The sequence below is a fragment of the Sus scrofa genome, chromosome 7 (genome assembly GCF_054392235.1).
Source record: "Sus scrofa isolate SSC_HxYL_T2T_F1_AM1 chromosome 7, Sscrofa_HxYL_maternal_Yorkshire_Landrace_v2.0, whole genome shotgun sequence".
Taxonomy (NCBI): domain Eukaryota; kingdom Metazoa; phylum Chordata; class Mammalia; order Artiodactyla; family Suidae; genus Sus; species Sus scrofa.
The window spans coordinates 58,176,957-58,463,127 of record NC_139389.1 but is presented as its reverse complement, the minus strand read 5'-3'; the positions used below and the strand labels follow the sequence as shown (position 1 = coordinate 58,463,127).

The following is a 286,171-nucleotide window of genomic DNA, read 5'->3' as shown; positions in this document are numbered from 1 at the left end:
ACCCAACTAATATCAATGAGGACGTAGGTTCGATCCCTGGCCTCCCTCAGTGGGTTAAGGATCTAGCATTCACATGAGCTGTGGTGTGGGCTGAAGATGCTGCTCGGATCCCAAGTTGCTGTAGCTGTGGCGTAGGCTGGCAGCTGTAGCTCCAATTTGACCCCCAGTCTGGGAAACTCCATATGCTGTGGGTGCGGCCCAGAAAAAGAAAGAAAGAAGGAAAGAAGGAAGGAAGGAAGGAAGAAGGAAAGGAAGGAAGAAAGAAAGAAAGAAAGAAAGAAAGAAAGAAAGAAGGAAAGAAAGAAAGAAAGAAAGAAAGAAAGAAAGAAAGAAAGAAAGAAAGAAAGAAAGAAAGAAAGAAAGAAAGAAAGAAAGAAAGAAAGAAAGAAAGAAAGAAAAACAGATTTCCCGTCGTGGCTCAGTGGTTAATGAATCTGACTAGGAACCATGAGGTTGCAGGTTCGGTCCCTGGCCTTGCTCAGTTGCAGCTCAGATCCCGAGTTGCTGTGGCTGTGGTGTGGGCCCGTGGCTACAGCTCCGATTCGACCCCTAGCCTGGGAAACTCCATATGCCACGGGAGTGGCCCAAGAAATGGCAAAAAGACAAAAAAGAAAGAAGGGAAGGAAGGAAGAAAGGAAGAAAGAAAAGAAACTCTAATTCAGAATCTGCTCTAAAATCTTCCACAACTCCACAACGAAGCAATGACTTAAATCCTGGCGGAATCAGAGGTGTGGATCCCATGTGAAATGTCTGATTACACGCAACCTCTTACATCCCTCACATCTGTCCCCGAGGAGAAGTCTGTTAGTCAGGACTCTGCAGCCTCTCCAAACCCAATTCAAATGAGCTTAGCAAGGCTGGAATCGAGCAAGTCAAGAGTCAAGTCATGGGAAAGGCAGGGTGGAGCTGACTTCAGAAATCCGCGGAACCCTGAACTCTGTTTTTCCTCTCGTGGCTCCTTTGTTGGTTTTATTCCCTCCCGATTCACTTCTCACATTGACCACAGCCCTCGGATATGAAGAGAACTCAGGCTTCTCTCTTCCAGATCCCATTTGAAAAATCCCATAAGAGGACTTTGTTTTCCCCAGCTTGGATCATGTGTCCATCTTTTTGGCCAGGAGGTCAAGGTCTGTTACCATATGACAAAGAAAAGGGCTGAGCAGACAAAAGCAATAGATGTCCACTACAATTCCCCTCAGTCACAGCCCGTGTTTATACAGTCACTGGTCCCTGAAAACTTGGTCTCAGAACTGTACTTTCTGGCAAATAGTGCCCACAAAAGAATAAGATCTGGAGCCAGTCTCAGAAAGATCCAGGATTCCTTCATTTCTGCTCCATCCTCACGTGTCCTTTCTCAAGCAGGCATGAATCTGTACAACTGAGTCATTTTTTTTTTTTAACAAAACACTTTGTCTGCAATGCTGAATTTTTTTCTAAACCAATTGTTTCAGGTGGTTATAGGATGACGGAAAGGCATCGCCGCAGATGGCAAGTCAACTTTCCTTCCCTGATTCCAGACCAATGCAGAGCGTCTCCCGCCACGAAAAGCATTCAGGATAATTTGTTGCCTTTACACTAACTTCCACAAACACAAGTTTCCTTAGCTTTGGAAACCACAAATTTCCAAAAATGATGACAAAGGGGAAAAGTGGAAGATGCTGGAGCCATGAAGCATAAATCCCAACTTCTCTCCTCTGCCTTCCAAGCGGGTGGGAAAGAGACAGAGCTGGGTGGGTTGGAGAGAAGCTTGGGAATTCTCATGAATATCCTCCAACTTGGAGTAAAGTTGACTTCAGCGGGTGATTGCACAGCCTGGGGAAAATGTGCAAAGCTCTTGCCAGGAGGAGCCCTGCCTTACCACCTGGGCAGCTGGGGAACTGGAAAGAGGTCTGAGAGCTGCCAAAACAGTCTCCAGGCACAGAACTGATTTGGGAGAATGACGTGAAGGTCAAAGATGGGTCTCCCACCGCCAGGAAACAGATGAACACCCTCCTGCTTGCAGAGACAGCCCTGGAATGGTCCAGGAAATATTGCAGATCAAAGTCAAGTTCAGGCCTTTGGGCAAGGCTGCCCACAAACTCCCCAACATCTCCCTCCCCATGCTGTGCCCTCAGGCCACAAGAAGGCGGAGGACACAGTGAGCTATTCTCAGATTGCAGCTATGATGGGAAGGCCAACAGGCTCAGACAAGCTGGGAAAGGGAAGAAGTTCTAGAAAAAATAAAACAGGTCCTAAGAACAAGCACCAAAGTCCAATATTTTCACAGGTGAAGTCTTACATCCTTCCAAAGAACATGTCATGTCATTCCAGAGCTGGGAATAGCTGAAAATACATTCCAGAGCTGGGAATACCTGAAAAACGTCAAAAAGAAAACTTAGGGAGTTCCATCATGGCTCAGTGGTAACAAAGCTGACTAGTATCCGTGAGGACGTGAGTTTGATCCCTGTCCTCCTCAGGGGATTAAGGATCCATTGCTGCCATGAGCTCTGGTGCAGGTTGCAGACTTGGCTCGGACCTGGCATTGCTGCGGCTATGCTGTAGGCCAGCGGCTGTGGTGTAGGCCAGCGGCTGTGGTGTAGGCCAGCACCTATGGCTCCAATTCGACTCCTGGTCTGGGAATTTCCATTTGCCACTCATGTGGCCCTAAAAAGCAAAAAAAAGAAAGAAAACTTAGAGGAGTCACAAATTCAAATGACCCCACAGACCAGACAGGTAACTAAAACATGTGACACTGACCGACTGAAAATAAGGAGTACACGCTTATGAGTGCTGGGTCCTGGGGGGATTGGAGAGCATGTCCAATTTCAAGGTGGTCCCCACTCCAATCCCCAGATAATCTTTCTCATACAGAGACTCAGCTTCACTGAATCCATCTGGTTTTTCAAGGAGAGCTGTATTTTTATGTTTAAGCCCCTAATTTTGAAATATTGATAAGCCAAATAAAATTCATCAGCCGCCTGGATATGAATCATGATCCATCAGTTTCTGATCCCTCTCCATTGACAAATTGTCCTTGAAAATACTGACCCGACATTCCCATCGTGGCTCAGTAGTTAACGAATCTGATTAGGAAACTTGAGGTTTCGGGTTCGATCCCTGGCCTTGCTCAGTGGGTCGAGGATCCGGCTTTGCCGTGAGCTGCGCTGTAGGTCAAAGATGCAGCTCAGATCCACCGTTGCTGCAACTGTGGTGTAGGCCAGTGGCTACAGCTCTGAATAGACCCCTAGCCTGGGAACCTGCAGCATTTCCACATGCTGCAGGTGCGGCCCTTAGAAAAGACCCCCCCCCCCAAAATTGACCTAAAATATTTTTTAAAAATCAGCAAATATATTTTAGCAGTACGTTAGAAGAATTATTTTCTTTTACTTTATTTTCTCTTTTTATGGCCACACCTGCAGCATATGGAAATTCCTGGATTGGAGCCACAGTTGCAGCCTGAATCACAGCTGTGGCAATGCTGGATCCTTTAACCCACTGCACTAGGGCAGAGATCGAATCCACACTTCCACAGTGACCTGAGCCACTTACAGTCGGATTATTAACCCACTGCGCCACAGAGGGAACTGCCTAGAAGCATAATTTTAAATGACCAACTGGATGCATCCTTGGAATAAATATTTAGTTCAGTATTAGGAAACCTATATTTTTTTCATTTTTTAAAGTTTTATTGATGAATAGTTAATTTACCATGTTGTGATAATGTCGGCTGTACAACAGTGATTCAGTTATACATATACACAATCCATTCTTTTTCAGATCCTTTTCCCATAGGAAATCTATTAATATAATGCATTATATTAACAGATCAAAGGAGAGAAAGCATAAGCATATCCCAATAGGCATTTTACAAACCCCAGTATGTAGTCTTGATTTTTTAAAACAAAAATAACCATTAGTAGAATAGAAATGTTTGTACTTCCTAGACTGCTCAGGACTTTGGATTGCGAGAGATAAAAACGAACTCAAATTATCTTAAGGAAAAGCATAAAAGAAATTTTTTTTTTTTGTCTTTTTAGGGATGCACCTGCAGCATATGGAAGTTCCCAGGCTAGAGGAGGAATAGGAGCTACAGCTGCTGGCCTACACCATAGCCACAGAAACCCCAGATCTGAGGCACATCTGCAACCTACTCATGGCAATGCTGGATCATAACCCAATGAGCAAGCCCAAGGAATTGGACCATCGTCCTCGTGGATACTAGTCAGGTCTTTAACCTGCTGAACCACGATGGGAACTCCAGAATTTTTTTGGTTGACTCACACATGTGAAAAGTTCAGGTGTATTTTTGTTGTTTAAGGCCTGGGTGGAAACCAGAGCTTCAACAGGTCAGATGTGACTACTTTGCCATGACTCACTTCTACTCTTTTCATGTTGGCCTCATTCCCTCCAACTACAGGTGGCTTTCTCCTCGTAGCTAGAAAAGATGGCTGTAAGAAGCTCTCATTTAATTCATATTCAAAACTGGTGAGTAGCAAGAAAAAGAAAGAATGTTTCAGTAGGAAAGTGCCAAGAGTTTCAGTAGGAAAGTGCCAAGGTGGATTCTAACTGACTTAGCTTGAGACACATATGTAATTTGTAAATCATCTATCTAATACGGAATTTGTATCTAGACTATATAAAGAACACATAAACTCAATAATAAAAAGACAAATAATCCAATTAAAACTGGGCGAAGGCTGAATAGATATTTCTACAAGTAGCAATTAAGCACGTGAGAAGGTAGTCAACATTATTAATCATTATGGAAATGAGAATCAAAACTACCCTGAGATGTCATTTCACACTCACTCTAGACAAAAAGTCAGACAGGAGTTCCCGTCCTGGCGCAGCAGAAGCAAATCCGACTAGGAACCATGAGGTCGTGGGTTCGATCCCTGGCCTCTCGCTCAGTGGGTTAAGGATCTGGCCTTTCCGTGAGCTGTGGTGTAGGTTGCAGAGCTCCCCCTCCGCCTGCGCCCCGTTCCTGTGGCTGTAGTACAGGCTGGCAGCTGTAACTCTGATCAGACCCCTAGCCTGGGAACCTCCATATGCTGTGGGTGTGGCCCTGAAAAGCAAAAAAAGAAAAGTGAGACAATAAAAAGTGGTGGCGAAAAATGCGAGAAATCGGAACCGTCATACACAGTAGGTGGGGGTGTGAAATGGTGTAGGCAAGTTGGGAAACAGTTTTGCAGTTCCTCAGAAAGTTAAACCCAGAGATTCCACCTAGCTATGCACTCAGGAGAAATGAAAATACATGTCCACATAAAAACATGTACCCCAATCTTCATAGTAGCCTCATTCATAATAACCAAAAAGTGGAGCTCCCTTTGTGGCTCAGCAATAATGAACTCAACTAATACCCGTGAGGACACGGGTTTGATCCCTGGCCTTGGCCTTGCTTGGGAACCTCCATATGCCGCAGATGTGGCCTAAAAAGACAAAAAAAAAAAAAAAAAAAAAAAAAAGGAACTACCCATAGGTATATTATAAAGCTGGGATAATATATACTCTTTTCACTAAATACTAGAACAGAATAAAAGGCTTATAAATAGACTTAATTAAACAGAGAATTTAATCTATAACAAAATTGGTATTCCAAATTAATGGGGAAATTAGAAATTATTCAATAAGTGATGTAGAGATAACTAAGACTCTGGAGAAAATTAAGCTGAATCCCTACTTTATATCAAAATAAATCATTGACAAATGAAAGCTTAAAACAAAAATAAACCATGAAAAAAATTGGGATTGTCTTATATTCTCGAAATGATAAACACCCACCAAGTCCAGCACCATTAAAAAGAAAAATAGTCCCTATCATTATGTAAAAATGTGTCACTTGGAGTTCCTGCTGTGGCCAGGGGGTTAAGAACCTTAACAGTGGAATTTCCGTTGTGGCCCAGTGGAAACAAATCTGACTAGCATCCATGAGGACCCAGATCCAATCCCTGGCCTCACTCGGTGGGTTAAGGATCTGGTGTTGCCATGAGCTGTGTTGTAGGTCGCAGATGTGGCTCGGATCTGGCGTTGCTGTGGCTGTGGCATAGGCCAGCAGCTGCAGCTCCAATTCAACCCTTAGCCTGGGAACATATGATGCAGGTGTGACCCTAAAAAGAGAGGGAAAAAAGCCCTAACTTCTGGGAGTTTCCTTGTGGCGAAGAGATAAGGACCTGTTGTTTTCACTGCATCAGCTCCGGTCACTGCTGTGGGGAGGGTTCAGTCCCTGGCCTGGGAACTTCCGCGTGCCTCAGGAGTAGTGAAAAAAAAAAAAAAAAAAAAAAAAGAGGTAACTTTCATATAACAACAAAAAAGTTACAAATAAAACCAAAATATATGACAAACTGGGTAAAATATTTGGAACATATACAAAACAGAGATAATTTTTTCCACTTATGAAGTATGAATGCAAATCAATTTTTTAAAAAGCTCATCAATCTGATTGAAAACAGGCAAAGGGTGTGAAGAGACACTTCACAGAAAAATAGATGCAAATGGCTAAATCAGCATATAAAAGTGTTCAATCTCATTTACACTTTTTTTAAAAGAAATTTTAAAAAATGAAATGTCATTTTTCCTCCTTCAGATTGGCAAAAACACAAATGCTAGCGAGAGTGGGAGAACGTTGGCACTCTTATCATGAATGCATAAATTGATGCAACATTTTGGAAAGACGCTTTTGCAATAGCTGCCACATTTCACTTATTTGTGAAATACATGCATGTCCCACAGCTAGGAATTTTTCCTAGAGTTACAAAGACCAAAGAATGCTCATTGCAGTGCTGTTGGTTATGACAGTAAACAAGCCAAAAGCAAGAAAAATAAATGGAAATAAAGAACCCAGCTACAAGAAACAGATTAAGTAATTCACACTCCATCTTCCTTTTTTTTTTTTTTTTTTTTTTCTTTTTTTTAGGGCCACACCCACAGCATATGGAAATTCCCAGGCTAGGGGTCAGAGCTGCAGCTGCCAGTCTACACCACAGCAACACGGGATCCAAGCCGAATCTGCAAACTACGCAACAGCTCAGGCAATGCCAGATCCTTAAACCCACTGAGTGAGGCCAGGGCTGGAACCCACGGCTTCATGGATGCTAGTCAGGTTTGTTAACCACTGAGCCACAACAGAACTCCCAACACACGATCCATCTTCCTGAGCCAGACCAGCATCATCTCTGGCTGGAATTTTTCAGGAGCCTCTAATTGGTTCTTCATGTATCCTCTCTTGTTTTCCCACCTTCCCCCATCCAAGTCCATTCCCCATTCTGCAACCAGAGACATCTTTTCAAAATTCAAATGTTAAAAATTCTGATTGTTTTACACCCATATATATCCTGCTCAGTACCCCTGCAAAGGCTTCCCAATGCTCCAAGATAAAACTCAAAACTTCTTACCACGGCCTGCAAGGTGCTGCCATGATCTGATCTCCAACCCCACCAGCCTTATCTTGAGCCAGGCTCCAGCTGCAATCTCACTCCCTCAAACTCATAAAGTTACCTCCACCCCTGGACCTTTGCATGCACTCTTTCATCTGCTCAGAGGTTTTTATTTTTTATTCTTTGTGAGTTTGTTGGTACGTATGGGGGGGGGGGGGGAAATGTCTAAAGTCATACTTTTTACTTTATACTTTCCTGTAATTAAAAAAAAAAAAAAACAGGCGTTCCCGCCATGGCACAACGGAAACAATCCGCTGAGAACCATGAGGTTTCGGGTTCCATCCCTGGCCTCGCTCAGTGGGTTAAGGATCCAGCATTGCCATGAGTGGGTTGCAGATGCGGCTCAGATCTGGCATTGCTATGGCTGTGGTGTAGGCTGGTGGCTACAGCTCCATTAGACCCCTAGCCTGGGAACATCCAAATGCCGCAGGTATGGCCCTAAAAAGACAAAAAAAAACAAAAACAAAAACAAGATGTTACAAACAATCTTAAAGCAACAACATTATTCCTATCATTTGCCTGCTCTTTCCCCAAATCTATTGCATTCTGACATGGTCTTAAATTGGTTGGTTGTTTGGTTGGTTTTGGTTTTTTAGGGTGGCACCCATGGCACATGGAGTTTCCCAGGCTTTCGGTTGGATTGGAGCTACAGCTGCTGGCCTACACCTCAGCTACAGCAATGCAGGATCCAAGCTGCATCCACAGCTCATGGCAACATCAGATCCTTAACCCACTGATCAAGGCCAGGGATCAAACCCAAAACCTCATGGTTCTTAGTCGGAAATCACTTACCCACTCTCCTTAGATCTCCATCAACCACCCCCTGCAGCATCAAGAACAAAACCCCGTCATCCCCAAGGCTGAAGAAGGGAATCTCTAGGAGTTCCCATTATGGCTCTTCCGTTAATGAGTCTGACAAGCATCCATGAGGACTCAGGTTTGATCCCTGGCCTTGCTCAGTGGGTTAAGAATCTGGTGTTACCTCGTGCTGTGGTGTAGGTTGAAGACGAGGCTGGGATCTTGCGTTGCTGTGGCTGTGGCGTAGGTCGGCAACTACAGCTCCGATTTGACCCCTAGCCTGGGAACTTCCATATGCCGCAGATGCAGCCCTAAGAGGACAAAAAGGCGGGGGGGGGGCCCTCTCTAGAATGGGGGTAGGGATGGAAAGAGGGTTGCTAGAATCCAGCTCTGCCACCTCTTAATTGTGACCTTCAGCTAAGGTATCATCCTTTCTAAATCTCATAGGTCCTAAATTATATAGAGTTATTGTGAGGATTTTTAGATGAGAAAATGCATGGACAACACTTAGAATATATTATATGCTCAATACTTACTACTACTATCCTGGAAATATGTTCGAAAGTTCTTCTCCTTATCTCTACCCTCATTATAAACAAAGGGAAGCTGAAATAATAAGGTATAAAGAAAGAAGACATTGTTTTATACCATTCTGTATTTTTTCACTTTTTACCATAAGTATGTATTACTTTTATCACTGATGGAACTAGCACAATCTTTTCTTTCTTTTTTTTTTTTTTTTTTTTTTTTTAAGACTTTCTGTAATGACACGGTCTTTCTCCTGGACTTTCCATGCTGGAGAACTTGACTCTGATGCATCTGGAGTGTGACAGGCTTGGGACTGCCTCCCACCTGGGAGGGGCCCCAGCCCAGGAAAGGACAGCAGTGGGAGGCTCAGGCCAGCTGCTCCAAACTTGAGGAAGAAATGAGATAACTCTGTTCCCCTTTAATGAGACTTTCCTCCTTGTTCTGCCTTGCCTCTTCTCACCATTGGATGTCAAGGGCCAAGATTAGGGTGTGGGCCTTGGGGAAACAGACCAAGGGGGATGCCCAGCCTTTGTTTAATTCTGGCTTAGACCAGAGAAGCCAGGAGAGTTCTGGGGCTCATAGGTGGGCCTAGGTAGCTCACTGAGGCCAAGGTCACGGGGTCCTCAGAGGGATGTGGGTCCAAAATCCTCACTGGTACCCAGTACTCTGTGATTATCTATGGGCAAGAAGAATCTGCGAGAGAATGGATATGTATATATGTATGGCTGGGTCACTGTGTTGTACAGCAGAAATGATCATAGCCTTGTGAACTGACTATACTTCAATTAAAAAAAAAAAAAAGAAGTCCTCACTGAAAATAAGGGAAATATGCCCGGCCTTTTCCCTTTTGCACAAACATCCCTAAAAGACTTGTAGGCCCAATAGATGTCATAGCTAATAGCCAGGGTCAGCTAGAGACTGTCCAGTCCAAGTGACTATGCCAGACTCCTCCTGTTGGCCCTTCTGATCTCCCCTCCACCCTCCCCCTCTCTCGTCTGTGCCCCAGAGGCTGCCTTGCATGCACTGCCTGCACATGTTCCCTGGCCCTCAAGCTTCCTGTTGGGTTTGGCCAATGGGAGACCCCAGGAAGAGGGGAGAAGGAGCGTGAGGTCATGGAATTCATCCTCCAGGATTCTCCCTCGGAACTTGCCTGAAATTGACTATGTCTCTTGACCAAAAGTCATTGCTCCATTCCTGGCGTCTTCTGCACAAGACTATCTCCCTCCAGATTCCTGTGACTGGCCCCTCCCCTTGTCCATTTGAGGGGAACAAGCCCCAGATGACTGCGCTGCTCCTCTAACCTCCACCCCTTTATAACCACTCCCTTTATCAAATCCTCCTCAAATTATCCAAATCTGAGTGTACCATTCATTCTCTCTTGAGACCCTGCTTGATAAAGCATTTATCTATAAAAAATACGTGGACAGATGTTTACCTCTGGACTCCATGTAAAGGCAAAAGCATGTGTTGAAAATGGTGAAGCTGGAGTTCCCGTCGTGGTGCAGTGGTTAACGAATCCGTCTAGGAACCATGAGGTTGCAGGTTCGATCCCTGCCCTTGCTCAGTGGGTCAAGGTTCCAGCGTTGCCGTGAGCTGTGGTGTAGGTCGCAGATGCGGCTCGGATCCTGCGTTGCTGTGGCTCTGGTGTAGGCTGGCAGCTACAGCTCCGATTCGACCCCTAGCCCGGGAACCTCCATATGCCGCAGGAGTGGCCCAAGAAATGGCAAAAAGACAAAAAAAAAAAAAAAAAAAAAAAAAAAAAAAGAAAAGAAAATGGTGAAGCTCACTCTATAAAATGAAGAACTATAGAAAATGGAGTTCCCGTCATGGCTCAGTGGAAACGACCCCGACTAGTATCCATGAGGACTCAGGTTCGATCCCTGGCCTTGCTCAGTGGGTGAAAGATCCATGAGCTGTGGATGGAGGTCTCACGATGTAGGTCTCAGAGGAGGTGTGGCTGTGACTCTGGTGTAGGCTGGCAGCTACAGCTCCATATTTGACCCCTAGCCTGGGAACCTCCATATGCCATGGATGTGGCCCTAAAAAAGGACAAAAAAGAAAAACAAAAGAAAATGTATCACATGACCATATCCAACCACCTGCACAAGCTTTTCCCTCCAGGGGTCTGGTGAGAACCTGTAACCAGTGTGGGAAGAGGAATGCTTTTAGTCTAGTCCATATGATTGCCTGTGTGTCCTACACCATCCCTGTCCCACCAGATCTGGGACATCCCCTTTTTGCTTCAGGGACCTTGTCATGGACTTTTAGCCTTGGCTTTTGCACTGTTCAGTGTGCTTCTTTAAGTCAACTGATTTCTACAGGTTCTGCATGCTTACCATCCATGCTGAATGTTTCCAATGCTAGTTTTACCAAAAATAAGCGAGCGGCTTGATGCTTCTGCTCTGACTTTCCAACTTGAGCCCCCATCAATGAGGTCTGATGGCTTCTATCAGGACAGGGTCACCTTTCACCAGGTAAGCGCACTGATAAATGACCTCCTCATTAGCACTGCCTGGGTAACAGCAAATGTCTCCAACAAAGGTTGCTCAACAGGGTCACACCACTGCTCCTTTGCTTCCTAACTGCTCCTCCATCTAACGTGATGCGGGAAGAAAGAGATTGGTCTAAATTCTCTCTAGAAGCTGGGTGTTTCTGTTGGCCTTTTCTTTTAGAAACACACAGAGTTCTGCTACCTTGCAGGTGAGCGTAGGTTTGTAAGACAGTATTAGCAGAAGGAGATTCAAGGAGTTCTCTGGTGGCCTAGATGTTAAGGACCTGGCATTGTCACTTCTGTGGCTCTGGTTCATGCTGTGGCATAGATGCAGTCCCTGTTCTGGGAACTTCTGCATGCCACGGGCAGGGCCAAAAATTAAAAAAAAAAAAAAAAAAAAAAAAGCAGGGGGGGCGCGGATCACTAAAGAGGACTAGAGTTCTCTCCTTCAGGAGTTAGGGTATGCAATGTCATCTGTCCCAGGTGCTCTGACCACCATCCTGAGACAGTAGGATAAGCAAAGCTAATGTCTTTTTCTTTCTTTCTTTCTTTCTTTTTTTTTTTTGTCTTTTTGCCTTTTCTAGGGCTGCTTCCATGGCATATGGAGATTCCTAGGCTAGGGGTGTAATCAGAGCCGTAGCCACCAGCCTACACCACAGCTCACGGCAATGCCGATCTTTAACCCACTGAGCAAGGCCAGGGACCGAACCCGCAACCTCATGGTTCCTAGTCGGATTCGTTAACCACTGCGCCACGACGGGAACTCCTAGCAAAGCTAATTTCTTCCCTGCAATCTCACGGTCACTTTCCCCTGCAGACCAAATCCGTAATAAGGGAGCTGCGGAGAATCAATTCCACAGACTTTTCATGGCCCCCAACATCTGTTAATTCCTACTTGCCAAATTGGGTCTTGTCTTTCAGAAAAAAGCTATGACTTTCTCAACACCAGGAGTTTTTCCTCCCCAAGCTGCCTATGAAACATATTCAAGCAACAGTACAAATTAGTCACAGTGACTCTATTCGGCATGAGTGTTGTCCCCAGTGAGTCTCCTCCACAGGATGCTGGATCTGATGTTGCGAAGGGGAAAGAGAGGCCCATCTTCCCAGTGCAGAAAGCATTGCATCACGGCGGCGCTGGAAAGTACGGGCTCTGCACGACAGGCACAGGCGAATTTGCCTCCTTTCACAGGAAATGGGTGAAGCCTGGCTTGAAATTATTACTCAGACGTTTTGTGCTGTGAAGGAAATGTCTTCTGATAGCACAAAGCTATTGGTTTCCTGTTGTGAACGGAGAATTTCTGGCTTGCCCAAGAATGGACAGGAAGGGAAAGGGTGGTTGGCCCTTGGAAGTCCTTGTTTCATGAAAAAGCCAGCTCCAGGGCTCCGAGGACACTCGAAGTGGCCAGAAGAGGGTTTGGAGTTTAGAGAGAGGTCACATTCGTAAGAGAGGCAGTATGAAGAGGCAGAGTGTGAAGAGATTAGCTGTGTCAGTTCAGCTCCACAGACGTGTGTTGAACAGACATGTGTGCTGCTCACTGCGCTGTGTTGGGTATACCAGATGGCTTAGCCAGCCCTCTACTTCCACCTGACCGTCTTAGTGGTGGAAAGTGATACAAAGATATCTTTTAAATGATTTTTATTTTCTCCATTACAGTGAGTTTACAGTGTTCTGTCCATTTCTACTGTACATCAAAGTGACCCCATCACACATTCTTTTACTCACATTATCTTCTGTCATGTTCCATCACAAGCAACTAAATATAGCAAAGAGATTTTCTGAATAATATGATAAGGGCTAACACAGAGCTATCCTAAAGGACTACAGTGATATATTGCTCTACTTCACATCTTTTTCTTTACACCTCATTCATTCAGCTTCCCTTTGTTTATAATGAGGACAGAGATTAGGGGAACTTTCTAAGATATGTCCAAGATAACGGGAATAACTATTGAGAACAGAATATATTTGAGGTGTTGCCCATGCATATTCTTAACTAAAAACCATCACGATAACTCTGTGCTATAGCTCCTGGGAGGTTTAGAAAGGATGATACCTTAACTAAAGGTCACGATGAATAAGTGGCACAGCTGGATTCTAGCATCCATCTTTCCATCCCTAGCTCCCATTCTAGAGATTCCCTTCAATTTTTGGGGGGATGACAGGGTTTGCCATATGTCCCAAATCTGGTCCTGAGTCATTCTCTTGGCCAGGTGCATCACCCTGCTTCTGTCAGCCCCAGCCCCAGACAACTATCTTCACCGTTGGTCCAGTCCCAGTACGTCTAGAATTATACATGTCCACGCAATGCTGTTTCTACCACGCTGGCCTCCCAGAGGGCGATGTGGGAAACCCCAACATTCCCTTAGAGACTTATCCCAGAGGACCCCACAACACCACCTGATAGGGCTGTAAATGTGAGGCTAATTTTAATGAAAAGTTTGGGTAACTAATGGGAATTAAAATGCAGAGAAAGAAATGTCTGAAGGCTCACAAACTAGGAATGTTGCATCATCTAAAAGAAAAAATTTCTCGGAGTTCCCATTGATGCTGTCTCTGTGAGGATGCAGATTCCATCCCTGGCTTCACCCAGTGGGTTAAGGATCTGGCATTGCCGCAAGCTGTGGCATAGGTCTCAGATGCAGCTCTGATTCAACTAGCCTAAGAACTTCCACATGCTGCAGGTGTGGCCATAAAAAGAAAAACAAATTTTTTTCCCAAGAAGTTAAAAACATTAAGGGGTGATACCAGTTCCTAGGCTTGCTCCACTTGTCTGAAATCACTCATCACCTTTCTCCCCCATGCCTCGAACCCTCAGTGGATATCCCAAAGCATTGTTGGCTTTGCCCTATAATCTACCCTCCTCCCCCCTCCCACTAGTGAAGACCCAGAGAAGGGTACAGAGTAGACCTGGGGCTTTATGCCCTGCCTGCTGCTGGTATTCTTCCTTATAGCACAAATCCTTGCCTCTTTGTGCTTGCATATCTGTGCATTGCATTAGATGCTGGATGGCAAACAATCTCTGACTGATTAAAAAATGACAACTCAAGTGTTTTTCCTTAATTTTTGGTAGAATTGCCTGCATGTGTTCATTCAAATACTGGTGTCTTCCAAGGGCCAAATAGTGTTCTAGGCACTAGGGATTCAGGACAAAAGCTAAGAGGATATTCCTATCTTCTAGAAGATGGTTCTCAGCCTAACAGGGGTACTATTTTGTAGATTGGCTCACTATATCCCTAATTCCAACTCTCTCCTCCCTTCGTCTTCCTCTCTTATAGGGATTGGGGAGGTAAATGCTTGTTCATCTGCCATCCCCTCTAGCTGGATATGGTTGTGTAACACGGTTCAGGTCAGTGAAGTATAAACAAGTCTGCTGAAGGGTGTTCTGGAAAAGTTTTTTCCATTACATGAAAAAAGGGACAGATACAGACAGAACATGTTCGCTTCCTGTCTGGCATGCAGGCAAGATGCAGCGGCTATATTGTAAAGAAGAGGGGGCAAGCCAGACTCTACGGATGGTGGAGTCATCAAGCAAGTCCCTGTGATCCTGAAGGGGATCCTGATTGTTGCATGTACTCCCCAACTATGAACTGCCTGTTTTTGCGCATATGATTATGAAAAAATTACCTCCACTAATCTAAACCACCGATTGTAGTCATGACTCGATGGCTTGAATACATTCCTGACAGATGCCGACATGAGTCATAACAGCTATTCTAGAAGGGCTGCATGAAGAGGCAAGAAGAGCAAGTTATGGGAGCAAAGAAGAGGAAGGCTCTCAGAAAGAGGTAGCATTTGAGCAGATCTTGATGGAGCAATGGGGAATGTTTTCAGATGCACAAAGGCAAGAAGGAAACTCCATGCAGGCGAAACAGCATGTGCAAAGGCACAGACCTAGAAGAATGCAGCAAGGGAACTCCTAGAGATTGGACTGCAGATTGAGAGAGAGAGAGAGAGATAGGAGTTCCTGTCGGGGCTCAGTGGTTAACAAACCTGACTTGCATGCATGAGGACGAGGGATCTATCCCTGGCCTCGCTCAGTGGGTTAAGGATCTGGCGTTGCCATGAGCTGTGGTGTAGGTCACAGATGTGGCTCCGATACCATGTTGCTGTGCCTGTGGTGTATGGCAGGCCAGAGGCTACAACTCCGATTCGACCCCTAGCCTGGGAACCTCCTTATGCTGCGGGTGCAACCCTAAAAAGACAAAAAGACCGAAAAAAAAAAAAAAAGAGAGAGAGAGAGAGAGCCAGAAAGAAAACTACAAGGGCAAAATCAAAAACTCAGTTTAAATTTTATCTTTGGAGGAATAGGAAGCTTTAAAGCAGGAAGATGCACAGAGTTTATAGTTTGGAAAGATAATTCTGCCGGGAGAGTACATGATGGAGAAAGAATAGAGGAAAGTATAAAGGATGCTGGGAAAATTGGAATCTTACACGCAAGAAACGCTGAGACCTGAACTAAAGCCATGTTTACAAGGCTCAAAGGAAGGAAAGGATTTGTAAAACACTGGAGTCTGATCTAAAATTGCAAAGAAGTACACACACGCACACACACAAATGTATATAAAAATTGGTGAAACTGAGTAAGGCGTGTGGTCTAGTTAACAGTACTGTAGCAAGGAGTTCCCACTGTGGCTCAGCGGAAACAAATCTGACTAGTATCCATGAGGACGCAGGTTCTCTCTCTGGCCTCACTCATTGGGTTAAGGATCTGGCGCTGCTGTCAGCTGTGGTGTGGGAAGCAGACTCGGCTCAGATCCAGTGTTGCTGCGGCCATGGTGTAGGCTGGCAACTACAGCTCCAATTTGACCCCTAGCCTGAGAACCTACATATGCCTCCAGGAGGGCCCTAGAAAGCAAAACAAAAGTACCGTGGCAATACTGACATCCTGGCTTTGATATCGTACTATCGTTGTGTAAGATGTCATCACTGGGGGAAGCTGCCATGAAGGATACACAGTACTTTATGTACTATTTTAGCAACTCCCTGTGCACTTATAATTATTTCAAAATGAAAAGTTTACTAGGTTTAAAAAAATGTTTTTAATTTCTCTAAGAATCTAGGCTTTTAAACGAAAACAAATTACGCAGAGGGGAGCCAAAGTCAAGCTAGTCTTTGCAAAGCTAAATGCCAAGCAGACAAAAGAGTGGTGCCTACAAATTTCTTTTTTTTTTTTTTTCTTTTTGCCTTTTCTAGGGCCGCTTCTGCGGCATATGGAGAGTCCCAGGCTAGGGGTCTGATCGGAGCCGTAGCTACCGGCCTGCCGGGCTAGGCCAGAGCCACAGCAACTTGGAATCCGAGCCACACCTACAACCTACACCACAGCTCATGGCAACGCCGGATCGTTAACCCACTGAGCTGCAAGGGCAGGGATTGAACCCGAAACCTCATGGTTCCTAGTCGGATTCGATAACCACTGTGCCACGACAGGAACTCCGCTTACAAATTTCTGAGGATGAATCAAAGTTAAGCTGTAGTTTGAAAGTACTAAAATCATTTAAACAGTTCATTGTCTTTTGAGATTACTTTTGATTTACTTTTAAAACATTTTGCAAAAGTAAAAATAGAATTCTTTAATAATGATGTATGTTGTAAAAATAATTATTACATGTGTAATGTTGGATTTTTTTTACTTTTGCTCTTCAAACTCCGGGGTGAAGACATACTTCCCTGGGCTGGTGTTTTTCGCTTTTTATTTATTTATTTATTTATTTATTTGCTTTGTAGGGCCATACCTGTGGCATATGGAAGTTCCCAGGATAGGGTCAAATCAGAACTTCAGCTGCTGGCCTACACCACAGCTCCTGGCAACACCAGATCCCTGACCCACCGAGCGAGGCCAGGGATCGAACCTGCATCCTCATGAATGCTAGTCGGATTCATTTCTGCTTTGCCACAATGGGAACTGTTGGCATTTCTTTTTTTTTTTTTTTTTTTTTTTCAAGAATGAATCTTCTCTTTGGTCTTCAGCCTCCAGGAGCAGATCTGAGATCACCCTGGCTGAGAAGCCTGTGCCCTAAACCACCAAAAGTGGCCTTCCATGGCCCCATCTCAGGTCTCTACAGGACCCTCTCTGAGCTCCAGAGGACCCAGATGACCTTCTGCTTTGTCTGATAACTTTGCCTGCATTAACTAGTAGCCACACTGACCCTCTGGAATCACCATGGGCCCTCCTGCTACCCTGACCCTACATCCCCTTAGATGCGCTGATGCTCTGGTTTCTGACCTTCCATCACCCCAACCCTCCAAATGGAATGGACTACCCCTCAATAAGCTAGGAGAGGCGACTCATCCCATTCTGTGATTCAGCCTGGAAGGAATAATTTCAGGACAGCCTTCCCCAAACTGCGTTTTACAAAACACAACTATCCCATGAGATATTAATAGGTAGGCTAAAAAAAAAATGTCCACCATTAAACTGGATAAGGCAAAGTTAAATAGAGTTATGATTATTGTAAATCATCTCAGGGTTTTTCACAGGCTAATATTTATTGGAAATATGCCCCAAACTAATTTGAGGTCCTTTATTTGTGGAAATCCTAATTTCATTACTCAAAATTTTAGACATTTATAGGATGAGAGTTTGGAGGAGTGCCATTCCAGGGTGAGGTGTCCCCAAGGAATCACAGAGCCTGTCCTCTCCATCCCTTCCTTTCCCTGCCGTATTCCCAAGCCTTGGTAGCAAAGGAAAAATGGCTGCGTTCCAGGTTTCAGAGTCAAGTTCCCTAGACTTATGATTGCCCAGGGGGAAGGGGCAGGGCGTGGGAGGGACTGGGAGTTTGGTAGATGCATCCATGTAGAATGGATAAGCTATGAGGTCCTGCTGCACAGGGAACTATATCATCTCTTGGGATGGACCATGATGGAAAATAATATAAGGAATATGTGTGTGTGCGTGCGTGCATGTGTATGTGTGTGTGTGTGTGTGTGTGTGTGTGTGTGTGTGTGATGGGATCACTTTGCTGTACAGCAGAAACTGGCACAACATTGTAAATAAACTATAATCAAAAAAAAGAAAGAGAGAGAGAGAGTCACGTTCCTTCTGAGAAGGAAGCCACCCAGTCCTTTGAAGGACTGGCAGTGAGACAACTCGCAGGGGAGACAGTCCGGCGGGGAGACCTCGGAGATGGGAAAGCAGGTGAACTCCCTTTTGTTTTACTGATAGAAAACCCTCTGCTTAGCGATGCCTCCCATCGCCCAGGTGGTTGATGTTTCAAAGCAAAGAGCAAAGTAGGTGGGAAGTAATGAGGACCGGAAATGAGGCAGGAGAGGAACACAGGGATAGACACTGGGATCTCATTCTAGATGCTCTGCTAGTTCTGTCTCTTCTCTCTTCAGCTCTCCCTCCCTTGCGCTTTCCATCTCGTCCTAGCTCACACGTGCACACGGGCGCTCTATCTCTCTGCCAGTTACCCTAAGGCTCTTTGATTCTATTTCCCCAGTTGAAGCTGTCTTCTTAAGCCCAGCAAAACTTCACTTATCTCACATTTAGGGTTAGCTTGGACCACTTTAGCAAAAAACAAAAAAGAGAAAAGTGGTCCTAGAGATTGAAATTGGGCAATTAGGGGTTCATTGTATGTTTACGTATTTTTAAAAGCTTCCATGATAAAGTAAAGAAATAAAACCAAAAGGGCCTTTGCCTCATTCTGGGCAGAGGCTTACCTCGGGCTCTGAGTTCTTACAAAAAGTTACAAAACAACCCAAAATGTCTAAAACAAAAACAAAAACAAAAGCTAAAGAAACAAAAAGCCCAAATATACATGAGCTGGGGGGGGGTGTCGGGGGGTGTCAGGTAATTGTAGAATTTTAAAGTTCAGAGTCCTATACATTGATGAGCAACTCAGAGCAACTAGCCCTGCAGCTGCCTCCAGACACAGGCTGCAACATAATTTGAGGATGAAAAATGAGAAACTGCTTTAGTTCACAGTGTTCCTAATGTCTTAGTGCTCTCATCAGAAAGTATCAGAAGTGTACATAAATGCTACAAATTTACCCCCCAAAATCATTTGAATTTTTAATTGTTCAATTTTCTTTTCTTTTATTTATTTATTTGTCTTTTTGCCATTTCTTGGGCCATTTCCTCGGCATATGGAGGTTCCCAGGCTAGGGGTCTAACCAGAGCTGTAGCCGTCGGCCTACGCCAGAGCCACAGCAACGCGGGATCCGAGCCGCGTCTGCAACCTACACCACAGCTCACAGCAACGCCGGATCCTTAACCCACTGAGCAAGACCAGGGGTTGAACCCACAACCTCATGGTTCCTAGTCGGATTCGTTAACCACTGAGCCACAACAGGAACTCCTCAAGTTTCTTTTAAACCTGTTCAGTTTTTGCGAATTTGGAACAATGCATTTTTTTAATTTTTTGTTTCAGTCTACCTCCATCTACCAGAGGAACCAATAATTTTTTTGCCTAATTTTTAACTTTAAAGTGTATTGTTCACAATTCACAAATTCAGGAAGTGTAAATGAAATGTACATAATTGCATCTACAAATGAGCACCTTGATAGGTTTAATTTGCAATTATTAAAGTTATTAAAGTTTAGAATTGCACTGAGGCATCCGGAACACTTGCTATACATCTAACACATGACGGGATATTAATACGTCATTGGCTTTGAGGAACTATGGACAGATCTTTAACGGCTTGGGATTTTTCCAGGTCATGGCCTGAGAAGCTGCAAATAGTTTTGGGATTCCCTCAAACCTGTGTCTGGGGTCCACCTGTCCCCTCTCCACCACCCCATTCAAGGATTAGAACCCGGTTGCATTTTTGGATGGGGAGGGAGGTGGAGCCACTGGCAGGACACTTGGCATTTCACCTTTTTGCCCATTTTTCTCTCCTCTGAGCACAAAGGGCTTTTACACTCCATTTCTGCTTGACAGTAATTTCCCACTCTTCCCTCCCTGCCCCAGGAACGGTTGTGTATCTGTCCTCTTTTCCCTATGGGCAAATAAGTCCTAAGGTTTTGCCCTAATGGTGAAGGGCTACTGTTAGGTGGTAACTGTAGAGTGGAAAAGAACTAAAATGTGGCAAAAGCCAGATGGCCTTAGAACAAAAATAACCTCATGAAACACAAAACTTCAAGACAAAAATAGCTGGAGAAACTGTTAAATTCTAACAACATAACTTGTACCTTCCCTGTTTCTTACTCCATCACAAACCTGTGCTAAAAGCAGAAACTGCCCCTTTCCCTATATAACCAGCTGCTCCTTAAACCAGGGGAGCTTGAGTTGTCTCTGCTCCGTGCTCCTGTCCACTCTGTTGGTGGATGAACCTGCTTGAGATCTCATTGCTCCAGTCTCTGCCTCCTTCTTCCGGTTCTAACAGCTACCGGGAAGGAAACAGACAGACAATACTCCACGAGAGGGAAATTGGCTATTTGAGCTAACATATTTTCCTTTTTTCCCCTTTCAGACAAAATATCCTATGAACCTGAAAGGACAGCCTTTCCCACGCTCCTCTTCCAGCGGTTCTGAACTTCTGCCGTCCTTCCTGGTCAAGAAGGGTGACTGATACGGATGCCGATTCTTGGGCCGCTATGATTCGATAGGACAAGGGCAGCATCTATGATGGTCCCCATGGCTACACGTGGAGAAACTGCAACTTACTCCCACCGTCTATGCAGTCTTCTTCCCTCTCCAAAGGCTCCTCTGCCAGATGTGGAGCCTGAGGAAATGAGGGGAGTGAGGATATATGCAGCGTTAGGGCGTTATGGTGAAGAGTGCTATCTTTGGCATTAGAGTGGGTTGTGGAGCCTGATTGACTGATTGATTGATTGGTTTTAATTTTATTTTTCGCCACAGTGTGCAATGGCTTGATATGGTTCCCAGACCAGGGACTGAACCTCAGCAGTGGAATGATTGAGTCCTAACCACCAGGCCACCAGGGAATCCCCAATTCTGATCCTTTTATTTTTTTTTTATTTTTTTTTATTTTTTTATTTTTTGGTCTTTTTGCCTTTTCTAGGGCCGCTCCCTTGGCATATGGAGGTTCCCAGGCTAGGGGTCTAATTGGAGCTGTAGCCACCGGCCTACGCCAGAGCCAGAGCAACTCCGGATCTGAGCCACGTCTGCAACCTACACCACAGCTCACAGCAATGCCGGATCCTTAACCCACTGAGCAAGGCCAGGGATCGAACCCACAACTTCATGGTTCCTAGTCGGAACATTAAACACTGCGGCACGACAGGAACTCCATTCTGATCTTACTTTATGATCAATGTCCTCAACTGTAAAAATGGGTGACCAAGGGTACACTCCTCATTGGATTATAATAAGCATTGACTAAAACAGTCCAAGGAGCACTCAGGAAGCCATCGATAAAAATAAGCTCTTCGAATTTCCAAACATATGTAGCCTCCCAATAATCTCTATTGTTTCCCAGTTGTGCATAAGCCATCAGCTTTATAAACCCTTGGGGAAATGTACCAGAACCTAACATTATTTCACCATTAAGAGAGTGTCTGGATTCCACCTGTTCATCTCCCTTTATTAAAAAAACTCAGCACTACACTGGCCATTTCTAATTTCTGAAGTGACCCCTTCCTTTTCCCATTGCCCTTGGTTTCTGGATGATTACTAACCCTGCTTCTGCTTTCACAGCTGCACTTCCTCTCAGGCCACTGGAATTTAATGTGTCTGAGCCCAAAGACTTGAATCCAATTAAAGTAGTTAGACATGCTTTTCCCCATCAGATACCTTTATTCACTCATTCAACAAGTATTCCTGAGGAAGAGCACCATGCCAGTGCAGTGTTAGGTAGATGATGACAAGACCAAACTTGTAGTCTGATGGCTTAAGTATCATTCCCTTTGCACGCCATTTGCTTCATCCTTTTTAGATTAAAGATGATTCCCCCTGCTATGGAAAATGGAATTAAATTAGGAATTGAGCAGTTTTGCTTCCTCTCTGTCCCCTGATCATTTGACATTATTTCCTCCAAGCAAAGGGCTTTTCCTTGTCTTGTTCTTCCTCTTGCGCTCTAAGCAGAGCCTTAAAAGCCCCTTCTGATGAGTTCAGCATTTCCCCAACCCTCTGCTCTTCCTCAGCTCTATTTCTGCATGTCACCCTACTTCCATGTTTTATCTTTTGTATTTATTTATTTATTGGCTGCACCCGTGGCATGCAGAAGTTTCCAGGCCAGGGATCAAACTCATGCCACTGTAGTAACCAAACCCACCCAATGACAATGCCAGATCCTTAACCAACTGGGCCACAACAGAACTCCTGGCTTCCATGTTTTATTTATGATCTAAATCTGTGTCTTAGGAGACCATCTGTGCCACTATACTAGTTTCCCTTTCCTCTCTCACTATGAAGGGTATTAGTCAGGATAAGCCTGTTTTTGCTGCAGTAACAAACACCACCCAAATCTTAAAGCAACAACAAGCAATGGTTTCATTCATGTTCATTTGGCAAATGAGAACTCAGCAAAACAGGCTGAGAAAGACTCGTTGTCTGGCACAAGGTAGCCTTCTCATCAATGAGGCAGGGAAGGAGAGCATTTGAGAGTCTCAAGCCAGCAGGTAAATGCAGCAGCAGGTGAAGTGCACGTCACTTGCACTCACAGACCAATGGCCAGAATTTGCCACATGGCTCCATCCACCTGCATGGCAGGTGGGGAAGTGAGTACCAGGAAGAAGAAGAAGTTATGGGTGAGCACAAGAAGTTCATACCCTAGGCTGAGTCATGATCACACGATCAGAATTTCATTTCTCAGACTCTCTCATTCCTTAAGCAGTGGGACCACTTGAGACTCTCTGACCCTGGGATCAAATCTCTTTCTTGCTGGCTCTCCGTTTTGAAAAGCTGTGTTCTCTATCCAGTTACTCCCAGCCTTTCCCTTCTTAACTCCTTATCCTCACTGGTGAGATTCCCTGGTGAGAAACTCTAGCTGTTCTGATTTTATTCTCAAATACCCTTTTGGGCAACTTGAGGGAAATGGGATTCCAGCAAGATGGCCCTGGTGAGGATAATTAGAAGACAAAGGGGGGCGGGTGGCTAGAAAGAGAAGCAAAGCAAACAGCAAAGATGTGGAGGCTTCTGCTAAAAGGATGAGGAGACAGAAAGCGGACTAAGGAAAGTGCCACACCAGAGCCTTGCCTGGATGCTCAAAGAGCGGTCCCTACACCCGCTACCCCTGCATCACCTAGAACTCAGCCCCACTGTACACCTCCTGAGATGGAATCTGCATTTTAATCAGGTTCCCCAGGAGCTTCACATGCACGGTACAGTTTGAGGACACAGTACATCAGAGAACAACCTGCTGGGAGGGAAGACCTGGAAAAGATAGTTAGAACTCAGTGAGAACTGGCAGATGGAATTCAGCAACCCCATACCTCAAAAGCAAAGAGGTATTAAACAATCACAGGGTACGGTGATTGGCAGTAGTGGTGGCATAATATACATATTTTCAGCAGCAAAACATAATAAATTTATAAGCATCTTGTTAAAACCCAGGAGGAAAGAGATTCTGAAAAGTTTTTACCAACTAAAGAAAAATCGATGGGAATTACGGAATGCTGATCATCGCTGATATATACGTGCCAAATGTTACTGCTGGTCCCTAATCTAGCACTTTTTTTTTTTTTTTTTTTTTTTTTTTTTGTCTTTTTGCTATTTCTTGGGCCGCTCTCACGGCATATGGAGGTTCCCAGGCTAGGGGTCTGATCGGAGCTGTAGCCACCGGCCTACGCCAGAGCCACAGCAACGCGGGATCCGAGCCGCGTCTGCAACCTACACCACAGCTCACGGCAACGCCGGATTGTTAACCCACTGATCAAGGGCAGGGACCGAACCCGCAACCTCATGGTTCCTAGTCGGATTCGTTAACCACTGAGCCACGAAGGGAACTCCCTAGCACTGCATTTTGGAAAGCATGCAAATATTGCCATGGCTTCCAGATGTCCGCTTGCATCTTCAGCCCTATGTGCTCTTTTTCTGTAAGTACAAATTCCCATCAGAGGTGTCAGGATCAAACCATCTCTCTTGCCCCCATGGAGTGAAGATGAACGGATTACAGTATTCGGTTTTGTTACTGTCACATTCCCAACTTCCTTACTGCCAACCCCCCAAGTCTCTTTTCTCCAGGCTGCACAGGTGGCCCTCGCCTCAGTTAACATCGCCCTTCATTTTAAGAGGTCACCATCCCAAATTTACAAATTATTCTGCACCCTTTCATTGGGTTGCCTACTTTCTAATGGATCCAGAGAGACATCTGAGCTGTGGGCAACTTGGGAACAAATCCCAAACGAACAGATGTGAGGCAAACCAATTTCTCTCAAAGGAGGGACTGCTCCCTCCACTTCCGATCAGCCAGGCTTGTTGCACTCCTTGGTTTGAAGAAGTACTTTCCATTGTCACAAATATAGATTAAAAAATACAGACATCACTATAGGCATTTGTTTATTCATATATAGATATAGAACATGGCTCTCACTATGTGGACTGCGAGTGGTGGTCATTGTCTCACCATGTGGAAAAATCCAGTCCTCAGTGAAAAGGACACCAATATGCCCAAAGATGCAAAGCAATGGCGAGAAAATTCCTGAAGCATTCAAGGCTCCAAGACTGTATCATTCCTGAGGCCCATTACCTATCTGCTTTGGGACTCAACACTTTCTTAGAGACCTTGAGCCAACCCCCTTTTGTACAAACTAGTTGAAGCTAGGTTTCTGTTGCCTGGAACCAAGAGACCAGGCATTCTCTAAGGCCTCACCTCTCCAGGCTTAGGAACTCCTCTTTGGATAGGCTTCTAGCCCAGCTAGAACTTGCTATATCGTTGGAACATTTTAAACACAGTGGAAGTGGAAGCATGAGGACTTATTTTCATATTCTGACACTAGCACTGGAATCAAGCCATCTGTAGATTAAGGGAAGAAAAGTTTTGTCCCCTCTCCAATCTTTTTTTTTTTCCTTTGGCTGCACCCATGGTATGTGAAAGTTCCCAGGTCAGGGGTCAAACGCACACCACAGCAGCAACTCAGACCACTGCAGTGACAACACCAGGACCCTTAGCCCAGTGCACCACAGGAGAACTACTTTTCTAATCTTACATATCAAGACAAGCTAGCTGGGGGAAGCAAGATTATGTGTGCAATTTGCATGTCTGTCACCATCTCTAGAACTAGTCAAATGCATGCCCTGATGAAATCAGGCAAGAGGGCATCTCTGGGTCATATTCTAAAACATTTCCATGAGAAGTCTTGTGATGTGGGAGAATGAAGGCACTCCATTGCTTCTGGGGCTGGGTGAGTCTGGAAAGCAGAGAGAATGCTTCTGGAGAATCTACATGTGCCAGGCTTTGTGCATTACCCAACTGGAAATCCTGTGGTTTACATATGTCGTGGCCTTGGGGCGGGGGGGGGGGGGATCTTTTTTTTTTTTTTTTTTTGATTCTTAGGGCTGTACCCAAGCATATGGAAGTTCCCAGGCTAGGGGTCGAATTGGAACTACAGCTGCCGGCCACAGCCACAGCCACAGCAACGCCAGATCCAAGTCGCATCTGTGAACTACACCACAGCTTGTGGCAACGCTGGATCCTTAACCCACTAAGCAATGCCAGGGATCAAACCTGCATCCTCATGGATACTAGTTGGATTCATTTCTGTTGCAGCACAAAAGGAACTCCCATTTTCTTCCTTATCCTTCAGGAAGAAACTGAAGTTCACTGACAGGCTCAAGGTCAAGGTCACCTATGTGTAAATGTAGGCTTTGAACCCAGATCTGTTTGATTTCAGAGCCCTTTCTCTTCCCCTACAGCCGAGCTTCTCAAACTGTACCATGTGCATAAATCACCTGGGGGCCTTTTGGAAACACAGGTTTTCGTTAAGCAGGTCTAAATCTTAGGGTAGAAATTCCCTGCAGGGCTCGTGGTTGACGATCTGGCACAGTCCATGCTGTGGCTCAGGTCACTGCTGTGGCTTGGGTTCGATCCCTGGCCCAGAAGCATCCACATGCTGTGGGCAGAGCCAATAAATAAAAAAATAATTAAAGCTTAGGGTAGAAACTCAGTCCACATGTCTAACAAGCTCTCAGGTGAGGTTGGTGCTCCCTCACCTTTGGGTACCACTTTGGGTACCAAACCTTGAGAGCACGTCATGGCCCTGAGAGATTCAGTTCTTTAAGAATTAGGAGCAATCCTGCGGAGAGTTTTGGACTTCCACAGACCTCGCAATTAGCAGAGGTTTGAGCTAATTTTACATTGCTCTTGTGGGGTAGGGAGGCCTCCAGCTAACATCTGGGCTACATAAGTATGTAGTTGTACAGAACACAACTTTTTTTTTTTTCCCTCTAAGATGCAAAGGAGTTTGTTAATTCTTTTTTGGTCTGCAAGCCAGCATCCCTGGAGACAGAAGACATCTCTTGTTGGACCCTGTTTCCTCCAGAGCTGGTTCTGCACGTCTCAGCTCCCCCTGTCACCGTGGAGATCTGTGGGCACCACGATCAGTCAGCCATCATCGAGCTGAAGCAGAAAATGCCTCGTCTCCTCACAGCCCTCCTCCACTGCATGATTTCCAAAATGTTAAAATTACAGCAATTATGCAAATTGCTCTAAGAGATGGAACTGTGAGAAATGGATTAGTACAATGGAGCACATGTCATAAACCCAGGGAAAAGTCCAACTTTTCAGGAGAAACAAAACATAAAAAATAACATTTTTTGTTTTGCACATATTCCAGGAAAGGGGATGGGGGTGGGCAAATAAACTTGGCCTAAGGATACTCCTAGCTTAGAATCTAGGAAACCTAAAAGGACTGTTGGCAGTCCTTTGCTGGGATGGGTGTGGTTCCCTCTCCTGACAGCTCCAATATACTGCTCAAGGACAAAAGTGGCTTTGAGCTGCATCTCCAAAGTAAGATGTTGTATGGCTTTTGTTCATGACACTAAATTTGAGCTCATCTTTAAGCTGCAGCTTTAACCCCATCTCCCAACTTGCTTTACAGCCACCACTTAAGATTCAACCCATCCAAACCCAAGCACGTGTTTGGCAGCATCTGTGTAGACTAAACGCGCACACGCCCTGTGACCCAGCAAGTCCACGGCTCGTCATGTGTTCATGTGTTCCAAAGACACAAAGCTGCTCCTAAAAGCCCTGTTCCTGACAGCTCTGAACGGAGAACAATGCAGATGTCTACATGGCAACGGGAGACGAACTAAGGGAACTGTGCTAAATTTATAGAGTGGAATATTGGAGCTGGATGAACTATAACCATAGGCAACATTATAAGTGGAAGTTGCAACTATCTCGTGATAGACAAATGTCATCAAAGGTTTAGGAAGTCAGAATGGTGGTCTCCTTAGCAGAGGGGAGTGGGAAAGGCAGGGGACACAGAGGGCAGGGTGCTGAGGTGCTGCCTCAGCTCAGTGGACACAGACAGAAGGGCGCTGGGGTGCTGGCTCCGCTTAGTTTCCCAATCTGGATGCTGGTCCCGCAAGTGTCTACTATCTGCAGATTCATCAAGGTGGATCCTCAGGTTGTGTGCACTTTTCATGGACAGATGTGACACTGGACTTTAGAAGTTTACTTTAAAAAAAAGGAAAAGCTGCATTCCCCTCTAAATCAAAACCTCCTCTATTTGAATGATTTCAAAGCAGCCCCTGGAAGGTGTCCGAAGCCCCCACTCCCCCTGCCTGCGCCACCATCCGGCTCTGTGGACTCTGCGGACGCTTCCACGTGACTGGCGTTTGTCTCCTCCCTTCCTGCTGCACAGCCACATCCCCGGCCAGGGCCCCAGCCCCAGCCCCGGACCTGCTATGAATGAAATCGCCGCCTCGCTAAGTTCCCAGCTTCCTGTCTCTCCTTCCAGCAACTTCCAGAGCGATTGTTCTATATCCCTGTTTTCATCATGACCCTTCCTTTTCAAAACCGCAGTGCCAGATCCACCGCCGTCATGGAGTCCAGGATAAAAGTCCACCCTGTCTGCAGGGCTCCAGTCCCCCCTCTTTAGAAAATCAGGTCCCTTCCAACTCCGTGCTCCCCAATGAACCAGTTCTCCAGCCGAATGGTCTCCTCTCTGTCACCATGCCTCCTGTGTTTGCTGCCTATGTTCCAAGAAGGCAAGAAAGCCCAAGTCCCCTCAATCTTGTTCATTCTTCCAAGAAGGGCCAACTCAGATTTTTTTTTAACCTTCCTGGTAAGAACTTGACCTTAGCCTCATCCCAAGCCCTCTTCCCTCGATGCTAACCATCCATCCCTACTTGCCCAAACTATCCAGGGAGTGCTCCTTGACAGGGGCTGGAGAGGAAAAAGTTTCTGAGCTTTTTTTTCACCCAGATACGCAATCTGGTCCTGAAACTTCAAAATACACAAAAAGTAAACTCAGCAGGGAGAAAACTGCCCCCCCACCCCCGACTACTACAGATGACGCAGCATGAGTATTTCCTCCAGCTACACAATGGAGAAGCTGAGTAATAGGTGGAATTCACTGAATGACAGGGACTAAGAGCACAGGGTTTTAGGGTCAGCTGAAACCCAATGGGCATACTGTGCCTTCCTTTGGGGTAAAGCTTCTCAGAGAAAACCCTGCTTTTTTCAGAGAACCGAGGCTGGAGTCACTCTTCAGGCAGTTCCTGGCCCTCCAGGCTGGGCTGGTCACTTCTCAGCCCTGCCTCTGGGGTCAAGCACCAGGAGGGTTCGAAATAGAATGAGGCAATGCTGGCTAGGCAGATGCCAAGGGAGCCCGGGAAAAACGCTGTCCTGGCTGCAGTCACAGCACGAAACTTGAAAGGAAGCAAATCAACAGCATCAAGCAGTAATTGCATGCAAACAACAGGAGTCAAAGCGGAATTTCTGATCCTGCACAGATGCTCCTCCTCGGAATGTAATTACCGTAGTCATCAACAAGCCAGAAAGAGGCCAGTGAGAGAGCCCTTAGGAATGCAAACGCTGGAGTCAAGACAATTTTGGCGCTGCTATTCATTTGCTGTGTGACCTTGGATAAGTTGCCTAAAGTCTCTGAGACTCTGATTCCTTGTCTGAAAGGTAGTGATGACGATGTGCACATCTCACAGAGGTGTTGTGTAAAATGAGGAGGAATGGCAAGGGCTCAGGAAATAGCTATTACGTCCTATGGGTTTGTGGGAACCTCTGTCAGCTCTAATGTAGTAACCCACTAGGTACAAAACCTCTCTCATATTTTTTGCTTCCTTTGTCCTGTACCCTTGCAAACAATGAGGCCCTTGTGAAAAATGGGAGGTGAAAGTGAAGATGTTAACATAATCATGCCCTTTAGCAGAGTTGGCCCAAAGGGGCAGACTCTTAGATGGAATCCATCTATTCCAAAACATAGTTTCCGTCACACTGTCTCATTATCTGAAACCCTTTACCAATCGATTGGGCATTCTCTTTTTATTTTTTATTTTATTTTTTGTCTTTATAGGGCTGCACCCACGGCATATGGAGGTTCCCAGGCTAGGGGTCTAATCGGAGCTGTAGCAGCCAGCCCACGCCACAGCCACAGCAAAGCCAGATCCAAGCCACATCTGTGACCTACACCATAGCTCATGGCAACACCGGATCCTTAACCCACTGAGTGAGGTCAGGGATCGAACCTGCAACCTCATGGTTCCTAGTCGGATCTGTTTCTGCTGCACCACAACGGGACCTCCTGGGCATCCTCTTTTTAAACAGAAGCCCTGCTGTGAAGTGGAACTCTCTGTAGTCGTCATTCACATACTAGTGATCAATTAACAATCTGCTACAGGAAAAGATTCAGGGTCTTGACTGGGAAATGGAGGATGCAGTTAATTCGGGAGCACGGACCATTCAGAGAGGTGAGCCTGGGCCAGATGTGGCTTGCTCTGAATAGCTTTGGGTAGCAGCATCCTTAAGAGCATGGATTCTGGAACCTCACTGCTCAGGTTCAAATCCCATTTGCATCACCAACCCACTGTGATCTTGAGAAAGCTCCTTGGCCTCTCTGGGCCTGAATTCCCTCATCTGTAAAATGGGAATGATGGTCATAGGGTTATGAGGATGATTAAGTGAGTTATCATATATAAGTGCTTAGAACTGAGCCTACAACATAGTATCATATACACAATGGTTATTATTAAGAAATTAGAGAATCTGGAGTTCCCACATGACACAGTGTGTTAAGAATCCAACTGCAACTGCAAAGGCTGGGTCGCTGAGGAGGTGCGGGTTTATCGCCAGCCTAGTGCAGTGATCTGGCGTTGCCATAGCTGCAGCATAGGTCACAGCCGTGGCTCAGGTTCAATCACTGGCCCAGGAACTTCCATATGCCAAGGGTGCAGTGAAAGAAAGAAAAAGAGAAAGAGAGAAGGAAAGAAAGAGGGAGGAAGGAAGGAAGAGAAGAAGGAAGGACGGAAGGAAAGAAGGAAGGAAAAAAGGCAAAAAGAAAGGAGAGAATCTGGGGCAAAGGATATGAATTACAAGGAAGATGATGCCAAAGACAGATTTCTGCCATTTCCAAACTTGGGGCCTAGCCAAAGTCACGGTTCCCCACAACCTGGCCATTTATTTCCATTTCTATAGTTCTTTGCTGCCAGTATGGGGAAGGGCTCCTCTAGCACAGCTCTGTCACATTTGGGAGGACAGGAGTGGGGGGCTGCCTAAGGATCCAGAATAGTAGTTTTAGTATATTTTCCACAGAAAATGGCACTTTCCATTTTCAAAGAGCACTTGAGACTCCAAACTTTCACCAATGATTTTGTGGGTCAAGGCTTTATTTGGCTTAACTTAAAGCAACCCTATGAAAACAGAAAACTACAGGAGGGAAAAGACGCAAGCCTGTGACAAAAGAAAAAAGGTACTGGCCTTAAGAGAAGGTGAAACACAACACCTAAGATCAAAGCTCTTACGAGTTCTCTTGTGGTGCAGCAGGTTAAGGATCTGGCAATGTCACTGCAGCGGCTTGGGTCACTGCCATGGCGTGGGTTAGATCCCTGGCCTGGGAACTTCCACATGCCATGCATATGGCCAAAAAAAAAAAAAAAAAGAAAGGAAAAAAATAAAGATCTTATTATCACAATTATCCTCCTAAAGAAATCTCATAAAATAACCTTATCAGAACTTGACCTCAGCCTTCAGATTCAAAAGACTAAAATTAGTTTATTTTGCTTTTCTTTGCATTTTGGCCATGACTTCACTTTCCTTCTCCTCTCTGAGCTTCAAGTTCCTTATCTGTAAAATAGGATACTTACCTCCCAGAGCTTTAGAAGGTTTAAATGAAGTAATGTATGCAATGAGTTTGGAGATAGCTCACATTCAGCTGGTAAGAGTTACGTTGTTACCATTAATAGTCATTTCCAATGACAAATAAATTGCTCTTCATTAAAAAGTTCCTCCTTTTAAAAGCTCTTCATTTCTCAACTTCTCTTTGCCTTAAGCCAGGACCCAGCTTCTTTATCAGTGATTTGGTTTGTATGGAGGTTTCATCCCAGAGTCCCAGGGCAGAAATGGACCCTGGGCAACCTCAATGCCTTCCAGCAAGTCCCATGGAAACTGCCCCAGATTGCTAGACATAATTAGACACCTAAAAAAGGAAAGTACACACTCATGCTCACCCACACCCTTCTCCTATTAAAGGGGCATAAAACAGCACCACCAGAAGCAAGCTAATCCAATGACCTCATTTAAAGATGAGAAAACCAAAGCCTAGAAAAGACGACTCACCCAAGATCATGCAGTCTTTTTTCTTCCTTTTTCTTTTTAGGGCTGTACCCTCAGCATATGGAAGTTTCCAGACTAGGGGTCTAATCCAAGCTGTAGTCACCAGCCAATACCACAACCACAGCAACACAGGATCCGAGCGGCATCTGCAACCTACACCACAGCTCACAACAACACCAGATCCTTAACCCACTGAGCAACCTTAACCCACTGAGCAAGGCCAGGGATTGAACCCACATCCTCATAGATACTAGTCGGATTCATTTCCGATGTGCCACAACGGGAACTCCCTGGTGTAGTCTTACAAAGGCAAAGGGCTGCTCCCTCGGCATATGGAGGTTCCCAGGCTAGGGGTCTAATCGGAGCTGTAGCCACCAGCCTACGCCAGAGCCACAGCAACGTGGTATCTGAGCCATGTCTATGACCTACACCACAGCTCACAGCAACGCTGGATCTTTAACCCACTGAGCAAAGCCAGGGATCGAACCCTCAACCTCATGGTTCCTAGTCGGTTTCGTTAACCACTGAGCCACGACAGAACTCCTGGTTGTGTTTCTTATTCCCACCTAGACTCTGAGCTACTTGAAGCAGCAGTTGAGGTCCATCACCTCTACGCCAGTGCCCTGTACTCACTAAGTATGTGTGACTAAGTGTAGAGCCAGGTCCTGAACAATAACAGATAAAATTAAGCAGTCCACTTATTTCTAGAAATCTAAGTAAGTGGCCAGAATGATGAAGGAAAAAAAGTCATTCATAAAGGTGTCCATGCCAGTACTACATGTAATACTATTGACAAAAAAATAACCAAAATGTCTAACTATGAGGGAATGATCAATTATGTGGTAGTACACCCATGCAATAGCATTGATATTGTATTTAAATAACATTTTATTTTACTTAATTTTAACAAAATGGAAAAATGTAAATTAAAAAAAGCAAGTTACAGGGAGTTTCCACTGTGGCTCAGCAAGTTATGAACCTGACTGGTACCCATGTCAACATGGGTTCGATCCCTGGCCTCGCTCAGCAGATTGGGGATCTGATGTAGGTCGCAGATGCAGCTCAGATCTGGTCTTGCCGTGGCTGTCGTGTAGGCCAGCAGCTGCAGCGCTGATTTGATCCCCAGCCTGGGAACCTCCTATGCTGTGGGTGCAGCCCTAGAAAGAAAAAAACAAACAAAAAAAGGAAATTACGGGAGTTCCCGCTGTGGCACAGTGGGTTAAGAATTCAACTGGGGGAGTTCCCGTCGTGGCTCAGTGGTTAACAAATCTGACTAGGAACCACGAGGTTTCGGGTTCGATCCCTGGCCTTGCTCAGTGGGTTAAAGATCTGGCGTTGCCCTGAGCTGTGGTGTAGGTCACAGATGCGGCTTTGATCCTGCTTTGCTGTGGCTCTGGTGTAGGCTGGCAGCTATAGCTCCAATTCGACCCCTAGCTTGGGAACCTCCATATGCCGTGGGAGTGGCCCAAGAAATGGCAAAAAGACAAAAAAAAAAAGAATTCAACTGGGGAGTTCCTGTTGTGGCACTGTGGAAACAAATCTGACAGTATCCATGAGGACATGGGTTCGATCAGTGGGTCAGGGATCCGGCTTTGCTGTCAATTGCAGTCTGCGTAGCAGATGCGGCTCGGATCGTGAGTTGCTGTGGCTGTGGCATAGGCCTGCAGCTACAGCTCTGATTCGACCCCTAGCCTGTGAACTTCCATATGTCGCAAGTGCAGCCCTAAAAAGCAAAAGAAAAGAGAATCCAACTGCAGCAGCTCAGGGCACTATAGAGGTGCAGGTTCAATCCCCGGCCCAGCACAGTGGGTTAAAGGATCCGCAGTGCTACAGCTGCTGCTCAGATTCACCTCCTGGCCCAGGAACTTCCACACGCTGAGGGTACAGCCGTAAAAATTAAAGGAAAAAAAAAGCAATTTTTTAATAATTAACTATGTTAGAGAATATGTATAGAAAAAAAATATTGGAAGTATACACAGCAGAAATAGAGGTTTTCCCTAAGCAGTGGGTTGTAGGAGATTTCTTTTCCTTAGGCTTTTTGGTATCCTCTAAATTGTCTATAGTAGGTAAGCATTTTATGACAGAAAAAAGTCACTGTAGGGAGTTCCCTGGTGGTCTAGTGGTTAGGATTTGACGCTTAGAACACTGTGGCTTGGCCTGGGAACTGAGATCCCATATCAAGTCACTGTATGACACAAATAACCTCAGAAAAGTCACTAAAAGTAACAAGTGAGAAGCCACATTTTGGAAGAGTATCTGGATCAGAGTCACTGCACCAGGAAATATTAAGGCAGCAGAGACATTTACCGCTTCCTGAATGCTATGTACTCCTCTGTGTTTCCAGCCCCCTTGCCATTAGGGCACATGACTACTTCTGACCAGTCACTATGTGTCACTTGTGGGCTGAATCACTGAAGAACAGGCAGCCTAGCTCTTTCTCTGCTGCAGGGTCAGAGATCATTATTTCCCAATGGTGTAGACTACACCATCCTAGGTACTTGAGAGACTGTGTGGACCAGAGCATTCCCTCTTCTCCACATCCCATTTGGACACATAGCATGAGAAATAAATTTTGTGGTTAAGTCATGAAGATTTTCAGAGTTAAATCTGTGGCCTAGTCCAGGGCTCCTCAAACTCTGCCACTTACTGGGGTGCTTTTAAGAATCTTAATACCCAAGGTGTCTCAGACAATTAAATCAGAATCACTATAGGTGGTACCCAGGCATCATTCTTTTTTTTTCTTTTTTTAACCCTTAAGTGAATCCAGTGTGTAGCCAAGGTTGAGAATCAGGAGCCAACTCCATTATTTCTCAAAGTGTGGACCCAGCCACAGCATCAGCATCACCTTGGAACTTGTTATAAGTGCAGATTTTCAGGCCCCATCCCAGACCTACTGACTCAGAAACTCTGGGGTTGGGCTCCAACAACTAGTGTTTAACAATCCCTCTGGGGTTCCTCTTGCACGCCCACGTTTGAGAATCAATAGCCTGGATCTCTTAGTCTCGAGTAATATAGTCCTATTTCCTCAAGTTGGTTAATTGACAATAAATTTATTAATAAAATGAAGTCCTTGTGTTGTTATAACCAGATACGCCATGGTTCTTCAGAAGCACTTTTTGTTTTGGCTGCTCCCATGGTATTTGGAAGTCCTGGGCGAGGGATTGAACCCATGCCACAGCAGTGAAAATACCAGATCCTTAAGGTGCTAGGCCACCAGGGAACTCCCTGGAAGCACTTCTTGGCTTGGATGCACCTTTGAAAGTATTTTCACATACACTTTTCAAAAATGATTGCACCTAACTCAAACATATTATGAAAGAAAACCCCTGGGATTCAAAATATTGCATGGCTGGACTCCCCCGTGTGGCTCACAACAAAATATTGCATGGGTGGTCAGAGTCAGTGGTTCTCAGACTTTGAGTTTTTTGAGCACACAATATATATATTTTTTAATGTTGGGAGCACCAAAATAAGGTTAATGACTACCCTTGCAGTGGAAGAATATTTTTTTCATTACAGCTACCACCAGCGACCACCATTATTTTCATAAGATTACATTTTGACAATAAAGACAAAGGAAGAAGATAATCTCAGAGTAAAGAAAAGGCCATGCAAGTCCCATTAGGAACCTTACATTTCACTGTCCTCTTTTGCAGTTTTGCTCAGACCGTGAAATCTTTGTCACAGGTAGGCTCTGCTCCCCAACCAGCATTGTGGAACCACGGATGTAGGTGAAAATTAAGGACAACTCTATTCCCTGGGACATTATGTAACATCCACAACCTTCCAAAGGGTACCAGAAGTTGAAATGTCTAAGCACTGCTGTAACCTTGAACACCAAATGGTTACAATTCTCAAATTCTTCTGCTTCTTCCCAGGCCCCGGTCCTATGCAGGCCTCAAGGCTTAGCTATTTCATCTATAACGTAATGCACATATTTCCTCAAATATTCAACAGTGAAAACAATGACCGGGCCAGGGCATGTTGCTGAGAATGCCCATTAGTGAGGCCGTTTATGATAAAGACAGAAGCCCCGCCCAGTCTGACTCCCCATCCCACCCCACCCCAGGACGCCACCGCCGCTGCCACCACCACCACCACCACCACTCTAAAGGGACAGAGTACATCACTCCTTGGGAACACGTCACCACGTATAATCATAATCACTTCTTTGTCACTTTTAGTTGCGCTTTGGCGGATTGCCCGGAAACCAACCCTGACATAACTCTTCTTTGGTAGGGGTGGGGGCGAGGCCTCAAACTGATGAGTTTATGAGTTTAAAGGGAAGGCACAGAGATGCCAGTTGAGCCAGGCAAGGGTTGCTGAGTCCAGATTTCTTTCATTCTTTTGTTTTGTTTTGTTTGTCTTTTTAGGGCCGCACTGCAGCATATGGAGGTTTCCAGGCTAGGGGTCGAATGGGAGCTGTAGCCACCGGCCTACACCACGGCCACAGCAACACGGGATCCAGCACGTTTGCACCCTACACCACATCTCAACGTAACACCAATCCTTAACCCACTAACCCAGGGATCCAACCTGGATCCTCATGGATGCTAGTCAGATTCATTTCCGCTGAGCCAGGACATGAATTCCACTGAGTCCAGATTTCTGTTCCCATACGTTCTGCCCCCCAAAACACCACTTCAGATTTATTCCTCTGCACTTGCAGGATTTGAGGGGTTCAGGGATTCCTACCAAAAATCTAAGTTCCATTCTACAAGGAGTCGTTATTTTTTGAGCACAGAGTGGGTCTTACTTTCGTGTCATCGATGCCTGGCCCCAGAGTAGGTTTCCTGGAGCTGCTGGCTGAAATGGCTCAGGCAGATCCAGGCTGACAGTGGAGAGACTCTTGGTAGATTAGAAGGACCCACTTGACAGGAAGAGAGGCGGTTCCATGTCAGGTAGGCAGGCAGTGACCTGGGAAAGAGCTTCCAAGAAATTAAAGGCAGGGGTATTCTGAGAACGTCAGTGAGTCTTCCTCAAGGGTCAGGAAGCAGGCATCCTAGGATAGGAAGGATTTGGGGAGCGTCTGGGGAGATGGCAGGACTGCACAAAAGACTGAAAGCACAGACTTCACCGCTCACAATCGTCCTCTCCTACTTTGTGCCTCTGGCTGGGGGACAGGACCCTAGATTGGGTCTCTTAGCCCCATGGCAACTTGTTGCACATGCTTAAATCGGGACCACTAAAACCATCCCTCTTTTCACTTATTCTCGGCATTTTCTTCCAAGTTGAAAACCACAGTCTGAAAGAAGCCGGGTCACTTGGTGACCATCACACCAGGGCCCCACACTGCAGCTGCTCAGCCTGTGACAAAAGCAAGGTTTCGGCCCCACCCATTCACCCACCTCGAGTGTCCAGCCACGCCCAGTGTGCTTAGAATCCATGTCACGTCACCCGAAAGGGGACACGAGAGCTCAGTTTTTGGGGAAACTGTCACGGCAGGTCCCTGTGGTCATGGCTACCCTAGCTACTTATCCCTTCACTGAAACTGGAATTTTTCGGCTGGAAGGGACGAGTTAAATCATTAAGCAGATATAATGCCTTTGTTTTAAACAATTCCTTTCATGTCAATAAGACAACCATCATTGTCTATTTTTAGGTAGTGTCAACAACCAAATGCCAAAAAAAGCAAATTTAATGAAACTATTCAAATGGTAGATATAAAATGAAAACTCAACCCCAAGGCTCAAATGCCAGTTTGCTGCTGACATTGAGGCCCCCTGAGGCTTTCAGTGGCCCCCATTCCAGCGGGGCTTTGGCACAGTGCCCCACTTTGTCTTCCCTAAAGCTTCAGCATTCCCCCTCTGTTCACAAGAGCCTGGGCAGGAAAGATGCAGGCAGAGGATACTGCTAAGCATCCTTGGCCCCAGAGCTCTGCTTAAGTACACTATTATAACCCAAACCTGATTACAGAAAGCTGTGGGTTAACTTCTGTATTAAAACAATTATGAGATTGAAAGCCAGGGCTTGCTCCTTCAGTCAATTCTCACTGCCGGCTTCAAGGACTCCCCAGGGAATGTGTTTTTAAATCTGCTGCTGGGGGGGAGTGCTCCCTTCCCCAGACGGTGCCTCATTTCCATGTCCCCACTGGGTCCAGCACTACTCTGAGGAGAACGCCAAGAATCATCACCAGGTCAGTATCCACTCTTGCGGCTCCCAAACTGGAGCCCTAACTTAGCTGAGGCTCTGAAGACCTAGGCCAATGAGGGAGGAGAATTGGGTCCATAATGGGCCTCTTCAGTCTCCCCTTGGAATCCACTCAAATCCCTGGAGGGTCTTCAAAGGACCAGACATGTCTGCGCTGCCCTGTCTAGCAGCCAAGAGTCCCAATCTTAGGAACCTGGAAACATCTGTGCTCAAGGGGTTAGCAACTATTCAGAAGGATGGGAAAGTTGTTTCATGCAGAGGCCAACAAAAGCAAAAGCAGAGCTAGGAATAAGAGCACATGGGATGACCTGAGCTCAGTTACGCTAGAACAATGGCTTGAGTTGGGGATGGTAGGAGATGACGGCCACCGGCTGTGGGACCAGTGGCCAGCAGCATGCTGTCCGTACTCAGTGTGAACTACTGACGCCTTGAAGTTGCAGTTTAAGGTCTAAATTTGCTGCACCAAATGCACTGCGTGACGGGCAGGGCCAATTTGGCTGCATGGTCAAGGCTGTAGGCAATCTCCAGGGACATTTGTTTTGTAGCCTTATCCAGGAGCCCAAAGAGGACCTGGGTCAGGGTCCTGACACTGTAGCTGGTGGCGGGGGTGGGGGTGGGGGGTGGGAGAACAGATGCGGAAGCTACCAGAAAGGAGGAGAATTTGGATGGATTTGGTAACTGACTAAAGAGAACCTAGACAAAGGGAAAGGCTAATGAGAGATTTCACTTCTGGGCTCTTTCTCTCTAGAAGCTTGATATGACTCATGAACACTACATCTGTTCACACAGAAATGTTTACTGGAGCCTACTATGTGTTAGACAACGAGGTGAGTCACTGGAGACAAAAAGATGACGCTACCATCCAATGAGGATACAGCATGGGAACAGGGACAGGTAAAGAGAATGACAAGAATTTGCTAAGTACTGATATGGCTAAAATAAGGGGTGCAACAAGGAGGTTAGGCGAGGTTGCCACCCAGGCTAGAGTTGGAGGTGGGGGCATGGGGAGAGAAACAGGGTACGGGATGCATTGTCCAAGAAGACAGCTTAGGCAAGAGCTCAGAGGTAAAAAGGGAGCACGGCCATGGAAGATCTGCACGTACAACCCCAGGTGGGATATAGTTTTGGGGGGGCTGCAACGGACCAGATGAGCTGGAAGTGCCTCCACTAGGAGTTTGGCTTTTCTCCTAAAGTCAGCAGGGGAAACCATAGAGTATTGCAAGTGGGCAAATAGCAACGATATCTGCATTTTAGAAATCCAAGTGGGAGTTCCATGGTGGCCAAGTGGTTAAGGATCCAGCATTGTCACTGCTGTGGCACGGGTTCGATCCCTGGCTGGAGAATTCCCACATGCCATGGTGTGGCCAAAAATATATATATACATATCCAAGTAGGGGTTACTTGATAAACCAGAGGTGGACCTTCGAGCATCCTCCAGGATACAAGGATCATCAGCAGGTAGAGAAACATCTGTCCGTGAAATCAGCTCTGTCTGTGACTTTATGAGAGCACTGTAGGCAGCCAGAACCTTCTGCAAAAGGTCCTGGAAGGGCTCAGACCAAAGTCTCAGGAGGAAACCCACAAAAATTGTCATTGGTGCAGTTGAAAGAAGAATGCAGTTGGGGAGCATTTCAACCTCAAAGGGCAGAGGGACTCTATCCTAGAAATTCACTGTAATCAAATGGCTAAGAATCCGGGGCTCCATCAGACAGACCTTGATTTTTACCCTTATCCCACTACTTCTGAGCTTCGGGACCCTGGGCAAGTGGTTTTAGTTCAGCATCCTCATTTATACGATAAGAACAACTCTTCATATCTCAAAGCCTTGCTTTAAGGACTGAGAGATACAATGTAAGGTTCCTAACATATACAGGAGCGCAAAAAAAGCCAGCTATTGCTTTTCTTTCATTAAAGAAACATTTATTGAGTACTATGGCCACCTGCCAGGAATGATGGAGATGAAAGAGTCCCAGTTCTTGCCTTGAAAGGAGCCCAGTCTATCAGCCAGCCTCCACTCCCAGCCACGTGCCCCTTCATGTGCCCCAGCTCAGTTCTTGGTGAGCTGCAAAGGTGGCAGGCAGCCGGACCCAGGACTCATCAGCAGGTGAGCTGGTCCACCGGCCCCTCCTAGGGCTCCTGATCCAAGGCCAGCCTAGCAGCTTGAATGAAGAGGGAAAATGCTGTTCTGCTTCCAGTACAGCACAGCCAGTCCAGGAATAGCCCTATACCCTGCATCAACACTAGTCAAAATTAATGAGCAGAAAAGAAAATGATCCCTAAGCTTTGGAATAAAGCCCATTCTCAAAGGCACCTGCAATCGCTAACTGAAAACTACCTTCCAGCTGCACGACAATAAATTCAATGAAATTCCCACTTAAATTACATGCAGTCACCTGGCACTTAGTGCACGAAAGACCAGTTCTGATGCCAACATCCTTGTCTAGTCACCAGGGCAATCTATTCAATTTGATTAAGAATCGGTCTTAAGAAACGTCTACTGGGGATGGCTGAAAAATCCAGGGTAAAGCTCCCAGTAATTTTTTTTTTTTTTGGCTTTTTAGGGCTACACCCCAGGCATTATCTAAGTTTCCAGGCTAGGAGTCCAATCAGAGCTGCAGTTGCCAGCCTATACTATAGGCACAGCAACGTGGGATCCGAGCCGCATCTGTGACCTAGACCATAGCTCACAGCAATGCTGGATCCTTAACCCACTGAGTGAGGCCAGGGATTGAACCCACGTCCTCATGGATACTAGTTGATAATACTTTCATCTGTGCCACAACGGGAACTCCCTCCCAATATCTTGATATCCCCCTAGGCAACAATTAATGTCCTGTTGTTCACTGTAGGTGTTTGTGAGCCGTTCTCTTTTCAGCCAGAAAGGAAAAAAAAAAAAAAACTGGGCCAAAACAATGTAGAAGGAACAATAATTTAGGTTAGGCAATTAGGAAGTGCTTCAAAAAATCCAAATGACCTCCCAACGGATACTGCAGAATTCACTTCTTGAAGTATTAAGAGGGTAGAAACATCTCAAGTCTCTCAGACCTGAGATTTGACAATCCATGGAAGTTTACACCCTTTGGAATCTCGTGGACAGAGGTCAGAAAGGATCAAAAAGACGCTCATTTTGAATATGTATTTAAGCTTGTCCTGGAGCATTTAAAAGTGAACACCCTCAAATATCCAGGAAGGAATCCACCCCCATGATACTAAAGCCATTTACTGGATCTAAAGGGAAAGATGTTCTGATGAATCAACACCCACGTACGTACTACTCTTCAGCCACCCAATGAGTCCTCTGAAAGCCATACTCTCTCAGGCCTGTTTTTTTTTGGTGGTGGTGGTGGCAGTGGTTTTGTTTGGTTTTGCTTTTTAGGGCCACACCCTCGGCATATGGAGGTTCCCAGGCTAGGGGTCGAATCAGAGCTGCAGCTGCCAGCCTACACCACAGCCACAGCAATGCCAGATCCCATCTGTGTCTGGGACCTACACCACAGCTCATGTTAACACCAGACCCTCAACCCATCAAGTGAGGCCAGGAATCCATCTCACATCCCCAGGGTACCAGTTAGATTCGTTTTCACTGCACCACAACGGGGACTTCTCAGGCTTACTTTTGGGGGTTATATAGATATAACACAAAAGGTTGGTGTACCTGGAAAATGTCTCTATTGGAATATAAACAGCGTCGCAAATTGTTTTTATTGAGGATGACAAAGGATAGGGTTTCTGGGTCTGTTTCTAACAGTGTTCGGCCTTTAGTCAGTTGCTCTTAAATAAGGTAATACAAAGTATGTGCCTATTACCCTCATTGGATGGAGTGCATGTTGTCACCCACTGACACTGGTGTTTGGGGTGCAGCACCAGTCGTACAGAGCCCTGTCGTTACCAAGTGTCAGATGAGAGGCTCTTCTGGTTCTCTGCCCTTCTGGCCACTGTCTACCTCCTTTAAAAAATACTCATGCTCCAAGTCCACAACCTCCTCTGGCTTCGGCTTCTCAGCAGCAAGCTCCACCCTTCCGTGGCCACACTATTTTTGTGCTACTTTCCTATTTACCCGTTTTTTTTTTTTTTTTGCTTTTTAGGGCCGTACCCGCAACATATGGAGGTTCCCAGGCTAGGAGTCGAATCAGAGCTGCAGCTGCTGGCTTACATCACAGCCACAGCAATGCAGGGTCCGAGCGACATATGCAACCTACACCACAGCTCGAGGCAACGCCAGATTTTTTTTTTTTTTTTGCCATTTCTTAGGCCGATCCTGCAGCATGTGGAGGTTCCCAGGCTAGGGGTCTAATCGGAGCCATAGCCGCCGGCCTATGCCAGAGCTACAGCAACATGGGATCCGAGCCGAGTCTGGAATCTACACCACAGCTCACTGCAACGCTGGATTCTTAACCCACTGAGCGAAGCCAGGGATCGAATCTGCACCCTCATGGTTCCTAGTTGGATTCGTTTCCACTGCACCAAAACGGGACTCCTATCCTACTTTTTTAAATTAAATAATACATAATCTCTGGCCAAAGTGACTGAAGAAAAGAAAAAGAGAGGGAGGGGGATGTACCTTAATACTGTCACAGATGCCTAGTCAATGTCTGCTAAATCAGAAATGTTTTACCATCACTTGCTAAACCTGACACTATTCTAGACCCAATTAATGACAGAATATCTTTATCAGCCACTTGGCCCTATGTGACAGTGGTCTCACACACCCCCTCTATTATTAGTGTGGCTTTATCAGGTGTCTGTGGCTTCCTAAGAGGAAGCAAGAAGTCCTAGCAAGGTCAAGAATTGCCTGTTTCTAGAAACCTTAGTGGGCAAGAAGGTTTGAGTTGAGCTCCAGAAAGAGAGGGATGAAGGAACTGGAACACCTGAGCCACGTAGAAGGATGCGTCTTTCAAACTATCTCCTATTTCATATCCATTCAGCTCCACCTCAGTTACGTGAGTCGTCTACGTGGAAAAACTCCTATTCTGTCCTGAATGATCAGTCATTGTAGCTGAGCTACACTGGATTTGAAGCCATCTCTAGGGGACTCTCCTTGGTCGGTAGCCACAGCTACTTAACATTCACTCCATAGATTCCATTTAAATTTAGAGAGTGTATCATGGGAATTGCTCTAGAGTGTATGGTTCTATCACAACAGGTGAAAATATCAGATGATCTATTTTGTCGGTTCTATGGACACTTTTCCAGAGCCGTATTAACATGTGCCTAAACACCTTAAAAATTAAATCCCAAGAGATGAGAAAACTAGAATCGTATTATGTTTTTAGAAACACCTTTATCATAGAACTTACCAGAGAAGGAATGTTTAAGTAAAACCTGGCCTCCAAGGAAACTTCTAGAAAAATTCTGTACTAAATTCTACCTGAAGGAAGGTGCTGGAACGACTGACCTATCCATTTTGGAACAGGAAGCTGGTGGTCATCAAAAAAAGTTCCCGAAATGGGAGTTCCCGTCGTGGCGCAGTGGTTAATGAATCCAACTAGGAACCATGAGGTTGTGGGTTCGATCTCTGCCCTTGCTCAGTGGGTTAACGATCCGGCGTTGCCATGAGCTGTGGTGTAGGTTGCAGACACAGCTCGGATCCCGCGTTGCTGTGGCTCTGGCGTAGGCCGGTGGCTACAGCTCCGATTCAACCCCTAGCCTGGGAACCTCCATATGCCGCGGGAGCGGCCCAAGAAATAGCAACAACAACAACAAAAAAGACAAAAGACAAAAAAAAAAAAAAAAGTTGAAATGGAGGCGTTCCCATCGTGGCTCAGTGGTTAACGAACCCGTCTGGAAACCATAACGTTGCAGGTTTGATCCCTGGCCTTGTTCAGTGGGTTAAGGATCCGGCATTGCCATGAGCTGTGGTATAGGTTACAGATGTGGCTCAGATCTGGTGTTGCTGTGGCTGTGGCGTAGGCTGGCAGCTACAGCTTCAATTAGACCCCTAGCCTGGGAACCTCCATATGCCTCGGGAGCAGCCCCAGAAAAGGCAAAAAGACAAAAAAAAAAAGAAAAAGAAAAAGAAAGAAATAAAGTTGAAATGGAAAGCGCATCGATGAACACTCAATCGACCTAGGTTTCCTACCACATCTCTCTTAATTTCTAGAGATCAGACATCAGTCTGGGTCTCCTATAACCAAGGCAACTAATTTGTAATTTTTCATTTGGTCAATATCCTGAGTGTCACCTTAGGCAAGGTGGAAAAAAGTCAGAGATGACGAACACTTGGGTGACGCATTGCAATTCCGGCAGTTTACCAGGGCAACATGCTCCTTAACCTTGAATGCACAGCATGTATATTACCCTTCCCGAACCAGAAGATTTCTTAACGTTCCCTCTGTGTCCTACTTCAGCATAAACCTGGACACATGCATGTTATTAGTGAATACCCAGAATAAAGTTTGAAGTCAGTAAATGAATTCACTTTTTTTCCTGGTTTTGTTTTTGTTTTGCCGCACCCACAGCATACAGAAGATCCTGAGCCAGGGATCAAACCCCCACCACAGCAGTAACCAGGGCCGCAGCAGTGACAACACTGGATCTTTACACCACTGAGCCACCAGAGAACTCCTCCTTTTTAGATTATGCTAACAAATCTAAATGAGCGTTTATATGTGTCCTGGAAATTTGATGCTGTGCTTTTAAGAACCTAAGACATGCAATGTTCCTAAGAACCTGGATAGGTTTGCTGCGTAGAACAACAGAAGACTTAGAAGAAGACAGGGCTGTGCTCTTTATTTGGGCCATCCGTGAGGATGTCCCTGTATATCTGCTGCTGTATCAGATTATCGAAGGCTAAAAGCGTGATCATTAGGGGAAAGTGACTTTCACATCAAGTGTTTCAGAGAATACTTTCCATGACCTTATAAGTGGATAAAACCAGTCTATCTGGCTCATCACAAGGTCTTGCACTTCATAGGGATTCATCATTTTTAACTTTTCCAACAGGAAAACAGAAGTACAAATGTTTAGATGACACGCATCGTGAGTAATACCTGCCTACTTCATCTGACTGCTCTCAGGGCCCATTACATAACATACAAGAATGCACTTTATAAACTGAAAAGCTCGAGATAAACATAATAAATGCCTCAATTCCCACGGCAAAGAGTAAAGCAGTGATCTGGTCATGCCTATCACATATTATCTCCCCAAACAGTGCTTCTCAAAGTGAATATGCCCAGAAATCACCTGGAAATCTCGCCAAAGCAGATTCTCTTGAGTAGGTCTGGTGTGGAGCCAGGATTCTGCTATCTATCAAGTTCCTAGGCGATGCCAAAGCCAGCTCCCAGAATCACCTTTGTGTGTGTATGGAGGCTCTAAAAGATGGTAATTCCTTGTGCATGGGTGGAACAGGAAGCTGGTAAAGGACACATTTCCTGAGTAGACTGCAAACGCTGGGTGTCCCTAAAATGAGCTTTGGAGTAAGTCTGTTCAGTTTGGTTCTGAACAGAGTACTTTACAAACTCAATAGCCAAGTGCTCTTTTTTGGGCAGCCAAAGAGCTAAAGGGTTGGGTTTTAATTAGGTTGTCTGCTTGTTCCAGTTTTCTAGGACAAGAGTCAACAAAATGCAAAAACATAGAAAGCTAAATTGCCAGTTTACAGTGATGACTTCAGTTCATCTCAAAAAAGAGCTAAGAGGAGAACTCTGTCCTTGTAAATATACACGCACCCCCCCAAAAAGAAAAACCTGCCAATCCTAAATTGGCACGAGAGACTAAATTATCTTCTCTAACTGAAAAAAAAGGGCTCAAAATATCCAGGAGAAAAAAAACACCTGAGCAAATAAGACACTTGCAGAAATGTCACTGCCTCCAGACACACACTCCCTTTTTTTTTTATTTAAGAATTTTTTTGTATTTTCTTGGGCTGCACCCATGGCATATGGAGGCTCCCAGGCTAGGGGTCTAATCAGAACTGTAACCACCGGCCTACCCCACAGCCACAGCAATGAGGGATCCAAGCCGCATCTGCGACCTACACCACAGCTCACAGCAACGCCAGATCCTTAACCCACTGAGCGAGGCCAGGGATCGAACCTGCAACCTCATGGTTCTTAGTCGGATTCGTTAACCACTGAGCCACGAAGGGAACTCCCAGAAGCTCTGGTCTTAAGAGAGTCCATAGGGAATAAAAATAAACCAGCAGGCCCTGCAGGCCAGTAGCTCTGCTGACCACGCCTGTGCCAGAATCACCTGGGAAGGCTTGATGAAGTTCAGACTGATCCACCCCTAAAGTTTCTGATGGAAATGAAGCCTGAAGTAGATCCCAGGATTATGCTGCGGATGCTACTGCCAGTCCACTGACCAAATCTGGAGCAGCACTGAATCTTTGTAAAGGGAGAATCCACCGCCCCCAGGGCCTGGCGGTGGCTGGCATACATAGCTGGCCCCCAATCAGTATTTATTGAATGAATGCCCATTCTAACTTGTGCCTCCAGAAACCATTTTACTGCTTGCCCAGGTACACTTGCTGCAGGCCTTATTTCAAAAAACAATGACACAAGTGCCAGGCACTACAGCCCCTGACCTGAAAGAGCCTGTCAGTTCAACTCAACCAATCCCAGTCATAAACACGAGTATCACACTTTTCCCCTATGCTATCAGAACAGTTCAATCTTTGAGCCTCCGCCACGGAGCTGAACAGACAACTCACCTATGCAAACAATCCTAAAGAAAAACCCTCCTTCCGTAAAACAAGCCAGTTCATTTCCTATATACTCATAAAAGAAAAAAAAATCAATCAAGACAAAAATTTGCCTGGAGGGAACACAAATATCTGAGTCCACGCCGGAACCTCGGAGATGGTCCCCTTAACAGCTCATTCAGGTGCTAAAAACCCAGGCCCCCAGGGGCCAGGGAATGACCTCACAGGTCAGAAGTCCTGCTAAGGTTTACGGATTTCTTTTCTAACTCCTCTCCTGTTGACCAAACAAAGCTCAGAAGGGGCTCTGGCAGGAGTTTTTCAAATCCTCTGCCTGATCTGCATGTTACCATAGTCACATTCGTTCCAAAAAAAAACCCAGCTGTTTCTGTTAAAATTAGCCATTTCGAACCGTCAAATATTTTTGATGCTATGCCAGCTTTAAAAAAAAAAAGTGTAAAATAACCAATCAGGGAGTCCCTGTGGTGGTTCAGCAGTCACATACCCAGCTAGGAACCATGAGGATGCAGGTTCGATCTCTGGCCTTGCTCAGTGGGTTAAGGATCCGGTGTCCCTGTGAGGTGTGGTGTAGGTCGAAGAGTCTGCGGTGTAGGCCTTCGGTGTAGGCCGTGGCTGCGGTGTAGGTCGCCACCTGCAGCTCTGATTCGACCTCTAGCCTGGGAACTTCCATATGCCACGGGTATAGCCCTAAAAAGACAAAAACAAAAAAACAATCAGATTATAAGTGATGCTTCCAGAATTATAAACTCTTTAGGTATTTTTTGAGTCACCTGACCCTAAATTAAAAAAAAAAAAAAAAAACACAACTGGGGTGGAGATACACACACACACACAAAGTGCATGCGCGATTTTTGCATTTCCTAACAACAGGATGAATAACAGAAAAGGCCACAGAAAGACAGAGTTGTGCTTTTTCCTAGTTAAGTCTTGTGTTTGAAAGCCTTTTGTCCCATTTACTTTGGTTGACTGTCATAAATAATGGCTTTTGTTCCGAGAACACAGCCATAATGATTTCCTTCTCTCATGACCATTCAAAGGAAGGTTTTCAACATCCCTGGTCAGGATGGTGCCCATTAAGCCTGTGTAAGAAAACTTGCCCTCAGAAATCAGAAGAGCCCAAGGATTGATGTCTTAAATTAACTCTATTGTGGTTTAATTTAAAAAAAGAAAACCAGGCCACTCTGACTTTATTCCTGGAACCAGTATCTGCTGCCCTCATTAAGTCCAATGAAATAGGTCTGAGATGCTCCTTCTAAAAAATCAGGGCTATTTAAAAAACCATTTAGCAACCTGGTACATTGGGAGAAAGTTAAAATGTCAGACTTGTCCCCAACCAAGAAATACAGGCACAGAAACACCCTGCATTCCTCATTCTTGCCTTCCCGAAACCTGCTGAAAAACATACAAGCAGAATGCACTTCAAGCCACCTGCTGGATGAAAAAGCCTAAATTTCATCTTAGAGACAGAGGGAGGAAAAAAGAGGTTAACACTCACGGAATCTTTTAACAACTTCCGAGGACAGAGATTTTGATTATTAGTCAAAAAACCTTTAATATACAGAAATGTTAAAAAGCAACTCTCACTTGGCTAAGAGAAAAGGAAGTTTCAAAATTAATTTGGTGAGTAGCTAGTTAACTTTATCCAATAGATAGGGAAAGTGATTTTTTTTTTTTTTTTTTTTTTGGCTTGCACTGTCCTGAAAATTGCTTCTGCAAGGAATGAGTCCAGGGAACAATTGGCAATTCTTTTTTTCCTAATCAGATACCAAATTCGCAGATTTCTGGCTCTGATTTGATTTTACTTTGTTCCTTTCAGTTTACTCTTTGTGATCTGTATAGGCTAAAGGAACCATATAATTATAACCTTTAGCATTATTTATAAAATCCAATAAATAAAAATAAATGGAAATTCCCATATGCAAGCAGGACCGTCACTGGCACATGGGTTAGGTTTTTTTCCCTCTCAAACACTTCCCAAATCTGACGAATCCAGATTTAAAGAAGGGTAGGAAGAGAGGAATAAACATTCAAGGTCATTTTCATCTTTTAACGACTTTAAATGTGTAAATCCACCAGGACCTAAGAGAGAAAACCAGCAACTCCCTTGACCAGTTTCAAAAGTGTATATACCCTACCTTTTTAAGACTTTTTCAAACTTCAGATTCAGAAAAGCTGGACAGCTGTAGTACCCAACACAGGTTTAAAGAGATTTTACACACTGAATAGGATTTCCTTGTAAAATATACAGCCATGCAAGTAAAAACAGTCACTAGGACTCTTCCAACACATCACAATGGAAAAATCTTTCTTTTCAGATCTGTGGGAACTGCAAAGACTTAGGCACAACAATCCCAAGAAAAATGTAAACCGAGCAAATTTAAAGCATTTATGAATGAGATTTATCCATGTGGCTCCCTCAGGAAAAGCCCAGCAAATAAATGCGTTGTACTTTCAGTGGGAAAATGTTCAAATCTTCGACAGGTTCAGCAAAACCATACACCCCACTCCCCCGAAAGATTTTATTTTCTTAACATGGTCTGCAGAAAGGACCCACTACTTGAAAGTAACTCCGAGCCTCATTAAACAAAGCATTCTTCCAGCATATAATCAACCAAGAGCGTATCTTAGATCAAGGTCATAAAAATAAGCCCTTTGCCTGCCATCATGCTGTGGGTCTAGAAAGTTCTGAATCACACTCGCCAAAATACCTCTCCCTCAATTAAACAGTCTAGAACCCTCTGGTATTTGTTTTCTTCCCCTAAAATCATGAGCAACTGGATCTTGTCTGAACATTAGTGTCTACATCACTCTACTTGATTACTTTTCACACAGTACTTCTGTAGGTTCATCAACAAATTCTCTGACCTGGTTAGGCTGTCATTCTACACCAGATTAGGAAGCGCCTTAATCTGAAAGAGACATCAGACTTGTCAGCCTGAACCCTGCACATTAGGACAGAGAGATGAGAGGGGACAAAGGAAGCTCAATTATTTTCCATTAGGAAGGAGAGGCAAGACAAAACCCCCCACAGCAGTCCAGCCCTGCACTATACAAAATCCAACCCACTTTTGCAAGCCCTGCCTCTACAAGGAGACTGTTACACATGGTTCTCTCTTCGTGAATTCTAGTAAGAAGAAGTAACTCCTGAGGAAAAAGCAGAAAAGGGTGAGGATGGGGGACCCACCTCACTGCTACTGAAGCCAACTTTCCCAGGTGCTTCTCCATAGATGACATGCAGCCTGCAACATTACAATTATTGCAAATCAACGACCACTGCCAAAAGCCATCTGAGAAACATAACATTTTAATAGATGAAATAAATACTCCAGTACATGCAAGGTAAAAACTTGACATTGGAGGGGGGAAAAATCACTCTATAGTGTAAATTAAAAAATAAAACACACACTCACAGTAGCTTCCCCCCCCATTTGCAAATCACATGGCAAAGTCATACTCTTTCCACACCAAGGATACGCCTAATCCATCACGATTGCTTAAAAAAATACCAACATACAAAAAAGGTAGCTACATCCATGTCTAAGGAGTGAAAACTGAGGTAACCTTTCTTTTTAATCAGGGGGGGGAAAAAAGACCAAAAAAAGAGAAATGAACCCATGACCTCCTTCCTGGCCAATGAACAATAAGATTTAGGTGAGGAATTCCGGAGGAGGAGCTGGGGGAGGGAAGGGGTGCGGGTAATACCGCAACCAGCAGATTACACATCCGGCTCCTGGTCCCTACAGTTTGGGCTGGTGGACACTGAGGGCCCTCCAAGTGCTCCTGTAAAGGGTATGCATGGCCCAACCTTCTGGAAGCTTCCTCTAGAGCACTGAACACGGGGGAGAAGGGAGGGGGTGAAGCTTCACCTTTGATTTCTTTGGTATAAATGGAGAGGGGCAGAGAATAAGTATCTTCCTTTAGCCTGGGGGTGGAGGAAGGGGATGGAGGGGGGGATGCTAATTCACAGAATTGGAATTCACTGGCGGTAAAGTCCTGGGCGAAGACCTCTCCCTTAAAGCCTGAGATAGCAGGGTGCAGCCTTCAGACACGGCGCAGGCCGAGTTCCTCAGCCTCTCCCTGTGGTCCGACATCTTGGCGCCCCCGTCGGGGTGCTGCGCCAGATCCCTGAGGCACTGGGTCAGGAGCACGCAGGCCGACACCACGCTCATGGCGCCGCCCAGGATGGCGGTCTGCACCGCCTTGCCCTCGGCGCTCACAGCCGCCGCGCGACCCAGGAACTGCGGCTCGGTGGCGAAGCCCACCAGGGCGCTGACCGCCTGCACCAGCGGCCCGCTGAAGAGCGCGCAGCGGCTCCGCGCCAGCTCGCTGGGCGCCGCCTTGACCTCTCGCACGCAGGCCAGCAGCGCCGACGCGCTCGTGCTCATGCACTTGACGCCCAGCTTGAACTGCTCGCGTGAAAAGCGGTCCCGGGACTTGTCGCTGGCCAGGGCGCACGCGTCCGTCAGGAACTTGAGGTTGCGCGACAGGCCCTGCGACACCTCCAGCAGCAGCTGCGGGGTCATGTCGGCCAGCGGGGTGGCGCGCAGCACCGCGCAGCCCTGCTCCACCTCGTGGCGGCAGCGAGTCACGCGGTAGCGGTCCACGAGGCCCGGCTGCGCAGGCTGCGCGCCCGGCGTGGCCACCGCCGCCAGATAGGCCGCGTGGGCGGAGCACTCGGTCAAAGACACCACCAGGTCGCCCAGCTCCACCAGGCTGTCCCCCGCCTCCCCGAAGCGGCCCATGTTGAGCTGGCTCTGCACGTCGTGGGTGAGGATGGAGAGCCCCTTGGTGCGCGCGATGATGGTGTCTCGGCACTGCTCGAAGGACTCGGCGCCGGCGCAAGAGGAGGCAGGGCCCTCGAAGAGCACGGGCCGGGCCTCGCTCGACAGCAGCAGTAGGTCGGCCACCAGCTGCATCTTGCCCTTGCAGTGGTCACAGACGGACACCAGCCTCTTCCGCGGCTGCGAGGAGGCCCCGCCGACGACGACGCTCGCTGGAGCCGGAGAAGCCGCCTCGCCAGTGGGCTTCCCAGCGCTGCCGCTAGCCATCACGCCCGGGGGGCACTGGCATGCCGCTGGGGAGCCCGCTACCACCGCCGCTGCCAATGCCGCCGCCCCCGCGGCCGTCGCGACTCAGCTGGCCAAGGCCGAGGTGCCTTCCCCGCACCATCATGCCATCCACCGCCGCGGGCAGAGGGCACTGGGCTGCGGCGGCCGGAGCCCGGGCGGCGCGGGGCTGGCCCGGGAGCCAGGGAACGCAGGAGGCTCTTCGGGGCGCGGGGAGGGGCTGCAGCGTTCGGCCTCTTAGAGGGCTTGCAGGAACCATGAACCGGCGCAGAGCAAACTCACAGACCGCGCTCCTCCTCGCCGGGCTGCCAGGAAAGTCCCTTCTGCTGGGCTGCCGTCGCCGCCGCCGCCTTCCTGGGCATGGCCCGGCCGGATCGCCGGAGCAGGGAGGGCGGGAGAGGGAAGCTGGGAGTTGTCCTTCCTTCCTTCCTTTCTTTGAAATCAAAATCCTTTCCTCGGGGAGGAGCGCGGGTGGCGGCTCAGGCGGGCTCTGCTGTCAGGCACCTCGGACTCGGCGGCGCACGTGGGCTTCAGGCGTCCAAACCCTGCCAGGCGGCACTTCCCCGCGACGGTGGCCGGGGCAGACGCTTTGGGATGCAAGACTGCCCCGGGGGCATCTCCTGCCTCCCGCTCTCGGAAAGCGGCGCCGGCGGCGGCGGCAGGGCCGAGGGTGTGGCCGGTGCTGGCGCGGCCGAGTCAGAGTCGGGCGGGAGCCTGCACTGATTGCGCACAGCGGCCGGCCCGCTCGCGCTCTCGCCCGCCCGCCACGCCCGGGAGTGCCGGGCGCCGCGGCGGCCCCTTCCCGCCTCGCCGGTTCACAGAGCGCGGCCCGGCGCCCAGGCGGCACGCCCTCCCGGACCGCGCGCTCCGCGGCCCGCCGCTGGCTGTCGGCGTGAGTCCATCCCGGTTGCCTCGTCTTCCCCTCGGGCCCGCAGCGGCTGAGCTCTCCCGAGACCCCGGGCCCTGCGCATCGGACGCCGCCGCGCGCGTCTCCCTGGCGGCCCAGCCAACTCAGAAGGACCCCGCGGCGCTGCGGCAAGCCGCCCGGAGCCCGGCTCCTGCCATTTTTGTCAACCTCCAACTTCCGAGCGAGCCGGGAGAAACTGAAAGGAAGGGCGGGGGCCGAAAGGCAGAGGAGAAAACACCCGCTTCCTCTCCGCGCGCGGCTTCACCTCGGAGCGCGGCCGTGGGTACGCCGCCGCCCGCTCGCTCGCCCGCCCGCCGGGGCTGCTGGAGGCTTTTCCTCTTCCCGTCCGCGCCTCGCCCCCGGGCTCGCCGCCGCCGCCTCGGCCGTAACCTCCCTGGAGCCTATAGAAATCTTTTGTGTGGCGTCACCGCCTTTCGTTTAAATCCCGCTTCCTCCTCTCGCCCTTCCTCCCGCCCCCTCCGCCGCTCCCGGATGCTTGCGCGATGCGCTGCTCCTCCCCCGGGAAGCTGGGTGGCTGAAGGAGGACGCCCCCGCCCTGCGCGGACGCTGCCGGCGCCGGGCCGGTGGTCCCGGGCCTCGGCGGTGGTCCTGGGCGGAGAGGCTGGGACGGCGGACGGGAGAGAGGCCCGCCCGGGCCCGGGGCTCGGCACACACCCTTGGGAGACCCGGGCGCAGCCGCCAGTTGGCCTTACGTAAGCTCTCAGCCCAACCAGGGGGCTTCATGCTTCCTCCCCGTCCAGGGAGTGAGTCTCAAAGGTGGCTTGTTTTCTGGACCGAAGGGAGGGGGGCACTTGATACCATCCCCTAGTGATTTGCTGCGGTCCAGTCATCGCGTTTTGCGGGGACATCGATCGGTTTGCCAAGCTCTCCCCGCCCTTTGTTGTGTTTGATCCCCTTCCAGGGTGGGATTCCGAGGGAACTGTGCAGGGTAAGAAAAGAGCACCGGAGATGGAGTCCGCAGAGCAGGGCTAGACGCTTGCGGCTTCCTCCCTTTAATTAAATATCCCTTACGTAGTTCGAGCGCGGGTTTTGAACCGGACTTCCTGGGGTCAGTCATCCCGCAACCATTTATGAGTTGTGTGACCTGATGCAAGTTAGCTCTCCGAGTATCTTTCTTCTCCTTTCGAAATCAGATACTGTGCACGGACTGTCTGAGTACTTGGCTTATTATAAGTGTAGCCGTTAGAATTGTGCGCCTTCACCGGCACAGTTTGCAGTCTCAAAACTTTTATGTCTTTAGCTCTATAATGGAATAATAGTGCCACCGTTAAATAAGAGAAACAGCCTTTGGAGGTAAACATTATTATCCCCATTTTACAGATAAACAAGTGATGCTCAGATACCTTAAGTGCCTTCCTAAGGTAGAGAGCATAGCAAATGCATGGGTGAGGAGCCCGCCGCCAACCTCCTTTTCATTTTTACCCGTCCTTACTTTTCAGGAAGTGGTTGAAGCATCTGGGCTTCCTCCCCCACCCCCAAGGGCACCCCACCTCTTAGTCCTGAAAAAGGCCCTTGAGGTGCCCAGCCCAGCACGAGCTGGGTGTGTTCAGCCAACGGAAATGTTTGTTCCTCTGTCCCTTCCTAGGACCTGGTGTTAACCTTTTTTCAGCTAGCTGTAAATGTCACTTCGCACCAGGATGACCTTGCAGTTTATTGTCCAAACCGAAATAGTTATGAGAGTGAACTGTCAGACATGTTACTAATAAATTAACCAGTAACAACAGATGCAAACCTAAATGGATAGTCACCCTGCTTATAACTTAGAGAGGGTCCTTAGATATCTTCTAAAATCTAAATGAACCCACTTATTTTGCAAACTGAGGCCAATAAGACTGCTGATTTTCTAAACACGTTGTGTAGGGTTAATCCCTTTTATTTTTTTTGTACATGAGAAAAACAGTTGGCTAAATCAAGCTCTTTCCACGGTAACCCAGTGCTTGCACCCTACTCCTCCTTAGCGCCAAAAATGTGAAGAAAGAAGAGAGACCCTTCCCTCCATGCCCAGTTGATTCATGAAACTGCTCTGGGATCAGGGGATTTTTTTTTTTTCCAAAGCTACTTACTGCCCCTGTGGTCCTAGTTTTCTTTTTTTCTGCATGTGCTGCCTCTTTTGTTGTTATGGCTGGAAACCTCGTACCCCACCAGTAAGCGTGTTGCACATAAAATGTCCCACTATATTCAGCAACGTCTGGCTTAGCTTTTAAAATTTGATGGGATTGGTTTCTTGGCCCTCCCTGCTTCATGTTTTAGATAGGTTAGCTCTTCCTAAACTTAACCTCCCATTTACTAATTCCACCTTCCTCTTGGTCACTTTACTTTCTGCCGTCTTGCATTCACTCTACAAACACGGGGCACCTACCATGGGCCAAGCCCCGTGCTAGGCGCCAAATTTCCAAAATTAGTAATGTGAGGGCTGTACCCCTTCTGAAAAGTCCGGAGGGCAACAGGGAAAACAAATCATCCCAACTTCACTATTGGTGGATGAGAACACAGAGTAAGGAAGGAGAGCGCAGAGAGTACCGCTTACCAAAGAGTCCCGTTGCAATGAGGCAGGACATGTGATCAGTTCTGACCAATGAAATGTAGGTGGAGGTGTCCAGTGTTACCAACGCCTGAGGCAGTGGAAAGCCACTCTCTTATTCTCCACTATCTTCCCCTGCTGTAATTGCACTGGAACCTGTGTACTGGCTAAAAAAAGATGGAGCCGCCATAAGCCCAGGTGACCATGAAGCAGACCCTCTCTTGATTATGTTGGCCACGTAACACGAGCAAAAAATAGACTCAGGGCGAAGCCACTGAGATCTGAGGGTTGTTTGTTGGTGTAGAATGTTTTCATTTAACTTGATTAATTAATAGAGGAAAGCTGTGTCTGCCTCTAGAATCACTGGAGTAAGGGCTTTAGAAAATTCCACCCATTGCTCCTTCTGATCTTCTTTTAACATTAAAATGTGACATGAACCAAAAATACTGTGCAAAGTATTTTACGTCAAAACGGAAATTGAGAAAAGAAAGCTGGAAAGATGTGGGTTGAAGCATTGGCTGGGGAAGGTGAATGGAGCAGACAAGAGGAAGCTGGTGCCAGGGAGAAAATAGCTCAGCCAGAAGTTCCCATGGTGATCCAGTGGAAACAAATGGGACTAGTACCCAAGAGGACTTGGGTTCGATCCCTGGCCTTGCTCAGTGGGTCGGGGATCCAGTAAGAATGTGAACTGTGGTGTAGGTCGCAGATGTGGCTTGGATCTCTCGTGGCTGTGGCTGTGGCGCGAAGGCCAGTGACTGTAGCTCCTATTCAACCCCCAGCCTGGGAACTTCCACATGCTGCCAGGTATAGCCCTAACAGTGAACAAGATGCAAATAGAGAGCTGATGGAGGATTTGGGGAGGAAAGGTGGCAATGACCAAGGTTGGGGCTGGAGATTGAGGAAACATCCTTTCTTTCCTTCTTTGCATATTCTAGAAGGTGCATCCACCACCTGGACTTTAGGCAGGTATAAGACAGCAGTATAAGCATTCTGATTTTGTGTGTGTGGTAAAATACTCCTAACAAAATGTATGCTCTTGGCCATTTTCCTGAACCTAGCCACAGTTCAGGGGTATTGAGTACATTCATATTGTCATGCAACCGTCACCACCTCTATCTCCAGAAACCTTTCATCTTATCACATTGAAATTTTGTACCCACTAAACAATATCTCCTCATTCCCCAGCCTCTAGAAACCACCATTCTACTTTCTGTCTCTAAATTTGACTATTCTAAGTACCTTGTATAAGTAGAATCGTGTATGGAGTTCCTATTGTGGCTCAGTGGTTAACGAATCCAACTAGGAACCATGAGGTTGCGGGTTTGATCCCTGGCCTTGCTCAGTGGGTTAAGGATCCGGCGTTGCAGTGAGCTGTGGTGTAGGTCACAGACTCTGCTCGGATCCCACGTTGCTGTGGCTCTGGCATAGGTTGGCGGCTACAGCTCCGATTCGACCCCTAGCCTGGGAACCTCCATATGCTGCGGGAGTGGCCCTAGAAAAGGCAAAAAAAAAGACAAAAATAAAATAAGTAGAATCGTGTAACACTTGTCCTTTGTGTCTGGCTTATTTAGAATAATGTCTTCAGGGTTGATTGACATTGTTGCATATGTAAAAACGTTCTTCTCTTTTCATACTGAATAATACTCCATTGTATGTATGTAGCTGTACTGGGTTTTGATACCCAACTTTCACACTTCTAGACTTTAGACCCACCACCAAGCTGTGTCTGGTCTGTAGTGCCACCTGGTGGTCAGTAAGGGGCATCCTCTGTCCTCATATATTTTTCCTTTGCAGCCGTGTCCCTGTTGTGTTTCTGCACCCACTGGTGGGCCAGTTCAGTCTCAGGCATTCTTTCTTAAACGTGGCCTAACATCACCCTTTATTATCTCCCTTTCAATATCTCTTCCAAAGGAGAGGAATTTATATCTGGAAAGTCTGTCCCTACCCCTCCTTTACCCTGATTCACTCATCCCCACTGGTGATGAATGAGAGTCTGACAGCCATTGGGCCACAGTTCATGAGGGAGCAGGGTCACTGGGTGACAGGTCACTCTCCTTACTCAGTATGTCCTCTTTCTTTCTGGTGCATTTTGTTCCCATACAATAAGAACACCTGGGTGGGGAGTTCCCATTGGGGCTCAGTGGTAACAAACCCAACTAGTATCCATAAGGGTGCAGGTTCAATCCTTGGCCTCACTTAGTGGGTTAAGGATCCGCTGTTGCTGTGGCTGTGGTGTAGGCCGACAGCTGTAGGTCCAATTCGACCCCTAGCCTGGGAACTTGCATATGCTACAGGTGCAGCCCTAAAAAGGAAAAAAAAAAAAAAAAAAAGAAAGAAAGAAAGAAAGAAAGAAAACACTGGGGCGGGATCTCAGCCATCACTCTCACATTCTCCCATTCCAGCCTTCCACCCTCCCTCCCTCTCTGCTTTCTCTCTGTTCACAGAAGCTGAGTATGTGAGGGAGACCAGTCTTGCCATGGCAGGCGCATTTATGCTTTCAGGTCCCCAAATCCTGGAGATGTGGAATTTTCTCCAATCTAGTTTACCAGGCAGCCCTACATGGAGGTGAAGTTTGCTTTTACAGAAAAATTCTCTGGTCCATTTCCTTAGTGGTTACTGATCTTTGGATGTATTTTTTAGAATTCTGTAGGAGAGAAAAGATGAGTACTAAGATACAGGCTCCTCAGACTTCTTCTTCTTTTTTTTTTTTTTTTTTTTTGTCTTTTTAAGGCCACACCCATGGCATATGGAAGTTCCCAAGCTGGAGGTCTAATCAGAGCTGTAGCCACTGGCCTACACCACAGCCACAGCAATGCCAGATTTGAGCCGTGTCTGGGACCTACACCACAGCTCACAGCAACACTGGATCCTTAACCCACTGAGCGAGGCCAGGGATTGAACCCACAACCTCATGGTTCCTAGTCAGATTTGTTTCTGCTGCGCCATGACAGGAACTCCCAGGCTCCTCAGACTTCTAATAGTAATCATGCATAAGCATTTTTTCTTTCTTTTGCCAGCAGCATTCACAGGAGATGAAAGTTCCCAGGCCAGGGATCAAATCCGAGCCACAGCTGCAACCCATGCCACAGTTGGGACAACACCAGATCCTTAACCCACTAAGCCTGGCCAGGGATCCAACCCGAGCCACTGCAGTTGGATCCTTAACTCATTGTGCCACAGCAGGAACTCTGCTAACCTTTTGTTTTATATCTCTCATGATGCCTAGCACGTAATTAGTCAATAACTACAAACTGACTAGCTTTCTTGCTTCTTTACATGGAGCCTCGCCCCCAACAGACTGGAGCATTTCTGCCCCCTGGCACCTGCTGTGCTGTGTGCCCAGCTTCAGTGTGGCCATTGGTGTAGCATATTTGTAACTGTCAGTGTAGCTTTTTTTTTTTTTTGCCTTTTCTCTTAGGGCCCCACCCATGGCATATGGAGGTTTCCAGGCTGGGGGTCGAATCAGCTACAGCTGCCAGCCTACACCATAGCCACAGCAACGTGGGATCCAGGCTGAGTCTGTGAACTGCACCACAGCTCTCGGCAAATGCTGGATCCTCAACCCACTGAGTGAGGGCAGGGATCAAACCCACATCTTCATGGATACTAGTCAGATTCGTTTCTGCTGCACCACAAAGGGAACTCTTATCAGTATAACTCTTTCCCCCCCTCACCCTGTCATCTCTTTAAGGGTAGTGCTTAATCTCTTTATCTCTTCCCCACACCCAGTGCATTGCATGGTCAGTAAATGTGGACGTAATAAATGAATGAATGAATTCACTTGCAATTCTTTGCAAGAAAAGCATCCTTTCATTGAGGCCAAAATCCTGCTGCCCACATCTCTTTCTCAGTAAAGGACTGAAAGTCACAAACACTCATGAACCCACAGCAGGAGCACAGGCTGTGTGTGGTCAGGATCTAAAGTTGAAAGCTAGGCCGTTGCTTAGCCAGTGTGTTCACCCCGTTTCTCTTAAAGCTTGTTCTGGAGAGTCCAGGAAGCTAATTATTTGGAAACAGAGATTGTGAGGTCTCTAAACATAACTGCATATATCTGTACAACAAAGTACAGGTCATGTTTCAAATAACACAAAATTCCTACCTTTTCCTCCTAGGAGATGAATTCGGATCACTTCCCTAAACTTTCAAGGCAGTTGCAGTATTATAGATAACTTGAATTAAGTGCATTATTCTGAGAATTTCCATTGAAATTAGACTTTTTTTCTTACATCTTGCTGGAAAGAAGAATATCAGTATTTTGAGAGGCTCATTGCATTTACATGCATCCCCCACTCCTTTTGTTTTTAATTATTTATTTATTTTTACTTTTTAGGGCCACACCTGCGGCATATGGAATTTCCCAAGCTAGGGGTCGAATCAGAGGTGTAGGTGCCGGCATACACCACAGCTACAGCCATGCAGGATCTGAGCTGTGTCTGTGACCTACACCACAGCTCATGGCAACACCGGATCCTTCAACCCACTGAGCAAGGCCAGGGATGGAACCCACATCCTCATGGATACTAGTTGGATTGGTTTCTGCTGAGCCACAGTGGGAACTCCCCCCACCCCTTTTAAAATACACCTAATTTGGGAGTTCCCGTCGTGGCGCAGTGGTTAACGAATCCGACTAGGAACCATGAGGTTGCGGGTTCGGTCCCTGCCCTGGCTCAGTGGGTTAACGATCCGGCGTTGCCATGAGCTGTGGTGTAGGTTGCAGACGCGGCTCGGATCCCGCGTTGCTGTGGCTCTGGCGTAGGCCGGTGGCTGCAGCTCCGATTCGACCCCTGGCCTGGGAACCTCCATATGCCGAGGGAGCGGCCCAAGAAATAGCAACAACAACAACAACAAAAGACAAAAAGACAAAAAATAAATAAATAAATAAATAAAATAAAATAAAATACACCTAATTTGAAATCTCACTCTTTAGAGATAGCCTTGATATACATATTTGCAGCTATTTTCCCATGCATACATAGACATAGCTATATCGTTTTAATACCATGTTATAACATCTTATCATTTAATAATATAAAATAAACATCTTTGGAGTTCCCACTGTAGTGCAGCTGGTTAAGAATCTACCTGCAGGGAGTTCCCGTCGTGGCGCAGTGGTTAACGAATCCGACTAGGAACCATGAGGTTGCGGGTTCGGTCCCTGCCCTGGCTCAGTGGGTTAACGATCCGGCGTTGCCGTGAGCTGTGGTGTAGGTTGCAGACGCGGCTCGGATCCCGCGTTGCTGTGGCTCTGGCGTAGGCCGGTGGCTACAGCTCCGATTCGACCCCTAGCCTGGGAACCTCCATATGCCGCAGAAGCGGCCCAAGAAATAGCAAAAAGACAAAAAAAAAAAAAAAAAAAAAAAGAATCCACCTGCAGCGTCTTGGGTCATTGTGGAGACCTGGTTCCGTCATCATCCCAGGGGCAGTGGGTCAAAGGATCTAGCGTAGGTTGCAGCTGTGGCTCAGATTCAGTCCCTGGCCCGAAAACTTTCAGGTGCAGCCATAAAAACAAACAGAAAAGCATAAAGTGGGAGCTCCCGTTGTGGCTCAGTGGTAATGAACCAGACTAGTATCCTTAAGGACTATTCCTGCTCTTGTTCAGTGGGTTAAGGATCCAGTGTGGGTGTGAGTTGTGTAGATCACAGGTGCGGCTCGGATCCTGTGTTGCTATGGCCACGCTGTAAGCTGGCAGCTACAGCTCTGATTTGACCCCTAGACTGGAAACTTCCATGTGCAACACGTGCAGCTCTTTCAAAAAAAAAAAGGCAAAAAACCTCATAAAATGAACATCTTTAATATCAACAAATGTACACCTATGACATAGTTAGTGGTTGCATTGTTTTGCGTTTGTGTGAGTGTATGTTTTGTGTTGTAAATGTAGATTTTACAGGCTGCTGTGGTGGAACATTTAGGGTGGTCCCTGTTTTCTCCTCTGATGGAGAGTGGTCCATAGGACTATTAGGATGGGTAAATGAAGAAATACCTGTACAGTATTCAGAAGAGTGCCTGCCACACAGTAAGTGCTCCGTATTCTTATCATTTCTATGATTTTCACTGTCTTTTTCCTCAGAGTCATTCTTGGAAGTGGAATTGCTAATCAGAAATTATGTACACTTTTTTAGCATTTTGATATACTCCACCTAATTTTTTTTTTTTTTTTGGTCTATTTGTCTTTTCTAGGGCTGTACCTTTGGCACATATATGGAGGTTCCCAGGCTAGGGGTCCAATCGGAACTGTAGCCACCGGCCTAAGCCAGAGCCACAGCAATGCGGGATCCAAGCCGCGTCTGTGACCTACGCCACAGCTCATGGCAACGCCGGATCCTCAACCCTCTGAGCGCGGCCAGGGATCAAACCTGCAACCTCATAGTTCCTAGTCGGATTGGTTAACTGAGCCACGATAGGAACTCCAGCTCCACCTAATTTTCATGCAGAAAAACTCCATCCCCAGAAGTGAGTGAAACTTCCTTCCTGAGCCTTGGCCCCAACATACACTGTTTTTATTCTGGCCCCGCTGATGGTCAAAACATTTTATCTTACTTGAATGTGCATGTCTTTGATATCTAGTGAGGTTCTGTACTTTTTTTATATACAAATTGCTTTATTTATTTTGGAGAAATAAAGCTGTTGTTCATGTCCTTTCGTAGTTTTCAGTGAGGGTGGTCATCCTTTTCTGACTGATTTGAAAGATACTTTTGGTCTCTGCCATGTTAGAGTTTTCTTCCCAATGTATCATTTGCCTTTTAACTCTTTTTCACGGTGTTTGGCAAACACAAATTTTAAGTGTTATATTTAATTATATGAGTCCTGCTGTCCTGTTCACAAGTAATGATGGTGACCAGCACTGGACACTCCGCCCAGCCTGGGCCAGTCACATCCTCTTCTGGAACTATAGTCAAAAGATAATCACATAGGACGAGATAGAAAGCTCAGGAGGTATGTGGTGACTCTTCTTGCATGGGGTTAAAATGTGCAGAAGTAGGAGTTCCCATCATGGCTCAGTTGTTAACAAATCCAACTAGTGTCCACAAGGCCGTGGGTTCAATCCCTGGCCTTGCTCAACGAGTTAAGGATCTGGCGTTGCCATGAGCTGTGGTATAGATCACAGACGCAGCTTGGATCCCGAGTTGCTGTGGCTGTGGTGCAGGCTGTAACCTCCTACCTGCTGCTCCGATTTGACCTATAGCCTGGGAACCTCCCTATGCCACAGGTGCGGCCCTAAAAAGACAAAAAATAAATAAAAATAAAAAATAGAAAGTAACGAAGTAAAGAATGGTAAATAGTCATGCCTCCCCCGTCTCCATCTCAGCCCCAATCCCAGGACCCTCTTCCCACGATTCCCCATGATTCCATCTTTAAAGGCTAATGTTTGGCACCAGCAGATCCTCCAGAAGTGGGCTGTAACCTTCAGGCCAAAGGCTCCAGTTCTGATTAGCAGTAACTGTGCCTTTCCAGGTTTTCAATATTTTGACGATCGCCTCTGCATTATTACAAACATTGCTGGACACTCTTGCTGCACCCTCCAGTGCAGGCATCCCTCCTCTGCTGGGGCAGGACACTAGCCAGGCGGAGCCCCGCCCAGGCCCCCAGTCAGAAGGGAGATACGACCTTACCTTACCGTCTGCAGTCACTGAACCACTTAGAGGTACAGTTAGTATTAAACCCCAGGGCAATGAGAGGCTGGTGGCCTCATTTAGGCCGAAGCCACACAATCTCTTTCACTTTTGTCCCCTCATCTCCTGCCCCACCACATAGCTTCAAACCAGGTTCAATTTTTTTTTTTTGCTTTTTATGCTGCATGCGGCATGTTGATGTTCCCAGGCCAGGGGTCAGATCGGAGCTGCAGCTGCCAGCTTATGCCACAGCAATGTGAGATCCGAGCTGCCTCGACACCATAACTCACAGCAATGGCAGATCCTCAACCCACTGAGTGGGGCCAGGGAATCCTTAAGGACGCTAGTTGGATTTGTTACCATTGAGCCGCAACGGGAACTCCCAGGTTCACACTTTGCTCTCATCCTATCTGAGCATTCATGCTACCAGACTCCTTTTTAATGGGTCTTACACCTGGTTCCCAGTTTAACCATCCTGAGCACCTCACTGATTAACCCAAATGGGGCTACACTGGGAGGCACCTCGTCACCCAGTAGACCTGGGCTCAGATACTTGCCTGCCACTTCACTAGCTGTGTGACCTCTGACAGATGAGGTCCAAAACCAGGGTTTCTTCTTATTTTAAATAGAGATATTATGATCATCATATCATCCTTCAGATCCTGACCTGCAATGTGCTTTATACCTACTGTGTATTGTTTATCTGCTCTGCTAGTCTGCAAGCTCTTTGATGCAGGGAACTTGTTATATTAATCTTGCCATCATAACCCCATCTGGCTCTTTTTTTTTTTTTTCTTTTAACAGCTGCACCTGGAAGTTCCCGGGCTAGGGGTCTAACAGGAGCTGCAGCTGCAGGCCTGTGCCACAGCCAAAGCAACACCAGATCCAAGCTACATCTGCAACTTATGCTGCCTCTTGCAGCAATGCTGGATCCTTAACCCACTGAGCAAGGCCAGGGACCAAACCCACATCTTCACATAGAGAACGTTGGGCCCTTAACCTGCTGAGTCACAATGGGAACTCTGCCCATCTGGTTCTTTTTTTTTTTTTTTTTTTTTTTTTTGCTTTTTTTAGGGCCATACCCACAGCATATGGAAGTTCCCAGGCTAGGGGTCCAATCGAATCTACAGCTGTTGGCCCACGCCACAGCCACAGCAATGTTGGATCCAAGCTGTGTCTGTGACCTACACCATAGCTCTTGGCAACTCTGGATCCTTAACCCACTGAGCAAGGTCAAGGATTGAACCTATATCCTCATAGAGCCTCGTCGGCTTTGTTAACCACCGAGCCATGAAGGGAAGTCCAACTCATCTTGTTCTTGATTAGCAGTAGATCCTTAGTAAAAAAAAAAAAAAAAAAAAAAATACGCCCTCACAGAATTGAACAGAATCAAGTTCCAAACACCAAAGTGGTGAAAATGCAATCAATCCAGATGTATTCACATCACTGGATAATAAACTGAATTGATGTCCTCCTCAGATGAAAGTAGCCCTGGAAATTTTTTTTTTTTACACAATCCCAACAATTTCAGTAAAACACTCAATGACTTCTTTTTTTCTGTATAACTAGATTCTGTGGCTCAGGAATCCTAGCACTTTTGCACCTTAACTTGGCAGCTGGCAAATGAATGACCAGGGTGACCCCTCCCAGCCAAGCACATGATCGACCACAGCTGTGCATGTTTTTTAGCATGACTGCACCAGGACAGGGCTCCGAGCCACTGGGTGGAGCAGTGCGCTCTGGGAGAAAGCTTATGACATTTCCCCTATGATTTCAGAAGAGAAAAAACTACTTTTTTCCTTGTGAGTTGTTTCTTCTCAATGTCAACAGAAAATGGCATAGCATGTATACCTACAGATGCATGCACGGACGTGCAGTATCAGCCGCTCCGCAGTGGGAGGGCTTTAAACTTAAGTGGCTCAGCAGTAATGAACCCGACTAGTATCCATCAGGACTCGGGTTCCATCCCTGGCCTCACTCAGTGGTTAAGGATCCGGCGTTGCCGTGACCTGTCATGTAGGTCACAGATGCGGTTTGGATCCCGTGCGGCTGTGGCTGTGGCGTAGACCAGCAGCTGCAGCTCCAACTCACCCCCTAGCCTGGGAACTTCCATATGCCTCGGGTGCGGCCCTAAAAACCAAACAAAAAACAAACAGAAACACTTCCATGGTCCTATGTGTGAAGATGAGGCAGATATTGTTAGCTAGTTGCCTGCTCACCTCCACTTCCCCTTTAATAACAGAATCTCAGTTTTGTTTGGGGTGACAATGGAGACAGCCAGAAGACAGCCTCCCTTAGAAGGCTGGGTTCCAGCCTACAAGATGTCAGCAGAAGCGTTGTGTGGAACATTCAAGGAGGCTGCTTAAAGGAAGCTGACTCCCTAAAAAGGTAGGCTCCTTTCGGCCTTCCTTCCTTCCTCCTTCCTCTGGATGAAAGTCATCTTGATGGCTAGGGCTCCAGGGGTCATTTTGGAACTCGTGACCTTGAGGATGGACACACAGGCCAGTAGGACAGAGCAGAATGAGAAAGAGGCTGGGTGCCAGATGACCAAGGAGCCAAAATACCAGCCTTAGATGCTTAGTTTCCAACCACTTCTGTGAAAGAAAATTTAAACAACAAAGCCATATGTCTTGTTTAAGCCACTTTTATTTTTTTTAATTCTGTTTTCTGTTATATGTAGGCTGTTAATCCTATTGAAGCAAGGAATATTAGTTTGCTAGGGCTGCCATAACAAAGTACAGACCAAGTAACATAAACAACAGAAGTTTATTTTTTCACTGTGCTGGAGGCTGGAAGTCCCAGCTCAAGATATCAGCCAGGTTGGTTTCTTCTGAGACCTCTTTCCTTGGCTTATAGATGGTCATCGTTTCCCTGCGAGTTCACATGATCCTCCCTCCATACATGACTGTTCAAATTCCCTTTTTTTTTGGTGGGGCGGGGGTGCACCCATGCATATGGAGGTTCCCAGGCTAGGGGTCGAATCAGAGCTACAGCTGCCAGCCTACATCACAGCCACAGCACACAGAGTCTGAGCCATGTCTGCAACCTACACCACAGCTCACAGCAATGCTGGATCCTTAACCCACTGAGCAAGACCAGGGATTGAACCCACAACCTCATGGTTCCTAGTCAGATTCATTTACACTGCGCCACAACAGGAACTCCTCAAATTTCCTTTTCTTACAAGGACACTAGTCGTACTGGACTAGAGCCCACCTTAATGACTTCATTTAAAGTTAATTACCTCTTGGAATTCCTTTCGTGGCTCAGTGGTTAACAAATCGACTAGGAGCCATGAAGTTGTGGGTTTGATCCCTGGCCTCACTCAGTGGGTTAAGGATCCAGCGTTGCCGTGAGCTGTGGTGTAGGTCGAAGACTCCGCTCGGATCCTGAGTTGCTGTGGGGTAGGCCAGCGGCTACAGCTTTGATTGGACCCCTATCCTGGGAACCTCCATATGCCTTGGGAGCGGCCCTAGACTAGGCAAAAAGACAAAAAAAAAAAAAAAGTTAATTACCTCTTTAAAGACCCTACCTCCAGATACAGTCACATTCTGAGGCCGTGGAGCAGGGTGGGGGGGTTAAGACTTCATCATAAGAAAATTTGGGGGGATACGGAGTTCCCATCGTGGCGCAGTGGTTAACAAATCCGACTAGGAACCATAAGGTTGCGGGTTCGGTCCCTGCCCTTGCTCAGTGGGTTAACGATCTGGCGTTGCCATGAGCTGTGGTGTAGGTTGCAGATGCGGCTCAGATCCCGTGTTGCTGTGGCTCTGGTGTAGGCCGGTGGCTACAGCTCCGATTCGACCCCTAGCCTGGGAACCTCCATATGCTGTGAGAGCGGCCCAAGAAATAGCAAAAAGACAAAAAAAAAAAAAAAAAAAGAGAAAATTTGGGGGGATATAATTCAGCCCATAAACAAGGCATGAATAAAGTTTGCAGTGGTTTGTTTTTTTCCTTTTTAGGTAATAGAATAATTAGTAATAAATGGCCATCAGAAGGGTAATAGGGAAATAAACTATTGGCATATTAATACCAAAGCATACTATATCTGCAATATAAAGAATGAAAGCTCATCATCTCATGTTGGTAAGTGGAAAACACTTTTAAGGAGCCAATACATTTACCAATTTGGACAGCGTGCTGCCATAAACACACATGTAAATGTAACAAAGCCATTTCTAGAGACATTTTGATGTTTGTAAATGTATAGTAAAATGTATATGATATTCAACAGACTGATAACTGGTTGGTGTGGGATAGTTAGAATGTTTGAAACTGTACAATGTTGGAATATTTTACAACTACACTAAGTGCCTTATTCAATTAAAAGTTTAAAAGAAATCAAAAGATCAGCCATTTAAAACTCGTTGAACTTTTTTTTTTGGCTGAGCCTGCACATGCATAAGTTGAACCCACACCTGAAGGATCCTTAACCACCCGAACCAGCAGCGAACTCCCTAAAACTCCTAGAATTTTAGAGCATCGCTGGCCAGAATCTTTTAAAGAAAGAAACAAAAAACAGAATGATTCATCCGTGAAAAGGATTAGTCAGAGCCGACAGTATTAGACTAAGACTAAAATCGGAAGAGATTACCGAAGCTATTTTACAGATGAAAAGTAATCATTTTTTTAAAAAGCTTTTTCAAATTCAAGCGATGACAGTAATATTGAATGCCAAACTGAATCATCCCCACTGAGCAGCAAAGCAGTGGGCCCGAGCTATTGATGATCGTCTGAAAAAGATGCTCTACCTGCCACTCCTTTTTTTAACTGGTGGTTCTCAAAGGAAGTTGCAGGGGACCAAGAGGAAACGTGTGACCCCGTGAAACCGGCTTTCTCAAAGCAAAGGCAGCTCCCAGAACTTCCAGCTCTAATTCATTTCACAGGCCTAGCGAGGTGCCGTTCGAGGATTCCAAGAGGCCGTGAGGGAACTTTTGGACCTGGCCTACCCGTAGGAGAGAAAAAGTTCGGCCTCGGGCTGGGCCGAAAATGAACGAGAGCACTCGGGTCCGATCCAGGACGGGCAGAAAGCCTCAGCTGGACACGAGGGGCAGGGCGGGGCCAAGATGGCGGAGGGGCGGGGCTCCCGGAGGTGGGGCTGGAGGAAATGGGACGGGGCGGGGCCTGGTAGGCTACTCAGGGCCGGGAGGCGGGGCTGAGGGCGGGGCGGGGTCCGACGCAGGCGACGGTAGGGGGCGGGTCCAGGAGAGAGGTGGCCTGGGGCGGGGCCGGTGGCTCGCGCAGGTCCGGTCCGCCCTCGCTACCCGGCGCTGCGCGGCGAAGATGGCGGCCTCCGCCTGGGCGCGCACCGCCGTGGTCCTTCTCTGTGTCTCTGATCTGCTGCTTCTCGTGCTGCTGCCGCCAAGGGCGTTCGCCGCTGAGGGCCCAGCCAAAACGCCCAGCGAGGCTACTCCACCTCCCCGGAAGAAGAAGAAGGATATTCGCGACTACAATGATGCGGACATGGCTCGTCTTCTGGAACAGTGGGAGGTCCGCGGCGCGCGCACACCCTCCCTGCTCTTCTCTGTCCCGGCCCTTCTCTGTCCTGGCCCCGCTCCTAGTGACCTCTTACCTCCTCCGTATTGGGACCCTTTAGACTTCCGTCTCGGTACCTTCTGACCCCCTAACCTCCTCTGCTGCGTATGCCGTGATCCCTTAGTGACCTACTCCAACCATCGTTGACCCTCGGTGTCCCCTCTGACCCCCTTACGCCCTGCCTACCCCGGTCCCAGGCCATTCATCCCAGTATCCTCTTCCATCATTCCTCTGGCCACTCCAATCACGGGTCAGCCTCTCACTATTCAGCTCTACTTTGTCTTTAGTGCCCTGGTCGCTCCACGCATTGCCCCGTATGGGCAGTGAGCCCTGCAAATGGGGAGGGAGACCTTTTCCACTCCACTCCTGAAGAATGGAGTGAGGGGTATGGGGAGGATTATCTTTCAAGAGGGCCGTTTCAACTTTCGTAGTTCTCCGTGTTCTAAATCAGTAGGACAGAATTCCCATTTTGGGTATATGTCCCTGCTGAGGGTTTTGTGATTTTTTTTTGAGTGGCTTTAATTTGGGAGGGTAGTGGGAGGCGGTAGCCAAGGCTAGTGGCGCTCCCTAGTTTAAAGGAATAATGACTTGATTTGAATGAGTTTTCTAGTTTGTTACTTGAATGCACTGGAGTGTGTCATTGCAAGGAGTGGATAATAACCTTTTTAGGTAAAGTTTACTAAACCAAAACCACGTTGCTGCTTCTTTCCAAAGGTGGTTGTGTTGTCCTGGTGAATTTGCACAGCTGGTGGAGTTGAGTCAGAAACTAGGATTCTGGGAGTTCCCGTCGTGGCGCAGTGGTTAACAAATCCGACTAGGAACCATGAGATTGCGGGTTCGGTCCCTGGCTTTGCTCAGTGGGTTAACGATCCGGCGTTGCCGTGAACTGTGGTGTAGGTTGCAGACACGGCTCGGATCCCGCGTTGCTGTGGCTCTGGTGTGGGCTGGGAGCTACAGCTCCGATTAGACCCCTAGCCTGGGAACCTCCATATGCTGTGGGAGCGGCCCAAGAAATGGCAAAAAGACAAAAAAAAAAAAAAAAAGAAAGAAAGAAACTAGGATTCTACTCGCTGTGTGTAACCTTGGGCAAGTCACGTCTCCATTCTAGGCCTCTGGTTCCTTATCTGCTGAGTGAGATTGCACTGGATGATTTCTTCCAACATTGACGCTTTATTATTCTGTGGGTATCTGTGTGCATATGTAGTGGATAGAGGCTTTCAGACATGACTTTAAAATACCATCGGATGCATTTGGCTGGAAGAAAGAAGTTTTCATGTTGACCTGCTCAAGGAAATACGGGAGTCAGTCTGGGTGTAGGCAGACCACTAAGGAGGAAGGAACTTGTTGCAGCAATTCCTCCCCCCACTTGCCATCTCTCTCTCTAGCAATCTCCCAATCTCTTTTTTGGCCTGAGCAAACAGTTTTTGATCCACTAACGTGAGAATAGCCTCTGCAATGGAAATCCTCGCCTGAAAATCCTCAGACCCTGAGCTAGACTGAAAAAGGGGGCTGCAGAGGCGAACAAGGGAGCCAGCCATCGAGAATAGCAGATAACAATAAAAATAACCGTAATACACAGTAGAAACGGCTGGATGTTATAAAAAGAAAGTATGGTGGGACTCTCAGAGGGTTTCAGGAAGGAAGTGGCATTTTAGACAGGCCAGGGAATGTGGGAAAAGAGCATTCCTAACTAATTTGCCTGAGCCGAGGTGGATGGGACCCGTGGAAATTGTGCAGAATGGTGTGAATGTCAATAGCCCAGGCTCTGGAGTTAGACTGCCTGGGTTCAGACCACTTCAGCTTGGAAATTTGGACTGGTAAAGAACCTCTCTGGGAGTTCCCGTTGTGGTGCAGCAGAAATGAATCTGACTAGGAACCATGAGGTTGTAGATTCGATCCCTGCCCTCGCTCAGTGGATTAAGGATCCATCATTGCTGTGGACTGTGATGTAGGCCGCAGACATGGCTCGGACCCTGTGTGCTGTGGCTGTGGTGTAGGCCGGCAGCTATAGCTCCGATAGATCCCTGGCCTGGGAACCTCAATATGCCACAAGTGTGACCCTAAAACGGCAAAAAAAACCCCAAAAAACAAACAAACAAAACCTCTCTGTAGCTTAGATCCCTCACCTGTAAGAAATAGAGGTGGTAGTATCCACCTCGGAGTGGTTGCGAGGATGAACTGAGAAAACATGGAAAGAACCTAGCATGGTACACCTCTATTTATATTAGTTCTAAATTAGTTAGATTGGCCAGAACAGAATTACTGAAGCCACCTAGTGAGAGGTAAGGATGGAAAGATTGGTGGGAACCAGGTCCTGCTCGGTGGGCCTTGAATCCTTCCTGTGTGGTTGGGACTTTATTTGGAAGGAAAAATGCCATCCCTGATGAGTCCAATAAGTTGATACCCAAATATAATTCTGGAATGTTTTATTTTTAATCATCCGTAACTTCATCTTTGGGTTCCGCTTCAGTAGTCAGACATGGTTTTTACAGCTGAAAGGATAGCATCAATAGAATTTTCTGCTGTTCTTTTTTTTCATTGGATATATATTAAACACTTCCCCAGGTTACTGCTCAAGTCTTGTCTTTGTAACATTTTTGAGTCTTCAGTGTATGCACTCTAGTGGTTGTTTCAGCTGCTGAACTTTTTTTTTTTTTTTTTTCTTTTTGGTTGTACCCACAGCACATGGAAGTTTTCAGGTCAGGGGTCAAACCCACACCACAGCAGGGATCTGAGCCACTGCAGTGACAACGCCTGATCCTTAACCCACTGTGCCGTGGTGGGAACTCCTCTTGAGTGTTTTTGAATAGGAGAGTATCATGATTAGGGGTAAACTTGAGAAAAATTTGGTCCAAAGAGTTTAAAATGGGTGGGCAAGGAGAAACTCTGAAGGTAGGGACAACTTCATATTTATTGAGTGTTCTTTAGCTAACAGGACTGCTCTAGCACTTTGTCTTTTCTAGATGATATCATTGAGGCACAGAGAGGTCAAGTAATTTGCACCAGGTCACACAGCAAATTAGCTTAATTTCAAATTCAAAATTCAGTCACTGGATTTTAAAGCTTATTCTTTTAACCATTTTACTACACTGCCATACACATTGGTGAGCAGAGTACAGATGAAAGGTAATGAGGGGTGCTCGCTTCGGTAGCACATATACTAAAATTGGAATGATACAGACAAGATTAGCACAACCCTGTGCAGGGATGACATACAAATTTGTGAAATGGTCCATATTTAAAAAAAAAAAAAAAAAAGAAAGGTAATGAGGGGGACCTGGGTTAAACTAGAAGCTGCAGGAATGGAGTAGAAGGGAGAAAGAAATGGGAGGATTTTGTATTCTTAACAGGATTTGATAGTTGATTAATTATATGACCAGGAAGGTGGCAGGATACTGTAGCGAAGGGATGCAGGTTTTGAACCTCAGTCTTACCACTTAGTAACTGTGTGACACTCATTTTCCTTATCCTTAAAGCCAGAAAACATCCCGCTTTGCAGGGTTGCTTGCAGACGAAATGAGCTAATGTTTTGCTCACAAACACTCTACAAACGGGGGGCAACCTTCCCCAGTAGCAGGGATTTTTCTGTGGGAGGACAGATCCCCTTCCATGGGTGCTTTTTTTCATAGGAAGCAGTACTTCTTCCCTGGCGGCAGTCCCTAAATTCTTCCTGAACGCCTTCTCTGCTAGCGTGAACATGAGGCACTGCAGAGAGATGCCTGCCTCAGGCGTGTGGAGTGAGGCACGAAGGGGAGACCTCCTTCCACTGTGTTACGACTGTTGCTTTGCCCTAGTTGGTAGAGATTCTTTCATTTTGCACGTTACTGTAATCAGGTGCCCTCGAGGTGCAGGCGGGAGGGATTCAGAGCCAGACTTGTGAGTCTGTTTTTTTGTTTTTTGTTTTGTTTTTTGTCTATTAACTCTGCACCTGTGGCATATGGAACCTGTAGCTGCCTGCCAGCCTACAGCACAGCTCACAGCAATGCCGGATCCTTAATCCACTGAGCAAGGCCAGGGATTAAACCTCATGGATACTAGTATCCTCATGGATACTAGTCGGATTCATTACAGCTGAGCCACCACGGGAGCTCCTGAATCTGTACTTCTGGGTCACCCTTTCCCAGTGACCTGAGTAAGTTTCTTTCTGTGCCTCATCCACTTCTGTATTCCATGGGGATCTTGCAGGGTTGTCCTGAGGCGGGAGATAATTAAACAGGACGGGCCTGAGATACAGTAGCTACTCAGTAGCTGGTATTGTTATCAAGGACCCTGGGTGGAAGAAAAGGATTTACAGTAGGCCTTTGTAGCTATTAATTTGACTTCATCAGTAGAGGAGTGGTGAAGCCAGTCAGAAATGCAGGACTGGCCTGGAGGCAGGACTGCCTAGGTTGGGGTGGTGGTGGTGGTGGGTGGGGGGGCCTGATTGGTGCATCCTCCCAGCCCTGCCTTGGGGCAAGGGTTTGAATGCCTTGGGCTCAGAGAAAGAGCTGGAACTGATAAGATACCTGGGGAAGTTAGGAACTAAGAGTAGACCTGCACAGTCACACCTATGGCACTGGTTTTCTTTGCTTTTTGTAACTGAAACTCACAAACAATCTAAAGGGGAAATTAAAAGTTCTCAGAACAGTCCTTACCCTTGTTGTTTGCGCTAGACTTCTGGTTATTGTATTTCCATGAGCGAGAAATGGTGCTTGTGACCTAGTGAGTTAATTTCAATGACATTAGGAACATCAGTTTGAAAAATAAAAATATTTTAGGTTATTGAACCAACTAGAAGTCTCCAAGTATTTTTAAGGAGACTATAACAAATGCTGTGGAGAATTAGAATAGAGTGCAGACAGAAACGGCCGTGAATTTGACCACCAGGAGCTCCTGTGTACTTTTTTTTTTTTGTCTTTTTGGGGCTGCACCTGCGGCCTATGGAGGTTCCCAGGCTAGGGGTCGAATCGGAGCTATAGCTGCCGGCCTTCGCCACAGCCACAGCCACAGCAATGCGGGATCTGAGTCGAGACTGACCTACACCACAGCTCACGGCAACGCCGGATCCTTTACCCATTGAGTAAGGCCAGGGATCGAACCTGCATTCTCATGGATACTAGTCGCGTTCGTTAACCACTGAGCCCCTACCTTACTTACCGCTGAGCCCCTACGGGAAGTCCCCTTTAAGTATTTTTTAATTCATTTATCTTCTATTCACTAGTTGGCGTTCTACTATTAGTAGTTAATTCACTTGTTAAACGACTCAGTGGTTCTTATTTTATTTGGGGAGTTATAAATCATTCTGTCATTTTGATTTTCAGATTATTCCAGATTAGGCCCCTGAGCTCTGCTGCACGTTGGCTTCTGTGTCATTTTGACATGTTCCCATGATTCTCTGAGCACTTTCTTACTTTCTGCTACCAGAAGATAACTTCAGACTCATCTTCAGTTTTTCTTTGCTGAAATTAGCCTTTTCTCCCTGGTTCTTTTAAATAGTTTTGTCTGTTTGTATCAGAAATCAGAGTTCCTTCTTCTGCCTCCAATTCTAGCCCAGTACCACGGGTACATTTTTCCCCTTCCAGATTTCAACTCTTGTCCCCAACGTAAAGAACCTCGTTCCCATTATCCTCAAGGTAGTTACTCTTTTGCTCAAGCCTAGAATTCACAGGCGGTGGCTCAGAATTGCTGGCTCACACCACTGCAGCAACCATACCTACTAACTAGGATTGAATATTTGTTTACAGTGCTTATATATTTTTTGTGTGTGTGTGTCTTTTTGCCATTTCTTGGGCCGCTCCTGTGGCATATGGAGGTTCCCAGGCTAGGGGTCGAATTGGAACTGTAGCCATCGGCCTACACCACAGCCACAGCAACTTGTAATCCAAGCTGCGTTTGCAACCTACACCACAGCTCATGGCAACGCTGGATCCTTAACCCACTGAGCAAGGGCAGGGATCGAACCCGCAACCTCATGGTTCCTAGTCGGATTCGTTAACCACTGAACCATGACAGGAACTCCTACAGTGCTTATTTTTTAAGTGAAGTTGATGTATATGAAGTGCAGATCTTAGGTATTCACTGCCATGAATTTTGACACATGGATGTACATCTGCGTTAGCCACACCCCTGTGAAAATAGAGAAGATTCCCATTATCCCAGAAAGTAACTTTGTGTCCCTTCTCAGTCAAGCCCACCTCCTAACCCCCTCCCCCAGGAGCAGCCACCATTGATTTCTGTCCTGGCATCATTTTGCCTATTCTTCTTTTTTAAATTTTTATTGTTTTTGTCTTTTTAGGGCTGCACGCAAGGCATATGGAGTTTCCCAGGTTATAGGGGTCGAATTGGAGCTGTAGCCCCCAGCCTACACCATAGCTCACAGCAACGCCGGATCCTTAACCCGCTGAGTGAGCCCAGGGAACCCATGTCATCATGCCATGAGCCATGATGGCAGCTCCAATTTTGCCTATTCTTGAACTTTAAGTAAATGAATTGTATAGCATGTCCAGTGTTGTGCCTGGCTCTGCCTAGGAGGACATCTCCAGGTTTTTTTCTTTTTCTGTTATAACTTAGATCGTAAGTGCACACCTCACATCACAGGCAAGAGTTCTTGCCTCTGCCAGTGCGTAAGCACACGTCTGATGTCTCTGATGCTTTTCCCCCCATCCTGTTAGAAAGATGACGACATAGAAGAAGGAGACCTCCCAGAGCACAAGAGGCCCTCCGCGCCTATCGACTTCTCACAGATAGACCCGGGCAAGCCCGAGAGCATACTGAAAATGACGAAGAAAGGCAAGACGCTTATGATGTTTGTCACTGTATCCGGAAACCCCACTGAGAAGGAGACGGAGGAAATCACAAGCCTCTGGCAGGGCAGTCTTTTCAACGCCAACTATGACGTCCAAAGGTAAAGCAGCAGCAGCCTTGCTCAGAAAACCATGGGCTGCACTGGGAATTTCTCTGAGTCTGTATAATAGAAGGTCCTTCCTGGCAGTGCTTGTACCTAAGGGCCCTGGACCTTTCCTGTCTAGTCTGTCTTTTACATCTATTTATTTATTTAAGTTTTTTGCTTTTATTTATTTTATTTTATTATTACTATTATTATTATTTATTTATTTATTTATTTTGCTTTTTAGGGCCATACCTGCAGCATGTGGAAGTTCCCAGGCTAGGGGTCTAATCAGAGCTGCCAACCTACACCATAGCTCTTGGCAATGCCGATTCTTAACCCACTGAGCGAGGCCAGGGATCGAACCCTCGTCTTCCTGGATACTAGTTCTGTTTGTAACCCGCTGAGCCACCATGGGAACTCCCTAATTTTTTTTTTTTTCTTTAAAGAAGGGCCTTCATTACTGGTCGAAGCCAGTGAGTTTGTTTGTTTTAACATTTAATCCTAAAGTTGTTTATCTTTGTGTGTCTAACTTCTGTTTTATCTGAGTAGAAAGCTGTATAGTTTAGCTTCTATGGGGGGGGATAAATTAATTACAGTTTGAAAGTGTGCTTCCTTTTGAAGTTTCTGCTCATAGAAGAATGGACAGAAAGTGTCCTGTGTTCACACATAAGCCTGGACCAGGCTGTTAATTTATTTTTTAATTTTTTTTTTTTTTTAGGGCCGCAGCCACAGCATATGGAGGTTCCCCGGGAACCAGGCTAGGGGTCAAATGGGAGCTGTAACTGCTGGCCTATACCACAACCACAGCAATGCTGCCAGTTCTGAGCTGCATCTGTGACCTACATCACAGCTCACAGCAGTGCCAGATCCTTAACCCACTGAGTGAGGTCAGGGGACGAACTCGCAACCTCACAGATATTAGTCAGGTTCTTAACCCACTGAGCCACAACAGAACTCCAGGACGTTAATTTAAAGTGAAAGGGTCCGGTTTTCACAAGTCACTGTGATCCTGAGATGCAGTTTTTTTTTTTTGCCACACCTGAGGCATATCATAGGTCCCAGGCCAGGATCAAACCCACGCCTCAGCAGCAGCACAGACTGATAACACCACATCCTTAACCTGCTGCACCACAGTGAGAACTCAATAAGATGCGATTTTAAGGAATTTCCTTTTTCTTCCTCAACAACACTTCTGAAATACAGGGTATTCAAATATCTTAGTTGGAGGAATATCAAAGTAATAAAAAGGAATGAAGGGATACTTGAGGGTGCCTACAATGACAGGATGCTTTAGTTAGCTAGACACTTAGGGGAACAGTAAGTGCTGGGGGGCTGCCTGGTCTTGAGCTGTCACTCATCTCTGGAGTGCTGAGGGCAGTCGCTGTAGGTGGAGCCCCCTCCGGAGCGGAGGGTGGTACCCACTGACCGAACTAGTGGTCCCCCCCCCGCCCCCAGCACCTGCTGAGTGTGGACACACTTGGTTGCTTGCTGTTAACCTCCAGGGTGAGCATTTCTGTCCAGTAGCCGGGTTTCCTCTTGAGCCTTTCATGGGCCTCTTATGATCCCATCTAAACCTGTGTTTTTGTTTGTCAGCCTCTATTAGCAGAAGCCTTTTGTCAAATGAAACCTTAACTGGGCCCTTCCGAATGTAAAACCACCCCAGACAACAGCCCCCACCTTGCTGCCATGGCAGCAGCCAGCACCCTGTCTGCAGCATCCTAAGGCCCTTCCTAATGCTATCTCTCTCTCTCTTTTTTTTTTTTTTTTTTTTTTGGTCTTTTTAGGGCTACATCCATGGCATATGAAAGTTCCCAGGATAGGGGTCATATCAGAGCTGTAGCTGCTGGCCTACACCACAGCCACAGCAATGAAGGATCGTTAACCCAGTGACCGAGGCCGGGGATCAAACCCGAGTCCTCATGGATGCTAGTCAGGTTCGTTACCACTGAGCCACGATGGGAACTCTGCTAATGCTGTGTCTTTGCATGAGCTGCCACTTAGCCTGCACACGCAAAATCCAGGTTCTCTTTCCATTTTGATCTGAGCCTGAGGTGTTAAGCGGTTCATTCAGCCAGCTAGTATTTTCAAACAGTGAATGTCAAAAGCTACTTGGCCTTGGAAAATAGAATGTTTTGTTCTGTATTCATGTAGCATTTGAAAGGGCTTCTTTTTCTTGGTTAAGTGCCACAGAACTGCTCTGACCCATTAGCACCTTCCTAGCCGTGCGCTGACTGTAGTCCCGTCTCTCCGCCAAGGTTCATCGTGGGATCAGACCGGGCCATCTTCATGCTGCGTGACGGGAGCTACGCCTGGGAGATCAAGGACTTTTTGGTCAGTCAAGACAGGTGTGCCGATGTCACGCTGGAGGGACAGGTATACCCCGGGAAAGGAGGCGGAAGCAAAGAGAAAAATAAAACCAAGCAAGAGAAGGGCAAAAAGAAGAAGGAGGGAGACTCCAAATCTCGGGCTTCGAAGGACGACAACCGAGCTGGGAGTCAAAGACAAGAGCTGTAGCGGGGCCGCTGCCACGGGCTCTGCACAGGAGCGGGCACAGGGACAGGGCGGCCGTGGGGCACCACACACTGATGGACTTGTAGTTTCTGCTGGAAAAGCTCTGCCACATGACCAGTTGGTGGTCCGTATGAGAATTCCTGTCTAAAAGTCTTCGAGAAAGAAAACATTGGCTTTGTAATTAACATGGGACACTGACAAATGCACGTTTACTCTCAGATCACTTAGATGGAAACCGGCGGTGTTGCTTTTTCCTTAAATATAGGGGAGTTGCTGGCTGGGTGGTGCCATCACCCCGCTGGCCATACCTGCTCTGATCCGGCCCCCTGCTGTGTCTGTGCTGTTTACTTCTGTTAGCTGAAAGGACACCAGGTTCTTAACCAGACAAACTGAAGACTCTTGACGTGATTGCATCAGCTCTGTGCTGCAGATATCACCTTCATTACTGTGAAATGAAAACGACGCCCTGGGAGCACGGCACGGAGCTCCAGTAACTAGATAGACAATCAGGACGCCAGGATGCTTGAATCCCAGATCTATGCAGCAGATGCAGAGGACGGCAAATAATGCAATTTGGAAATCCTCCGTGTTCCCTTTGAGTTTCTTGGACTGGAATCCCTCTTATCAGTTAGTGAGAACCCTTGGTATCTATCAGGTGTTACCGGGGTCTGTAAGTCCAGGGGTTCTGTCAACTCGGAACCTTAATTCAGGAAAGAGTAATGCTGGGGTTGAGAGCCGAGTGTTCCATTTCATGTGATGGTTTTCATGGGTGTCAGTCAGGCATCAGCAGAGTCTTCGCAGGGTGTAGCAGAAGACTCGACCCCCTTCTTCATTTCTACACATTTTTCTTTGATAAAGTGCCTAAATTTGTGGTGGTTTTGTATGGTACTAACACGACACCTACCTGTTACCGTCTGGTTTGGCTGTTCCTGTGTCAGAGTTGACTCTGAGTGAGAGTTACAGAATTTATACACAGGTCTCATTTTTAAGAACTAAAATTATTTGTTAAAAAAACAAAAGACACCTTCCATTGTGATTTTAACAAGTTGAAAATAGCACACATGCAAAGTTATAAGATGTCACTGTTAAAGAAGAGTACAAAGCGAAAAGTTTTGGCCTCCCCTCCTGCCACTGCCTGGTCCCAGTGGAAGCTACGGTTACCTGTTAATAGGTGCACTTACCAGTGTGTAGTGATGTGTGTTTTAGCCTCACAGCATCCATTTCCCCTTATTTTGGTAACTCTTCAGCCTTCCCTGTGATGATCCACACTCCTTAGGTGGGGTGTCTGCCCTGCGGGCCCCCCACTCCCAGGAGTTAATCCCAGGGTGAGTTTGCTTGAGCCACCTCAGGAAGGGCTGGGGTTTCTGTTGTTGTTTGATTTTTTTTTTTTTTTTTTTTTTTTGGTTTTTAGGGCCACACCCACAGCATATGGAAGATCCCAGGCTAGGGGGTCAAAACAGAGTTGCAGCTGCCAGCCTACACCACAGCCACAGCCATGCTAGATCTGAGCTGCATCTTCAACCTACACCACAGCTCACAGCAACGCTGGATCCTTAACCCACTGAGCAAGGCCAGGGATCGCACCCACGTCCTCATGGTGCTCATTATTGAAGGTCGAAATTAATCCTCTGACTCAGAGCTGATGAGAAAATGTTTTCCCTGATGAGGCCATGAGGCACCTTGTTGACCAGACTGGGTGAGGACAGGGCTTGGAGCTGAGAGGCGTTCTCTCGGGGTCCTCGACCGCAGTCTCGGGGGTCAGCCTGGCTGAGATCAGCTGGGGCTGGGGAGCAGGCGAGGAAGATGCAGATGATAACTGCCACAACAAACACATTCTGGACTTTAGAACTTCCACATGCCTCCCGTTGTCCACCTCGTGTGAGCCTCACACCTGCCCTGCTCTGAAGGTGTGGGCAATTCTAGTTCACAGGTGAGACAGTCGAGAGGGGAAAGGACTTACCAGGAATGGAAGAACAGCCCGTGTTCTGCCTCCTCCTTCTCGAAACTTCTGTCAGGTGAAGTAGAAATAGTCATCCTCTCTCCCTCACCATCCAGAGAGCAGGGATCCCTCTGAAGAGACCATTGGTGTCTGCCCCAGAAAGTCAAGCCGAAAATTAAGGCATGCATCCACTAGGGGGCAGCAGAGACTGGCGTGCCTCCTGCCTCCACGTGGTGCAGCGCTCTGACTGCCACCCATCCTTGGGGGAGAATTCTTCAGCTCTTATTTAAATTAACAGATCACCCAATCTGGGCTTGCCAAGTATTTGCAAAAATCTGCATATACCTTTGTCTCTGGATTTCTCTTTGAAACCTAAAGGATTATCTGATCCGAGTGTATTGTTCTACGTAATTCATTTACTTCATCATCATAGCAACCCTGTGCAGTAGACACTCTAGAATCATCCCCGTTTTACACACAAGGAAACGGAGGCACAGAAATTAAGTATTTTTATCGTGGTCACAGGGCTAGGAAGTGACAAAGCCAGGATTTGAACCCAGATTGTTGAGCTCTGCCTGGGAAGAGGCCTGCACCTGCCCATCAGGCTTCACTGCACACCCACTGGCCAGGTCCCTACTGAACACAGACAGATTCCAGGAACTGCGCAGGTAATGAGGGTGAAGATGAAAAGGCAGCAAAGCCCCTGCCCTCCTGGGGTTTACAGATGGCATTAAAAGATGCTCAATGTCGCTTTCCATTTATTGAGCACCCACTGTGTGCAGGCTCTTTACATATTTTATTTCATTTACTCCATAACCCTTTGAGGTTGCCATTCATTAGCCATTAGCGTGAGGCCCCATTAGAGCACAACTCTGGAATTGGACTACCCAGCCCTGCATTTTACAAGATGTATCATCTTGGGCATGTCATCGAAACACCTCACCTAGGCCTATGAAATTTCTAATAAAAGCACTAATGAGGAGTTCCCATCATGGCGCAGCAGAAACGAATCCGACCAGGAACATGAGGACTCGGGTTCAATCCCCGGTCCTGCTCAGTGGGTTAAGGATCTGGTGTTGCTGTGAGCTGTGGTGTAAGTCACAGATGCAGCTCGGAGCTGGCCTTGCTGTGGCTGTGATGTAGGCCGTCAGCTGTGGCTCCAATTTGACCCCTAGCCTGGGAATCTCCATATGCTGAAGGTGCACTCCTAAAAAGACAAAAGACACCCCCCCAAAAAAAAAGACACTATGGAAATTCCTCCTCATAGAAGTGTTGTCAGGATTAAATAAGCGAATCCATGTGAAACCCTTAGCATAGCCTTCTATACCTGTTAACTTATCAACTACTATCATACTGAGTTTGTTTTGGGTTTTTTTGTCTGGATTTTTTTTTTGGCGGGGGGGTTTGGAGGAGCTGGGCTTTTGGCATGTGGAAATTCCTGGGCCAGAGTGAACATGGGTCACAGCAATGACCTGAGCTGCTGCAGTGACAACGCCAGATCCTTAATCGACTGTGCCACAAAGGAATTCCTGCTGTTTTTTTCAGATGAGTAAACAGAGGTTAGAAGAGTTAAGCCCAAGCCTCAAGATCACTGCTAGGAGGAGGCAGAATGACCTAGAGGCAGTGCTCTGTTCACTGGAGCACAACAGCCTAAGGTAGGGGATGAGATGGAAGTGTGCAGGGGCTGAGAGATTGTTCCGGAAGAATGGCCGTCAGCCCAGTGGAGTAGCAGAGTGGGTCTGCTCTGCTCAGGCAGGAACGCCCACTGCTCCCACCTCCTCGGCACTGCACTCGCAGATACTCACATGGCTGAGAGCCTTCACACTTAGGTAAAGAGGCTTCATTCACCCTGAACATGACCAGGGCCAGAGGATGGGCTGCAGGAAACTGCCAGCTGGCCGTGTTGTTTGCCAGGATGAGGAAATCTCCAGGGGGCAGATTTTAGGAGGTTTCGTTCAAGTGTCATAAACCAGAAACTCTGGGGCCCTCTCCATCCAGCATCTGAGGAAATCTCAGCTGACAGCCGAGGCCATGGGCTAAAGTCTCCATAGGTCTCTTTGAACAGATTCAAGCCTATCAAAGAGCCCATCACTCAAGTTCTGTCAAACCCTAGATCTGAGCAGCCCAACTTGCAGGATTTTTATTGATATTTATTTATTTTATTTATTTACCTCCCTGCCATGCATGCGGAAGTTCCCAGGCCAGCGATCAAACCCATGGCATAGCAGGGACAACACCAGATCCTTAACTTGCTGGGTCACACAGGAACAACAGGATTTTTTTGCTCCCTGGCTCTCCAGAGCAACCCCCCCCCCCCCCCCCCGCCCCGGGGACATCTGTTGAAGTTTCCGAGCCCATGAATCTGGGGCCTGGATTTGGGCAACGCTGCAAGCAAGGAGGGCTACCCTCCCGGAATGTCAGGAATCCCAGGGACATCTGGACTGCTTTGCTTTGGCTGGTCCTGCCAGCTGGCAGTCTTGCTTGCGGGGACCTGGGCTTCCGTGATGGGCCTGGAAAACACTGAGGCCCCTTTGATCCTCGCCTCCGGCCACAGCTGGCATTGGATGACCTTGAGCGCCAATTTGATGTCCCTAGGCTTTTACCTCTTCTATAAACAGGGGTGACAAGTCCTGCCAGGGCTGGAACTCACATACCAGGGTCTGGAAGAAACAAGACTGTTCCTCCTTTAGAATCTTTTGAGGGCATGCCTGCTGTTTTCTGGCATTGGGCTTCTACTCATTTTTATTTTTTTGTATTTTTAGGGACACACTGCAGCATATGGAAGTTTCCAGGCTAGGGGTCCAATCAGAGCCACAGCTGCCAGCCTACACCGCAGCCACAGCAATGTAGAATCCGACCCGAATCTGCAATCTACACCACAGCTCATGGCAACACTGGATCCTTAACCCAATGAGTGGGGCCAGGGATCGAACCCACATTCTCATGGATACTAGTCGGGCTTGTTACCGCTGAGCCACAATGGGAATTCCTACTTCTAATTTTAAATCAAGATATGCCCCAGATTGGATCACCTCTGCTCCGCAGTTGGACTAGATAGTGTAAACCAAGCATTAACCAAGGGACTGGGCCCCTGAAGGGGACTCTGCTAGTGCAAGTCCTTGGGCTTTTGAAGGCAGCATCAGGAGGGAAGGAGGGAGGGGGAGGGAGAGGAGGAGATGCAAAAGCTGGAGGGCATGGCCTGGAGGCTGTGGGAGCTTAGGCTCGATGGAGGTGGCTGGGCTGGAGGTGTGTGTGTGTGTGTGTGTGTGTGTGTGTGTGTGTGTGTCTGTGTACACACATCTAATGGTTGCAGAATGCCTGGTCAGTTGAGCTCCAAGTTCTTTTAGCCTGTAATAAATATTCTGTGACTTGCAGAACCCACAATGATTTTGCAACTGACTTAGCAAATGAGCAGTTTGTTATTATAAACTCTTTGTCAATATTATTTCAGTGAGGTGTAATAGTTCATCCGATGAGACCATAGTTTATTTAGTCATTCCCATGGAGTCAAATATTTAGGTACTTTGAACGTATCAAATGAATATAAATAATGGCGAAACGAACATCTTTATATCAAGCTTTGTTTCCTTAGGCTAAATTTTCAGATAAGTAATTATTAAGTCACAGAAAAGGACTATTTTTAAGGCTCTTGATTTGTAACACTAAATATTTTCTAAATAGTTATTTCCAATTTTCAGAAAGTTTTTATCATGGAAATACTTTTTTTGTTTGTTTTGTTTTTATGGCCACACTTGCAGCATCGGGAATTTCCTGGGCTAGGGGTCAAAATCGGAGCTGCATGGCCTATACCACAGCCACAGCAATGCCAGATCCGAGCCACATCTGCAACCTATGCCCAGGTTTGCGGCAACACTGGATCCTTAACCCACTGAGTGAAGCCAGGGATCAGACCCACATTCTCATAGGGACAATGTCAGGTCCCTAATCTGCTGAGCCACAACAGGAACTCCTGTTTTGGTTTTTGTTGTTATCATTATTTGTTTGGTTTTTGCTCTTATTTATTTATTTATTTTTGTCTTTTTGCCTTTTCTTGAGCTGCTCCCGTGGCATATGGAGGTTCCCAGGCTAGGGGTCTAATCAGAGCTGTAGCCTCCGGCCTCCACCACAGCCAGGGCAACGCAGGATCTGTGCCTCGTCAGCTACCCACACCATAGTTCACGGCAATGCTGGATCTTCAACCCACTGAGCAAGGCCAGGGATCGAACCCGAAACCTCATGGTTCCTAGTCAGATTCGTTAACCACTGAGCCACAATGGGAACTACTTTTTGCTTTTTTTTTAAATCATGAAAATTTTTTTTTTTACTTTTTAATTTACTTTTATTTATTTATTACTTTTTTAGGGCCACACCTGCAGCATATGGAGTTTCCCAGGCTAGGCATCGAATTGGAGCTGTAGCTGCTGGCCTACACCACAGCCACAGCAACCCAGATCTGAGCCGCATCTGCAGCCTACACCACAGCTCGTGGCAATGCCTGATCCTTAACTCATTGATCAATGCCAGGAGTCAAACCTTTGTGTTCATGGCTGCTAGTCAGATTCATTTCCACTGAGCCACGATGGGAACTCCTAAATCATGGAAATATTTTAAATGTCCACATACACATAACTAGAGTGAATGATATAATGGTAAAAAGTGGAATACCCCACTTTTTTTTTTTTAATAAATTTTAATTGGAGTATAGTTGACTTACAAAGTTATGTTAGTTTCAGGTGTACAGCAAAGTAAATCAGTTATACAAATATATATGTCCTTTTTCAGATTCTTTTTTCATATAGGTTATTACTCATCATTGAGTAGGTTACCCTGTGCTATACGGTAGGTCCTTGTAACTCATCCATTTTATATATAATAGTGTGCATATGTCATTGCTGTGGCTCTGACGTAGGCCGGTGTCTACAGCTCCAATTAGACCCCTAGTCTGGGAACCTCCATATGCTGCGGGAAGGGGCCTTAGAAAGGGCAAAAAGACAAAAAGGAAAAAAAAAATAGTGTGCATATGTCAATCCCAAACCCCTAATTTATACCCCCCCCCACGTTTCCCCTTTGGTCACCATAAATTTGGTTTCAAAATCTTTGAATCTGTTTCTGTTTTGTAAGTTCTTTCGTATCATTTTTCACCCTTCCTTTCTTTGTAAGAGCATCTCATATAAAGTATCCGCAGCGTCCCAGTAGGAAGCGTAGGAGCAGTCCTTTAGTGAAGGGACTGTTTGCAAACATGTGAATAAAGTTTAGGGACCCCAACAAGGAGCAGTGCTGTAATCCTGGGCTTGCAAATGTGGAGAGCAGTAACCAACCCTCAGAGACCCCAGGTGCCAGAGCAGTTACTGGGATCCAGGCAGACTGCGGCAGGGAGGGCACCTGACCGATGCCCTGTCTGCCTTAGAGGGAAGCAGCCAACCCAAAGAGACTGGCCAGGCGGGAGCCCTGCAATGAATTCCCTGACAAGGCACTTTGCTCCCTCCCTTCTGTCTCCTGAAGGGGCCTCCAATTGGCTGAACCAACAGGAAGTCAAAGGACCAATGCACTGTTTGTTAATGGCTCAGGTCAGCCTTCTAGGGTACTGAGCAGGGCATGGAAGTGAATCTGGGGGCAAAAAGAAGATGCCTAGCACATCCAAAGAGATTAACTTCTTGCCTAGGATATATACTGTAAGTTCCTTTCTTCAATTTATTTGTTCTCAAGATTATTTAGAATTTTAAATTTTAATAATTTTATGTCATCCTACGAACCGATCTTGATGATTTTGCCTTTGATGTTTTGCTTAGGAGCATTCTCTGTCCCCAACATTGTGGCATTATTCCACCAGATGGGGTGGGAAAAGGGGAAAAAAGGATCTTTTTAAAAGATGTAAACAAGCAAAACTCTGTTTGAGCAGCTTCTTTCTTCTTTTTCATTCCGGGGCCAGGGATCAAACCCACGCCACAAAGTGGATCCTTAACCTGCTAAGCCACCAGGGAACTCCAGCTTCTTTCTTCTAAGGGAGTTGACATCATTCTTTCCAGGGGAGTTGAATTCTTTTTTTTTTTTTTTGCTTTTTAGGGTTGCACATGCAGGATGTGGAAGTTCCCAGGCTAGGGTCGCATCAGAGCTGCAACCCGGCCTACACCACAGCTACAGCAACGCTGGATCCAAGCTACAGCTGCCATCTATGCTGCAGCTCACAGCAACCCTGGATCCTTAACCCACTGAGCAAGGCCAGGGATCGAACCCACATCCTCCTGGATACTAGTTGGGTTCGTCACCGCTGAGCCACGGCAGGAACTTCTGAATTTTTATACTCTTCCCTTCCACTCTGTGATTGTTTTTTGAAGAAGCCAGTCTTGAAGAAGACAAACCAGCAGAGCTGTGTGTTTTTTTCCCAACACTGCCTTCAACTCCCCTCTGTTGACTCAGCCTTCCACCTGCACTGAGGCCGACTAGTACCAGCTTGCAGGACCTGTGGTTAAATAGAGAGGAATCTTGGGATCTGGCCATTAAAACACTGTGGCTTGAAATTGGCCCTGACGGGAGTCTTTACACCATGAACATCAGCAAAGGCTACAAACCTGGGCTCTCGCTTCCTGTCCCCTAAAGCCGGTTTACCTGCCCACCACTGCTCGATCCCACTCAGGCCCTGTCTCTGAGCTCCTGCTGGGGAGACGGGGGTGAGGAAGTCAGGAGGCTATTCTTTTTCTCTTCTTCCATCTTGCTTCCCATTCCATTTCCTTTTTCTTTCTTTCTTTTTTGCTTTTTAGGGCTGCACTCGCGGCACATGGAAGTTCCCAGGCTATGGGTCAAATCAGAGCTATAACTGCCGGCCACAGTCACAGCCACAGCCATGCCAGATCTGAGCCACGTCTGCAACCTACACCACAGCTCATGGCAACGCTGGATCCCTAACCCACTGAGCGAGGCCAGGGCTCGAACCTGGGTCCTTGTGGATACTAGCTGAGCCACAGCAGGAACTCCCCCACTCCATTTCTCCATGGCTCCCCATTCCTACAGCACCTGCAGGGTTGGGGCATTGAGGAAGAGGGGTAAAAGGTCTTCGATGATTTGTGCTAATATAAACTGTCCTTAAGTGCCCTCTGTTATGGCAGCTGTATGGCTCTTTGGCACCTCGTGTCTTCTGGATTCTTCCCAGATATCCCTTAACCCACTTTGCTCTAAGCAATTCATTTCCCTGTTGAATACAGTGGCGCCACTTCCTCCTTCAGCTGCTGCCTTTGGAGATGCCCCATGGCCTCTTTCTGCCATGTATCCTTCATCTGAGCAGGCAGCTATTTAGTGGCAGGCGCCACTTCCTCCTTCAGCTGCTGCCTTTGGAGATGCCCCATGGCCTCTTTCTGCCATATATCCTTCATCTGAGCAGGCAGCTATTTAGAGCAGGGTCCCTTCAGGCTGGCTCACCTGCGCTAAGTTTGGTGGACGTGCTCTCACTGTGTGGGAACCTCACGCATCCCTGCCCAGCCAGTGGGTGGAGGGGCCTTTAGCCAGAGGCTGCTGGCTGTTGCCCTGGGAACCAGGGGCAGCTCCAGCCTGCTTGCACCTTCTATTACCCCAGGAATGAGAGCAGAGGTGCCCTCAGCCTCTACTCTCCCAAATGACAGGGAAATAAGATACCAGAGAATTCTATCCCCAGTTTTGGCAGCAACTGGGTGGCCTGTGGTCTAGGGGCTCAGCAAGCACCAACTGAGAAGTAAAATATCAGCCTCTTCTTCCTGCAGATACTCCTAATCACCCTAAGGGGGTGCTTCTTGGCCCCCCCCACTTGGCTTAGGGGGATGCGCCCTGGAGAGAGAGGAACCCCCGTGGCACACGTTGCTCTTCGGAGTTTCCTTCAGGGAATCTCTCTTTTATTTCTTTTCTTTTTTCTTTTAAAGTATAGATGGTTTACAATACCGTGTTTGTTTCACGTGTAGAGCAAAGTGATTCAGGTATACATAATATACCTATATATCATATCTATATTCTTTTTTATTCTTTTCCATTGTAATTTGTTATAAGATATGGAATATAGTTCCTACCTACCCAGGAGGTCCTTGTTGTTTATCTATTTTATGTTCAGTACTGTGCATCTGTTAATCCCACACTCCCAGTTTGTCCCTCTCCTCTCTTCTCCTTTGGTAATCATATGTTTGCTTTCTGTGTCTGTGTGTCTGTTTCTGTTTTGTAAATGAGTTTATTTGTACTAGTTTTTAGATCCCACACGTAAGTGATATTGTATAGTATTTGTCCTTCTGTTTCTGACTTACTTCACTTGGTGTGATAATCTCTGAAGTCCATCTGTGTTGCTGCAAATGGCATTATTTTATTCTTTTTCATGGCTGAGTAGTATTCCATTGTATATATTTACCACATCTTATTTATCCATTCATCCACTGATGCATCGATGGACTCCTTGATTGTTTCCGTGTGTTGGCTATTGGAATTCATGTTGGAGTGAACGCTGTTGTGCATGAATCTTTTCAATGAGAGCTTTCACCTTTTCCAGATATACGCCCAGGAGTGGGATTGCTAGATCATATGATAACTCTATTTTTATTTATTTACTTATTCATTTATTTTGCTCTTTTTTTAAATTTTAGGGTCACACCGGTGGCATATGGAAGTCCCCAGATTAGGGGTCCAATTGGAGCTGTAGCTGCCAGCCTACACCACAGCCACAGCCACAGCAATGCCAGATCTGAGCCATGTCTGCGACCTACACCACAGCTCATGGCAACACCAGATCCTCAACCCACTGAGCGAGGCCAGGGATCAAACCTGTGTCCTCATGGATGCTAGTCAGATTCGTTTCCACTGAGCCATGAGAGGAACTCCAGTAATTATATTTTTAGTTTTTTTGTTTGTTTGTTTGTTTGTTTTTGTCTTTTTGCCTTTTTCTAGGGCCGTACCCATGGCATATGGAGCTTCCCAGGCTAGGGGTCGAATCGGAGCGTAGCCACTGGCCTATACCAGAGCCACAGCAACACGGGATCCGAGCCGCATCTGCGACCTACACCACAGCTCATGGCAACACCAGATCCTCAACCCTCTGAGCAAGGCCAGGGATCAAACCTGCAACCTCATGGTTCCTTGTCAGATTCGTTAACCACTGCGCCATGATGGGAACTCCTATTTTTAGTTTTTTGGGTTTTTTTTTTTTTCTTTTTCTTTTTTGGCTGTGCCTGGGGCCTGTGGAATCTCCCCAGCCATGGATCAAACTCGTGCTACACCAGCAACCCCAGCAGTGACAATGCCAGATCCTTAACCTGCTGCATCACAAGAAACAAGAGCACTCCTCTATTTTTAGTTTTTTAAGGGAACTCTATACTTTTTTTCCATTGTGGTTTACCAATTTACAAGGGGATCCCCTTTTCAGTGAACGGGCTCTTCTCGGGTCTGGAGGTGGGTGACAGAGCATAGTAATGGAACCCAGTACAGCCATCTCCTACCGGGTCCTTTAGAGACGCCTAGAGGCTCCAGCTCAGAATGTGCCAGTAACTGTCACCTGCTGTCCTCAAAAAGTCCCATTCCATGTCCTCAGAAAAGACAACCTGCTGCCAACTTGATGGTGTTAAAGAGAGACTATGCTTGCAAAGTCTCTGCTAAAAGGTAGTAACCGAGGAAATAGTTCTTGCCTTGCTGAGCAGCCTGGGTAAGTGAGTAGATAAGCAAAGAAATGCTCGGGGCCAATTTTGTTTTTTACTAGGTGGGGAGAGAGCCACAGTGCAAGATGCGGGGAGGAGAGCTCTTCTGTTCCAGAAGCTGCCCCACCTGGAAATTTACTTAAGGTGTGTGCCTGGGGGAGCTGGGGGGTGGGGCCAGGAACTTTCTGGCAATGATGGCTCATCTTCTGTTTTAAGCTGTTGCTATGCTGTATTCCCAAACCTTCTGCAAAATTCTGCTGCAAGTGACTTTCTTGTGTTCATGAAATTTGGAGAAATCAAAAAGGAAGAAGGCCCGGTTTCACAGTGAGGTCACTGTAGGGTGGAGAGAGAGAACAGCTCTACCAGGAGAGATGAAGGGGTTAAGAAGGGGAGGCAAGGAGAGGGTAGGTGAAATCTAGGATCAGGGACTCTTGTGTATGTTTGTTATGTGGGGCGGGGGTGGGAGGCAGTAGATGGAATTATTGAGTTTTTTTGTTTGCTTGTTTGTTTGTTTTTTGTTTTTTAAGGCTGCACCCAAGGCATATGGAGGTTCCTAGGCTAGGGGTTGAATCAGAGCTGCAGCTGCCAGCCTACACCACGGCCACAACAACGCCAGGTCTGAGCCTTGCTTTAAAGTCTACAATATTTAGGAGTTCCTGTTGCTCAGTGGGTTTTGAACCTGACTAGTATCCATGAGAATGAGGGTTTGATCCCTGGCCTTGATCAGTGGATTAAGGATCCAGCATTACCATGAGCTGTGGCATAGGGCAGCAGCTGCAGCTCCCATTCGACCCCTATCTTGGGAACTTCCATACGCCACCACTTTGGCCCTAAAGAGGAAATACATACACTCATAAAATAAAAATAAAGGCTACGATATTAATTTTCTTTTTGACTGCACCTGTGGGCATGCGGAAATTCTCAGGCCAGGGATCGAACCTGCACAACAGTGACTCAAGCCACTACAGTGACAACACCAGGTTCTCAACCTGTTGCACCACGGGGAGAACTCCACATTGGTTTTCATTTTCATTCTGAAACCTATAATTTCAAAACTCTCAATGTCCACAACAACCTAAGACATTTTCCTTCTACAACACAAGAAGAGGAATTTAATATAACTTCCCTTTCTGCCCACTTACCCTCATATCTGGGCTTATTATTACATTCTGGGTTTACGGAAACCCAACTTTCCTTTGTGAATAATACTGATCGGCTATCTCAAGATTGCTCTGGGCACTTAATTCTGTGTTTATAAAGCTTATTTCAATATTTTTATGTGTATAACTGACTTCAGAGTTTACTGCCAGCTTTTTTTTTTTTTTTTTTTTTTTTTTTTGCTACCTCTTCCCCCTTCTTCAATTCTGAATTTTTATTGCTGCTTTCTGGTTTGGAGTGTACCTTGGGAATAATTTTTTAGGAAGGGCACCCAAATACTCTCTCTCTCTCTCTCTCTTTTTTTTTTTTTTTTCGCCTCTTTTACACCTGTTGCATATGGAATTTCCCAGGCTAGGGGTCGAAGTGGAGCTGCAGCTGCCAACCTACACCACAGCCACAGCAATATCAGACCTTTAACCCACTGAGCAAGGTCAGGAATTGAACCTGCGTTCTCATAGATGCTAGTCAGATTCATTTCTGCTGAGCCACAAGGGGACCTCCACTCCCTGCATCCTTAAAGCCATACTTCTCAAATGTTACTATGCCAAGAACAGCCCCAGGTCTCTTCTTAAAGTTCAGAGTCTGATTCAGCAGATCTGGGAGCATCTGAGATGCTTCTTTTCTAACAAGCCCTGGGCTGATGCTTCTGCTACTGGTCCATGAACCACGCTGAGAGTGGCAGCTTGCAAAGCACTTTCATGGATGCTGTTTATTGCTTTTGATGCTCCTGTTTTCTGGGAGGGAAGCAGGGGAGGATAGTGAAAGGACAAGAGCCTCCCCAAATGCCTCTTCTATTTCACCAACTCAACCAGTGGGCTATGCATCACTCAAGCAGCCAAACTGCTGGCTAAGGAGTCATTGGGACCCCTTCCCATCAAATCCAGTGGTCCCTAAAACCTGGCCAGTGTCTGGCCAACCCACTTTCCCACCATCCCTCGCATGACTGCTGATTTATGCCTGGCCATCCTCAAGCCCACACCTCTAGTTACTTTCCCTCCCCCAAGACTGTGCCTTTTATGAAAGGGCCCCATCCCTCATCTGACCCTGACTCCCAGACCAACTCCAGTCCCACTTCTACTCATTGACCTCTGGCTATTCCAGGCATTTATTCCTTCTTATCCTCAGAGCTCTGCTCCACCACTCACTGGGCATGGGGACTATATATATAGTCTCCATGGGTTTTTTTTTGGTTTTTTTTTTTGTATTTTTAGGTCCTCAACCCATAGCATATGAAGATATGAAGGTTCCCAGGCTAGGGATCGAATTGGAGCTGTAGCTGCCAGCCTGTACCACAGCCACAGCCACAGCGACACCAGATCCAAGTCGCATCTGCAGCCTACACTGCAGCTCATAGCAACGCTGGATCCTTAACCCATTGAGCAAGACCAGGATCTAACCTGTGTCCTCATGGATGCTAGTCAGATTTGTTTCTGATGCGCCACGAAGGGAACTCCTCCATGGAGTTTTTTAATGTTCCTCTTTGTGCCATGCCTGGCAGAGCAGGTGCTCAAAAATATTTGCTGCCTGACTATACAAATGTGACCTCTCTCTCCAGGTGAAGTTTCTTGAGAGCAGGGGCCACCCGTTCTCCACTGCAAACTCACTTAGGGTACTCAGGCTGTTCTGTCAGCCTTAGAGTCGGCCCTCCATATCCGTGAGTTCTGCCTTTGCAGACTCAGCCAAACGCAGATGGAAAAAACTACACAGTCAGAGGCTGGCTGAATCCCTGGATCCAGATCCTGCAGATACAGAGCATGGACTCCAAGGGACTTCGGCGTCCTCAGATTTCAGTGTCTCGGACTTTGGTGGGAGTCCTGGAACTAACCCCCTGCCGATATTGTGGGATGACTGTATTCGTTTATTGACAACTTGATAACACTGGTCGAGTGCCAGCGCCTTCAAGTAGACTCAACACAGACACACACACACACACACACACACACACACACACACACACACACGGTATGGATTTATTTATTTATTTATTACAGCCACATCTGTGGCATATGGAAGTCCCCAGGCTAGGGGTCAAATGGGAGCTGCAGCTGCTGGCCTACACCACAGCCACAGCAACGTGGGATCTGAGCCACCTCTGTGACCTACACCCCAGTTTTCCACACCACCAGTTCCCTAACCCACTGAGCGAGGCCAAGGATCAAACCTGCCTCCTCACAGACACGATGCTGGGTCCTTACCCTGTTGAGCTACAACAGGAACTCTACTTTCTGTACTGATGGGTATGTTTTATATCTTCCCTGTCCAACATGGTAACCACTAGCCACATGGCCATGGAGCACTTCAAATGTGACTAGGGCAACCAGGGAACTGAATATTTGTTTCATTTTAGTAAATTCCACTTTAGGTGGCCTCATATGGCTGCCTTCCTGGACAGCACAGCTCTAGAATCCATTCACCCTGTTCTAAGCTTCTCCCTTTCCCCCTCTCCAGACCCGCCCCCAACCCCCCCCCCCCCGCCATGGCCACACTGTCCCCGGAGCCCCTCTCACCTCTGCCTAGGGGTTCCCCTCTAACCTACTTCTACTCCTCATGTCCTACAGCTTGATCTGAACCTATTCTCCACCTGTCTTCACACTCTCCTCAGATACCGAGTTTGGCCTCTGACCAAACTGTGCCCATGACGAAGAAACAGTCCTGCTTCGAGTCCAGACTCAGCTGACCACCAGCTTGGCCTCAGAGACAGCCTGACAGCTTACCGATGGCTTAGAAGAAGGACATGGTCCATCCTGGATGTGGCCAGCCCTGTGTGTAACATCTCTCTTATAGGACCCTCTCCATGTGCTCTCGTGGGCGCCCCCTTGGAGCAAGACAAGGTAGGATATGACATAGGAATAGTTCTTAGAAGAAGTGAGAGACCGGCCCTAAGGGTGAGTTCCCCAATCTTATTTTCCTTAGCTATCTGGCTTAAAACAAGGCCCACTTTAACCGAAAACAAAACAAGCAGACAGGAGGGTGACATCCTTTGTGTGTTTACTATGGTACAGCAAGATTTTCCAAATCAGAGCCGATGGCCTCTGCTGCAAGCAGAAGGCTCTGGGTATACCCCTTTCAAGCGGTCCAAAGGACATCCCCAAACATGACATTTAAGACAATTCTTCATTTCTCTGACAACGACTTCTCGAAGTGCATATAGAATAAATAAATAAAAAATATATCTTTGTTCACGGTGGTGACGCCTACAAGAAATGTTTACATACAAAACACGCTGTACATCTAATTCCCGAAAAAGGACCAGCTATTTCGGCAACAGGAAAAAGACACGCATTTCAGAGGAGTGTGTTTGTTTTGTTTTGTTTTGTTTTGTTTGTTTTTAAGGCCTAACTCATTTTGATGCTTGCAAACAGAATAACAAGAACAATTTTCTAAGCCATTAAGAAAATTTGTGCTACCAAGAACATGCCTGGACTTGGCTCTTGGTGAATGGTTTAGAAGGAGAGTCTTCGGCACAGATCCTGTGCTGTTAGACATATGGACAACTCTGAGGATTTTCAAATAGATATCTTTTCCATGACAGGCAACATTCCTGAACCAAAGACAGTCAACATTCCCAGCCATCTGAGGCCATCTCCTCCTAAGCGGTTCACAGTGTGAGACCCTTGCATTAAGAGCTCAGAAAAACTCAACAGAGCTAAAGACAAGAAGAATATGAGGTCATTTTAACTCTCCTCCCCATGGCCTCTGATCTGTCTGGAAGAGGCCCTTCCTGGGACATGGGCCTTTGAAGCTGCCTTGTCTTAAGAGGCGGAGACCCACAGTCACCTCCTAGCAGCTGAAAGACCTGGTTAGTGGGACCTCTTGGGCAGCTGGCCTAACCTGGTGAGTGGACCGGCAGGCTGAGTCTCATGGCTGCAGCTGGGCAGATGGAGCCAAGGAAGAAAAGAGTTTGTGGTTGGGGCAGAGAAGGGGACAGGTGCAGCCACCAAGAAACCCAGAGTGACCCTGGTCCCTCAGGAGAGTATAAACCACAGTTTTGTTTTTTTTCCAGTTCTCCTGGCTTCTCCAAGGTGGGCAAGGGAGAAGGCAAGTTATGAGGCAGTGGCTGAGAGGGCCTGGGTGGACCGAAAGCTCTCCAAGACCTCAGAAAGCCACCTAGCTGGCTCACCAAAGATGTGTCCGTGTGCCCTGACGCTGACTGCTGGGTGCACCTGCAAGACCTGCAGAGACAGTAGCACCAACGGAGCTGTGGCAGCTGCGGGAGGCCGCTCCGGAAGGCAGGTCGTTTGAGCCAAGTGGGGGTCTGCAGGACCGCCACAGCCCAGAGGAGGGCGCCTTTGTGTGCGTAGAGGGTCCGGAGAGAAACAGTCATCCGCCAATTCTCTTTCTATTCTGCTCATTTTGTTTTTCCCCTCAAGGGGACTTGCCCGCATTGGAAAGCTCCTCCAGAAGTGCCTGGACACCCAGGATGGCTGCTGAGGCAGTGTGGTGTGGCAGCAAGTGCTGGGAGTGGGGCTCCCGTCCTGGCCCTGCCCTGGCCGTGTGGTTCTTCCCTGTCGGGGTCTCATCAGTCCCATCTCTAAGATGAAAGCTTTGGACTAGATATTTCCTAAGGTTCTTTCCAGCTCTGGAGCCCCAGCCACTGAGGTGTGAGCACACCCACGGGGCTCTGCAGGGCTCTCAGGGCCCCAGAGTGGCTGGGAGCTCACCTTTCTCAACTTGACTCCACCCTTTCTTGGAGTCACTGGTGGGGCTGGCTGGTTCAGCCCTCCATTCTTCCCCCTTTTTTTTTTTTTTTTTTTTTGGTTGTGCCCATGGCATGTGGACATCCCTGGGCTAGGTATTGAACCTGTGCCACAACAGCGACCTGAGCCACTGCAGTGACAACACCAGATCCTTAACCCTTTGAGCCTCCATCCCTCCCTTCTGAAGCCTGCTCCTGCATGATGGCTGGGCTAGCAAGTTGAGGGCAAAGGGCTTTGCAGTCACCCAGCTTTGGCAGCTGCTGGCAGGAAGAGCTCAACCTCTGAACCACTCCAGAGGCTGCCCCATCCCTGCCCACCCAAATACCCCTGCCCTTCATTCTTGCCAGCCCTGTGGCCTCCTCCTGCAGGAAGCTTCCTGACCCACCCGAGTACATAAGCTTTCCCCTGGAAACCGGCATTGGCTTCCTTTCCATCTCATTTCGTTCTCTCCACCTGGCATCAGAGGGCACATACACCTAGCCGCCCATTCTGCCGGACTGCGAGCCCCCTGCCCTAAGCATTACTTTTCCCGCTTCATCCTGAATGCCCCGAGCGCCCAGCATCATGGATGGCAGCTCAAAGAAATGTTCTCACCCACTGCTGGGTTCCAGGCACAATGTGAAAAGCCACAGACTTGTGGCATCTCAGAACTGAAAGGGCCTTTAAAAGTCACCTAGTCCCGCTCCCAACCTGGGTCCCCAAGTCTCCAGGAAGGTTGAGGCCCTCCGGAGACAGGCTCACCCTTCCCAAAGGGTGGCGGGTTCCGTCTCTGCGCGCTCTGTCTGCGCGCTGGCTCTGAATCCCATGGAGGTTAGTCCTTGCTTAGAGGAGTGAAGATTTCCTTAGGACCAGGGCTCTTTTCCCTGCATCTACCACCCTTACGTGTGTGCTGAGAGCATGGGCATCGGTGAATGACCCCGCCCCATCCCCCCCCCACCCCAGGCTGCCTCCTAGTTGGAGCAAGACTGCCGCCAAAGTGGACCTCTGTGGCCAGCACAGCCCTGGTCTCCTCGTGTGGTCCCCACCCCGCCACTGAAGAGGCACAGAGAGGAGAGAAGCACCCAAGAGGCTGCAGGAAAGGAAAGGTTTCCAGCCTCAGCCCACGCCCCCCCGGGGCTGCAGGTAGACACTTGAGTAGGAGCAGGTGGCAGCACCAGGGCTCTCCGACCTCCTGCTCGTGGCGCATCAGGGTTGACACCTGGCCGTCCCAGCCAGTCGCTAGACAGGGCTGGGCTGCCGCCAAGAGTCCACTGTCAGAGTCCACCGTGGGGCAGCACCGGGTGGCAGCCGTCCTCACAGCTTCTTCTTCCTCACCACGGGGATGGGCACAACTTGGAAGATTTTGGCACCATGGTCCTCCGTGTCCAGAGTCACCCAGGTGGGCCGGAAGCTGCCTTTGAAGCCGACGAATGCCATTTGCTCTGAAAGCAGTGATGTCCCGTGAGCAGAAACTTCGAGAGAGGGTGGCCACACCCCACCGCCTTCCAGGGTTCCCCAGCCCCCTCACCCCACCAGGCACCCCCTCCTCTGGCCGCACTGGACTGTCCTCCAGGGAAGAACTCTGTGCCAGCCTCTGATGGTACCTGACCACACACAGGGGCTCCCCTGAGCCTCCTGGCCACCCGTGCAGATGCCTGCTCCACTTTACCCAGGGACCTCCCAAGAACCCCAGCCACTTTTAAGCAGATCCTATGATCTCAGACCCTATGATCAACAGCAAGTCTCTGCCTCTCTCTGAAGCCCAGTGTCCCTATCTGTCAGATGATGGCATTCATCCTGTGGCTGTATTCATTCATTTATTTTTTTTTTTATTTTTTATTTTTTTTTTTTGTCTTTTGTCTTTTATTGTTGTTGTTGCTATTTCTTGGGCCGCTCCCGCGGCATATGGAGGTTCCCAGGCTAGGGGTCCAATCGGAGCTGTAGCCACCGGCCTACGCCAGAGCCACAGCAACGCGGGATCCGAGCCGCGTCTGCAACCTACGCCACAGCTCACAGCAACGCCGGATCGTTAACCCACTGAGCAAGGGCAGGGATCGAACCCGCAACCTCATAGTTCCTAGTCGGATTCGTTAACCACTGTGCCACGACGGGAACTCCTCATTTATTTATTTTTTTAGAGCCACACCCGTGGCACACGGAGGTTCCCAGGCTAGGGGTCCAATTGGAGCTACAGCTGCCGGCCTACACCACAGCCATAGCAACTCCAGAACTGAGCTGCATCTGTGACCTACACCATGGCTCACGGCAACGCTGGATCCATAACCTACTGAGCAAGGCCAGGGATGGAACCCACATCCTCATGGATACTAGTCGGGTTTATTTCCACTGCACCACAACGGGAACTTCTTTCCTGTGGCTTTAGAAGGAAGCTCTGAGAAGTGGATGAATCTGCCCAAGAGCAGGGCACAGATGGTGCCGCCCAGAGCAGAACGACAGACGCCTGAGCCCCACTAAGAGCCCTCTATCTCGAAGCTCAGAGCTGGGGGTCCATGTCTACACTCAGGACCCACCTGACCTGGCAGGCACCACACGTTCATCACCGCTGAGAAAACGTCCCTTGTCTTCCATCATCTTTATGTACATCAGCTTTTGGCAACAGGGTCTTAATTTATTTTTTCAATTTATTTTATTTATTTTCTATTTATTTATTTTTGCCAAGCTGGTGGTATGAGGAAGTTCCTGGGCCAGGGATCGAACCTGCACCATGGCAGCGGCCCAAGCCACAGCAATGACAATGCCAGATCCTTCATCTGCTGAGCCACTAGGGAACTCCAACAGGGTCTTAACTGAAAGGACAGAGGCCCCCAAATGCTTTCAGGGTTGGGCTGGAGAAGATGCTTCTCTTTTCCTTGTGTTCTCTTTTGGCTCATTTGAAGGACTTCCACTGTTTCTGATTTTTCTCTGAAAACTGCCTGGGATAAAGGTCTCATAGGATGGGCTGCTAGCTTTCATGTGCTGTGCACTTAGGGTGCCGTGGCCGCTAAGCACTCTGAAAAATTAGGATCCAAATTCTTTTTTTTGGTACTTTGTTCTTTTGTTTGTTTGTTTTCGTTTTTGGGTTTTTTTTAATTACTCATGAATTTATTACATTTATAGTTGTACAATGATCATCACAATCCAATTTTATAGGATAGGATCCAAATTCTAATCTTCAATTCCTAAACTCTTATTCATGAATAATTAAGGTCATCAGAGGCTGTCTTCAGGAAGGTGCAAGGCCGAACATTACTTGGCAAGTAAGACTGTGCAGCAGAAACTGGACATTGTCATTACTGTCTAGGGTTGTTCTGTCTCCCCTCTCCACCTCCTCGCGGATTCTCTCTGAACACAGTTTGTGATGATGACAGTGAAGTGCTGACATTTTTGCCCTGGCTGGCTCCTTCTCCGTGGGGTCTAGGCTAGGCTTTATCGCAGAAGAGCTGTGTGACCTTGGACCTGCCACACACATTCTCAAATAAGAGTTTGTTCTTTCTTTTTTGTTTGTTTTTTTTAGGACCTCACCCATGGTATATGGATGTTCCCAGGCTAGGGGTCAAATCAGAGCTGTAGCCACTGGCCTACATCACAGCTCACGGCAACGCCAGATCCTTAACCCACTGAGTGAGGCCAGGGATCGAACCTGCATCCTCATGGATCCTAGTCAGGTTCCTTAACTGCTGAGCCACAAAGGGAACACCTCAAATAAGAGCTTTGCAAGCTGCAAGGGCTATAAAAATGCTGGATATCAGCTGGAAAATTGAGAAAGAGTTAGGGCCCCTGATCAATCTGAGGAGCAGGAACTGGGTTGGAGGAGGGGGTGTCGAACTGAGCTACTTTTCTGCTGATACTTTTGTGGAAAAAAGAACCGCCTGCTGAACAACTCTAGCAATTTCCTTCCAATGTCCGGTCGCAAGTTAGAATGATGTTGCTGCCTGGCAGGGATGGTGAAGAGGTGGCCCCCTGCCCATGCATGCCACTAGTTGCGTTGAGGATTCTGAGGCCACACCCAGGTCTGAGGGAGGTGGTCTGGTCTCTGGAGCAGGTAACGGGGTGCCAGGCATCTCAAATCACAGTCAGTGGAAAGCCCCATCCAAACCCCTTACCTTTCAATTTGACTCCCTTGTCTGCCCCGAGATTTTCCAACACTCTGGTCCATGGGCCTCTGGAGACATATCTTCCCTTTGATGCCACAAGAACTATGGAACTGAGCAAGAAGAGATGGATGAGAGGACTCGATGAGGAACTGGAGTGAGGGGTTCACTGGGAGGGACAGTGGCCTGGCCTGGGGGACCTCATGTTAGCAGTGCCCAGAGCCCCGCCAGGATCTGGGGAACGACAGTCTCTCCTGCGTGCCGAGCTGACCGGCTCTTTCCATGTGGTGACCAACATCCTGAGCATCCTCCCACACATCTGGCCACAGCTGGTGCCCGTGGCCTTCTCTCAGCTCACTGCTTTTCCCTGTCTGATCCCAAAGAAGACAGAGCAGGTATGCGGGGCCATCTGAAGGTAGCACTTATGCCAGGGCTGGGCACACAGAAGGACCTCAGTATGCATCTTTTTTTTTTTTTTTTTTTTGGCCATGCCTACAGCACACAGAAGTTTCCAGGCCAGGGATGGAACCTGAGCCACAGCAGTGACAATGCCGGATCCTTAACCCACTGAGCCACCAGGGAACTCCCAGTATGCATATCTTAATTTGAATGTTCTCAAGCCTGCTTGGGAGTTCTTGCTGTGGCTCAGCACGTTAAGAACCCAACTAGGTTTGATCCATGAGGACTGGGTTCGATCCCTGGCCTTGCTCAGTGGGTTAGGGATCCAGAGTTGCTGTGAGCTATGGCGTAGGTCCCAGTTGTGGCTTGGATCCTGTGTTTCAGTGCCTGTGGTGTAGGCCGGCAACTGCAGCTCCAATTTGACCCCTAGCCTGGGAACTTCCAAATGCCACGGGTGCGGCCCTAACAAGAAAGAAAAAAAGCCTATTTGGATGGGATGAGATGGGGACATGGTGGTGGGGGGAGCCCGAGCGCAGAGTCACCAGGGGCCCAGGGGAGGGTGAGCCCCTTGGGTTCATGATCTCCCTCTCTGTTCAGGCAGGACTGCATCACTGCATCAGTGTACAAATGTGGGGATGGAGGCAAACAGCTACCAAGTACCCAAGAGGACCTGCCAAGGGGGAGCGGTGCTCAGGTGGGGGCTGAGGTCTGGAGCCATGGCAGCGCCCGGCCTGAAGGTGCCAACTTGCAAAAGCCTGACTTGGGAGCAGAGTCTCCACGGCCCTGCCCTGGTTGTGTTTAGGCCAAAGGGCTGGGAAAACAGCCGTCCTGGTGGCAGACTCAGCCTGCTGGGCTAGACAGCAGGAAGTGAACACTCCCCCAGGAATAGAAACAGGGGCAGAGGCCCAGTGGGGCTTCTAGCTTGCATCTCAGAGGCATCCTGTAACCACAGACCACAGGCCAGACATGGAAAAACTGTATAGGATTCTGGAAACCGTTGATACCCCCATTTGTGTCCCATTGGGAGGAGAGGGAAGCTCTTCAGATGCCAAGAGCTTGTGCACAGGAAGAGCAGAGGGGAAGGGAGCGGGGCGACAGGGAAGCCCAAAGGCAGGGCGGCTGTGACGGGGAGAGGGACATCGCAAACACGTCCTCGACGATGGATTCGGGCTCTGCTCCCCATTGTTCCACTTCAGAAGAAAAGCTAACATCTCTTTGGCTGAGCCAAGCCCTCTTGTTGGGCTGGTCTCAAATGAAGGTCATGGCCCTCCAGACGGGGCTCCCAGAAGCGGGACAGGAGACAGAGCTTCCTGTGTGGCCCAGTCTCCCAGAAGCTGCCTGCACCCTTCAGGTGTCCCTCTCTGCCTGGGATGGGCTTCTCCTGGCCCCTAAGCTTCTGCACCTCAAAGCGGAGGTTCGCATAAACTGGCAGGGCAGAGGCAGCTTCTGGAAGCCGTCCTTGAAGGGTCTGGCGTGAGCAGTTGCATCCTCTGAGGTGGCTCTGTGGATGGGGTGGGAAGGCTTGGACCTTGCCCCATTCCCTGCTGCTTTCCTGGAGCTCAAAGCAGGGTCTGGTTGTACCCAATTCCTATCTGGGTACCCAGCGCCAACCCTGGATTCAGCTCACACCAACTACTCAGCGAGGGCTGCCCCCAGTGAGGTGCAGTGGGGCTGCTGCATAGGCTGAAAGGCACCCTGGGCGGGGTGGTCCCACACCCCTCACCCTGTTCTAAACAGAGCAACTCTTCATTTCAGTGTCTTATTCCAAGCTTCGGCATCCTGCATCATTTTAAGAAAAGGTCCTTTGGCCCCCAAAAGGCGTGAAAACTAAAAATCACTAGATGATAGTATTTTTTTTCAAATTGGCAAAACTGGTTCTTCCATATGAATCTGCATGTAAAAATGTAAATTTTTTTTGTCTTTTCAGGGCCACACCTGCGGCATATGGAGGTTTCTGGGCTAAAGGTTGAAAGGGAGCTATAGCCGCCAACCTACGCCACAGCCACAGCAACCCAGATCCTAGCCGCATCTGTGAGCTACACCACAGCTCACGACGATGCCAGATCCTTAACCCACTGAGTGGGGCCAGTGATCAAACCTGCATCCTCATGGATGCTAGTCAGATTCATTTCTGCTGAGCCATGATGGGAACTCTGAAAATGTAACATTAAAGAAGCTTGCTGGAGTCCCCACTGTGGCACAGTGGGTTAAGAATCCAACTGCAGCAGCTCAGGTTGCCGCAAAGGTGTGGGTTCAATTGCTGGCCTGGCACAGTGGGTTATAGGATCTGGCGTGCTTCAGCTGTGGTGCAGGTCACAACTGCAGCTCAAATTCAAACCCTGACCCAGGAACTTACGTATGCTGCAGGTGTGGCCATTAAATTTAAAAAAAAGAAAAGAAAAAAAAAAGCCTTGTGATGAGAGGAGGATGGAACGAAGACCAAAGGTGGTTAAGCAAAACCCTTCCCTGGAATCTCATATGGCGCCTAGTTCCTGATATGCCTGTTGTACAGCATCTGGGAAGTACACTTTTTATTTTTTGTCTTTTTAGGCATATGGAGGTTCCCAGGCTAGGGGTTGAATGGAAGCTGTAGCCACCAGCCTACGCCACTGCCACAGCAACTAGGGATCTGAGCCTACATCACAGCTCACGGCAACGCCGGATCCTTAACCCACTGAGCGAGGCCAGGGATCGATTCTGCGTCCTCATGGATGCTAGTCGGGTTCGTTAACCACTGAGCCACGACACGAACTTCTGGGAAGTAGATTTGTTTTCATCAATAAGTACTTATCAGGCACCTCCTATGTAGCACGTTCCACAGTAAGTACTTCACTTGGACTGCTAGGCCAGGTTGTGGTTTTGGAGGGAACTCTCTTTTTTTTCTTTTCTTTTCTTTTCTTTTCTTTTTTTAAGGCCGCACTTGAGGCATCTGAAAGTTCCTGGGCTAGGGGTTAAATCAGAGCTGCAAATGCAGCCTATGCCACAGCTCGTGGCAACACCAGATCTTTAACCCACTGAGCAAGGATGGGGATCAAACCTGCATCCTCATGGACACAACACTGGGCTCTTAACCCACTGGGCCATAACAAAACATGGAGTGAATTCACCTATTATACTAGAAATGCAAATATAAGTTAGACACGGTCCCAACATCTAGAAGTCTGTAACCTACATGTGGAGTAGACAGGTCCACAGGTGCTATGGGGAGGTACGCAGAACTTTCTGGTTGGATTGGAAGAGACCTCACCCAAGAGGCACTATGTAAGTTAGATTTGGAAGGCAATGGGGGAATTAGCAAAGATTTCTAGAAAAGGGGACAGGAGAGACCTACACTGAAACTCAAACCGCCTCCCCCAGCCAGTATGGTAGGTGGATCTGAGAAGGGGAGCCTGGACCAGGGACATGTTAGGTGACTATGCTGACAAGTGTGCGTGGCAGACAGGGAAGGTCTGGGTAGAGCAGCCATGCAGAGGACAAGCTGGGACAACTAGCAGGAGGGCAACGATGCAGGTAGGGTTGACATGTGGTTATAGGATGTGGTTATAGACGGTGGTGAAATGAAGGAAAGCCAAGCATGATGCCCAGATTCTGGTCTAGCGGCCTGTGGGGGGAAGATGATGATTTCATCAGTCCCAGGGGTGGGGGGAGAGGAGAAGGGACTGGTTGGTGGGGGATTGAAAAAAAAAAAAGTCATGGTGAGAATTCAGTTCCACAGGAGACGTCCAGGTGGCGCTGTCCACGCGGCAGTTGGTTAAAAATGTCTGGGGTTGAGATGGGAGATGTGGGCTGGAGATGCTCAAAAGCCACCAGCATTTGGATCGTATTGAAGGTGTGGGAGGAGGTGAGGTCATGCCCGGAGAGTGTGTCGTGATGGGGGCGGGAGGCCTGGGCAGGCTTCCCGTTTGCCGCTGGCCGAGACCATCTGCTGCAGCCTGACCTACATTCCCAACAGCCCTGGCTCCGACAGAAGGGTCACCAGACTGCACCCATTCCTTGTGGGCAGATCGTGGAGCCCCTACGCCTTCTCAGACTGCGTGGTGATGAAGGGATAGGGAAGGAGGCCGAGGCCAGGGGGCAGAAGCGCAGACTCACTTGTCAGGGATGGCCGCCATGTAATTGAAGAGCTGCCGGGGGATGCCCTGCAGGATGGCGTTCCTGAAGCTCGCCTGGCTCGCCACGTGCCCATGCCTCCCGTCAATCACCACCACCTGGATGCCATCTTCCACGAGGGGGTACCTCTTTCCTTCCACCTGCAGACCATAAGCAACGTCAAGTGTGGGGCAGGGTCCCAGGGGCAGCAAAATCTTGAGGTTCTCCTGCCCACCCGGGTGGTTCCCATTCCGACTCTGCAGACAAAGGCCCCCTGCACAAGCCGTTCAAAGCCTAAAACCCACTTTAATCAATTCCTTGCAGCCCTCTGTAGTAGACTGAGCGACCGCCTCCCTCAAAGATACGTCTGCTGGAAACTTTGAAAGTCACCTTACTTGGAAAGAGGGCCTTTGCAGATGTGATTAAGTGAAAGAGCTGGAGATGAGATCACCCAGGATTTTGAATGGGCCTCAAATGCAATGATAGATGGTCCTTAAAAGTGCGAGTCAGGGAGAGGGGTCAGACCCAGACACACAAGGAGATCACGTGGGAACAGGGGCAGAGGTTGGCGGGACACATCCACAAGGAACGTCAAGGGTTGCCGGCAGCCACCAGAAGCTAGAAGAGGCCTGGGATAGATTCCCCTTCAGAGCCACTACAAGAAGCCAATCCTGCCACACTTGAATTTGGACTTCTGGCTTCTAGAACTGTGAGTGTGTAACTTTTGTTGTTGCTGCTGCTGTTATTATGCCCACAGCATGCAGAAGTTCCTGGGCCAGGGACTGAACCTGTGCCACAGCTGTAAACAGAGCTCAAGTAGTGACAATGCCAGATCCTTAACCCGATGAGCCACTAGGAAACTCCAAATTTCTTTCTTTTTTTTTTTTTTAAAGCCACCTGGTCTGTGCGTCTGTGACAACAGCCCCAGGAAACTAACAGCATGTCTCACTGAGCAAAGCAGCACTAGGCAGGGGTCAGGCTTGCTTACTTCGATGTAAGCAAAGTCGTTCAGGAGGTGGAAGAAGCGCTGCTTGGAACTTTCCATCTTCACCTCCAAGAAGTGGTCTTTGGTCTTCTGGAAAACGAACAAAACCAATGTGGTGGTCAGGTTTGGAGAGTCAAGTGGAAGCCCTGGTGGGTACTCACCTTCCCTCCTTCCCCAGACCCCGAGTCACAGGAAACTGTTGCGGGAGCTCAACAGATGTCCAGAGAGGAGCCTAATCGGGTCTGAGGCCAGCTGAAGGCAGAGGGGGCCCTGGGCTCGCTGTCAGTCACTCACCAGCTGAGAACCAAGGAGCTTCTTGGGCATCGGCACGTCCACGATGGCCTTCTCAGTGAACTTGGGGTACGCTGAGGCCGTGCAGTCACTGATGCCCGCGTTCTTTGGGATCAGAGCTTTAATCTTTATTCTCTCACAGCCCTTCATAGAGCAGAAAGCAAACCTCTCTCTTTCGTTCTGAGCTTTCAGCTTTAGGAACAGCAGCCTGCACCCAGGAACAGAGAGAGCATAGTATTTGGCTTCAGTATCCACATCCTCTCCCTCCTACCACCCCCCGCCCAAAGGCAATTTCCAAGCACTACATGCTGGCCACAACGATGAAACCCAGTAGCTCCTGCAAAATCTGTGTCCATCACAGGACTAGGTGTGATTGGAGAAATAAAAAACAAATGCATGGAAAAAAAAGCTAATACTGACAGTTTTCATTTTCTGGGCACAGACTATAAGCCATGCTAGGCACATGACTGACGTGTTATCTCACTGAATCCTCAAGCAATGGGCGCGCCTAAGGAGTGCTGTTATCACCCCAACTTCTCAGATGGGGAAACCATGGCTCAGAGATGTAAGGTGACTTGCCAGGACCCAGAAGCACAAAGCGGACAGAGCTGCGATTTCCCATCCCATCCCATCCCTGTGCCTGGTAGGAAAATGCTCTCAGTCTTCCTAATCTGACTTTTCTCCAAGCCATAATTTATTCTTGCTTCTTGTGAAGGACTAGAAGCTGAGCTGGTGGTCCAGAGAGTCAGATGATGAAGGAACCAGGGTACTAACTTGGGGTTTGTTATCACTGTTCTCTTAGCTCAGAAAAATGCTTTCAGGCTGATTCCCACGTGGGAAACAGCAGAATATATGGCATGGATTATCCCAGGGCCGATTCCTCTCTGGGAGCTGACCCTCTGCTGAGCCCAGTCTGCACCATGATGTCATGACTCCGCCCCCACCCCAAGGGCACAGCTGATTGGACCAGAAACACACTAGACTTGCTGAGGGACCACTGACTGGCTACCCAATGGAGATTCACCCCCTCCGGGATTTGAACTGAGACCCACTGGCTCTTGCTTGAACTGGAAGACCACGTGGAGTCAGGGTTGGGACAACCTTTTTATGCCATGTGCCTGCTGAGGCATTGAGTGAGGAAGGCAGTTTACAGCAAGAAGGCCAGGCGTGCAGGGGGCATGTGTGTGAACGTGAGGGGAGAGCGAGCAGTGGAGCCAGGCAGGCTGCTGGTCCCTGAGGGCCTTGCTGTTCTCAGTACTGAAGCCCAGGGTGCCCAGCTGGAATGACTTCCTAAAGATGTCTTCGTTCCCTCCACTGCACCTGAGCTCACTCGAGTGGATTCCTGTTTCTCCCCCCTGCCCCCCGCCTTTTTTTTTTTTTTGGCTACACTGTGGCATGTGGAAGTTCCCTGGCCAGGGATCGAACCCGAGCCACTGCAGTGACAATGCTGGATCCTTAACCCACTGAGCCACCAGGGACCTTTGCTTTAAGAGTCTTGCCATCAAGAGCAAGAGCCATCAAGGGAGCCCCAAATAGAACCGTTTTCACAGGAAGAACTGCCACGGAATCGCTCGCTCCAGCTGAGAGCAGAGCTTCTCCATCTGCCTTCTGTGCTCTGCAGGGGGTGGAGGGGAGCTCTGAGCAGCTTAGGAGGGAGGCAGTGCAGTGCTGCCTGTCATCACTTCTCTGCTGGAGGCACAAGGTTAGATACCACCCCAGAGGACAAGTTTATGAGCAAGATCCCGAAAGGAGACCCACAGAAGTGGGCTGGGTCCTAGGGTTTCTGCACAGCCTACAAGTATTCAAGACTCCTCGCTGTCCTGGTATATTACATTGTCCAAACTGGGGGGGCCTAGAAGACCGTCTAGCCCACACCCTTTACTTTATAGGCAGCAGCTGCCTTCTCTGATCCCTACCTTTGACACGGATGTGTCCTAGTCAGCGGCTGGGAGGTCCTGGGGGGTATGAAAGGAATAGAGGCCCTGGCATCAGTAAACCTGGCCTCAAATCCTGGCTGTGGCCAGGTACTATTTCAGAGCAGCCCTACGGATGGCCGGGCACCTGAACACTACACTTATTTATAGTTTAGCGATACCTTGCTTAGGTGGCCTCGGGCAGACTCACCTATTCAGGACACTGCTGAAATCACTTGAGTAGTGGTTTTAACCCTCTTACAGAGGTGATTCAGAGTGTGACATATATTTCACCCCTCAGGACCCCCTTCGCTTGTAGCTTCCTTACTTTTTATTTTACCCCCAGTTATAACAAGCTGGTTATCAAGTGTCCTAGCCCAGAGCAGAATAGAAGGTAGCCATGGAGGACAGGTGCTCTGATGTGAGTAAGAAAGAACAACAGCTTTGTAAGGCAGAAAGAGGGAGCGCCTGTCATGGCTCAGCGGTAACGAAGTCGACTAGGGTCTATGAGGACGCGGGTTCGATCCCTGGCCTCGCTCAGTGGGTTAAGGATCCGGCATTTGCCATGAGCTGTGGTGTAGGTCACAGACACAGCTCAGATCCTGTGTGGCTGTGGCTGTGGCGTAGGCCAGCGGCTACAGCTCCGATTGGACCTCTAGCCTGGGAACCTCCATATGCTGCAAGTGCAGCGCTAAAAAGAAACAAAAAACAAAAAACCAGCCCTAAGAATTCAAAAAGGCCTGAGGTTGGGTTTCTGTACAGGAGGAGACAAACATCCTAGAACCCACCCACAGTCCCTAAGGCTATCACTGAATTAAACCTTAGCATGATGATTAACTGAGCTATTGACAAAACGGTTATGTAGCAAAAGCGACTTAAAGGGGGAAAATTGTGGATTTTTAACGTTTTGATCAAAAAGGTTCAATTCGTTCACTGGTGGTTTCCATTTGAAAACTGCATACCTTTGGAACATCCAAATTCTCATGATCCTAAAGGAAAAAATATGCACAGATGGTGCTACAAGGACCTTACCGTCTAACATTTGTTTATGTCATTTTATTTTATTTTTATTTTTTCTTTTCAGGGCTGCACCCGCAGCATATGGAAGTTCCCAGCCTAGGGGTGGAATCAGAGCTGCAGTTGCCAGCCTACACCACAGCCACAGAAACATGGGATCTGAGCTGCATCTGCCACCTACATCACAGCTTGTGGCAACGCCGGATCCTTAACCCACTGAGCCAGGCCAGGGATCGAACCCACATCTTCATGGATACTAGTCGGGTTCATAACCACTGAGCCACAACCAGAACTCCCTTTATTTTATTTTTTATGCATCCCCACATGGCTACATGTGAGGCGTTGGACATGTTCTTGTTCCCTGACTTTTTTTTGTCCACACCTCCGGCACGTGGAAGTTCTGGGCCAGAGATCAAATTTGAGCCACAGCTGTAACTACAGCCACAGCAGTGACAATGCCGGATCCTTAACCCACTGAGCAAAGCCAAGGATCAAGCCCACATTCTCATGGATACTAGTCAGGTTCGTTACCGCTGAGCCACAATGGGAACTTGCCTTTCTTTCTTTTTTTTAAAGTGCTGCACCCCTCGGCATATGGACGTTCCCAGGCTAGGGGTCCAATCACAGCTGCAGCTGCCGCCCTACGCCACAGCCTCAGCAACGCCGGATCCCAGCCATGTCTGCAACCTACACCACAGCTCACTGCAATGCCGGATCCTTAACCCACTGAGCGAGGCCAGGGATTGAACCTGCATCCTCATGGTTCCTAGTCGGATTCATTTCTGCTGAGCCATGACAGGAATTCCTCCTCATTTGTTTTTAAAATCATAATATTTTCTACAGGTGTCTGAGGGCTATTTTCTTCATCTGGAGGGATTTCTCTGAACACTCTTGGACCCAGGCCCATCCCCTCACTGACGTCTTCCCGGGAAAGTGGAGTGACTCATGTGGCTTCTGGGTGTGGGTAGATAGGTCTGCCTCAACCCTGTAGCCTAAATTTGGGGGGTTGGGCTCTAGGTGGAGAGCCCACGAGGCCTGGGGCTGGACAGGCATAATCAGGGATGCTACGTGGAAGCTCTCTCTCCATCAGTGAGACTGACCAGTCCCCTCCCCCTGTCGTCTTGTCCACCCCACTCCTGGTTTAGAATTGAGACGGGAAAAGGGGTGCTATTTACTGCTTTTTCCGACCCCAATATTTTCACTTATGTTTCCGATTTTCAAATTTGAATTTTTCTCTAATCAAATCAATAAAGCCATATCTTTCTTCACCAGTAAAGGAAAGAAAGCATTGTCTATTTCCTTACCATCGATTTCAATACAAGAATGGAAAAATGGCCATAAAATGATCCTTTACCCTTAGTCCCTAGAAGCAACAACTGCACTGCTTTGGAGACAGGTTGGCATTCCTAAGGTGTTAGGATAACTTTCTTTTCGTTTTCTTTCTCTCTCTCTCTCTCTCTCTCTTTCTTTCTCTCTCTCTTTCTTTCTTCCTTTCTTTGCACCTATGGCACATGGAAGTTCCCAGGCTAGGGGTCGAATTGGAGCTATAGCTGCCGGCCTACATCACAGCCGAAGCAACGAGGGATCCTTAACCCACTGAGTGAGGCCAGGCATCAAACCTGAATCCTCATGGATACTAGTCAGGTTTGTTACCTGCTGAGCCATGATGGGAACTCCCAGAATAACTCTCTATCTCTTTTTTTTTTTTTTGCCCTTTTTTTTTTTAGGGCTGCACCCAGGGCATGTGGAAGTTCCAAGGCTAGGGACTGAATCGGAGCTGTAGCTGCCAGCCTACGCCACAGCCACAGCAATACAGGATCGACTTCATGTCTGTGACCTACACCACAGCTCAAGGCAATGCTGGATCCTTAAACCACTGAGCAAGGCCAAGGATCGAACCTGCATCCTCATGGAGATAGTCAGATTTGTTTCCGCTGCCCCACAATAGGAACTCCAGTCATTCTCCTTTAAGGGGAGGGCGCCAAAGATCTCCCTGTGTCCATGAGCAGGTACCCTGTCCCCATTATATTTCTAAGGAACAGAAGCTAGTGCAGGTCAGCAAAAGAGGGAGCGCTTCGGGTACCAAAAGGCGTGGGCTCAAAACCAGCCAGGCCAAGTTTGTGCTGTGTTCTCGGAGCAAGTCCTTCCTGTTCGCTCTGTGCCTTCTTTGGCCATCTCTAAATTAGGGGTAATATCATCCGCTCCAACTGGGTTGTTGTAGGAACGGGGGTCAAGTACCACACTTTCTCAATTCACTGCTTTCGCTTTTTCGTCTTTTTGTCTGAAAGAGGTGTATTCCCTATACGCCACATGTATATTAAGAGTGTTTATTTCATCCCCAAAGATTCATGGCTTTAAAAATGTCTTTGGTGAGGAGCTCCCTGGTGGCCCAGTGGGTTAAGGACCTGGTATGGTCCCTGCGGCAGTTTGGGTTCCATCCCTGGTCTGAGAACTTCTTCATGCTGTGGGCGTGGCCAAAAAAGAGGGGAAAAGTGTCCCTGGAGGATGGTGCAGACATTCTTAAGAGAGGAAACGCCTAGGAAAGCATCCTGCTTAACCAGCCCTCACTGCGTGGGAGTTCTCAGATGACTGGAATGGCTGGGGGGACAAACTGAGAATGAGAGGCCATGCTGTAGCCAAGTGGGGGCTCCTCACCCCGAGTCCTCATCCCAGTAGTAGTGGCTCCTGCCAGAATGGCTCTGCTCCACTTTTTCCATCTGCGAGGTCCTCATGAAGACGCCCGTCTTGGACGTTTGCTTCAGCAGGCGATTGTGAACATCCGAGAGGATGGAAAAGGTGGTGCCCCGGGGGTAGCAGAGCCCCACTCGGATCCAGTCGCCCCTAGAACCGGAAGCACAGGCAGGTTACAAGCAAGGCCTCCTGGCTGTGTGCTGCAGAGAGCCCCAAGAATTCCCCTCCCAGTGGCACCTCCACTTTTCAATGGGGAATTTTTTTTTCTTTTTTTTTTTGTCTTTTTGCCTTTGCTAGGGCTGCTCCCACGGCATATGGAGGTTCCCAGGCTAGGGGTCAAATCGGAGCTGTAGCCACCGGCCTGCACCAGAGCCACAGCAACACAGGATCTGTAACCTACACCACAGCTCACGGCAACGCCGGATCCTTAATCCACTGAGCAAGGCCAGGGATCGAACCTGCAACCTCATGGTTCCTAGTCGGATTCGTTAACCACTGCGCCACGACGGGAACTCCAGCAATGGGGAATTTTGTTATTGTTGTCATTTTTTCTTTAAAGGCTGCACTTTTGGCATACGGAGGGTCCCACAGTAGGGATAGAATCGGAGCTGCAGCCGCTGGCCCTCACCACAGCCACAGCAATGCCAGATCCGAGCAGCGCCTGTGACCTACACCACAGCTCACGGCAACGCCGGATCCTCAACCCACTGAGTGAGGCCAGGGATCGAACCCACGTCCTCGTGGATGCTAGTCGGGTTTATTAACCACTGAGCCACAATAGGAACTCCCCTTCAATGGGGAACTTTGAAAGAATGCTCGCTGTTGGTAATGACTGGGTCACAAGTGTTCAAGAAGACGACGACAACGGCAAGGCGGTGACTGCAGTGAGTGAGGGGGTCACTGGAGTGGGTCAGTGAAGAACCTCCTGGGCCTACACTGGGCGCTCCAGGTGGAACCCCCAGCGAAAGAGCCAGGATCTGTAGGACCTGGATCCAGCCCTTTCCTGGTCCAGCCTGATGGTCCAGGGGGGTGGGGGCATTTCATCTCTTTGGGTCTCACTGTCTGCATCTGACAGATGCCTGTCTCACAGGAAGACTGGGGTAAGTCAGTTAACATGCATAGAAAATATGTTGGCCTAACTATACGAAGCCCTATCCGGGTGCCCTCAACTTAGTCACTGTACCTCGAAGTCTCATTCTCCTCTCTGTAAAATGGTAATGATAGCTGCCAGGCATTTTCTGCCCTACACTGAGCAGCTCATAGAGCCAGCGAAACACTCGCCATGCACCACCCCACCCCATCCTGGCTATGCTCCCGCAAAGTAACACTATCTCCATCTCCTGGAGGAAGGGACTGAGGTTCCAAGGGGTTGAATGCCCTGCCTGAGGTCACCCACGCCCCACCCAGAACAGGGGCTCAGTCCAGGTCTTCTGATTCTTTTTTTTTTTTTTTCCCTTGGCTGCACCAGTGGCATGTGGAAGTTCTCCAGCCAGGGCTTGAACCCGAGCCACAGCAACAGCATCGACCTATGCCACAGCAGTGACAATGCCAGATCCTTAACTATTAGGCCACCAGGAAACTCCGCAGGTCTTCTGATTCTTTACTACTGGGTGGTGTCAACCCCCCAGATACCTCCTGGTGTGGGAATGACACAGGCTAGCCTGAGGTTCTGGGAACAATAAGCCCGGGATGTTGCAATGAGGCATCGGTATCAGTGTGGCCTTCAGCTCAGTCAGAGCAGCTGTCCCCGGTCACAAAGCTCCCCGCCAGGCACCCACTCACTTGTTGAAGTTGATGAGCCAGATGGTGAGCTCGGCAGGGGCCGTCTGGTCCCAGTGGATGGTGTAGCCCTTCTGCAAGGTGATGACGGGCTGGTACTGCTGGTAGTGGGTGCTCCTGGTCAGGGCCCCCTCCAGGTAGAGAGGGTGGCCAGGGAAGTCATTCTTGATGATCTTCATCCGCAGATTACTGGTCTTGAAGGCCTGAATGTACATCTTTGAAAACCCAAAAAGGAAACACACAACAGGGCAATTACAAGGGATTATCCCAAGGGCATCTGGTGAACCTCTGACTACAGACTGTACTTTCAAAGGCACTTTCGCTTCACAGAGCCTTTTTAGAAAGCTTGAATGAAAGAAGGCCAAATAAGGGGGCATCTCTTTCTGCTGGAAAAGGCAGCCCGAACCATCCCGTGGAATCCAGCTAACCCTTTGCGTGCATCTTCCCCAAAGTGCTCTTTTTGAGGAAGGACCTATGGAACCTTGGACGGGTCGGGGGAGTCTGCTTAACAGTCAGATGGCAAATTTGGGGAAAGGGAGGGGGATCAGGAAGGAGGCAGAAGGGAGAGAGAATTTTTAGACTTCTGCTGCAACTGTAGCTCCCTTGAACTGGCTGCTGTCCTGCCCGGATCTGAGAAAGAGCCTTGTGAGATGCTCCACTCGGCCCACTGACCCTCAGTGTCTGGGCTCTGTGGCCTGCCGGTGTACCTTGAGTGAACAAATGCCATCTCATTTCAGAGACAAAAAATGAAAGCAAGACTGTCAGTCACTGAGTCCCACGGACCAAAGAGCCAAGATGCTTTGGGCTACCCCTGGTTTATTTGTTTATTTTACTATTATTTTTTTGCTTTTTAGGGCTGTACCCGAGGCATATGGAGGTTCCCAGGCTAGGGGTCCAATCGGAGCTACAGCTGCTGGCCTGCGCCACAGCCACAGCAACACCAGATCCAAGCTGCATCTGCCACCTACACCACAGCTCACGGCAACACCGGATCCTTAACCCACTGAGCAAGGCCAAGGATCGAACCCGTAACCTCATGGTTCCTTGTCAGATTCATTTCTGCTCTGCCATAAAGGGAACTCCCTGGTTTAAAATGCCATGTCCTGTTTTAGGACCTGTCCCAGATTGATAAGGTGACATTCCTGCAACTATGGCCAAAAGAGGCCATCACATTAAGGTGCCATAAGGGCGTGCCTTTGGAAGGAAGGGGTGATACTCCCCTCTATGGTATCACATGCAAAATGGGAAGAGAAACGCCACCCCTGCCCTCGTTTGGAGCTGTCATGATTATCAAAAGCTTAAAGGTACGAAAGCATTTTATGAGCTGTTAAGTGGAGGAAGGAGATTATTAATAATAATTAACCAGTAGGCTGTTATGACAACCTGGCAAACTGACTTAACAATCAGCCCTTTTCTGCGAGAGATAAGCAAGGTGTGGGAAAGAAAGGGTGAGAAGGAAGTTCAAGATCAAGGCTCCACATGGGATGTCTTCCCCTTGAATCAGAGATGCTGTCATGCCCAGAGTGCAGCTGCAAGGCTTGAGGGTTTGGTCACCCTTTAATTATTCAGGTCATGACGCCCATCCATCAGTTCCCTTCTGATTCCACTTCCTTTCTTATCTGCCGTTGCGTCAACCACTCTCTCCCGTGGCATCAAATAAATCTCCTGCCCTGTCCACACACGCAGCAGAAGCCTCAGCCTGGATCATCCTGCAGGTCTGTCCGCTTCCTGGGCCGGGCTCCGGAGCAGGGCTGAGAAAACGCCACAGCCCGGGCACAGGGCACCTCTTCCCGCACTGCCTGCAGTTTCCACTGAGTTTTCAGCACAGCCTAGCCCTCCTTCGACACGCCTGGCAGCAGCATTTTCCACTCACAGGGGCAGCTCTTCCCAACCTTATCGCTCTCTGCTGGCTGTGCCCCCTCCGGCCCTCCCAGCCCATGACCTCCCCTTCCACTGCGGAAGGAAACACCCTGGACCTCCCTGACCCTGGCCCCACCTTCCTCTGCGCCCTGTTCCTGCCAGGCCAGCCCCCCCACCTCCTCTGGCATCTGCTTTCTGCACGCCCCTGCCCCCAGGTGCCCACCTCACCCACCATGGCCCTTTCCCCTCGCTGGCACTAGCTCCCCGCCCCAACCTCCCCAGACCCCAAACCACTTTTAGCTCTCTCTCTCTCTCTTTTTGGCTATACCTGCAGCATGAGGAAGTTCCCAGGCCAGTGATCGAACCAGCGCCACAGCAGTGACAATGCCAGATCCTTAACCTGCTAGGCCACCAGGAGAACTCCCTTTAGCTTCCTTCCTTCTTTCTCTTTTCTTTTCCCTTTCTTTCTTTCTTTTTTCTTTCTCTCCCTCCCTTCCTCCCTCTCTCCTTCCTTCCCTCCTTCCCTCCCGCTCTTTCTTTTTCTTTCTCCCTTCCTTCCTTCCTTTCCGATTTTTAGGGCCGTACCCGCAGCATATGGAGGTTCCCAGGCTAGGGTCTAATCACAACTTCAATGGACGGCCTACACCAGAGCCATAGCAACACAGGATCCAAACCACACCACAGCTCATGGCAATGCTGGATCCTTAAGCCACTGATTGAGGCCAGGGATTGAACCTGTGTCCTCATAGATGCTAGTCAGATTCGTCCCCACTGAGTCCCGATGGGAACTCCATGCTAACCGATATTTTCAGTTCCGCCATATTCAAGGCACTGTCTCAGCTCTGCTGTACACACAGCAGCCACTGGTCCCATGTGGTCACTGGGCACTAGAAATGCGACCGGTGTGGCCAGGAACCTGAGTTTTGAATCTCATTTTAATTCATTTAAATGTCAAACCCAAAGCAGTGTGAGACAGTTTTGCATTAAATATGACCTGTTTTGGTAGGACTAGCTTTTACTTCCACTGCAGCTAATCTGCATCCAAATTGAGTGGGCTATAGGTATAAAATATGCAGGGGATTTCAAAGCCTTGAGAAAGAAAAAACTACACCTGTGAAGTGCCTTGCAAGTGATTTTTTTTATACTGATTATACGTTGAGATGATAGTATTTTGAATACAGTGAGTTAAACGAAGTGTTATTAAAATAGCATTCACCTATTTCTTTTTGCTTTTTATCGTGGCTACTAGAACCTTTAAGATCATGTGGACGGGAGTTCCCGTTGTGGCACAGTGCAAACAAATCCGACTAGCATTCCATGAAGATGCAGGCTCGATCCCTGGCCTTGCTCAGTGGGTTAAGGATCTGGCGTTGCTGTGAGCTGTGGTGTAGGCCGAAGACGTGGCTTGGATCCTGCGTTGCTGTGGCTGTGGTGTAGGCCAGCAGCTGCAGCTCCGATTTGACCCCTTGTCTGGGAACCTCCATATGCCGAGGGTGTAGCCTGGAAAGCAATAAAAAAAAAAAAAAGATCATGTGGACAGCTTGCATTGTATTTCTGGTGGAGAGGGCAGTCTAGATGCTCATTTAAGGGGGTTCAACTATGACTCTAACTTTACAGATAAGGAAATTGACCCTCCAAGAGTTTAGGTAACGTACCCAAGGTCACGCAGTTACCAAGTGCTGGAGCCTGTCGTCAGAGTGCTCTTTTTCTAAGCATTCTGCTTACAAAGTGCCTGCACTTGGACTTTTTGAAAATCTTATTGGGTGAGGAGAGAACATAGAAAGAGAAGGAAAGAAAGGAAGAGAGGAAGGAAGAAGGATGAAAAAGAAGCCTATGTCTCTTTCCATCCTGACCTAAAGGCAGGCATACAGTAGGCTCTCACTCAATGCTTGTCCCACGAGTGACACCTGGGGAGGCGAAACCTGGAGAGGTGTACCCTATGCCCCTACCTGTGCATAGCGCCCGCTGCATATGGCGCCTCTCCAGTCGGGAACATTGATGCAGTCTGGGTGCCGGACCAGCCAGTTGTCGTCCTTGGTGAGGTAGGAGCCAGGGTACTCGGACACGGAGCCATCCACGTCGTGGAACACCGATGTCTTATCCCCGTCCATGTCCAGCTGGTTGAACCAGGGTCCAGGCTCTCCGAAGAACACTCTGGAAGTAATCTGACAAAGCCCGGGAAAGTCAGGCTGGGCCAGGAGGCAAAGGGAAGCTGCAGCCGTCATGTGGCCTGGGAGACGTTTCCAATTTCCGCTGACATTACAAACCAGCCAAGCCAAAGATGCCGTGGGGCAGGGTAGGAAACCGCACGGCTGACCTCTCGGATGAGGCCAGAAAAACAGCCCAACGTTCACTGTGCCTCAACGCACAGACCCGACACGTTATTTTGGCTTCTGCTCACTGGAGGGCTGGCTGCTGTGTGTGACCCTGGAGAGCGTCCTGATACGCGGCTCCAAACACCGCAGGGCAAACTATAGCCTTTGGAATAGATAAGCAAGGAGATCCTGCTGGGCGGCACTGGGAACGATGTCTGGTCACTTGTGATGGAGCATGACAATGGGAGAAAAAAGAACGGATACATGTATGTGTGACTGGGTCACCTTGCTGTGCGGCAGAAAACGGACAGAACCCTGTAAACCAGCTATCATGGAAAAAATAAAAATCATTTTAAAAAGCACTGCATGGGGTGGGGTCAAGGAGCATGTGCGCATGTGTGTGTGTGCATGTGTGTGTGTGTGTGTAAGAGAGAGAATGAGGTCGAGGTGGTAGTGATAACAGATAATAAATAACAGATAATAAAGTACATTATGTGTATCATGCACACACACACACGCACACACGCAGAGGTCGGGTGGGTGTGTCTGAGGAAGAATGTGCGTGTGACTGTGTGGTGTGTTTCAGGAAGACAGCCTTGCCACACGAGCCCTTGCAGAGTTCCATGACTGCCCTCTTTCAGGCCTTTCAGCAGACTGAGTAAAGAAATGAAGTAACGCGTTTTCACATCTTTTCTTCCCCCAGCCTGCCAGGAACTGGGCAGATGGGCAGAGGGCAGGAACAGAGGGGCGGCTGAGGGGGGACGTCCTGGGAAATCTGTAACCCAGAGAAAACGCACCAGGAGCCCTGGACCTGCCTGGTCTCAAGGGCGGCCCTTAGTCCTGACCTCCTCACCCCCAGCTACTAATCCGTCGGCCGTCCAGGGCTAGGAGGGCCCTGTTTCTGTCCCATTCTCAGGGAGAGATTAAACAGCATCCTCAGCAAAGATTCCTTGGGACATTGGGGTTTTTTAGATGAACGGTGCCAACTGAAGGGGCCCGGTCACAAGACGCGGGAGGGTGAAACCAAGAGCCCTGGAGGAGCAGCCTCGGACCCTGGAGGGCAGCGGAAGGCACCCCCTGAGGCCGGGCCGGGGTTGGGGCTGGGTGAGGGCTGGCAGGCATTTACCCAGACTTGACCTGTGGGGTAACCTACGCTTGTACTTTTCCAGTTTGGATGCAGACAGAACTGGGACGTGGCCCAGCCTGCTTGGAGGAGGCCGTTCAACCCCTGTGGTGGTGGCAACAGCTCAAACTCCGGGGCCCAGGGGACCTGTGAATCACTGCCCAAAGTCTGGGTTAGCCGGGAGCCTACTCCGGCGCCTCGCTCACCGGGACGTCCTCAAAGGCAATGTTGGTGACGTTGTTATGGGGGCAGCTCTGCCAGGCGTTGTTCAGGCGGAAGGCCAGGGCGCTGGTGTGCCGGCCCTCCAGGGCCGCAAACTTTCGGAAAGTGCAGTTCTGGACGTTGATGGGCCCGTCGTAGAACTGAATGCCTCGGATCGGAAAATTTCTATGGAGACAGGGAAGCCCGTGGTCAGACTAATCGGCACGTCGTTTGCACCCTCCCAGGAGGATGGGAAGAGACTTTCTAGGCAAAGCATCCTTGAGTCCCACCTCCCCAAATTCCCCCTATTACAGAACATTAATTAATCCACAGAGAAAGCGTTTATGGACACAGTGAGTGTCAACAAATGATTGCTGAATGAGTTACTGGATGGATGGAGGGATGGACAGATGACTGTTTCGTTGCTGGCTTGAGGTATGAGGGGTGGTCGTCTATACAGACATTTCCCCCAATTTTTCCATCCGATGAAGACTCATTGGATAAGTACCGTAAATACTGGTGAAGCGTGCCAATATCATGCCCCTTGGGAGAGTAGAACCCTTAGTCATTATCGCCTTAATCTCAGATGTCATAACAATTTAATTCAATTAAGACCCAGCTGAGTTTCCTCTCTGCGAGTAAGGCTTTCGAGGGGCAGCATGCTGGGTTTGGGAAACGAGGGAAGGGAAGGACAGAGAATCGAAGGTGATGATGAAACAGTTAACCAATTGCAATGCGACATTTCCAGCATCCCGAGAAGAGAATGCAGGCCCCACTGAGACGGCAGGACTGTGAACGGCCAGAGGACCCTGACAGCCAGGTAGGAAGAGGCTAAAGGCTTGGTGATGGAGGTAGGAGGGACTGGAGAACTGGGGACTTGAGACTTCTGCCTTGGGTCCAGCAGGGGGCGGGGTGCTCAAGATGTCTCTCTCCCCTGTCAGGGGACTCAAGAGCAGGGCTGGGGAAGCAAAGGCCTAAGTGGAGCTGGCTGGGTTTCCTGATGGTCCTTCTTGGGCCTGGCTGCAAATCTAGGCTTGACTCAGTCTTCAAGCCCAGTTATTTTTTTCTTTATGGGGCCGCCCCTGTGGCACATGGAAGTTCCCAGGATAGGGGTCAAATCAGAGCTGCGGCTGTCGGTCTACACCACAGCCACAGCAATGTGGGATCTGAGCCTCATCTGTGACCTATGTCCCAGCTTATGGCAATGCCAATCCTTAACCCACTGAGCAAGGCCCGGGATCGAACCCACATCCTCATGGAAACTAGTCAGGTTCATTACCACTGAGCCACTGCAGGAATTCTCGTTCAAGCCCGGTTTTTATGTTTTGTTTTTTTTTTCTTTTTCTTTTTAGTGCTGCACCTGTGGCATATGGAGGTTCCCAGGCTAGGGGTTGAATCGGAGCTGTAGCTGCCAGCCTACGTCACAGCCATAGCAACGCTAGATCTGAGCCACGTCTGCAACCTACACCACAGCTCACGGCAAGGCCAGATCCTTGACCCACCGAGCGAGGCCAGGGATCCTAGTTGGGTTCGTTAACTGCTGAGCTATGATGGAAACTCCCAATTTTGATGCTTTTACTGGTATCTCTACCTCTAGGCCAAGGCCCTCTCCTTTCTCAGTGAACATAAAAGACAAAGGGCAGGAAGAGGGAAAGGGAGGTTGAAAAGGGAATCTGTCCGTGGGGAGAGGCCACATTCCAGCTGTTCCCCATCTTCAACGCTAGGCTCCCCTCTTCAGATAAGGTACCGAGGAAGGGCCTGGTGGCACCAGCCTTGGCAATGTGCCCTCACTGGACTCCAAGGACTTGTGGTGTTTTTATATTTCTAATTGACTGACGTCATCACCCTGAATCCTGATTCTCAAGGCATTTTTTCCATTTAAGGTATTTTCGGGACAGCCCGTTCCTACCAGGTCTCTATTTAAACTGTGTGCTTACTTTACCCCGGGACCCCCACCCAGGCCCCTACAGGATGCATCCCTTACGATCACGACCACACGGTCCTGGCCTCATGCCCACAAATGCAGTTTGAGGAACCTGCCTGCGTCGCACAGAGCTGTCAGGCCTCCATAAACAACCTCACCTCTGGAAACCATCAGAACACTCTGGCCCCAGGAGGCTGGTAACCCTCCCGCCAAGACACCCAGCTACGCAAACCCAGAGCTGCTCATAAAAATGCTCTGAAGGGACTACTCCATCACTTAGGCTAGTCATAAACAAGCGCTTCTGGATTGCTGGGGCCAAAGGACACCGGGGTTCTGCCTGCGAAATCTTTTCAAAGAGACACATCCACTTAGCCTGGGAGGTTAAGCCTGTGTCCTACCTGCAGAGGCAGGAATGATCTATTCCTGGAGAAAGAGAGAAGAAAGCTCAGGGTGAGGGGATGGGAAGGGTGGATCTTAGTGCTCAGAGAACAGGGTCCACCTGATGCTTGTGGCGTAGTCCTGCTCTCTGGCTTGAATTCTTATCTGAGCAGAAATATCAACAGAAGGAGAGACTTCCTCACCACTGACCACCACGTGATAGCTATGTCACCCTGCTGACTCAAATTCAACGCAGTTTGGGGGTTTTTTTTTTGTTTTTTTTTTTGTTTTGTTTTGTTTTTGTTTTTTTTTTTAGGGCTGCACCCTTGGCATATGGAGCTTCCCAGGCTAGGGGTCGAATGGGAGCTACAGCTGCCGGCCTACACCACAGCTCACAGCAACTCGGAATCCTTAACCCACTGAGCGAGGCCACGGATTGAACCCACAACCTCACAGTTCCTAGTCGGATTCGTTTCTGCTGCGCCATGACGGGAACTCCTCGACTCAGTTTTTTGACTTCTCTCACTGACCCACGCTGCAGCTTTCCCAGGAATTGACCGAATCCCTCTGTTCTGGTAGCTCATCAACTCTCCAAGTGCCCCCCTCCCTCTCCCCCTCCCCCGGGTTATCATCCAGCAACAGAATGCCCAGACCCTTTGGGACAGCCCTGCGGTTCCACTGCTGCACAAATGTGCTTGCTAGAAACGTCTTTCCCACATGACACCAATTCTAATGCTCAGGCCCACTCAGGCCCCTCACTCAGCAGAGTGAGGTTCACTGGGTCTGTGCGTGGCAGCCCTGAGAATGTGCGATAGCATCGCCCGTGCTGGTTCCCCCACAGGCCGGGTCCATTTTCTGCCCGAAGACCTCCATCTGGGTGTGACACGACTTTGGGTTGTGTCACCCTCCTGGTTATTCTCCTTTAAGGGCTTTGGGCTGACTACCACCGCACTGGGCCCAGAAGTGGATGAGATGCTGTCCGAGGGGAGAAGAAGCCAAGGTCGCCAATCCTGGACACGACATTCCCATTAACGCGGCTCAAACCGCACTATGCGTCTTGAGAGCCCTGTCACCCTGTTGACTCAAATTCCACACACTTTTTCGACTTCTCCCTCTCATTCTAGAGTTCACCTCCCCTGCTGGTAAATCTCCATTGTTTTAGGGATTTCTCTGACCAGAAGAGGACAGAGGAATTCATAGTCAACAGGTAGCAATTGCATACTAGCGTTTTTCCTTCCACGGCTATCACTAAGGTTAAGCCACGCAGAATAAGGAAGCCACCAGGGTTGCAAACCTACTGGCCTATAGGGAGGGTCCTTCCGCTGTGGTCCAAGCCGCCCGGGCCCCAGATCCTGTTGTCCATCATCTCTGTCCCCACGTTGCCACTCTCGCCAACAAACAGGCTGTTCTTGATCTCCTGCTTGGAGCCGTCATCATACGGGAAGGTTCCACCACTGCAGAGAGAGGACGCCTGGGATGAGTTGTTCAGAGACAGAATCCCACAGAGGGCCAAGCGCCATGAGAGCTGCTCTTACCTGGCCAGGGTCAGGCCGATGCCATTGTCAGCAAACCTGAGGACAAGAGCAGATTGTCAGGGCATGTGCTCGCTCAGTTATATCGTGGAGAGAAGAAGGCTTCCTTGCCCCCCTTAATTGGTCACAATAATATAGAGAAATACATTTATTTCTCTATTTCCTTGTAGAGTTCCTGATCTCCCACTTTTTTGTTTGTTTGTTTTTGGCTTTTAGGGCCACACCTGCAGCATAGGGAGGTTCCCAGGCTAGGGGTCTAATCGGAGCTGTAGCTGCCAGCCCACGCCATAGCCACAGCAATGCCAGATCTGACCTGTGTCTGCAACCAACACCACAGTTCACAGCAACACCGGATCCTTAACCCATTGAGTGAGGCCAGGAATCGAACCTGAAACCTCATGGTTCCTAGTTGGATTCATTTCCACTGAGCCACGAAGGGAACTCCTGATTTTCCACTTTTAACACCAAAGGTGAACAAGGAGAACATTTCATGATACTCCTTAAAGCGCAGCCCAACTCAGCGGCCTGTCCTTCTGGTCCTTGTCTAGTGTGGGCTGTGGCTCTCCCTGGGGACCTTCTGTCAAAACTTGGGGTTCCTCATCTTCTCCATTGGGCCATGGAGTCTGATGGGCTGATATCTCAAGGCCTAGTTCACCTATTTAACTTTCGGGAAATCCACTCAACTGATTACCCTGTCTAAAAATGGAGATGGTAATGTACACCTTTTTTTTTTTTTTTTTCTTTTTGCCATTTCTTGGGCTGCTCCCATGGCATATGGAGCTTCCCATGCTAGGGGTCCAGTCGGAGCTGTAGCTGCTGGCCTACACCAGAGCCACAGCAACACAGGATTCGAGCCGCGTCTGCAACCTACACCACAGTTCATGGCAACGCCGGATCCTTAACCCAGTGAGCAAGGCCAGGGATCGAACCCACCACCTCATGGTTCCTAGTTGGATTCGTTAACCACTGAGCCACGACGGGAACTCCCGGTAATTTATATCTTCAACAGCATGGTGAGAAATCAATGTGACCAAGGATCCAGACAAACGAGAAGGTGCTGGTTTCGTCCATCCTTCCTTTCACTGACTGGTTACCTGACCTGACAGAGCTGAGCCCAGAGACTCTTTGGAGGCAAACCACAGCGCCTTGCATGGTGGGCTGAAGCCACACGCTGCTTTCGGGGGATTTTTTTGGCTTGGTGCCTGCTGCCACCTGATGCCCCTGCCTGGCTGGGCAACTAGGTGAAACATCAGTACAACTGGATTCCTGTCTCTCTCTGCCTTGCTCGCTCCTGTTCCCTGCCCCCAGGAGAGCAGTGTCGTCCCCACGTTGTACCAATGCCACGTGACTCTCCACTCACCGGCAGCTGTCCAGCCAAACGTCCCCGCCACGCAGCCAGGCCCCGTGGTCCTGGTTCTTGTAGGCGGTGAAGTGCTTGATGATGGCCGGCTCCCGGGGCTTCAGCGGGTCAGCATCCTGGTGGGGGCTGTATCTGGAACACACCATGGGGAGCACAGGGGATGGTGTTGGGGGGACTCTTGGACTGAGTCTCTCCTGGGCAGAGAGCATCTCTTTGTCACGGTGCCCAGGGAGACACTGAATAAACAGCAACATGTACCACCTGGCTCTGGGATGCCCTTTCTGAGCTTGACATAGCAGTCAGAGGGCTGTTCTCCAGGGTCCAGCCTGATGCAGGCTATGGACAGGTCACTTCTCATTCATCATTGCCACAGAGGGTGCCCCCCTCCCCACTCCAAGAAGGGGGTCAAAGCACAGAAGCTAATTCAGACAGCTTCTCACACCTGGTATGCGGTGCCGCCCCTGCGTCCGGGAAGGGGAGTCTGAGATGCCCAGCTCTCTACTCGCTAGGGGGGTAACCTTGACGTTTCTGGGCATCGACAGCTTAGCCACCAAATGGATTGCTGAACCTGGATGCTCTTGATGTCCTGGCCAGCAAGTCTTCCATGGATGTGATCATGTCACTGGTGTTAGCCACTTTTGACAGAGACCAAACACCTTGGTCTCTTTAAAGGGTACTGATTTTCCAAATTATCTTTTGTGTGTGTGTGTGTGTGTGCTATTTTAGAGCCACACCTGTGGCATATGGAGGTTCCCGGGCCAGGGGTCGAACCGGAGCTGTAGCCCCTGGCCTACACCACAGCCACAGCAATGCCAGATCCAAGCCGAGTCTGCATGCGACCTACACCACAGCTCATGGCAACGCTGGATCCTTAACCTACTGAGCGAAGGATCCTTAACCTACTGAGCGAAGCCAGGGATCCAACCCAAATCTTCATGGATGCTAGTTGGGTTTGTTAACCGCTGAGCCACGAAGGAAACTCCCTGATTTTCCAAATTATCATGAGGTTTTGACAGTAGCTTTGAAAAGCAACCCCTGGTCTTCAGCTGAGCTTTTTTTTTTTTTTTTCTTTTGAGGGCTGCACCTGCAGCATATGGACATTTCCAGGCTAGGGGTCCATCAGAGCTGCAGCTGCCTGCCCATGCCACAGCCACAGCAACTTGGCATCTGAGTCACGTGTACAACCTAAACCACAGCTCACGGCAACACTAGATCCCCAATCCACTGGACCCCCGACCCAGGGATCAAACCCGCCCCCTCATGGATAGTAGTCGGATTCATTTCCACTGCGATACAAGGGGAACACCCTCCAGATTTATTTATAGATACAAGCTTCATGTTCCTTCCTATGAAACGCCTCCCTTCTCTTCTCTTCACCTTCTTATCCTGGCCTGACCTGCTCTGGTCCTGGCCAGCCCTGCTGACTTACTAAAAAGCAGGTATTGGCTTTTGCTGAGGGATCTGGACAGCTCTAGGAATATCTTTTTCCTTTCAGCTGCTGGAGCCTCAACTGGAATTCAGATTTCGCCCTGCTCAGATTTTCACCACAGTACCCTCAGCAATTAGCTCAACGTATAGGACATAGAAAGTGCCCAACAGATACCTAATGAATGAATGAATGAACGAGTGAGTGAGTGAGTGAAGGGAAGAGGGATGAGTGGAGGGGCCACCATGGAGTGTATGTGTTCCGAGGGTTGATTACCTGGCGGAGATGATAGCGAGGAAGGGCCGCTTATCCTTGGCAGAAGCCTCCGTAGTTTTGACTCCATTGTCTATGATCATGCCAGCCTGGGGAGAGGGGACATTCAGGGACAAATTACATTCTCCTGCAGGCTGCAGGCACTGTCTCACACCCAGCTTTACTGTATACGCTTGAATGTCCCAGTAAAACTAGCCTGGCTCTCAGGATGCATTAACAGAAGTAAGGGGTCTGCAGCCAAGGGGGTGAAAAACCCTGCATGGTTCTGCGATGCTCAAGTCAAATCTGGAATATGTGTCCCCTTTGAGGTGCAGATGAGGACACTGGGGTCTAGAGGGACTGAGTATCTTATCTAAGGCCACACAGCTAAGTCCATGTCCAGAACTCACACTGCCTCAGGCATTTATAAGCGCAGCCTCCAAATTAAGAATGACAGATATGCTTTCTTGGGAAAGGTATCCGCAGAGATGTAAAGAAATGCTGAAATGTCTCTGCCCTGGGGCAGGGGGCTGTGATCCTCTCTCCATCTTGTCTTGGTTCTTGCCTGACCCAAGGAAAGAACCTCACTTCTTTGGCTCCATGGTGCCCACTTTATCAGCCATGGGTGAGTGGGAGTCAAGTCAGCTGTGTGGGGCTGCCCCAGGAGGCCAAGTTCAGTGTTCCTTCGGGGTCAGATTCCCTGGACCTCTCAGGGATGCTCAAACTTAGTGTCTCTTCTTTAGATAATGACAGGCACTTGATAAAGTTCCTCAACTGACTTTTTTTTTTTCTTTTTTGGCTGCCCCGAGGCATATGGAGTTCCCAGGCCAGTGATCAGATCAGAGCCACAGTTGCGACCCATGCTGTAATTGCAGCAACGCTGGATCCTTTAACCCACTGTGGTGGGCCAGAGATGGAACCTGCATCCTGGCGCTGCAGAAATGCTTCCAATCCTGTTGTGCCACAGAAGGAACTCCCTTCAACTGTTTTTTTTTTTTTTTTTAAATTAACTTTTGTTTGTTTCTTTGTTTTTTTAGGGCCGCATCTGTGGCATATGGAAGTTCCCAGGCTAGGGGTCGAACTGGAGCTGCAGCTGCTGGTCTACACCCCAGCCATAGCCACATGGGATCTGAGCAGCATCTATGACCTACACTGCAGCTTGAAGCAATGCTGGAGATCCTTAATCCACTGAGCAAGGCCAGGGATCGAACCCACATCCTCATAAACACTATGGTGGGTTCTTAACTGGCTGAGCCACAATGGTTGAACCCCCCACTTCACTAACTTATGATGGAGCAGTGGTAATGTGACTTAGAAGAAGGGGGCTAGATTCTCAGGAGCAATGACCTTGGGTAAATCCCTGCACCTTGCAGCCTCAGGTGCAGGCTCTTGCAAGATGGGCTGATAAACCGAGTTCCACTGTGAGAACCAAGTAAGAGCCTAGAGGAAGGGTCTGGGAGCAGGACCCTCAATCGGTGGTGTGGAGTTGGAGCCCCTCCTTTGCTCAGGCAGCCCAATCAATCCGGCCCGAGGTTCCTCTTGGCTCTGTTCCCACCCTGCTACCTTCCCCAAGGCCCACCCCTCCACCTGTGCCCAGGAGTCCTCGCCTGCTTCCTTGTTGGAAACCATCCTCCCTCCCCTACGTCTCCTCTTCCAACCTCTCCAGACATCCAGGTACCACGTGGCCCACCGCCACTCACGGGAAGGCCTCCCAAAGAAGGGGTCTCCACCAGCAGCCAATGCATTTCTCTCCTGTGCCCCTCCCTCCATGGCAACACGGCCTCTGCACCTGTCCTGTCTGAACACAACTCTCCCGGGGCCATGGCAGCCTCAGAAATGCCCACTCGGGGCCTGTGCTAATTCTCTCTCCTCTGTCTGGGTGACCCTGGTGGCCTCCTGATCTTGACCCTCTGCTTCGGGAAACTTCTTTCTTGGCTTCTCGGACATGATGCTGATGGGGTCTCCCTGTGCCCGCACTGCCCAGTCCCCCTTCCGGGCCCCCGGGCCCCACCCCTCTCTTAGGTGGAAGCACGGTCTATTCTGAGATGATTTCTCTTCTTTATGGGCTTCTCCTTGGTTGAGCCTTTGTTTCTTTCTTTGTTTTTAACCCTGAATGCATCCACTGCCCTCTAGGGGGCCTCAGTTTCTTCATCTGTACCACTAGGGATTGCACCAGAAGACCAGCCTTGACATTCGGGACTCTGTCTAGGCACTGCCCCTGTGCCCCCAAGACCACCTGTGTCCCCAGTGCAGGGTCTCAGCCTCCCTCCCAAGCTCCATTCCCGAGTGCCCTTGACCCTGGTTGTGATGTTGTGGTCTCCTCCTCCCTCTCTAGTTCCCTTCCCGCGTGCCCTTGACTCTGGTCATGATGTTGTCCTGACTGCAGGTCCTTGATGTGCTCAAAATCCCAGTCCTTTTCCCCAGCACCGGACACACAGAACTCCTGACGCATAACTGAAGGCGACTGAGGAATTTCTGTTTTCTCCTGCCTCCTTAGTGCTGCCTGGAGGGAGAAAGCCCATCCCACTAACAAGACAAAAGCAACAGAGGAAAGGATGCCAATGGTGCCTCCATCTTGCTCCAGAACCACGCCCTGCTTTTCTCTACCGCAGAGGTCAGGCCTGGCTTCTCACAGTCATCATCACACCCACCCCCACCAAGTGCACTGCAAAGTCAAACTCAGGAGTCTGGCTCAGGGGCCGCCAGGAGAGGCAGCCTGGGTGAGGGCGCATCTTGCTTCTCCTTCTGGCTCTAACCAGAAGCTAAGTGGAGGCCCAGGCAGGAGCAGCCACAGGAGGGTCTCGCTGAGGACGGCCAGTGGCTGGGAGGCCGCACAAAGCCTCTTCCTTTTCTTCAAGACCAAAGCTAGGAATGCAGCTGTTGCTGGCTGTCGCCAAGTGCCTGTTCTGGCTCTAATCATCTGCAGGCCTGGGAAGGCGGACCAGCGGGCGGGCATGGAGGCGCGGCCTGGAAGCTCTTACCCGGTAGTTGGAGTGTGCTCGGTTGTTGTGGAATTTCCCCAGTGGGACGTGCTCCGAATAACCTGGAGAGTACTTTCCGGCCGAAGGGCCCGTTGGGACGTGGTGAAAAATGAACCAAAATCCAGTTTCCTGGTGGAGGAGGGCACAGGGGGAAGACACAGAATTCAGCACCAGGGAGGTTCTCGTGGGGAGGATCAGATGGCCCAAACTAACGGTGGCTCTAGGGCTATCACCCATTTGGGCCCACCACTCAGCTTCAAACACACCTATGGTGAACAACAAAAAGCCTGAGGCAAATATATTCCAAGGGAGAGGGGTCGACCTTGACTGTTAAAGCCCTTCCTGAGGGTGCTGCTGTACCAGCCATGGGCACCAAAGGGCTGGATGTCAGAGTCACTGTCAGGGTTGAGCTCCTCCTCCTGACATGTCATGAGTGTTTCTTAGCTTTTTCCTTTCCTTCTGCAGGTATGGAAGCTGAGCCCCAGAAGCAGTACCTGACCTGCTCAGGGTCCCCAGGATGGTAAGCAGGACACAGGGGTGGGTAAGAGCAAGGCTGTGTAGACAGAATTCCGTGTTTGTATCCTGCATGTGCCCCCCGGGCACGTTGGCTCTCCCTGCCTTACTTTCTTCATTCGTCAGATGGTAGAAACTAGCACCTACCTTATAGGGTCAACACAAGAATTAAATAATTTGAGCTCAGACCAGGAGTTCCCATTGTGGTGCAGCGGAAATGAAGCTGGCTAGGAATGATGAGGTTGTGGGTTCGATCCCTGGCCTTGCTCAGTGGGTTAAAGATCCAGTGTTGCCATGAGCTGTGGGGTAGGTCACAGAGGTGGCTTGGATCTGGCATTGCTGTGCCTGTGGCTGGCAGCTGTAGCTCCGATTCCATTCCTAGCCTGGGAACCTCCACATGCCTCAAAGGCAGCCCTAAAAAGCAAAAAAAAAAAAAAAAAATTATTTAAGCTCAGACTACTGATATGCCAGGCATCTAATAATGGGTTATTACCCAAAAAGTGCATATTACTCATTAGCTCTGGTCACCGGTATGATGAAGGGACAGCGGCATTGCTTAAAATCAAATCCATCTGACTCCTCAGCTGGCTTTTTCCCTCTTCTTTCTAAGCCTGACTGCATAGATACCTAGACGTGGAGCTAAGAGCATACATATTGGAGGGTTAGCACTGGTGGGCTCTTGTCCCCCAGCCCCACCCAACGAAGGAAGGTTTCTGCTCACCTCGGATCCTGCAGCAGCACAATTTATGAGGTTGTTGTTGGGATTGGCCATCCAGAAGGTGGACACAGCACTGTGGGCAGAGGGCAGAGATTGAATGGCGTCAGACCCAAGGCTACTGGCTCCCACTCTGCGGCTTGGTTGGGGGCACATCAGGCATTCTAATGTTGAAGAGCCCCTTATCAGTGATTTGAGAAGCCCCTGACTGGTTGATCCGAAACCCACTTGTCTCACTCAAGTGCATGCATTTACGCACTTAACATGCTCAGGATTTGAATGGGGCACGGATCTTAAAGGTAGAAGGAGCTTGTGGGTGAGTAAACGTAAGTCAGGAGAACCCAGAAAAGTGGCCGCTACTCAAGGAGAGCCCCTGGACTCCAAGCGCTGACCGCACAGGACGCTCTCTTGTCTCTGCCTCTGCCTCTCTCGTGTCTAGAAACAGACCAGTGCAGCTGGTGCCGCGAGTACACTCTGTGGGGAAAAGCCCGAGGATGACACCCGTGGTCCTCTTGGGACAAGAACGATGCCCATGAGGCACCCTGAGAAGGGCGAGGTAGAAACACACCCCTGCCCTCAGAGCAGCCGAGAGCGGCGGGCAGGGAATGGGCCATAAGGTGTAAGTTGCTCAGAGGCCCAGGAGCGAGCAGTAGGGGGCGGGGCTGGGAAGTGGCGAGAGCGCATGCGCACAGCCCTGCGAGGGGTGAGAGTGGAGAGGGAGGGGCTTACTTGCAGTCCTGCCGGGGCTTGGGGATGTAGCCGGGATAGGAGTCTTGGGTGATCATCTTGCACATCTTGCTGTCGCGGTCGGAGGGGAGGAGGGTCCCAGACTTGACAAGGAGGCCAAGGCAGTGGTCAAAGGTATTGCGTTCTTCTGGCCCATCTTCCGTAAAGAAGCAGTGGCCCAAAGAGTTATAGCCCACAACGTCCTTGACCTGCGGGGGTCAAGACAGGAGGGCACTTCACCCAGAGTCCAGTTGTTCATGTGCTTATTCATCCATTTGGCAAACATAAACAGCCTCAGCCAGACACCAGGCCCCATGAGGGGCACTAGGGGTTTGGAGGTGGACTGGACACAGGTCTTAGGCCTGGGGATGGCAGGTCAGGGGAATGGAGTAGTGACTCTAAAGTCCCTTTCTGGAGTTCCCGCAGTGGCTCAGTGGAGGCGAGTCTGACTAGGAACCACGAGGTCTCAGGTTCGATCCCTGGCCTCTTGCTCAGTGGGTTAAGGATCCAGTGTTGCTGTGAGCTGTGGTGTAGGTTGCAGACGGGGCTTGGATCTGGTGTTGCTGTGGCTCTGGTGTGGGCTGGCTGCAATAGCTGGGATTCTACCCCCAGCGTGGGAACCTCCATATGCCACAGGTGTGGCCCTAAAAATACAAAAAGACAAAATAAATAAATAAGTCAAGTCCCTCCCAGCTGGAGGTGGGGGTGTTTCCCAGGTGGAGTGGGAAAGGGGACACAGTGTTAGAAGTGGGTCTTAGAGGAGACCATGGACTCGGTCACGTGCACCTACGCTGGTGGAGGCACAGGGAGTACACTGCTTACCAGGATTTCATGTAGAGCATTTCACAAAGAGAACCCACCAGAAAGGGCGGTGGGGAGAGTGCCACCTGAGAGGCAGCATCTGAGCTGGGCCAGGTGAGTTTTTTAGTAAGACTGATTCCTTGATGTGCCCTCACCCCTGGGTCCAAGCCAGCTTTGAAGCTCACCATCCACACCAAGCCACATTTGCAACTCCTGAGCCAGAAAACCAAGAACGGTTGTAAACTCCAGCTCTTCAGTGTCTCTCTTGGAATCACAGAGTCAGTGGGCTCAACAGAGAAACCATTCGAAGACATGCAGAGACATGGGGTACAGTTTTAGCCGTGCATCCAGGCAGCACAGGGCTCTTAGACAAGTCTCCCAACCTCTTTCCTGACCAAAAAGTGAAGGACTTGAACTCCAGGATCGCCAAGGTCCTTTCTGGGTCTGAATCGCCATGAACACTTTGATCTGAGAATGCCAAGGTCCTCCAGAGGGCCTCTGGCCCGAGCCCTACTTCCCAGTCTATTGCCTGACTCTGTTCCAAAGCACCCCTGACAAAAGAGCATCCTGCTTCCTCTTAAAAAGCCCAGAGAGGAGATGCTCACTGCCCCCCAAGGTGCCCTGTCTGCAGTGGGGCATGAGGACGGCGAGAAACACCTCCTTATGTGGACTGAGATCTTCCATCCTCATCCCTACCCCTGGATCCTGACTGCCTAGTGATGTCACCCAATCAGGGAAGCTCCTGCTCCCTATGACATCATGCAGTCCACACCTATTAAGTACCCACCTCTGCACCAGGCCCTGGGAAATCCCTACATCCTTCCAAAACAATTCCCCCAACTTCAGCATTGTTACTACTTCAAAAACATTGTAGGATGTTTAGCAGCATCCCTGCCTCTACCTGGTAGACGCCAGCATAGCCATCTCAGCAGTGACAACCAAAAGTGTCTCCAGACATTCATAGCCCAGCATTCCATTGCGGAAGAGAGGTTACAAAATTGCCCCGTTGCCCCTAACTGAGAAAAACTAATCTAGGATAAATACCCCAATCCCTCACCTCCCCAGGTCTTTTATATGACAAAGCTTGCTTACTCCCCAGCTCCCAGGCAGACATGCTCTAGAAGCATCCAGAACTAGGACCCTTTATGTCCTAGCACTAGCCTGGGCTCTTTCCTATACCTTTTAATCTTGCCGAAATCTTAGACAATAATTTTTTCTAGAGATGAGGAAAATGAGGCTCAGAAAGGTTGAGTGATTTGCTCAAGGTCATGCGATCCACTCGTGTAAAGACAAGGCTGGAACCCCAGTTTTCTAACCGTGTCCATTCGCCTATAAGGGGAGAGCACACACACGGCTGCCCTATTCCAAGCAAGCTCTGATCCCTCAAACGAGTATTGCTTCCTTAATCTTTGGAAATAGGCAAGGGTGTGGTTTTGAATGCTATTCAATCCCTCAATAAGCATTTCAGTCAATTCCAAAGTCATGCAATGGACTACTTCCGTTTTGATGAGCTATGAAAGTTTGTTATAAATAGCCTGGAAAGACAAGCATTGGAGGAAAAGGCAAGAAAATACAGGCTGCTCATGCTGGCAGGGACATCCGAGAGCAAGTTCAATGCCTTCACTTTACAAAGGAGGACACTGATGCCCAGAGAAGGGACCTGGAGCCATGCCAGACCTGGCCCCCCTGCCTCCAGCGCTCAGCTCCTCTTAAGTCCTATGCCCTCCTTTGCCTGCTGTCTGGATCACACTTTGGGCGTCCCTCTTTGAAGGCAAGTGGTTAATGAATGAGGGACATTCTTATTCTAACAAATGCTTGAAAAAGAAATTGCCTTTGGAGTTCCCGTCGTGGCGCAGTGGTTAACGAATCCGACTAGGAACCATGAGGTTGCGGGTTCGGTCCCTGCCCTTGCTCAGTGGGTTAACGATCCGGCATTGCTGTGAGCTATGGTGTAGGTTGCAGACGCGGCTCGGATCCCGCGTTGCTGTGGCTCTGGCGTAGGCTGGTGGCTGCAGCTCCGATTAGACCCCTAGCCTGGGAACCTCCATATGCTGCGGGAGCGGCCCAAAGAAATAGCAAAAAGACAAAAAAAAAAAAAAAAAAATTGCCTTCAAGCCCCTTGAGGTGTGCTATGGAGAGAAAAATGCTCACTGTATAAAATAACTACTATTTCCTGGGTGTGAAATGTTGTGCATACATTATCTCATTTGATCCTCATCACAACCACTGTTCTGTTTCTCCTGAGACACTGAGACTTAGAAAGTTGCCCAAGTCACTTCCCTTTTGCAAGGACAGATTGAGACTTGCTTCTCCATCTGTTTGATCCAAAATTTGTGTACTAATCAATTCTCTATAGCACCAAGAAAAAAAATATTTCCCATCTTGTGTTGCATTTCTTTCTTCTCATTAGGAGTGGGGTGAGGTCGGCATAGAGAGTCAAGAGAGAAGCATGATAGAAGAAAGCCCTGGGCCAGGAATAGAAGACACAAGTTCAAGTCTTGGCTCCCCCAGAAACTAGCTGTGTGATTTGCCTGAGTCCTTAGGGTGACTTCTAAAATCTCTTCTGTCTCCAACATTTTAGGATTGTTCTTCCTTAGAACATTTCCCAGAAATAGATATTTAAACTGTGGCATAGCTTGACACATAGATAGATAGATAGATAGATAGATAGATAGATAGATAGATAGATAGATAGATAGAGTCGCTGGATAAACAAATACATGTGGCCCTTCTGGGGGTCACCAGGTCCCCATGCATGCCACACAGAAGCAGTGGTAAGCTCCCTGCCATCCTCCCGCACAAATTCTATTTTTCCTTTGTTCTTCTGGCTATCTTCCCTGGCAATCATGAACTCGATTCCTGAGAGCTGTTTTAAGTCTTCAACTGTTGTTAGGTGGAGTCTAGGCGTGAAGTCGTGAAGGATAAAATTTCTCAGCTCTCAGGAGCTGCTTCAGTTGGGGGGCCATTTAGTTTATTGCCTGAACCAGGATATTGTTTTGCGGCTGTGGCTGTGGCATGTGGGAATTCTCAGGCAGGGATTGAACCCTTGCCATAGCAATGACAACACCGGATCCTTAATTTCCAGGCCACCAGGGAACCACTGGCCTCCCTGAACCAGGACATTTTTGAGCGTGAAAGGCGGTGCCACTGGTAATTAATCTGGGACAACAGGTGTAAAATGGAACCATTCTATGCAAATAAGGGCAAAGGATCACAAAATTGCCCCTGATGACCTCCTCCTCCAAGGTCTGTGCAGCGCAAAAAAGAAATTGCTGTTTAAAACAATCACAAACAGAAATATACTATATACCCCAGTCTGCCTTCTAGGGTGGGTATGATATCATTCCTCTTAGTAACTTTTTTTGGTTGTTGTTTTTTGCTTTTTAGGGCTGAACCTATGGCATATGGAAGTTCCCAGGCTAGGGGTCATATTAGAGCCACAGCTGCCAGCCTACACCACAGCCACAGCAACGCAGGATCCGAGCCACATCTGCCACCCACACCACAGCTCATGGCAGCACCGGATCCTTAACCCACCCCCCAGCAAAAGTCAGGGATCAAATCCATGTCCTCAAGGATACTAGTCAGGTTTGTTACCACTGAGCCACAACAGGAATTTTCTTAGGGAGTAACTTGATGGCAAATACGATCATATTAAAGGAAGACTGTAATTTCTGAGCTTTTGCGTTTTTCTTTTTTTGAGCTGCTAAAGAAAACAGCCTTGGAGTAGGCGGTAATTTGTTTTGCAGAGCGTGTTAATGAGTTTTTGGATATGCAAATAGACACTGGGAAAGGAAAGAGAGAAGCCAATTACTCTGTCTTATAAGGGAGAGCCTGAGTTTCTAAGGCAGCGCATCAGAGGTGGGGAGAAGAGGAGGTGAGACCTCCAGGACCAGGTGGAGGGGAGGGCGGGGCTTAAGAAGAGGGACCCGTTCTCCCTCCGCAGAGATGATGGCTGTGCTTGTCTGTCATCCACCCCTCCTCCTCCTCCTCCTCTCTTACCCCACTCCACCAGTGCAAACCCTGGCCGGTGAAACTTTAGGGGGGGCGGGGGGAAATAAAGTCAGGAGTCTAGGTTCCTCACTGGAGCTCCGGTGGAGAGATGAGAGCAGCTCAGCAATCAAGACGTGAGTGCGGCTAAATTCAAAACTGGCAAAAGGGGAAACCACGGAAAACAGAAGCCTTGCCCACAGTTCCCAGAGCTTTGAGGCTGGGAGAGAGAACACGGAGTTTCCCACCATATAGGTAAAGGAACTCCGGCTGTCTTTTTTTTTTTTTTTTTTTTTTTGGTCTTTTTAGGGCCACTTCTGCAGCATATGGAGGGTCCCAGGCTAGGGGTCAGATGGGAGCTGTAGCCACCAGCCTACACCACAGCCACAGCAACACCGGATCCGAGCCGCATCTGCGACCTACACCACAGCTCACGGCAATGCTGGATCCTTAACCCACTGAGCAAGGTCAGGGATCGAACCTTAATGCTCATGGATGCTAGTCAGATTCATTTCTGCTGAACCACGACGGGAACTCCTCCAGCTGTCTTTAGTAGAACGCCAAGGGAAAGGTGTCTCACTAAAAAGCTAGAGGGCTTGGAGACCGGCTGCAGTCCACGGATGGCGCCCCCTGGAGTTGCATTGGCCATGACCTGTATTGCCAGTGGGGCAATCTGCTGGGGACACCCTGGTTGCTATGGGGGGTGTTTATATACAAAGATAATACATTTTGAGCAGTGATGATGGTGAGCAAGAAGCAAACAACATGTTTACGTCTCGCATTCACTCTGCCCTACAACAGGAAGGGAGAAGAAAAGAAATAGAATCCACATTGGTGTCTTTTTTAATCTTCCTCACGGGAACTAGAATGGATTCGTTGTCTTCCAGGAGGGGCAATGAAGTGACCCCCCTGCGTCCTGCCTCAGAGCTCAGAAGCGCACATTAGAATGTCCAGAGAGCCCACTGTAAACCTGCAGCTGTCCCCTGCAGATACAGTGTGGTAGAACCATCCTTGGAAGGCAGCCTTTGCCCCCACCTGCCAGCATCCCGCAGCTTTGCTACAAATGACTCAGTTTCAAGAAGGACACTATCAACAGTGTCTGTACAATGAAAGGCGTGTCCCAAACGCTGTTGTTCACAACACCAACTCTGTGAGATGCAGAAGTGGTGTGAAAAAAGGGCTCTGGGATCATCGACATTAAGTGCGTTTTGTTCGTTTGCCTGTGGCTTGAGGTGGGATCTCAGTTCCCAGACCAGAGATTGAACGTGGGCTGCAGAGATGGAAGCACTAACCACTAGACCACCTGGGAACTCCTAACAGCAACTGTGGGTTTTTTTTTTTTTTTTTTTTTTGTTTTTTTTTTTTTGTCTTTTCTAGGGCTGCACTCATGACATATGGAGGTTCCCAGGCTAGGGGTCTAATTGGAGTTACTTTTCAGGCACCTACGTACTGTGCATACCTTAGGTGCCCTTTTTTCCAGTAAGCCAGTGACTGCCTGTCTGGGGTCTAGGGCATCTCCAGACTGGGGTGGCCTTAGAGAAAACGCATTCATGATGCTCTTGAGTGGCCTATGCACTCTAAATCAGAGTACAGTCTTGGTCTGTACTGGTTAGGATCTGGAGTCTTGGTCTGCTTTTGGCTTCTTTTCATCCCATCGGCTAAAAACATCTTTCTAAACATAGCCATTGGTAAATCCTTTGAGCCAAAATGAAGGGAGCAAACATAAAATACTGGTGGAGAGAGTCCAGCTCTCAAGGCAGCATTTCTGAATGGGGAACTGTCCACCCCAGCGGAGGAGCCTTTACAGGGTAAGGTGCTAATCCAAAAACCCCAACTCCCGTCGGGGGGGTGGCTCTTGGGGAAGGGTACAGAATGCCCTCCATTATGCTACTGTCTCTCTGGCCCAGAAAGGCCTGTACTTCAACGAGATTCTAAGCTATGGCCGTTTGATTTCTCCTTGAAAGGCCGCCTAGGCCTGCGGGCTCCAGGTTCTAACCACCAGCTGGGCCATCAGGCATGGCTCTGAGTGGAATGTGGTTGGAGCCCCACGTGGCCACCAGGATAAGGGTGCACTGTTGCCTTGGCTAAGCACGGCTCCTGGACAATACCCAGGGAGTTGACGGAGGCTCTCCCCATCTGGTGGCCTGCACCCCTGGGGGCCAGATGGGAGGAAGGCTTTAGTATGCAAGACAGCCAGGTCTTTGGGCTCTAAAAAGATGTCCAAGGCTCTGACTCCAAAAATCTATCTCTGCTGCAACTCACCCATCTGGCTGTTCCAAAGGAGCCACTTCCGGGGCCATTCCTCGCCTGCCCTCCATCCCACCCCGCGGCTCTCTCTCTCCTGCCTGTCTTCATTAACTCAGACTCCAGGCCTGTGCGAACTCTCCCAGCCTCTCCCCAACCTGCATCCCTGCACAGAGGCCCCCTCCCGAGAGCAGCCCTCCAGCCCCACCCGCAGCACTTCTTGCCCCGCTGCTTCCTCTCCGTGAGCCTGTTCTCCACTGAAACCCAAGTTCACTGCTCAGAGGAAGGTTTGCTATTACTAAGATGGCTGGAAATATTTCAGATATTGTTTTTTGGACTGAATGGTCATAAGGAATAATCGTTGTGTTCTGCAGAGCACAAGGGAGGGAAGCGAAGCCCTCACCAGTGAAAGAGCTTGCCCAAGGCCACACAGCAAGAAGATGGGAAAGACATCCCTCTGTCCACAGGGCAAGCGGGTGTGCATGTGTGTGTGTGTGCACACGCACGTGCACATATGTATGTGAGATTCAGAACAGCTTCCACTCAAACCAACTCAGACCTGGACATTCAGCCTTCTAGGAATCTTAATAGTTTTCTCTTGAGGAACATTACACATAGCCAAACTGAAGCTAAAGTTAATGACAAATCATTACCTAGATGCTTAAAGGAGAGCCTCTAAGACTCAGGCCTACTACGTTTCTTCCCCAAATCTGCATGATTCTTTTCACGGCCCATTCTCAGCATCGTCACTAACCTGGATGGGAAGGCCTGGGACGGCCATCATTGTTTTCCCTCAGCAAACCACATGGGCAAACAGAACCACCGACCCCCTGCTCTCGGGGCCCAGGGTGTGCCAGGCCCCTGGCTCGGCACTTCATTTCCTTTGCTCCCCACTTTACAGAAGAGGCGACTGAGGCCTGGGGAGGTAAAATGACCTGCTCCAGGTCACATGGCTAGTAACAGGCAGCCAGATGGAGAAGCCAGAGCCCAAGCTCATCCTGTGTCTTCTCCTGCATCCCTGACCTTCTGAATTTATTCTAAATCTGTCTGATAACGCTGGATCCTTAGCCCATTGAGCTACCAGGGAACTCCCTCAGTGAGGTTTTTCCCTCAGTGGATTTCTTTCTTTCTTTTTTTTTTTTTTTTTTGTCTTTTTTAGGGCCGCACTTGCAACATATGGAGGTTTCCAGGTTAGGGGTTGAATTGGAGCTGCAGCTCCCGTCCTACACCACAGCCACAGAAATGCCGGATCTGAGCCATGTCTGCCACCTACACCACAGCTCACGGCAATGCCAGATCCTAACTCACTGAGCAGGGTCAGGGATCAAACCCGAATCCTCCCAGATACTAGTCAGGTTCGTTACCACTATGCCACAACAGGAACTCCCCCTCAGTGGGTTTTAAATCTGAGTCTTCGTTGTGGCTCAGTGGAAATGAATCTGACTAGTGGTGTGGTGTAGGTCGCAGACACAGCTTGGATCTGGCGTGGCTGTGGCTGTGGTGTAGGCCAGCAGCTGCAGCTCCGATTCGACCCCTAGCCTGGGAACGTCCATGTGCTGAGGGTGTGGCCCTAAAAAGACAAAAAACAAAACAAACCCACAGAGACAGGAGGCAGTCCTTTCTAATATAAGAGCATCGAGACTAGAACTGAAAGTGGCTTCACCAGCCACATGCTGCCAGGCCTCCTCACTTCCCATCATCACATACATGGAGAGAAGGATCGTTATGTTTGGATGAAAGCAGGGGTCACAAACTCAAGTGCCCATGGAGGTAAACAGGGGACACAAGGAGTGGCCTGGCCTGGGGCATTCACTGCAATGTCCTAGGATATGATGGGCATGGGGTAAGTCAGAGGGGACGGGCCCGGCTTGGCGGGATGCTGGGGCTTTGCCCTAGTTCAGTGTTGCCATGCAGGAGTGTGGGCCTGGTGCTGCCAATCCAGTCTACTTTTCAAGAGAAGCCAAGAAACCAGATGTTCATATGAAATCTCGACTGTTTTTGGCCACACCCTTAGCATGTGGAAGCTGCTGCCCAAGGACCAAACCTGTGACAGAGCAGTGACTCAAACCACAGCAGTGACAACGCCGGATCCTTAACCCACTGTGCCACCAGGAAACTCCACCTCTACATTTTTAAAGGATGAAAAGAAACTCAAATGTTTCTTTAAACACCTAAGCCGGAGTTCCCATCATGGCGCAGCAGAAACGAATCCGATTAGGAACCATGAGGTTGCGGGTTCGATCCCTGGCCTTGCTCAGCGGGTTAAGGATCTGGTGTTGCCATGAGCTGTGCTATAGGTTGCAGATGTGGCTCAGATCTGGCTTTGCTGTGGCTGTGGTGTAGGCTGGCAGCTGTAGCTCCAATTAGACCCATAGCCTGGGAACCTCCACATGCCGTGGGTGCAGCCTTAAAAGGATGAAAGACAAAAGACAAAAGACAAAAAACAAAACCCAAAACAACAACAACAAAAAACACCAAAGCCAAACAAAACACATCTGGTCCCTGGGTTCAGCTTGCTGGGTGCTGTTCTGAGAGATCCGGTTTAAAAGTTGATAGAGGATATGAGTTTAGTTCACTTAAAGAAAGCTCCATTTCATGTAAAATTATCAGTTTAGTGTGAAAATTATCAAATGTTTCTCTAAACATGGCATCAGCTGAACAAAGCACAGGCTGAGTTCAGCTTGCAGGGTGCCAGTTTGAGACATTCGGCTTTAGAAGTTTATAGAGAATATACGTAAATTGAGTTCATTTAAAGAAGGGTCAATTTAGTGCAAAAATATTTGTGCAAATCAAAAACAGGAGTTCCCATTGTGGCTCAGCAGGTTACGAACCCGACTAGTATCCATGAATATGCGGGTTCGATCCCTGGCCTCTCTCAGTGGGTTAAGGATCCGGCGCTGCCATGAGCTGTGGTGTAGGTCACAGATGCAGCTTGGATCTGGTGTTGCTGTGGCTGTGGCTCTGGCCAGCAGCCGTAGCTCCTAATCAACCCCTAGCCTGGGAATTTCCACATGCCGCAGGTGCAGCCCTGGAAAAAACAAAAACAAAAACCAAGCCCCGCCCCCAACACACATGTATACATGCATAAACCAATATACTACTTAAGGCATTTCTCCCAGCAGTGCTTACTCTGAAGGCACGTGGTTTAAGAAAAGGCCTACCGCTACCACGGCCTTAATGTAACAGATCTGTCATGCCACATAGCCATGGAATGATCCCCAGGGAAACTGAACTGCACCAAGCAATAGACTCCCAGGGACCCCCACAAACCCATTGCTCACCCATCTCTGGTGCTCTTTGGCAAAGATACACTCCTATTTTCTCCTTCCTCTTTGGTCAGTGACCTGCTCTCTGTTGTAATCCTTCTAAAATCTGAGCTAAGGATGGTTCAGCCCCCAGTGGCTGTGGCCCAGGTCACGGGATGCAAACATCTTGCCATTGCTAACAGTCCCTGGGCCCAGCAGGGGGCAGACTGGCATGCAGGGAGAGGGTGAGAGGGTGGTGGTGGGGGGGCTCTAGATCCCTTGTTTGCCAGGGAAGGCAGTGCTTACCAACAAGCCATTGGAGCCGTGGACGGTGACGCAGCGAGAGAAGGTGTGGTGGATGGAGAGGCCCTTGATGTATGTGGGCGGGTCGTAGCCTCCCCTTTCATCCACATCGCCCACCAGGTGGAAGTGAATCGGGTACTGACCCACCAGCTGTTGGCCCATGTGCTTCAGCTCCACGCCCTCCATGTGTGCGGCCTTGAACCCCAGTGCAAACTGGGAGAGGAGATCCATGAGTCAGAAGGCATCCATGAGTCCCCAATCCCCCTCGCTGGTGCCCACATTCTGACAGTGCACATAGGTTGTCCCCAAATTGCTCCATCCATCCCTGCCTCGGGTGCTCCGTAAACCAAAGGTCTTCTCTGCAAATGGGTTAAGATGCCTGGCTCCTCCTACCTCAAGGGGGACAAGGTAATGACAGAGGGATGGGGCGAGGCAGCTGCTGGGGATGGAGGGGGCGGTGGGATTGCGCAGCACCTGAGCTGTAGCCTCAATCCTCCTGCCCCGCCTCTTGAACCATGGAGTGTTATAAGGGGACAATAAGGCTAGCAAAAAGCAGGAGGGGGGCTGGGGAATCCAGAGACAGGTGGACCCAGGGCAGGGACAGCCTGTGCTTGGTTCGTCACATGAGTCCCTCCCTTGGCTGTGAGAAGGGGATGCCGAGCTGGGGGTCTTGTGTGTGTGTGTGTGTGTGTGTGTGTGTGTGTGTGTGTGTGTGTGTGTGTCTTATTAGGTCACACCCAAGGCATATGGAAGTTCTCAGGCTAAGGGTCAAATCAGAGTGGCAGCTGCCAGTCTACACAACAGCCATAGCCACTTGGGATCCAAGCCACGTCTTCAACCTACACCACAGCTCACGGCAATGGTGTTTCCTTAACCCACTGAGCGAGGCCAGGGATTGAACCCGTGTCCCCGTGGATACTAGTCGGGTTTGTTACCACTGAGCCACAATGGGAATTCCTTTTTTTTTTCTTGATTTTTATTTTTTTGGGGAGCCGGAGGTCTTCATCAGCCCATGATTCTGGTAGTGTGTGTGTGTGTGTGTGTGTGTGTGTGTGTGTGTGTGTGTGTGTTGTAGGGTGCTCCACGTGCTCAGGGCTCGAGTCATTCCTGCACATTCCAAGGGAACCACTTCATCACACTAAACGTCTACACTCCAGGAACTCACCATAAAGGCACAGTTCCAAAATGATCACTCTCAGAAGTTGAGCTCAGCCGACTTCGACTGGAGAAGGATGACTTAGGGACATGCTAACCATTCCCTCCAAATACAGGGGTCACTGGAATGCCAACTCGAGTCATGGCTGCTCTAGGGAGCTGTGTTGAGAATGATTCTGAGGCTTTGGGGCCAAGTAGGAAGGGGTGCTTTGATCACTCAGAGATGACCCTCAAAATGGGAAATGGGGTGGCAGCAGCTTGGGTAACAAACTTGCCATTTTTGCTTTAGTCTCTCTAATGAATTACTCACCTGAAAATTATACCTGCTCCTACCTCTTTGTCAGAAACTGGCTAGAAATAGGTAGAAGTGTTTTTGGAGGTTGCAGTGACTAAGGAGCACCATTTAGCTTTTAATAAGCAGGGGCAAGGCCTGCTCAGAATCGTGTAAGGTAGGGCTGGGGAACAAAAAATGGTCTTACCTATGCCAGCCAGGCCCCCATTACGAACTCTGTAACTTTTACTCCATTATTGCTTTCAGTTAGATTATCAAAATGTCTTATCCTTAAAACACACAATTTTAGCTTCAAGAGAATCGTCTTCACAAATCTCTAAGATGCTACTGAGTTTTTATTCTATAGTTAGTTTTTATTCTATCAGCTGTAATCTCAAATCATTGGAAGCAGTGGCCACATGAAGTCTAGCGGGGTGTCTCAGGATAGTCACGATGCCAAGTAAAGCCACCTTATAAAGAGATGCAAAAGAAATTCCTCTTTGAGCTCAGCGCTAGGAAAACGTGAGCTCCAATGAACTGATACCATTTGTCTTTATTCTGCAGTGAGAACACGGCAGCTCATCATCTCTGCTTTGGCCCTGAGTCTCCATCAAGAAATTCGCAGGCAGATGTAATACTAAAACTTCTGGTTCTTCTCCTCTGTTTTTGTTTGTTTGTTTGTTTAGAGCTGCACCTGTGGCATATGGAGGCTCCCAGGCTAGGGGTCTAATCAGAGCTGTAGCCGCCGGCCTACACCACAGCCACAGCAACACCAGAATCGAGCTGCGTCTGTGACCTACATCAGAGCTCATGGCAACACCGGATTCTTAACCCACTGCACGAGGCCAGGGATCAAACCTGTGTCCTCATGGATACTAGTCAGATTCGTTTCCACTGAGCCAGGACAGAAACTCCCTCTTCTTCTCTGTTAATAATTTTTACATGTATATAGATATAATTTTTTTTGTCTGCACCCATAGCATATGGCAGGTTCTCCAGGGCAGCGACTGAACCTGAGCCACAGCAGTGACAATGCTGAGCCCTTAGCCACTAGGCCACCAGGGAACTCCATTTAAATGGATCTGTTGTAAATGTGGCTTTTTCTGAGCTAAATGCCAGTTCTTTTAGGAAATGATCAAGGTTAAATAATGAAGAAAGGGATGAACGCCATGACTGAAGGCTGAAAATCGTGAAGGCGGGGAGCACAGTGTGACGTGCTTGTGACAGGGGAGCTGAGAGACATTCTTCTATCATCTCTCTTGTATCCCCTTGGCAGATGGAACTGCATACCAACGCATAATACGAAAGACTCCTCCGGCTTCTAGAAGGCCCTCTTCCCTTGGTCTACCTTTTGCCCCTTCCCCCCATTCCCTCCCCACCAAGAATCCCTGCCCACAGGCTGGCACCTTGGGAATTCTCCTGGGGTGGGTTGACGGTCTCAACCAGGCAGACCCATACCTTGATGTGGCCCCCAAAGGTGTCAAAGTCAAAGAAGTCGCAGATGTGGTCGCTGTAGGGGTAGCATTTATCCTCCATCTCCCCCATCACCACGATGTTCCGGCTCAGGAGCCCAACCTCGGCCCTCATGTCTACACCGTCTATCTCCTCCCCGATGTGCAGATACATTGGTTTCCCTGGGGTAGAAATGGGGGGGAACGTGGGGAATCAGAGGTGCTGCATGTACCCCTGTCACGTGCTTCCGCAGCTGTTGCTCATGTGGTGCATTGTGGCCCCCGTGGCTTGAGCTCCACTGCACAGAAGAAGGAAGCCCAAGGAGGTACGTTGCCTGGATGAAGAGCTTGGCGTGAGAGGCATTCATGCACACTTATGTCCAAAGCCTATGGCAGAAAAGGCTATTTGCCCCCCGCCCCAGTGTCTGTCTCTCCTACTGCTTGTCGGTCCTTAAATCTTCTACTTTAGCTACTCACAGGCTCCCTGGGACAACCACGTTTTCCCAGCCTCACGGCAGGCTGTTGTGGTCTTAGGATGCAGAAGCAATGCGTGAACCCTTCGGTGGCTCCTGCTCGTCCCCAGGGCTGGGAGGTGGACATTGTGGGTGAGCCAGATGTGCCAAGCACACGAGAGCCAAGCCCTCGAGATGGCGGGGCAACAAGAGAGAAGAAACCCAGACCCTGGATGATGCCACAGAGCTCACACCCTGGACCGCCTCCCAGGTGGAATTGTTAGGGACATAAACCCTCCCTTTAAGCCATTGCTACAAAGCAGTGCAGATCCATACTCTGTTGAAGTAGGCAAATCTGTGTCCTTCTTTCCTCAACATCCTGTAGAGTGTGTTATCTACAATTGGATTTTCTAGAAATAATCAGATTGGAGTTTCTGTGTCCAGCACTGCAGCCGGGCTCTGGATGCTTCCATGGTACCATAGAGAAGGGTGAAAGAGAGTGTGCACCCTACTCTGTGTTGACCTTACCATGACCTTCCTCCCTCCAGCTGGCCTTGAAGGAGAGGATGCTCCCTCCCTTGGGCCACTGACCCCAGCCCCACCCTTTCCCATAGTCTCTTTGGCCTTGACTCCAATAACCCCTTCTAGTAGCTTCATTTTTTCCCCTAGTTTGGGTTTCTTATGTTCTGTTTTCAAACTCATCTAGGCCTTCCCATCTTTAAAAAACTGACAGTCATAACACCTTACACCAGCCAGAATGGCCATCATCAAAAAGTCTACAAACAATAAGTGCTGCAGAGGGTGTGGAGGAAAAGGAACCCTATGACACTGTTGGTGGGAATATAAACTGGTGCAACCACTGTGGAAAACAGCATGGAGATTCCTCAGAAAACTAAAAAGAGAACTACTGTTCGATCCACCAATCCCACTCCTGGGCATCTATCCAGAGAAAACCATGACTCGAAAAGATACATGTACTCCAATGTTCATTGCAGCACTCTATACAATAGCCAAGACATGGAAACAACCTAACTGTCCATCGACAGAGGAGTGGATAAAGAAGATGTAGAACATATACACAATGGAATATTACTCAGCCACGAAAAGGAATGAAATAACAGCATTTTTAGCAACATGGATGGACCTAGAAATTATTATGTGAAGTGAAGTCAGTCAGACAATGAGACACCCACATCAAATGCTATCACTGACATGTGGAATATGAAAAAAGGACAGAATGAACTTCTTTGCAGAACAGATACTGACTCACAGACTGAAAAAGGAGAGATGTTGGGGGTTGGGGGGATGCTGGGGGTTTGGGATGGAAATGTTATAAAATTGGGTTGTGGTGATCATTGTACAACTATAAATGTAAAAAAGTCATTGAGTAACATAAAAAAAAACCTGACCGTCCAAAGAGCCTTTTACCCAACCCTGTGGCCCCTTCCATTCAGCTATTGGCCTAGGTCCCTCAATTTTGGGCTGTACCTGCTCCTCCACTTTTCTCTCTACAGTCCCCATCCCACCCCTCCACTCAATCTCTTGTCAAATCCATTTCGCTTCCCCCTTCCAACCCACTTCTCCTCCATCTGGGCAGTAAACGCACCTTAAGAAGGGCGCGGAGTGACAAGAGCTTGGACCTTTGGAACTGTCTTTGAGTGTTGCCTCCACAACAATCCCCAAATCTTTTCTGAAATAAAAAAGCCGCCTCTACATTCAGCTCATCACTGAGACGGCTGACCTGGTCGGAGGCGCTTTCTGTTCCTTTTGAGGATGCAATTACAGAGAGCAACTCTCTCTTGTGTTGAGACACAGCCCGAACCACACCACAGACACCACCTGGCTTTCCCTGTGACCTTGACCGGAGCAACAGAGCTCAGCCCCATGGCACCGCTGATGCCCACATGCAAGGGCTGCTGTCAGAATGAGCTCAGAGCAGTACCCACAGACGTGACCACACATTGCTCTCTCATTCATGGGAGGGGCTCCTCCCCCGACCCCTTCACCCAGCACACATCCCGTGGGTGAATCTGCAGTCTTTTTAAGGATGTTTACTGTTTTGGACTTCTGCAAACTCAGGGAGCTAGTGGTTTCTTTGAAGCAGCTCAGTGGAAGATAGAGAACCGGTACATGGCAAAGCTGAGAAAATAACTCCTTTTGGAATTGGTATTCGCTTCCTCTGGCTATTGGAACAACTTACCACAAATTTTGCGGCTTCAAACAACAGAGATTTCTAGTCTGACAGTCTTTGGAGGTCAGAAGTCTGAAATCAGTTTTACTGAGTCAGCAGTCAGGGTATCAGCCTGGCTGGTTCCAACAGGAAGCTCCAGGGGGGAATCCGTTCCTGGCCTTTTGCAGATTCTAGAGGCCACTTGTACTCCTTGGCTAGTGGCCCCTTCCTACATCTTCGAGCCACTCCAACATGCTACTCATCACATCTCTTTCCTCGGACTCTGACCCTCCTGACTCCCTCTTTCAAGGACTTGATTCCACCGAGCCCACCCAGATAATCCAGATCACCTCCCATCTCACAAGCCCTCACTGAATCACACCAGCTGAGTCCCCTTTGCCACATCATATTCACCATCCCCAAGGATTAGCATGGGGACACCTTAGGGGCTGTTATTCAGCACAGAGTCCTTCTTTCAAAAAGTCTCAGGTATTAGCAAAGTTGATCTTTCCAAGTAATCATTGTGGCTCAGCAGTAATGAACCTGACTGGTATCCACGAGGATTTGGGTCTGATCCCTCGCCTCGCTCAGTGGGTCAGGGAGCTGGTGTAGGTTGAAGATGCAGCTCAGATCCCACGTTGCTGTGGCTGCAGCTGTGGTGGAGGCTGGCAGCTGCAGTTTTGATTGGACCCCTAGCCTGGGAACCTCCAGATGCTGCGAATGCAGCCCTAAAAAGCAGGGGGGAGAAAAGTTACTTTTTCAGGGTCTATTCATTGTCATTGACAATTATCCCCTGAGATCTCTGAAGCTAAAGAGTCAGGGGTGGATGTCATGGAGGAAACCAGTCAGGGGACCGGAGTGACTTCCAGGTAGATGGAGGGACTCCATCCATCAGGCTGCTGTGAGCGGAGTAAGACTGGCTGAGAGCTGAGAGCATGTTCCAGTCCCACCGCCTCCCCGCTGCATGGGGCTCGCCATCAGGACTTTCCCAAAAACTGTCTGCAAAGCCAATTTATCTGTCCTGCTGCTGTGCTCCCAGGCCACTCCCAGACGGCTATCCCGGGGCATGTGCACCCTGCTGTCCCAGCATCCCGTCCTGGCTGCAGAATTCTCCTACCCGGGCTTCACCCCTCCCTTCCTTCTCCAAGCTCTGACATGGGAAGGCCAACCAGGGAGAAGCAGATGTGGCCAAGCTGGCTTTGTCCCAAATAATCCAGAAGGGCCATAGGCACAGGCGATAGGCAGGGAAGGCCAGGGACACAGAGGGACTCTGCAAGTTGCCCCACACAGGCGTATAACATTCCCCTTCTTTCCTAAGGCTCACCGCCCCCCGCCATGGCTGCCTCGATGCCACCTCCCCTCTGAGCACCAGACAGTCTCCTTAGGTCAAGGATGGCACCAGACACTCTGAGATCAAGAGAAAACATCCAGGATCTTCCAATGGCAGAAGCAGATCCCCGTATGTGTGGCTCAGACCTTGCTGGGTGCAGGAAGTTTGTGGGAGGGGGCAAGGGGCCTGTCCTTCCCAGACCATTGAGGATAAACCCAGAGGGACTCAGGCTGGAGGGTCCCAGAGCAGCAAATTTAAATTACAGCACCCCCCAGATTCCTCCTATAGTCCGTCTTTGAATGAAGATGCTGGGAACAGGGGCCTCCATGAAGGAGAGACAAAGCACAACCCATAGCCTTGGAGCCAGAGAGCTCTGAGTTTGAATCCTGGCTCAGATGGACAAAGTAGGCTTGCTGGATCTACACCAGCAGCCCCCATTAGAAATTTTGAGATGATAGACATGCTCTATTCTGTGTTGTCTGATATACCAGCTACTAGCCACATATGGCTACTGAACTCTTTTTTTCTTTCTTTTTTTTATGGCTGCACCTGTGGTACATGGATGTTCCCAGGTTAGGGGTCAAATTGGAGCTGCAGCTGCCAGCCTACACCACGGCCACAGCAACGTGGGATCTGAGCCACACCTGTGACCTACACCGCAGCTTTCGGCAATGCTGGATCCTTAACCCACTGAGCAAGGCCAGGGATTGAACCTGCATCCTCATGGATACTAGCCAGGTTCTTAATCTGCTGAGCTGCAACGGGAACTCCAGGTTAACTGAACTATTGAAATCTGCCTACTATGACTGAAGCATGGAATTTTACATTTTATTTAATTTGAGTTAAATGAAAATAGCCACGTGTGACTGGTGGCCATCATACTGGGAAGCATGGGTCTGACCATTTAATTTCCATGAATCTTGGTGTCCTCTTCATGCCACGGAGAAAACAGTAGCCCGTACCTTGTTAGGTTATCGTGAAGCGTGAACAAGGCGGTTTATGTCAAGTGCTTAGCGTATCACAGGAAATGCAAAAAACATTAATACTAATTAACAGAAGTAGTACTTAAAAGTGTGGGTGTAGAGGCGGCGAGGGGCGGGGGTCATTAGCAGAGTGGGAAGTTGGGAATGAACACAGGGCAGAAAATTGAGGCGATTCCCCACTGCCACGTCGGGAGGTGCTGAGAATCACACTGTGGCTGGCACAACTTTGAAATATTTTTTTAGATGATTCACACATTTTCATGACTTTGTTACCCCCATCTGGTTCCCGTCAGAAAATCCTTAAAGTGCAGAAAGGCCTGTTTACTGGAATTTGGAGGCAGTGAGGCAGGAGGAATCCAGGAAGGCTGGGAGCCTCTCTGCAAAGCCTGGGGAGGAGAACACTAGTTGGGTGGATAAGGGGGCAGCGCCACAGGTTTGGAAGAGAACGAAGCAGGTGGAGTCCTTGCTCTGTGTCAGTGGGGGATGGGGAGCCAGAGAATGGGCTTGGAGCTGAAGAGGAGAAATGTGAGCCTCCCCAGGACAGACAGACAGACAAACAGGCGTGCGCGCACACACACACACACACACACTCTCTCTCTCTCTCTCTCTCTCTCTCTCTCTCTTTCCCATACCCGCTACCTGGGGCTTTTCTGACACTGTCCACCAGGAGGCACTGTTTTCAAGCAAGCGCTAAAGCTTCTGAGCAAGATGGTCCACTCTGAACCTAATAACTTTGAAGGAGGGGCTGGCCAGGGAGGCGGGGAGCTGGTGGAGATACAGACACAGGCAGTCCTAAACCAAGGGAACTTTGGGATCCTGAAGGAGATCCAGCATATTCTCCACTTACTCTTTTCTCCCTGGCTATTCAGGGCCCAGAGCTACCCCATCTCACTCTCTATCCAGCCTGAAGAGGCCTCAAGAAGCGCCTGCAACCACTGGCCAAACACACAACCTGGAGTGACTCTCTTCATCAGTCACCCCCAAACCACGCTGGTGGGTGAGGAAGGTGTGACCTAATATCACACGAGTCCCTCGTTCTCAGGGTCACTCCTGGCACCCACCGCGGTGCTAGCCGGCCTTGGGCACCCAACGCCTGGGTGCAGAGGAGGGCTGTGAGCAGACAGAGTGCCTCCCCCAGGGGCCCTCCTCCTTCTGCCTTCCTTCTGCATTTCTGAGTCCTAGAGTTGGCCCGTTTCCACAAACCATGCCCTCCAAGGCCCCTTCCCCATGAATCAAATAAAGGCATTAGACTCCATCACTGTTTCTCACTTTTCACATTGTTTTTTCTTTCTGGCCGTGCCCTTGGCATGTGGAAGTTCCTGGGCTAGGGATTGAACATATGCCACAACAGTGGCAACACAGGATCCTTAATCACAATGCCACCAGGGAAGTCCCGTAGCTCACTTTTTAAAACTTTGCTCCCCCAAATGCTTTCTCAGTACGCTTCCACTAGCCAAATAGACTCTGTTGAATTTAACTTTTTTGTAATGTTATTTCCAGAATAATAGAGATTTTGAACATGTTGGCTATGCTTTCTCAATCCAGTCTTCCTCCTACCCCCCAATTCCAATATTTCTACAAGTGCAATGGTCCTGTAGCAGCTGACGTTTTTAATGGCCAGTATTGATTCTCCTTGCTTCTGGTCACACATCTCAGTTTTCCTTCGGGGAACAACTCTTTGTCTTAGAGCAACTCAGTGCAGTCTTCGAGGGACAATCATTGAAGGTGCCCTAGCCCAGGGAAGGGTACATGGGATACCAGCCCATTCAATGCGCTCTCCATGGAAGGTAACCCTCTGAACACCATGTCCCAGGACATGCAAACAATGATGCCCTAAGGATGCTGCCCATCCCTCCTTGGTACCCAGGCCCTAAAGCTGCCCTGTTCCTGCTTCTTTTGCAGCTTGGCTGCCCAGCTTCTACTTAGTTCTCTACACTGAATAGCCTTCCAGTGAACTCCCTTTTTGCATGAGATAGTCAAGTTAGATCGGTCACTTACAACCCCAAACCCTAATTGATACATAACTCCCCTCCCCCACAACTAAAAACAACTGACCTGGACTATACTTGGTAATTCCAGTAACCTCACATAACATAAATGACAGGACAACTAAGTCAAGATTTAGGAGAAGAAAGGGGAAAATGTAAAAGCTATAGGGGAAAGAGATTTAAAAGGTTATAGCAGGTTAAATTATTGTCTACCAAATATTCATTTCTTCCCCTCAATCTTAATGGAAGAAACAGGGTTCCCCATTCAAATTGAGCTGGACCATGGGATTGGTTTCTGTCAAAGGAACACGGGTGTGAGAGAATCCAGTTCTGAGCTCAGGCCTTAAGCGTGTGCCCATGTTTCTGTTGACTTCTCCCCCATGAGAAGACTATGTCTGGAGGAGAATGAGAGTTACATGGAGCTGACCTGAATCCTACTCTCAGCCTGGAGCCAAGCTTAGTCTAGAGAAGCTGAACCCTAGAAAGCCTGCAGATGCATGAGTAAGAAATAAATGCTTGCCATGAGATTTAAGGATATGTGGTGGTGGCGGCTGTTGTTATGTGGCATTATCACAGCATTAGCCGACTGCTACAGATTTGTTGTGGTTTCAGTTAACTTCGAGCCTAACAATTCTTGGATTCACCTAGCCGAGGAAGGGGCTAGTGAAAAGTCCTACCTGCTACTTTGACCTGGTTGGAGGCACAGGCTTTGCAGGGAAGCACCTGGAACTCTTCTGCCTGGTACATGGAATAGTCCGTACTGGCAATGACCAGGGTATCTCCGGGCTTCCATGATTGCACATTGTCTTCCAGATTCAGGATGGTGCTGTTCACGTTGGTGTCAATGGTGACGGTGAGTTTGGGCCTCACTGTAACCCCAAACAAGAGACTGAGTGATGAACCTCTGCTCATGGCAAACCTGTGACTCCCCACCTCCTCACTTCCCCTCCCTAAATCAGTAAATGCCAGGTTTGCCTATCCAAAACCCAAATCTCCAGGCTCACCCCAGCCCAGTCTTGGTGCAGGTTTTTGAAGTCAACAAAAACCCTACCAGAAAAGAGCCATTCATTAGCTCTGGGCAGGGGAATTTTCCACTAACTCCTCAGCTCGAGTTAAATGTGGCGGCCTCACCACACCCACTTTGCAAAAGATGTAAAACAAATATAGTTCCTCTCAACTATTATTTACAGTAGCTGTCAGCCTCCCCTCCAAAGAACTCCCATCCCTAATGACTGCCTTCTGGAGATGGCCAAGTGCCTCCGAGGACAACCCAACCATTTGCAATCCCTTCTAACGAGCACCTCGGGAAGAGGGGTTTAAAATAATAGCACCCAAAGACGCAAAGAGATGCGTGGTTTTGCAGGGGAGAGCTGCAGGAAGGTCAGCTCTGTCGGCTGCACCCTGGTGTTCTCGGACCCGGCCCTTCCCCTTCCTGAAAGGCAGATGGGCAGGGTGGGGCTCTGCTGGCTCCTGCCAACTGCACGGACCCTCCCACTGCTCCTGTGTCACCAGTCAGTGCTCTCCACGGCGAACTTGGCAGGAGCACTGTGTCACTGAGATGCCCAGAGGCAGCCAACCCGGTCATCCAGACCCGCAGTGCATAGCTGCCAGCTCACGGAACAGAGCCACGGTTGCGTTTCTGTCCCTGGCAAGGAGCTGCTTACCCGGCTTCCCGCAGAGGAACCGCACACGGTAGCTCTGGCAGGCTTGGCCCCGGTCATAGCACACAAACTTATAATCCTGGCCTCTCTTGTAGACAACCTCGGTGGTAAGGTTCACTCCATCCACTGTAGTGGCCTGGGAACGGCACGGAAATTATAGAGCGAAGTCACTTCTTTTTGTAAAGAAGGAAGGTGATGATTAATGTTATAAACATATACTCATGAGTCTAAAATTGTTTCTGCTGCACAAACTGTTTACAATGGCCTTAGATTATTATTCTAACATTTCCCCTTCTTGATTTTGTTATAAGAAAGACTGCATGAAGTCACAGGATGCATAAGCATCTTGCCTGGGGTCCTGTGGTGCTTGAGAGCCAAACCAGTGATTGACTGCACCAGGGAACCTTTTGTGGAGCATCTACGGTAAGCACACATTCTTTTAAGAGCTGGGCTGGCTGCTTCTTACAACGTGTACCTCCCTCCCCCGCCAGCACCGTCCATGGTGGCCGATGTTTATCGACTGACTCACTGTGATCAAAGTGTCCAAAGGTGGCTCCACATACTGGGGAGTGTCTTTTAAAAATACTCCCACCCAGGAGTTCCCTTCATGGCTCAGTGGTTAATGAACCTGACTAGGATCCATGAGGTTGCAGGTTTGATCTCTGGCCTCGCTCAGTGGGTTAAGGATCTGACATGGCCATGAGCTGTGGTGTAGGTCACAGATGTGGCTCGGATCCTTTGTTGCTATGGCTGTGGTGTAGGCCGACAGCTATAGCTCTAATTAGACCCCTAGCCTGGGAACTCCATGTGCCTCGAGTGTGACCCTAAAAAGCGAAACATCTCTTTCCCAGGCTCCATCCTCAGAGTCTCAGATTGGATTGTGTCTGGGGTGCGGCCTGGGCATTAGAGCTTTCAAAGGCTGCCTGAGTGATTCCAATGAGCAGTCAAGTTGGAGAACCCCTCCTGTAGTTACAGGGTGAAGAGTTTACATATATTATCTCATTCCACCTTCATGGCTATGAGATGGCTATCAGATAGTTGCTGGTTTTGCAGATCTGGAAACTGACACTCAGAGAGGCTGGGTAAGTCACCAGCGTCACAAAGCCAGTAAGTGGCAGAGTCAGGGTTTTTTTTGGTTTTTTTTGTTTGTTTGTTTTTCTTTTTAGGGCTACACATGTGGCATGTGGAAGTTCCCAGGCTAGGGATGGAATCAGCTACAGCTGCCGGCCTACACCACAGCCACAGCAATGTGGGGTCAACCTACACCATAGCTCATTACAATGCCAGGTCCTTAACCACTGAACAAGGCGGGGGATCGAATCCACGTCCTCATGGATGCTGGTCAGGTTCGTTACTGCTGAGTCACAGTGGGAACTCCAAGAGTCAAAATTTGAATCCAGATTTATCCAACTATGAGCTGGTGCTTCTCAGCCCCTGCCACTGCTGCCCTTGGGCCCTCCTGCCTACGGCCCTTTGTTCAGTGTCCATCTCCTTCCAGTGAATGGTGGGCTCTGGGAGGGTGAGGTTTTGCCTGCCTCCCTGATCCCAGCATCCAGCCCAGGGCCTGGCACAGAGCAGAGTCTCAGTTGATGGGAGAGCAGCTCCAAGATCAAGCAGAAATTTTAGGGAGTGGGCTGGGAGGACAGCGCGATCCCTGGCAGCTGGGCTCATCCCAGGGCTGGGGTGTGTCTGCACCAAGACAGTGGCTGTCATCAGAGACTTGCAATTTAGAGCAAGGGTAACAGCTGTTGTCCCCTTTGGCACAGAGACCACAGGGACCAGGACTGGGCAAAGAGGAAGGCAAAATACCGTCAATCAGGGGCGGGAGGGGCACTTTTAGGAACCATTGTTTTGAACCCTGCAGACATTCATGGTCTTTGGCTTGGAAGGAGAGCAAGGCAGCTGTGAGTTCAGCCAGAATGAAAGTTCAGCCCTTCCCTGCAGGCAACACACTTATAGCCATTATCTCGGGTGGTCTCCGTAGCAAAGAGGCAGCTGCTGCAGACTCACTGGTAGAGAAAACCATGGAGGCTCAGAAAGCTTTAGAAGCAAGTTCAAGGTCACCTGACTATCAAGCCCACTCCTCTGACCCCCTGATGTTTTCCCCTGAGGCCAGCATGTGTTTCAGCAGGACACCCTTTCGTATTGAGAACTAAGCCTCAAAATAGCATCCAACGGAGCTGGACCCTTTTTAAGGTACAACATCCAACAATAACTTCAAGAAAACGTCTACTCAATTTTGCTGCTTTTCTGTTTTTCCTTTTTCTAACCAGAAGAATGGCCTCGGTTTGGGATAAGAAGAGTGAAGATGGCTCTACTGCTGCTCCATGAACCCGATCTTCACTTTCAGGAGACACGATGTGATTGTTATTCAGGTTATAATAAAGAACAATTACAAAATAACCTGCAATGTCATAATAATAATATAGGAACATAATTTTTAAATAATTGAAAAATTATTATGGGCACTCCCTACAGGTTAAGCACTTTATGTACTGTTGCATCAAATCCGCAAAATAACCCCCTGAAGGGACGGTGATTATCTCCACTTTGGCTAATGAGGAAATTGAGACACTAAATTCAATAACTTGACTGATCTCTGTGGCCACGGCTGCTAATGAGCCAGCCAGGGTGCAACTTGTAAGGCAGCGCTAATTCTCAGGGTCACTCAAGTGTAGAGTCGGCACCTGCAGGGGGGAGCGCTACCTTAAATTTTGCGCCCTCAGGCATCTGAACCTAGTCCTGGCCACAGTCCTGCTGATGGGCCACAGCTCACAAGTGGCAGTGCTAGGATGCAAACTCGGATCTCTCTCATCTCAAAATACATTTCCCAAACCACCAGACTGACCTCCAGCCTCTGTTCCCCGGGCTGTGGGGGAGGAAGGGACCACCCAAAGCAATCTCACCCGCAAGAATGGAAGTCCAGTGGGTCCCACTGACCTTAAAAGGGCAGGTGGGTTTTAAGAGAGAAGGTGGGAGGAAAACCTCACGAAGGGCAAAGACATGGGAACAGGGGGGCTGTGGTTTGGGTTTGGGTTTTGATTTTGCAGACACAAAGTATCGGATCTTGAAAGACAGTGCCTTGAGCTGAGGTCATCTGTGCTAATCTCACTGCTTTTTCTTTCTTTCCAACTTGCCTCCACCCATCCTGCCTCCGTGCCAAGTGTCCTTGACACTTCTTTCCCTCCCAGACACTTGACTGTGTCAGGGCAGAGCAGTTATCTGGGTGGGGGGTGCTGTATGGAAGACACAGTGCCAGGCACTGGGGGCAGCCACAGCCCCGAAAAGTCTTCAGGAGCATTAGGGTCCAAGGGAGCGGTCAGCGGACCCAAGTGACCACAGCAACCTGTGATGTCTCCCATAGCGGCAAAAGCAGGCAGGTGGGCAGTTCAGTTTTGTTTCCGCCTCTCCCTCAGGTTAATTAACCAGCCTTTAGCACCCGGCTGATGTGTCTGACATTCTATTTACAAGAGAATGAAATCTTGCTTCTCTCACCTGCTGTGAACATAGGACAAGGCTGGATTTGCTTTTCTGACTTGGGAAAAACTCAGAGTATATTCCACCTTGTTGCCTTTAATGAGTATATACAGATACTCTGGGTGGGTTGGGGGCCACTATTGATTACAGGTTGATGGTGAGAAAAAGGGTGGGCCTGGCATCTCCAGGATGGCACACTTCCTCCTCTTCTCTAGAGCTGGAGGTCTCATTTACTTGTGGAGGCACATAGTGTCATTTTTATTCCCTTTTATTTTGCTTTGCCACACCGGTGGCATATGGAGTTTCCTGGGCGAGAGGTCGAATCAGAGCTGCAGCTGCTGGCCCTCACCACAGCCACAGAGACGCCAGATCCGAGCAGCATCTGCAGCCTACACCACAGCTCAGGGCAACACCAGATTGTTAACCCACTGAGCAAGGTCAGGGATCGAACCTGCATCCTCATGGATACTAGTCAGGTTCATTTCTGCTGAGCCACAACAAGAACTCCTTATATCCCTGTTTTTTAATTTTTCTTTTTCTTTTCTTTTCTTTTATTGGCTGTGCCTGAAGCATGGGAAAGTTCCGAGGCCAGGGATCGAACCTCTGCCACATCAGTAACAACATCTGATCCTTAACCACCAGGCCACCAGGGAATTCCCACATGGAATTTGTAGTATTTTAAATTTTAGTATTTTTAGATGACTACTTCAACAAGCTTTTGTTTTGCCAAGCAAAAGCCAAGATCCTATTCTGGAATTGAGAGTTTTGAACTAATAAGGGGCTAGAATGTTCAGCAAAATATTGTCGAAGAATGCACTTTTGTGGAAAGGCTGGCCCCAGCCCCGGGGTAATGGGGGAAACGGTTGTTGAGAATCTGAACTCAGAATTTGTTAACAAGGATGCCCCTTCTGTTGGAAGGAAACCGGGCCCTGCAATATGGCAGCAGACTGGTGGTTACAGAGAATGGGGTTGGGTCCCTGTAAAAGGGCTTGGATTATGGAGTTGGTGAGCAGTCACCTAGTATTTTTTATATACATAAAACATATGAAAAAGTATATATATATATATATATATATATATATATATATATATGTGTATATATATATATATATATTTTTTTTTTTTTTTTTACCAGTCTCCCCTGCTATCTCCAAGCCTTCAGTAAACTTTTATTCGCTGGTTTAGCTTGGGATTAATTGTGCTTTGAGACACTCAGGGAAGAGCCCGTGTCTGTGCTGGGAGCAAAGTTGCCGAGAGTCAGAACTGCTATTTTCCTGGCATGGAGAAGTGGTCCTTCAAACTACAGTGGTCTGAAGCCAGACGGCTGGCAGAGCAAACACCAGCAGGGATTTGGAGAGCACGTAAGCATTCCTCGAGGATTTCCAGAAATACTTGTGGAGGGAGCGCTGGTACAAGACGGGACTTCCTGTAGCCAAGTAAACTGGAGGAATCGCATTCTGGCTCTTTCAGAATTAGAGCTGGAATGCTCAGGCTTGCGAGAGAAAATTAAAGTGAAATCTGGGCAGTTAAGTGCTTTGGGGGAGTCGGTGCTTTTTGATTCTGTTGGACTCAAGAAGCGTCTACAACGTGTAACTGGATCGGAGTAAATCCTTCTCCATGACACTGGAGCCACGAGAAGAGCAAGCCTTGGCCAAACAGTGAGAAAGGTTTTCTCGGCCTTTGCTAACTGCAGAACGAAGAGTCCTCTCTTGGAAATGTGGGCCCTTGGGCAGGGGCAGATGTTCTGCCTGGTGTGGGGAGGTGGGTGGGAGCAGACAGATGACATGAGACCGGCCATTAGAAAATCTGGGAGAAGGGGTTATACAAATGTCGGTTGCTATTTTTATTGGCTGAATGAGGACAGAATGGGCAAGGATGATCTTTTTCCAATGACTCTTCTTTTTTTGTTGTTTTGGCCACCCCCTCCGCCAGAGATCAAATCTGCGCTACAGCGCAGGGAACTATATCTAATCACTTGTGATGGAACATGAGGGAGGATAATGTGAGAAAAAGAATGTAAATATCCATATATACACGACTGGGTCACTTTGCTGTACAGCAGACATTGACAGAACACTGTAAATCAACTGCAATTAAAAAATTAAAAAAAAAAACAGTAAACCTGCATCATGGCAGTGACATCAGGTCCCTAACCCACTGAGCCACCAGGGAACTCCCAATGACTCCTAATTCTGTATCAAACATTTAAGTGGCCCCAAAGCTTGTTTTGGAAGAAGATGAGGCATCAGGAAGTAAAGCCCATTTCCTTGCCCATGTCTCTGTCTTTCCTGTTGCCCCTGGAACCCTGTAGCTCATTAGCTGAGTCACTGAATTGTAAGTGCTGCCTATTCACGCCACACCCTGGTGATGGAACCAGCTGGGAAAGTCAAGACCCCCTTTGGACAGAGTTAACCTCAGGTGAAGATCCCACACAAGCGCTGTTCATCCTGTGAACGCTGGCTTTTATTTATTTGAGCAAAGAACAGGGCTATGCATGCTCTCTGCCGGAGCTGGGCTCAGCCTGCACCCAAATCCCAGCTGGATCCATGCACATGAGGGTCCCCAAGGAAATCAACTGAAGAGTGAAGCTGAGTGGGTCCAAGCCACCCCACACTGGGTCCCCTCAGCCATGGCTGAAGAAGCGGGTTGAGAAGGAAAAGTACCCCAGCAGTAGGATCCAGGAGAGAATTTGACTCCTAGCTTTGGAACTCACTGGCGGGAAGCCTGGCGCAGACAACCAGCTTCGGTTACACTCTCTAAAAGGAGAACCGAATTCTGACTCACCAACGTCAGAAGAGGGTCAGGAGAATCACGCCGCTCAAATGGCAAGAAATTTTGTGATCTACGGGGTCTTCTTCAAGACAAAGCCTTTATCACTGTTTGGTTACCTGAATATCGATGGGGCGATTGCAGATTTTTCCTGGGTGCACAGCCCGGAGGTCTGAAATTTTCTCCCCGCCTTTAGCATAAGACACTTGGTCATGTTCGAACCATTCTGTCCACTCCACATCTAGGTAGAAAGCAAAGAGCAGGGTCAGACAAGAGAGCCAGCCATGCTCTGGGTAGCCCCCAGGCACCCTTGGCCCTGTGGGAACTGAATACCATCTGTCCAGCCTGGGTACCAGTGGCAGCTTGTAAGCCATCTCTCAAGTGCCCCACTCTCCCACCTTTTTTTTTTTTTTTTTTTTTTTTGATTTTTAGGGCCACATCCTCGGCATATGAAAGTTTACAGGCTAGGGGCCCAACTGGAGCTGGAGCTGCTAGCCTATACCACAGCCACAGCAACGCCAGATCCGGGCTGAGTCTGTAACCTACACCACAGCTCATGGCAACACCGGACCCTTAACCCACTGAGCAAGGCCAGGGATCGAACCCACAACCTCACAGATACTGTGTTGGGTTCTTAACCCACTGAGCCACAACAGGAACTCCTCTCCCACGTTTTTATTAAGAGTATCTCTTATTGACTATCTTTATTTTATAACAGCAATAGACAGTCTTCTTTATTGCCAAAAGGAGAAAAGTGAAGTCCCTCTGATAACCCATTATTTGAGGACTGAGGCAAAGGTGGCTATTTTCCACACCCCAGTCTTTTTTTTTTTTTTTTTTTTTTTGTCTTTTTTAGGGACACCCCCATGGCATATGGAGGTTCCCTGACTAGGGGTTGAATCGGAGCTACAGCTGCCGGCCTACGCCACAGCCACCAATGCAGGATCCTTAACCCACTGATGGAGGCCAGGGATCGAACCTTCGTCCTCATGGGTACTAGTCAGATTCTTTTCCACTGAGCCACAGCGAGAACTCCACATACACCTTGAGTGTGTGTTTCTTGAAGGCCGGGTCCTACTCCTGACTGAGTTCCCTCTTCAGTACCATCACCTGGCACAGCAAAGGTTTTCCCTGAGGGAAACCATCCCTCTGGACTATTCACCACAGAGACTTGAACTTGCAGTTGCAAATTGAGTTGACACTGTCACAGTCAAGTGATCCTGTTGGAAACTCCTCGTTCTGCAAAGGTAGCGAGTCCTGGGCTTTGAGCCCTCTGCTAAATTTCACCAACGTGTCCCAGACTCCTCACCTTGAACCCACTCGCTGGATGAAGAGACGTTGAAATGCTCGCCATGCTCCGTCTGGAAGAGCTTGAATACCCGGGCAGCCGCGGAGCCACGGTGTCCTGTGAAAGAGACCAAAGGCTTCAGCAACCAGACAGGCCCCTGAATTCAGAGGGATGTGATACCAAGGCTGAGAACACCTCCCACACACATGACTCTTGAGCCATGTCTTTAAAAAAAGAAAGTTTCAGGCCAAACTCTCCACTTAGGAAGGAGATTTTTTATTGACCCTTCTCTCTCTCTCTCTCTTTTTTTTTTAGGGCCACCCCCACAGCATATGGAGGTTCCTAGGCCAGGGGTCCAATTGGAGATACAGCTGGTAACCTACACCACAGCTCATGGCAACGCCGGATCCTTAACCCACTGAGGGAGGCCAAGGATCGAACCCGCAACCTCATGGTTTCTAGTCGGATTCGTTTCCACTGCACCACGACGGGAAGGCCCTATTGTCCCTTCTCTTGCTTCAGTTTTGCAGGTTTACACAACTATATACTTTGGAACCCTGTCGTTTCTCATGAACTTCTCTCCGGGAATAGGCCAGCAGTAGCATCTTCCGGAACCTTCTCTGGGCAGAGAGGGCTGGCACTGTTTGGTAACAGCTCAATCAAAGCATCTTTTTAGCTCAAAATATTACCCCTGCTGGTTCTGTCCCAGTTCTCATCTTTCTTATGTGACTTGTTTTGGATGAAATCAATGACATTTTTTTTTTTGAAAATGCAAATATTATCTTAGCCTTAAATCTTGGCCTTAAATCAGTATAGACGTAGGAGTTCCCGTCGTGGCTCAGTGGTTAATGAATCTAACTAGGAACCATGAGGTTGCGGGTTTGATCCCTGGCCTCGCTCAGTGGGTTAAGGATCCAGTGTTGCCATGAGCTGTGGTGCAGGCTGCACATTGATCTCGGATCCTGCATTGCTATGGCTGTGGTGTAGGCCGGCAGCTACAGCTCCGATTGGACCCCTAGCCTGGGAACCGCCACATGCCGCAGGTGCAGCCCTAGAAAAAGACAAAAAGACAAAAAAAAAAAAAAAAAAATCAGTACAGACTTAGGCCACTCATGCCATGGCTATTCACACAACCGGGTGTTGGGTGGTGGGTCAGCCATGTTCTCAGGGAGGAAGGCGGTTCAGAAAGACCTTTTGGTCAGAGAGACCCTGGAGGGGATTCGGCCTCTTGCTGTTAATTACCGTGATACTCAATGTGGTCTTCCACGGAAGAAGAGGGATTTCCTTTCACAGTTATGAAACTCCAAGGGTGTCTGAAAAAAAACCAAACCAAACAAAACGGAAAGTCAAGTTCTTCACACGTCTCAGCCTGTCCTGGAGGCAGAGTTGAAACAGAGTGCCACAGGGATGCTGTTTGGGGAAATGAGTTCACGGGCTGGGCTTCCCTCCTCCAGAAGAACAAGAGCCTCTCTCTGCAGGCCCTGGCCTTCCGCACCCCCCGGCTGCCCTGATGTTTGCGGATTCTGAGCCTCTGCAACTCCATTCTGGCAGCAGATGGGGCATGAATCACAAATAAACAAACAAGCCCACAGACCTACGTACCACCTGCCAGGCTCAATTAAATCCTGAAGCAAGTGCTCTGATTCCTTTAGGAAAGCAGGAAAACGCTCCCGAGGAGAGAGGCGGTTTCTGTCACGCCAGCTGCCCCAGAGGCAGGCTCGAGGAAAATGCCAGAGGTACGCTGGACTGACTCCCAGGAATCGGCACTGGGCCTTGGGAAGGAACGAGATACCTTTTCCTCTTAATGGGGAGCAAAGGTGAACGAGAGGGGGTAGGATTTTGGAAAATCCCACACTCCCCTTTTCTCCACTGAAGCGTGTACTTCTCTAAGGCAGAAGGGTTTTCTTGCCCATTTTTGTCTTCCCCCAATACCTAATCCAGCCTGTGTCTTACTATGAGATCTCTCTCTCTCTCTCTCTTTTTTTTTTTTTTTCGCTTTTTTAGGGCCGCATCCGCAGCATATGGAGGTTCCCAGGCTAGGGGTCGAATTGGAGCTATAGCCGCCGGCCTACACCACAGCCACAGCCACAGCAACTCGGGATCCGAGCTGCATCTGCAACCTACACCACAGCTCACGGCAACACTGGATCCTTGACCCACTGAGCAAGGCCGGGGATCGAACCCGAAACCTCATGGTTCCTAGTCAGATTCGTTTCCTCTGTGCCACAACGGGAACTCCTTCAGTTATTTTTGTTTTGATTCCATATCTTGGAAAGTAAGTCTTTATTTGAGGTTGGGGATTTGACGGTGTCACTCTCTTGCTTAAAATCTTTCAGTGAGGACCCACCTGGATGAAAACCAAGTTCCTGGGCGCAAAGCAAGAGGTCCTCCTGTGCCCACCTACCCAGCCTCATCTCCTTCCTCTCCCGTTCTTGCTCTCTCATGCTCTGTCATCAATTCTCGTTTAGTGCCTATCTTCTCACGAGAGTTCAGTACAGCCTAGCACTTTATGCCAATATCCACTCAATAATCACTTCCTGGATGAATGAACAAATGATGGGTCCAAGTCCCAGATCTACCGATTTTAGATGCTTTGCATTTGTCACTCAAAGTGGGTCTATACAAAGGAAAGGTAAAAATGTAAGGCCTGCTTACTCAGCTCCTTTACCCCTGCCCAAGAGGGATGCCCATCCTTCTCATGGCTTTTGTTTAAAAGGAGAGAACAGTTGCTAACAATTATTGAATCCTTATTCTGTGCCAGATACAGTGGCAAATATTTTGCTCCTATTTATCTTCACATTTATCTTCCTCCAAGTCCTTTGAGCTGGCTCCTGCATTATCCCATTGTACAGATGCAGGATCTGTGCAAAGAAGGGGTGAGTCACTTGCCTGCAGTCATACCTCATAAGAGGTTGCAGCCCACGCTCAAATTCAGGCCAGATCAGATGCCAGATCTTGGACCTTCTTCCACTCAAGCCCTACGTAGCCAGTCCCTTTGCGGCTCTACCTGTCATAAATTAACAAACTGGCCTTTTGGCTTATAAAACAATCAACTGGTAGGGCCCTACCAGTTTTTGCTAACAAAAGAGTCTTGCAGTACTGAAGTGTCATTGTCATCACTGGCTGTTTGAGTTTCCTGCCCAAACCCTTCCAGAAGCAGCAGCCCCTGGGCTGCAGGAAAATGCACCCTGGGACCAAGAGGCTCTCTACGCAGCCAGTGAAATCGCTTTGCTCAGAGCCCAGAAAAGGTTCCAGCCTGCCCGCATCTTGCCCACGATATGCGGAGCTGAAGGGCAGAGCAGCCCTATCTCCAATAGCCGGGGGCAGAATTGCAACTTTTCCACTGAGCTGAGATTTGATTCAACATGATAAAAAGGCGTGGCTACTATGGGGTAAACGGCTTCCTCTTGGTGCCAGAGTAGTGTGCGCATGGCAAAGTCAGGCATGACACTGCAATCCGAGGCAAGCAAAACACACCCTGGAGCGCAACAAAGGGCCCCTTTGCCAGAGTGCTTGGCTGGGAAGAGGCACTTTATATGATCTCTAAACAGATGTCTGCCAACTCCCAAGGCATGTTATGACCCCTGTGCCAAAGGAAAGGAAAACGAACCTTGGCCGTGCATCCGAGGCCTGGCTCTTAGACACAGTAGATGCTCAATTAATATTTTGTAAGTAGCCAACTGAATGAATGAGTTCATCTACACGGAGACCTTTGGAGTTTGAAGAGTGGAACATGCTTTGAACAGAAAGCAGTCTCCAGGAGTTCCCATTGTGGCTCAGTGGTAATTAATGAAGCTAGCTAGGATGCATGAGGATGATGGTTCAATCCCTGGCTCAATGAGTTAGGGATCTGGTGTTGCCGTGAGCTGCTGGGTAGGTCGCAGACGAGGCTTGGATCCCGCCTTGCTGTGGCTGTGGGGTAGGCTGGTAGCTACGGCTCTGATTCGACCCCTAGCCTGGAAATTTTCATATGCTGTGGGCGCAGCCCTAAAAAAATAAAATAAAATAAAATAAAATAAAACAAAGCAGGCTTCCTTTAAAAACAAGCCCACCCTAAAACATCCAGTGTGAGTGGGTCACGTGTTTGCGTCTCTCAGGGCCACCACTGCGGAGATGTGACCCTGGGGAAACAGGAGGCAGCTTAGGTAAACTCTGCTTGGGGTCTCGCTGCTTCACTCTTCTGGAGCCTGGGGGAGGTGGAGGTGACGGGCGATACCTGAATCCAAGGTGAAGGAAGTGTTTGCTCCCCAGTTTGGTCATTGCCTTCCTGGCCATGTCATCCAGGTTTCGAGACCCTTCATCATTCACCGCAACAGAGAGGATCCTGCCGTCGGGCACTGCGTTTAAATACTGGACCAGACGTTCACTCTCTTTCTTGGATCTATAGGTATCAAACCTAAAAAGGGCAGAGAGGGGGGATTTTAAGCATTCTAACGGCAGCCCCCAAAGAGAGCTCTAAGCCGCTATCTGTGGTGTGACAACTAATGCACCATTCAAAGATCCCAAGGGCTGTGATTTTATTTTATTTTTTAAATTTTATTATTTTTTTCTTTTTATCTTTTCTAGGGCCACACCCGCAGCACATGGAGGTTCCCAGGCTAGGGGTCAAATGGGAGCTGTAGCCGCCAGCCTATGCCACAGCCACTGCAATGTGGGATCTGAGCCGCATCTGTGACCTACACCACAGCTCACGGCAATGCCGGATCCTTAACCCACTGAGCAAGGCCAGGGATCGAACCTGCAACCTCATGGTTCCTAGTCGGATTCATTAACCACTGGGCCATGACAGGAACTCCCGCAAGGGCTGTGATTTTAAAGAAAGAAGCTTTTCTTGAAGCAAACATCCATCATCTCAGGCTGGACAACAATAACTCACCCTCCCGTACATAAAATATCCACAAAATCTACATCCTCCAAAAATCTATACTGCAGATGGCAAGGATTTAGAAAGGAAGGACAGAACTCTGTAATGATCCCCACTCTATAAAATGTATTTATTAAGTATAAAGGATTTTGTACAATTACAATGGAAATTGCAAAACAATTGGTCTTGGAACTTAACAAGCAAAATTGTTCTAAAATGAACCTAGGAAAATGAACCAGTGTGAATAGCCAAGATTTGGGAATAGGAAAACAGTGGTGGTATGGGGGGGACATTCCTCTGCCCTCAACCTGTTTTTCTTTTTTTCTTTGCTTTTTAGGGCCAAACCCATGGCATATATATTCCCAGGCTAGGGGACAAATTGGAGCTGTAGCCGCCAGCCTACACCACAGCCACAGAAATGCGGGATCTGAGTCATATCTGCAACCTACACCATAGCTCACAGCAACGCTGGATCCTTAACCCACTGAGCGAGGCTAGGGATCGAACCCACATCCCCATGGATACTAGTCAAATTCGTGACTGCTGAGCCACTTTGGGAACTCCTCAAACCTGCATTTAATTGTTTGCATAACCCGGTTTGACCTGGCCTAGGCCCTCCTCCTTCTGCAGGTCCCTCCCCAGGAATCATCTGCTATGAGCCTAACCCACCTCAGGGCCCTGGGACCACACCATGCCCACTCCTGTCTACACTCACTCATCCTCACCTTCTCCCTATCGAATTAAACACTAGCTACCTTTCAAGAGCTGACCTAAATTCTTATTCCTGCAGGTAACCTTCTCCAGGTAACTGTCAGGTAACCAGGTCTCAGGTGGCCGTAGCCTGCATTTCTTTGTGAATATTCAGGGTTTACTAAGATCTTTACTCATATACATTCAACTCTCAGATTTTTATTTTGTCTGTAGCAGCTTGATGTGGAATCTCAGTTCTCAGACCAGGGATTGAAGCTAGGCTGCAGCGGTGAAAGCACGAAATCCTAAACACTAGGCCACCAGGGAACTCCCCTCGGCCAACAGATTCTTGAGGTCCTGACTCCTACTTTAAGCAAAGGAGCTGAGAAAGGATTGGGCATCCCGTCGACTGTCGAGATAACATCTCATTCTCCATTTCAATAACGAATTCAACTTAAGGTACTGCGGAAAACCATATGGTACCGATTTAAGAAGCAGTGCCAAGGAGTCAGAACAGAGTTTGGGGGACTGTGCTCACTCCTGTGAAGGTGGGGGCTCTCTGACTTACTTTGTGTCTATCAAGCTCATCCTGGCTTCATCTGTTACGTGTGGGCTGAGGATGGCTCCATCCCAGGCCAAGCAGGTGGCTGTCACCAGGGCACCTGTGCTTTAGGAGCTGGGCAGACCTGGGTTTGGATCTCAGCTCCAACACTCACTAGCCTTGGGACTCTTAGCAAATTAAGACCTCCCTCCCCCCACCCCAGTGTTCTCATCTGCATAACAACAGAACTCACAGGGGGGTTCTGGAAATTCAGTTCTATTGGTCCATAAAGTGGTTAGCATGGTATTTTGCACAAAGTCCTGTGATTTTATTATTGTTACTGATGTTCCCCCGGAGGGCAAGGTTGGCTGTCCCATATGCTTCGGTCCAACCTGCGCCTCTATCAGAGCTGGTTCCCTGCTGCCTTCCTGGGCATGCTCATGGCTCACTCATGCCCTGTTTTGAGAAGGGCCACATCTCCATCCTCCGGCAGCGCCAGGATAACCTTGTCTCTGCTTGCCTCCCCTAGCCGTGCTGTTCCTAGTGGATCCTTCCCTCTGCAGAGCCAGGACATGAGCCACGGGGAGCTAATAGGGCAGGACCAGCCTCTGCAGAAACTGCCTTTCACACTGTGGCCAGGGGAGAGGGCAGGGAGTGGGAGTCTTGCCCTCTCTGCCTCCCAAATCTCTGTCCAATTCATCTATCTCTATTGCGCTGCTTCTGCTTGAGTCCTCGCCAGTGACACCCCTGGCCTACCTAACCAAGCAGAAGCTGCCTAACCACCTCAGCTAGCTTTATTTTTGCCTTCCACAATCAACCTACTCTCTACATAGCAGCCAGGACATTCTTTTAAATCAAATTGTACTTTTTTTTTTTTTTTAGGGCTGCACCTATGGCTTATGTAAGTTCCCAGGCTGAGTCAAATTGGAGCAGCAGCTGCCGGCCTACATCACAGCCACAGCAACTCAGGATCCGAGCCCCATCTGTGACCTACGCCACAGCTCACGGCACACCAGATCCTTAACCCACTGAGCGAGGCCAGGGATCGAGCCCACATCCTCATGGACCCCAGTCAGATTCACCCTGCTGAGCCATGACGGGAACTCCAGATCGCAGTCTTTTGAAAGTCCTCTGGTGACTTTGCACCCCACTGAGAATAAAACCCCCCCTCCTCACCATGACCTCCAAGGCTCCACCGCTGCCTGCCTAAAACCCTGTCATGACTGTGTCTTGTTTCCGTCTCCTTCCTTTGAAAACGTCCTGCCTTTCTCACCTCTGGCCCTTTGCACTTGCCGTGCTCTGTCCTGAACACGCTTTCCCTGGCTCAGCCTCACCCGCCGTCCTCAGCTCAAGCGCTGTTTGCTTCCACCGCCTTCCCTGACCACGTGACGCACGGGACCTTCCCCAGTCACTCTGCCGTTTCACCCTGTCCTTCCCCCCTAATTACGATGATCAGAGTCTGAAACTATGTCGTGCATACAAGTGTGTACGTGTGTGCACACGTGCCTGTTCCTTCCTGTTCGATTCAGCTTCATTAGGCGGATGCCTCCGGAAGGAGAGCCCTACCTCCTTGAGGTCAGGCTTTTCTGTCCACTTTTCTCGCTGATGGGCTCCCAGCCTCTTGAGCAGCGTCTGGCTAGGACGAGCGCTCAGGAAGCATATGCAGAATGAATGAATGAATGAAGTGTTTAACAGAAGGCAAACCTTACCGGTCAGAATGGATGACGGTCCCTGATTTGGGGTCGATGACATGAACAATGATGCCACGGTGACCCCAGGTCCTTTCAAAAAAATAGCCTCCCTCCTCCATGCCACCTGGGTGAAGAGTCTTGTTCAGAAAGGTCCAAGAGAGCTTCTTCTGCCCATGTAACTCGAGGGTACCTCCTTTGTCCACGCCAATGTACTTGAGGCCAAAGTAAGGGTTCGGCTGGGTGCCTTCATCAGCCCTGCAAGAGAAAACAGCTCTTCACAGTCGGCCGATGCCTCTCTTTACGGGATGCTGAACCCTTAGGGGACTGCGCTGCACCTTGACTCCTGCTGTGGCCACTGTAGAGCCACTCACACTTGGTGACTTGCACGAGGTAGCAGATGTAGCATTAGCAACCAGGTCTTCCCAAGCCAGAGCAACATGAGCCCCACAGGCCAAGCAGAAACACTTCTCAAGAGTTAACACCTTGGCACTTCTTTGCAGTTCTAAGTACTTTCTTTATTTGGTCTGGATCAGCTGTGGAATCACCTGAACGTGTACTGCATCCCCTTCTGCGTTCTTGGCTCCTGCTGCTCAGAATTCCCAACTGCCTGAAGAGGGAGCACAGCCAGAGGCAAATAGTGCATGGAATGTCTCTTTATCTTGTCCATCATAACCTATTAATAAACACTCACAGAGACTCCCGGAGCCATGACCCTATTGGAAGGCAGCTGAAAGGCTGGCAGGGCTTTCCGTACCTTAAGTCCAGACCTGGGACACAATAAATAAAATGCCTTGTGTGCTTCCCCAGCTCACCAATGTCTGTGTTTTTGTTTTTTTTTGTTTTTGTTTTGTTTTGTTTTGTTTTTTTGTCTTTTTAGAGCCGCACCTGCAGCACATGGAAGTTCCTGGGCTAGGGGTCAAGTCGGAGTTACAGCTGCCAGCCTACACCACAGCCACAGCAATGCTGGAGCCAAGCTGTGTCTGCGACCTACACCACAGCTCCTGGCAACTCGGATCCCTAACCCACTGAGCGAGGCCAGGGATCGAACCTGCATCCTCATGGATACTAGTCGGATTCGTTTCTGCTGCGCCACCACAGGAACTCCCGCCAATCTCTGTCTTGTTCATGATCACCAGCTGGCAGGATGTAATGATAATTCCTTTCTTGCACTAGAGCCGTGCGGTCTTATCTCCCTCTCTTCTTTGGAAAGCTTCCTTCCCGTCAGATCCAAGAATAGCACTTGGCCCATGGACGCTGTCTACTCACCTTCCATACAAAACGATGCTGAAATGGCCCTGGAAGGGGCAGAGGGCACTCCCAACATGCATTTCTCCCCCGTTGTCAATCAGGATGTGCCGGGTGCGCAGAACAATGGCCTCGTTTTGGTCTTTAATGACTAGTTTTCCTGAAATAGGAAGGGAGTGAGGTTTAAGAACACAAGTATTAATGAGGAGATTATAACGGAGCCAAGACAGACCTCCTAAGCTCCCATCCCATCCAGGCAGGTAAGAGGGCATGGCTTTCATACACTCTATGCTTGCTGTGCTTACAGGTGGGGACTTTTCTGTCTGCCTCGTGAGGTGTAAATAAGGCCTGCTTGGTTTACTGCCATCACTGCAGGTGGTGTATTCAATGAGCAAATATCTGAAGATCAGATAAGCAAAAACACTCAGAGCACCCGTAAGGATTTTCCTCTATAAATGCTTCTTTTACTGAGATTGGACCTCTGACAAGCCGCTCTTCAGTGCGCAGTGCTGATGGTTATCTCAAACCACCAGATGCTCTGATGTGAACCCAAAGCATGTGACATTTGTTCTGTCCATCTAAAGTCAGGGTAACCTGCAAGCCATCTGCATGGCTCCGAGGCAGTGGACCGGAGAGAGCAGGGGGAGGGAGACTGGCTTACCTCCCTCTGAGATGTGGATGGACTGGACTGTGGCCGAAGAGGTGAGCAGCAGGGTTCGGCCCTGGCCAATGTACACACAGTGGTCCGGGTCATGGCCAGGGTTCCAGGGCTGCAGCTCTGGCCACTGATCAGGGCACTCAGCTGCCACTGCCAAGGACAGAGAGATGTCACTGCTACCATCCACCAAGCTCACTAAGCACAGACTGCCACAGACCACAAGGGGGGGCTATCATGCATTTCCATGGCCCCTGCCTCCTCCCAACTAGAGCTGAAAGCAGGGCCTTAGAGACCAAAGAGAACCCCTGACTTAGGAGCCAGGAAGGAGCCTTGGGATTCAGTCCCAGGTCCTTCATTAGTTCGTCAAGTATCTGTGAACAAGTCCCTTCCCTCTTCTGGGCTCAGTCTTTCCCTTTATAAAATGAAGGGTAGACCAGATGACTCCTCAGGACATTCCAAGATCTAAAGTTAGGCCAGGATTTATCCAGATGACTTGTATTCCAAGGCATCCTTTTCCTCGGAAAGCAGGGTCTGAGGAGTTGAAAAGCCCTTCCCCCTTCTGCATGAGGATTTGACTTTTAGTTAGTTTTCTCACTCTGTTTCCCTGGAAACCTTAGAAAGATGGTATTACATAAACCCTGTTACCAAGCAACATGGCTTATAACAAAAGTGACCCCCGATTCGTAAGCAGCATCTGAACTTGGAGGAACCACGCGAAGTTTATATTTATCCTGGAAGAAATGTCATGCTGTAGGCTTCCCCGCGTGCAGGGCCTCTTATAATGGGGCATGTCCCTTGGAGCCACTTGGAAAGTTACTGCTATGGAATTGCCATAAGAGACACTGGCTCTGATGGGGCAGGTTCCACACCTGTCCAATGACAGTCTTGCTTCTTCTCACCTAAGGAGCTGTCCCCTGGGGAACCAAAGAGGATGGCATCTGGAAGGCTCTGGGGAGTGCTGCCAGGACCACTCTCACCAAAGAGAAATGCATGATGCCACTCTCATGGCAGGTGGCGCTTCTGTCCCAGACCCTCCAAACGCCCGAGGTCAAATATGACCTATGGTAGCCTCGCAGGTCCGAACGCTTTGCTGAACTCAAAGTCCCCATGGTGGGTGTTGCACACTTCACCCCTCCCCAAACAGAAGCCCAGGGAGAGAGCCTCTCTTCACAGGCTCAGCAGGGTCTCTACTCTAGCAGTGTACCATGCGTGGTGGGGGGAAGAGAACTGTTTGAAACTGGAAGAATTTCCCTGGATGGCAGCGCTTTGAAACAAGGAAGACTCTCCCTGGACCCAGAGGGAAGGAGGTGGGGAGAGACAGTGGGCAAAACAAAACAAGAATGACTTGCCTCAGAGAACGGGCCCTGTGCCCTCCTGTTTTCTTTCACTAGGAAGCCTGTGAGTATGAAATAGTAGAGTGTGTGTATGTGTCTGTGTGTGTGTATGCCTGTATGTGTGTGTGTCTTTTTAGGGCTGCACCCACAGCATATGGAGGTTCCCAGGCTAGGAGTCCAATCAGAGCTGTAGCTGCCAGCCTACACCACAGCCACAGCCACACAGTGTCTTCGACCTAGACCACAGCTCACGGCAATGCCTGATCCTTAACCCACTGAGCGAGGCCAGGGATCAAACCTATATCCTTGTGGATACCAGTCAGATTTGTTTCCGCCGAGCCCCAACGGGAACTCTGAAACAGTAGGCTTTGAAATAACCGAGCTGAGGATGGAGAAGCAGGAAAGGGGAGGCACAGTAAAGCCATGGCCAGGGTGAGGTTTCAGAGGGTGAAGACCCTCGGGAAGGTACTGGAAGGAAGGGTAGCACCGGCCACGCTCAGGCTGAGGGAGGCTACATCTCCTGAGCAAAGTGGGTGCGGTGGACAATATCCAGCACGTGGGGTGGGCGCCCAGGAGGAATTCTGGCTTCAGTACACTCACTAGCATGTCAGTTCCAAATGCGACTTGATTTCTAGTTGGCTGTCTCTGGGGCATGATGGTTGAGCCTGTATTTATAAATGTCAAGAGAACTGGAAGGGCCTGCACCTCTATCTACACTCCCCGTTGCCAGATGTGGCCCCCGAAGCCCAGATCGCATCATCGCACAGCCCCCCTGAAAGCAGCCAGGGGCCCTTCTCTTCTCTGCAAGGCACAGTGCGGGCCCTCAGGGCAGTGTCTCATTCCTCGCCCTCCCCTATCCTATAACACCCTCCTTTAGGCCCCATCTGTCTCACTGTCAGCCCTAACTCAGGCTTTGGACCTTTCCCATTAAGAAGAGAATTTTACATTCTTTGGAGTTTTACTGAAGCAGCTTTTCCAGCTTTCGTAAACCCCGAGGGACTCAGTGGCAAAACAGTGAAAAAAAAATGTGACACTTGCTCATTGGTGGATTTTCCATTTTAATGTAAGCCCAGGGCTGCCAGCAAACTGCCAGGGTGGGCTGGGGGCTGGGCTTCCCGCTCGGGCACTCAGTGGCCAAGGATGGTCATGAGGGCTCTGGAGCCTCCGTCCCGTTGAGGGGCTTCTGAAGACCAATGCCTGTCCCTGGGTTTGCCTTCAGTTGGGTCAGGGGCTTGGCTGGCCTTCAGCAGAGGCCAGTCAGGGGTCCTCGGCTGCCCTCCACCTAGTCCTGGACCTGGAGTGTCTGCCACCAAGGTGGTGACTCCCCAGCCATGTGGGGAGCACATGTGGCCGACTGGTGAGCCCAGGGGTCCAGGCATGGAGCCATCAGTGTGCTGAGAAGGAACGGTTCCAGCTCCATGGGACAAAGCCTGAGGGTCTCACCGCCCACATCTCCCAGGAGGGTCCCAACCGCCCCTGCATTCTCCAACTGCGTGTGTTTATGTCAGTCTTTGCATCTGGATTCAGAGGTGGTCCGCCTGACCCTTGCAGGCTCTTCTGGCATCAAGAGCACAAATCCCAGAGCTCCAGCAGCTCTGACCCTGCAGCAAAAGCATGGCAGAAACAAGACCAGCCACGGACAAATGCTCTTTCCTGAGGGCTGGGTGTTCTGCTGTTGGTAAAGGTCAGTTGCAGTGGGTTTTCACTTGTAGGAACCGGTGAGGGGCCGGAAATGGTCATTGCCTTTGCTGAAATGTCACCATGGCAACCACCCTTCCCAGGAGGGGCCTGCCGGAAGCAGGATTCAGAGTGGATTTAAGCCCGACCTACTTGGAGCATGAATGGCAGGGGTTGGTTTCTGCATGCCTCTGACGTCAGACAAAAGCACAGACCGGAAGGAACTGGAGGCAGAGCCTCCTTGCCAAACGGTTTACACTCAAGCAGAAGAGACACCCAGGAGGTGGAAAGATCGGATCCATGGACCGAAAAGATTCTACAAGGAATCTCATTGAAGGAATTTCACAAGTTACTAGAAATTACTTCCTTGCACCAGTGGGTTGAAAAAAACAAGATATAATACACCGTAAGGTCCTTTATTCTTTTTTTTTTTTTTTGTCTTTTTTTAAGGCTGCACCCACAGCACATGGAGGTTCCCAGGCTAGGGGTCGAATCGGAGCTGTAGCTGCCGGCCTACACCACAGCCACAGCAATGCTGGATCCAAGCCATGTCTGCAACCTACCCCACAGCGCATGGCAACGCCAGATCCTTAACCCACTGCATGAGGCCAGGGATGGAACCTGAGTCCTCATGGTTACTGGTCAGGTTTGTTAATACCGAGCCTTGACAGGAACTCCAATAATAGTGTTTTTTAAAAAGCAATCCATGGTAATGGTATTACTACTAAATTTCTATTCAAAATTTTTAAATTGTCCCCCTCTCTCACTTGGTTTATTTCATTACTTTAATTTTTTTGGCTGCACCCCATGGCATGTGAAAGTTCCTGGGCTAGGGATCGAACCCCTGCCACAGCTATAACCAGAGCCACAGCAGTGAAAATGTCAGGTCCTTAACCCGCTGCACCCCGAGGGAACTCCTTGACTGCTTTTTTTTGTTGTTGTTGCCCACACAAAACTGCCTGTGCTTCTGTATGTTAATTCAAAATCACTCAAAGAGGAGTTCCCCTCATGATGCATCGGAAATGAATCCACCTAGCAACCATGAGGTTGTGGGTTCAATCCCTGGCCTTGCTCAGTGGGTTAAGGATCCAACATTGCCATGTGCTGTGGTGTAGGTTGCAGATGCAGCTCACATCTGGCGTTGCTTGGTGTAGGTAACAGCTGTAGCTCTGATCTGACCCTCAGCTTGGGAACATCCATATACTGTGGGTGTGGCCCTAAAAAGCAAAAGAAAAAAAAAATCACTCAAAGGAAAAGTTGACGATATTGAGATCAGAAAGACAGAGCTAAACCTCCCCTATAGCATCCCAGCTAACAAGGTGCTTTAAGACACCCAGATCACATGATGGCAAAGCGGGAAGGGAACACTGAGATCAGGTGGGCCCAGAGGTGGCAAGCTGGCTGGCAGATGTGTGGGTTTTTTCCTGCCTCACCCTCACCCTGAGTGGTTGGTCAAATTTCAATTGGTAGCCATCATTTAACTAGGAGAGAGATTTTATATAAAAGTCTAGATTTCTGGCTTCTCTTATATCAACAGCTCCTGCAGCAGGCTCCCCACCTACCCTTCCCACTTGGCAACAACTGGCCAGAACCGAGAAGCACGCGTACCTTAAAAGGGACCTGAACTCCCCAGGTGACCACATCTCTACCTGAGCAGCTTCAGAGCTTTGTGTCACGTGCCTGCAGACACTGAGTTTGTAACCCCTGAGCCCTGTCTAATCCCTTCATTTTAAGAATGCTGAAACTGAAGCCCAGGATGAGACTTGCCCAGGATCAGCGAGTTAACAGGGGCAGGGCAGAGCCCAGCCGCGCTGACCCCACCCTGGGGCTCCTGCTCCTGGCCCCCAGCAGCCTCGCCTCAACAAGATGCTCTGTTTCCTCGCCGAGATGCAGAGGTTCAACTGCTTTGCGTCAACTCACCTGTGGATGCAGGCTCAGGGAAGCGGGCCAGGATGAACCAGCTGATTGTCAGCATTGCCTTGAAGGAGACGTCCGGCCTGTGAGCAGCTCCCATCCTGGCAGAGTGCTCCCTGAAACAGAAGCACGCCAAGTCAGACCTGCAGCTTCCCCGGGCTGGAGTCAGTGTGTGGCAAAGATACACACAGAATCAGGGCCACGTGCACGCATGGAGGCCATGCCAGTTTGGGGATACTCCAGCTGGCCAGTGCGAAGTCCCCAGCTGCCATGACTCAGGGCTAGGCAGATCAGGGCATGCAAGTCCTGTCATCATCCCGCCTGTGTCCTGCAGCTCAGAGACCCAGTGATGGATGGAATTTCATCCTCGGCACTCAAGCTTGTCACCCTCCAGAATGAAGCTTTCTTCTTTTAAAAAAAGAGACAGAGAGAAAACAAAAAATACTCCCACTGAACATGATGCCACCAACTTGCTGTGTGATCTCCACTAACTCGATCAACCTCTCTGAGCGTCAGTTTTCTAATATGAAAAATGAGGATGTAGACTGGTTGATTTCTAGTATCAGTCAGTGCTTCTAAAACAAGTCTTGATAATAATCCTGAAATCCTAAATATGAAGCCTGTGTGTTATAAATCTATTTTAATATTACCTATCCAAGAAGAAAGCAGGGCAGAGAAGCTAACTGTCCCCTAATATCCATTTTTCCCTCCTTAGTAAAAGAACTCCCGATTTTTATCCAGGCACATGGCCACCTTGAATAAAGGCAACCTTCTCCAGTCTCACAAATTAATTGTGGCCTTGGAATTAGGTTCTGGCCAATACAGCAAAAGTACAGTGTGTGAGTTCCAGGAAATGTCCTTGGGAAGATAGGAAGATTTTTTTTCCCCACCCTTCTTCCTTCCTGCTGGCTGGGATATAGATATGATGGCTGGCTCTTCGCAGTTCTTTTGGGCCATGTTGTGGAAGCCATGCCCTGAAGATGGCAAAGTAAACAGAAAGAGGGAACCTAAGCTCTGACCTTGTGGAGACCTGAAATGGCCCTAGGCTGTGGATTTATTTTTATGTGCGATAGAATTAAATTTCCCTTTTACTAAGCTTCTGTTTTATTAATGCCATTTTCCCCCCTTTCACTCAAGATAGAAGGTGAATATGGGAATCTCTCTAGATCAGCTGCAAAGACAGGAACTTTATCAAAGCTACTGATTCCTCTTTCAGAATATAATGTCACTTGGAGAAACATCTTTGTCTCCAAATTCTCTGTGCTGCACAAGTTTGCTTAGTTGGGGTTCGGGGAGAGGCCAGCTTCCATGCCAGGTGCCCAGTTCCTCCCCAGAGCAGGACTCTAGTTATGCTGAGAAACGGATATTCTCCCACACTGATAAAGGGGCCAAATTTCTCTCACCCGCCACAGGCTCCTCCCTTTGAACAAGATCAAGGACAAATCTGACCCTCCCTGACCTTTCAGCTCCAGGTAAAGGGCTTTGTGTGGGCAGGAAGGAGGGTCCGAAGGAGAGCACGCTGGCCCCATGCCTGGTCCCTCCTGCCCAGGTGCTCCCGGGAGGCGGGGGAGGGAGGAAACAGTATTCTCAGCATCAATGCCCGCCGTGTCCTCTCAGCGGGCACCCTGCCTGGCCCTGGCCCGATCCGCAGAGAACAACAGGACCCATTCTAGCCGCCTCTACAGGGTCACTGAAGTTACACACCACAGCATCTGGGAATGGTGCCTTTCCCATGGAGCCCATAAGAGTGTCCGCTTTCATGCCGTGGAAAGGAGGGGACACCAGGGACAGGAGTGTTTTGTGGTCCTCAGGGGAAGCCAGAGCCCAGCCTTCAAGTCTCCATCAGTTTAGAAAAATCAAAGGTAATTTGCTCTTTACTGCTGAGAAGCCCTGAATCAATCCTGGGGCTCCATGAAAGGAGCCTGGACTTTGGGGCGTGAGCAGGTAAAGGAGTGTAGCAGGCACCACGGTGTGGGAGGCAACCTGGGTGCGGGCACCCCTCCCACCCTAACTGCTGGGTGACCCTCATCCAGGCATCTCATTCTGGGGGCCTCGGACGTCCCATGTCCAGGGTCAAGGTTGGGGTACACAGACTTTGTGTCCCTGACATCTCCTAGGTCATTTCAGAGACAAAAAAAAAAAAAAAAAAAAAACAAAAAACCCCAACAAAATGAAACCCCACTTTCTGGATGGATGTAAAAACAACGCCACTAGGACCGATAATGCTCAAAACCTCTTTTCCCCAACATGAGGAGACCTTTGGTCTCAGCGCCAGGTGGGTCTGAGCCATTGGAGGCAAAGAGATCCCCCTGCCCCAAAGCAGGGACACCACATTGCTAAGGGGTGGTGCTTCGGGCTTTCTTGCCCAGGAGTGGCTTCCAGGGCCTGTGTACAGAAACCTGGAGAAACCTTCTGCCGTCGCAAATCTTGACGATTCTCAAATTTCGCTTGGGAATTCTTCCCCAAGGGAAACAGCTTTCTCTGTTGGCCACTAAAAGCTCTCTGGCAACAGGAGTTGGGAATCAGCTTCTCCAGCTGGCAAGATATGGTCTTGAAACGGTTCCCAGCTGTTGCAGGCCTGGGAAGAGTCCACGTTGGCTAAAAATGCTTGAAGTTTCCGCAGGAAGCTGCTGGCTGGAGGCTGGCTGAACGCTGCCCTCACTGGGGCCCTACACGGGCCTCTTCTTTCAAGGGATGCAGCGAACCCCTTTGGCAGGACGAAGATCGTGGACATGCTCTGGGGAAGGCTGGCCCTCCGGGATACTCCCCAAGTCTTCACAATAACAGGCTAAAGTTTTCCAGAAGCTCAGTCTTCCCCCAGTCCAGCTGTGGCTCTGTGCTCTTTGCCAGGCCCCAGAGGGACACGGAGGGGCGTCGCCTGCCGCCGTCTGTCTCTGCTCCTCCTCTCTGCCATCTCATACCAAGGGCCTGGAGTTTTGCTCTTCCTTCAGGGAGCCCCGGCCACAGCGGCCCTGGGGTCCTGGGCTTTGTCACCTGCAGAGCAAGAGGAACAAAGGGTTATTCCAGCCTCCAGGGAGGCCCCTGCATCTTTGCTCCGACTCCCCAGAGCAGCAGCATTAGCAAGGAAGCATCCCACGGACTGCGAGGTCCTGCTTCCTACAGAGGCTGCAGAAGCAAGGACGTTCTTTGGGGATTGTTAGAAACAAGGGGAGGAGTTCCCATTCTGGCTCAGTGGTAACAACTCAACTAGTATCCATGAGAATGCTGGTTCGATCCCTGGCCTTGCTCAGTGGGTTAAGGATCTGGCATTGATGTGAGCTGTGGTGTAGGTCACAGATGCAGCTCGGATCTGGCGTTGCTGTGGCCGTGGTATAGGCTGGCAGCTGCAGCTCTGATTCGACCCCTAGCCTGGGAACCTCCATATGCTGCGGGTGCGGCCAAGAACAGAAAAGAAACAAGGAGGAGAAGGAGGTAGGGGGAGGGTTGGCTTAAGCTCCAAGGCAGGGAGTGAGATGGGACTCCAGGGTGATCTGGAATGAGTTTGGGACAGCCATCACTCTCCCTGTCACACTTGCACAGAGGCAACTGTCATTTCTCGAAAACCTAGAAAAGGCTCAGCTCAGAACAGCAGGACACTTTGGTGACCAGAAGCACAGGCTCCAGAGTCTTCCATCCCAGCTCTGCAGCTCACATTGGAGAAACCCACTGACCTCCTGGACCTCACTTTTTGTTTTGTTTTGTATTGTTTTATTTTTGTTTTTTGTCCTTTTAGGGCCACACCTGTGGCATATGGAGGTTCTCAGGCTAGAGGTCTAATCGGAGCTGTAGCTGCCGGCCTACGTCAGAGCCACAGCAACACCAGATCCAAGCCGCATCTGTGACCTATACCACAGCTCATGGCAACACTGGATCCTTAACCCACTGAGCGAGGCCAGGGATCGAACCCGCAACTTCATGGTTCCTAGTCAGATTCATTTCCACTGTACTATGATGGGAACTCTGAGGACCTCACTTTTTTAATCTATAAAACTAAAATAATGCTTCCTAAATTCCAAGAGCATTGTGAGGCTCAAAGGAGATGCCTTTACATGAGCAGAATATGGCTCTATGCCCGACCCAGGGTCAGGGCTCAAACTGTGGGAGCCACTGGTATGAAAGACCTGAGACACTGTGGATGAAGGAGCGTGGGATGTGAGCTCGGAGAACCTGGTTAGAGTTCCAACTCCAGCCCCCACCAGCTGTGTGACCTAAGACAAAATCATTCAACCTCTCTGTGCCCCAGTCTTCTCATTTTTAAAATGCAAACAGTGCTACTACTCATAACCAGGGGTTACTCTTCTAAGGGCCACCCGAGATGGGCTGGCTCTAAAAACGTTATCTCATCTATCCTGGTCTCTGGATTACGTCCTGTGGGAGGTACCGAGAAGAATCAGATATGACTCCCACCCTGTCCCTACCCCCGGCACCTCCATCCCTACCCCCACCCCCACCCCCAGTATCCTACTGGCCAGAGGAGAGAGAAAAGCACAAGGAACAATATGGCAGAATGACCGGCGGCCGTCTTCCTGGGCAAAGGGAGATGAAGAGATGATCACTGTCCAGATGTAACATGTCTGGACATTCCCTCTTTGCGTCACTGGGCAGAGCTCAGGGGAAATCTTTGATTTCAGCCTAATGGATCTGGGCCGCTTCTATTCCGATGACCCGCACATATACAGGCCACGAGTCTCCTGCTGAGATGGGGGGGCTTTGGAACAACCACACCCTCATGAATTCTCTTGGACAGTTTGACTTACTTTTATGCCACTTCATGACGAGTCTGTTACACGCTGAATTATGTTCCCTCAAGATACCTATGATGCACTCTTTGCAACAGCCAAGACATGGAAACAACCTAACTGTCCATCGACAGAGGAGTGGCTAAAGAAGAGGTGGTACATATACACAATGGAATATGACTCAGCCCTTCAAAGGAACGAAATACCGGCATTTTTAGCAACATGGATGAACCTAGAAATCATCATGCTAAGTGAAGTCAATCAGACAGTGAGACACCAACAGCAAATGCTTTCGCTGACATGTGGAATCTGAAAAAAGGACAGAATGAACTTCTTTGCAGAACAGATACTGACTCACAGACTTTGAAAAACTTATGGTTTCCAAAGGAGACAGTTTGGGGGGTGAGGGGATGTGCTGGGGGTGTGGGATGGAAATCGTATCAAATTGGATTGTGATGATCATTGTACAGCTATAAATGTAATAAATTCATTGAATAATTAAAAAAGAGGGAGGAAAAAAACCATACCTATGCTACAGACTTAACCCCCTGGGCCCTCAGGATGAGAAGGGACCTTTCACGAGGTAATTACGGTAAAATGAAATTATATGGGTGAGTCCTAATCCAGTATGACTGATGTCCTTATGAAACAAGGAGATCAGGACAAGGACACAGAAGGAAGGCCATGAGGGGACACTGGAAGAAGATGCCATCTACAAGCCGAACAGAGAAGCCTTGGAAGAAACCTATGCCGTAGCTCACAGCAACACCAGATCCTCAATCCACTGAGCAAGGCCAGGGATCGAACCCACATCTTCGCGGAGACTATGTTGGGTCCTCAACCCACTGAGCCCCAACGTGAACTCCCGATCCTGGACTTCCCGCCTCCAGAACAGTGAGAAAATAAACTTCTGTTGTTTAAGCCACCCAGCCTGTGGTACCCTATACACAACAGCATCCTTGAGTAATTCAAATAATCTTTCTGAAGTTCACAGGTTTCTCACCCTCAATGATGATAATGACAATCACAGCAAACACCCACACAGCCTTTTCTAGGTGGCAGGCACTGCTTTATGCACTTTTCATATACCAACGGATTCAGTCATTCATAGCTGGGGATGGAAGGTAGGGGTGTGAATCTCCAGTTTACAGACAGGGCAAACTGAGGCGCGAAGGGTCCAACTTGCCCAGGGCACACAGTTGGCAGGTGGCAAAGTTCAAAGTCTGCTCCCTCCTCCAGAAACTGGGCTTCTGACTCCGAAAAATTAAATCATTTGCAAAGTCATCGCAAACGATGAGAATGTTGGTGCTGGTAGGATACTAGACAACCAGCACTTCTCCAACTCTGCTGGGCAGAGACCTCCCCCCGCCACTCAACAGTGGCCTAAAATGCTGATTCTGATTTAATAAGTGTGGGCTGGGGCCTGGGGTGCTGCGGAGGGTCACAGAGATAGTAGGTGGCACACTCAGGGTCTGAATGCAGGAGGTCTGGCTCCGGAGTCCATGCTCCATAAAACAGAAACAATAACACCACCCCCACGGAGCTCCCGGCCGGGCACAGAGGGAGGAGGGAATGTTTGATTCATGCCATTGTCAACAGATTAATGATCCTGAAAGCAAGCTGGGGTGAAGTTAGGGGAAGGTGGCAGGAATCTCCGTCCAGCTCTCTCGCAGTCAGGAAAGCCTTGGTGTCCCCTTTCTTTACGACCTGGGTTTCTCCTTCACAGGCTCTAAAATCCAGCCATGGCTCCTGGAGGGCTTAATGGGGCTGATGCAGGCCGGGTTACCTGCACAGGTGTGACTCAGATCCTTTTCTGGATAAGAAGCCACAGGTCCATCTCAGTGGCTATGAGAAAACCATGGCAACAGGAAGGCAGAGCCCCAAGATCTCGTTCCCTCTGGATAGAAAGCTCCTCCAACCAACTACAAAAAGTCCTTTAGAACATTCCCTGCAGGAGCCCTGCCCTCCTCCCTGGACCACCTGCTACTTATCCCAGCCCAGGCCCAGCTGCCTGCTGGCAGAGGAATGCACATCTCAATCAACTGGTCTTGATGCAGCATCCTCAGCATCCCCAGGGAGAAGAAGGATGCAGGAGAAAGGGCAGCCCAAACTTCCTCCTGATGACAGGAGAACACAGAAAAAGTCCCGACTCTGGGGAGCCCTTTCTCAGTGTGGGGCTGCTATGCTAGGGACCCCAGGGAACAGAAGCCATGCCCACCTCCTCAGAGAGAAGCATTCAGAAGAGTCTCTGCTTCTGCCAACCAGAGCATCTCCCAGGGAACCCCCCATAGTACATGGTCCTCTGGCAGGAGCTATTACCTCCTGTAGGAAAGACACCTGCCCAGACCTCTCTCCCTGCTGTAAAGACCAAGGATGTGCAAAGCCTGGTCTCTTCTCCAGAAACTGTGCTCCTAATTCCTCAAAACTAAGCAACTTGCCAGTTAGTGTCAGGCACACAGAACGTAAGAGCTGATGGCAATAAGAGAGCCTTTCCAGCTGGCCCTTGGCTGTGCACCTGAACCACCCAGGGAACTTCTTAAAATGCAGATTCTCCTCTGCAGGTCGGGGGTGGGGTCTGACTGCATTTCCAACCAGCTCCAAGGAGGCTGCTGCTTGCGGCGCGGTGGGCCATGCTTTGAGTAGCAAGGACCTAGTACAACCCCATCTTCCCTGTTTTATAGATGGGCAAACTGAGGCCCATAGAGCAGAAGAGTGGTGCTCATATCAAGCAGGAGCAGTAAATGGAAATCTGAACCAGTGTCTGATAGGAGAACTACCATCTGATTCCAAATTATGGACCATGCATCCCCTTCCCTGCCATCCTTTTTGCTTGGGAGGAAGGCAGGGGAGGGGGAAGCCTGGGCCCATCTCTTCCTGCCCCTGTTTCTTTTTTTTTTTTTTTTTTTTTTTTTTTTTTGTCTTTTTGTCTTTTGTTGTTGTTGCTATTTCTTGGGCCGCTCCCGTGGCATATGGAGGTTCCCAGGCTAGGGGTTGAATCGGAGCTGTAGCCACCGGCCTACGCCAGAGCCACAGCAACGCGGGATCCGAGCCGCGTCTGCAACCTACACCACAGCTCACGGCAACGCCGGATCGTTAACCCACTGAGCAAGGGCAGGGACCGAACCCGCAACCTCGTGGTTCCTAGTCGGATTCGTTAACCACTGCGCCACGACGGGAACTCCTTTTTTTTTTTTTTTCTTTTTTTTGTCTTTTTGTCTTTTGTTGTTGTTGTTGTCCTGCCCCTGTTTCAATTGAGGCATCACTTTAGGTCATAATTTGGATAGGAAACACTTGCCCCAGGAACCCTACATACTTCTGTAGAGTCTCTCTCTTTTTTTTTTTTTTTTTTTTTTTTTTTGCTTTTTAGGGCCGCATCCGTGGCATATGGAAGTTCCCAGGCTAGGGATCCAACTGGGGCTACAGCTGCCAGCCTATGCCACAGCTACAGCAACACCAGATCCAAGCCGCATCTGCGACCTACACCACAGCTCACGGCAACACCGGATCCTTAACCCACTGAGCGAGGTCAGGGATCAGACCTTCAACCTCATGGTTACTAGTCGCATTCGTTTCCAAAGCGCCACAACAGGAACTCCTCCATAGAGTCTTAAATCATCTGCCCCAAGCAAATATCGCCTTTGATAGGGGAAATCCTCAGTGGGGAGCCACCTGCAGAGCCTTAGAGAAGAAATGCTGCCATTCTACGTGGTAAGAGAAATTCACCATTACAGACCTCCCCAAGCATATTCGCGCAAACCCTGTGAGGTCCTTCTGTACCATCAGATCCACATCTCTCATCTCACCAATGGATCACTTCCTGGGGCTGGCAGGGTCAGAGCTCTCACCCATCACAGTGGGGAGGAAGGCAGCTCTGAAGCACTGTTTCCCCTCCCATTCACGCTATACATGTGGTCTTAGCATCCCAGGAGTGGGCACTGAGCTGGCCCTGGTGGAGAAGGGAGGTAAGATCCCGCCTTCAAAGTGATGCCCCGGTCCCATCATCTACTGCATCAGGCACCACCGTCTAAATGATGAGCCTGATGCTCCCAACAAACCAGATGTTTGCTAATGAAGAGTTAACTTCCAATCACTGGCTTGAGGTTTAACACTGGAGTAAACAATTTAGCCACAATGACATGTCTAACTTGTCTTTTTGTTTACAGCTATGCTGTCCAATACGGTAGCTGCTAGTCCCATGTGGCTATGGACATTTAAATTTAATTAAAGTCAGATGCAATTAAAAACCCTTATGGGGTTATGGAGTTCCCCTTGTGGCTCTGCGGAAATGAATCCAACTAGTATCCATGAGGATGCAGATTGGATCCCTGGCCTCGCTCAGTGGATTAACAATTCAGTGTTGCCGTGAGCCGTGGTGTAGATCCCGGATGCGGCTCAGATCCCGCTTTGCTGTGGCAGTGGTGTAGGCCGGCAGCTGTAGCTCTGATTCAACCCCTGGCCTGGGAATGTCCATATGCCTCAGGTGTGGCCCTAAAAAGCAAATACATAAATGAATAAAATAAAAACCCAGTTCCTCTGTCATACTAGATACATTTCAAGTCCTCCATAGCTGTTGGTGGCTAGCGGCTACCATGTTTGGCATGCAGATCTGGAACATTCCATCACTGTAGAAACTTCTGTTAAATGGCTCAGATTCAGAGCCTCAGTACTCAGAGTGGTTTAGAAGATCAAACAGGAGTTTCTAGCAAGTTCAGAGCAAGGGTTCTCATCATGGTCTCCCTGAACCCACTTGTTAGAAACGCAGAGTCTCAGCCCCACTCCAGACCTACCGACTCGCTAACTCAGAACCCAGGGGGCTGGCGCAGCGATCTGTGCTTTAATAGGCCCTCTGGTGATTCTGATGTTGGTCAAGTTTGAGAATCACTAGTTCAGAGAGTCAATTCAGTCCAAAAAGAGACACTTGTCAACCATCCCTTAAATGTCAGCCTCCTAAATACTTGACCGTCGCTCAGCATGCAGGCTGTGTCCCAAGACCCGAATTTAAGTCTCAGATCTCCCACTTAAGGGTGAACTTGGCCTTTCACTTAAGAGTCTAAGCCTCAGTCTCCTCAGCTGTAAAATGGGAGACTCGCTGCAGCTGCCTTCTAGGGCTCCTGCATGGGATGGAATGATCCATGTGATGTGGGTGACACAGCGAGTGGCCCACTGGGCTGAAGGTACCACAAGGTTAGTTTATCACCACCATCCCCGTTCACTGCCTGAGGCAGCTAATCATCAGCGTGGCCAACAAGGCTGAGATTTTTAGCTTCTTGCGCTGACAAGTTGGCAGTGCTGTGTCATCCGCTGAGAGGTACCGTTAAGCAATGGATGCTTTCTCAAAAGTTGGCATAGAGGGCTTTACATAGGAAACCTGCCCCAATGGGGCAATGTGTTTATGGAGAAAAAATGGGGGAAAACATCCACAAACTTGACCTAATGGAAGCCCCACCCTACGCTCTGGGCAACGATTCTGCCTGGACACTGTGAAGCGTGGCAGACATGGCAGGCCAGAGTCTTGGGTCCTGAAAGAGTCAGCTTTCCTATTAAAAAGAGTCCAGAGGCGGTGGGGGAGATTGCGGCCACCTCCGAGGCCCAGGGGGCAAGCTGGAGCACATCTTTTAGGTGGGCAGATTGGTTCACCGCTTTACTCCAAGAGGGCTTGGCTTGTCCCTAACGTTCAAGCGAAACAGAGCTCTCAGAAGAGATGAGGAGGGAAGGTTTTGGGGGGGGTTGTTTTTGGTGTGTTTTTTTTGTCTTCTTTTTTTTTTTTTTTTTTTTTTTTTTTTGTCTTTTTGCCTTTTCTAGGGCTGCACCTGCGGCATATGGAGGTTCCCAGGCTAGGGGTCGAATCGGAGCTGTAGCCAGCGGCCTACACCACAGCCACAGCAACGTGGGATCCGAGCCGCGTCTACAACCTACACCACAGCTCATGGCAACACCGGATCCCTAACCCATTGAGCAAGGCCAGGGATTGAACCCGCAACCTCATGGTTCCTAGTCGGATTCATTAACCATTGAGCCACGACGGGAACTCCTGTTTTTGTTTTTTAATGACTTACTAATACATCCCAGGATTGAATTGTTGCTCTTCTTGGGGGAGTCCATGGATGAACACACAACACCTGCTGGGCAAGGGGCAGCTGTCAGGAAGGTGGTGCAGGGGAGGAGGAAACTATGCCACTGGGCAAACGCGGTGAGGCCCATCAGAGCCCTTCAGCCCGGCAGCCGGCGACTGAAAAGTCAGGTGATGCCCAGAGCAGCCCCATCACAGAGTTCAGTGACCCGCAAAGGGAAGCCTGTCCCTAGACTGAGTCAGAACTTAGAGCTGCCCAAGTCAAACCCTGGGCTACACACCTTCCTGGCGGGTTATGTGTGCTCTGCTAGCTGGATGAGTGACTGCAGCAATAAACACTTCATCAATTATGTTTTTTCACTGAAAATACGACCATCAGCAGTGGGCTTGGCACTTCTCCTGGCCTGAAGTTGACCAATGTGTGCCCACTTGTTTCTGAGGCTCCAGAAAGATTTCTGCCCTGGGCCCCTCCTGAACGCCTCCTGGGGTATCTGCTGACCCCTCTAATCCATCCTCCACACTGCGGGGGGTCCGACCTAACAGGATCACAAACAGATTCATTCCAAATGACAGAAAATCGGGGCTCCATAAGACAGAGGGTGCAGCCAGTGCCGAAGAACGGCAGAGACAAGCAGAGCACAGGGTCCTGTTCCTTAAGCATCTTTGGTGCAAAGTCAAGGAGGTTGGACTTTACCCTGAAAGCCTGAGGGGCCAGTGGCAGAGCAGAAGAGTCAGGGAAACATGTGTATTTTATAAAGATGCTGCTGGCAGGGGCGGAGGGGAGGGATGGGAGAGGATGGGGTTGCAGCTCAGAGGACTCTGCCTGAGTTGGATTAATTCAACACGTATGTATTGAGTGCTAACTGGATGCTGGTTCTAGGCACTGGGCCACAGAGGCTCAGAAAAAGACCCTGCCCTGGGTTAGGTGGGGCTGGGGGAGAGTAGCAAAAGAATAAAGAACAAATCAACGCATCCTGTATGTGTCTGATGGTATCAAGAATGATGAAGGTAAATCAAGCAGGTGAGGTGGGAAGAAGCGGCTATTTTGTGGGGGTGGATAGGGATGTTCTTGCTGAGAAGGTGACATATGAGCAGAGAGCTGAAGGGAGGGACAGGGCAGGGTGCCATGGGGATATCCAAGCATAGGGACCCAGCAGGTGAAGGATGCCAGGTGGGAGCAGGAGGCCAGGTACTAGAGCTGAGAGGGGAGGGCAGAGGATGGCAGGGGGACCTCACAGCTAGGGTGGGAGTGATGAGAAAAACCACGCCTCTCATCACGGCAGGACCCACATGGCTCAGCACTTCATCAGTTATCCAATCAGGTGGGTTTTGCTTTAAAAGGACCTACTAGATAGTACAAGGAACTACAGTCAGTATTTTGGGATCACCTATAATGGAAAACAATATGAAAAAGAAACAAAAATATATATATATGTATAACTAAGTCACTTTGCTGTACATCTGAAATGAACATAACATTGCAAGTCAACTATATTTCAATTAAAAATTAAAAAACATAAAAACCAAACACCGCTACTGGATGGCATTGTATTCGCTGGGGTGCATACTGCTTTAAATGGACATAGACTGCTCTCATCCTGGCAATTGGCTTCAACACAAACAGCCGATGGTGACTGGTAGTGACACTTGCAGGCACTGTGCCTAGGTCATTGTGGACTGCACGGGCCCCACTTACACCTGTTGTCAAGATTCTGGTGCCCAGGAGGAAGAAAGTCATGTGACAGAGTCTAAAAAGGCTGCCTTCAGCAACATGGGTGGAACTAGAGACGCTCATACTAAGTGAAGTCAGTCAGAAAGAGAAAGACAAATACCATACGAGATCACTTATATCTGGAGTCTAATATACGGCACAAACAAATCTTTCCACAGAAAAGAAACTCATGGACTTGGACCATAGACTTGTGGTTGCCAAGGGGGAGGGGGAGGGAGTGGGATGGACTGGGAGTCTGGGGTTAATAGATGCAAACTATTGCATTTGGCATAGATAAGCAATGAGATCCTGCTGTATAGCACAGGGGAACTCTAGTCACTTGTGATGGAACATGATAGAGGATAATGTGAGAAAAAGGATGTGTGTGTGTGTGTGTGTGTGTGTGTGTGTGTGTGTGTGGCTGGGTCACTTTGCTTACAGTAGAAATTGACAGAACACTGTAAACAAACTATAATGGAAAAAATAAAACTCATTAAAAATAAATAAATAAAATAAAAAGGCTGCCTTCCAGCTGAGTGGGCCACTCGGCACACGCCTGGAGAGAGGAGAGATGGTCTCAAAACCACAGGGCCGTGAAAAATACTACCTATTATTAGAGTGGTTCTGAAGAGGTTCTGTTCTGTGTATTCAAACTATCTGTATCATAGAGCTGGGGTTCTAAGGCACCCACTTTCTGACTTAAAGAAAAGAAAGGAGGGATGGAAGGAGGATGGGAGGCAGGGAGGGAAAGAGAGAGAGTCCTTTCAGAAGCATGCAGATCACACCCCCACCCCCAGGGCTTCTGATGCTGCGGGTCTGAGCAGGTCCCCAGTGAGCCACATTGGCACACACCCCTGATTCCCAGGATGACTCTAATGCAGGCAGTGCCCGTTCAGAGGCCTGGGTTGAGACCTGTGTTTAGACTAGGAGAGACCCACCACTGCAATCTGGCACCTGGATCGTGAACAAGAGGCACCCTTCAAACTGGAAATAAGGCTGCCTAGGGGCAAAGGCCCTCTGACCCAGGCAAAGTGCTCCTGCCCCTGAGCGGACTGTTTTCAAGAGAGGTGGGTTCCTGACCCAAATTCACCAAAGGTGATGAAGCTGAGTTTTTCCCAAGGGGAGAATCAGTCTTGAAGACAGGTGGGAGAATGGGCTATCTTCCAATGGAATGAGACAAAGGGAGAACTTGATGAGGGCAGGACAAAGAAAATTCCAGGAAACATGAAACCTGGATCTTTAGAACCCAAGTGGACCTCTGTGGGTCTTGCCTGCCTGCTTCCCTTTTCCTACCTGGAGCACCTCACTCTTTCCTTGGCAACTAGCTCTCCCTCACTCTCCATCCCTGGGCCCAAGTGGGGCTAAACCACCCAACCTTGGCTCCCAGGGAATGTGTGACCCAACCTGGCCAATGGCTATATTCCATTCTCTGGCTGTTGCGATTGGTTCAAGGACAGTCACACGACCCAAGACAAAGGGGACGTGGAACTTTTAGGAAAGCTGGTTCGCATCCCACTGTGCCTGGCAAGCCCGGAGTTGCCTGTGTGCTGGGAGAGCCTGCCTGGTATGAAGCTTGTAAAGGGGAAGGCAGAGCCCAGAGATGGAGGGAGACAACACTTGAGCACCCAGATCCAACTCTGCCTGAAGCTGGTACTACCCCTGGACTTTTCAACTACCTGGGCCAATACAGCTCTTATTGGTTTAAGCCAGTGTGAGTTGTGTCTATGAGAACATGCCTCACTAAAAAGGGCAAGATGAAAGTTAGTTCTTAGAAGCCTTTTTGCTCTCATAAAATGTCCATTTTAATCATGAGGCCTTATATTACTTTATTGGGAAAAGAGACTTCCTTTCTCCAACTGTCATGTGTCCCCAGGAAAGGTGACCCACATTAGAAAAAAATGGTCACGGCCACCACCACGACCCAGGACTTTTCTGTAGGATTCCATAAGAACCATCTAGCAGCCTACTCCCCATCCCTACCCAATCTATTTTCCACAGACCGGCCAGTGTGTTTGTTTAAAACCTTCTAATGGCTCTGACTGCACCCAGAATGAAGTCAGAACTCCCCACCCAGCCCTGTACAGCCTGGCCTCCTCTCCATCCAGTCTCCACTCCTGCCACCCTTGTCTCTTGGTCATTTCCTCTGAAAGGGCCAAGCCCATTTCTGCCCCAGGACCTTTGCACATGCTGTCCGTGGAATCCTTTCCTCCACTCCACCTATCCTCAGGTCTCAGGTAAAGCCCAGATGGAGCTGGCCAATACGGCAGAGCAGAAAGACCTTGAACTCACCTCCTCTCATGCGCCCACACAAATCACAACGATTTGCAGAACCGCCACTGATGAAAAGCTCTGTTCTTAGCGAGCTTCTCCTGAGAGTCCCGTCCCACATGAAGAAGGTCCTCTCTGTCAATATCTTTCACAGGGTCCAGGTTGCTCTCTTCACCTGCCATAGTTTATAGTCATATACGTACTTGCGAGTCTGCTTACTGGCCCTAAGCTCCACTTGGGGAGGGGCCTTGGCAGTGCTGCTCAGAGTGTGGTCCAGGGACCAGCATCCTCAGCATCACCTGAGAGCCTATTAGACATGCGGAGTCAGGCCTGCTGTTTCCGTGCATCTCTTTCCATCTCCCTCTTCCCCCAGTAGCACCAGCAGGACCACCACCACCTTGGGACAAAGGAGGGAGGCCGTAAAAGATTCCTCAGTGTCTGCGGGCCCCGGAGGGCTGACCCGAGAGCCCCAAGACGGGCATGTGGCCCCCAGGGGAGGCCCCTGGGTTCGGACACAACGAGAGGCCCATGTGCCGGCACCTGCTGAGTCTGGAAGCCGGGCTGGAATGTCATGAGGCAGGGCCTGGCAGCGGTTCAGAGAGCGCAGCCTTCCTCCCATCTCCCGTTCTCAGGCTCACACAAACCCAGGAAGGGCAGGGATAGGGAATGTTTGCACAGCAGACAGGCTTTCTCCACTCCTCCCTCTGCCCGCCGATGGGAGTCGAAAGAGCACGCTTGATTTTGGTTCAAGTTTGGGCCAGCGTCTTCCTTTGATCTGAGGGGCTTGTCTTTTCCCGGGTTATTTATTTGTAGAAACCACTCTGGTTTCCTACAACTTCAAATACACCTACAGGAAGCGACGCCAGGTGGAGTCCTACCCAAGGTTTGTTTTACTGCCCGGCTCCACGCCTACGATCAGTTACCTGTCGTCCTGCAGGCAGGTGTGATCTGCAGCCTTGGGCTCTGAAACAAAAGCCTGTGATCTTTGGGGGAAAAGTGACTAGAAATCAGCAGTCTGGGTTCTAGTCGGGAGACCTTGAGCCAGGCTCCTCTGGGCCTCTGGCTTTTTTCTCGGTAAGGGAAGACCCAAGGAAACATGCATTTTCATGCTTACTCAGAACTGGGGCTCACATAAGGGCTGTAACAGACATGCGTAAGGATGACAGTGGCCCTCGGAAGAAGCTCCTGGACGCGCTCTGCATCCTGGGGACCCCGTGCTTCACCACTAGGGGACCCCAGGGCTCCACATAATTGCTTCCCCCCAGCACTGTACTACAAAAAAATTTCAAAACCTGCAGCCAAGTCGAAAGAATTTCACAGCGAACACCAACATACGCACGACCTAAATGTTACCAGTCACATTCCGCTATACTCGCTTTAACAGAACCATCTAGAGTTTCCGCTGTGGTGCAATGGGTTGAGAACCCGACTGCAGTGGCTTGGGTCACAGCAGAAGCGCAAGTTCGATTCCTGGCCATGGAATTTCCATATGCCGAGAGTGCTGCCATTAAAAAAATATATATATATATATATATATAACTCTCCGTTCATCCATCCCTCTATCCAACTAAAAATCAACCTTGCTTTTAAGGTGCCTTTCAAAGTAAGTGCAAGCACTGGGACATGTCCCTTAAAGGCTTTAGCCTGCCTACTATTACCTGGAATCCAATGTTTATTTAAATGTTTTTAATCTTTTGAAGCAAAATTTATACATAATGAAACACACAAAACTTGTGTTTTACATTTACTGAGGTTTTTGTTTTTGTTTTTGTTTTTGTTTTTTTTTAAAGGGCTGTACCTGCAGCATACGGAAGGTCCCAGGCGAGGGGTTGAATCGGAGCTGCAGCTGCCAACCTACACCACAGCCACAGCAATGAGGGATCCGAGTCTCGTCTGCAACCTACACGACTGAATCTGCAACCTCGCAGATTCCAGTCAGGTTCGTAACCTGCTGAGCCACAACGGGAACGCCCTACATTTGCTGAGTTTTGACAAATGCACATACCCGTGTGACCCAAGCAGCTATCAAGGTATAGAATATTACCACTGCTCCCCCCGGAAGTTCTCTAAATGCCCTTTCCCAGTTAATTGCCTCTTGCAAGAGGCAAATCCTATTCTAATGGAAAACTACCCAAACCATACCAGAGATTCACTTTGCCTGTTCCAGACCATCGTATCAATGGAATGATCCGGTATGTAATCTTTTGTGTGAAGGTGGCTTTCCTTCAGCATGCTTCTGGGACTCGCCCATGCTGTCGCGAATGTCAATAGTTCATTTCTCATGACTGCTGAGTGGTATCCAATTGTGAATACAATTACCACATAGGTGCTTCAACATTCCTGCTCTGGGGAACGATATGGGGTCTGGGGTTTAAAAAAAAAAAGGAAAAACTTTGCTACCATAACACAGCCAGACAATGTTATGTTTGTCACTGTCCTCAAACCCAACAAGATGCCTAGGAGGTGGCTGTGCTTGGGTCAAATTCCAGCCATTTAGCAGCTATGTGAAATTTAGCAAGTTTTCGTAGCTCCCTGGTTCTCCAGCTTCCTCATCTGTAATATGCTGGTGATAATGGAACGGTCTTCACTAATGGCTGTGAGGAGGTTGGCAATGTGATGAACAGAGCCTGTGGCATAAATAGTGAGTGTTCTGAAAGTCACCGTATGTGGGAGTTTCCGTTGTGGCAAAGCGGAAATGAATCTGGCTAGGAACCACGAGGTTGCAGGTTCGATCCCTGGCCTTGCTCAGTGGGTTGAGGACCCGGGGTTGCCATGAGCTGTGGTGTGGGTCAAAGATGCAGCTCTGATCTGGCGTTGCTGTGGCTGTGGCATAGGCCAGCAGCTGTAGCTCCAATTGAACCCCTGGCCTAGGAACCTCCATGTGCTGCAAGTGCAGCCCTAAAAAAACAAAAGACAAAAAGAAAAAAAAAAAAAAGTCACTGTATGTTGGTGAGAAAGAGCTCTGATTTTCAACGATGTGAGTTTGAACCTTACGCCCACCACTAAGTGGCTCTGCAGTTCTGGGAAATTTCCGTAGTTTCTTTGTAAACTAGGAGTGGCTTACTAATATTTTTGAACGTATCTTATGGATTTACTTTTCCTCTTCCTGTTTGTTTTTTGCCCTTTTCATTCAACTTCTCAAATTACGTCCCTTCAACGCTGTGGGCTAAGATTCCTCTCCAGCATAAGGTGATTAAAATCTTCCATCTAATGGAGGTTTTGAGAGAATTAAGAGAGATAACATAAACCAAGAGCTTAGAGGAGCGCCCCGACATACAGTTAGCATGCTAGAAAAATTACCTTCCATCCCTAGCTGTGCTCTCCAAAGGACAGAATAGAGACGGATTCTGAAAACAGCGGATGCTCCAGGAATGTTTTTGAGAGTCTTGCCCTGAGACGTCAGGACACTGGGCGTGCGTGTAGGTCAGCCCTGGGCTTCCTGCCCGACAGAGGCTATTGAAGATGGAATTCAAGAGCAGTGGCTTCACAGTGCCTGAAGTGTCCCTCGGGGCCCTGGGCCTGATCTCCTGGGGGCTGCCGCCCACACTTGGTTCACAAGCCAGGAAGAGCCATCAGGCAGCCTGCAGAGCCCCCGCCTTGGGCTCTGTGCTGAGCTGAGCTGTGGCCCAGGACGCTGGCCCAGGTTCAGCCCAATTTGGCTGTGCTGCCTAAGACCTTCCAGAGGCTTCAGCTGGAAAAAGTTATCCCTTGCTTTTCACCGTTAAATGGGAAGGAGCTGGCTCAGAGGGGAGATGGCACTATCTACCCAAGGGAGGCCCAGCTGACGCACCGAGGGCCTGCAGAGGCTGGGGTTGTGCCTGGCCGGGACCGGAACCCAAAGCTATCCGACTCCAGCTTTTTCCTGCCCCTAACTGCCAGTCTGCCCTTAGGGTTAAATCTGGAAATTGTATTTCCAACACCTTGAAACAAGGAAGGACCTTCAGAACCACTGAACCCCTGACTTGCCCAAGGTCTTATGATGAGGAATCAAAGCCAGGTCTCAACGAAATTCAGCAGTCATGGATCGTGTATTAGGTTGAATAACACGAGACTGTTGCTACTCAACCTTTTTGACGCTTAGAAATGAGAATTTCAGGGGATTCAACCTATACTTTTTTTTAATTTTTTTTATTTTTTAGGGCCGTACCCGAGGCATATGGAAGTTCCCAGGCTAGGAGTAGCATCAGAGTTGCAGCTCCCAGCCTAAGCCACAGCCAGAGCAACACAGGATCTGAGCTGAGTTTTCAACCTACACCACAGCTCACAGCAACCCTGGATCCTTAACCCACTGAGCAAGGCCACAGATTGAACCCACATCCTCATGGATATTAGTCAGATTCGTTTCTGCTGTACCATGATGGGAACTTCTCAGCCTATACATTTATCCAGCCCCAGTTCCGTGTATGCTGCTGTCCTGAAGTCGGGGAGGTGGGCGTGAGGGGCACAGAGACAAGGAAAGGATGCTTGCCCTTAGAGCTCAAGTTGGGGTGAACAACCCCCACTCTCCGTCACCATCTCTCTCCTAAGTAGCCATGCCTCTTACAGTAAGATCCACACTAGTTGAATTGGGTTAACTACCCTCTCGGTCGCAAAGACCCCCAGGTTCTGAGGCTTCCAAATCTCTGAAGCCAGGGTCTCTACCCTGTGCTCCGAGCCCTCTGTGATCCACTCTCACAATGAGGGCCCTGGAGCCAGGCTTGTTCAACAGAAGTCCTGGGCCCCAGGCCAAATCGACTGGACCAGGGGGTCAACTGACCAAAGCGAGGCTGATTACTTTTCTCTTGGTCCCTTCTCGTCCCTTCTAGTGGCTTGGCTTTTATATCTGCCTTTGATTCCGGGAGACACCCCCTGTGTCCTTACCATAAATCCAAACCCTCTGATTTTTTTTTTTTTTCATTTTTGTTAAATTTAGCTCAACTTGGTGTCTGTTACTTACAACAAAAGAGTCTTGGTTCTTCTGCCCATAAAAGAGTGATCTGGCCTTTCTCTCCTAAGGTCTTAAATGGGCGTTGAAACTTTCAGACGTAACACATTTTTTTTGGCATGGATTTCTACCCATTCTTTTTTTTTTTAACGGCTACACCCATGGCACATGGAAGTTCCCAGGCTAGGGGTCAAAGTGGAGCTGCAGCTGCCAGCCTTCACCATAGCACAGCAATGCTGGATCCTTCACCCACTGAGCAAAGCCAGGGATCAAACCTGCATCCTTATGGATACTAGTCGGGTTTGTTACCGCTGAGCCACAGCTGGAACTCCCCGTTTCCACCTACTCTTAGTGACCACACTCGTAAGTGGCTACAATCCTGTCTCTAGTCGTCGGGACTTTGATGGCTCTGACTTGCTCCATATCCCAGGAGCGGACAGGTGTGAGCTAAGCAGGACTCGTGGAGACGGAAAACCCCAGTGAGGACTGATGGGGGCTCAGTTCTTTGGGCACCTCGTGGGAGCTGCTCTCGTGTGTTTACCGTTCAGGGCACGTTGGAACAAAGACAAGCCGCAAGTCAAATAAACAGCTTCCAGACACTTAGCACAGCGCATGCTTTGTCTTCTTCCTCCTTGAAGACTGAACATGAGATAAGCACCACCTCGTCTGGCTCTTCCCCAGGGCCCTGGCATAAAAGGGTACAGGGAAGGAGGTGAGAACATCCCTCCGAATACGTTGGGACATGAAAGCAGAGGAGTCAAAACCCTTCTTTGAAAGGGGACAAAAGATTGTTTTTAAAAAAAAAAAAAAAAAAAAAACATGTTTCAATACAAAGGAAGACAATGCCAGAAGAAATGACTTGGAGCCGGTCGGAATATTTCTCGTGCCGTAAAGACGAACTGCTGTCCTCGGGACCCAACTAATCCCATTCCTGCTGTTAGTTATTATTTGTACCTCTCTGATTTCCAAAGATAAATAGCACAGGAAACTCTACTTGATATTCTGTGATAACCTGTATGTGAGTAGAGTTTGAAAAAAATGGACATGTATATACCTGAAAACTTTGTTGTACAGCAGCAATTAACACAACATTGTAAATCAACCCTACTTCAATACAACTTTTTTTTTCTTTTTTTTTTTTTTTTTTTTGCTTTTTAGGGCCATGCCCACGGCATATGAAAGGTTCCCAGGCTAGGGTCGAATCAGAACTACCGCTGCCAGCCTACATCACAGCTCACGGATCCTTAACCCACTGAGTGAGGCCAGGGATCGAACCCACCACCTCATGGTTCCTAGTCGGATTCGTTTCCTTTGTGTCACGATGGGAACTCCTCAGTACAACTTTTTAAAAAATGAAAAAAAAAAAAAGAAAGAAAGAAACAAACAACAATGAAAAAAGAAAATAGCCATTGATTCCCCAAAGGTCCCAATTCTGATTCCAATGACACGTTAAGTGCTTCTATGTGCCAAACATGGGGCTATTTACTTACTCTCTGGCTCACCCCTCCCCAGATCCCAGCGGTTGAGTGACTTGTCCAAAAGCACATAATCAGTAAGAGGTATGTCTCTTCTAGGGTCCAAACTGTCTGGCTTCCAAGCCATTGTCATTGCCCTGGCTGCTCTGCTATTATTAAGAACTGATCGTCCCTCTGGCAGACCACAGCAAACTCTCAGACAGGCGCTTTTTCCTGCCCAGCACATTTTGCTTCCTCCATCTCTCTAAATCCTTCCCCCCTTCGGATGTACCCTCCACACGGCAGCCGGAAAAGTCTCTATGGCATCCTGTACTATACACTCCCCCCACCCCAAGCCTTGGATGTTCTGAGGCCCCTCCTGAAGTAGGCCCTAGCTGCCTACCCAACCTCGCCTCTTGCCACTTTCTGCTTCCAGCCTTCTAACCTACCCTCTGCCCCCCCCAGACCACCAGAAGACCCCCTGATCCCCCAATGCCCTACCCCCTTTCACAGTCTATGCCTTTCTTCATATCGCACTTTCTACCCAGAAGGCCCTTCTCCAGCATCACTGCCTAGAGAAGCCCTACCATCCACCAAGGGCAACTTAAAATTCACCTCTTCCTGGAGGCTTTATTGGATTCCCAAGAGGAATTAATCACTACTTTCTTCCTATTCCCCATCTCTACTTAGCACTTGCCATCTATCATCACCATCATCATTATAGAATTTATTACATGTCTCTCCCATGCTAGAATGTGCGCTACTAGAGGGAAGAGAATTTTTTTTTTCAGCTCTATATCCCTAGTCCAGCATCTGACACAGAACAGGGATTCAGTAAGTGCTTGTTGGATGAATAACCAAATCAATGCCCCAGCAGGTCTGTGAACAAATCACTTGTCTTAACTCTAAAAAGAACAACCTCCAGAGAGGGATTAAATCAGTCAGCCAGTCACTGCCCATCACAGCATCTCCTTTATCCTCCTGTATCCCCCTGGTTCTGCTGCAGAGGGGTGGTAGACCCCACAATTGTCTGCCCACCACCTCTCTTCCAAAACCTGGCCCTCTTTCCCCTCATCCATAACCTCTCCATGCTGGCTCCAGCTCACTGGTCCACAGGTCAACACCCGACCCAGCCAGACCAGCCAGTCCCTTCCCTGGGATGCCGAACTGGGGGCTAGAGACTGAGACTGAGGATGATCTCGCTGCTTTAGGAGGGAGCTGTTCAATACACGGCAGCAGGCTGGGCAGTGACCGGGTTCCCTACTGATCCACCTGAGCGATCCCAAAGGCAACCACAGAAGACAGGTCAAAGTCTCGACAGCATTTCACCCCTGCTTTCCGGGCTCCTCCAGATCTGATCCCCACACTACCCATTTTGTTTGTTTGTTTTGCTTTTTAGGGCTGCGCCTAAGGCATGTGGAAGTTCCCAGGCGAGGGGTGCAATCAGAGCTGTAGCTGCCAGCCTACGCCAGAGCCACAGCAACGCGGGATCCGAGCCGCATCTGCAACCTACACCACAGCTCACAGCAACACTGGATCCTTAACCCACTGAGTAAGGAGGCCAGGGATTGAACCCAAATCCCCAAGGATACTAGTCAGGCTCATTTCCGCAGAGCCACAGTGGGAACTCATAGCCTTTTTACCGTTTGCTTTTTCAATACTACCTGAATCTTCTGGCTCAAGTTACTTCAAGTTGGGTTTCTGTCACTGGCAACCCCAGAGCCCTGATGAGCAGACAGACCTGGAAGAAGGTTGGGCTGAAGCCCCACTGAGCTACTGTGGGGCCAGTTGCTGTGAGGAGGGCCTCACTCCTCCTCCTGTCCCCTCCCCACAACGGTGTCAGCAAAGTACCTGAAAAACAGGGCTTCTCCTCACCCCACCCTTCAGCATCCGTCTCCTTCGAGGCATGCAAAGAAGACACCAATAAAGAAGCTGCCCCACTCTCTCCTCAAATCAGTCCCCGGGGCCAAGGTCTGCCAAAGTTCCCTCTGCCCCTCCTACCCCCCACTGACCCCCTGCTGACCCCCCTGCTGACCCCCTGACCCTGACACAATCCACACTGGCCCACCCACAACCGGCCCCTCTCTCCCCAGCCCATCTTACCACCAGAATCTTCCTGGAACACAAATTCATCAGGGGTGGGATCTTGCTCAAAGCCTTTGGTCCTGCCCCATCCTGCCTTGACCTACAAACTTTCGATGGCTTAGTGGCATATGGCCTTGACTTAACTCACCACACTTTGCGCCAATTAATTTGCAGCCTCGTGGGCCGCACACTGTCCCCCAGGTGATCCTTGACTGCTTCTGCCTCTGTATCTGCCCGCTCAGTTCCCCATGTTCATATATCTTGCTTGCTTCTGCCTCCTGCTATTCAGCCTCATTTTGAGAATGTCCCCATGACCCTCATTGACACCCTGCTTCCTGATAAGCTTTCTTGTTCTCTCTCTCCGTCTCCCAGTCCCCTTAACCAAACATGACGTCCACCCCATTCATCTGACACGGGTGCATGGAAGCTGGGCACTGGCAGAGCTGGTAACTCATCCTGCTGTGAGAAGTGGGTGAGCCAGAGGGAGGAGACCAGGATGACTCAGGGGTTTGTGGCCGGGGCCAAGAGAATGCTGATGTCTCAGCTGGCTGGAGGAGCCTGGTGGACGTGAGATGTCATCATGGCCAAGTGTAGATGTGCGCCAAGCAGTGGCATGGGTGGGTCCGGAGATCAGGAGAGCTGTGTGGGCTCTAGATGCAGTTTAAAGAGGTCCCTGAAGCCATGGGGATGGAATGTGAACTCAGCAGGGGACACGGCGACTGTGAGATCCCTGGGAGATCTCAGCTGGGGTGATCCTATGCAGTCCCCTTGGGCCCCTCTTAGATGGCTGCGCCCCACTTCGCAGGGCTGGCCCTGCTTTCAGAGGCTAGGAAACATGCTTCTGGAGAACAGCTTCTTGCACCCCTTTCTTCTTCCCAGGGCCCCCCCTTCCCATCCATGGGCAGGCTGTGCCCTTTGGGCCAGCAAAGCCCTCAGAGCATTTGAAGTCCCCGCCTGGTGCATATGGGGCTGGCAGGGCAGCTGCCAGCACCTGGCTGTCAGCCAGGCCCCCACCTGCTGGGTCAGGTGTCCGGCCTTTCCTCCACCCGCAGCTGCCGACTCGGCTCTGCTCCCACAGGCCCGGGCTCTTAGGACTCTCTGAGGCGTCTCCCACCCTCCCTAGGAACCTCAAGAAGTGGTTTCCTCCCGTTCCTGCCAATGCTCGTTGGAAGAAGGACCCCGAGAGAAATTCTGCACAACTAGGGGGATGTGACCTGAACTTGGTCTCTCTCCCCTGGAAATGCCAGCCACTGAGCGAGTCCCCGCCAAGGAGCGAAGGCCCCGGGGGCTTGAGTCTTGGCAGGCTGAGGCTCTGCCTCCCCACCAGCTGTTCCTCAGCCAACAGGCCTGTAAATGTGTTACAAGGTGTCGGGCGGGTTGTGTGAGGCCAACCCAAGGTGTCGGAGCACCGGCAGGAACAGCTGAGGGGCGGCTGTCCAGGAATTAAAGTGCTCCGCCGCTCCTTTCCCAGAGCCATAGCGCATGCGTGGCTTCGCTACAGGAAAAAGGCTGGCGGAGGCCGGGGCACGAGGCCAAAATAGGAGGAATCCACATGGCTTGGGGAGGCCAGAATAAGAGATCTGACTCCCAGCCCTCCTTCATTTCTCAGGGTCCTACAGGGCTCTCTCTCAGGTCCTTTTGTTTATTTATTTATTTATTTATTTATTTATTTATTTGAGGGCCGTGCTTGTTGCATATGGAAGTTCTCAGGCTAGGGGTCAAATTGGAACTGCACCTGCCAGCCGGGGCCACAGCCACAGCAACACCAGATCCGAGCCACATCTGAGGTCTACGCAGCAGCTCACAGCAACACGAGATCCTTAACCCACCGAGCGAGGCCAGGGATCCAACCCACATCCTCATGGACACTATGTTGGGTTCTTAACCTGGTGAGTCACAATGGGGACGCCACTCTCTCAGGTTCTTTCCAGACATCCTGGTAAATAATATACTTTCTGTTTTGTCAAGCTTCCTCTCCTTCTTAAAGGTCTGAAGATCATCCCATTCAACCTGCCACATTCGGGGCTCCCGAAGCCCCCTCTTGGGGATTAAGTCCCCTCCATCCCTGCAGGAGACGGGGTCACAGGCTGGAGAGCTGTGCATCTCATGAAAGTCACGGAGGGAGTCCCAGGAAGAGTCGTGGGTCACCACAGCTCACCACCTGCACCCACTGCTCCCCGATCCTCTTGTCTGGTCAGAGAGGCTGGCAGGCATCCACTACCTGGCCAGCCATCATCCTGGCTCAGCATCCTGTTGCTCTACGATATTCTGACCAAGCCCGTGGTTTTGCCAGGCTGGGAGAAAATAACTTCCAATAGGGTCTTCTGAGAACCCAAAGTGAGGACCTGTCTCCTCAGGAGCAATGCTGGCCACTGCCCCTGGCAACCAGGATCCTCACACAGCCACCAACTGCAGTGAATCAGCAGAGGCATCTTGCTGGACAGGAAAAGGAGGAACTATCTGATGCTGAGGATCCTACTCCCAGGTCTCACGGTGTCACAGACCTGATCACCACCCCACGTGGCCTCTCCGCTCTCTGGCTCCTCACAAGGTGGTCCTACGTTGCTGCTGGGGATGCTGGAGCACCCAGGCTCAACCTCACCCCTGGAAGCTTTCTGTTGGCTCATATTTACCTCTTTTTTTTTTTTTTTCTTTCTTTTTCTTTTTGCGGCCTTGCCTGCGGCAGGTGGAAATTCCCAGGCTAGGGGTTGAATTGGAGCTGCAGCTGCAGGCCTACCCCACAGCCATGGGCAACACTAGATCTGAGCTGCATCCATGACCTACACCACAGCTTGCAGCAATGCCAGATCCTTAAACCACAGATTGAGGCCAGGGATCAAACCCACATCTTTGGGGACACTACATCAAGTTCTTAACCCACTGAGCCACAACAGGAAATTCAGGTTTGTTTTATCGATAGAATTTTTTATTCTCATAGAGCCTCTCGCTAGTTGTTAGTTTATAAAATCTATATAATTTTCACCTGGAACATTTTAAAAAATATACAAATTCTCGAGCCCTTTCCTAGAGATCTTGATTATGTATATCAGGGATATGAATGACCCAGGAATCAATCTAAAAAAAAAAATCAATCTTCTTTTATTTTTTTAATTTAATTTAATTTTTTTTTTTTGGTCTTTTTGCCATTTCTTGGGCTGCTCCTGCAGCATATGGAGGTTCCCAGGCTAGGGGTCGAATCGGAGCTGTAGCTGCCAGCCTACGCCACAGCCACTACAATGTGGGATCCGAGCTGCATCTGTGACCTACACCACAGCTCACGGCAACATCAGATCCTTAACCCACTGAGCAAGGCCAGGGATCGAACCCACAACCTCATGGTTCCCAGTCGGATTCGTTAACCACTGAGCCAGGACGAGAACTCCCAACTTCAGGACTTCTGATACACACAGCCAGAAAATAAGACTTATCCATAGTCCTACCCACCTCCCCAGTCTTTTCACCAACAAGGATGATCATGAGGTTTAAATATTTGTGGCTGAGTTGTTGAACCAAGAAAGAGAGCCTCACACTCATGCTTAGGAAGTTTCCGTTCCATTTCAGCCGCCTGTGATCTTTCAGATTTTAAGCCTGCTGCCAAATCCTTTCCCAGCCTAAGGCATCAGAACCTCTGGCAGGCAAGCCTTCCTCACTTCCATCCAAGTCTCTAAAAAAAAAGGTGAGCTGGTCTCCAAGTCGCTGATGGTCACCAAGCAGTGGCTTTGCCAGCCAGGGCAGTTCTGAAATACTCAGCTCACTGCCTGCAACATACTACATGCTCAGTAAACATTAGCTTGTGGGTTGGTTATCGCCATGATACATCTGCTAAATCTGCTGGTCTCGGAATCCATGAACACTGCTACTCCATGGAGAAGACAAGTTTGGACAGCACCTATCTGAACATCGGTTCCACTGGCCCAGTTGGCCAAGCACATGAAAAGTGGCTCCAAAAGCCCCTGAGCTACATACAACCATGATTGGTGTAGGAGAAGGCACTATTCAGAGTCATCCACCCAGGAGCCAAAGGCCAGACTAGGTTTAAACCTGCATACTCTTGCGTTCTTGGCTGGTGTGAATGTACAATGGTTAAGGCAGCTTTGAAAAACAGAATGGTGCTTCTTCAGATGGTTCATCATCGAGTGAGCATGTGATCCAGCAATTCCACTCCTAGGTATCTACCTGAGGGAAAGGAAAACATACGTCCACGCCAAAAACTTGCACACGAATGCTCATAGCCACATTATTCCTAACAGCCAAAAAGTGAAACAACCCAGATGTCCATCAACTGACAAATGGATAAATGAAATATGGTATATCCATACACTGGACTCTTGTTCAGACACACACACACACACACACACACACACACATATGAAATACTGATATGCTACAACACGGATGAACCTTGAAAACATTATGCTCAGTAAAAGAAGCCAGACACAAAAGGCCACTTATTATATGATGTCATACAATAGGTGAAATACATATGAAATATCTGGAATAGGAAGTCCCTAGAGACACAAAGTAGATTCATGGTCATCAGAGGCCGGGGAGAGGGAGAATGGAGAGTAGCTGCTAATGGGTAGGTTATCTGCTAAATGGGGTGATCAAATGTTTAAAAAATAGACAGTGGTAGTTATGGCACAACTCGGTCAACATGCTAAACACTGCTGAATCATATACTTATAAAAATAAAGACTTCCCTTCGTGGCTTGGAGTTCCCTTCGTGGCTCAGCAGTTAACAAACCCAACGAGGATCCATGAGGATGCAGGTCCAATCCCTGACCCCACTCAGTGGGTTAAGGATCCAGTGTTGCTGTGAGCTGTGGTGGAGGTCGCAGATGTGGCTCGGATCCAGCCTTGCTATGGCGTAGGCTGGCAGCTATAGCTCTGACTTGACCCCTAGCCTGGGAACCTCCATATGCCTCAGGTGCAGCCCTAAAAAGCAAACTAAAAAAAAAAAAAAAAAAAAGAATGAGAGTTCCCCTGCAGTGTAGCAGGTTGAGGATCCGGCATTGCCATTGCATCAGCTTGGGTTGCTGCTGTTCCCTCCCTGGCCTGGGAACTTCCACATGCTATGGGCGTGGCCCCCCCCAAAATGAATTTTACAGTATGTAAAGTAAATCTCAATAAAGCTGTTAGAAAAAAAAAATCCTAGGCATTCAGCTTGCTCTCTATATGCCTTTGGACAAGTCACTTAAGCCCCTCGAGCCTCAATAGTCTAATCTAGAAAATGGGGACAAGAATGCTCTAAATTAGAGTACTTGTAAATCAGGTGACACATCTGAGCACTGTTGAAATATGAGGACCATCATTATTATTGTCAATTATTATTGTCACATGAATCATAATATGAAGCTGGACTCTTGTCTATGTGATTTACATGCATTATCATAATCCTTTCAACAGCACAGAAGGGTGAATAATTTTGCTTCTGTTTCCAGGTACAGAAGGTGTGATGCTCAGAAAGATGCTCATGGTCCCTCCTCCAGGGAGGAGCTGAATCAAGCTTCAAATCTTGATCTGCCTCACTCCACGTCTATCATTCCTTCATTCACTCACTCATTCAATAGCCCAGCTCTGAGCCAGGCACTGGGGAGTCAACATTCAACAAAACAGCCACGGGTCCGCATCCTCTTGACATTTACAACCTACTGGGATGACCGAAATTTATCAAACTGTCACAAAACCAACTGCATAATGAGTTACACATTGTGTTAAATGTTCACACCAGACAACATGATGAGTTAGGTTAAGAGAAAGCACGGGACACTGTGAAGAGGTAAAATCAGGAGTAAATGTAGGATGGGAAGCGAGTGGGCAGGAGGAGCGTTGGGATACTCAGAATGTGACCTCCCCACCACCCTGAGGAAGAAGGAGGAGCGTGCTCCTGCTGGCCAAGTGACCAACCGCGTGAGCATGGGGACGCGGGTCCCACGCCCAGCATGAGTTGACAGGTGGCAGAGGCGTCCATTGACATTCCAAAAGGGTAACCTTCCATCGTTGCCCTTCCCAGGTACCTGTCCTTCCTGATTCCACCTGGTCTGGCCCAAAGCACCAGGGGATGCTTGTATGAGGATGTAGACTGGGTGGGTGGGGAGAGGAAGCACCTGTCAATCACCTTCCAGCAGTGGTTTCGGGGTGGGGTGGGTGTAGCAGAGGGCGTGCCCACCCGGGACAGAATCAGACTGAGCTGTCGCTGGGGAGTAGGGGGTGGGATGAGGTGTGTTGGAAGGGCTCATCTCCATCTGGAAGGCGGAGGCAGGAAGGGCCGGCCCTGGAACTTCGTCTACTGGCTCCCCCAGTCATGGGCGCACCTGCACGAGCCTCCAGGACCTCAGCCTTCTCCCACTTTCCTGGTTCTAATCCAGCCCCACCCTGTGATTCGATCTTCCTCCCAGACAAGACTTCCTATTTCAGTCGTGGCTCACCTGCCCCATCCCAGCCCCAGTTACCCTGAAACTGCTGAAGCCTGGAATAAATGCAGCCCCAGTCCCACTAAACCAAAATCAGTTCATAGAAACATGATTCCTACCCTGTCTTCCCTGGATAGAGAGCAGGGGAGGTAGAGAAAGAAAGAAAACCAGGATGAAGGAAGTGGCCGTCAGCATTTCAAATGTTTACTCATTTCTACATCACTAAAGCCTTTTTTAAAAAAATGATGAGATTAGACATTAGCTGTAGCACGACACTTGCTTAATATGTCTTAAATGTACTTCTCTGCAAATAGGAGTTTCGCTCTCTCACAAGTCAGTGTCAAATCACCGATTACTACAATTTTTTTTAAAGTTTATCCATATTTGAAATATTTCACACATCACTCATAGTTAGGGACACTGGACTAGCTGACTTGGAGATTCTTCTTAAAGAGTGAACAGGGATCACGGAGTTCCTCTTGTGGCTCAGTGGTAACAAACCCAATGAGCCTCCATGAGGTTGGGAGTTTGATCTCTGGCCTCGCCCAGTGGGTTAAAGGATCTGGGGTTGCCTCGAGCTGTGGTGTAGGTCACAGATGCAGCTCAGATCCTGTGTGGCTGTGGCTCTGGTGTAGGCCAGTGGCTACAGCTCTGATTCAACCCCTAGCCTGGAACGTCCATATGCTGCAGGTGCGGCCCTAAAAAGACAAAAAAAGGGGGGGAGGCATGAACTGGAATCAGACGTGGTGTGTGGTAGACCTGGGGCTCTGGGCCCTGCCCATGGGGGCAGCTGGGTCTGGGGTCGACCCTGTTCTCCCAGCCAGGACCAACCCAGCCCGGCTTCGTCTGGCTCCCAGAGCAGCTGCCATCATCCCACGCTCTCTACTGTAACCAGGTATGTTCCCTGGGGATGGCAGGTCCTGCAGGGGAGGTGGGGACACAGGAAGTGAGGGGCAGCCCCATTTAGCCCCAGCCCACTGTGGAGCAGCTGGTCAGGTTCAACTGGCTTAAAAAAAGCCTCCACTGAAACAAGGAGACATTCCTCACTGGGCGGCCATAGCCCATGAGTCATCCTGGGGGTGGCTTTTCAGGGTCACCCCTGTGGAGGCAACAGCCACCCAATAAGCCCAGAGAGGAAGGAATGGTGCAAAGTAGTCGCCTGGTTAAATCTGGAAGAGGGGCTGCAGCTGTTCCCACCCCTCCTGCGCCTTCCTCCTGGCATTCGCTTATTAACGGCCTTGCTTCAGGCCGGAGCTCTGCCAGCTCTTCTCTCCGGGGACACTGAGCCATTAGGGCAGGGGCACAGGCTGCCGGGGGGCTCAGGCAGCTGTGGCTCATCCGCAGGAAGAGGAGGGTGGCACACACGTGCGTGGCAGGTCACATGAGCAGGAAGTCCACGCCCGCTGATCAGCTGCTCCTGAGCTGGGTGTGGGTGCCAGGGAGCCCAGCTCATGCTGTGCGGACCTGCCCAAGGGTAGCTGGTGGGAGCCTTGGGGCCCTGCCTTCCTGGGAGGTGAGTGTGTGAGGCTGGCTGCCTCTGGCCCCGTGGAGAGCTAATGATCTGACAAGTGGAAACCAGGCAAACAGGTGGGCATCACCTGCTCTGTCCCTGATTGGCTGGGAGGCCTTGGGCCATGTCTGGTTCCTCCCTGCCTCAGTGTTCCCATCTGTAAAATTAAGGGAGAGGGATCTCCTATTTCCCCAGGTGCCGGGCTACCACGGTGCTGGCTTTTACTCCCCGGTGAGCGGCAGGCCTCTCTCTTGACCCTGGGTGGGATTGTTGGGAGTGGCATGAGAGCGTCCCCGGGGAAGAGCTTGTGCAGGGTCGGCCACCCCTGCTGTGTGTTGGGAGCACCCGCCTGCGCTCCCGCCCAGAACCATCATCCCCACTCAGCCGCCTCGCCGCAGGCACAGTTTGTGCAGTAGAAAGGGATCCACATGAGGGCAGGTATTCTCACCTGATACATCCAAGGCACCCAAAATGTACCAGTCTCATAGTAGGTACTCAATAAATGGCAGCTGAACACATGCATGAACGAACGGGTGGGTAGAGGGGCTCTCGAGTCAGATTCACACTACTGGCACACTATGTGACCTTGAACCTGTGGATTACCTAACGTTGCGGAGTCTCAATATACAGTCCCACCTGAAAAGCGAGTAGGACCCTTCTCAGGCCATTGGGAAGAGACCGTTAAATAAGAGACCGTTCTGTATTCTGGCACATGGTAGGTTCTCTATCGTCACTTTCAGGATTGCCCTACCTGATGTCCTGCCAACGTCTCAAAGGCCTTCTTGCACTAAGCTGACACTTCTCAGAGCAAAATCTTTTCTCTGCTGTTCTCGGTCTCAGTTGGTGGCATTCATTCTGTCACGTAAAGAATGGGGGTGCCTCCTGGCTCTTCCCATTGCCTCATCCCTGGCACCTCTGTACTCTGGGCATCCTTCCCACCCTCCCTCTGCAGGTGCCTCCATCTCGACTCCATTGCTGCCTCCCAGCCTCTTATCCTCTCCCCAGGTCCCACCAGACGCCCTCCCTGCCCCAGACTCCTCCAGCACCGCGAGCTTCCCACTGTCCCCCGCTCCTCTGGCTGCAATCAGCTGTCTGCCTACCTGCCGCCCTCTCTGGCTATGGGCCCTTGGAGAGCCAGGAGCAAGACGCGCTCAATAAATATTTGTGGGCTGATGAGTCAGTGAACATAGGAGACCAGAGTAAAGGCCCCAGTGGGTGGAAGGAGGCCAAGTGGGAGGAGGAGAAAAGTGAAAGGCTACTCTATGCATAATTTGTTACCTTTCAGTCCAGCACTGTTTTGTTTAAGAGACTAAGGGAAAAGGTGAAAGGTACTCTATAAAACAGGAGCAGATGGTACCCAACTTGTTTCTGTTTCAAGAAAGTGTTTATAAGTTGGTTGCTTAGAACCTGGCCTTGCATTGTCTCTCAGAAATTCAAATCAAGAGGAGTCTGTGATCAATTGCAGCTATTGATTAGCTCTTAATATATGTGCCAGGTACTGTGCTGGGCACTTTCCATGCATCTTTGAGTTTAATCCCCTCCAGGGAGGAATACTATCCCCATTTGACAGATGAAGGAAGAGAACTGCAGTTAGATTGGATAACTATCTCAAGGTCATAGAGCTAGTTAGAGAAGGAGTGCGAGTTAAATCCAGGTCTGTTTGATCCTAAAGCTTGTGCTTTCTTGCCCTATTTTGCTAAGCTGTCATTAATTCCCACCAGTACTGCCAACTGCTCTGATTGGTTGGCCACCAGCCCCGCAGCCTCATCATTGGCCAGACCTCCAAGAGGGAGGGCTCTGGTGGCTGCAAGGACCTATGAAGGGGAAGCCACAGACAGAGAAGGGGAGTGGAGAGGGAGAAGGAGCATACCTTATGAGCTACACCAGCAGAGTAAGGTCAGGCCAAACGCAAATGGAAATGCCTGAGAGAGAAACAAGGCCCAAGTTCTGGAAATTATACCCTCTCCTCCTGCCCCTATATTTATACCAAGACGGCAGATGAGAACCAAGAAGAACTGGAAGAGCTCCTGCCCCTTTAGGCAGTGGGAGCAGGATTATGCCTTTCTTGCCAGTGGACTTTGGGGTCCCTCTCCATACCTTCTCTCCATCCCACCTCTGCCCCATCACTGGTCTGGGCCCCTTTGCTTAGGTGGTCCTTGGATTCTATAGGCCTCAAGCAGAGGTCACTAACTGGCAGCCAAGGGACCAAGTCTGGCCTGCAGATGTGTAGTTCAGCCTGCACAGCATTGCTAAGCATTTCAAAAATTAGAAAGTTTCACAAAAATATCTGGATTTTCAGCTTTGATGGAAAATCTGAAGATCTGGCAACTCAAGTCCAAATTCCCACATGGCAACAATCAGCTGACACCGAATTGCAGCTGTCCCTTCATGTCGGGCACAGTGTCCCCTTCTCGTAGGAGAAGGGAGGGCCTCTCAAGCCACTCTGGGCTGTGATCCCAAGATCTGGGATAGCAGCTCCACTGCCTCCAAGAGCTGTGTCTTCCTCTACTTGTGGCTGAAGAGGACAGAGAAGCGCTTTGTCAGCTAATGGAGCTGAGGCATGGCGGCCACACAGTGGGGAGCCAGGCTGCCTCCAAGTCGGCCTGTTTCTTGACCACTGGACTCAGTCCACTCCAGGGAGCCTGCTGGTATTTCTAATGTAACCTAAACCACCTCTGGGTTCCTGGCCTGGACCCCCTAGAGCTCCCTCTCAGGCAGCCAGGCCCCCATACTCCAGGCTGGTCTGTCAGGGGCACCTGGGCAAACACTCTGGCACTGCAGGGCCCAGGGCCACCGCCCACACCTTGGGCTGGTGCCCCCAACAGTCCCAGCGGTGTGGCCCGTGCGGCTCCCCGGGACTCCGGCCTGTTTGCTGGCAGGCCTGCTGACGGGGGATCCTGTTTCAGAACCACGAGGCAGATATTTCATTTCCACTTCTAGGAGCTTCCAGAAAACCCGAACAAATATTTGGAAAAGGTTGTCTCTCCACAGTCCTAGAGGCAGCACGAAGGCAGAGAGCAGAGACGACAGGCCTGGAAGGGTCTGGCCCTGGAGGAAGGTCGGACAGGCCTGGCTGGCTGGGGAGATTCTGCCTGTTTCCAGCCCCCTAGTTCTGTAGCCCCTGAATCATCAAGTGGAACCTGAATGGCTGGGTCATCTCTGCCCCTACTCTGCCTGGCACCCTCTCTTGTCTTTTCCAGATAAGCTCCTTTCAAGGGCCTTGGGAGCCCTCTGGGAACAGCCTTGGACCCCTCTGAAGCCTAAGCCTCTCTGGGCTTTGAACCCCTCTTGCCATGTTCTATTTGCTACCAGAATTGAATGTATGATTTTCTCTTCCCTGCTGGCCTGGGGGACGCTTGAGAGGAAGAAATTCAGAAAGATCCAGCTTCAAATCCAAACCCCACCTTTTTTTTCCCCCAGTCTTTTTAGGGCCACACCTGGGGCATATGGATGTTCCCAGGATAGGGGTCCAATCGGAGCTATGACTGCCAGCCTACTCCACAGCCACAGCAATGCCAGATCCAAGCTGTGTCTGTGACCTACACCACAGCTCATGGCAATGCTGGATCCTTAACCCACTGAGCAAGGCCAGGGATCGAACCTGCATCCTCATGGATACTAGTTGGGTTCTTAGCCCGCTGAGCCCCAGTGGGAGCTCCCAGACCCCACCCCTACCAGCCGCATGGGATGGGATCCATCCCTGCCCCTCTGTTTACAGTTCTCTTTCCTCCTCTGTAAAGTGGGGTTCACAGTGTTGTGAGAATGAAGGATGAAAACACCTGTGGTGAATCTAACACTATGCCTGGGACATACATAGACTGGAGGGACCACAACCAAGCGAGTGCCTTCCACACACATCCAGCTCTGCGCTGCTGCCACACACAGCCCACAGGGGCAGGAGGATGGAAGAAAGAGATTTTTCTCCTGTGTCCTCCCTGCCTGCAGGGGCCCCTGGAAGAGGTTCCAGTATAGCCTGGTGCAAGGCTTCTCACCCTCGTCTCCTTCCCACAGCCTCAGGGTGATGGCGATCTGGGGCAGCCCAAGCACCCCACGGCCCGGCCCACGCAGGCACTTCAGAAGCCACAGAAGCAAACATCTCTCCCTCTTTGCACGGGCTGCGCCTTGCTGAACCGCCCTCGGCTGCCCAGGGAGGCAGGCGGTCTGGCCGGCTCTGCAGTCTAAGAAGGTGCTGGCCCCCTGCAGGCCCGGTTTTGGGGCAGGGATGGGAAGCAGTGCAGGGAGCCCACTGGATGACTTTGCACTTGACCTTGATGCTTATGTCCTCGGGCTCCAGACTCACCTCACCGGCAGGGATAAGCTTTCTTCCACCCTTGTTTGTCTGCTTAACTCATTCTTAATTGTGGCCTCCAAAGAACACACACACACACACACACACACAGCCTTGGCTCCTGACCTCCTTTGAACAGAGGGTTCCTGTGCTGTGGAATGCGGTTCCCGCTGACTCAGGAGGAATGGCATTCGGGCCTCTGGGGCAGGGCGACTTCTACCTGAGTGCATGTGAGTGAGCGTGGCTGCCCCCCCCAGCCCCCGGCCTCCGCCCCTGCCCTTCTGCAGCTTGTCTTCCCCCCTCCGCCGCCCCAACCCCACCCGCCTGACAACCTCAGTGCAGCCTCCACTCCCTCTGCCCTCACAGGGCTCAGCTATAAAGTGAGATGCCTCAGCTCCTGAGTGCCAGACACCCTTGACCTGAGCACCAAACTCACACAGACCCTGAGACCCTGGATGCCCTGAGGGAGCAGGGCGGGGGCGGGGAGCCTGCATCTCGGAGCTAGGCAGGCCCGGCATCAAATATTCACTCTGGTCTTTACATGTTGAGTCATTTAAAGCAAGTTGCCCAGCCTATCTGAACCGCAGGGCCTTCCTCCTTTAAACGGGAATCCTGCCTCGCATCCAAAGAGAAGATGTGGGAGTCCTCTGTGAATTTTAAAGAACTGTGGACAACTGATTGCCATTGAATAGGATATTGGTACCTGTCCTAGGGTATCAGGCAAAACTTACGTGGGGATTTGGCCCTAAAGGACCTCCTGACCGTGAGGCAGGTGACCCCCATAGAGAAATGCAGAAGGAACAGGGCTTCTTAAGAGTGCCCAGGTGATGTGCCCAAGAAGTCAATCCGACCAAATGCATCTGGGAATGAGGGGAGGTGGCACTGCCCCTGGCCTTGAACCCAAGGAGGGTGTGGACAAAGAGAGAGCCAGGGGCAGGAAAGAGCAGAGAAGAAACCCGGGGGTACTGTGGCACAGAGTACATCCTGGGAGCAATGGGAGGGTGCAGAATGGAAAACTCCCTCGTAGAGTTTGGTAGGAAGGTTTACTCACTTAGACACAGAAGGGCTGGCATGCCCAGATGGAGAGCACAGAAAAGGGCAATGAGAGACCACAGTGTGCACAGCAAGCTTCCTGGGTGCAAGGGGAACCTCCAGGTGGGGTGGGCTCATGCAGGCAACCCTCTGTGTCTATTCAGCTGGGGCGACGTTGCTCCCGCCAGCTGGCGTCTTAAATGAAACGAAAAGAGCGCTAATCATGTCCCAGAATAAATGCAAGAATGCTTGGTTGAGATGCTCTGGGATATCAAGGCACCTCCTCCTGATGGAAGGCAGACAGGAAAGAAGGAAAACATTATTGGATGGTATTGGGCGCAAGATTTCCAGCCAACCAGGGGCAACTCCTTGGAGGCAATATGGTGCCACGGCTATGACTATGAACTCCGGCATTCCACATGAGTTTGAACTATATGGCCTTGGGCAACCCTTGGTTTTCCAGGCTCCAGAGCCCTTTCAGGGGGAGTGGGATGCTGTGAAAATCAACACGACGTGGTGTCTGTGCTGAGCTAGCATAGAGATACTGCTATTCTTTTGGGTCTTGCTATTTTGAATGATTCTTGAAAAAGAGCCTGGGAAACCCTCTGCTTACCTGACTCTAGACCATAGGGCTCATAATCTACACCCCACCCATCTCTCCTGGTCCATTCCATCTGCACATCTATCTGTCAGTCTGTCAAGTGTGGAATCCGGTCTAGCAGCGTTCGCCCACAATCTGCAGTATCTTGGAGCATCTGGTTAGGTTCTGCCGTTTCCATGAAATGAATCCTTTCCACAAAGATCTGGGCTGTCAGAAGGGCTTGGCCCTGCTTTGAGGTTTCAGCAACTTCCCCTGTTCCTTGGGCTACAGAACCCAGCTAGAGCCGGACACATCCCTTAGACCATGTCCAGCTAAGGATGGCAGATAGAAAGGAACTACCGGACTGGGTCTGTCCCCAAGGAAAGGAAGGGTGACTACTGGCCCGGCTGTGGAAGGTGGGGGCTAGAGGTTGGAAGAAATTGGAAATAACCTTTCTAGAATGGGGTTCAAGGTAGCCAGCAGTTCAGAAATTCTTCTGGGACTTCTCTGCTTAATGCTTCCAATACGATCTTATTATCCTGGTTTGTTATAAAAATATTACTTAGGAGTTCCCATCGTGGCGCAGTCGTTAACGAATCCGACTAGGAACCATGAGGTTGCGGGTTCGGTCCCTGCCCTTGCTCAGTGGGTTAACGATCCGGCGTTGCCGTGAGCTGTGGTGTAGGTTGCAGACGCGGCTCGGATCCCGCGTTGCTGTGGCTCTGGCGTAGGCTGGTGGCTACGGCTCCGATTGGACCCCTAGCCTGGGAACCTCCATATGCCGCGGGAGCGGCCCAAGAAATAGCAACAACAACAAAAGACAAAAAGACAAAAAAAAAAAAATATTACTTAAAACTTCCTACTGCTATGGTTGTGGTGGCAGTCTTTTGATGAAAAACCCTGTTTGTTGGAAAATGAAAATCTAGGCATGGAATCTGACCCCAAGCCAAATTTCTCTGTATCATCTGAGGATGGGGGGTTGGATTCGAGGTGGGAAGGGGAATGGCTGGCAGAATATTCCAGGAGGAAAGAGAAATGACGAAGGACTTGAGAGGGTTGGACGGTGCGGAAGCAGGAACTATGCGGCCCAGACGTGCTGGAGATGGAGAGTCAAGCTGTTTTTTTACAAGAGTGGGTCATGAAACCCTGCTTCCCCATAGATCCTTCAGTGAAATTTCTGCCACACTCACTGATGCTTTTGGTATAAATGGACCAAAAACAGAGACAATCCGCAAAGACAGCGAGACGTCAGAAAAACATTTTCATCACTGGCTTCCTGTCTTGATTTCCCACAACATCCTTCTCCCGCTCTTTAAATGCTGCCTTCCCCTGCCTGCTACTAACTCCTGCCCCCCGAAGATGCTTTTTCCATCGGAGAGAGAGAAGCAGAACTCAAGGTCAAACACAGCTCAGCGTCTTTAACTCTTCACTTTGGGAAACAGACAGAGGGCTCCACCAGCATGGCGGGGCCAGGAAAATTCACCAGCGGTAAAGAGGGTGGAGAAATTTTCCAAGCTCTTTTTGGTTGAAGAAAGAAAACGAGAGAAAAAGTCAATGCGAAAAATCACTTCTCTCCTCTCTAAATATATCAAGTATGAACCTCTTTTTATGAGCAAAGCAAGTTACACATTGACCTATTTTGATGTTTCCCAACAAAGGGACTTAACATTTTAAAAGGACACTTAAAAATAAACACGTAGATAGTTCCATCTTCACCTAGATTTTTACTATGTTTTTACGAAAAAAAAAAAAAATTGCACGGTTCCAGATGCAGCAAGACTCTGCTTTGTCTAGACCAGCTATGGCCAGGGGTGAGGTGGGGAGAAAGAGATGGTTGGGAGAAGAATGGCAGTGATGGGCATGGCATCACGTTCAAGATCCCTTAGGCAGGGGGAACCCAGAGAAATCCAGGAAATCCAAAATAAAATAATGTTTTCTATTTCCCGACTTTGCAGAAACCCTGCAGATGCAGACCACCCAAAGTCAGGCTGGTAGATCCCACATGCTTGAGACAAACTGGGCCCTTCTAGGGGCCGGTGAAGCCTCACCTGGTAGACCAGGGTGGTCATGCAGGGCCCTGGCCTTCACCCAAGCTCAGGGTCTCACAAATGTCTCAGGTGAGCCAATACTGATTGAGCTTCCCCCGTCTGTGCTTGGGTGGGATGCTGATGAAAGGTAGTCCCTCTCCTCTGCATAGAAATGCCTACTCAGTCTGCAAGACTCAGCACGGGCACCACCCTCTCTGTAAAGCCGTCCCTGACTTTGTCCACCCCAACCCTAACTTAATGTTCTTCCTCCATGCCCACCTGTGTCACCAGGTATACCTCGTGTACTAGGGTTGTCCCTGTGTGTTTGTGAGCCCTTTGAGGGTGGGAGGAATGGTTTACTCTTCTCTATAACCCAGGAACCCAGCATAGGAACTGGCATCCAGGAGGACGTCAGGACATGACTGGTGAGTGAATGAATGAGCATTTGCCATCATGGTCCTATCTCCTACTCTATGCAGGAGGCAGGCTCGAACCAACCCAGTGGCCAATACAAGGATAGATGGTATGACAAGAATGCTAGGGGACACAGAGGAAGAAGCCATTCATTCTGCTTGGGGATAGAGATGCTCAGAATACTTGGTCTGAGCCTTGAAATACAGGCAGGATTTTACCAGGGAGTCACCTTGACAAAAGACATTGCGGGCAGAGGAACAGTCAGAGCCAAGGAGGGTGAACTGGGGGAATTTGGAGTGGCTTCACATGACCAAGGAAAAAATACGCAGATGGGATAAAGGAGGGCAGGCGGAAGGGTGGGGCTGGATTGCTAAACCCACTGAATGCCAGCTCTCTCTACAGTGAGTGAGGATGCAGGATATTTTTTAGCGCAAGAAATATAATCTTGTAAAACACAAATAGATCCTCTTTGGAAAAATAACAGCACTTCCTTATTATAAGAAACTCCCTTCCCCATCCTTCCCCGCTACTGCAATGCTTTAAACCAATGCTTTAGAAACCTGAAATCATGTCTGATACGGTAACAGACAGGCAGCATAGATCAAAGAGTGAATTACTCACAACCTTGACTATCAAAAGTTCACACCCATTGCAATGTCGCTAAATGTGGAAAGGGCAAGTTTTTGAACCTGATTTTGCAAAACAAGCAGGCCCACTTGGAAGAGCGTTTCCTGCTCCGTGTATGCCAAGCATCCAGCGCTGCTTCTGCAAACACATTCTTGTCCCTTTGGGCCAGAGCAGGTGATGCTTAAAACAGGAGTCCTTTGAATGACAATCGATGGGAAATGTTGGTGACAGGTTCTTTCTATCTCTGTCTCGCCCTCACGGTGGCTCCAGTTTCTAAATCCACCTTTCCCCTGGAGCTCCATTTGTACACGTGCGTGGGGAAGGCTGGGGAGAAGGAATTTGGCAGTGCAGCCCTTGAAAGAGCCCTGTGGCCAGCAGCTGCACCCGGAGGCCCTCTGAGAGGGGCGACAATAAGCTGTAGCTTGCCGTTGCCCTGGGGACACCACCACCAAGCACTCCCAGCATGAAACCCTCTTGATACCCAGAACTGCAGGTCTCTGTCAAGAGATCAAGAGCCAGGGAACTCAGGGAGCCTGGACATTCCCGCCTGGGCTTCGGAGTTGCCAATGCATGGAGCGCTCGGGGTGCCTTCCATTCTTTTTCTTCTTTTTCTTTAAATTATGGCCACACTCTCAGCATATGCAAGCTCCCAGGCTAGGGGTCAAGTCGGGGCTGCAGCTGCCAGCCTGCGCTACAGCCTATGTGACTCAGCCCATAGGGCCTTGATGAGATAACAGAGCTAAGAAATGAACATCATTTTGTTTCCAGTTAACACAGACTTCCAAAGAGCTCGCAGAGGGAAGACATAAAGTGGAATCCATCCATAAGGCAACTCCACAGGGTCCCTCCCCTGCCCACATTGGCCTTTAGGCGGGAGGGAGGGGGCAGTGGTCGGTCCTGGTAAGTTCCAGGGCCCCAGGACCGGGCTTAGCCATAGGCAGAATGGGGAGATCACAGTTCTAGAACCAGAAAGACACCTCAGGGAGGTCCCTGAGTAAAGGAGGCTTCCTCCTCCCCACCGGGTTCCAACACAGCGACACTAACACGAGACAAAATGCCGTAAGCCCAGGCTGTGGAGGGAATCATGATCACAGTTAGTTCCGGGTTGGTGCTTCTCGCTGGCCGCAGTCATGACCGCAGAAAGTTGAACTATGATGTGTTGCCAGCCGATGAATATGAAAGAACTAAACTACAAAATGTGGAGCAAACAACACCTGGAAATATTGAACAAAGAAAAGTTGACGGGCGAATGTGAACTTGACCAGCCTTCAAGCCCAAACCAAGAAACCTGGCCCACGTGGGATTGTAAGACCAACAGGCTTCTGTGCAGAGCTGCCCCAAATCCCCTCAGAACACTAAAACCAGGTCAGAAGTGGCCAGAACTCTGGAGCCTGGTCGCCCACTGGAAGAATGCACGCGCGCACACACACACACACACACACACACACACACACACACACACACTCCCCTTCTGCTATGCTGTGTCAGGATGCATCCATTCCCAAGAGGTTCTTAATCAAAGAGAAGAACCTGGAGATTTGGGCGAGGGGATTCCTGCACAATAGGATTTGGGGAAATTCCTTAAAGGAAGCGCTGCTCTGCCACCCTCCCCATACTCCCTACAAAAACCCAACACTCCTAAAAGTGTTCGGGCAACCTGCAGAAACCCCTGCATCTGCAATGCACGGCCCCAGAGTGGGCCCTCCAGGCGTCCAAAGGAGCCCACGAGAGGAAATTCCATAGAAAAAAGGCGATCCAAAGGAATACAAGTGCCCCCCTTCTCCCCCCAAGACCTCATCTTAGCCCTCCCCACCTCACACCTTGAGTGGCTGCAGATCCGATTCGACCCCTAGCCTGGGAATTTCCGCATGCCAAGTGTTTGGCCCTAAAAAGAAAAAAACGAGAAACAAAAAAGAAATCCTTAAAAAGAAAACCCCGCGATAATGCCCTTCTCCTTTATGTCTCGCATTCAAACATCTCAGCTGGACCCATCTCTCTTTTTTTTTTTTTTTTTTTTTTTTTTTTTTTGTCTTTTTGCTATTTCTTGGGCTGCTCCCGCAGCATATGGAGGTTCCCAGGTTAGGGGTCTAATCGGAGCTGTAGCTGCCAGCCTATGCCAGAGCCACAGCAACTCGGGATCCGAGCCACGTCTGCAATCTACACCACAGCTCACAGCAACGCCGGATCCTTAACCCACTGAGCAAGGGCAGGGATCGAACCCGCAACCTCATGGTTCCTAGTGGGATTCATTAACCACTGCGCCACGACGGGAACTCCTGGACCCATCTCTTTAGCATCAGGACATAAAGCAACAACTCAGTGGACACACTGATCACCAGCTATTACCCTCACTCTCACCATAAAGGGTGAAGTGACATCCATGGGGCTCCTGGGCCCATACTGAAGCCTCCCTCTGCTCCTCCTAAGACAAAGTCTGGAAGCACCACAGAACCCAGGCCTGCCAACACTGACGGTGCAATGGAAAGGCTGTGGGGAAACCGGGAATCAAGAACCACAGGCAGAGACCAACCCAAGGAGACGACCCACACATCCAACTGGTAACTTGACAGCAGATGAATTTTGTAAATAACGCAAAATTTGTAGCATCTGGTGATAACACACTATTAAGAAAAACATAGTTCCCTCTTCAAAGGTGGGATCGTACATCTTTTTAACTCTCCCACCACGCATAAGGCAAGCCGGAGCTCGGGGCTCACGGAAGGTGCTTGGTTTACTGTAGAAGAATGGAAGTGATGGAGAAGTGTCTCCGGGGAAAAGGAAAGACGTGCTGACTGTGGAGTTCCCAAGTGATGACTTTCCCAACTGCAGACAGGAGGGTAGAAGAGGGGAACTCCGCCTGTCACATCAGCAGGGATGGAGGCCAGGTTGCAATGTGCTTTGTCTTTGTCATAGATGCTTCAGCGGCCTGGACAGTAACAGGCACGAATGCACCCTCAGGCAGCCTGCGGGGTCAGGAGGGTGGGAATGCGGCAGGACTTCATGAGAGGCTGGTCTGCGGGCTCTGAAGGGGAGGGTCGGCCGCATGTTCTGCCACTCCACCTCTGACCCAAGTGATACCTGAGAGCTCCAGCCAGCCGCAGACTCCGTGGGCTGGCTCGAACATGACATGGCTGATGGAGACACTGATTCTCCTACTTTTGTTCGATTCTGAGATGTTCATGAGAGGGCGGAATGGCCCTGCTTTCTGTTTGAACTCTGGCCATTTATACTGTGGCTTGGCTGGCTCTCGGCATCTGGAGGGGCTGAAACAGCGGGTCAGACAGAGTCCTTCCCGGCCCAGCCCTCTCCTGGAAATTCTTATGAACATTTCCAAGAATAAGAGAAGAAAATAATGCCTGCTTTGCTGCGGGTAGGGGGGAGAATGCCTGGGCCTTGGAGGGAGGAATTTTACATTTTCACCCTGGTTCAGGTATTTCCCCTTAGCGTGTGTCCTCAGGCCTGTCATGTAACCTCCCTGAGCCTCAGTTTTCTCAGTTGTAAACTGAAGGGAAGGTCGCTGTGAGTTAGTTGCGAAAGTCATTTCATGAGATCACACTCACGCGCGCACACACACACACACACGTGCGTGCAGCATAGTGACACCCTCGGTACCCACACAGTGTAGAGCAGACACTCAGTGACAGCTTTCATCTGTCACTGAGGACCCCAAGGCCCCTCAAACCCATATCACAAGTTTGTCACCACAGCCCATATAATAAACCACGTGGGTAGTTGGTGGGGTCCTGATTGGTCCTCGTTTCTCTTTTAGTGGATGGGGACAAAGTCAAGCAGAGACCAAAGTGCCCATGGCACTCAGGCTCTCCAGGTTAGCAGCTACCTGGAGAATGTACCAGAACATCGTCTGTCCCAACCCCAGTGGATGAAAGCAGGGCACACTGGTAGGATCAACCTGCTTCTCCATGGGTCCAGGGAGGTCCCTTGGAGCTGGAGACAACGGCCAATGGACGCTGCCCCACGTGATCTGCTTACCACACTGGAATTGAGAACATAAGTGCCCCGCTCCCAGCTCAAAGAGGTCAGAAGAATCAGAAACAAAAGTCCTTCCTACATGGTAACGGTCTTTCCAACTCGTCTGCAGTATAAATCAGTGAACCGAGACAGGGTAAGAGGGCCTACCGCCCTATTGAGGAGAGCTGCCCAGGCTGCTGATGTCACAGCAGGGTGGAGGGGGCGCTGGAGAAGACACCTCTCCCGCCCCCACCAAAAATAGAAGCCAGCGATTCCAGATGTGGTGGCTAGGGACACAGTCAGCTCCAAGTGCCCACGGGGAGGGAGGCTGCTGGTCTAGAGCAGAGGTTGCTAGGGAAGGAGGCCCAAACCAGCCAAGAACCTGTCCCTCCAGAAGCCATGAGGAGGGGGCGGGAGCAAGAGGAGAAGGCACAGCTGGAGCAGGTGGGGAAACCTGCATGGCCAACGGGGCCGCCCGGGAAGCGAGGCCAGAGCTGGCCAAATAGAAAGCCAGTACCCCTCCCCTCACTTCCCTTCTCGAGCCCCTGGCAGACATCACTAATCAAACCCACCCCCTTTCCCAGGGACCCCACACATGCTGCCCTTGAGAAGATTTGCAAGAAGAAGTCTCATTGCCAGCCCAGGTCTATAGGAAGGACCCAAGAGGAGCGAGCATTGGGAGCTTTGGACATGCCAAGCTCATGGTCTCATCAATTTCATCTGTTACGCCTAGGCTAGAGTCTTGAGGTCTGCACGCTGAGAGTTCATTCTCTCTCTTTTTTTTTTTTTTTTTTTTTTTTTTTGTCTTTTTGCTATTTCTTGGGCCGCTCCCGCGGCATATGGAGGTTCCCAGGCTAGGAGTCTAATCAGAGCTGTAGCTGCCGGCCTACGCCAGAGCCAGAGCATCGTGGGATCCGAGCCACGTCTATGACCTACACCACAGCTCACGGCAACACCAGATCCTTAACCCACTGAGGAAGGGCAGGGATCGAACCAGCAACCTCATGGTTCCTAGTCGGATTTATTAACCACTGCACCACAACGGGAACTCCTGAGAGTTCATTTTCAACTCTGCCCTCCCCAGCCCTGCCATTCCTTATCTGTGAGATGGGGGTACCTCACAGTTCATGGGAGAATTCCCATACCTGGCCTGCTGGTCACACCTGCGTGAGATGTTCAAAGAGGACCAGTGGTGGAGCTCCTGCTGTGGTGCAATGGGATTGGTGGTGTCTTGGGAGCAAGGAGACACAGGTTCAATCCCCAGGCCAGCACAGTGGGTTAAGGACCCAGCATTACTGCAGCAGCACTTAGGTCTTGACTGTGGCTCAGATCTGATCCCCAGCCCAGGAGCTTCATATGCCACAGGGTGGCCAAAAAAGAAAAAAAAAAAAAAAAAGAGAGGGCCAGTGGTCTTTTTTCCTTGTATCCATCTTTTCACCCTCCAAGGCTCCCTCATCTGACCTCAGTCTAAATATACACCTCACTAAACAGTCTTACCACCTCCCTTCCCTAAAAATTATTACGCCTGTTACAATTTACCCAGACCTGGTTTGGCAGGGGCATCTCACAAGAGCGGAGGTGAAAAAACTGTACCTCCTCAAGTCGAGTTTCAGCCCGGGAGATGGCGTGGGTGTGTTCAGATTCTAGAAAAGTGGAAGGCACGGAATCTCCAGACCCCAGTGGAGGAAAGGGGCCTCCTGCCAAGTCAGCCCAGGACTGAGTCCTGCAGGAGCCACATCAGGAGGCTTCTGCGGTTGCCAGCCAGGGGTTGAGCCCCCTTCTTTAACCTGAGTAATTCTGGCCCTCGGACGCCAGCCTGGCTTCCCCTGGCCGATGGCACCATACAGGTAGAGGTCCTCACACAGGTAGATGCCTTGCTACTGGCCAATCCTCCGGGGAGTCCAAGTTTGTCTGAAGTTGGCTGCCACCAATGGAACGCCTTGTATTTCACTCCGCGGGAATTAACACATACAAATGCCTGGAAAGCCACACAGGCTGATGCTCCCCGGGGAGGTAAACACGGACATACTCTCACTTCAACAGAGAACTCAAACAAACTGCTCTGCCCAGTTCCCTTCCCAGAATCCTGCTCTCTCTCCCATTCAAATCTGCACATGAAAGCCTCAGGGTTTGCTGTTGTTGGTATTGTTGCTTTTTTCACGTGCAAGATTGCTGAGGTGCAGAGAAGGAAAGCAATTTTCCCGAGATCCCCCCATCAGTTGGTAGTTCAGCCAAGACTGGATTCTGGTCCCCTGACTTCCAGCACTGTGCGCTCTTCCTGGGTTTGATGACTTCCCAAACTTGGCTCTCATTCCTGACCATCTGTTTAAACCACCGAAGAATGAGGTGCCCTGTGCGGTGGCAGATGGAAGTCGATCAAGGCAGAGAAACCAAACGGCACCATGCTGGGGGAAGGGACACTCTCAAACTGGATATATCCTTGTTTCATGCCACAAACAACGGGGGAGGAGGAAATAAAACCAGCCCCGTTAGCCAAGCAGCTGTGCTCGTGTCTGCAACAACTGAGCCCCTTGTAACGTCTATCATCGCTGGCCAGGTGACGGCTTTAAACGTGACGTTGACTCTGCTAAGGTCACATCAGGGCTTTCGGCTTTGGGTTTGTCCACGATCTCGTCTGTCCTTCCCATGAAAACTGAGCAGGGAGGAAGGGGCTTGTGCAAATAGTCACCACGAGAACCAGGCAGCGGGAGCTTCAAGGGAACTCGTGTTACCCACGCCAAGGGGAATTTGGCTCCTATTTCCGAGACCTGATGCCTGGCCCGGACTGGGTTTGGCTTGGAAAGAGACAGACCTGGGCCTGCACACAGAAGACCATCAAAACAGCGTGAGGTCATTACAAACATCAATCACACTTGCTTCCTGCAAGGTGTCGGAGATGGTGGCCCCAACGGGCAGGCAGCCAGGAGGCACATGTACCCAGCCAGGAATCCAGCTTTGAGGGCCTGCAGGGAGCCGGGCCCTGGGCCCGACCCTGAAACTGAAGGGAAGCACAAGTATCGAGGACCCGCTTGAAGCCAGGGCGTAGCTGGGTACAGGGAGCATCAGGTTTTTAGCCGTGTCTGGGCGCCTCTGTCAAAACCAACTGGATGCCTCTTCATAGACTAACAGACCCACCAAATATAAGAGACAGGTGCGATATGGACAAGCCAGCACACTTTTCATGTATTCTCAACTTGAGGATGAAATATGATTCCATCACTGGACCAGTCTCAAGGCGCAATAACCAGGAAGAAAAGGAAACTGGCTGCATTACTCTTCTTGTGCCCAATGACAGACAGAGATCCTCCAACATGGTAGCCTCTGGAAAGTTGGAGAACTATCGAGAGCTCCTGACTTGCATCCCTTCTAATCCCAGGGTGAAGCAGAGAGGCCCACCAGGGCACTTCCTTCCGAGTCCCCTTCAGGGAACCCCAAAGCTGTACCTTGAGTTAATTCCCCATCTCCTCTCACCCCAACTCTGTTCCATGACCCATGGGCACGTCCAAAGGAGCCCACGAGAGGAAATTCCACAGAGCAAAAGGTGATCCAAAGGGACGTAAGTGCCCCCTTTCTCCCCACAAGACTTCATCCCCCCCTTTCCCTCCTCCCCATCTCACACCTTGAGTAAGTGGCAGCCCTGTCAACCTGATAACTTTATCTCTTACAGACCTCTTGAATCTGTCTCCCTATTTTGTGTCCCTGTTATTTTTACCCAGTTGATGGGAAAAGCCTCCAAGCAGGGCTCCCTACCCGTATCTACCTTCTCCCATCCCACCCATAGGGCTGCCACCGCCATCTTTCCAAAATGCAAGTGTGCTCATGCCCCTCTCCTGCTCCAACTCTTTCCATGGCTCTCATGGGCCACAACTTCTTCGCCTGACCCTTTATAACCAGGGCTGTCTGGTCACTCCCGATACCAGCAGGTGAAACCACTGCAAATAAAACAGAAATCAAACATCCTGAATACAATAAGCCAGGGAAGACTATGGCCTTCCACATGCCAGCCATCCCCGTCGTCACGTCACACGGTCAGTGGCTGTTTCTCTGTGAGATGACGTGCTCCAAGGGGCCAGAGGATGGGAGAGGCGCATCTCTAAGTTCTGAGCCACCAGCACAGAGCCTGGGGCACAGAAGGCATCTGGCACACATTGGCTGAAAAGCACCCTGGCAACTGAACAGCTCCTTTCCAACTGCTGCTTCTCAAAGGTTTTACATCTTTATGATGAAGACCAAATTTAACTTTTTTTTTCTTTTCTTTTTAGGGCCACCCTGCCACAGCCACAGCATTGCAGGATCTGAGCTGCATTTGTGGCCTACACCACAGCTCATGGTAACGCCAGATCCTTAATCCACTGAGCAGGACCAGGTATCAAACCTGCATCCTCAGGGCTACCAGTCGGGTTCATTATCATGGAGCACCACGGGAACTCCCAAATTTAACTATTTTGAAGCACCTCTTATGGTCCAAACTTGTATCAGACATTTTTACATCATTAGCTTATTTGAACCTCACTGCAACCTTGGATGCTAGATAATAATAACAATAAAATAGTCTTATCCAACATTCATTCATTAAGCATCACCTGCCAACAATTGTCCTAGGTGCCCCACATTTTCATTCATTTACTGTGTACAACAACCCGATGGGTTAAGTACTATCATAATCTCCATCCTATGGGTGATAAAACTGGGTTTGCAAAAGTGTGAGGGACTTGCCCAAAGTCACCTAATTCTCAAGTCTCTGGAAATTAAATCCAGCCCCATCAGGTTCTTTTTTTTGGGGGGGGGGTTTGCTATTTCTTGAGCCGCTCCTGCAGCATATGGAGGTTCCCAGGCTAGGGGTCCAATCGGAGCTGTAGCCACTGGCCTACGCCAGAGCCACAGCAACGCGGGATCTGAGCCGCATCTTGGACCTACACCACAGCTTACGGCAACACCGGATCCTTAACCCACTGAGCAAGGCCAGGGATTGAACCCACAACCTCATGGTTCCTAGTCGGATTCGTTAACCACTGAGCCATGGCGGGAACTCCTAGCCCCATCTGGTTCTATAGACTGCACCTTTAGCAATGATTATCACTCCACTGTACAGATGAGGAAACAGGCTCAGAGAGTTTAGGGAGTTGTTCAGCCTTTCACAGCTGGTCAGTGGCCCAGCCAAGCCTCCTGTCTCCACACCCTTTGCGGAGATCCACCCCTACTCTCTATACCAGCTAATCCGGTATAGCGAGGAGGAGGCCTGGGTAGGCTGAAGAAAGAACCTTGACCAGCTGAAAATCAGGCTCCTAAGAGAAGAAGACCCCAGGAACACAGGAGCATCTCCGAAAACAAAGGATGCACTGTTCTTCCAGCCCTTGGGAAATTTATGCAGCCCAGCGGAAGAAGGACTTGGGTTCTGCATGAATATTTTTGGCAGCTGAGGAGCCATGTGACTCACGGTATTTATAAGGAACAGGCTGCCCACTTTCCTCTGACCAGTCTGGGTAACAGCACTACCATGGAATACCACTGCCCAGGAGAATTCCAGATTAAATAAAGGAAAATCAATCAGGGAGAAGAAACACACACACACACAGAGAAAAAGTGGCATGTTTTTGCCCAGCTCCAGCAAATGCTGGAGTGGTCCACAGCAGGAGCTCTGATTTCAGGCAGTGATGAAGGATGAACAGTGAGCTGGAGAAAGGCTCGATTAAACTTCCCTCTGGCGCCCTCATCATGCTCTGCAGTCTGGGATGCCCTCAACCCAGTTCTTAGGCAGAAGTCCAGGAGTCCCAGACTTGCCTTTGAATCCTGACCCGGCTCCAAAAGAACCGAGTGACCAAGTCATTCAACTTGACGGAGCCTCAGTTTCCTCATCCACAAAATAGGGTCACTGAGAATGATATTAACGTGAGACTTAATGGATAATGTACAAGAAGTGCCTTGCACAGGCCTAACGCGTGGTAAGCACTTGATAAATATTCCTCTACTCCCCTCCCCTCCCTCTGTGTAAGAGAAGCTCCTTTCCTCTCCCCCCTGAAATAATAAAACAGGCTGAAAAAAATCAAGCCCATCCTTCTCAAGGATTCACTCCCAAATTTCTTGTCATGAAGGCTATAGAGGATAAGGAGGAATGGATAGGATGGGTTTCAATGGCCTGGGTGCATATAAGTGTGAAGAGTCGCAGCAGAGCTCCCACTCCAGGTCACATCCTGTCATGACCAAGACATAATGGGTATGTGGCAAAGATCCCAGAGGAAAAGTGATTTCTGAACCGCAGCCCCGGGCCTCCTGAACAAAGCAAATACAGGCAAGCTGAACCCAGCAAGCCATCGGGGACCATCCCCAAGAGTGACCATCCCTCTAGATGGGTCCCAGCCCTGCCATGAGTGGAGCCAATTTCCCAGCTTAGGAGGTGGCAGCTTTCAAACCCTGTGCTTCTCCATGGCTTCCTGAGATCCCAACCACATAGTGATGACCATGGCATCTATACAAGAGGGGAAATGGGTGAGGCCAGTTTAAGAATTATATAATCCTCCATTTTTAAAAATAGGAGTGGGTATTTTTGGAAAGAACTGGCTGGGTGTGTTGTTTAGTAGCCTTTCTGGATAGCCTGGGGAGACTCAGAAAATGCCTTCCTCTTGGGGTCTCTAGAAAGATGTGCCACCTGGTATCACCCAAAAGGAGTGAAGATGCTCAGACTGGGTTGAAGGATGAGCAAGGGGCACTTTACACCGGGACTATGCAGGCCTAGAATGATCCCTTATAAGCTCTGGACCAGCTCTGGAATTCACTCTACGGAGTGAGTTTGGAAGCCATCCCCTGGTGGATCTCTGCAGGCAAAGCCTTCACCAGCCACTGTGAAGCCCTCAGAGAGCTACAGCTGATCTAAGACGACAAAGGCCCCGCAACTGCTTCCACTCCCCAAGTTACTGCTCCCTGTTAGACATTACTAGTCCATCACAGATCTCCTCCATAAGCCTGGCAGCTGCTCCCACTCCCCACTCCCGGTTGCTGTGTTAGACATTACTCGTCGATCACAGATCTCCTTCATGAGCCCCTGACCTGATTCTTTCACTCAACTCTCCAGAAGCCACCAGCATCCACTAGGAGTTGGCATGAGGTGACACTTCTTCACTCTCTCTGTGATACCTAGCAAGCTGCGCACTGGCTTCCATTTGGCTCCCTGCTGTACGTATGGGCTGACCTATTAAAATAGCTGAAAAATTCTGATGTCAGGTACATGCTCCCTGCAGCTTAGAATTCAGGGCTTCTGTTGTGATACAAACATGGCTTGATTGTGGCATGGAAAACAGTCATATTTGTTTGGTGGGGGGGGCAAATGATAAATACTTTCAAGTATATGGCACTGTGCCAAAATTAAAACCATCCTCCAAGACTCTGATTTGTCCCTCCTCTGGACCCAGGGTTAAGTCCACACTGCCCTGCTCTCTGTGAAGTCAGGCACGGTCATGTGACTTGATTCGGCCAATCACATGTGAGCATAAGTGAAACATCTCACAAGTGATGTTTTAGGAGCCAGTATGGGGTCACCATCTACCCTTCCCTCTGCTTGACAGAAACAAGTCCTAAGATAAAACTTCTACCAGCTCGGGGCCCTGGGTGACCTCCAATGGGCAGGGCCTCCTTGCTGAAATTTATATGCTCTACCCAGAACATTTTCACAAGAGGTGGGGCACACAAGCAAGTCATAGATCTCGCTGAAAAATTAAATATTATCTGAAAATTGACCTGGAAACACCAAAATTACTTCCAAGATGACCAAACACAATCATTTGAGAGTAAAGTCAGACTTTACCACCACAACCTCCTAAATTAACCACCTCACTCATCATTGCAACTGTCACCCAAATCCTCTGACCCAGCCCCACCCCACCCCCTGAATGTTCCCATAATGCCCTGTGCCTCTGCTCACACATTATTTATGGAAACCTTACTTTTCTGTGAGCACTATCCAATTCCTTAAACCGCTTTCTCTCCACTTCTCTCTCAAAGGGCAGATTACACTACATGCTCCCGGGCAGGCTGCCCCAAAGCCTTCCGCATCCCCAGTTTCAAGCTATATATAACCGTAATAATTATATCAGCTAATGCATCATAATTTTAGCTCCTTCCTCCTTCAACATGGCTTTCAATTTATATTTCTACATAAATAGCCTTATTGTAAACCCTTTCCTGTCAGCCAGCTCCATTCTTTTCTGGAAGTAGGCAGAGAATACATTACAAGCGTAGAAATATAATAATAGATTTCTCTTTACTCTCTGCAAGCATGTAAATAATATCTGTCTGGTGAGGTCATGGGGAGGGGAAGCTCTCTCATCCACTTCCTTTGCAAGTCCTCTCCTAAAATCAGGGCGTGTGGCAGGTTCCCAATCACAAGTACTAATGGGTCAGCTCTTCTGTGCCCAGCGCTATGCCTGCGGCTGGGCAGATCCAGGACATGATATTCTCCCACCCTCCGCTCACCCCATCTTCTCCCCCAGTGCCCTGTCCCCTGACCCAAGCCCATCCCTCCTTGCACTAACAAAATGAGAAGACTTTAAACCCGGGGGATGGCGCCAGATGAGAGCTCAGGAGGAGGTTGCAGAGTGGGCCGCAGGGGAGGCTGTGAAGGAGTCCAGGAAAAGACGTGTTGAGATTGGGAGTGACTGGGGAGAGCATCCCAGAGGAGCTGCAGCCTGAAGCGGGCTGGAAAGCGTGGCGGGTAGGGGTGGGGGGAGGGGCAGCGGGAGGGCGGGTCCAGGGGAAGCAGAAATGAGGTTGGCACGAGGAAGGCAATAAGACCACGATGGTAGCCACAGACACCAGCCTGAAGGAGGCTCTGGAGAACGAGGACATACCCACCCACCTCTTCTACCTCCCTCAAGCCCTCTGTGGCTTCAGAGCTCTCCCATCCCTAGAGAACAGCCGGGGGTCTCTGGTCTACCTTGCCTCCCCACCACTGACGGGTAATAGGGAGAAGGAAAGCATTTAGGGTTCAAGGGTCTGCTGAAGTGGGAAAAGGACGGCAGGATTTTTGGACTCTCTCTTCTGCCATCGAGATCAGATAAATTCTTCAGGATGACCAAATACACACTCTGTACCAAAATCCACATGCAGCCAATCATACCCTTTTTTTAAAAAAAGAACAGCACCGACGTTTCACTGCAAAACAGCACTGCGAATGTCTTGCTTTAGCAAGACAGTCACAGCCTCTCTTAACTCCCCTGGATTTTAAGCATAAACTTCAATCTGGAGGAATATTGGAAAGAGGGCACTGGTAATGGACTCATCCCAGGAAAAGTATTTACTCTTGCCGTTCCTTGGCCAAGGAAAGTTTCTATGCTGGAAAAAGCACCTCAGCCTCCACCGAGCTGTATGGCAAAGATTATAAATAGAAATAAAGAAGTCATTCTGACATGTTTATCATTTTTCCTTTAACTCCTGGAGCTCCCAGAGCAGAAAAGATCTGGATCTTTTCCTTCCTACTTGGAAAAGGTTGTATTTCTTAAGGTTTCCAAGTAATAACCCACTAATAAAACATGGTTTTTTAGTTTTTTTTTAAAAAAAAAGGACAGACTCCATTTTTTAATGAGAGACTATTTTAACTTTCGCTTTTTTTTGTTGTCCATACCTGTGGTATATGGAAGTTCTTTGGCCAGGGATCAAAGCTGAGCCACAACAGTGACAATGCTGAATCCTTAACCACTAGGCCACCACGGAACTCCTTTAATGTAAACTCTTTTTTTTTTTTTTTTTTTGCTTTTTAGGGCTGCACTTGTGGCATAAGGAGGTTCCCAGGCTAGAGGTCAAATCACAGCTATAGCTGCCGGCCTACACCATAGCCACAGCAACACAGGATCCGAGCCAAGGGTCTGCGACCTACACTGTAAGCTCATGACAACACCGGATCCCCAACCCACTGAGCAAGGCCAGGGATCAAACCCACATTCTCATGGATATTAGTCAGGTTCATTACTGCTGAGCCACAACGGGAACTCCTCACCCACTTGTATTTTTGATGGTGCTCCACATATCCTGTGGACGGTGGGTTTTCCCTCCCATGGGGCAGGAGAGCAGCCAGTGTTCCCAAACAAGAGACTTGCTACTGTGACCTCACTGGACGGATCCTCTGAGGACTCAGGGAGAGGGATAGGGGAACTGCTCATTTGCACTGACCACCTGCCAGTCATCAAAAGAGGGTAGGCAGCAGACTCCACCAGCACACAAGGCCTATGGCATGTGAGGAGAAGGAAACTGGGAATCAATGCCATTGACTTTGTCTCTCCCCTAAACATATTCTAGAATTCTGCCACCAGAATTGCCCTTTTTGCTCCATGCAAATGATTCTTTCTCATACAAGTCTTTGCATAATGTCCGAGCAAGCTCATGCTGTCAGCAAAGACACCAGGCACCTACCATGTAAGATTCTCACGGAAATGACCACTGGCTGGGAAAACAGGATCAAAGCGGACAGGTGGCAGGGAGGGTTGGACAGGGGGTGGGGGGGTGGCGGGGTGTTAGGAATGGCATATGCACACTCTGGCATATGGAATGACTGGCCAATGCCAACCTGCTGCACAGCCCGGGGAACTCTACCCAATATTCTGGTATCATCTAGGAATCTGAAGGAGAATGGATGTGTGTACATGGGTAACAGAATCACTCTGTCGTACAGCAGAAATTTCCACAACATTGTAAATCAACTATACCTGGATAAAACTTAAAAAAAAGGGGGGGGTGCTGAGAATGAGCAGAGGATACCAGGAATGTGCTGGATATATCAAAGAGCTTCTGCTCAGCAGGCTACAGGCTGGCTGGGTCAGAAGGAAGGAACCCTCCAGACAGAGAAGCTAGAAATTCTCCTTCCTGAGAAAGAATATCACTGGGGAGGAGGAGGGAGGCCGTCCCAGCCAAGCTCCACCAACAGGAAGCGGCAGAGGGACTCAGATACAACAGGGGACGGGTCCATGAGCTCCATTTGCCCTGATGCTGAAGACATACAACAAGCAGAAAACAGACACATACTATAAGCACCTGAAAGGAAAGGGCTGGCCATCAGAGGCCGTACCTGCTGAGGAGGCTGGATCAAACCAGAAGCAGGATACAGACGGGGCAGAGCTCCCTGCAGAGAGAAGGTTCCCTGGCAGAGGCTGCCCTGGATGCCTCCTCCGATCCCCTGCAGCCTGAGAGTCACTGGACCTGCCCCATGTGCAGTGAGAGCTGCTTGCTGCTTTTGCTCAGGCCAAGATAAACCTCCCATTGTTCAAAAATGAGTGAAAAACAAAATTGTAAAGGATCCTATGAAAAAAACGCTGCCAATACAAAAGAAGATGAAACTCCCACCAGAGTCCAGAAACAAGGATAAGTTTGACAAAATATCAAATTCACAATATCAACACATTTTAAGAATCCATGGGCTTTATGAAACAATCACAACAACAACAAAACCCCCAAAGATGAGGCGATAAGGCAACAGGAAAAGCGAGGTAGCCACAGAAAACAGAGGCAAAGGGGACCCTATCGGGTCATAAGGAAACTGAAAATGCTACCGTAGACTTTAACTCTGCTTTGGGAGGAAAAATCCTAGAATTAACACTGGAGAAAATAACGATTTGGAGGAAGCAGTGGGTGGCTCTCTCACAACCTGCATTTTCCCAGGTCTAAGCCTTGGCCACGCTGTTCCCTCCGGCTTGGGTACCCCTCCCAACACAAGTCCAAGGCCAATCCATCCTTCAAGGTCCAACCAGACCCTCAGGGGTAAGGACATCGTCTAAGGCACCCACGTGACCTGCTTTGAGGTTTGGGAGTAGAGGAGTCCAAGAGGGACTCTAAGCGGTGGTGACATTGAGCTTGGTCTTGAAGGAAGCACAAGAGATTGGCAGGGACACGCGGAACTAGAAGAGGACGTTTAAAGGCAAAGGAGTAAATGACCAGAGATGGAGCTGAGGGCCAGCGTGATGCCCTGACTGGAGCTTTTCCTGAGGGAAAGCGGGCACAGGGTTGGAGACAGTGGCCAAGCCCTGAGCACCGTGCCAGAGGCAATGGATCTTACAGGGCTGTGGATGGGAGGCAAGGTCTCCGCCTCCATCAGTACATCTTTTCTGCTGTCAGGTAAGACGCCAGGTCCTGGAGATACCTCAGCAAATGAAACATGCCCTCCCACCCTGGAGGAGCCAAGAGCCTAATGGGTCTTATTTTTTTATATATAGTGATTTTTATTTTTTCTCTTATAGCTGGTTTACAGTGTCCTATCAATTTTCTACTGTACAGCAAAGTGACCCAGTCTCTCTCTCTCTCTCTCTCTCTCTCTCTCTCTCTCTCTCTCTCACACACACACACACACACACACACATAGATGTACATTCTTTTTCTCATATTATCTCATCATGGTCCACCACAAGTGGCTAGATAGGAGACTAGTGGGTTTTAAGTGAGAGGGAAGAATGAGCAAATTTGCCTTTTATTAAGGAGTTCTCGTTGTGGCGCAGCAGAAATGAATCTGACTAGGAACCATGAGGTTGCGGGTTCAATCCCTGGCCTCGCTCAGTGGGTTCAGGACCCAGCATTGCTGTGGGCTGTGGTATAGACCGGCAGTGACAGCTCCGATTGGATCCCTAGCCTGGGAACCTCCATATGCCATGGGTGTGACCCTAAAATGCAAAAAAAAAAATTGGCTTCCATTAAGATATCTGTAACTCATACCACAAAGTTATTCTTTTTTTTTTTTTTTTTTTGCCATTTCTTGGGCCACTCCTGTGGCATATGGAGATTCCCAGGCCAGGGGTCCAGTCGGAGCTGTAGCCGCTGGCCTACGCCAGAGCCACAGCAACACGGGATCCGAGCCGCGTCTGCAACCTACACCACAGCTCACGGCAACCCGGATACACAAAGTTATTCTGAGTGCTGGCTCTGAAGTCACCTGCCTGAGTTCACATCTGGACTACATCCCCTGCTGTCTGACCTTGGGTAGGTTACTTCACCTTTCTGTTCCTTCAAACTTTCTGGTTCCTACTCTTAAAACAGTACCACGGCTCCTGTCACAAATGATGAGGATGGTGAGGGTGGCAGCTAACGAAGAAAGGACACTCAACTCTGTGCCAACCGCTGTTCTAAGAATATCTGCATTAACCTATTCGGTCCTGATGACAAGCTTCTGAAGGGGGTGCTAAATGGCTCCCATGTTATTAACCACCTGCTTCTGGTCACTGAAGGGTTAAGGAACTTGATCAAGGTCAAGTGGGGATAGTTATTATTCTCTCTCATTTCTTTTTTTTTTTTTGTCTTTTTTTTTTTTTTTTTGCCATTTCTTGGGCTGCTCCCACAGCATATGGAGATTCCCAGGCTAGGGGTCGCATCGGAGCTGTAGCCGCCAGCCTACGCCAGAGCCACAGCAACGTGGGATCCGAGCCACGTCTGCGACCTACACCACAGCTCACGGCAACGCCGGATCGTTAACCCACTGAGCAAGGGCAGGGACTGAACCCGCAACCTCATGGTTCCTAGTCGGATTTGTTAACCACTGCTCCACGACCGGAACTCCTCATTTCTATTCTTTATATCCCACCTTTATTTCCAAGAGACAAAGGCATTCATAAAATTACAATTAATCACGCGTTGTAAAGGTGGAACCCACAGAGAGGGACAACAGCAGGTTTCCTTGGAAGCTGGCCCTCCTCAATTTCAGCGTGACTCCGGGGTGAGCTTCTCTGTGCTCAACCCTGTCTTGAGTGAGCTGGTATGGGCACTGGCCCCATCCCTTTCCACGACAGGGCAGGTTAACCTTTCAAGATAAAGTACATGTGATAATCCTCTGGCCTAAGCTAAGTGTTGGTTAACTGCACGATTCAACGGCAGTGTTTTCTTAGCCTAATAAATCAGACCCTGCAATCTGCTATCCTGCTGAATTAAACATGACTTGACCAAATGGTTCATATGAACAGGTTTCACCAGAAAGCTGATTACTCTGGTCCGGGGCCCAAGTCTGCCTATGGAAAAAAATATGAGAATCCTCTCAATACAACTTATTTCCCCGGAAATAACTACAATAACCATGAGGACAAAAGCAAATCCCCCCTTTTCTGAATGCTTTTCTACGCTCTGTGCTTTGCGCTTCACGTGCTTTAGCCCGAGCAATCCAGCCCACAAGCAGGCGTCCTTAGGTCCACTATACAGGTGAGAAGACTGAGGCTCTGTGTGGATAGGCAATTCACACAGGGCCATGCACGTGATCAGTGGCAGAGCTCGGATTTGAATTGGAGTCTCTAACCTATCTCCAAAATTGATGTTCTTTTATAGCAACATGGAACACTAATGGGGGAGGTTTAAGAGGAAAAAGGACCTTGAAGCCTCAAAGCAAATGTAGCTTCATTGTAGTTTAGTCCCAATAGATGCCCAGGATGGGATTGCTGGGTCTTATGGTTGTTCTCTATTCAGTTTTCTGAGGAATCTCCATACTGTTTTCCATAGTGGTTGTACCAATTTACATTTCCACCAGAGGGTAGGAGGGTTCCATTGTCTCCACACCCTCTCCAGCATTTGTTACTTATAGACTTATTAATGATGGCCATTCTGAATGGATAAGCAATGAGATCCTGCTGTGTAGCACAGGGAACTATATCCAGTCTCTTGGGATAGAGCATGATGGAAGATAACGTAAGAAAGAAAATAGATATATGACTTCAGCAGGTCACTTTGATCTACAGCAGAAATTGGCACAACACTGTATACCGACTATATTTTAATTTTTAAATATTAGCTTCAGATGGACATAAAGAGAAAAACATCTAAGTGGGTCCCCAGAACCGGTCGGGTAATCGTTAACACTACTGAACAACACACACCCCTGAGGGGTTTGCCAAAGTTGGCCCTAAACAACCTGCGTTAAAAAAAAAAAGAGTGCGCAGAATCAAAGCCAAAGCCAGGCTGACTGTAAGCCCCCTGGACACAATGACATGATGTCTCTGGCACTCAAAGCAGCTGGACAAATTACGCCAGAGACATCAAGGTGTTTGTGGGCCATGTTTAAATCGGGTTCCCAGAAGGTGTGATAGAAGATGAGACACTCCTCACTGTCAGTTCAACAAGATCGCCTCTGGCATGTCTCAAGTTTTCATGTCAGGACTACACTTGACCATGTCCAGGAGACAGTGAAACTGATGCCACCGCTCTAGCCCTCCAGGGCCGGGCTCTGGGATTCCTGCACTACATCAATCACACTGGCTGAAACAACACACTCAGAAAGAATTAGAGCCCTTGCATTCTCTGTGACGTGGGGATGCAGGCGAAGGCTCTCCCTCGGGGTGCGATTACTCACCATTCAAGGCCGGTGCATAAGTCTTCTTGCCTCATTCCCTAGACTTGATTAGTTCCAAACTCCTCTAGGCTCTTCAACCACATGACGTATTCTTCGGTTAGAGGGTTTTTCATGTTGAACTGTAATTATCTGTTTCCTTTTTCATCCCCCTTCCCCAGGGTATAAGCAGGTTAGAGGAAGAGGTTTGAATCCTAGTATCCTGGTGCCCAGAGTGGCACCAACATGTAATTCATGTTCAAACAGTTCTGATAAATCAACCTACTAACCTCCATCCACCAGCCTGCTCAACCTTCCACCCACCCATTCACCTGTCCATCCATCAAGCTGCCTAGCACCCAGCATCCTCCTTGTGACTGATTTATTAGAATACCAGCAAATGAAGATGTCATTTTAGGTAATTTAATAAACATCAGTAACTCACTCTGACATCTTCATTTGCTGATCAGCCACCCTCCTACCTGAGTACCGTTAATACCTCTGAACACCACTCCCTGGAGCGCAGGGGACGCCAGCTGTGTGCACCTTGACCCCAGTTCACCTTCTCCAGACACCTTCCTCTTTCTTTTTTTATTTATTGAACTATAGGTGATTCACAATGTTGTGTTAACGTCTGCTGTCCAGCAAAGCGATTCACTTATACATATATATACACTCTTTTTTTTTCTTTCTTTTTTTTTTGCTTTTTTTTTTTTTTTTTTTTTTTTTTTTTGCTTTTTAGGGCCGCACCTACAGCATATGGTCACACAGACCCTTGGAGCCTGCAGTAAAGAGATCAGACCGACAGGAAACCAGGCATGAAATAGTCTGGAGATTAGATACCTCAGCAAACAGAAGGTCCCCATCACAGCCCGCTGCCTCCCTTTCTCTTCACTTGCACAGCTGCATCAGTGACCTGGGGGTGTCAGGAGCCTCCCTCTCAACTTCAGGAGTGCGGGCAGGATTCTGATAACACCCCTAGAATCAGCGGTGGGACCCAGAGCATCTACCTAGACCCCAGTTGAGAAAATTAACAAGCCAGGATAGAGTTATATTATCAAAGATGAGAAAAAAAAATGGAAAAAGCAAAACCAATCCAGGTCCATGAAAAGGTGATGCAGTGAAAAAGAAGGAAATAGCCATAGCATGGAAGCAGTAGAAAAAGAACAATACAAAACATTGCTACAGGAAATAGAAGTCAGTTTTAGGTAACATCTGCTTGGAGCTGTCTGCAACAAAGAAAGACAATTCTATGAAATAAGAGATGAGTGGTTGCAGTGACATAATGTGGGAAGGCTAAAAAAATACATGTAAGGAAATCGATGGACCAAGACAATTTAAAGTAGAATTTAAAAAAAAAAAAAATTGGAGAGTAGACATATGCTGTTGTCCCCAAATGCAGAGAAAAATAACGAAATGTTAGTGAATAGGGACCCCATGATAGATACGAATGCCAGCAGATGTCAGAGTGAATTATTGATGTTTATTAAATTACCTAAAATGGTTCAGTGACTTGGCTTCTTGGGAACTTGTCTGTCCCTGGTCCCCCCATCTACCTTCATTGCTCATCCATCTATCCATGCACTAGTCTCTCCATCTACCCATCAGTCTATCATCCACCCATCCATCCAGCCACCTGCCACCTGCACACGCACCCATCTGTCTAACCATCCATCCATCAGGCCACCTGTTGAACAGTATATTCAATTACACTTTCCCCATCCATCTGCCTGCTCAATCTTCCATCCGCCCATCCACCTATCCATCCATCAAGCTACCTGGCACCCAGACATCATCTGGGTGTCAGCCATCCCCAAGGTGAAGCCATCTCTGCTACCAACAGATCTCCACAAACATTAATGCAACTGCAAAAGACTTACAGAAACACTGAGAGAGAAACACTGGGTTATAAAAGTCTGCTAAGTCAGAGATAGCAACTCCATAGCCACCGGACAAGCTCAATGTTTTTAAGACAGCCATTGGGAAGATGTGGTACATATAGACAATAGAATATTACTCAGCCATAAAAAAGAATGAATAATGCCATTTGCAGCAACATGGATGCAACTAGAGATGATCACACTAAGTGAAGTCAGACGGAGAAAGACAAATATTATATGAGATCACTTGTATGTGGACTCTAAAAAATAGCAAATGGACTTATGTACAAAAAAGAAAAAATAGACTCATAGACTTAGAAAACATATGGTTACCAAAGGATAAAGGAATAAATTAGGAGTTTGGGATTAGCAGATACAAACTACTGCATATAAAATAGATAGGAGTTCCTGTTGTGGCTCAGTGGGTTAAAAATCTGACTGCAGTGACACCATGGAGGTGTGGGTTTGATCCCCAGCCCAGAGCAGTGGGTTAAAGAATCTGGCATTGCTGCAGCTGCAGCATAGGTCACAGTTGTAGCTCAGATCTTATCCCTGATCTGGGAACTTCCATGTGTTGCGGGTGTGACCAGAAAATAAAAATAAATTAAATAGATAAACAAGGACCTACTGTATAGCACATGGAACTATATTCAATATCATGAAATAACCTATAATGGAAAAGAATCTGAAAAAAATATATATATATGAACCATCTTTCTGTACACCTGAAACTAATACAATATTCTAGATCAACAACTCTTCAATAAAAAAAGACAGCCTTTAGCAATGATGTGTTAAGTGTTCCCAAAACAGATGGTCAGTGAATCCCATTGATTAAAATACAATGTACATTCTTGTCCTGTCATTCCAGGCCTTCAAAACTTGGATGCAGCCTAGCTTTCCAGACTTACATTCCCTCTCCTCCTTATAAGCATCTTCCCCTTGATTGATTGATTGATTGATTGTCTTTTGTCTTTTTAGGGCTGCACCTGCAGTATATGGAGGTTCCCAGGCTAGGGGTCGAATAGGAGCTGTAGCCACCAGCCTACACCACAACCACAGCAATGCGGGATCCAAGCCGCGTCTGCAACCTACACCACAGCTCATGGCAACACCGGATCCTTAACCCACCGAGCAAGGCCAGGGACCGAACCCGCAACCCCATGGTTCCTAGTCGGATTTGTTAACCACTGCACCACGACGGGAACTCCCCCTCTTTATTTCTGTCCATGTTTTTCCTCTGCCTTCTAGATTCCTACAGTGTACGTTCCACTCATCCCACATCAAATCCCATTACTTCTTTAAATTTGCCCTGAGCAAGTCCAGCCCACAATCTAAACCTTTCCCGAAAATTCTTGGTGTTTTGTTTCTGATGCTCACTTCACACGGAACATCATTTCCCTTCTCTTTTAAACAAGCGTGCCAGAACCGAGACCTCCAGATGGTTATCTCACCCACACACCCTCCGAAGGGACAAGGGACATTTTCTAAGGACATCCTTCAGGGAGTGGCCTTATCGCACATTCTTGACCTTATTCTTGTTTTTTTTAATCTTTTTTCTTTTTAGGGCCGCACCCGCACCCTATGGAAGTTCCCAGGCAAGGGGTCAGATCGGAGCTGCAGCAAGATGGTAACACCGCATCTGAGCTGCATCTTCGACCTACACTGCAGCTTACAGCAACACCAGATCCTTAACCCACTGAGCAAGGCCAGGGGGCACTCATGGACACGAGGCTGGGTTCTTAACCCATGGAGCCACAACAGTGACACAATTCTTAAAGGTGGCAAGTTTTTACCCTGCTTAGGATTCAATTCCTGTATATGGCCAGACATCACTTGAAAAGAGAAGGAGAAAGAAAAGATGATTGAGGAGTTCCTGTTGTGGCACAGTGGTTAACGAATCCAACTAGGAACCATGAGGTTGCGGGTTCGATCCCTTCCCTTTCTCAGTGGGTTAAGGATCCGGCATTGCCGTGAGCTGTGGTGTAGGTTGCAGCCGTGGCTCGGATCCCGCATTGCCGTGGCTCTGGCGTAGGCCGGCAGCTACAGCTCCGACTGGACCCCTAGCCTGGGAACCTCCAGATGCCGCAGGAGAGGCCCTAGAAAAGGCAAAAAGACAAAAGAAAAGAAAAAAAAAAGAAAGAAAGAAAGCAATTAAAGATGATTGAACAGTATAATATTGTGCAAAATGAGTCCTGACACTCTAAAGCTTAGAGATGAATTCTCTTCCAGGGCTTATGGTCTAGTTAAGAGAGCAGCTCCAATGAGTCTTTCAAACTCTCCCAAGGCCCTGTCTAAGGAAGCAGTTATCTTTCATTTTACCACTGCCCTTTCCCCTCTCCCTATGGGAGTGAGAGGGATGGAGTAGGATAGTTACCAGGTAGTTGTAGAAGCCCCAATAAGGGACCACAGATAGAGAGAAAAACCTAGGAAACCTAAGTTAATAATTGCTCAAGAAAGCCCTCAGAAAGAGGCAGGCTTGTGAGAAGAGTGGAGGCGCAAGATATGCCTCAGGTCATTGGGTGGAGGCTGGGGTGAGGCCTGTATTCAGGTTCAGATCAAGGGCAGTTTAAGGACCACCCTTCTGCTGATTTAAATAAGCTCCAGGATAGTCTGAGAATGACCATATAGGGTCAAACACTCTCTTACCTGATACCAAGGAGGAGCTACTACTCCAAGAAAGAGGAAGAGGCCGTCTTGCCCGCCCCCCATGCCCCTTGGATGAAAAACGGTAGCCCACCTAATCCTGGGGGCAGAGCCTCCTCCCTGCCTCCTTGCATCTCTCACAAGCACCCTATCTTAATAAATCTATTTCTTGTCTATCACTTTGTCTCCCACTGAATTCTGTCTGCATGCAGGCACAAAGATCCTGAACCTCAGTATGTCCAGACACCAGATGAGTGATTCTAATTTAAAAACTGAGTTCTGGAGTTCCTGTTATGGCGCAACAGAAGTGAATCCGACTAGGAACCATGAGGTTGAGGGTTCGATCCCTGGCCTCGCTTGGTGGGTTAAGGATCTGGCGTTGCTGTGGCTGTGGCACAGGCCAGCAGCTGTAGCTCCGATTGGACCCCTAGCCTGGGAACCTCCATATGCCATGGGTGCAGCCCTAAAAAGAAAGAAAGAAACAAACAAAAAAAACCTGTGGGTTCAAGTCCCGATCTGGGTATAGGCTGGGTTGAAGTCATAAATGCTGTCAGTTTCATTAGGTAAATGAAAAAGATGGCATTCCATACACTATACAGGGAATAAATGAGCAAGTGGAGAAATTCAGTGCCATTTACTCTTTCCCGGCTCCTGGGAGAAAAGTGTTCCCTCAGGCCTTCCCAGATGGTGGGGAAACCTCTGGGCCCTCTGTAAGCCCCAGGGGCTTGTCTCCAGAAGATCAGTTTTTAAAATTGGGATTCAGAGACCCCTATGGACATAGTCTCAGGGGCTCTGTAACAAAAGCATATTCAGGATCATCTTGACACGCACCTTAAATGCTGCACACAGTCTGCATTACTGGGACCAAGGCATGGCCAAATGATGTCTGGATGCCCCCTAAAAAGTCTTCCAGTAGGAGTTCCGTCATGGCGCGTCAGAAATGAATCTGATTAGGAACCACGAGGATGCAGGTTCGATCCCTTGCCTCGCTCAATGGGTTAAGGATCCAGCATTGCCATGAGCTGTGGTGTAGGTCACAGACGCGGCTCAGATCTGGCATTGCTGTGGCTGTGGTGTAGACCAGTGGCTACAGCTCCAATTAGACCCTTAGCCTGGGAACCTCCATATGCCATAGGTGTGGCCCTAAAAAGCAATATATATATATATATATATATATATATATATATATATATATATATATATATATAAAAGAATAAAAAGTCTTCACAGTAAACAGACTACATGGTAGAAGAAGTGAGTCATGACACTACAAGTTGGCACGGGCATGCCAGTCTCCCCCAAATTTTAAGATAGTCTCAAGGCAGGTAGCAGGTGCTCTCCAACACTTGCCTTTGCCCATACCAACATCCAATTGTCCACTAGCAGTTAGGAAAACACCTAATGAAAAATATCCCATTAACCAGTATTTGACCTTTCTTGCAGTGTCAGGTACTGATTTCCCTTTTACAGAAACCAGGTTCATCAAATCATGGCTTTGCGGCTCCAAAAGAGTAGCGTGTTACAAAGTCAGGGGAAACGATACGTGGTAACTCCAACAATGGTCCTTTGTGCACAGAATCAAATCAACCCAGACACTAACAAGTTGAAACAGAAGACGTTAGAGATACAGCTTTTTTCCTAGGAAGCCCAACCTCGGAGATTCAGATGTAGCATATACTGAGTTGATGGTGACCATCTGAATTTCACACATGGTGGAGAGCTGTTTGCAGATCCTTTGTACATTTGTTTTAGATTTATAGTTGGCTAACGACTCCGGGCTGATGGAATTTATACCTGGTTTTAGGTCTGTACATATTTAAATAACATAATAATTAAAAAAAAAAAAAAAGGTGATTTATGTCAACGCTGGACATCCCGGAGAATGGTTTTCCTTAAAAGGGGTCTGTCTCTTACTCAAGTAAGAGCAGCACCGCCTTAGACTTACTAACCACTCCGTAACCACCACAGAGCAGGCGGGCTCAGCTGGCTGGCAAAGGCGCTCTTTAAACACCCACCTCGGTGCTGGGCAAGGACCTCAGCATGGGGAGAGCCTGGCTCACGAGCCCATTCAAACCTGAAAAGAAGGTCTTCTTGTTTGCATGTCTGCTTTGTAAATATTGTCCCCGCCTGGGCAGGAAGGAGCAGGTTTGAAAAACACCCATAATCATCATCTTCTGTGTATTCCTTTTGCTCTGGACCTGACTCACCGAACGCAAACAGCCTTTAGCAGCCTTGTCCAGATGAGGCCGGCCAGTTTCTCCCCGGGTGATTCCATATCTCAGCTGATTTTATCAGTGCACCGAGCTTGTTCTTTGGACTGCTGAGGTATCCGTCTGCCTCTCCTGCTTTCATGTGGTTGCGGAGCTCGGGGGAGGGTGGGGACTGACACAGAAACTGGGGTTGTCATCCTAGCTAAATGCGTGAGGAGGAAAACACACCATCGCCAGGCAGCCGTGATGCCTCCCGCTCAGCCATGGAACTGGCCCCCAGCCCTGGTTCTCCGAGAAACTCGGGCCTGGGCTACCTCCCACGTTAGCGAAAAGCTAAAACTTTTTCAACAATGACAAAACAATGAAACATCAAAAATCTTTCGACTGGGAGACTGGGGTTAGTAGATGCAAACGATTGCATTTGGAGTAGATAAGTGATGAGGTCCTGCTGTATAGCACAGGGAACTATATCCAATCACTTGTGACGGAAGATGATGGAAGATAACATGAGAAAAAGAACATATATGTATAACTGGGTCACTTTCCTGTAGAGCAGAAATTGACTGACCACAGAGCCTGAAGGAGAGTAGGTCAAAAATCTACAGCCCCCCCCCAAAAAAAGGAGTTCCCTTTGTGGTGCAGTGGTTAACGAATCCGACTAGGAACCATGAGGTTGCGGGTTCAATCCCTGGCCTAGCTCGGTGGGTTAAAGATCCGGCGTTGCCGTGAGCTGTGGTGTAGGTTGCAGATGTGGCTTGGATCCCACATTGCTGTGTCTCTGGCGTAGGCCAATGGCTACAGCTCCGACTGGACCCCTAGCCTGGGAACCTCCATATGCCCCGGGAGCAGCCCTAGAAAAGGCAAGAAGTCAAAAAAAAACCTATAGCCTTCGTCATCACCACCTGCATGGCCTTGCCTCCTGGTCCAGGGAACTTTCCGCTACACTATGTGCTTCCTGAAAGACAGCTTTCTTCTAGAAAAAAGATTTGGGGTTTTGCTTTTGTTTTCTATGTAAAATCCTACCATTAAACTTCCTTGGATTGACTTGGATTTCTGAATCCAATTTGCCTTAAAGATTTGGGTCAAAAAAAATTTTTAATGATTTTTATTTTTTCCATTATAGTTGGTTTACTGTGTTCTGTCAATTTCTACTGTACAGCAAAGTGACCCAGCCGCACCTATAGAGATGTGTTCTTTTTCTCACCTTATCCTCCATTACGCTCCATCCCCAATGACTGGATAGAGTTCCCTGTGCTACACAGCAGGGTCTCATCGTTCATCCACTCCAAAGGCAATAGTTTGCATCCATTAACCCCAGCAAAACTGAACGGAATATTGTTGATACATCTATTGGGAGGATGGTCATTTGATAGCCGTGCGAGGTCCTCTGGAGGAATACACGCTCCTTCCAGGGAGGAATGCTGCCCAATGACCTCCTTGTCTACGGGTGGACAGAATCTAGCCATGGTGTGGCCTCAAGGGAGGGACTGTCCATGCTGGAGTCACACGGAGAAGGGAAGGCCAGCTTTCACCCATCATCTCCTGGGACCACATCACCTCTGCCCTGGGCAAGGAAAGTGAGGCAGTAACTGCTGGCATCCTTGGGTGAGAAAACTCACGATGTGCATTCAGGGTGGGGCCCCTTCACGATGGAGCTCTGGAATGGCCCTCTTCCTTGGGGCTCTGGGGGACATGGGTGAAGAGCATCAGAGCTGAGAAGCCACTCCGCCCAGGAAGGTCTATATCTAGTGCAAGGGCAAGACCTTCCTGCCAAGATGACATGGGACTCAGACGCCTGGAATGTTGGTTCTCCAGGGAAGGATGGGGAAACCTGGCAGTTTCGTAATGGAGAAGATACAACTCCTTACCCATGAGGTATTCTTCAAGATAAAATCAAGGTGGGAGAGAAGGAAACACTCAACTCCAGACTCCATGATCCTAATCTATGACTCAGGAATGACCTTCGCTTCCCATTTATAGATACAAGACTTAAAGGTTGGTAAAAATAGCAACCAACTCAAAGTCAAAATTATTCTCAGGAGAAGAACCTTCACCTGATAGAGCAGTGAGTCATGATCCAGTGAGGAAACGGCCAGAGGGGAAAACAGAGGCAGGACCAGATCATCTCATGGGCATCTACCCGAGGATCTGGAAAAGGCCGTGCTTCTGGACTGATACAGCCCAAGAGCACACAGTCCAGCAAGATGGTACCTTTGTACCAAGAGAAATGAACCCTTTCCTCGAGGCAGACACAGCCCCCTGCCAGGGTACCAGCTTCGTGAGCAGAGTGGAGGAGCCTTTCACCTCTCATTTCCGCCTTATTCTGACACCTCCCTGTGGTTCGCAAATTCCTCTAACGGAAGATCCCAATTCAACCTCATCGTTCCTTTATAAAATCAGGGGTGGAGCCATCATCGTACAAATAAGAAAACTCGGGCCCAGGACCGTGAGGCTGGCGGTTCAAGTTCACACAGCGAGCCAGTGGCATAATCTTGAACCCAGGACCTCTGACCTCAAAGCCATTGCTCTCCTGACCACGTCAGAAGACAGGCGTGCCAACAGGCCAGAGACCTTCCAAGACACGTACCCGACCAGCAGATTTATTTCAGTCATTCGAAGATGTGGAGAAAAGCAGCAGGAACTGACCCAGAATTGCAGGAAAGTGATGTCACCACCCTCGCCAGCCCACACCCCATGGTCATTATTTTAAAAGCGATGAGACCATCTATTAAGGCTGGTGCTGGAGCCATGCCCCTGTCAACATCCGGGTGTGTGGGCAGGACCTGGAGCAGGTCCTCTGGGGGCTGCATTGCTGACATTGTGGGTAAGGGCTGGAGCCTCAGCTGGCGGGACCTGAACACCCACGCCCGGCTAAAGACAAGGGCATCAGGCAAGGGCATCAGAAAGGGTGAATGAGGCTTCCTTTGGGCTCTGGGACCTGCCCTGTAGCAGCTGACAGCTTAAGCCAACCTTTGGGACATGCAGCCAAGATTCTGTGCAGCATGTCCCCTTCCCACCTTGGAGTCCCCTCCCTCCTGGGGATTACCACTGTCCGGTGCTGGCCTGCCTTTGTCATTGCACTTGAAGAATGGATGGCCCACTCATCCTCAAGAGATTAATTGATGACCCAGATGCTAGCTGAGATTAATGCAAGTACCAAGTCATGTTTGAACAATTAAGACTCAGATCAATAGGCAATGCAATGTGTCAACATATAAGTACATATAAGTGCAATAGTGCTATGGAGTAAACAATTCTACCAAAGGTAGGTGTCGTGGATTGTTCACAAGTATACCCCTTTCCCCCTCACTTGCCTTTTTTCACTAGATCCACATCCTTTGCAGTATAGCTTTGTAGCTTCTTGCATCACAAGGTAGAATCAAAGTCTCCTCCCCTTGGAGTTCCCATCGTGGCTCAGTGGTTAACAAATCCGACTAAGAACCATGAGGTTGCAGGTTCGATCCCTGGCCTTGCTCAGTGGGTTAAGGATCTGGCATTGCTGTGAGCTGTGGTGTAGGTCACAGACATGGCTCGGATCCCACATTGCTGTGGCTGTAGTGTAGGCCAGCGGCTACAGCTCCGATTAGACCCCTAGCCTGGGAATCTCTACATGCCGCCAGTGCGGCCCTAGAAAAGACAAAAAAAAAAAAAAAAAAAAAAAGTCTCCTCCCCTTGAATATGAACTGATCTTGCTTCAGCCAAAAGAATAAAGCAGAAGTGATGGGATACCCTTGAGTTTTGAGATCCATGCATGCTTTCCCTCTGTCTCCCAGAACTGTATCAGTCACCTTGACAACACACCCAGGCTAGCCTGCTGGGTACTGAGAGATACATGGTCCAGTGCCCTCATCCCCTCGGAGGAGAGCCAGCCAGCACCAAGCATGTGGGGAAGAACACCCGGACCGGCCAGCCTCCAGCTGTTCTGCCAATTGAATGGAGACACAAATAAGCCAGCTGGCTGGCAGGTGCAGCCCAACCATGGGAGGCCCTGGGCACCAGGCTGAACTGTCCCCACTGGCCCCCAAACCTCTAGGCCAACAGCTCCACCTTCTAACAAGTTTCTGGAACGTTAAAGGAAATACACTCAATGTTTTTGCCCCTACACATCTTGCAAATAAGATCAGAATTGGTAGGAATCTCAATCACCTTGCAGATCTTTTTCAAATGAGACTTTCTTCTCTAACTCTGATACAAAGTAAGGTTTTGAAAATAGGGTTGGTAAAGATGACTCAAGAGTGTGACTATGACATGTCTTGGAGGATAATTAAAAGTCTAGAATTAGGAAGTCATCCTCAAGTAAGATGACATTAAAGTCAAGTTTTTCCCAGGATTTTATTAAAGAGAAAGCCCAGCAGTTTAAAAGAAGTGGCCACAACGAGTATTAAGTAGTCCAGCTGTGTGTGGGAAGATAAGGAAAAGCCAGCCACCATTCAATCATCATTCATTCATTCATTCCATAAAGGTCGCAGGCAGGGAGTCTCTCACATCCTACAGCAGACCCGAGGCTCTATAAATAAATAAGACATGAGCCTCCAGTTGGGGGAGTGGGGAATGGAATCCAGTCATATAACTCATAGGGTCTGTAATCCCAGAGGTGTTCTGGGAACCCAGAGGATGGGGGAGTCACTTCAGCTACCTCTTCAACACAGGCTAGAAACACACTTCCTTCCACTGTTTGTGTGTAAACCTGCATTTTGTGGCAGAAACTGCACACGATGCTCAGAATGCTGTTCCCTCTGGACCAGGGCTTCTATAATCCAGGCATTCATGGAAGCCCCAGTGAATGGTTACGCCCAAGCCTTGACTCACTGGGACACAGAGATGACCACCCTCCCCAGGGAGGAATTGTTGAGCTCCTCCCGCAGCGCTGCCCCTGGACTGCCTGGATAGAAAGTTCACATGGGCAAGTAGCCCAGTGTGCCACCAGACTGGTCCTCATTTGGCTAAATTCTCAGAGCAGAACGGCCAGAGCCTTGGAGACACAGCCAGGCCTGGTCCACTGAGATGCAGGCTCTGAAGTCTGCCCAGATGGTCAGATCGAATGTCTGGCTGAATTCCTGCTACGCTAGCCTTATCGCATTCCTGTCATCTACCCGCTGGTAACTGGATCAGCTAAGCTTTCACGGGCGGCGCAAACGAACGGATAAAGGGGAGCTTGTTCAATAAAACGGTGCTTGGATAACAGGTTGGCAGATTGAGGGAGAAACTGAGTTAGACTCTCTCTTGGCACCATGTCCTGGAATAAATTCCAGACAGGTTAAGGAGCTTCAAAGTCAATTCTTAGGACCACCAGAAGACTCGAGAAATGTACACTGACAGAAGAAGTCAAGAAGGAAATGATTCACAGATTGGACTACACGAAAATATTTACCAAATAACCAGAACAGAAGACAGGGAAGAGAGAACTGTCTCTGGGCATCTTTCATTTCAAAGCCTTTTTTTTTTTTTCCCAAAGGGCTGCACCTGCAGCTAGGAGTCGAATTGGAGCAGCAGCAGCTGTCCTACACTGCAGGATCCTTAACCCACTGAGCAAGGTCAGGGATCGAACCGGTGTCCTCATGGATATTAGTCAGATTCTTAACCCACTGAGCCACAACGGGAAGTCCCCAAAGCTTCCTCTTTCACCCTGTTTGGCTTTATCCACACACGCTAGCCACTCCGAACCGCTGGTAACTCCTTTCATGAACTACACTGTCTGATCTCCCTGGGGCCACAGAGCCCTTCTCTCATTGACAGATTCTTGCTATGTTTCATGGGGTTCAAATAAAGCATTAATTAAGTCCTCCAGGAATAATGGAGTTCTCTCACTTTGCTGCCCGCTCTGTGCCTCGTATGGACACAGAATGTTTTATTATTCTCCCTCCCTTACATGACCCCCCCCTCCAAATTGTAAGGTAGGAGCATGAATTATGGCGTTTGGTACTTTCTGGGCCTGGTGTAGAGGGGTTGATTAATACGTGTTTGCTGAATAAACTGGCCAAGCAAACGTAATATCTCTTGGCTGTATTGATTCACTTGGCACTGACTCAAAGCTTCAAGCCCCCGGTCTCTTTTTTCAATAAACAAGTCAGACTGATAAATGCATTGCTGGCTTATCACCCACGTAAGTGGGACACAGAGCATGCACCAAAGTCCTGTGATAAGGGCGTTTCATCCAGAGGACTTTTAGCCTGCTCATTCATTTCCTGGCATTCTCCTTTTAGGACATCTTGGGTTTCAAGTTCTCAATCAGAGCTCTCCAGGATGAAAAACGAACCCACTGAGGGTATACGTTAGTGACACTGAATTCTGCTGCAGTCCTATCCATTTACAAAGCACTCTACAGTCTGCGTGTAATCAGCAAAGAGAAGCCGACCCAGGTCTCTAATTAAAATCCTTGCTAAGGTCTGTTTAAAGGGTGTTTTAAAAGGGTTATAGGGGAAAAAACATCTCTTTATGAAAATACTTTCTGGTACAAACTGAATAATTGAAGTAATAAATTGCAAAATGGAACAGAAGCTATTTCATACCTTATCCTCAGAGATAATCATTAAACACTCCATGGTAATTTTTTTGGCATTTTTTTTGGTGGTGGCGCACCTGCAGCATAAGGAGGTTCCCAGGCTAGGGGTCAAATCAGAGCTATAGCCGCTGGCCTTCACCACAACCACAGCAATGCAGGATCCAAGCCGCGTCTGTGATCTACACCACAGCTCATGCCAACGCTGGATCCTTAACCCACTGAGCAAGGCCAGGGATCGAACCCCAAACCTCATGGCTCCTAGTCAGATACGTTAACCACTGAGCCACGACAGGAACTCCCTAAAGTAATTGATATTTTTAAAGCAACAAATAACCCCCATTGAAAAGATTCAAGGGTTCTTGCCTGCCATGCCCCTTGGCATCCGGAATTATACCTGCAACCTAAACTTTCTCCAGTCTTCCCAGCATCCACCCAGGTGCTCACCTCCCAAACCTGGTGCAAGACACCTCCCTCTCCCTCACCCTGTGTCCAAATCACCACCCAGTTCTTTCCATCATGTCTCCTAAACACCAGCTGGGTCCATCCACCTCTCTCCTTCTCCATTGGCACCACTTCATCTCACCATCACTGGTCTGCTAGCCCAGGTGGTATATCCCAGGGGCAGGAAATGCTAGTGAGTGGCTCTTCCTTCAAAATAGCATTTGTTCACTTACAAGTTACCAAAGGGGAAAGGGGGGAGAGGGATAAATTAGGAGGTTGGGATTAACAGATACACACTACTGTATATAAAAGAGATAAACAACAAGGACCTCCCGTACTGGGTACTAAATTCAGCTTCTTACAATAACCTATGACGGAAAAATACATATACATTTATACACATATACATGTATACATATATGTGTATATATATATATCTGACACTTCTCAATACACTTGAAACTAACACATTATATATCAACTATACTTCAATCGAATGTTTAAAAAGTTTTCATGTCATTCATGCATACATGTGTGTTCAGCAGCAGCTCCATTCAGCAATGTGAGCAAGGAGAACTCGGTCCCTGCTCCCATGGGTGCTGAACTCCCCACACAATCTTTTCCTCTGTACTCGACCTCTGGAGCACATGCCTGGGCCATCCCAGTGGTGGCTGCAGGACGGGAGACTGCCCTTAGTTTACCAAAGTTTGAAAACGTCCCCCAGGCATTACAATAGCGCCCTCTCCGCTTAAAATATCTACAAATTCCACCAAGTATATGGACAAACGGAAGAGACAAGCCATTCCGCGTGCCTCGTGTGTGCCAGGTCACAACTGCAAGACATTTGCCCTGTATTATTTTACAATTGTTCGCCATGGATTATTCTCAGAATAACACACAATCATCCCATTTTAGGGGGCAGATAAACAACTAAGGCACCAAGAGGTGAAGGGACATGTCCAAAGTCACACAGCTCATCAATGGGAGAGGCAGACGGGCGGTGAGGTCTGTGGGGCTCCAAAGCTCAGGCCCCTTTTCAGCTCATTACACCAGCTCTAACATTCTTAGAAACCAAGGAAAAGAGCAGCTAATGTGCTTGAGAACCTGATGAGGAAGGACTACGGAAAGCAGTTTATTTTGCAGTCAGCAAAATCTACAGGAGTCATTCCTGAAATACTTCCTCCATCGTTCTCTCTGCTCATCTGATTACAACCGTCTTGGACACATGGGTGATCTGAACCGAAACCAAGGCCTTTGTGTCATAGGACAGAGCCCCAGGCCTCAGCCACGTCTCCATCCTCTTGTCATTTGATGGGCACTGTCAGATTTGCTGTAGGACCACATAAGGTTCTGGGCACAGAGGCCATACCGGGAGAAAATCTGTGGATGGGTTTCCTTCATGGAAATCGTCCGATGCCTAATTGCAGCTACAGTGCAGGGAAGGGATGAAGTCTGTGGAGGGTCACCCTGGCACCTGTGCAAGCCAGATCGTGTTCCGAGACTCTCTTTCATCCAGTTAAGCTGGACTCTTGGAGCTGAACTCGCTCCTTCAAGCTGATGACTCTCTCCTTTCTAAAGGTGTGTCTCCCACAAAAATCCTGTCCCTTTTGCTCACATTCCTTCCACTCCCTCTGTGGCAGCTTCGTCAAACAAAGCAGTCAGGAATTTGCCCAAGAATTTGTGAAGAATTATGAAGGTGATTACAAAAAAAAAAAAAAAAAATCAGTGCAAAGGCCACAGGATGAAGATGCAAACCCTGATGCCCCCACACGAAGACTAGAGACAGAACAGGCACACAGACAATGGGGGGAGGGGGGGATAACCCCCGAGGCTTGGGATGACGGGTCTCAGGAAATTGTCCACCAAGACTTGGAGGTCTCCTTGCAGAGGGACCAGACCTCAGGCTCCAAGATCCCTGAAACGTTTCCAAGGTAACGTTCTCTACCTCCTGCCCTATCACCCAGCACCAACAATTCGCTTTAGGCAGCACAGCTTTCCTGACGGCCTTGGCTGGGCCCTAGGAGCTACATTCCCATGTGAAGACTGTATTCTGGAAGGGATTCCTGCCAAGAACACCACCCGCAGGACTGAGGAACACAAGCCCGACTCAAGCCACCTGCCACCAAGAACAATCCTCTAAAGTCCGCCTCCCCTCATCAAAGTCACTTACATTAAAAGACAAATGTCTTAACTCAGTTTTTAAGGACCATCACTACCTCGCCCCACTTTTAAGATCTCATTTCCAGCCACAGGGAACTCCCAGGCCCTCCTCCCAAATATCTGTCTTCTGGATCCTCTAGATTTAGTTCAGGCCCCTCCTGCCTTCCTAACCCTCCCTTCTCTGGTCAGCAAACTGGACTCTCCCGGAGTTCCAGTTGTAGCTCAGCGATAACGAACCCAATTCGGACCCATGAGGATACAGGTTCTACCCCTGGCCTCACTCAGTGGGTTCAGGATCCGGTGTTGCCGTGAGAGCTGTGGTGTAGGTCACAGATGCGGCTTGGATCTGGCGTTGCTGTAACTGTGATGTAGGCTGGCAGCTGCAGCTCCGATTAGACCCCTAGCCTGGGAACCTCCATATGCCACAGGTGCAGCTCTGAAAAACAAAACACACACACGCAAAAAACCTGGACTCTCCTTAAGGCCCAATCAAATAACACTTCCTCCATGACGCCTGGTCTCTTTCCCCACAGTTACTTCTCATCAATCCGTAGTGCTTCCTTATTCACACCTGCCTTACAGCGCAGACTCTAAGTAGCTCAATGTCTGTCTGTCCTCAACGAGCTTCTCCATTGCAGCCAGAAGCCATGGAGTCATTTCTGAGCCCCGGGCGTCCAGAAAGAATTGGTGAATCAATAAGTGTGTCTGGCTCACAATTATTTTCAAACTGCTTCACGGTGAATTACAATATTCCTCTAAACATGCTGTCTGAATATTTAAGAATGAAATAACATGAGGCATTATTCAGGGCATGGGCTTCCGGACTCCCACAGACTTGGGTCCCAATTCCAACTCCATCACACCTAGGCCAGTGACCTGATGCCTTGTGCAGAGCGCTCAGGAGGATCACCTGGGGTGATGCAGCTAAAGTTCTTTGTATGGTGCCTGAATCCAGTAAGCGCTCAATAAGCTCTGGATCTTAATAATAATGAGGAGGAGTTCCCATCGTGGCTCAGTGGAAACAAATCCGACTAGGAACCATGATGTTGTGGGTTCGATCCCTGGACTTGCTCAGTGGGTTAAGGATCAGCCGTTGCCATGAGCTGTGGTGTGGGTCGCAGACGGGGCTCGGATCCCATGTTGCTGTGGCTGTGGTGTAGGCTGGCGGCTGCAGCTCCAATTCGACCCCTAGCCTGGGAACCTCCATGTGCCATGGGTACAGCCCTAAATAAAAAGCAAAAAAAGTAATAATAATAATGATAGGAGTAACCACTGGGCCAGCAGAGTAAAGATCTCTGAGAAGGTGCCTGGCAGGCTCTGATTTCATCGGTTCCCAGAGCAGAGTACACAGGATTTGGCATCAAGTTTATTCCAGCAATAAAATGAGGGTGGGGGTGGAGCTCAGATGCAGGACTCACGCATTTGTACATTTAACTAATAGCTGAGGACCTACTATGTGCTGGCCTCGGGAATAGAAGAGACTGGAAAAGAGTCTCTGCCTCTGAGATTTGGATGAAGAAATGACTGTCTTGTCCCCAGAGTGGCTAAGATGGAAGCTGGCCCCGTGCTCCTCACTGAGGGGAACCCTAGCCTCGTGCCTCAAATTTCCCAGAAAGTTCACCAAAGGACCCCAAGTGAACCAGATACACCCCAAAGTGTGACTCTCACCCTCTCTCTTCCCCTTGAACTTGGAAAAGTGAAGTCCTTAAACTTTGCAGAGCTTTCAGAAGCTCAAGTGCACGCTTATTAAGCAAGATTCAATGGAAGCATCATCTTTTTTCAATATTAAAAACAGTCTCATATTTAAAGTCACTGTGGGGGGGGTGTTTAAAATAAAAATGAACTTCGTCACATGGTCATTCTCAGAAAAATCCCAGGGTATGTTTATACGTTACCATTTGTAGCAAGTTGGCCCCATAAATAAAAAAATGTAAAACAGATTTAAGCTCGGCCAGCTGGAAAGCCCATGTATATACACAATCCCCCCTTAGGTGGTCAGAGAAAATGCCAAACTTTTCTGCAAAGCTATGAAACGAATAGACATCACCGAGGTGGCTATACATTTTCATTTCTAGGAAATCATGTAAATGAGAAGAAATCCTTGCATATGGAACTTCCAAAGCCCAAATCCTACAACTAACTGCTTTCTCTTTTGTTACCAGGAACTGGATTGAGAAATCTGATGAACTCTGTGGCTTCCTAAGAAATCACAGATGTAGTGACACATCAGCCCAGTGTAATTGGCAAGACATTCTACCATGAAACATCACAATTCTTTCCTTCTCAGAAAGAAAAAAAGAAAGAAAGCCCTAAAAAACAAGGTAAACACAAAGAAGGGATGAAGAGACACACACATCTCCTGACTCCACTTTCCCTAAGACTCCTACACCTCCAATTCAAATCAACAGGTAAGTTAAGAGTCGGAGGTGCCTTTAGCATCAGCAAATTTGGCCTGCCTGTGTGTGGTACTGATCTCTGCATCAGAAAATATCTCCGCAGAAGCAGCATTGATGGAGAGGACCCTGACCTCCCAAAAGGAATGAGCCCTGGAGGAGGTCGGTCGGGGGCAGGGTGCAAAATTGAAGGAAGCATCAAAAACTCAGTCATCAGTATAACTCACGCTGCAATGCAATATTTTTTTAAAAACCTAAATTTCAGAGTTCCCATCGTGGCACAGTTGTTAACGAATCCAACTAGGAACCATGAGGTTTCGGGTTCGATCCCTGGCCTTGCTCAGTGGGTTAAGGATCCAGCGTTGCCATGAGCTGTGGTGTAGGTCGCAGACACGGCTCAGATCTGGCATTGCTGTGGCTTGCAGTGTAGGCCAGCGGCTATAGCTCTGATTTGACCCTTAGCCTGGGAACCTCCATATGCTGCAGGAGCGGCCCTAGAAAAGGCAAAAAGAAAAATAAATAAATAAATAAAATTTTAAAAATCTAAATTGCATAAAAAATGTTCAACTTCGCTAATCATTAGAGAAATGCAAATCACATTACAGTGAGGTACCACACCTCACTTGGGTCAGAACGGCCATCATTAGTAAGTCTACGAAGAACAAATGCTAGAGAGGGTGTGGAAAAAAGGGAACCCTCCTACACTGTTGGGGAGAAGATAAATTGTTACAACTACTATGGAAAACAGAATAGAGGGACCTCACAAAACTAAATATAGAACTACCATATGACCCAGCAATCCCACTCCTGGGCATATATCTGGACAAAACTTTCATTGAAAAAGACACATGCACCCTTATGTTCACTGCAGCACTCTTCACAATAGCCAAGACATGGAAACAACCTAGAAGTCCATCCACAGATGAATGAAGAAGATGCAGTATATGTACACAATGGAATACTACTCGGCCATTAAAAAGCTCAAAATAATGTCATTTGCAGCAACATGGATGGAACTAGAGACGTTCATACCAGTGAAGAAAGTCAGAAAGAGAAAGACAAATACCATATGGTATCGCTTATATGTAGAATCTAATATACGGCACAAATGAACCTACTACAGAAAAGAAACAAACTCATGGACTTGGAGAACAGACTTGTAGTTGATGAGGGGAGGGGGAGGGAGTGGGATGGACTGGGAGTTTGGGGTTAATAGATGCAAACGATTGCATTTGGAGTGGCTAAGCAATGAGGTCCTGCTGTATAGCACAGGGAACTCGATCTAGTCACTTGTGATGGAACATGATGGAGGATAATGTGAGAAAAAGAATGTATGTATATGTATGACTGGGTCACTATACTGTACAGCAGAAACTGACAGAACATTATAAATCAACTATACTTTAAAAAATTTTAAATAAGTAAATAATAACAAGCCCAAATTAATGCCCCAAATCAATAATGAATCAAATATCAAACATTTTTTAGGAATTCCCTTCGTGGCTCAGTGATTAATGACCCCCAACTAGGATCCATGAGGATGTGGGTTCGATCCCTGGCCTCGCTCGGTGAGTTAAGGATCTGGCGTGAGCTGTGGTGTAGGTCGCAGACTCAGCTTGGATCTGGCATTGCTAGAGCTATAGTGTAGGCTAGTGGCTGCAGCTACAATTCAACCCCTAGCCTGGGAACTTCCATGTGCCACAGGTGCAGCTGTTTTAAAAAAAAAAAAAAAAAAAGCAAAAAAAAAATTTTTTTAAAGACAGAATCAGTATTATTGGTTTTTTTTTTTTTTTTTTGCCTCCAGTGCCTACATTTGCTTATGTCTCACAAAAGGCTAAGGATGGAATCCACCAGTCACAAGCCTGAGGCTCAGCGGTGAGCCCCTGTGAGGTGAGGCTTAGGGACGGCGTGGGAGGGGGAGAGAAAGTAGCAAGGCACACTCATGGCTTGGCAATGTTGGGTGAAAAACAACTTCTGCTGAGTAACATGGAAATAGATCTGAAACATATGGATTAAATTCCTCCAAAAATCAACACAATTTTTAAAGGAAAGGAAAAGTACTTAGCCACGATGTTTGAGGTTTTCCTAAACCCAAACCTTTGGAAAATTAACATACGAGTGAATTACTCAGCGGCTGTAACAGTCAGCTTTGAAACAGGCTCCTCATAAACCACCAGTTGGTTTTTAAAACAAACAAAAAAATTTAACGGTTTGCCTAAATCTGCTCCCCAGCTCAATTCTTTTGAGGTTCATTCTTGTAGTTCTTTACAGGCAGGAAAACAGCTCTGCAGGTCCACGGTCTGCACAGGAGGCTCTGGAGACCCAGGAATTTGGCGGCTTGGAGGAGACCAAGCTGGAAAGAACAGCCCCTCCCACCCCACCCCCGCCCCTGCACACCAGGACAAGAGTCCTGGAAAGAGGGCAGATGGGTGATGCATTGGGCCAAGAGCTGACAGACACCCAAGCTGTTGTCCTGTACCAGCTCTGTACTCTTGTGCATCACTGTCCTCGTTGCCCACATGTGGGTACTGATGCCCCCTCAGGGGAGTGGAGGGAAGGAGGGCACATGCTGGCTCCATAGGTTGAGGACTATGGTGAGAGCCGCGCTGCAGCCATTACATCCAAGTGGAAAGCTCTGGCTCGCCACGGGCCACCTCCCAGATGGTCCTGTGGCATTTAGGGAATCCGTGTCTTTGGTCACCTGTCTCCCAAAAGATCAGGGTGACCTGGGAGCCAGCCCAAATCCAGCCCTAGGAAGCAAGGAGCCGAATCCTGGAGTTCCCCGCTGCGGCGCCATGGGAAGGGCAGTATCTTGAGAGCGCAGGAACACATGTTCGATCCCCAGCCTGGCACCGTGGGTTAAGAATCTGGCGTTGCCGCAGCTGTGACTTAGGTCGCACTTGTGGCTCAGATCTGATCCCTGGCCTGGGAACTCCATATGCCGGGGAGAGGCCAAAAAAGGGGGGAAAAAAAAAAAGCAGCAGCAGCTGAATCCCCAGGGTTCGGGAGTCAAGTTCATAGCGGAGAGTGTTCCAGTTTCCAAAGCAATGGGGGTTGATGCCACAATGTCTGGACATGCGGAGCGAGGCCGCTGATCACCGGCTCCTCTCCAGCCCTCCCTGACACTGCCCGGTTCCACGGGTTTTTGGCCTGGCAAACAGAGCAAGCCCCCATCCTGGAGGGTGCCCTTCCTTCCATCGGGTTCCTCCCACACCCCGTGGGGTTCTCTAGACTGAACATGCCTTACTTTCATCACCTCACATCAGTCATAGGATCATGTTTTTAGAGCTGGCTCTGGGCCCAGAGGGAGTTCTTCAGATCCCTTTCTGAGGACAAAGACCACCGATCAGTGAGGGGCCGGGCTCCCTCAGGGCGCCGCCCCATTCCGAGGATCACTTTCCTCCTGGAAGAGAGTTTTTTTTTTGGGGGGGGGGGGTCTTTTTGCCATTTCTTGGGCCGCTCCCACGGCATATGGAGGTTCCCAGGCTAGGGGTCCAATTGGCGCCATAGCCACCAGCCTACGCCAGAGCCACAGCAACGCGGGATCTGGGCTGCGTCTGCAACCTACACCACACCTCACGGCAATGCCGGACCCTTAACCCACTGAGCAAGGCCAGGGACTGAACCCGCAACCTCATGGTTCCTAGCCGGATTCATTAACGACGGGAACTCCCTGGAAGAGAGTTTTTTGAAGATACACACGGCCTCAGCTCCAACTGGAACTTCCCGCCTCACCCAGGGCCAGTGGAACTTTTCCATTCTTAGGCTTTCTGGCTTACAGTCCCTTTTCAAAACACACACTCAAAAACATCCTGCCTTCGAATGTGGCTACTTGACACGGATGAAAAGGGAGGCCTGATTCAGGGTAGAATTTGTTGAGTCTTATGCCTTAGAAATAGGCTTCTTTTTTTTTTTCTTGCCAGCTTTTCTAGAATCTGAAAAGTCTTGGAAGATTAGACAAGATAGATTGACAAGGTCGAAAATAAAAAGCTCGTTGTTTCTTCGTTTTATAGCCGCACCCATGGCATATGGAAGTTCCCAGGCTAGGGGTCCAATTGGAGCTGCAGCTTTGACCCACGCCACAGCTTGTGACAACACTGGATCCTTAACCCACTGAGCAAGGACAAGGATAGATCCCTTATCCTCACAGAGACAATGCCGGGTCCTTAACCTATTGAGCCACAATGGGAACTCAAAAAAAAAAAAAAAAGCCCATTTCTGCAAAAAGCTCACAGCTCTTTTGCCTCCACCAATGGTCAACTACAGGTAGAGTTTTCTGCCCTGGCCCCTGCATATATATCCTTTCCCACAGTAGCCCGTGCTCCCTGAATTTGTTAGCTTGTCACACACAGGATAATTCTGGTTTCTTTTCATTGAAACCTGTTGACACCAAAAGCCAGCAAGACATTCAGAATGTTTGGAAGACCTAGCAAGACAAACCACGATAAAACTAAGATAATGCTCTTTCTTAATGAGACTGCCAAAAGCAAAAGGAAATACTCTAGGGCGGGGTTTCCAAACTGTGCTCCTGGAACCCACAGAGCTCTGTGCCATCCCTTGGGATGGGGAGCCCAAGACAAAATTCAACCCCCTACTCCTTCTCAGCCACAGCCACTTTTTACCTGGTTTAGAGACTGGATTTAGCAAGAGTCTATGGAAAAAGTATTTTATAAAGTAATTTTAAACCATAAAATTATTATCTTTTTTTTTTTTTTTTTTTTTTTTGCTTTTTTAGGGCAGCATCCACGGTATATGGAGTCAGACTGGAGCTACAGCTGCCAGCCTATACCACAGCCACAGAAATGCAGGATCCAAGCCGCATCTGCAACCTACACCTCAGCTCATGGCAACACTGGATCCTTAACCCACTGAGCGAGGCCAGGGATTGAACCTGCAACCTCATGGTCGTTGGATTTGTTTCAGCTGCACAACAATGGGAACTCCCATATAAAATTATTTTATAAAGTAATTTGAAATCCAAGAGATGAGAGGCCCCGGAGACCTAGAGCTGCCCAGAAAGCCTTTCTTGTTGGCTGGGTAGAGCCCAAGGTCTGGGCGGGTAAGAGAGCACATGAACTTGGGCAGGTACAGAGCTTTGTGCACCCAAGGAATTGCACGCGATGAGAGGTTCAGGCTTGTCTGTGCTTCTGGATCTTTCCCCACAGCCGCCTGTCTGTACAGAATGCCTTCTGAGCTCCACTCCCCACATCTGCTCCACCAGAAAAATCCCTGTCGGCTCCTGGTAACCCTTCTTGACAAACCTTTCTCATGACCCTTCTCAGCGACGCTTCCTGGAATGTCCCTTTGGCTTTGCCTTTCCCCAGCAGGCCCCCTGCCACCACTCTTCCTGAACCATCTGTCCTAGCCCCTGTCACACTGACTAGCAACGGCTGACTTTTTTTTTAATCTTTTTTAACAGAGCCACACCTGTGGCATGTGGAAGTTCCGAGGCCAGGGGTTGAATTGAACCTGCAGCTGCTGGCCTACACCACAGCAACTCAGGATCCGAGCTGTGCCTGTGACCGACAACACAGCTTGTGGTCACGCCAGATCCTTAACCCACTGAGTGAGCCCAGGGAACAAACCCACATCCTCATGGAGACTAGCTGGGTTCTTAACCCACTGAGCCTCAAGGAAAACTCTGGCAACTGCTGACTTTAATGTCTGTTCCTCCCACTAGACTGTTACCTTTGGAGAGCAGAGATCACTTATTCAGCCATGCCTCCACATTCAGCTAAACTCAGGATCTGTCCTGCAGATGATCAAAATATTGTATTCAATTTCTTCCCCACTTCTGGAATGTGGCAGTGGGTGACCGGATGCAACCACACACCTGCCTCTTGGGCTGACCAGGGTGTATCTCTGATGACCAGCTCATCCCTACAGGAATGCCATGGGGAGGGCAGCGGAGGGAGGACATCAAGCCTTAAATTTCATGTTCAGGTTCCCCCCACCCCCCAAAAAAGAAGAGAGATGGAGTAAAGTTGTTTAAATGTAAACACGCATTCTCAGTGTCTGGAACCAGAGTGAGATGAAATTCCGCAAGTGATCTCTTAATACTACCAAAATTACTTTCAAATGCCTCTGCCAGGCAAAGATAAATTGCCATTCGCACAATGGTCTTGCACTTAAAAGTAACTCGGTCCAGAGAGCTTTGGAGAATTTATTATGACAGGGAAAAAGGGAAACTCAAAGGGGGTCAACATATTTAGTCTACTGATAAGACAGCTTAGGAGCGACAATAATTATCTCCAAGAATTTGAAGGGTGGTTATAAGGTCACTAGGAGGATGCAGGCCAGCTGGGCTCCATCTACTTGGACATCAGAAATGGACTTAATTTACAGCAAAAAGGGTTGAGTTAGCATCACAGAAGGTCAGCCAAGATGTTGGCCCTGGCAACCAAAAGGGAGCCCCATGGACGAGCAGCATCACCTGGGAGCTTTTAGAAACACAGATGCTCAGGCAGGTCTGTCCAATCAGAACTTGCATTCTGACAAGTTCCCCTGCGATCTGTTTGCATATTCACGTCGAAAAAAGCACCGGCCACTGTACTTTCCTCAGTCCCACAGGCTGGGTCCATGCCTTATATCCAGGAAGTTTAAGGCCAACAGCATGAACTCCTGACTCCAGCAAAGGCTGAAGAGTGCAGCAGGCTCTTGGGGAAAACTACAGCCCTCTTGCCCCCGCGTGATGTCCAGAAACAGGAGAGGCAATAGTCCGATACAGATATTTCACATGCCAGAAGGATCAGCTTCCGGCCGTGCCTTCTCTATAACACAAAATGCCTAATGACATAGAGAACAGACTTGCGTTGCCAAGGGGGAGGGGAAGGGAGTGGGACGGACCGGGAGTTTGGGGTTAGTAGATGCAAACTACTACATTTAGAATGGATAAGCAATGAGGTCCTGCTGTATAGCCCAGGGAACTATATCCATCACTTATGATAGAACGTGATGGAAGATAATGTGAGAAAAAGAATGTGTATGTATATGTGTGTGTGTAACTGGCTTACTTTGCAGTAGAGCAGAAATTGACAGAACATTGCAAATCGGCTATAATAAAAAATATTTTTAAATGCTTAATGGCTGAGCTCTTCTATGGACAGCTAAGGGAAAAAAATACACAGCATTTTCAAAAGCAGTTGTCTGGTCAAAACACTTTAAACCCAAGTTACATCTATCGTGTGGTTGCCCTTGCAGAAGATTGAAAGATAACGCCTCAGCAATTTCCCCAAGAAGGAGCCAGACTGTCCGGAGCTGGAGAGAGGAAACTTGTTCAGAGAGAGTGCCAGTGGGGGAGGCTGGCTGCCTGGGCCCCCCGAGGGCTCCCTCACCTGCAGGGGGTGGGAAGCAAAGGATGGATTCAGATGCCTGGAGCCAGGCTGAGCCTAGAGAGGGGTCCTGGAAAATAACAAGGGTTGGCGAGAGTGGCAGCTCTGTTCCCTCTGGGTGGGGAAGCTGTTTCCTGGCACAGAGGGAACTAAGCTGAAAGCAAATGTATATTTGATGACATTTCTCTGCATGCAGGCTTCCTTCTGAAGAGCCAAGTTTGAATGAAGCCTGGCACCAAAGCAGACAGAGGAAAAAGCAGGACAGGGAACCTACAGAGAGGCTAGGGTGGCCCCCAGAGGGGCAGATATTAAGAAGATCACTATGACAGGCAGGCACCCTAGATCTAGCCAATTTAACAAAATTTCCATGTGCCAGGCTCTTGGGAAAGGATGCTCAGGGCGCAGCTGATCAGCCGGAGAAACAGTAAAAATGAACTCAGTACTGGACGTCTCCCTCCACACCCATTACCATCCTAACCTCCTACTAACCTAACCAGATACAGGAGATTCTGCTCACTGTTCAAAGGAAACTGAGTGGCCTCCATATAATGACTAAAAAACAAAAACAAAAACAAAAACAAAAAACCTGAAAAGGAGACGATGATCCATTACTTGAATGAGCTCACACATCTGGGTATTTGCCATCATATGGAAAGAGAGGTGTAGCCTAGATTGATGATGGATGTGAGATCCTTGCGGATGCGACCCACAAACATAACTTTGTTCCCTTTAGGATCCCAAGCCATATGTTTCTATTTCTCTCTGTGTGTGTTTGTTTCTCCTTCCAGCCACACCTGTGGCATATGGAGGTTCCCAGGCCAGGAATCAAATCAGAACTGCATCTTCAACCTATGTCTCAGCTTGCGGCAATGCTGTATCCTTAATTCACTGAGCGAGGCCAGAGATGGAACCCACGTCCTCATGAATACTAGTTGGGTTCATAACCCGATGAGCCACAAAGGGAATTCCTGTATTTCTCTTTTGAGTTCTAACTACAAATGCAAAATGCATTTATCCTATCAAACTGTGCTGCTCTGTCAATACCACAAAAGGTACGAAAAGCAGGTCACTTAAGCGGCAGGCTTCAAAGAAGGCTGAGAGTAACTGCATTCACCCTTGTCATCCCGCCAGCCTTTCCCCACTGAATGCCACTCTTGCTATTTGATCCGTCTGTCCCCGGCCACCCAGACACTGCTGCAACAGACAGAATGCCACAGATCTTTGAAGAACCCCCTCTCTGCCTCTCATGCCAGTTCCTCCCCTCTTTCCTCACCCTCGATTCCAAAAGTGTTTCTGTCGTTCAATAGTTTTCCTACCAGAAAGTCTTGTGTGCCAGAAACCGGAACTGCATGGGAGTCAGAGAAGAGAGCTGGGACACCAACGTCAGCCAGGGCCCATGTCCTCCTGCTCCAGTCACATCACCAGGTAGACGGAAGTCACAGAGAGACCCCCAGCTTCTGTGGACTTGCATCCTTCAGCTCCATTCCTTTCAGATGGAGGGAGTGAAATTACTTCTGATCTAGTAAGAAAAAAAAAATACAGAAAACCTAAGAGCACCAGAATGTGAAGCGAGCAGAAACACACAAACACAGACACACATACTTTTGTGAAAAAAAAAAAATCTAGCTGTAAGATTGGACCCATTATAACTGCATCACCTAAACTCTTGGTGTATGCCACATATTAGTGATTTCTACCAGACAGAACCCCAGAGGTGGAGCTGGGGCAAATCTTCAAATCTATCCGAGACCAAATATGTGGCGAGACCCCAGGCAGAGCGGGTATCGTGGTCAGAGTCTCACAGCCAAGCCAGGTTCAAACACAGGGGAATGTGCTTCCAGACTGGTAACGAGCACTCAGGGGTTTCCTAGACCAGGCGCTGCCCTGGTGCAGTGACTTCCCACTTTATCCTGTAGGAATCCAGAAACAGGAGGTCCCTTGCCATCAATACCCCTGGAAACCTCACCCCCAACAGGGACAAGGAGGTTTCTTGGAAGATTCTGCATTCTTTTGAGAGAAGGCTCAAGAAGAATGGATCATCTCAACCAGGGGGCTGTGACAACATTTGGAAAATGACTTACTTTATCTTTCTTCCAAGTGGTACAGGTGGGAAAAACAGGCAACTGATTTGTTTCATGCAAAAATCTTCTATTTATCTTTGAATAAGGTTTTGTCCCCCAGCATTATAATCAACTTCGGCACTTTCATCAGTTCCATCCACAAGTTCTTAAACGTGAATACAAAGTGGAGCTGGAATCCCTATCAAACAATTACGAGGTTAGGAGAGTGAGCCGAGGGCTGGTGAACATAATTCAAAAGAAGTGTACTACTGTCTTTAAAATATACCTACAATCAACTACGATTTTAAGAGCTTTCTCTGTGCTCAGCACTGATATAAGCGCTTTACATTATGCTCCTTGATTCTCATTAGCAACTCTGCAAGGTAGATCGTGTTGTGCTTAAGTGACTTTCAGAAAGTCACAAGTGCTGTTCCAAATAATAATAGTAATAATAGTAACAATAAATAAAGATCCTTGATTGTTTTGACTCCCCATCAGCCTTCATCAGTCACAAACAGAAGCAGATCTTGTGAATTTCCTGCAATTTTAAAATGAAGGACGATACACATTCTGTTTAGGTGAGGATAACAAAGAGCCCCAGCCAATGTCATTTCTAACTGGAGAAGGGAGATGGTTAATTTGCACAGGTTAACCCCTACGGGTTCTCCCCACACTGTTTCCAAGCAACCAACTTGAAGTATCATCTACTGGGCTAAAGAGGACCCAAAGGAAGCTTCTTTAAGAGCTTCGTATGCACCTGGGAGGAAACGATTAGGATCAGAAAACAGCACAGTTGCTTTTGCAAATGCATTCAAATACATTCTCTATAAACGTGTTCTGATGTCACTGTAATTGTGAAACAAATAAGCCTCCCAGTGCCATATTCACTAAATAATTTAATACAACGGAACACGACCCTATGTCATGCGCAGAAAACAGTTGGGGGGAGTCCCTAATTAGATCTGGCATCATCCCGAAGCCTCAGTCCAATGCTTACGCGTCGCAGAGTTATAACACCCTGGAGGGTCTCGTGGTGCTGCAGAAAAGCCAGAGAAGCCCCTCGCGACACCATACCGAAGTCCTATACAGAGCTCAGCTGCTGGCTGCTCTCGGACCCGGTCACAAACCACAGATTCCCTATCCTCTGAGTGGCTCGTCGCCTCGGGACAGGATACCGAGAGCTCCCACAGACTAGTGGTCCCATTCCTCCTGCCCTGCGCCCCTAGTCCCTGGGTCTGGGAGGAAAGCGCGCGACTTCCCCGGGAGACCCAGGGCCACAGATCCGGAGTGGAGGAAGCGGCTGGGAGCTGTCCATGGTGGCGCGGCGCCTGGGCACGCAGAGCCGCCGGCTCCCGCCCCCGGGGCGCGCCGGGGATAGCGCTCCAGACCGCCGGAATGGAGAGAGAGGCTCGCTCCCAGCCTGCAGCCAGGCACTGGCTCACACATCAAAAGGTTGGTTTAAAAAGGGAGTTCTCACCTGTGGGCAGCGTTGGCTGGACAGAGCAGGACTCAGGACCTCAAACCCGGCTCCTGGCGGCGCGCCTGGGACGGCAGTAGCGTTGCACCCTTGAGGAACCGCGGCGGTCTCTGAGAGCGCTGAAAGCGAGTCTGCGGCGGAGGACCTGGGCGCACTGAGCTCCTTTCTCAAAAGCACATGCAACCCGCTGGGTCCATTCCAGAATGTCTCTGGCCCTGGTTCCCAGAGCGGCGAACTGGAGACCTGTCCACGGCCTTCGTCTGCGCTCCGCCAGGTCCCTGCCTTTCTTTCTAACCTAATTTGACCTTTCTTGGAGCTGATGTCCCGTGTCAGGGACCCCCGAACCCTCTTCCAACGATGCCAAGTTTGCAATCTCAGCCTAAACATCAGTAGGGGCCTTCGTGTTATCTAACATTCAATTGCGTTCACTTGGTGTGGTGCCAGCACGACTCTGGGTGCCTAGCGCTGCTGGGGAGCGCGCGGGCCGGGAGGCAGCGGGGAAATCCAGAAGGAAGACGGTGCTGAGGGCAGAGCAGCAGGGAGCCGACCTGTTGCCAGGCGTACGCCCGCTAGTGCACAGTGTGAGCCGGCTCTTTGTCGGCCGCACTCCGCGACCTGACCCTCCGCGCAGTCCCTCCTCTGCAAGACACTGCCCGGGATGCCTGCCCCCAAACCATTCAGAAGGAGGTAACTACAGAAAACGGCGATTCCCCCCTCCCCCGCGCGCGCTGGATGCGCTCCGGAGACACTGGCGCCCCCAGCACCTGCTGCTTGCAAAGGATCACACGATCTCAGAGAAATCCCACAGAGGACAGTGACAGGGGCATGAGCCCATCAACGGACGCGTGGAAGGACAGACAGAGAGAGAGGGGCTGAACAGCATAGAATGGACAAACAGAAGCCAGTAACAGTAACGTTTTCCGTATCACCGGTGGAGGTGCCATACCCCCCAACTTCCCGTACCTCTGAGCCTGGGCAGTCCGCGCAGCCCTGGCGCGCCGGCCTGGCCCCCTTACCTCCGGGTCGGTAGCCGAGACAGTGCCACGATTCGATTCGTAGGCCAGGAGCGCAACAGCCGGCGCGGTCGGGTAGCACACTGATGGGCCCAGCAAGCTCCCCGGACGTGGGCAAGCCGAATGGTAGTTCGTCTGGGAAAGCTGGTCTCAGCCTCCGGCCGCGCTCAGCCTCGCTGGCCCCACGCGTCCCGCCGCTGACGCCCGCCGTGCCGCTTGCGCTCGCCAAGCTTGGCAGGGCTGCACCGCGCCGCGCTCGCCCGCGCTCCCCCGCCGCCCGCCGGAGCGGCGGCTTTTATAGCGAGCTGTGGCTTCGGCCGGCCGCCCGGGGCTGACTCCTCCCCGGGGCCCCTGACGCCCGCGCTACCGACCCGCCCCCCGCCGAAGCTCCCCCCCTGCCCAAGTGGGGCGGGGGCGCCGCGCCCCGGCCGGAGCCGGGCGGGCTCTGGCGGCCGCTCTGGGAGACGCAGACCCGAGCCCGTGGAGCCCGGCGCGGCAGCAGCCAGGTGAGGGCGCTGGAGCCCAGGACTAGGTGGAGCGGTCCCCGAGGGCCGCTGAGAGCCATTCTCCCGGTTTGGAAGGGCTTAGAGGGTGGCCCGAGTGCGAGCATAAAACCCCACTCGCGCCCAGTGAAGAAGAGGCTATCAAGGGGAAAAAAAAGGCTGGCGTCTGGTGTAGAATCCAGGAGAGATGAGGCTCAGAATCTTTCTTTTTTTAATTTATCAGGAGGTAACAGGGAAGAACAAATCTGTCTCCCTATTAGATCTGTGTCTTTTATCTTAAACTTTGTGTTCTGTTGCTTTTACTTAGAATTAAGAATGTTGCCTGGAGCCTGAAATATACAGGATAACCTACTTTCAAGGCTCTGACCTTTAAGGGTGTAACACTTTTGCATTCACATGAAGATAAAAAGTTGCAGAGCAGAGAATAACATTTGTCTTGTTGGACGTTTACAGGGACATCATGACCTGACCTGGGTGAATAAAGGATTCCTGCACCAAGAAGCTTGCAGTAATTGAGCACACATTTCCCTCACCTTGTCTTTACTTACTTTTATTATTACTATTATTATTATTATTTGTCTTTTTTAGGGCCACACCTGCAACATATGGAGGTTTCCAGGCTAGGGGTCTAATTGGAGCTGTAGCCCCCGGCCTACACCACAGCCACAGCAACACCAGATCTGAGCCGTGTCTGCAACCTACACCACAGTTCAGGGCAATGCTGGATCCTTAACCCACTGAGCGAGGTCAGGAATCGAACCCACAACCTCATGGTTCCTAGTCAGATTGTTTCCACAGTGCCAAGACAGGAACCTTTCCCTCACCTTGCCTTTAAAACACTTTGCTGAATGAAACCCTTCAGAGAGTTGAGGGTTTTAGGGTACATCTCCTTTCATGGCCCTGCAATAAACCTTTCTCCGGTCTGAATTCCAACTTTTTTTTTTTTAAGGTGTGTGTGTGTGTGTGTGTGTCTTTTTAGGGCCGCACCCACAGCATATGGAGGTTCCCAGGCTAGAGGTTGAATCGGAGCTACAGCTGCCAGCCTACAACAGCCACAGCCTCATCTGCAACCTACATCACAGCACACGGCAACGCCGGATCCTTAACCCCACTGAGCAAGGCCAGGATTGAACCCGGTCCTCATGGATACTAGTCGTGTTCATTACCACTGAGCCATGACAGAAACTCCCAAACTCCACCGTTTTGGTTTGTTTGGCCTTATTGTGCACCTGGCACACAAACTTGCATTTGGTAACAAGGAGAGAGCGGTCTTAGAAAGAGATCCTAGAATGGGACCTAGCAGTCCCTCCAAGAGGAAAATTCAGGGGCTTTCAATCAAAGAGACCTTGGTTTGAAAACAGAGTCAGACATTCCGGGTATGTGACGGTACAAGGATCTTCACCTCCCTGGGCATCCGTTTCCTCATCAGGAAAATGGGTTTTCTGATGTTTCCTTACTGACTGGTAGGACTTATATGAGATCACAATAATACGGCTACCTAGCAGGTCTTCAGTAAGTTAGAATACATCCCATGTGTAGGATAGGGCTCTACCTTCTTAACTGGACAGACCGAGGTCCTCAAGGGTTACAGCAAAAGGTAAATATCCCCCGTGCATGAGAAAACAGTACTAGAGGAAAGAGCCCATATCACGTCCCTAGGGCCCGTGGAGTCTCCTTTCAACTCAGCCACCAACGTGCCATCTACTCTTCCTCTCTGTCTATTGTACTCCCTTCCACTTTTTTTTTTTTTTTTTTTTTTTTTGAGCTTACAATGCAGCCCCTCACCTGGTTAACTGGAGTCCTCCTAGACTATATATTCCTTTGTCCCTTCCAGCTAATGCCATGTGAGAACCACCTTTGTGGGGGGCCATCTTCATTCTAGGTAGGATATGCCACTTCATATATCTACGTCTGGGCTTTGGGGCTATAGTCAGACAGAAGCTGCTGGAGTCTGTGTGCATGTTTTCTGCATTGGGATAGAAGCCTTAATCTCCTGGCTAAACTAGGGAAACCACGCCGGCTCTCTTCAGGCCTTTCCCAGAAAGCTGATCTTGACCATGACAAGGTCCGTTATCAGATTCTCAGCCTTCCTTGACGTCTAGGGAGGTGACAAACCTATGGCAGGTTTCCCTCCCCAGCCCTTCCTTTCCAGCAAATTTGGATGGAACTCACCCAAGGGCCTCCAAGCCCTACCCTAATTCCTGGTTTCTTTTCTTTCTTCATAGGACCCCCCCCAGATACCAGGACCCGTAAACATTTGGAGGATGCTGAGCATTTGGCCCAAATGGAGGAAGGTTAGCCTGAATCGGCGTTGCTTAGAGCTGTGCAGAGCGATGAGAGCCACGAGCAAGATTTTCCCCTCTTCCCTCAGGAGAGAGTAGATCTGGGCTCTGCGTGGCATAAAGTCTCTGGTGAGACGCCTGTGCCACAGGCATCTGCGAGGCGAAACAGGGAAGGAGGACTCTTGTCTGGTGATGGGTTCTGAGAAGTGCTTAGTCATGTTTTCTCAAAGCACAGAAATGTCCAGCACATTCCTTGGGGTCCAGTTTTCTCCATCACAGACCAGTGCCCCAGGGAGGATGGAGCAATGCTGATGAATTACAAACGCGCTCCGCGTGTCTAAAAGCAGATTCTTCAGCCAGAGCTCCGTTCAGCACTTCCACTCAGCACTCAGTAACGGACGGGGTCTGCAGGCAGTTCTTTTTTTAGATGAATGTTGGAAGCACGCCTCTGGCATAATTACTACCTGCACTCCCCTCAATTCAAGGTCTTGCTCTTATACATGCAGAGACAGGCTCTGGTCAAGAAAGGCTGTGTTGGTTTCCTGGTTTTTGTCTGAATTCCCTAGCAGACAGACTCCAGAGAGAGGAGAATTTTTTTTTTTTTTTTTGCTGCACCCAAGGCATATGGAAGTTCCCAGGCTAGGGGTCAACTTGGAGCTACAGCTGCCAGCCTACGCCACAGCCACAACAATGCAGGATCCAAGCCACATCTGTGACCTACACCACAGCTCATGGCAATGCCAGATCACCGACCCACTGAGCAAGGCCAGGGATCAAACCCGCATCCTCCTGGATACAAGTGGAGTTTGTTTCTGCTGTGCCACAACGGGAATTCCAAAAGAAATGTTCTGAAATGCTGTGATCCCACCCAGAAAGCCTGCCCTTCCTCCAGGTGCATTTGCCTCCAGGTGAGGTGCAGCCTCCTCAGTCACATCAGTGCCATCGAATGGCCTGCCCACTCACTGGTCCCACAAGCTCCCCAAGTCTGGCATTTTCAGTCTGCTGGCAGGACCCAAATCCACCGCTTGGAGGGAGAGTCACCACGTTCTACCCTCTGGCCAACAAAGCCAGCCCTCTGCCCCCATGGCAGCCTGCCTGCCTGCGAGACGTTTAAATGCTGTCTACACCTGTGACTTCATCCTCCAAGCCCCAGACCTGGTTTTTCCAGGCAAACCTGAGCCGAGGGGGACATGGAGAGTTGGGAAGCAGCTGGGGTAAGGAGAGTAGCTGTTGGCTTCCAGGCTTCCCGTCTCCCCCTCCTCCAAAAAAAATATGAAATCTCAGGCATCCCAATTCTAATATTTAAATTCCACCAACAGGGGTCGCCCTTGGACACAGAGCCTGAAGCTGGCATCTAAAAAGGGAAATTCCCAGCCTCCTGCCCTTGAGCCAAATTTCCAGGACTCATAACTGCTCAGTTCCTGTTTTGCTGGTTGCAGATGAGGTTGCCCAGCTGAGAAGAGACAAGTCCTCACTTTTCTGGTGAGTGGAGGTATGCATTGGAATTTGGGCTGGGAAATCAAGGAACACTGGCCAAGCCGTCAGGAGCTCTGAAAATGGATTTCTACATCTCCTCCTGCAATGTCATCACCATACAGAAAGAACATTCTTTCCTGTGTTTTTTCCTCTCTCAAATACTTGTAAACTTGTCTGTGTGCACATGGTATTTCCATAGCACATGGTTCTTTTTTGCAAATGCAAAAATTGTTTGTGTTCTTTGCAAAAGAACCCATACTTGGAAATTTCGGAAAGTGAGCAAAGGCGAAATCACCTAATTGCAAACATAATGTATTACATTACAAAAAGCTCAGTAAAACATAGAAAAGCACAAAGGAAAAATATCACTTCTACTCACAGATCATCTCTAGGAACTCATCATATATGATCAAGTGTTTTTCCATGTATAAGTTACATATACAGCTGTACAAATTCATACAGGTATGTATGTATTCCACAAGTAGTTCAATGTTTAGCTCAAAATCCTTCTCCTCCACCAGCGTGCACCTTCTAGGAGAATGGGGTCAGTCTCCAAAGTTCACCTACAGTGGCTCCTACAGTATCCAGCATAGAGTTGACATGTAGGAGGTGTTTACATTATAAGGCTGCACCTGCAGCACATGGAAGTTCCGGGGCTAGGGGTCAAATCAGAGTCGAAGCAACACTAGATCCAAGCTGCGTCTATGACCTACACCACAGCTCACAGCAACACCAGATCCTTAACCCACTGAGCAAAGCCAGGGATTCAGCCCGAATCCTCATGGACACTATGTCAGGTTCTTAACCTGCTGAGCCACCACAGGAACCCCAGATGAACATTTTTAATTAAAATAACATATTCATACATGAGTTCATGGAATAATAAACCCAGATGATTCATACACATTTGAAAAGAGGCTCAACTTTGCCCATAGACAAAGAAATGAAAACGAATGCTATGTTGAAATCCCTATCAGACTGGAAAAACCCAAACATTTGCTGATACCACTTTTTTGGGGTTGGGGTGAGGATGGAGAACAGAGGTTGCCTCATACCTTGCTGATGAAAACTCAACTTGGTACAACCTCTGAGCGCAGTTTGCCAAGATTTTTGAAAATGTGTATAATGTTGGACTCAGCAATTCCACTTACAGGAATTTATCCTATAGACAGAATTGCACAATGTGTGAAATGACATGTGCAGTGTTATACATCGAAGCCCTATTTGTCATCACAAAAAAACTGAAAACATCCTATGTGCCTAGTAGTAGGGCTACCTAACTTTTGCTACATTTATATGGTTGCGTACTGTGCACCTATTTTTTTTTAAAGAATAAGGATCAGGGGAGTTCCCGTCGTGGCGCAGTGGTTAACGAATCCGACTAGGAACCATGAGGTTGCGGGTTCGATCCCTGCCCTTGCTCAGTGGGTTAACGATCCGGCGTTGCCGTGCGCTGTGGTGTAGGTTGCAGACGCGGCTCGGATCCTGCGTTGCTGTGCCTCTGGCGTAGGCCGGTGGCTACAGCTCCGATTGGACCCCTAGCCTGGGAACCTCCATATGCCGCGGGAGCGGCCCAAGAAATAGCAACAACAACAACAAAAGACAAAAAAAAAAAAAAAAAAAAAAAAAAAAAAAAAAAAAAGAATAAGGATCAGGGAGTTCCCATCATGGCTCAGTGGTTAACGAACCTGACTACTAGCATCCATGAGGATGCGGGTTTGATCCCTGGCCTCGCTCAGTGGGTTAAGCATCCAGCCTTGTCGTGAGCTGTGGTGTAGGTCGCAGACTCGGCTCAGATCCTGTGTTACTGTGGCTGTGGTGTAGGCTGGTGGCTACAACTCTGATTTGACCCCTAGCCTGGGAACCTCCATATGCCGAGGGTGCAGCCCTAAAAAAAAAAAAAAAAAAGAATAATATTATGATCAGTTTTAGTTTTACGTATTAAAATGGAAAGTCAAAGTGTAAATCAGTATATATAGCAAACCATCATTTGTCCAAAAGGGGAAAGTAAAAGGAGTATATATTTGCATTTACTTACAGATATAAGAAATCACCTTGGGAGTTCCCGTCGTGGCGCAGTGGTTAACGAATCCGACTAGGAACCATGAGGTTGCGGGTTCGGTCCCTGCCCTTGCTCAGTGGGTTAACGATCCAGCGTTGCCATGAGCTGTGGTGTAGGTTGCAGACGTGGCTCGGATCTGGCGTTGCTGTGGCTGTGGCGTAGGCCAGTGGCTACAGCTCCAATTCGACCCCTAGCCTGGGAACCTCCATATGCCGCGGGAAGGGCCAAGAAATAGCTAAAAAGACAAAAAAAGAAAAAAGAAAGAAAGAAATCACCTTGAATGATTACAAGAAACCAATAACATGATTTCCTATCTGCTGCTGTTGATGGTTTTGGTGGGGAAGCAGGATGATGTAAGACGGGAATAAGATATAGACTTTTCCTAGAGTTCTCTTTGGGGCTTAGCGGGTTAAGAACATGACATAGTGTCCATGAGGATATGGATTCGATCCCTGGCCTTACTCAGTGGGTTAAGGATCTGGCATTTGCTGCAAGATGTGGTGTTGGTCGAAGCTGCAGTCACATCTGGTGTTGCCATGGCTGTGGCTGTGGCACAGGCCAGCAGCTACCGCTGCAGTTCAAGCCTGGAAATTTCTATCTGCCACTGGTGCAGATCAAGAAAGAAACAGAGGAAGGAAGGAAGGAAAGAAAGAAAGGAAGAAAGCAAGAAAAAAAGAAAGAGGGAGAAGAGGGAGGGAGGAAGGAAGAAAGAGGGAGGAAGGGAGGAGAAAGAAGAAAGGAAAAAAAACAGACTTTTCCTTGTGTATGTTTTTGTACTTTTCATTCGCGAATCAAGTGAACGTACTACCTAGGAAAAAAGTAAATAATTTTTAAATGGCAAAAAATGTCATGTATGATAACAAGCCTTTTTCACTTCACATACCATAAACATTTCCCTGAGTCGTAAGTGTCCTTCAATATGATTTTTAAATGACACATTGCTTTCTAATGTGGATATAATTTATATAATCAATGCCCTATTACCGGTTTCGGAATTTTTTTTTCTTTTTAGAGCCACACCTGCGGCATATAGAGGTTCCCAGGCTAGGGGTCGAATTGGAGCTACAGCTGCTGGCCTACACCCCAGCCACAGCAATGAGGGATCCAAGCCAACACATCTTCGACCTACACTGCAGCTCATGGCAACACCGGATCCTTAACCCACTGAGCAAGGCTGGGGATCGAACCCATGTCCTCATGGTTGCTAGTTGTTGTGTTCGTTACCACTGAGCCACTACAGGAACTCCCATTTATTCTGATGGGGAAGGTGAGGAAAGGCAGCAGAAGGGATGGACGGAACAGAATTACTCCACTATGTCTTGGGTTCATATTTTCTAGTTATTAATTTCAGTCAGAGTAAATATTATCTTTCCCCTATATATTTACCATAATTTTTCAAATATATATAGATGTGGCTATGATTAATAACCATCTTACCAAATGTTTACAGAAATCTTAAATTCACAAATATCTTATTGTGTTAAATATTATATATACTAATACATTTTTTTCTTTTTATAGCTGCACCCTCAGCATGTGGAAATTCCACTGGTTAGTGGTCAGATTGGAGCTGCAGGAGTTCCCGTCGTGGCGCAGTGGTTAACGAATCCGACTAGGAACCATGAGGTTGCGGGTTCGGTCCCTGCCCTTGCTCAGTGGGTTAACGATCCGGTGTTGCCGTGAGCTGTGGTGTAGATTGCAGACGCGGCTCAGATCCTGCGTTGCTGTGGCTCTGGCGTAGGCCGGTGGCTACAGCTCCGATTAGACCCCTAGCCTGGGAACCTCCATATGCTGCGGGAGCGGCCCAAGAAACAGCAAAAAAAAAAAAAAAAAAAACACAGATTGGAGCTGCAGCTGCTGGCCTGCACCACAGCAACACGGATCTGAGCCACATCTGTGACCTATGCCACAGCTTGCAGCAGTGCAGCATCCTTAATCCACTGAGCAAAGCCAAGGATCAAATCCATATCCTCATGGATACTAGTCATGTTCTTAACCCACTGGGCCACAACAGGAACTCCAATTGTGTTAAGTATTTTCTTAACAGCACATAATGAAGTACAAGTCCTACGATGCTGGACCAGTAGTTCTCAAAGTGTGGTCCCTGGACCAGTAGTGGCCGCACCACCTGGGAGCTCATTAGGATTCTTGGTATCCATCCCAGATCTACCAAATCAAAAACTCTGGAAGGGAGTTCCCATCGTGGCTCAGTGGTTAACGAATCCGACTAGGAACCATGAGGTTGCAGGTTCGATCCCTGACCTTGCTCACTGGGTTAGGGATCCGGCATTGCAGTGAGCTGTGGTGTAGGTTGCAGACGTGGCTCGGATCCCGCATTGCTGTGGCTGTGGTGTAGGCCGGTGGCTACAGCTCTGATTAGACCCCTAGCCTGGGAACCTCCATATGCCTCGGGAGCGGCCCAAGAAATGGCAAAAAGACAAAAAGAAAAAAAAAAAAGAAAAAGAAAGAAAGAAACAAAAATTCTAAAAGTCTGCTTTAACAAGACCCCTGTGTGATCTGATTTGATTTGTGTCGAAGTTTGAAGTTTGAAAGTCTCTGAGCTGGCTTATTTGACATTGAAATAAAACAAAACAAAAAACCAAAAAAAGGATCCTACTGAGAATAGTTCCTATACTCCCCTTCAGGAAAAGAAAAGACTCACTGTTCTTTGGCCACTGTAACAAGTAACCAGGAGAACAGGTTTTGAAGCCGTCCCAATCCATCAGTGACAACTTCCTCCCATCAGGACACGTGTCTCCCATCAGGACACGTGCTTCTGAGAGGCAGCCAATTGGAACAGCTTTGCTCCAGTGACTAAGCTTGCTTTGCTCCATTGACCAAGCTTCCTTTGCTAAAGGTCACTTAATGCCTGAATATCCCCCCTGGTAAGAGTTCACCAATCCCCAGCACCATGCTTCCTAAACACTCCATAGGAGAGCAGCAGTTTGCTGTGTTTATTGCCTCTCAAGCAACAAATCCAGCTTTTCCCTTCAGCATCCTATGCAAAAAGCTGGATTCAATCCAGACAACAGCCACTGACACCTCCAGGGTCAGAGCATCATTAGCGCATGAAGTGGGTCGGGTGTGAGGCAGTCATGAGCAGAAAAGTGGTGACACAGAGAGGCTGTCATGTTCTTATGACACACGCCGTGTGGACCAAATGAAGTACCTCTGCTTCAGACAGAGTCTACAGGCCATCAGTCTACACCACCCAGACTAGTCCAGCCCACTTCATTTTTATTTTTTTATTTTATTGTTTTTTTGGTCATTTTGCCTTTTCTAGGGTCGCTCCCTTGGCATATGGAGGTTCCCAGACTAGGGGTCCAATCGGAGCTACAGATGCTGGCCTACATCACAGCCACAGCAATGCTGGATCCTTAACCCACTGAGCGAGGCCAGGGATCAATCCTGCAACCTCATGGTTCCTAGTCAGATTCGTTAACCACTGAGCCATGACGGGAACTCCCCCTTTCGTTTTTATACTTGCAAAAGCAGTTCCCAAGAACAAGGGTTGATCTAGCGGCAGTTTAAATACAGCCCACCCACTCCCACACTGGTAGACTTTCTATACTTTTGGAAAGAAGGCAAAGGATTTCACGGCATCATAAAAAATAGAAAATGTGTTTGATTATGTGGTCATTGAAACCATGCCATACACATGTTCTAGCAAAGGGTATTAGCAAATCTACCTGTTAGCTGTCTAGGAATTCCATGAAGTACTTAAGCAGCGTTTTATTAGATGTATTTATTTCTCATGCCAGAGGTTTCTCTGTGAGTGTACTGCAGAAATCACAGTGGAGAAATGTTATTTATTTATTGATGCATGCACTGAGCCTCCACTCAGTCTATCACTGTACAAGTCTGGGGGCCCTGAGTGATGGGTAAGATGCATTTCTGTGCCACAAAGCTCACAGCTGGATGTGGGGGGAGGGGAAGAGATGGGTGCAAACACACCCACTGCTGTGATTCTAACACAGAATCCTCTCCAGGCTTCCATGAGAGTACAGGATGGGGGAGAACAAAAAAGGTACCCCAAGGAATGATACATATATATATTTATTTTTTAGTCTTTTTAGGGCCACACCCTTGAGATACGGAAGTTCCCAGGCTAGAGGTCAAATCTGAGTTGTAGCCATCAGCCTACACCACAGCCACAGCCACGTGGGATCCAAGCCACATCTGCAAACTACAACACAGCTCACAGCAATGCCGGATCCTTAACCCACTGAGCGGGGCCAGGAATCGAAACCATGTCCTCATGGATACTTGTCAGGTTCGTTACTGCTGAGTCACAATGGGGACTCCCAACATTTTTCTGTTTTGACATTTGACTCGTGAAGGGTGGCTTTACGTCTGCCAGGCAGAAAAGAGATGAAGAGAACTCTTTGAGCAGTGCCTTAATTTTCCTGAAATGCAAATATGGAGCTGCCGACTAAACACACTCTGCTCCCAATGGTATTGTGGAAATAAAAATGAATTAGTTGATCTTTGGAGAAAGATTCCCTAACATCTAGAACCAAGACAAATCATGTTTACTCTATTCACCTTCTGAAAACAGGTTATTGTACAACAGATGCTATAGTTAAGTAATCAAAATTTATTCCATCTGTGGACAAATATTTGTGGAGCGCCTATTATTCTATTGAGGTGCTCAAGGCACCAGGAATACAGCAGCTGATGAGACGACTGTATTTCTGATCCAGTGGCATTTACACTCCAGTGGTACTGGGATAATAGGCAGTGAAATACTAATAAAAGCAAACGTAAAAGGAAAATCAATCAGAGTAAGGGTGGGCAGGAGAGTGGTGGTGATGGAGACTATGTTTATAGGGAAATGGGAAAGACCTTTCCAAGTGCGTGATTTTTGAGCAGAAAGCTGAATCAAGGATCAAACCTGAGCCACAGCAGTGACAATGCTGGATACTTAACTGCTAGGCCACCAGGAAACTCAGAGGAAGATCATGTTTTGACATCTGTTTTGGAAGGGAGGCTCTAGCTGTAATTTCTTTGTAGTGATTTTTTTCGTTTTAAGGCTGTACCTGTGGCATATGGAAGTTCCCAAGCTAGGGGTCGAATTGGAGCTGCCGCTGCCAACCTACACCACAGCCACAGCAATACCAGATCCAAGCCTCATCTGTGACCTACACCCCAACTTTTGGCAATGCTGGATCCTTTAACTCACTGAGTGAAGTCAGGGATTGAGCCTGCATCCTCATGAACACTATGTTGGGTTCTTAACTTGCTGAGCCCAAACAGGAATTCTGTTTTTTTTTTTAATCGTGGTAAGATGTACCATCTTAACCAGTTTAAAATGTACAGTTCAGCAGTGTTCGGAATATATTCAAACTGTTGTGCAATCTGTCTGCAGAGCTTTTCCATCTTGCAAAAAGGAAATTCTGTGTCTATTAAATAACAGCTCCCTGTTCCCCCCCCCTCTGTTCCCCCAACCACAATTCTACTTCCTACTCTATGAATCTGACCACTTGTTAAATAGGAGGCGTACAAGAGTCATCTTTTTTTGCAACTGGCTTATTCTTCTCAGCATAATGTCCTCTAGTTTCATGCAAGTCAGGACTTCTCTTTTTAAGGCTGAGTGACATTCTATTCTATGGATATGCCACATATTGCTTACCTCTTCATACGCTGATGGACATGTGGGACTTTTTGGCTATTGTGAATAATGCTGCAATGAACATGAGTGTACAAAGATCTCGTCAATATCCTGCTTTTGATTCCTTTGGCTATATATGCAGAAGTGGGATTGTTGTGTCATATATGGTAGTTCTCTCTCTGTCTGTCTGTCTGTCTCTCTCTCTCTCTTTTTTTTTTTTTTTTTTTGCTTTTTAGGGTTGCACCTGCAGCAATGGAAGTTCCCAGTCTAGGGGTCAGATCGGAGTTGCAGCTGTTGGCCCACGCCATAGCCATAGCAATACTAGATCTGAGCCACGTCTGCAACCTACACCACAGCTCAGGGCAATGCCGGATCCTTAACCCACTGAATGAGGCCAGAGATGGAACCCGCATCCTCATGGATACTAGTCAGATTTTTTACCACTGAGCCACAGTGGGAACTCTGGTAGTTCTCTTTTTAATTTTTTGAAAAATGCCATATTATTTTTCAAAGTCTCTGCATCATTTGACATTCTCACCAATAGTGTACAATCCCTAAAAATGCTTGCCAATCCTTGTGATTTTGTTTTTTGTTTTGTTTTGTTAATAGTGGCTATCCTAATGGGTGTGAAGGGATGTTTCATCAAGGTTTTATTTTTTATTTTTATTTTTTATTTATTTTTATTTTTTTGTCTTTTTAGCTATTTCTTGGCCCCTCCCGCAGCATATGGAGGTTCCCAGGCTAGGGGTCGGATCGGAGCTGTAGCCACCGGCCTACGCCAGAGCCACAGCAACGCGGGATCCGAGCCGCGTCTGCAACCTACACCACAGCTCACGGCAACGCCGGATCGTTAACCCACTGAGCAAGGGCAGGGACCGAACCCGCAACCTCATGGTTCCTAGTCGGATTCGTTAACCACTGCGCCACGACGGGAACTCCAAGGTTTTATTTTTTAAATATTTTTTTTTTTTTTTAATTTTTTTTTTTTTTTTTTTTTTTTTTTTTGCTTTTTAGGGCTTCATCTGCGGCATGTGGAGGTTCCCAGGCTAGGGGTCAAATCGGATCTGTAGCTGCCGGCCTACACCTCAGCCTAGCAACGCAAGATATGAGACTTTTCTGTGACCTACACAGATCACGGCAATGCCGGAGCCTTAACCCCCTGAGCGAGGCCAGGGTTCAAACCCCCAACCTCACGGTTCCTAGTCGGATTCGTTTCTGCTGCATCAGGATGGGAACTCCTCATCGAGGTTTGGATTTGTGTTTCCCTAATGGTTAGTGACCTTGAGCGTCTTTTCATGTGCTTGCTGGTCATTTGTACGTCTTTGGAGGAATGAGCAGTGAATGCTTCTCTGACCTGCCAGGACGTTGTCTCACACCAAGGCAGTTTAGAGCTCTCACTGCAGGGATTCTTCGGTAGCATCTACTAAGCTCGTAAATGTTTGGTGCGATCGGCCCGTGATATATTTTCTTCCACGAGCAGGTTACTTCCAAAGGAAGAGCTACACATACATCAAAGTGTTTAACTGGGGCTGGTGATAGAAGCAATAAAAAGTAAAACGACAATGATATATAACACTTTTCTACTACTTTGGCAATGGATTTAAAAAAAAAAAAAAAAGGGTATCAGTTGTTGAAGATTCAGGGGAACAGACCCTTTCAGGTGTGGATTGTTGGTATGGAAATGGCTCCACATTTTCTAGAGGTAAATTGGCTTTGAGTAGATGCAAACTTAAATTTATCTGAAAGAAATTATGAGAGAGGTGCCAAGGTGTTCAAAATCATAGCCTCATTTAGAATTCTGAAACCAGAAGTTTCCCACGGTGGCTCAGCAGAAATGAATCGGGACTAGCACCCATGAGGATGCAGGTTCCATCCCTGGTGTTGCTCAGTGGGTTAAGGATCCAGCGATGCCTTGAGCTGTGGTGTAGGTCACAGACGTGGCTCGAGTCTGGCGTTGCTGTGGCTGTGGTATAGGCTGGCAGCTGTAGCTCTAATTCGACCCCTAGCCTGGCAACATCCATATGCCATGGGTGGGGCCCTGAAAAGACCAAAAAAAAAAAAATTATGAAAGAAAAAAAAAACAACCTCAACGGATACTATTATACACAAAAGCCTTTGCTCTTCGGGATAAGGAGCCTGGAGGGAACAAAGACGGATCACATTGCATGAATGCTGCCATTTACCCACATCTTCCCAAGAGGTTTTTACTAATGTGTTCACGTGGAAAATTCCTCAGTAAAGACCACAATGTTTCATTTCTACAGGTGATAGTAGCTGGTATTTATTGAGAGCTCAGGATGCTCTAGGCTCATACACCCTTCACATGAATATGATCAGGCACAGAGAGCTCATGTAGCATCCCTGTGGCACAACAGAGGATAGCCAGTGGAGCTGAGATTCCAGCTGCAGCAGAGGGACTCCACAAAGGCACGTTCAACCACTAGGTCAGAATAGCTTCTCAAAGGCCTAGAGATTCTGTTCCCTTAATCACTTTTGCCTGGTTCTTTTTCCCTTTACAACATTTTTTTTTTTTTGGCTTTTTTTTTTTCTTTTGGCTTTTTAGGGCCGAACCCGCAGCATATGGAAGTTCCCAGGCTAGGGGTCGAATTAAGTCTATGCCACAGCCATAGTCCCGCCAGATCCAAGCCTTGTCTTCGACCTACACCACAGCTCATGGCAACATCGGATCCTTAACCCACTGAGCGAGGCCAGGGACCGAACCCTCAACCTCATGGTTCCTAGTCAGATTTGTTTCCACTGCGCCACGACAGGAATTCCGACAGCACATATTATGATTTGATTTTTTAAAATTTGTTCACCTCTTATTGTCAGTTTGCCCTGTTAACATACAAGCTCCAAGAGGATAGAGGGCTTTGGCTGTTCATGCTGCATCCCCAGGACCAAGTGTATGGGGTTATGAACATTTGTGGGAAGAAATAAGGAAGGAAGGAAGGGAAGGAGGGAGGGAAGAAGTGGGGGGAGGGATTCTGTATATCAGTCAGCTTGATAAATGAGATCTGATAAAAAAAAATGCTTATTAGGAGTTCCCGTCGTGGAGGCAGGGATGGGCAAACGACAGCCCATAAGCCAAATCTAGGCCACTGCCTGTGTGATAAATCAGGTTTTCTTGGAAAACAGCCACCTCCCTCCATTTACATACTGTCTCCTTCAGCACAACCACGGCAGAGTTGGAGACCATGTGGTCCATGAAACCAAAAATATTTACTCTCTGACATTTTTTTTTTTTTTGTCTTTTTGTCTTTTTAGGGCCGCACCCATGGCATATGGAGGTTCCCAGACTAGGGGTCTAATCGGAGTTGTAGCCACCAGCCTATGCCACAGCCACAGCCACAGCAATGCAGGATCTGAGCCGTGTCTGCAGTCTACACCACAGCTCACGGCAATGCCAGATCCTTAACCCACTGAACAAGGCCAGGGATCGAACCCGTGTCCTCAAGGATGCCAGTCAGGTTCGTCAACCACTGAGCCACGAGGGAAACTCCCCCTCTGACATTCTATAGAAAACACTTTCTGACCCTTGATCTAAAATCACTTATTTTAAACTCCTCATAGATTTTTTTTTCTTTCTTTCTTTTTGCCATCCGTAGAAACAAGATTCAGTGAAACATGTTAACAGAACTGGCTTCTTTCTGCCTACTAGGAAGGAAGTCACTGGCTATATCTTGTTAGTTTATTCAAAACAGCTCTGTTCTGTGCACATGCAGAGAATATAAGATAATTGCTTAGCTAACAACAAAACAAAACAAAACTTTCGTAGCATTTTTAGGAATACAAACATCTGTCTGTGTATCTGCCAAGACTTAAGGGAGTTGGGGGTCAGGAATAAGTAAGGTGACTTTCTTTCCAAGCATCTGTTAACACAAAAAAAAGGTCGCTCCTAAGGCATATGGAGGTTCCCAGGCTAGGGGTCTAATCGGAGCTGTAGCCGCCAGCCTACACCAGAGCCACAGCAATGCAGGATCCGAGCTGCGACTGCAACCTACACCACAGCTCACGGCAACGCTGGATCCTCAACCCACTGAGCAAGGCCAGGGATGGAACCCGCAACCTCATGGTTCCTAGTCATATTCGTTAACCACTGAGCCATCATGGGAACTCCACACTTGGCATATTAAACATTTATTGGATTATTACCTGTTGCCCCACTGCCATTAGCATGTAAGTTTTACTAGATTAGGGGTATTGTAAGCCTGATTTATGAGTAAGGAGCGTGATACTTAGGCCATCTAGATATATGAATTGGTATATTTATCGATTTCTTCTTGTGGTTTTTTTTAGAAAAAGGTGAATGTATGTTGAGTCTACTTATTAAAGTAATAACGAAGCAAAAACTCATTGTTTACCCAAGTGAAACTGAGAATATCTGTCCTACAAAAGATGTCATGAAGCAAATAAAAAGGTGAGGAACAAACTGGAGCATATGTTTGCTGCACATGAAAATAGAGCATTAGTATCAAGAATTTATAATCACCTGAAAAGGAAGAGAGAACTCTATCAGAAAAGTGGGCAAGAGTCTTGCACAGACATTTCCCATTAAAGGACTTACAAATGGCCCATGTGTTTTTAAAAGGTTACATATTCTCATGAGTAATCAGGGACATGATAGTTCACATCCACTGTTTAGGCAAAAATTCATAGTCAGAGGTTGTCAAGCGTGGATGACTAGAACTTCCATCCATTGTTAGTGGAGGGGTAGGTTGGTGCTCTGACTTTGGAAGTGTCTTGGCATTCCCTAGTGAAGCTGAACAGACAGATCCCACATGACTCAGCATTATTCATAACAGGACCCTGGATCAGCATCATCTGGGAGCCTCTTAGAAATGTGGCAGAATCTGAGACCCCATCATGGACCTACTGAGTCAGGATCTGCACTCAGATGCCCACTGGAGGCCCCTGGGGAGCTTTTAAAAGTTCAGATGCCCAGGTGGCACCCAGACCAGCTAAACAGTAATCTCTGATGGTGGGACCTAGGCATCAGCATTTTTAAAAGTTTCTCAGTAATTTCCTTTTCTTTTTTTCTTTTTGGTCTTTTTGCCTTTTTTCTAGGGCCGCTCCCATAGCATATGGAGGTTCCCAGGCTAGGGGTCTAATCCGACCTGTGGCTGCTGGCCTATGCCAGAGCCACAGCAACGTGGAATCCGAGCCATGTCTGTGACCTACACCACAGCTCATGCCAACACCAGATCCTTAACCCACTGAGCAAGGCCAGGGATTGAACCTGCAACCTCATGGTTCCTAGTCGGATTCGTTAACCACTGCGCCACGACGGGAACTCCAAAGTTTTTGTTTTAAGAAGGCATCTTTCATATCCCTTCTTCCGAGCCCCCTTCTTCAGCACACCTCACCCTGCCCCAGACAGCCTTTGCTGCTCTCTTCTGAGCTGGTTCTCTCTGGCTTGGCTGAGAGGTCAAGGTCAAGAGGGCCCACTGCTCCAGCCACCTGGGTCTTTTTTGATCCCAGAGCTCCTGGCCCACCCCACGTCCCATCGTATAAAGTTCTGGATGGGCTCGGGATCTATGTGTACCTCATAGGCCCATCTAAGGGCATCTGGAAGTCCAGGAAAGGCAGAGCTGAGGGTAACTGAAAGAGGAGAGAGTTTCTGTGCATGTCTGGAAGGCCTTGAGCCCTCTGCATCCTCACCCAGACAGAGCCAGACAGGGCCAGGTGGGAACAAGCTGGAACCAGCCAAGAGGTAAATCATTTAGCGGCAGAATAATGATGAAGCAAGTGTAGCAAAGGCACCGCAGGGGAGACTGTCTCCCCCTAGAGTTTTCAAAGTGTTTTCTGTTTTGTTCTAAACCCAAACTTGGCCATCCAAGTCATGAGTGGGTCCAAGAGCCCATTACCTCTTACCAAGCATCTCTCCTTACAGAATTTCCTCTGCTCCTACTGGGACCGCGGTGGGGATCGCTACCATTTCAGAGACGAAGAACAGGCTTGCCGCAGTTAAGAGAACTGCCTGGGATCATGCGGTTACCGTGGCACAAAAGCTCACAGCCGGGCCTGCTGTCTCCAGGATTCTTCCAATTGTCTCACCCCCTTCTGGGGCTGCAAATGCCCCTGCCCTTGACTCTCGCACATCCGGAGATGCCCACCTTTGGCAGAGTGCTCAGACCAACCCCCGCTCCTCCCTTCCCAGGTTTGCCTGCAGGATAAAGTCAAGCTACTTAATCTCTCCAAAATCTGCAAGCGCAGTACTTAGAATTCAAAAATACTGGCTTTAAAAGAACCTGTAGGAGTTCCTGCCGTGGCTCAGTGGTTAACGAATCTGACTATGAACCATGAGGTTGCGGGTTTGATCCCTGGCCTTGCTCAGTGGGTTAAGGATCTGGCGTTGCCGTGAGCTGTGGTGTAGATTGCAGGCACGGCTCGGATCCTGCATTGCTGTGGCTGTGGTATAGGCCGGCGGCTACAGCTCCTATTAGACTCTAGCCTGGGAATCTCCATATACCATGGGTGCGGCCCTAGAAAAGACAAAAAAAAAAAAAAAAAAAAAAGAGCCTGCAGATGCCATTGTCTGGTTCAGTGATTTTTAAGCCTTTAGAATCACTGCTGCCTTTGAGAAGCTGCTTAGAGTGTGGACCTTCTCCCCAGAAAAATGCCCACAGGTACAGACCTCTCAAAGGGGTCACAGACCACAAGACTCTTGTTAAGAATTGCTGATCAGGGAGTTCCCCTCATGGTGCAGCAGAAATGAATCTGACTAGGAACCAAGAGGTTGCAGGTTCGATCCCTGGCCTCACTCAGTGGGTTAGGGATCTGGCGTTGCTGTGAGCTGTGGTGTAGGTCGCAGATGCAGCTTGGATCTGGCGTTGCTGTGGCTGTGGCGTAGGCCGGCAGCTGTAGCTCCGATTGGACCCCTAGCCTGGGAACCTCCATATGCCATGGGTTCAGCCCTAAAAAGACCAAAAAAAAAAGATGACTGGATAAACAAAATATGGTCCATACATACACTAGAACCTTGATGACATTCAATGAAGTGAAATAAGCTAGTTACAAAAGGACACATGCTGTATGATTCTACTTATATGAGGTACTTAGAGTAGCCAAATTCATAGAGACAGAAAGCAGAATGGTGGTTTCCAGGGCCCAGGGGAGGGGGGAATGGGGAGTTATTGGTTAATGGGTACAAAGTTTCAGTTTGGGAAGGTGCCAATGTTCTGGAGATGGATGGTGGTGATGATTGCACAGCAAGGTGAATGTACTTAATGGCACTGAATGGTCCACTTAAAATTTGTGAAAACGGTGAATTTTAACTACATATCTTCCCCTGGCTGGGAAAGAATAGGGCCAGGCCAGGCCTGCTTGTTCCAAGGCCAGTGTGTGTTCCAGGCCCCCTGCCTGGGCAAGCTCAGTGCAAGTACCTGCAGGTGTGACTGTAACTTCTCTGTGCAAACCCTGGCAGGCAAGGCCTCCGGGAAGAGGTGGCATTGGAGCTGGTTGGCACAGGATGCCGTCTTTGTATGAACTTCATCTACTGGCTTAGTCATCCTCACATACCAGGGGACGAAATGCACTCAGGAGCACTCATTCGTTCTAGTTAAAGCAGCATCTTCTTGGAGTAAGACAGTGCCTGCCTTCCAATGGGATTCGGGAACAGATTGATGTAACACATAATGATACATTTCATAACCACTTCACAGGAATTCTGAAGGGTGGGTTTGGGCTTTCCTCCATATAAAGACTTATTGACGATATAATGAAACCTCAACAACAGAATGTCCAGCTGGTAAGCTTTTGGTGCAGGTCCAGCTCTTTGTCCAAGTTCGAATGTGTGGAGGAGAGAGGGGGAATCACACACCGGAGCTATTTCATCATCAGGTTTTGTTTTTTGTCTTTTTAGGGTCGCACCCATGGCATGTGGAAATTCCCAGACTAGGGGTCAAATCAGAGCTGTAGCCGCTGGCCTACACCACAGCCACAGCAACGCCAGATCCAAGCCATGTCTGCAACCTACACCACAGCTCACAGCAAAGCCAGATCCTTAACCCACTGAGAGAGGCCACGGATTAAACCCACACCCTCATGGATAATAGGTTCGTTAACCACTGAACCATGATGGGAATGCCTCACCATCAGTTTTACCAAATAACACTTATTTTGATCATTTTATTCTCTAAATATCGTTCCAGAGCATCATTTGTGATGGCAGCAGAATAATGCTTTGTATGGACATGATAAAAACTAAATTCCTGTTGCTAGAAACTTAGATCGTTTGCAAGTTTTCACTTTTACTAGCAGTGTAGCACTGATTATCCCATATAAACCCATGTCATCTTATTTTTGAAGGATTCCCAGATTAGGCTTTTGATTCACGGTATAATAGACTTTGGAAAGTTTATACCAATTTCGTGTGTAAAATTAGCAGTATTATTTTAAAGTGCTTATTTATCCAAACCTTTACCACCCATGGGTATTATCATTCAAATATTTACATCCTGGGCACATGAAGTTACCGGGCGCCAGGGATTGAATCCGAGCTGCAGTTGTGACCTGGGCGGCATCTGTGGCAATGCGCTGAATCCTTAAACCATTGTACCAGAGCGGGATCTCCCATTTTGATCTTTTTTAATGTCTTACAAAAAAGTTTTATGATTTTCTACAAAATGTGTCTTGTATATGTGTACTAGATTATTCTCATTACTCAATATTTTTAAATCCTATTGAAAATATCTTTTTTACTGAATTTTAAACAATTTTAACTGATCTATATAGGAATGACTGATTTTTGTATAATTTAGTGTTTAGCAACCTAAATTCCTATTACATCTAATGATTTGTAGATCTTGCAGATTACCCAGATGATTGTAATCTGAGTTTTATTTATTTTCTACTTATTCAAAATACTTGTTAAGGTATAATCTATGTATCTTAAAATCTACCTCTTTAACACATACTTTGAATGATTTTTTGGTAAATTTAGTGAGTCGTGCAGCCACAACAATCTGATTTTAGTATATATCCATCCCTTTGATTTTCCATGTCTTACACCTTTTTCACTTCTGTAGTGCTACTGCATCTGCTGGGGCTTTGCAAAATTTTAAGCAGAAGTGAGAGCCATGGGTACAATGGCTAATTCCCGCTCTAAAATGGAATAATGCTTCCACTGTTTCACCCCTCAGTATGATGCTTGGTTTTCTAGTTTGTTTAGAGATAATCTCTCTATTCATAAAGTTACTTTCTAACCCGAGTTTGAAAAGGGTTTTTTTTTTTTTTTTTTTTTTTTTTCCCCTTGCTTTTTAGGGCCTCCCTCACGGCACATGGAAGTTCCCAGGCAAGGGGTCGAATTGGAGCTACAGCTGCCAGCCTACACCACAGCCAGAGCAACTTGGGGTCTTTGCCGCATCTGTGACCTACACCACAGCTCACGGCAACACCAGATCCCTGACCCACTGAATGGAGCCAGGGATCAAACTCGCATTCTCATGGATGTAGTCGATTTGTTTCCGCTGCGCCACAACAGGAACTCCCCAGTTTTGTTTTCTCATCATGAACGGGTTCATTGAATTCCATCAAATGCTCTGTCTGTTTATGGAGATGATCATAGGATTGTCCTCTAAATGAGGACAGCATCCAATTGGTCTCCCCACCGTGGAGGGCGTCTAGGTTTTGTCTACAGTCCCCAGAGCTCCACCAGGCTGCAAAAGCAAAACTCGAGTTAACCTGGTCCAGGTTAACTTCCTTCCAAGAGAAAACTGGTTTCAAAGCTCCTCTCATCTTGGTATTTGGCCTGTATGGTCTTTAGTTTCTAACCAGTTCACACACCTAAGATTTTTTTCTATTTAGTAGTGATAGTTTGGTTGGGTTCTTCCCCCACTGGGAGAGTTATTTTGGTCCTCAGACCAAGTCCATCTTAGAGCAGAAAACAGAAGTGACCAGACCTTTGAGGTTCATTACTGTGTTTTGTAGCTGTAACTGCTGTGAATGGGGCCTAATCTCATTGTCCTCACACATACCGTCCTCAGAGAAAGGCCGTCCCCATGCCAAACTCTGGTAAAGGGTAGACAGAACGCCCTCCTTAATTTTGGGGATGGAGTTGGAGCCCAAAAATATGAGCTGCTTTGAATGGATACAAACCAACCACATCAAGTTATAAAACAATGACCTGAAAAGGCTTTATCACCTTAACTTCTATAATTGTCACTCAATATGGTTTCTCATTAACATTGCTGCAATTTGAAGAAAGTTTACTAGAGGGCTCAGGAGGAGAAAAGGGGGGGAACTGGTTACAGAAGATGCAAGCAGCAGACACATGGGATCAGAAATTAGGCCCTTTGGGAGTTCCCATCGTGGCACAGTGGAAACGAAACCGACTAGGAACCATGAGGATAAGGGTTCAATCCCTGGCCTTGCTCAGCGGGTTAAGGATCCCGCAGGGCAGTGAAGCTGTGGTGTATGTAGGTTGCAGATGCGGCTCGGATCCCGCGTTGCTGTGGCTGTGATGTAGGCCGGCAGCTGTAGGTCCGATTTGACCCCTAGCTTGGGAACTTCCATATGCCAGGAGTGTGACCCTAAAAAGCAAAATAAATAAATAAATAAAGATTAAAAAAATAAAAATTAGGAGTTCCCGTCGTGGCGCAGTGGTTAACGAATCCGACTAGGAACCATGAGGTTGCGGGTTCGGTCCCTGCCCTTGCTCAGTGGGTTAACGATCCGGCGTTGCCGTGAGCTGTGGTGTAGGCTGCAGACGCGGCTCGGATCCCGCGTTGCTGTGGCTCTGGCGTAGGCCGGTGGCTACAGCTCCGATTCAACCCCTAGCCTGGGAACCTCCATATGCCGCGGGAGCGGCCCAAGAAATAGCAACAACAACAACAAAAAAGACAAAAAGACAAAAAAAAAAAAAAAAAA

General features: G+C 48.8%; 3 protein-coding genes and 1 non-coding gene across 8 annotated transcripts; 2 read left to right on the top strand and 2 right to left on the bottom strand.

Moving 5' to 3' along the window:
• Nucleotides 1–49,955: 49,955 nt before the first annotated feature.
• Nucleotides 49,956–52,051, bottom strand: TLNRD1 (talin rod domain containing 1). Its single transcript, NM_001258293.1, is given in 1 exon segment — nt 49,956–52,051. A coding segment is annotated over 1 exon segment (1,092 nt). The 5' UTR covers nt 51,722–52,051; the 3' UTR covers nt 49,956–50,629.
• Nucleotides 52,052–68,041: 15,990 nt separating this feature from the next.
• MESD (mesoderm development LRP chaperone) lies at nt 68,042–78,627 on the top strand. The gene is made up of 3 exons (XM_001928863.6): nt 68,042–68,288; nt 74,984–75,216; nt 77,457–78,627. Exons 1-3 carry the CDS (start codon nt 68,082–68,084, stop codon nt 77,713–77,715), a joined length of 699 nt encoding a protein of 232 aa, XP_001928898.1. The 5' UTR covers nt 68,042–68,081; the 3' UTR covers nt 77,716–78,627.
• Nucleotides 71,470–71,575, top strand: LOC146401604 (U6 spliceosomal RNA). Its single transcript, XR_014811755.1, has one exon. It is a non-coding gene; the product is annotated as a U6 spliceosomal RNA (small nuclear RNA).
• A 14,788-nt stretch (nt 78,628–93,415) lies between the features above and the next one.
• On the bottom strand, nt 93,416–263,640 carry CEMIP (cell migration inducing hyaluronidase 1). 5 transcript variants are annotated; one of them, XM_021098863.2, is made up of 32 exons: nt 262,356–263,640; nt 260,900–261,077; nt 260,135–260,337; nt 176,273–176,867; nt 173,880–173,989; nt 168,952–169,098; nt 168,312–168,450; nt 167,064–167,300; nt 163,476–163,655; nt 160,502–160,572; nt 159,281–159,376; nt 158,091–158,212; nt 151,729–151,861; nt 150,742–150,933; nt 143,149–143,324; nt 140,268–140,477; nt 129,685–129,890; nt 128,962–129,031; nt 127,728–127,856; nt 124,771–124,856; nt 123,069–123,200; nt 121,712–121,747; nt 121,475–121,630; nt 117,880–118,060; nt 116,185–116,400; nt 112,379–112,590; nt 110,561–110,746; nt 104,979–105,183; nt 104,688–104,774; nt 103,703–103,860; nt 99,224–99,324; nt 93,416–96,562 (listed from the first exon to the last, which is right to left on the bottom strand). In XM_021098863.2, the coding sequence occupies exons 5-32, from the start codon at nt 173,971–173,973 to the stop codon at nt 96,435–96,437; spliced, it is 4,086 nt and encodes a 1,361-aa protein (XP_020954522.1). In that variant the 5' UTR covers nt 173,974–173,989; nt 176,273–176,867; nt 260,135–260,337; nt 260,900–261,077; nt 262,356–263,640; the 3' UTR covers nt 93,416–96,434. The 5 variants fall into 5 exon arrangements, with proteins under 5 accessions (XP_020954522.1, XP_084824524.1, XP_020954526.1 ...); XM_084968398.1 differs by having other exon boundaries at nt 260,900–263,640; XM_021098867.2 differs by lacking the exon at nt 260,900–261,077 and having other exon boundaries at nt 263,372–263,640.
• Between the last annotated feature and the right edge of the window lie 22,531 nt (nt 263,641–286,171).

What these genes read in the sequence shown, in the direction of transcription:
- CEMIP (XM_084968396.1), bottom strand. An exon ending in ATCGCCCCATCGATATTCAG is followed by an intron (nt 151,862 to 158,090) that starts GTAACCAAACAG and finishes TGCCGTTCCCAG; the next exon opens with GCCACTACAGTGGATGGAGT. An exon ending in TTGCCTTTGAGGACGTCCCG is followed by an intron (nt 116,401 to 117,879) that starts GTGAGCGAGGCG and finishes GGGCTTTGTCAG; the next exon opens with ATTACTTCCAGAGTGTTCTT.
- MESD (XM_001928863.6), top strand. Translation starts at nt 68,082, where the DNA reads ATGGCGGCCTCCGCCTGGGCGCGCACCGCCGTGGTCCTTCTCTGTGTC. An exon ending in GTCTTCTGGAACAGTGGGAG is followed by an intron (nt 68,289 to 74,983) that starts GTCCGCGGCGCG and finishes CCATCCTGTTAG; the next exon opens with AAAGATGACGACATAGAAGA. An exon ending in GCCAACTATGACGTCCAAAG is followed by an intron (nt 75,217 to 77,456) that starts GTAAAGCAGCAG and finishes CTCTCCGCCAAG; the next exon opens with GTTCATCGTGGGATCAGACC.